This window comes from Serinus canaria, chromosome 5 (assembly GCF_022539315.1).
Source record: "Serinus canaria isolate serCan28SL12 chromosome 5, serCan2020, whole genome shotgun sequence".
In the NCBI taxonomy this organism is placed as follows: domain Eukaryota; kingdom Metazoa; phylum Chordata; class Aves; order Passeriformes; family Fringillidae; genus Serinus; species Serinus canaria.
In genome coordinates, this window is record NC_066319.1 from 48070174 (window position 1) to 48358531 (window position 288358).

General features: G+C 38.6%; 6 protein-coding genes across 18 annotated transcripts; 5 read left to right on the forward strand and 1 right to left on the reverse strand.

The window, feature by feature from the left end:
- The first annotated feature begins 54592 nt into the window (after positions 1 to 54592).
- Positions 54593 to 78068, forward strand: BDKRB2 (bradykinin receptor B2). The gene is made up of 2 exons (XM_009102344.4): positions 54593 to 54692; positions 75241 to 78068. Exon 2 carries the CDS (start codon positions 75243 to 75245, stop codon positions 76392 to 76394), a length of 1152 nt encoding a protein of 383 aa, XP_009100592.2. The 5' UTR covers positions 54593 to 54692; positions 75241 to 75242; the 3' UTR covers positions 76395 to 78068.
- Positions 54603 to 86471, forward strand: BDKRB1 (bradykinin receptor B1). Of its 3 annotated transcripts, none has more exons than XM_030239705.2 (2): positions 54603 to 54692; positions 84510 to 86471. In XM_030239705.2, the coding sequence occupies exon 2, from the start codon at positions 84564 to 84566 to the stop codon at positions 85653 to 85655; it is 1092 nt and encodes a 363-aa protein (XP_030095565.2). In that variant the 5' UTR covers positions 54603 to 54692; positions 84510 to 84563; the 3' UTR covers positions 85656 to 86471. The 3 variants fall into 3 exon arrangements, with proteins under 3 accessions (XP_030095565.2, XP_009100591.3, XP_030095564.2); XM_009102343.4 differs by lacking the exon at positions 54603 to 54692 and adding an exon at positions 81804 to 81948; XM_030239704.2 differs by lacking the exon at positions 54603 to 54692 and adding an exon at positions 81831 to 81944.
- Positions 86472 to 110300: 23829 nt separating this feature from the next.
- Positions 110301 to 156332, reverse strand: ATG2B (autophagy related 2B). Of its 2 annotated transcripts, none has more exons than XM_018907259.3 (42): positions 155720 to 156332; positions 152121 to 152283; positions 150128 to 150280; positions 149048 to 149150; positions 148033 to 148195; positions 147385 to 147564; positions 146341 to 146437; positions 145127 to 145309; positions 144315 to 144469; positions 143523 to 143634; positions 143108 to 143369; positions 142088 to 142238; positions 141460 to 141552; positions 141100 to 141288; positions 139552 to 139825; positions 138348 to 138453; positions 137135 to 137327; positions 136794 to 136936; positions 135527 to 135684; positions 135102 to 135274; positions 134649 to 134796; positions 133601 to 133800; positions 132725 to 132805; positions 130990 to 131096; positions 130637 to 130729; positions 129756 to 129826; positions 128700 to 128776; positions 128294 to 128464; positions 127670 to 127811; positions 126687 to 126889; positions 125545 to 125771; positions 124801 to 124909; positions 122951 to 123145; positions 122325 to 122426; positions 120652 to 120730; positions 119618 to 119822; positions 118645 to 118714; positions 117632 to 117714; positions 117088 to 117209; positions 116748 to 116902; positions 115571 to 115720; positions 110301 to 114796 (listed from the first exon to the last, which is right to left on the reverse strand). In XM_018907259.3, the coding sequence occupies exons 1-42, from the start codon at positions 155879 to 155881 to the stop codon at positions 114566 to 114568; spliced, it is 6234 nt and encodes a 2077-aa protein (XP_018762804.1). In that variant the 5' UTR covers positions 155882 to 156332; the 3' UTR covers positions 110301 to 114565. The 2 variants fall into 2 exon arrangements, with proteins under 2 accessions (XP_018762804.1, XP_009100017.1); XM_009101769.4 differs by having other exon boundaries at positions 134649 to 134799.
- A 37-nt stretch (positions 156333 to 156369) lies between these two features.
- On the forward strand, positions 156370 to 160120 carry GSKIP (GSK3B interacting protein). Its single transcript, XM_009101770.4, has 3 exons — positions 156370 to 156536; positions 157488 to 157746; positions 158222 to 160120. The coding sequence occupies exons 2-3, from the start codon at positions 157489 to 157491 to the stop codon at positions 158381 to 158383; spliced, it is 420 nt and encodes a 139-aa protein (XP_009100018.1). The 5' UTR covers positions 156370 to 156536; position 157488; the 3' UTR covers positions 158384 to 160120.
- Positions 160121 to 160996: 876 nt separating this feature from the next.
- On the forward strand, positions 160997 to 191008 carry AK7 (adenylate kinase 7). 5 transcript variants are annotated; one of them, XM_050974687.1, is made up of 18 exons: positions 160997 to 161123; positions 161687 to 161857; positions 162981 to 163089; positions 164060 to 164154; positions 164903 to 165013; positions 169700 to 169783; positions 170342 to 170430; positions 170846 to 170936; positions 173097 to 173174; positions 173917 to 174066; positions 175903 to 176031; positions 176331 to 176505; positions 178769 to 178897; positions 179913 to 179987; positions 180649 to 180846; positions 185448 to 185668; positions 187767 to 187930; positions 189617 to 191008. In XM_050974687.1, the coding sequence occupies exons 1-18, from the start codon at positions 161034 to 161036 to the stop codon at positions 189672 to 189674; spliced, it is 2217 nt and encodes a 738-aa protein (XP_050830644.1). In that variant the 5' UTR covers positions 160997 to 161033; the 3' UTR covers positions 189675 to 191008. The 5 variants fall into 5 exon arrangements, with proteins under 5 accessions (XP_050830644.1, XP_009100590.3, XP_050830645.1 ...); XM_009102342.4 differs by having other exon boundaries at positions 187767 to 187925; XM_050974688.1 differs by having other exon boundaries at positions 179916 to 179987.
- Positions 191009 to 191426: 418 nt separating this feature from the next.
- Positions 191427 to 234993, forward strand: PAPOLA (poly(A) polymerase alpha). 6 transcript variants are annotated; one of them, XM_009101763.4, is made up of 22 exons: positions 191427 to 191571; positions 200021 to 200191; positions 200812 to 200878; positions 202197 to 202278; positions 202725 to 202834; positions 204730 to 204783; positions 207999 to 208110; positions 209717 to 209806; positions 209889 to 210027; positions 211508 to 211580; positions 213042 to 213162; positions 214060 to 214144; positions 218230 to 218283; positions 219024 to 219143; positions 220603 to 220712; positions 223403 to 223524; positions 224543 to 224685; positions 225788 to 225888; positions 228353 to 228573; positions 228947 to 229012; positions 230610 to 230684; positions 232789 to 234993. In XM_009101763.4, exons 1-22 carry the CDS (start codon positions 191564 to 191566, stop codon positions 232882 to 232884), a joined length of 2220 nt encoding a protein of 739 aa, XP_009100011.1. In that variant the 5' UTR covers positions 191427 to 191563; the 3' UTR covers positions 232885 to 234993. The 6 variants fall into 6 exon arrangements, with proteins under 6 accessions (XP_009100011.1, XP_009100012.1, XP_009100013.1 ...); XM_009101764.4 differs by having other exon boundaries at positions 228950 to 229012; XM_009101765.4 differs by having other exon boundaries at positions 225791 to 225888; positions 228950 to 229012.
- Positions 234994 to 288358: the final 53365 nt, after the last annotated feature.

The following is a 288358-nucleotide window of genomic DNA, read 5'->3' on the forward strand; positions in this document are numbered from 1 at the left end:
AATTCAGTGAGTGCAGCCTTGGCCTCAGAAACATGAGTTTGCCTCCCCACGTGCAGAAGGGGAATCTGAGCTTTCTCCTCCACATTCAGGTAAGTGCTCACTGTAACAATGAATGCTGGACTTTGCTGGGGGGGAGAAGGAAGGAGAAAGAATATAACATCTTAGTCTTTGACAGTTAATTAGTTCTAGTGGTGCACTGAATCCCACAGATGAAATCTGTCCTGCATGGAACACAAGCTGCACACTTGGGATCATCAGAAGAACTTTTCCTTGGGTGATATCCCAAGGCAAGCTTTAAGAACCCACAGATACTTGGAGAGTTCCCAGGTTAGACAGCTTCCAGGAGAGATTTAAAAATTTTAAGTTTTGAAGTTTTGGGGAATTTGGAGCATTGGGTTTCTTTTTGGTTGGTTGTGATTTTTTAAGATGGAAACACTGATGACAGAATTCAGAAACTTGCCTTTATTATGAAGCTCTTTTTAAGCCACTTGGATGCCTAAGTCTTATCTACTGATAGATTTATACTTAAAATTCATTAAAAATCAGTATGACTTCACAACTGGTTTGATTTCTACCACTATTAGGATATTCAGCTGTATGGTTTTTTTCCAGTAAACTGTATTATTTATAACCATGTTACCTCTTCAGGATGGAAATCTTTCTAATAATAAGATTCAAGACAATATGTTTTTTTGGAGTAACAGATTTCAGTGTCTGTGCAAAGGTTTAGTTTAATTTAATTGCCTTAGTGCAATCTGTCAGGCTGTCAGAGGATGGCATCATGGTCTCTGTAAGTGGAATTTAAAGAAACTGAAGGGCATGTCTGAAAGGAAACTGTAAAAAATGTCTTGTTCTAATGAGAACTGAAGTTATTCTTCTGATTGTTGGATTTTCATTTGCAAAATTCCATTCCATGTAAACCTTGCAGTGTCTATATCACCAGTTCCTTAGTCTTAGAAACAAGTTAGCTTGGCCATGAGGTACTGATGTAAGTTATGAATGGTTTTATTTCTCTGCTATGAAATCAGAGGCAAAATCCTTGAATGCATCCAGGAAAGAACAGTCTCTAAGCCTCTATTGCTTAATTTTCCACATGCAAGGCTATCCATGTTCCTTTTTTCCCTTGACCTTCAATATTACCTCAACACATTACAATTTATAAAAAATTATTTTTATTCTATAATGATATTTACTTACCTTCTTTTTTCTCTCCTGTCTTCTTTAGTTATGCTATTGCACACAGTACAAATGCCTTCCCTTCTTCAAAGATAATTTTACCTTGGAAACTACATGGGTGTCCCTGGACAGCTGCAAAGCTGAGACATGAGATTGAAGTTTTATTCCTAATGAAAACCATCTAAAACTGCACAATCTCAATCTAAAGTGATATTTTTCCTATCTTGTTTGAGATACCAGTAGCTTTGAGATAATCATAACCAAAGTATTTCCCTTCTGTCACATCTGTAACAAACAGTGTGTAAGGTAATATTTTAGCCTTGAGACAGCATTAGAACTGTCTGCTGGAATGCTACATTATCTGCCATGAACTAATCCTTGTATCACATCACAGTTGCAGTGACTGATGAGTCTTTTTCTTTATGGGCTATGAAAACACGATTTATCTCCCATCTGTTCACCACCACATGAGGAATTCACAGAAGGCCCTCACCATCCCCCTCACTGCTTGCATTATCCTAAGTCACCTAGGATACAGTCATGTTAGTTATGTAGAGATGAATCACAAACTTGAAATAGATATTGAAACAAAAATATACTGCTTTTCTTCTCCTAGATTCATTTTTCAACTAAGTGTTGCTTTGAAAAACTATTCCTGCTCAACAAATGTCACTCACTTACGGAAAAGATTCAGCACTGTTTGGAAAGTTGTGTTCTATTTATATACAAGATCCAGTAAAATAATCCAAGTGTCCTCTGGCTTTGGAATCCTTTTAAGGATTCCTCTGAAATATTGTTGAATGTCTATAACACAGCCTTGAAGCTTTCCTCTCTTGTGCAGCTTAGAAAGACAGAAAAATTGTTTTTCAGTGGCTTCCTTTGTAGTTTGCTGAGAATCATTGAAAGCAAGGACATGAGAATTTGGTTTCTATTATTCAAAATAGCATCATAATCTACTGATTGGAGTAAATTGAGCAATATTTTCAGCAGATAATATCTGCTGGAAAAGATAATCTTACTCATCTCCTCCACACACATTTCAAATGACTATACCCAGTGCAATGCTCACTTCAGCAGGGTCCTTCTTGATTAGGACCACTAATAGTAATCTCAGAGTCAAACCCTTTATTTCACACACCACCCAGAAAATTTCTGAGTGCATGACTGAGAGGAAAAGGATTCCCAAGTTATCATTCTTTAGCAAGCTCAAAACCCAGGGGAATTTGAAAATGTTCCATTTTTGCATTGCCATGATACCTGTCAATGTTTCTATTTGCAGAATAGTGACTCAGCTTTCCCCCTTTGAATCAACATATTAAAAGAGTGAATCTCTTTCTCACATCCTGCTTGTACTTTTCCTCCCTTGGTATGGAAACCTACATCCCTGAAGGCAATGAGAGGAAAATTGTCTGCATAAGGATATGAGAACTGCTGCTTGGCTCACAAAGAGATGCCCATTGTCCTTCAGTCACTTCATATTTTTGAAACACCCACCCCAAGACCAGTGGGCCTTGAAAGAAATTCACTGACATTATGTTTCCTGTCGCCACTATTTGACACTGCTTTCCCACTTTTCCATGAGTGATATCCTGTCTCACTAGGGCAAGAAATAAAAATAAAAGTTTCCTCTTTCTGGTGTTTCCCATCAAAAGAAATGGCACCTTAGTGGACGTTATATCTGATCAAAATTTTTCCTTGCTTTTTAAATTTTCTTTTGAAAATATATTCAGTGCATCTTCTGTATTTTGTTAACAAATCTTACATTTATTTTGGGTTGCTTTGTTTTGGGGGTTTTTTTGGGGGGGAATGGGGGGGTGCTGTTTGCAAGGGAGTTTTTGTCATCTTCTTACATGGTGTTTGCTTTTAATTTTGGTCCCTTTCTATCTGTGAGGTTTCATTCCACAGTTTGGTAGTCACCATTCAGGAAGCCTCAGAATCTTAATGAGTCAGAGCTCTTATCTTAAATCTTATAGTGATCATTGTAGATGTTGAGAGACACTTTGAGGCATTTGGGGTTTTTTTGTTTATTTGCTTTTCCTTAAATCTACAGCATCCGTATCAAACCTTCAAGTTTTAGGTCCCTTCCAAATGAAATAATCTATTCTAATATCTCAAAAAGAAGCCTGTATGCTCAAAAAGAAGCCTGCATGCTTTGGGATCTCTTGTTTATTGGCTCAGAGTTGGTTTTCATTTTCATCTTTAATCTTTTAATTTCCATCACCTCTCCTATGAAGACAGATTGAGAGAGCTGGGGGTTGTTCAGCCTGGAGAAGGCTCCAGAGAGACCTTACAGCACTTTCCACTCCCTAAAGAGGGACCTACAAGAAAGCAGGAAAGGGACTTTTTACAAGGGCAGATAGGGGATGAGAGGTAATGGCTCTAAACTGAAAGAGTGTAGGTTTAGATTAGATTAGATACCAGGAAAAAACCTTCCCTGTGAGGATGGTGAGGCACTGGCAGAGGTTGCTCAGAATTTTGGATGTCAAGTCTCTGGAAGTTCAGGGCCAAGCTGAATGAAACTTTGAGCAACCTGATCTAGGGGAAGGTGCCCCTGGTCATGGCAGGAAGATTGGAAACAAATATTCTTTAATGTCCCTTTCAAACCCAAACAATTCTATGATTTCATGATTAAATATGTTGGGCATAAAAAAATGAAATAAAAAGTTGTCATTTCAGAATCAGCAAGGCTGCCATTTCCACCCTCAATGAGAAATCTGAGACTTTTTGCTTATTTTCAAGTGGTAGTGAAGTGAAATGGGAGACAATATCTCTTCTTCAGGGAGATATTCACTGTAAGGAACCTGACTGTGCAGAAACATCTTGGTAAATTATCATGAAACAGACAAAACAGTGCTGGGCAACAAAGCCACATGCTGCAGCTCAGAATTAGTGAAAAATAAGTTTTGTCTGCAACACAACAAATTACCAGCAAGACAGATGGCCAAAAAGAGGAAAATCAGGATTGTTTCCTCTGGAGCTGGATTTCTGAAAATAAACACTCAGTCTTGTCCCAACTTTGTAACAGAAAATAGAATTCAATAGCATGGAGGAAGCTGGAGAATCACACAATAGCAATGGAGTATTTAAAAGTGCAGCAATATGAGGGAGGGGAGCAATAAATGTCAATTGTTCTTTAGGTCTGTGCTGGAAGCAGACTGAGAGGAAGTTTGGTCTGCCAGAGAGGCAGGCTGGGTGCTGGGAGGCCTTGGCCTTGCTGGCTGTCCTGTTTACTCCTCCTAGCTGAAGCAGACACTGAGTCCCCCTGTCTATACACTGCTTCCCAAGCCATCCCACTGCCTGGGAGGAAAAAGTGACCAAGGTTTTCATCATATTTAAAACAAGGAGAGACTTGGCAAGCAGTTTTTCAAAGCCAGCACAGTGATGCAATGAAAAGCTCCAAGAGAACACTCTGTGGTGATGGTGGAGGTCACAGCTATCAGAGAACAGGGAACTCCTGTCACTTTCATTTTAAATGCTTATTTTTAGCTTATTTTTAAAGAATTCTATCATTTTGTCAAAAGGTTTTGATTTGTTTTGTCACCACATTTCCCAGAAAGTCTCTGCTTAAGTTCCCCATGCTTATACAGTGAAACTTTGACCATGTTGAATGAGGGTGTCTCCAAATGAAAAGAACATTTTGTTAGCACAGATGAAATGGCTGTTCTGGGAAAGTCTTCAGCCCAAGGAATTTTGAGTGGGCCTAATTATATGGATGGAACTGCCCAAAAGACTCCTTAGGTCCCCACATATTTTGGAGAAGTTTCTAGGCCTTTCCATGTAATAACAAGTTCATCTATGAAAGTTAAGATGAAAATATTTTTCTTAGGAACAGAGTTGAGACATGTATGAGTCCCTAAAACTGAGATAAAAATCTGGCTACAAAATTCTAGTGCATACTGAGGCTTCTTCATTGTTACCAATGCAAATTCTGATGCTAATAAAAACCATTTAGCTTTGTTGAGCAATTACTTAGCTCCTTAATAAACTGCTTGTCCAAAGAAGAGATTTGGCCTGAGTACCAGTTAGCCTTACATACCTTACAGCTGGGGACAAAACCTGCAGACTAAATTGCTCACAAGAGGCCACACACAGCAGCATACCCTGGTCTGATCCTCCAGGCTAAACCTGGATGAGGCAGAAGCAAAGGAGCTGAATACCACAACTGCATATTATCCAAAAGGTGTCCTCTAGCAGGGAAATTCTTCACTGAGCTGGAGGTCAGGGGAGGGGTAAGTGGGACAGGACTGCCCAGCCACAGAGCCACCACCAAACCTCACAACCAGGAGCAGATGTACTGCACCACACTGATAAAAGGGCTGGTCAGCCCTTCTGATGTGTGAGCTGAAATAATCAGTGAGCATCATGAGGGTCACCAACACTTCTGCCTGCTTTGTGCAAGTTTCAGACACCACTGACCCTCAACAACATAAGTACATCATGAAAATGAAAAATAAATTACCAGCTGTTTGGTTCTTCCTTTACAAATTATACTTAGACAAATTTATGAACAAGAATGTCACTTGAAGTGCTGTTCACTTACTTCAAATACCGTGGACAGGAAGTTGGGTTTGCAAGTGCTTTTATTTCACATGTACAGGATGACCTTCAGCTCACCTCCCCGTGGGGGTGAGGAGGAGGCCATCACCTCCCTGGAGCTTGGCTTCTGGGTCCAACCTGCTACTGCTTGTTAGCACTGGCAGATGGTGACACCCCTGTGTCTGCCCTGTCACACTCACAGGAATCACCTCACCTGCCTTAGGTCACAGCCCTGTGCTGCCAGAGAGAGTGACAAACAACCCTCTCCTGTTAGAATATCGCCTTCCCCAGAGGAAGAGTCCTGGGGCCATGCCAGAGCCGGGGGAAAGCAGAGGTGGGGTCAGTTGTTTCCTCTGCTCCCTGTGTACTGCAGCCTAACCAAGTACCCCTGTTTCCTGGCAGCACAGAGAGGTCTGGACTGCATCACGATAAAAAAAACTTGACTCTTCAATTTAGTGATAAATAACACTTAGAATACTTTATAAAAAGAGCTGGTGAAATATTAGAACTCATTTTATCCCCCAGCCACTTTGGGGAAACAATTCTGTACACTTGCTTGCAGTTGCTATAAACACCTCAAGGCTGCCCAGGTCCTGGGCAAGGCAAGGGGAAGCACATACCTTTCTCACAAATGCACATCCCTTGGTTCACCATGCAGTGAAACACCCTTCCTGCCAAAGGGTGTTTTCAGCACTGCTTGGAATTTGTCCCATGCTTTTAATCTCACCATAAACAACAGCATTGCATTTGTCTCTCTCATCTCTGAATGTTGTTTATACTCACTTGGATGTAGTGAAGGCTGGCTAGTCCATCTGGATTTCTTCCCCTGCTGCTTTTCCAGGGCAATTAATAAACTCTTTCCTGTTTGAACCAGTATGAACCCCCAGAAACAGGGAGCTGTGGTGATTCACAGCAGTTGTTTTGAAATCAGTGAAGCTGAAAAAAAAAATGTACCTGCATTGCCAGTACTTTCTAAAGAGGTATGAAAAGACAGTGGCTCTCAAGAGGAGTCAGAACCCTCTCTCTCCTAATTCAGTGAGGCCAATACAGCAGAAAGATGCACCTATGGCATTTAATAGTATGATGATACTGAAGAGAGCTTGGATCACAACTGGGCATTTCCAACGTGTGTTCAAAGCTCTCAGCAATCCAACAGGAGTACTTTCATCTAAATAGGTGAAAGGTCTCTGCATCTATGAGCTAAGCAGTTGTAAAAACCTGGGCACTTGTCTTGGAGCACTTGGTAAAAGCATGCAAGGGCCTTTTCTAATAAGAAGCCTGTATGAGCCTGTGTACATATAAATGTGTGTCAGCAATTGCTGCAAAGACAAAAATTATGATACTTCTGAGTTTTATTTAGAACTTTGTAAATAGAAGCAGAAATCAGAGCATGATGCTTCATTGGGCTAAAAACCTGTCACACATGAGAGTGGGTTTTGTGAGGCACACCTATCTCTACTTACTTGTATAGAGAAGCTGCCCTGAGAAGTATTTTTCCTGGCTAGATTCTATGAAAAATGAAATTTAGTTTTCTAAGCAAGAGGAGGCAGGAGAGAGGGCTGGTTACTCTCTTAATTTCCTGGGGGAAATTCCTAGGCAGAGCTCTTTGTCCAGTTTTAGTGAGAATGGCCAGACTACTGGGTATTTTTATATGTCAGAAACTAATCCTAGCACAGTTTATACATACTAAAGGACTGTCAAACAGTACCACAAGCTAATTCATCCCAGCAGTCTCTCTAAAAGAGGCTGCCATGATGCATCCAGACCCTGCAGTCACATCTGTGCTGCACATTGCAGGGATGATGTCAGGCACAAGCCACATCATTCCAGAAACACTCTTTGGAAACTCATCTATAATATCCCTCAATCTAGTATAGCAGCACAACATTTATTAAGTCTGATTATTATTGTCAAAGAAACCTGAAAGATCCTGGAAGGGTTATGTGCTTTCCCACCCACTGTCCATTGGAGAGGACCAGATGGAAGCCACGTTGCTTCCTGAAGAGTGGGATGGAAACTGCACCTCTTCCTGGGCTAATCTGCACTACAGCACCAACATCCAGTGGGAGCACACCTGCCTGGTGGAGCCAGAGTCACCTCTGCTCACACAGACTCCTGGTTCTATAGCAATTAAGGCAAAAGGAGAAGCCTCAGATGGTGATTTGTTGGCCCATGTGGACACAATCCAGTTAGGAGTCTGCTCTGGGGTCAGCAACATGGGGCTTCATGACAAGTCCCTTCCCTAGAGCCAATTATGTGGTAACTCATAATGCAAACAACAGGGGAGCAAAAAACTGCCTTGCATCCAGACAAACACAGACACAGCTTCTTGTTCTCATTTGAAATGGAAATTTAAACACAGATGTTTAGATAGACACTCCTCTAGCGGCTTCTTGCTTGCTGCTCACTTTCACATAAGCCTTTTATAATTTAAAACAAATTTGAGGCTTCTAATTACTCAGAAATGCTTTCCATTACAGCTGTCCTGAAGCTCTGTCCCTCTAAATGTCCTCAGTAACCCTGTGTGGGCTGTGGTTCTTATCCCTCCTGTTCTCCTCTTCTGCTACAGGCCCAGTCTGAACATGCACACTGCAGAAATGGTCTTTTGCTTTCCAAAATGGACTATAATGTAGTACAGGACAACTGAGCTGAGCAGGCACCTTGAGAACCATGACTGCAGGGTGCTTTCCAGCCCAGGCACACATCTCTCAGTGTCAAAATGCTCAGCACAAAATGTCCACATCCTGTGAAAATAAGTTATAAAGGATAAAATCTTGATGGAATTTTTTTATATTTGTCCACAAAGACATTAAAACACATAATAATTTTTTAAATGTCTGGTCTAAATAGTGATTGCTGGAATAATAAATAAAAAGAAAAAACAACCCCAAAACAATTCTTAGAAATAGATTGAAGTAAAAAAAATTGTATGACTTGGGTATAGTTATTTTCCACCAGTGCCTAGAGCATATACACTCATGGGGACAGATTTCTTTAGAGGTATTTAGTAAGGTTATAGAGATACAGAGATCAGTTTAAGAAATCCTAAAACTGCTTACATTCAGAAGAATTTTCCACACATTGACTGTTCTTATTTCATTCTGTAAGTCTGTAAGTTCAGACCATCAACAAGTGCTGTGAACAGAATAAAGGCCTAGACTGACTTTTGATTTGAAGCTGCACACCACTTTTCCTGCTCCTGTGTGCACCCCCTGCTCTGGCTGCTCCCAGTGCTTATGAGACACACCAGCTCCATCCCTTCCTCACAGATGCAGAGTAGCTTGCATGGGAGGATATCAAAGTATTTTGAAAAACTCACGTGTGCAGGAGTTGGCCAAGAACCATCTCCATTTTTCAGCACCATGACAGAGGAGTTAGTAAATTTCAATTGCAGAATATCAAATCTGTCCTTATGACTAGCCCTATCTGAAATAAAACAAGATTAAGCTGCAACTAAATTTTTATTTTATTCCAACAGCCATAGGGAAAAGTATTCTGCTTGGATGGAAACCCTAAGTGTGGGAGTACGGATCAGTAAAACAAACTGGGTAAGGGAGCAGGGAGAAGATAACACTTGGAAAAGGGAATGATAAAAAACAAGAGACTTTACAGTATTTTGTAGGTATTTTCTCCTTACTGGGCATGGCACCCCCTAGCTTGGTGCAAAATGGTGCTGAAGTTGGGAGCACCATTTCCCTGGATTTCTCAATTTGTCTGGGTGAGAGACAGATAAGGTTGATGCAGAACATCTCAGCAAGAGGCAACACTGAGGCAATGCTCTGAACCTACAGGAAACATGAAGGAACCTGTAGTCAGAGGCATTCATCCCTGCCATCAAGACTCTTCAAAGGAAGGTAGCAATATGTATATGACATGTATACAGGCTTGTGTACTTAACACAAATAAAAGTACACCTCAGCCTACTGGGCAAACAAACACAAAGACAAAAGGAAGGCAAAATATATATATTTTTTTTTAAGCAGGAAAGTCAAATCAGAAATCCTAGTTTGAGGGGGAATACTTGGCAAAATGAAAGACATAATTATATTCTGATTATCCTTACTAAGACAGGAACAGTACTGTAGAAAGGTGATTTTCATGATCAGCAAAGGTACAAGAGGAGATGCAGCTGTCATGGTAAAAGTGTTTCTTCTATAGGAACTTAATTCATTCAGCCAAAGTGGTATCAATAAAAATAATCAGTCTAACATGCTCTTTTGCTTTTATGAAGCAATGTCACAGTAAGAGGGATTACTAGCTCACACACATAAACCAGCTTTTTTTTTCTGTATCAGGCATACAGTTGTAGCTATAACACACATTTCCTTTTAGCTGCAAAGCATTTACAGTTTGCTCTTAATCAGATTTTCCTTCAAAAAAAGAAATGAGTAAGTAACAGACAAAAGTTCATGAACTCAAATCAGTGGTGCAAATCTCTTTGTTAAAAATCATTTGAACTGTTCTGAACTTCCAGATTTGAAGTGTAATTTTATTTACACTGTATGATTTATAGTGCTACTAAGTGGAGCTGTGACACTGACACAGACCAGAGCCACACAAAGAGCTGTTTGGGGGAGCAGAAATAGTTTTATAGGAAGTGTGATAAATAAAGCTTTGCTCTAAGTTTTTAACTTGAAGATCATTTACTGTCTATTGGAGACATTTTCCCATTCAGATGATTAAGTGCATATTGGTCAGATCCCAAAAGACAGAGAATCATTGTCTTGGCTAGTTCTGCACTGGAGTTGACCTCGGTGCTGCAAGCTGTACAAGCAGTTCTCAAAGGAGTCTGAAATTTGCATGTCCAACTCCTTCACTTTGCACTCCAGGTGCACAAAAAGCCATGCATGTGTCCAGCCCAAATGCAGCAGATTTAATACTGGTATCAGTTAGGAAACAACTTCTTTCAAAGAGAGTCGTAACAGCCTTAGTTATTAGTGCATCACATTTATCTCACACTGAAATTTCTGAAAATCAGTATTTAGAGATAAAGGATAGATTGAAAATAGAAGAATTAGCTCAACTATGCAGGAAGAATATTCTTTTCCTCAGGCTCAGCTCCAGCATATCAACTATTATCAACTTTAAATTTCTTTTCCATGTTTCTGATGGAAATACTAAAATATTAATGATTCCTTAGCTGTTATTTGCTTGTAGCGTGATGAATTATTTCAGTGGAATTCTGTGTCAGTCTTCCACTTTGATACATGCAAATTGATTTTATTTTAAGTTAAATTATGCAGTGGAAACCCATTCTCTTTGTTGCTTATGAGGGTATAAAGGAAGAGATTTGTTCAGGTGATCTTTAGGAGTGTCAGTACCTACCTTTCCCATGACAGGCATGCAAGGGATTGCTGTGGCACATTATCCTTAGCATTGCTTTTGAAGCAAACTGCTGCACAATTCAAGTGGCTCACCTTGTGAAAACAAAGCAGAGAAGCCTTTGGATGCTACCCCAGACTGAGCCACAGCAAGACACCACTCTACCCTTCCAGGCACTGTTGTTGCTTTCCTTTAAAAATAGTTTCTGAGACCGTTCTGCAAAATGGAGACAGCTGCATCCTCAGCAAAGAGCAGAGCTCAGTTATAGCACACTAAGGCTCAGCCCCAGTGACACAGACCATGCAAAAGCCATCTCAGAAGGAGAAATCTCTTTCAATAGAAAAGCAACTGAAAGGACTAAGAATCATGTATTTTACCAAGTAGCCAAGATGTAATAACATACCATACCCATCAGAAAATACTTCACTGATAATCTACAATAACAAAAAGGTAATACTAGAGAGTGAGCCAAAATTATCATATCAATTCATAAGACTCCACTCTCTGCTTTTGCACTGGTTTGCCATGTGGAAGACACAGAAGGAACATACTGATCTTTTACTGTATGTTTTTACTATACACTCACGGAATATGGAGAGCATTGAGGAAAGCTCCAGACACGATTTGCTACCAACAACAGATGATGTACATTGTCAGGGTCAAATGGCAGAAAACTGAAAAACATTTGCAAGTCTTGCACACTTCTTTTAGAACATGGCAATCCTCCAGATGATCTAATTATTCCCTATGGTTATGCTATATTTGCTTGAAAATACTTGCCCAAAGTACATACATGGATTAATGCTTGTAGAGGAAGTCACAAGTAAGACGGAAATAATCTCACCAAAATCTGAGGGCACATTTGAACAAGATAGTATGACCAGTTCTCCATGGCTGGTGCCAAGATTTGGACTACATTATCTTAGATTAGGCCAAGTATCAGAAATTCAAGCCTTGGAATATAGAAATTCTATTATTACAATGCTGAACTGATGGAAAACACAATGCAGCAGCAAGTACATTCTGTGGATTTAGAACCTTGCAAAGCTACAAGCACTGAAAGTACACCAAATGGGTAAAGAATGTTTCTGATTTAACTTTTGTTGATATCAGTAACTATGCCCTGCAGACCAACTCCCAAGTGCAAGGCACGAAATAATCTTTAGCAATTAAATTTAAATCTGGCAATAAATCATTTTAGAAACATTCTTCTTGTTCACATGGGAAAATGTTGCCTGAAAAATCTTGGCCATAAAGACTGCATGTTTGCAAATTGATACTGAAGTGGGGAAAATCATGAGTCAGTCAGTGGGGAGATATTCTATAGGGCTTAGTTTAACAAAAAGCACAGTGGATAACCAGAGCTAGTTTTGCAGTTAGCATAAGTAGCAAGGGCTACACCAGTCTGTATGAGATGGTTCTTATATTCATCTCTTCTTCACCTGGTTACACTATACAAAAAATTGACACTAAATGTTAAAGAAATAAATAAATTTTATAAATTATCCATTTCATAGTCATTAACTAATTTATCATGTGAGATTTTTTTTTCTTCACGAACACAAGAACAGCTTCTGAGCAAAATTCTTTGGCAGCTTGAAAAAGACAAATCAAACAAACCTGAAGATGGGATTCATTTTAATTTAAACCAGCAAGGAAACAAAACATTTGGAGAAAAAGGGAAAAAATATTTTTTTCTCCAGGAAGTAGTGAGAGGCAGTGAGACTCAAATTGAAACTCTTTATAATTTTGACTTCCCAGCTGTAACTACTCCAACTATTTTCTGACACCATAAATTACACACAAGGTATGAATACTTTGGCATTAAAATGACTGATCCAGATCAGACAGAATGATAGAATCATAGGATGATTGTGTTGGACCTTAAAGCACATCTCATTAATTTTCATTTCTCAGTTCTTCACTGAAAGATATTCCAACTTGTTGATTCTTTAAAAACTCCTCCCCTCCCTTAGAGAGGACTTTCAAGAACCAGTTTTATATTACAAAACCTCACTCCAGATGAAACCTGGCAGTGTTCTGAATTCCAAAAGTGGAAATGAAAGTTTATTATTAAATGTGGATGTACTTTCATGCAGCTGGATATACTGCCTGGTGTCATGTATACCCTGAAGCACTTGTATCAACCCAGAAAAAAAGAAAAAATCCACGTCAATAAAATCAGCTGACCATTTAGTTTAACTTTCAGTGTCAGAAATACTTTGTGCACATATTTACAGAATGGGGACTAGGCAGATTCCTCATGGAATTCATTTGGAACCTATTCCTTTAACCATTCCCATTTTGCAACAAAAACTACAGCATAAAGACCCTTTCATTTAACTTGAAAACAAAATGAATAAGGCAAGCACATGAAAAGGCAGCCTGACATTTATTTACGATAAACAGAAAAAATTTTAAAGATCACCAGTAATCCTTAACTTCTTAATGAATCACACAGAGGTTTTTGTCTCTTGCTGTTCCCCACTTATTGCAGAAAAGACAGCAAACACCACTCTGAACACAGCAGGGAGAACTGCTGCATCAGAACAGCTGGAAGCTGATTTTCCAGGACTGAAATTTCACATGGAAGTGCTCTCCTTAGCATTCCAAAAGTAGAATCCTGAAATCCAGGTCATATTTCATAACAAGGTAGACACCAGTTATCCCAGTTTGGTGAGAAATCAGAACTTTTACATGTGACCAAAACTGCCAATAGTTCCCTGTTCTTCAGGTTCTATGAGAAAATACAAACAGATCCATTAGGAGGGAAACCCCTTTGGTATTTTCAACTTTTAGGACTAAAATATTTTTCTTTTTTTTTTTTTTTCCTCCTTAGATGGGAACTAAATGTCATGTTAGGATTATTGAAGTGTAGAGGACACACAAAATAAGAGTAGACTGCCATTCAGTCTCAGATCCCCTTTGGATCCTGAGAAGGCAGGACAACCCCCACCCCCTCAGAGTCATCACTTACCTGCTCCATGTCACTGGGCAAGTAGAGCTGTGGACAGCTCTTCCTCCCTTGTCCCATGCCCAGCACTCTCCTCCACAAGAGAGAGCTCTCCTTCGTGTTTTGCATGTACCAAAAGGTTAAAATTATTTGAGAGATAAACAAACAAAAGCCCATTTTTCTCCTCCACATCAATACACATACTCTCTCTTGCTTTTTTCCTTGCACACACCTTTCACATCTATTAACCATAAATATTTAATATTCACAGTGGGCTACAGAAAAATCTTTTCATGAGGTTGTTAGCCATCACTTTAATCCATTCTGAAAAATAAGCTTGATTCAGAACTGAGTATTTTATCAAAATCTATCTTTTTTGAGTCTTCCCCACCAAACAGATCTGCTTATTAGAAGTTAGGGTTCTTGCATGGGTTTTATTTTCTGTGTAGCATTAAAGTATGGGGAAGGGTATAGGCTTCCATTGTTCACTGAAAAAGAAGCAGTGACTTAAAAGCCAACAGACAAAACCTTAATGGAAAATACCCTCAAGTCCTAGTACACCAGCGGGTTTGGAGCCTTCAGCACTTTTCTTATCTCAGACACAAAATCTTGTTGCAGCTTGGGGCAGACCAGGGAACTGGGAGTCCAGGATTAGTACTCAGTCTTTTACCAGTGCTTGGCTGATCTCCCTCCTCCTAAAACATCTCAGGAGAGCATATAGATGAGCAAAGGTACAGGGAGGATGTACTCAGACTGTCTGATCCATTACAGCCTCCCTTCCTCACCCCTGCAGCCAGCAGAGCAGCGATGCCCTGGAGTGCAGAGGGTGAGATTCCAGTCACAGGGACCCAAAGCACAGGGCCAGGCTCCCACCCACATTAAACTGCTTCTGAAGATCTTCATTCCTGCAGCTTTCATAGCCAGCTCCCCTGGTTACATACTGGCAGAAGAAGGCAGGGAATTGGAGAGGCCTTGTGACTAGGCTTCATTTTCTGACATGTTGGGTATTAAACACTCCTGATTTTCCTTCTCTTTGCCCTTGCTGGAAGACATCCTTCCCTTTCTCCTCAGCTGCAAACTCCTTGGAGCTGTTTCAATTGTCAGATAGGACAGATGCCTACAGAGGAATAGTGTATGAGAGGATGGGTATGGAAGAAGAACCAAAAGGCAGAAGAGTGGAAGCTGGAGGACAGATGGAGTTTCAACGGAAGAATCACAGTAGATAGGATGAGGGAGGGAGAATAGAGCTAGAGGTCATGGGATGTGAATGGGTTAGAAAAGAGTGGAGTACAAAGAAAATCAAGGCTGGCAGGAAAAGGAAGGGAAGTGGCCTCTTTGCATTACAAGTTTTGTGTGTGAGTTTTCTCCCTTAATTCTTGCACTAAGCATCAAGCAGCACAACAGAAGGCACAGTTAAGCTGGGTAGTAATTCTGGCTATGACTGAGACTCTCTGTTCTATCCTCCTTTCCACCCCTTTCCTTCCCAGGGGGCTGTGCAAGCAAATGCTGACAAACAATCCTGTCAAGGCCAACTCCATCTTCACTTCAGCCCTTCTGCTTCATTACCTCTCAGCCTTCTTGTCCCTCCAGAAGTATCACATCACCAACTGCTGAGGACTGAAGTTCCCAAGGTGTCATCTTGCCTTTACTGAGCTGACATTCAGTAAAAACCCCTTGAGTACTTAGATGCTTATTTGGCAAGAGATTAGAATAAAAATCTATTATCAGACTAATAGAGATTTCTTTGCTGAAGTGGCTGGTGATGATTGCAGCTGCCTATCACTCACACTGTTGTGGGTTTCAGGCATTGTAAAGCACACAGAAAACAGGCTGGGTTTGTTTCTGCTTTAGAAACAAATACACCTAATGCTATTTCCTCTGAGGTCAGAACACTTCCATAACAGCACCAGACAACAATGGGAATTTTGCTGGAAGTTTTGCCCTCACCCTCATTAGCTACAAAATCTTTTGCCATATTTTGTGATTCTTATGATACACTATTAAAAACCTTCAGGTTGAAATGTCTAAGCAGTTGTGCTAGAGGTGCAGATGTATTCATGGAAACTTGGGAGTTTAAGCAAGCTCATGGTCCCCCCAGTGAAGCAACAGTAAAAAGCCCAGCAGCAAAACATTATGCTGTGGCCAATGGGGATTTGGAGATGTGCACCAAAAGAAGGAGCATTACTGATTTCAATATCTTGAGAGAAAGCAGAGGACAGCTTCACAGCAAAATTCATAATTGTAATTTAGTTTCCTTAATTTATTTCCCCATTATTACTGAGACAATTTTTTATGTACAGCTTTTAAAATGTACTTGCAAATATGGAAAAGATACTAGATAATGTCAAGCCTTTTGTCAGAGCATTCTAGATGCTCTTTCAGTGATGATTTGCTATAGTCACCTGTTATTAAATAAAAACCAGTGCTTAACCTTTAAATTTCATCAGCATGGATGTGTTTGTTACTGGCATATGGCATCACTCCTCCTTTGCTTATCTGCTGATTAGTTTGAACTGTCTTTAGTGCTAAATTAGTTATTTTCTGAGCCAGATGCAACAGTGCAGGCAAACCTCTTACAACAAACCACCATCAGTGGAATCATCAGAGAATCCTTCATGTGGCTTCCCACATGGTCCCTTCTCTTTTGCTGAGAGCAGTTGACAAATTGCAGTGGGATTTTCCATTAAAATTTAACCAAAATATGTGAATAAAAAAATATTTTTAAGAAAGTAGTATTCAGTATCTCTTCCATCCCATTTACACTTACTCCCTACTTTGTATTTCCATTTCAAATCATTTCCATCTTTCTGAAAGTTACCATATGGTAAAACTGTAAAGAATTTTTCCAATTCCATTCCCATTTTTTCCAATAATGAGGAAGCACTGGAAAATTAGGCAGTTAGAGTAAAAGGCTGGCATGAAACATATTTGATTTTACTGGGCTGTAAGCCTTCAGAGTTAATGGTCTCCCCTGAGCTCTGGGAAACCACAGTGCTGTGATGTACAGAATAGCAGTCAGGTGTAGGAATTGTATGGGACTATGCCAGCAGGTGCCAGACCTGCTAATGGGAAAGCCCAATTTGAAACAAACAAACAAACAAACCCTCAAAGAAATTAACTTTAAATAATAATAATAATGATAATAAAGGGAATTTAGGCAAAAGGATTGTCAGTCTCTGCCAACAGCCTTACCACCCTAAGAGGGTTAAGCCTCATCAGTTCCATGCATGCAAAGAACATCCATCCATCAGATCCATGCAAAAGCAGAGAAAGAAGCTGGATATATTCTTTACTGTAAGTAGCAAATTGAAGCCAAATTAATTACAATGTGGTTTGTTCCTTTATCATCTTGAACTATGATGTGCCAAGACACAGAGTCTTTGGGAATAATAATCAAGCAACAACACCTTAGCAATTTGCTTCTTACCACCTGCTCTTCAATGTAATGGAGAATCACTACCCATTATGGAAAAGGCTGAAGAATCTAACATATTGTGGAAATTGAATTTACTGATTGCTCTATGTTTTTCTCTGGTGCTGCTGATGTTTGTGATGTTTCTCCCAGGCTTGCAGTCACACTGTAACTCTGCTGTACTGCTCAGTCCTCACCTCCTTCTCAGCGTCACTTCTGCTATAGAAAAACCCAAGTACAACAAAAAGAAGGAAAATGAAATTCTTATACATCCCTCACAGGGACACAGACAGCCCTCATCTGAACTCACAAATACACAGCCACACTCCACTTGAAGTCTGCAACCTTATTTCTAGCCCTGAGATGAAACACCCTCACATGTTATTGAAGGAGCAACTGGTCTGCATCGTCCCTTCTTATTCACCTCTGATCAGACCAAGGCCAGCTCTGGACACAGGCAAAATAAGCAGTTCCCTCAAGCAGTGGAACAGCAATGCTGCTGATGTGCATTTGCCTCCAGCTGAATTGCAAAAAGGCTGGATTTCGCCTTCAGCAACGCAAAGATCCAGAAGCATAAGAAGGATCCTGCTAGTAGACCCAGTTGCTGCTGTAAAAATCAGCAGCTGCCACCCTCTTCTATCCTGACCACAGTCTTTGGTGCAGTGACATTCAGTCCTGCCTACCCTGCTGAGACAGCTCTGGGGTCTGGGGCTCTGGGGCAAATAATAATTGTGGGAGAATTATTCATCCAATTGCAGAACCTGGTCAGCAATGCCTGCTCCACACATCCTGTGTTTCTGTGGAGCTGAAGAATGGTAACCAAGTCTCTGAAAGTTCCAGAACAGGAGCATGATTTCTAGTCTTGCTGAAAAAAACCAGCACTGTAAGAAGAGGGGGAATTCAGCTTCCATACTGAAAATGTAAATGTCTGCTTTAAAACAAAACAAAACAAAACAAAACAAAACAAAACAAAACAAAACAAAACAAAACAAAACCGTAAAACCTAGGAGGTTTAAATAAATAATACCAGAACTCAGCTGTAACATTACTGTTGGATCTCTTTCAACTCTCCTCAATTACCCCATTCTTTCTGGCTTCTCTGCAATTCAGAGAAGCTGCACTCCCTTCCCAGCCTTAGAGTCACAGCCACCTGGGCTGCTGGCATCCAAGGGTGCCAGAGTTTGCAAGGAAACAGGACCCTGAAACATCATAATTTATTCATGTGTGAGAGAGGGACAACACTTAACCACCTCACACATAAATGAAGAGATTAAATGAAAATTTTTTTGCAGAGCTGCCTGGAGTGAAAGGTGAGAGATTGCATACAAATTAAATTTTAGATATAATTTGTTATTATTTGTACACTCTACTAATTTCTTTCATGCATATTTCAAAGGACCTCCCTCAAAGCCCAGCAAGACAATAAAAGAACTGCCATCCCATCCAGTCCTACAGTTTCTAGATTCTGCTCTTTGTGGCTGTGAAGCTTTTTCCTTCCTGCTTACTGAGAATGTTTCTGTTTGGATATTCACGTTAAGTCAAGAAGAAGCATTTGGCCATAGCTGCTGCTTATTCCTCACTTGCTGCAATCACTATTTTCCTCTGCAGTACAGAAACCTGTCCCATTTTACTACAAGGACAGTGGGAGCAATAAAAACAGGGAAAGGCCGACAAGCTCTCTGCAGGAAAGCGACCACTCATCAGGAATGACAGATGCAGACAGGGATTAGCCAACAGACTGAAAATTCATTGACTTAAACACTGAGCAGCAATCCTCAGGCCCTTCTTTCCTATCACACACCAGGAAGGAACTGTTTTCAATGCCTGTGTCTAAGATCTTGCCATGTAGCCACCAGCAGAGACGAGCTCTTTCCCCAGCCCCAGACCTTCAGCATATTTACAAACTATTTTTTCATTTTTCCATGCAGACAGAAAAGAAGAAATTACCAACAGGATATGAAAGTCCATAGGGATTCTGATTTTCTTTTCAGCAACCACAGCGCATTGTCTGGTGTCCATTTCTTGGGAAGCTGAGCCCTGGGAGTCAATTGCCCTGTATGCAACAGGTACCTGCAGAGCACACCCGGTGCCAGAGCTACTCCAGCACACTTTCAATGGGAAAAAAAGTGCTTTGTCTTTTAACTCACTTGTCACTTCACCCTCTTCAGGACTTTCTGGCCAGAAGAATTCTGTTTGTCTCATTTCAAGCTCCAATATCCCAGTAAGGGGGAAGACTACCAAAGACAGATGTTATAATCAGTAGAAGATGTGTCTGATTTATTCCTATGAAAGGCCCATTCTTTTCTCAGAAGTTTAATGATCTGATGCTGTCCACAGCTGACCCAGTTATCAGCTGGAAACCCTCACTACTCCAAACCTTGCACAGTCACAAGCAGCAAAAGTAGCTCCTGCCCTGAGGTTGCACAAGTCAGCAGTGAGAGGAGCACAGATCCTAGAGCAGTCTTTTTCCAGCACCCAGCCATGTGCAGCTTAGGGGTTAAAAACTCTCAGATGTTGCTGTTTCAGTCCTGAGAAGCATGTGGCTAAACATTATCTTGACTGCAGCAAAAGGACTCCAGGTTAGGCAGCTGCCATTCCCAGATGCTAGCAACAAGATGTATGTGATTAAGAAAAGCTCTGACAAGTGGACACTTGGCTGCTTTCTATGCACTGCCTTCACTTTGTTATAGCTTCCCTTTCCTGGCACTCCAAGTTTTCTAATCCTCCAGTCTCCAGTCTCATCAGCATTTTTCCCTGTGGGAGCAGCACATCCATAAACTTAAATATTTTCAAATAAAAGTGCCTTGTCCAAACACTGAACACAACACCTCCCAGAACTCTACGATCTGTGAGGCTGAAGAGCATTTTTCATCTTCCAATTTTTCATTCCTTCGGGAGCACATCTCCAAGAACAGACATGAGGATTTCATCAAGCCGTCTTAAACAGCCTGAAGAAATCCCACATCAAGATTTCTATCTGAACCACAAATTTATACTTTTGGTATAGCCATTTGGTGAAACTTATAGATACTGGGGCTCTCACCCTGGTAAAAAGAAGAATCTCCCCACAGATGGGCCAGCTCCACACAAGCTCCTCCATGCTAGGAATACTCTCAATTTCATCTTACAAATCCCACTTAAGCCCATGTGTGTGCACTCCTGGAGGTCTGGCAGGCTGAGCACACAGGTTTGGGGGCAGGGGCTGCTGTGCTGGAAGCCAGGTCAGATTTCTGCTGCCTGTGCCCCAGTGCCATCCCCTGGGCCTGAACCCACAGCACGTCATCATCACTTCACTGACTTGTGCTTGAGCTACTGCCCAGATGGGGCTTGAAATTTTGGAAACCCAATTGTGGTTTTTTTGGTTTATGTTTTGGCTTGACTTGAGGGTTTTTGATGCTATTTGATGCCTTCCAACAGCTACAGGGTTTTCAGTATAAGAAAGGTCTGGTGAGAAAGAAATAAACAAAAAAAGTACCCCTCTGAACTTGCAAATAGCTTGTGGGTGAAACATGCTGATGCTGCCCCAAGATCACCCTTACTCATTAATTTTTAGACCTCATCATAAATTGAGACATGAAGGGATTTCCAGTGTTTAGAAATACCCCAATTCTTGTGCCAAAACAAGAACAAAAAGAAAGGAACACAATGTCTAGCATGTGTAATAAGCCTTAACTTTGCCATCATCCATTATTTGACAAGAAAATCCTGACAAGAAGATGAGCAAGGCATAGATCAGGCTTTTCTGAGGCAAATTGAAGTTTGTTTAGATCAGAACTGGGCACTGGCATTTGAAGATGAACTGGACCATTTCCAGAATGTAAGGGAACAGACTGTTCCAGTGGTTGCTTCATCTCAGCAGATATGACTTGGGAAATAGAAGTTGGAATCCAAACTTCAAGCTGCTTCCAATCACTGATTTATTGAACCAGACTAATGGGATCATTAGCATTCCCAGATTTATGCTGAGAGCTATGGAAATAGGCATCACTGCCAGATATTGCTTTCTTCACTTATTTACCTTGCTAGTTAAAAAGATGTCTGATGATAATTTAAAGTGGCCTGGTAGTTCACCACAACAATTTTTTCATGGCCTTGTTTGCATAAATGCAAACCAAACTGGGGAATAAAGTAAAATATATGCCTAGAAAAGGCCCATTGAACACTGCATCACGTTAAATCATTAGCAGTATGACCAGAAATACTAGTTTTATACATATATATATGTATTTATATATTTGAGGTATATTTGTACATAGATTTACATGCATATGGACATAGATGTACATAAAATTGAAAGGGTGAATAGCTAATTTATTGGGTAATATGTTTGTATTTGGCCATCAGAAGACATAATATGACATCCAAAAATTTTAACATTTCAATTAATTTCTTTGTAATTTCTAAGACTCCTTTTCTACAGACCAGGACACTCACTCATCTCCAGCTATCAAACCCCCCATGAAACATCCTAAAAGTGTGTTCTCAGGACAGCTGTTCTTCTCTAAGAGCTTTTGTCTTGTCTTTACATGGCATGAAGCCAAAACCTCTCGTTTTTTATCCTGGAGGTCATTTTAGCTAGTCTCTCCCAGTTTCCTTAAAATGATTAAAATCTTAATCCAATTTCCTCTACCTCACCATTTATTGTAAACATTTTGAACAACAGAATATATAAAAAATATCCTGTTTATCTGGGTTGCATCAATCATGGAATTATATAATAAATCATCTTCAAACTCATGTCTAGGAATCATCTTACTCTATCACATTGCTCAGGGCTTTTTCCAGCTTACTTTTTAAATTTATCATCATCATCTTGGGCTTCAGCCCCCTAACCATCTTACTGGCCCTCTCAAGTGTGTGAATGTCTTTGTAATAGCATAGGAATCAAACCAGTACTCCCAATGCAGCTTCCAAGTGCTGGGATAAAGAGAATATCCCTGCATCTGCTGACTGTGCTGCACACACCCTGAGCCTGCTTGTTACATCCTCCCTTTCCAGTCTCTCCCAATTGTTTGGTACAATCACTCAAAACTTACTGTTTTACAGGAAAGGCTTATTAAATAAGAAAAAAAAATCTGACTTTATCTATCTGATCTGGGCCCCAGAGACAGGAAGAGAAGGATGCTAAAAATAAAACCCCGTGAATTAGAAAATAATAAGCAGACCTACCCAACAGTTAATGAAAGCAGATTAAATTAATGGAGAAGTGAGGGTATATTTCCATTTAGCTCTGCACTAGAGATCACCCTCCTATTAACAGGACAGGAATTATTTTTTATCACATTCTACTTGAAGAAAGCCGGCAACAAAACAAAAACCCCAAACTAAGCCATAAAGCAGAGGAGAATAAGATGTTAAAGCCATTCAGTATAATTTCAGGCTTCTCATGAGGGATTTTGTGCCTGAAGAAATTAAATTTTCTTTCAGAACAGCAAAGCATCTCCAGCCCTTCCATGACACTTCATGTGTTACCCATATTCAACTGTTCCATAAATAAACATGTGGAGGGAAGGAGAAGGAGGGAAGGAGAAGAAAAACAAAGTGAATACAGAAATCTAAATTCCTCCTGAGACCTTTTGCTCAGTCACTAGTAGTTCTATCATATAATAGTTTTCCTAAAATAAGCTCATCAGACACAACAGCCAGACAGATATGGTCCTCCTCATAAAAGTTCTGATTATGGGAAGAAATCATTGTAGGACCATCAGTAACTTATGTCAGCTAAAGCCCAGTTCTGTTTGGACCCTTTGTTTTCACAGAAATCTGAACCGTTTTCTCCTGTGCATCTGTGCTTTGCTTCAGCATTTGATGAACACACAGAGGCTTGTACTGGAGATAAAACTTTCTTAACTTTTCATAGAACCATGGGACAATTTGGGTTGGAAGGGACCTTTAAAGGACAGCTGATCCAACCCCACTGCAAGGAGCAGGAGCTTCTTCAACCAGAGCAAGATTCTCCAAGCCCCGTTCACAGACCTTGTGCATGTCACTTTTTTTTCTCTTATGGGCTTTTAGATCACCTTGCTCAGCCCAAGGCAGGGATGGTAGAGAGGGAAAAACAGAAACCAAGCTGCCCAAAGAGGTACATTTCCATCCAGTAACATAAAGGCACAGTACAGCCTCTAGAGGATTGGATCACTTACCCATATTTTAATGTTTACATGTGGTACCAGGATCAGAAATGCAATGATGGAGCCAGTCAACCTCAGACTTGCACAGCAGAGGAGAACGTTGTGTCTGCACTAATTTGGAAATGACCATGCCCCTGATATAAGTGCACAAGTCATACTCTTGACTCTGATTCACTCCTTGTGTCAGAAAAGTAAAGAAAGGGGGCTCATGAACAAAGAGTAGGTGACTTTCCTGATGCTTCCTGAACAGAGTTTTATTTTTACTACTTCTATTAATTTCCTGAGTTCTATTAAGTGGTACTTGGAAAATATCACAGACAGTTTTAATTTGTTAAAGTAAGTATATTCAGCTGTTATTTATTTATGCAGCTTCTTCAGACAGTATTAAAATAGCTGAGAAATCAGTCTGCTAATTTATCACTTGTTCTGAAATTTGTTATAGTCAGAGCACTTATTTGTTTTGCTCACTAACCACAAGTGTTTCTAGGTCCTGTGGTTGTCCAAATGGGTACAAGAAGCTTTTAGAAACTTACAGAACTGTGAGGCAGAGGTTAACCCATTCTCACTAAAATAAGATCAATCTTTTAAAAGCAGGGATTAATAAAATACCAAAATTTAGCAGAACACTTGAGTTGCTTTACACCAAAGAGGATGTGCCTGTGTACATTCAGAGAGAGCACATGAACACAGGAAGCCTTGCCCAACCTTCTTTTCTGTAGTGGCTGTAGATCACATTTGCAACCTGGGCCAGGGAAAGAAAGTTTTATATTTTCACAGTGAGCAGAGACTTGACTGGGATTAACACTCCAAGTACCAATATAGGAGATAGGTTCAATGTAAATGCATGATTTTTCCAAAACATGAGGACTTGGCACAATTTTTGTTTTGTCAGTTTGTTATTGTCTTCAAGAGGGAAGATAATTTCTTACTTTCCATGGGTAAGTTTACAGCATACAACTATGTGCCCAAGAAATTTTTGTTTGCAAGACCCAGAGGTTTCTGAAATTATATCCTTTGCTCCACAGTGGACCTTTTCTAAACAGAGCTTTCAACAAGGCCTGTCAATTCTTTTTCATAAGGACCATGTTCCCTGTTCAGGGTTCAAATGGGAAGGAATGATTCCACCTTTTTCACTTCCTCCCTGCACATTAAAGATTTGCTCCATCCCCACTACCCCACCAAGGGCAATTTCTTCATTTGCTGTTCTATGCAAGAAGTCAGGAAAAAACAGGCTGCATCCTGTAAAACTATACTTCTCCCCATAACCAAAGGTGAGAGCTGGCTTGCCTTCCACCGACAGGAACTGTTGCATTAGACCTTAGGGATTAATTTGCCGTTACTCCTCTGGTGTATATCAAATCTCATGCTCTCTGCCAAAGTACTAATATGCCCATAACAGTGGTTTGAACAAATAAGAAAAGAAATTAACTATTAAAAAAAAAAAACTAAGGAAATTCATTTATACCAATCTCATTTTCTTCTATTCTCTAGAGCATTTTCAGACTCTCTCTTTTTGCTGTAAACATCCCTTGGCTGAGATTCATGTACAACAGCATTGGGAAAATGTGTTCTCTTTCACATTGACTGAAAAGTGAAAAGCTTGTGATTTTTTCTCCTGTTTATATAGCAAATGGATTTCCATTTTGCTTCCAGCAGACAACTTGCTGTCCTAACAGAAATAAGCAAAGATTTGGTTTAATTTTGAATAAATTTGGAAAGAGTTCATTATACATATGTTTTTAGACAAAAGTTAGTGGAAGTAAAATGTATTTGCTATTTTTGCCTGTAGCAGGTTTCATGCTTCTGAGCCTGGGGCAGACAATCTGAAATCTCTTCTAGTTCACATCCAAGAGCTAAACTTTCATATTTCTCAAAGCCTTGTGCTCAGTAAGAGAAGGGAAGTTTTGCAGTAGATCTTCATATCCCATGAAAACAATCCAAGTAGTTTAAATGCAAGCAGTGAGAGACTGAATTGCAAATCAAGTTTCTGAGCCTCAGAACATATCAGTGGATACTTATACATGGAGAGGATGAATTGGACTCTCCCACCTGCCTTCTAGATCTGCCCATGGGAGCCCCCAGCCCCTGAGGGTGAGCAGTCAATGTACCAGGGGGTGCTCTTGGCTTTTAGGGTCACTTAAATTAGCAATGACTTAAACCCAAAAATGGCTTAAAATCAAAAGAATAGCCCTTTATTTTAATCAGGCCCTGCCTCTTTGCACCACCTGTGTGTGATGGTAATGGATGTGGAGGAAGATTATGAAGAGCCTGTAGCAATGTTAGTAAAGTGAACAGTCCATGGCAGCAAGTCAGCAACAATAACACCCATTTCTTGCTATGCCTGCAAGTGTCAAGAATTTCCACTGCATCCAGAGACAGCAGATTCAGATGCTGCTTGGAAGTAGTGCTACACAGAGAACTCACATATTCTAAGTTAAATAGTTAAATAAAAAATTACCTTTTTTTTTTTTGCATAAACTGAGCCGAACCAGGGCACCATCATATAAATACATATAAATAAACAATGCCTCCACTTCTATTCAATTTACTTTAGAAGAGTAAGAAAGAAAAGGAAAAAAACATAACAAAACAAATAAAAAAACCTAAAAGCACACACACACAAAAAAAAAAACCCCTTAAACAAACCAGCCAAATAAAAGAACCACAAACCAGACAGTAAGTTGAAAGCATTTGCTCTGTAGTGCTGGGACATACACAATTTACTTGCAGTTTATAGCAAATAATAAGAGAAAAAATACAATCCTTTCAGCCTTTAGAAACAATTCTCAGCTCAAAATAAAACCTCAAAAAGAAAATAAGTAAATGCTTCTTGAGGGTATGAGCTATTTGAACATCAGGTCATCCTGACTTCTTAAAGTAAGGTTGAACACTGAACATTATTACTTTTCTGTTTCACTCAAAGGCAATGCCAAGCCCAGCAATGGCAATCATCCAGCCTTCAACTTCAGACAACTTCAGCAGCCTTGAGTTCTGGTTATGATCTCCCATAGGTAGCTGTCACATTTTTGCTTCCAGCACCCTACAGACAACATCTTATCTAAAGGTTTGATTGCACCCTAATGCAGCCTCAATGAAAATTTAATTTCCAACTTCTACTACTGTAGATTGCTTCATCTCAATTACTTATGGTCCAGGTGCTTACTCTACTAAATGTACTGGTCTGAAATGTGGAGGATAAACTTAAACAGGCATATATTTACTGTTTGGCTCCAAATCAGGGCTTTTCTTGTATTTCCACCACACTAGGAGTATTTTGCTCAGTATCATGCACCACCAGAGTAGTGCTGTTTGCAGGCTCTTCCACCCCACGTGCACACACCAGGAGAGCAAGCTCTGCCATGGAACAGGAGCAGTGCTGTGATAGTGTGTGATAATGTTTTGGCCTCACTCTAGGAGTGAATACACTGTTCAGTGAGCTACTCAAGGTGAAGATTTCTTGGAGGCCAAACTGCTGAGCAAATTGTGCTGTAACAAACAGCACAATAGGTCTTGCTAAGGTTTCCAGCAGCAAATCCTTCTTTTACTCAATGGATCAGAGAACAGACAAACAGCAAGACTAAACTGAGGAATAGCAAGCAATATTTATCAGACTGTCTGCCAGTCAAACCATCAGTTATGTAGTTCTTTGAATTACAGTCATGCTGTAACAGTCTATTGTGACAACACACTCATGAACAGGTTTCATCAACACATGAACCCTCCTTCAAAGATCTTATTAGCTGGGTTCAATGGTTGCATAAGGGAGGAGACCAAAAAAACAATCAAGACTTTGAAATACATTTTTTTTTCAATATTTAGAACACCTGCAAAGCCAGACAAGTCTCTTTCTTTCAGGTAAAATACAGTATTAACTCATTTCCTGTCCTACCCAATGAATTCAGCATCAATGACTTAAACTGATTCCATCTTTCTTGAAGGAAATATTCTATGTTTTGTGTCTGAACAGAGAATTAACACCAAAAAAGAACATGCTTTGTTCAAAGTCTGAAATCAGTTTTCCCACTGTGTTTTGTTTGCCTTATACTCTCCAAAAGAGAAAGCAGAGAAATGCCTTGTGGTAAATCTTCACACACTCATACACGGTGTAACTCCAGCTCTGTATGTAAACAAATGTGAATTTCTACAACATGCACACGTGATGTCAGCTCTTAATTACAGGAACTTTAAATGCAAATCCAGAAATAGAGACACACAAGAACAGCTTTTAAATTACTCACTGCAATAAAAGCCCAAATCAAGAAAGCACATGTCTGAGTCAGAACACCCACATGCAGACTCTTAAAACATAGTTACAAATATTAGCATCCTTGAGCAATCCTGGGTAAGTGGAAATTTTGGATTTATTTGAGAAATTTGTTATGAGCTGGTTTCACCGCATGCTTCTGTCAAGTGAGCTATTATGACAGATCCGAAATCAGAAAAATATATCTTGGAAAAAAAAGTAGGAAAACATCAAACAAGGAAAAACCCACCTATTCCCCAACACATTTATACAAACACACACATTTCCCAGTCTAATAGACTTTCCTCTCATGTATTGCCTTCTAACACCAGTTTCAAGAAAGGCAGTCCTTCACCTTCCTCCCCACCTTGCACTCATCACCTCCCAAATTAATTCAGAGGGGTGCACTCTAGATCCATTCCCAATCCTGAAAGTATATAGAACAAAAGTGAAATTTATGGCTACTTCAGCCTGCACCTCTTCTTGCCTAGTACTTCACTCATCTCTGGTCCTTGATCTCTGTGAAGTGGCAACTGTGATAGACCCCACTCATAACAGATCACTCACACAGGCATCCTGCTCATAATCCTCTCTTTGGCAGGCCTGTGAGTAATGAGGTTGTTTTCCACAAAGTAGTGTCATACACATAGAGATCAGAATATTTTCCCCTTGCAAAGCTGTTTATTCTGTAAGGATCTATTCACCTGCCTTCTACCACCTAGTTATTCTCAATAACTGCTGGTTGAATGGTCGTGGCTTCATTCCACTTGAGGAGAAAAATTCAACTTCCCTCTCCCTCTTCTCCTTAACAAAAGAGTAGCAAAAGTCCAAGACACTATGTAAAAATTTAGTCACTCATTTCCAATACTAAGTCCTATGTTCAAAGGAATGTGAAGTAAAATTGAGCAGTTAGCTGGTCTAATTAAACTCACTTTGGTCTGATTAAATGCAATTATATTTCACAGTTGCTTTGTGCTCCCTGTTAACCTCTGTTTTCCGTATCTCTGCTCAGTGTGATGGGAATTTCACTCCACTGATTTCCATTAGGAGCAGCTTTCTCTTCCCCTCTAGGCTTAGTACAATTCACTGACCTTTCAAATTTGACTATATTCAACTGCAGTCATCTTTCTTGCTTGTCCCCAAGTAATGCTAACCTCTCATTGTTTGCCCGTTGCAGCATGTTCAAGTGCAGCACTTGTAATGTGATAAGACATCTGAAGCTCCCCCATTTATCAGCCAGTTATCACACACAAGGAAAACAGTGAGGCAAGAATTCACCCTCACATCTCAGCAGGCTCTCCCTGGGCACAGAAACTGTCCAGTGGCTTCTCTCTTCAGAGGGACCTGAGCACAAGAATCAGGGCAGTCTTTCAGGTTTAAACAACCCTGTGACCTTCCCACTTGTGACTGCTGAGGGTCCACCCAGAAGCCCTGTTAAGGATCTTGTGGTCTTGGTATTAGAAACAATTAAGTGGTACAGAATCTTAAAGCAGCACTGAAGTTGTGTTAATGAGTGTTTAACAGCCACAGTTAGGAGATCCTAGGGAAATACTGAATTTTTGGCTTGATCCTATATTTAATGTAAGTCACCCTAGTCTGGATAAAATTAATAGGCTCATGAACAAAACCACTGAGTGGCCACAATGAAGGTGTCCTCATTTGACACAAAACCAGATTTCTGTTCTTATCATTGCTAAGGCACTGTCAATTTTAATGGAAGTAACTTGGTCTCTTAGTCCACTGAAAACCCAACAAACCCATCTGAAAGTAATTTGGTTACAGGTTGCAAAAGGGACTCCAGATCAGCTGTGGATGGTCAGCACAGGCTGGCACAGAAGGCAGCTCAGCCAGATTGCAGTATGAAGCTGAAATCTTGCTGTTTGGTCTGCTCTGTATAGCTGGAAGAAGAAAAGTCAGGCCAACTGTAGCAAATTAGCTGTGTGAAGTGTCCTGACTATCAAATACTTGCCAGCTGAAACCAAGTAAGTAGATCATCATTCTTATGCCCTAAGACTATTCACCAATACAAATCTCAGGTTTGGTGCTTCTACAGTGTATATGCAAAATACCTGTGTCATTCCATTACTTCCAAGTTGTTTGAGATCATCTTAAATTTCTCTTTCTTCTTGCTGTTCATGCCTTTTGAATAAATTGCCTGGAATTGTTTTGTATTTAGCTGCTGTATAGCTAAATAACCAGTTAATTTTTCTTCCAGACTAACAAGTCCCTCCAGACCCCCACATCTCCTTACCAGGACTCCCTATAACTTTATTCACAGAGCACATCGTCACAGTGCATTGTCACATTGTCACAGTGCAGTGAGCCATCATCCCTCTCTGACCTGGAATACTGGCAGATGGGGGGAGAAATCAAATGAAAGCTGCTGTGAAGGAGATGTATACCTATTGTTCTAGTCTTACATGAGGCCAATTAATTATAATAACTGATAAGCTGATTTCCTTTTTCCTTTCTGTTTTAATTCTAGTCCCTATTATTTGGCATGGACAACTGAAATTTTGAGGCTTGTTTCTTTACCTCATATCTTCTTTCACTGCCCTCATTCATGTATGCCTTGAAAAGTAAGGCAGTAGCACAAAAGGAGGGGGTGAGACAAATAAAGGTAATGAAAATTGCTATTCTAAGTCTACAGCTGCTAATGAGCAATTCTGTATCCTCAATTCATTGATTATCTTCCACAAGTTTCTAGGAGCTGAGTTCCTGCTTTTCCAATGCATAATTAGAAATGGTTTGCCTTGAAAACCAGCTCATTTCTTTGAAACAGCGTTTAGAGAGGAAGAGAAACATCTAAATTATCTTATCAGAATTGCAATGGAAGTAAAATATGCAACTTTTCAGCTCTGATTTCAGAAGGTAGAGAGCGCTTTCAGCCAGCATGTTTCCTGGCTCCTGGTGTCAGCCAGCTCAGGCTTTTCAAGTAAAGTCTTGTACAATCTCCCTGGAAGACAGGAGGTATCCTCTTTTGATACCCAGGAGTTCAGATTTTCATATACTTCTTTTGCTGAAGTACTCTGGATTAGTTCTGTGGTGAAAGTCCCAAGCTTGAAAACACAAAACACCATTCTGCAGGTCCTGAAACTGCTGTCCTAACAGTGGGAGAAAGAGCATTTCCTCTTCCTGCTTTTGCTAGTAACTGTGCCCTTGAGATTCTTTTTGAAACTTAAGGTGCCCCCTTTACAGCATCTAGCCTGAAGCTCATGTGGCCATGGAAATGAGAAATAACAGGATACACTATTAAAAATCTTCAGCTAATGTAGCTCATATTGACCTCTCAAAAGCAATTTGCTCATTCCTTAGGTCTGCTTCTCCCAGAGGCCTTTAAAAATATCATGGTGGCATTAGGAATCTGGTTTATATGCCATCTCTTAGCTCTTAAACATTCCATCAAAACAATTTCACTGCCCATGAAACAGTACACAGATTTAAGAATTCACAATCTGTCTCTTACTCATTTTAACTATCCTTTTAACCACTTCTTTCTCCTTTTTCCGTGAGAGCAGGGGGAGTTGTTTTTCATTTGGTTGTGCTTTCTATTGTTTCCTAGTTTGCACAGATGGTTGTCTCAACTACAACCATCTTGGGTTCTGGGCAGCACAGCAAACTAATAAATAAAAGAAGCCTAAATAAGGAAACGTGTTGGGGTCAACAATATGACTGCAAACAAATCCGATGTGAGAGGAAAAAAAAGCAATAAAAATCAAAGGGCCTGTTTATGGACCCTAAACTTAGTAGGGGATTCCACTTCCCCCTCCTTAAGGGCTCTGTGTGACTCATCCTGTGCAACTTACCATGAAGTAGGTTGACATTTTATATCATTTTAGGTTAACTTTTTTTCCCAGTTCAAAAATTTCTCTGTTGCTTTACATGAATATAAGAATAGCTTTGCACTTCCTTGGCATGCTGAGCTCTTTTTGCCTTGGTATCCTGATCCTCAAAGCTACTGTGGTACTTACTCACTTTATCAAGATTTATTTGAAAGAGTTACTGCACTAAATGCATAATACCAAGGAATTCATTCATTTGACTTAGAACCATGAGCTCACAGTAGCCTGTTCTGACTGTTGCTGAAGGCAGTGAGAAAAGGGAACACATCCAAAATGAAGGCAGAGCCAATCCCAATGTAAATTTGGCCTCCTCCCTCCCCACAGGCCATATACCTATGGTGGCTTGTCCTCACACAAAAATGGTGCTTCAAATACAGCTGTCACAGATCTGGATTGAAACAATAAGTGGCATCTTTTCTGTTTGTCTCCAGGTTTTTCACTTCTGAACTTTACATACAAAATCTGACCTGGATATGGTCTGTCTCCAGGGGAGTTAGAAACATTTTTCCTTAGGAAATTTCAAGTTTGTGTATATTTTCCTCTTATTTTCAGAGCCCAAGGCTTTCAGGCAAAAGCTAGTAACCATGAAACCAGGGCAAGAATTGTCAACACCACAAGAGTTTCAAGTTTCACGTTTCTGCTTCTATCCCAGATTAATTGCATCCTCATACCTCCTTGTAAAACTGTTCTGTGTTCTTCCACTCTTTGAATTTGCAGGAAAATGGAAAAAAGCTAATTTGCCTTCACTAAACCTGCTCTTATACAGGTGTTTGAACTAAGTGTAAGCAACAGGCTTTTTGTGAAAGTGAAAGAATGAAGAAATGCCTGAGGTCCTTAGGGTGGGAGAGGCTGAGTGTGCCAGGTGGTGTGGCACTCACCTGTCCCTCAGTTCCATTGCAAGGAGAAGAGCCAAGTGACTGAAGCGTGTTGATCTCCATCCTGAGGGGCCAGAGAGAAGAACTTGCCAGAAGGAAGACATCACTACCAACTGCTAAACAGGACACAAGCCTGCTCTCAGCTGGTGAGAGACTCCAGAGTGTCCTATTTCTAAAGTGTGACAGAATCTTGCCATGAAAAACCTGATGACCAGAAAGACAGTGTGTCCCAACACTGAAAATAGCAAGACCTAGGTTTTATGCTAATACAAGAAAAAAAATCTTCTTTTTAAGTATACCATCAGGTAGATTTTTAATGGATAGTATTTTTTTAATATTGATAAATTTTTAGCTTATGTAAGACACCTGCCTTCTGACTCAATTGAAAAATAGACATAATCTGAAAGTGTCACTAAAAGTTCTAGTCTTTATATATTTGGGGAAGTTTAAAACTCATTTGTTCTCCTTTTCCCTGGCTGGAACAGAACCTGTGGAAAGCAGTGGAAATCTGGACACATCATAAAATACAAATGCTCATTTATACAAAGTAACAATTTTCCCACTTTTCAGAGGAAAATCCTACTTCTTGATACAAATCCTCCTCAGCTGTTTTCCCACCCACCTTCCATCAGCAATTAACACATACAAAAGAGGAACCTCAAGCACCTGGCTGGAATTTGCCAGGTGTTCAATTCCAGCTCCCCCAGAGACAGCACCTACAGCAGAGCTGTCCATCCACAGAGCTCAGCAAACACAGCAAGGAGAGCCCTGCACAGAAAGGCAAAACCAACAGGAGCCCCACAGAAGCTGCAAAGTTTAAAAGGACGGGATACTGAGAAACTGATCTTTTCTGTATGACCACTGGTGAGTTAAAATTATCTGCCCTGCAAAGTACTAAAAACTGACTGTAAACAGGGAGAAAACTGGAGCAGTGGAAGCTGTGGCCAGAGAGCACTCCTGAATTTAAATGCAGCTCTCCCTTCTGCTTGGCTTGCTAAGCAGTTTCCTCAAGGTCTTGCCCTAAGAAGAGGCATCAGTCAGTAAAGAGACAAGGCCAAGAAACTGAGGCAGCTGTTCAGAGCCTCAGACACAGCCCTGAGCTGGCACTGGCATTGCCTGTGCATGGCCTCAGCACACTTGCCACTGTCCCAAGGTGCTCATGTCCAGCTGCTGCTGCTTTATCACAAGTCTCAATTCTGGTGAGTGAACATTAACTTTACTGAAAATGTGGCTTAAACTCACACTTTTCTATAGCAACCACTATGCTGTGCATTAGAAATCCAGGGTGAGCTTTAGTGCCTGCCTGCAGACCAGTACATTTCATTACTCCACATTGACAAAATGTCTCTGAGGAATATTTACATTGGTATTTTTAATGATATCCAGGTGTGTGACCAAATATGCATTTCCAGCTGTGAGTGCTAAGCACACAAACATTGTTTCAGCCTCAAAGGAGCAAATTATGTCCCTTTAGAAAATCTACATTTTGTTTATCCAGTGATACACCAGTAATAATGTCTGAGATAAATGTTTTGGTACAACTGTGGCATTGTGTGTTTTAGAATCGGATATTCCTTTCGTAACTCAATAATGGTTTGGTCCTCGGTTCCCCCCATGTACTTCCCTCACAATGGTTTCTCCTATTTCCTCCGTTTTGGAGCTACCCCAATCCCCCCATCCCCCCTTTTCTCTAGAATTCTCTGTGTCAGTCATTCCTTAATTTGATGTGTGATTTGCCCCTGGGGTTTTTCCCCTCCCCTGTGTGATCCTCAGTGGCTTAGCTGTAACCCACGCTCCTCCCTGGGTCCTCGTTATTGGTAAGCTTTGTGTCTCCTCCTATCACACCCGTTCCCTTTATCAGCATCCCCATAGGACCTCGCCTTTGTCCCCTGTCTCTAGCACCGCTGGGAATGATTGAACGATCCTTGGTTCTTATATGGGTGTCCCTCCTTCTTCCATTGCTTCGGTACCTCATAGCTGAGATCCCACCTGCGCCACCCACGCCACAGACAGTAACCACTGCCCAGGGTTCCGGAGGGAATCCGGGAGTGGCACTTTGCGTGGCATCTTCGGCCGGGCCGGGGCACCCAGCCGGGCTCCCGTACAGCCCCTGCGGCCACAGGAGAGAGGCTACGTACAACTGAATGCCTCAGTTTTAGCCTGAGAAACGAGTTCTGGGATAGAATTTACAGCTTTGGCTTGTTCCAGTTTGTAATGACTTGGAGGTCGAATGGAAGTGACAAAACAATGCAAAACAAGTCCCTGACATGTTTGAATAGCACAGGACACAACCAACTAGCATAGGCATTATTGTAGACTTCAACTGAGGTTAGATTTTAAAGGAGAACACATCACATTTCAGCCCGTGTTACAGGGAGAGGACCACTCTTTGGATTCCCTTAGTCCCTTGCATTTTCTTCAGTGCAACACCCCAGTTTTCTACTACATGAGAAACTGTTGGGTGCAGCTGGCTCCTCAGCTGATGAAGTGTATGGTGCAAATTTTAAATGGGGCCCAGGTGTTAAACACCATCTCTTAAAAAAACAAAAGGAGATGCAAAAATTTAATAGAGTTCTGATAATCAGCTGCTCTTCATGATGGGAGAGAAGCAGGAGAATCAATAAAAGGACCTTTTCCTATCAATATTATTCGTACCCTTGTGAGCTAAAAACTACTTTAGCAGAGCTTTCTAAGCAGTAACATCATTACTTTTCTAATATTCAGTTCCTCAACTGAAACTGGGAAAAACCCTGGCCTTTCTGCCAAGAACTTCTTGCAGAAGTAATTACCTGTTTTCTCTTAGATATGCTCATCAGTGGTGATAGATAACTCCTGTCTGCCTCTGTCTTTAAAACTGGAGGAACAAAGGTTAAAATAACAGCTGACCACAATTAATTAAACAGTAGTCAATCTGTTACTAACCCAACATTTTTCTTAACCTCGCGAGTTGATACGAGCTGCAGCAGTTCCACCTCTGACTCATGAGGTACTTTGATATCCCCACAGGCTGGCAGGACAAGGCTGGTGTACAGCATGCTCACCACTCACACTAATATACTTCTCAATCACACACTTCAGATGAAAAAAATACCAGACTTTTCTTTACACTGTTGAATTCATTCCCTTTGCAATGGTACCATTTTAAAACAGAAGTCAGGAAGAATAATTATCTATTTGTCAATACACAAACCAAAAAAAAAAAAAAAAATATTCCCAGCACAAAATCATTAATTAAACACAAGAAATTAAACCAAAAATGGCAATAACATTCTTACTTGCTTTCACTTTGAAATTTGCAAACTCATGCTAGAGGATGTTTGAGTAACTGCCCCTGCCAAAAGGCAGGGACAAGTTCTGACTGCAAGTCATTGTCTCTGAGAGAAAAAGGTGGTGTGGATCTTTGCTCATGCAGAGGCTGCTTAGGAAGCTACTCCCTCACATTCAGAACTTGAACTTTTAATGACCTGTTAGTGCTTGATGGGGCAAGGAGACCAGCTCCTGTTGCCTGCAAACCTCAATTTTCCATTATCTCAGAACATCAGTACTGAATTACTGTTTGGAGGTAGCTGAAAACATTTGTACATATACACAAATTACACTAATGCTCTCTTTGAATTTCAAAAGGAGGTTATGTAATCTGTATAAACATGAGCAATATAAACAAAAACAAAAGAAATCCCTCTTGGTCCTTCTCACTCAAACATTCATCTTCACCCACCTCTGACCTCCATGTCCAGAAAATGACAAGAAAGCCAGGGATGGCACTACTCTCAGAAAAAGCTGTGGTAAATGCCCCCACCTGAATTAGCTCAGACGTACTGAAACCACAGTGTTTAATGAAGACCCCTGCAGGCAAACCAGGAGCTCAGATGCAGTTCCCCCCTTAGCAGGACTCAGCAGTTCAGCAGCAGCACTTTTTTAACCAGTAGAAGCAATTTAGTTGGCTGAGAGCTGGGTTAGCAAGTGCAGATTCAGCTGCAGTTTCTGCAGTTGTGCTCTAAGATTTGTCACCGGAACAAGTTGCGGGCAGAAGTGTCCGTGCAGACTCAGAGTCTGAAGTTTGATCTTAAAAACTTCATGATGTTTTTCTAGATTTTGTGCATCAAGTCCAACTAGAAGAGGACAGGAAGGAGATCAGATTAATGGTAAAAGCAAAGTGATAGGAGTAAAAGAATCAGGGCATGCATACATTTCTGGCTATAAAATCAGAAAGGTTTTATAGCAACCTATATCTAATGTTATATTTTTGCTTATGAAGATATACAAACACATGCAGATATACATGTACATGCAGATATATCTGCATATATGAGCACATTCTTGGTTCTAAGAACATTCAGAAGTAAAAATCCCAGTTAACCATGAATTCAGTATTTCAACAATTCATGTACAGTAGCAGCATGGAGATTTGGGCTGTCAAATTTTCAGACTAATACTTGCTGTGTTAAAAAGTAGCCCTTGTAATTTGAGATTGTAATATGAGAGCCAGTACTTCTGTGAGGTGAATAAATTCCATCTGGGTTTGCTTCAAAGTAGTATTTACAGGTTGTCATGGTATTGTTGTTTAGGGCTGTTGTCTCAACCTTCAGAAGAGCATTAAGGCAAACTCCTGACAGCTCCTTGCAACAGAGGAGTCAGTAGCAGCAGTGAGTCAATGGTTTATTTCAATGTCTTGTAGGCAGCATTCATATAGCTTTTTACAAGCCTGATCTACACTCCTAATTATCTTACATCCTTCCAAGATATTTGTAATAACTAAACCTGCTAACTGGAGGAAAGGGCAGAGTCTCCATGTTGCCCTGCACTCTTGCATTGAGGCAGCCAAGGGGATGGCAGATGCTGCTGGATCATTCATGCTGCAATGTGGAGACGGAATTAAAATAATGTATCCATGTACGGGTGTTTTAGCCCTTTGACCAGACCAGTTCTCCAAAATATTTCAGTCATACTTGCTGCAAACAGCTGTTCCTGAATGATGGAAGGCAGCACTGTCTGTTACAAGAACAGGAGTAAGCACAGGGATGTTTGAAGGAGTTGATAAGCTGTAAGTGGCAGGATGTCAAACCTCAGCCTTGGGGCAGACATGTCCCAACCAGCCAGGTCCAGGATCTGGTTATCATGAGGCTTGGATTAGGATTCAATTTCACAGAGTTATAGAGTATATTTGGTTGGAAGGGGTTTTTTGAAGGACATCTAGTCCAACAAACCTCACCCCCGCACAGCCCCGTGCTTCCTTCCTTGACAAGGGATTTTACTTTGAAATGGGTTTTGTTCCTGAAATCCTTGGGGCTTCGGGCATAAAACAATAACCTGAAAGATCCAAAATTTCATTACCTTCCTTAACACATGGCTAAAATTAGGATAATACAGGACAGGGCACTTTAAACCTCACATATTTCTTACTAAGCCAACAAAATAAAGAGCATTTAAAGAAGTTATTATGCACTGGATAATAAAATCCATCTCCAAATACTATTCACTCTATCCCTGTTATTTGTCTGTCCTTATTTTACCTAATACCCTTTTCCTGAGCACATGCCCATGAAGTGAGAAGGATAGATTTGCATACACAGCTAGAAGAAAAATAACTAAAGTTGTTCTTGTTTTACCTTAATATCTTAAATTTTTTCTGGGTTTGTTTAAACCCTTTTTGTATTAGAGGAAGAAATCTGTTCTACCAGGTTCTGCCTTCAGCTTAGATGGAGATTGCTCTATTGCTATATCTCTACCCTCAGCACTGTTACAGTCATTATAAATCATTCAGCCTCAGAAATATGAACCAGTTTAATACTGACATCAACAGAAGCCAAGAGAACTTCTTTTTTTCTTTTTTTTTTAGGAGGGGCTTGGTAGGTTCCAAGTATTCCACACATATTCTGCAGTTCATGTTAGGAGTGGCTTTGTGCCCCAGATTCAAGCAACTGCTCTAATTTTTGCTAGATTCAAACTGCTCTTATTTGTAACAAGAACTGACTGCTTATAACTTTCAAATTCATCACAGCCTTGCATGTTGAAGAATCTAAAAGCTTTCGTGAAGATCTGGAAGAACATATGATTTAGTTAAAATCATCTAGGGGGAAGCCAAGATGACTTGTGTGTAAATTCATTCAGTCTCACCTGGTGAACTACCATGTCCTAAAATAACTTCTTCCCCCAAGATTCAAAAAGCATCTGTGCAACAATGAGAAAGGCACACTTTTCAGTCTCCTGAGAATGGTACAGGCAGAGCAAGCAGCATGAGCACCATGTGCTGAATGGAAACACAAATCTGTTCAGCCCTGTGCAGTTAAAAGTGTGTTCTAGCAGTGCTTTCCTTCATACCTCACATTGCTGGGGTGGTAGAGGAAGGATGCAAACCTCCTTCTGAAGCACTCATACACTGACCTGTATTTTATTTGTCCTTAAACAAATGTTATTTTTTCAGGCATTATTTGTCTCCCCCTTATTAGCATCCAATAGTAGGAGGGTAAGTTAACTATGGCAGAACTGATGTTATTACTACAGTCAAACATTTTCATTTGAAATGCAGCCACTTTTTGGAACATCTCAGTCATAGGAGATGTCTATCTGAAATATGAGTGTTTCAGAGCAGTTGGCTGTAGCCTACAGCCAATGCATCCTTGTAAACTTGCTTTCTGTCCATTATTAATCATGCCTCCAATGGTAACTGAGCAGGAAATTGGCAGATACTGCACATTCAGATTTTTCTTTGCCTTTGCCAAATGGTGCTAGGCCAAGCCTCCAGCTTCTCTGTCACAAGCCTTTACATGTGTAGGAGACATCTCTGAACGAGTTCACAACCTTTCATCAATGTTAATTTCACATTCTTTCTACAAAATCCTGCATCATTCAGAATGTTACAACCGGGAGAAAAATACAAAGAGGAAGAGAATTAATGACTGTCTTTTAGGACCTGCAGTAGATTCAGACAAGGTCCAGATCACCAGTGCAGTGCTTTAGCTCCAAAAAGGCTTTCCTTGGTGGGGTATTTTCATTTTTGCTTGAATAGCAGTACTGTGGTCATAGGAAACAAGGGAGGAGTAAGGCCATTTCCCCCCCATTTGTGGGATGTCCATGCACTTGAAAACCTGCTGAAACATGAGTTAGCCCTGCTGGGCATCCTCAGCTCAGTCTGGCCCAGGGATCATCAATGACACAACTCTTTCATGCCTGGCAGGAAGACACAAGCTCAGAGAGGATTACTATAGTTGGTCATGGTTGCTTAAGTGATCTGGCTGTCCTGGAGCTCAAGTGAATGCAGAGAGGGGAATAATGGTGTTCAAATATAACTTCACTTAGGAAACAAGCTGTTCTGCACTGCATTTTCAGAACATCTCCCCTGCTGCTTAGTTCCACATACTTCCCAAGCAGAAGCTATCAATGACAAATCCTGTATTACAAAATAGGTGCATGATTATAACTATCATGAGGAAAAACCACAAAATATGACAGATATCACTGCAGTGGGTGCACGTTGAGAAGAGCCTACTATCCCCAATTATAAAACTACTTTCCTTTAGCAGTACTCTCCCAGCAGCAATACCACCTCCCAAAACTGACTTTTACTTGATTTGGTAGTTTATTTCTCCACAGGGATTACTACATCCTCAGAGAGTATGAATGACTGATGGAAAAATTAAATAAGATCTCCAGTTTTAATAGAAAGGATCCCTTAACTCTTAAATAAGTGACAAAAATACATCTGGAAAAATGACATCAGTGTCAGAAAGAATGGCAACACTTAAAAACATTACTTCTATGGGCTTTCTTTACCCCTGCTAAAATGGTGACAATCTGGTTAATATCTACCACTCACATCCATGTCCTTTCCATGCCTTACAGAGGGGCTTCCAGATGCCCCCATGTGCACTGTTATCTAAATCTTTGTGTTTCCCTCAGTAGCTGGTATGACAGGGTATATTTTATTTTTGCCTTACAGAGAAGTCATTGTGCAAGATGACAATATTTGTCTAGTTAGAGGAGATGCTCATATTTTAGCAATACTGAAAGATACTTGAAAAAGAGTGTATTGCAGCCCTAGCAATTGTCAGACCACATCTCTCAGTCAGAGCTTCAGCCCTGCTAGAACAGACGGGAGCTAAAGTGGGAAATGCAGTATCTCAGAATAAACTTATTTTCTACTTGAAAGAGGGTGCTGAAGATTTCACTTACAATGTCATTTAGTCCCTATGTTTTAATACAACTAGAGGAGTTTTTCATTTTTTAAAACTATTTTTAAGGATTTAAAAAAAAAATAAAGCATTTTTTCTTACCACTGTCCTTAATTTCAGCTTTATAAGCTAACAGAGGCATAGCACTCTAGAATCAGCTAAAAGTGCTTAAAAGATGGTTCTGATTTTCGGTAAAGTAGCCTACATTCTCTTTGTTGCTATAAAACAGGAAACAAATCACTGTCTGAATTTCTGTGTATGTCAGGGGACTGGAGGGGGTCTCCAGAGACCACCTGGGTAATCCTCTTTCCTCCCAGCCAATCAGACATAGCTCTTCCTGAAAGGATGAAAGGTTCCAATGAAGAACATGTCAGTGTTTCACTGTCTTTACTACCAGAAGAATTTTTCTGACATTCAGCCTGGATGTTTCTTGCTACAATTTCCATCCATGATTTGCTGATAGCCTAAAATGGGGAGAATCTCCTGTGCCTTTTTGCAACACCATTTACTCACCTGAGAGGTCAGACTTCTCTTCCTAAAACTGAAGAACCCAAATTCCTTCAGTTTTTCTGTACAGGCTGGTTTTTTCAGATCTCTGATTTTTGGCTTTTGATCAGACCTCCCAAACTTGACACTACTCTGCTTCAAGCTTTACCACTGCCTGAAAAATTCTTGTGTACTTGTCTTGCTAGAGAAGGTTTCCTTCATAAAACCCAGCATAGTCACATGTTTTCAAACAATCTGATTCTTATGTTTCTTGTGTAAACCCCTATAGGGTCTGCCTTCTATTTTATCTCATGAAACGGCTGGTTAGGTGGGAAAAGTTGGCTGAGCAGCTGTAGATTCCTTTTCTTTACCTAGCTGAAGTGAGAAGGTGGTCTGCAATTCAGTTTTAATGAGGTGTCTTTCTCCCACTGTACTGAGGAGTTTCTGCCCTGCCTCTTTTTCCTTTTTTACATATGTGCACACATACATGGTGCCTTTGTAGCAGGATGCCTTGCCTAACTGGAGGTAAAAGATCTGGAACTATACAATATTTGCAGAAGTTACCACTGCTGGGTGAAGGGAGGCCATGCTGCTTTAGCACTGAAAAATGCTGAGACCAGTCTGACTCACCAATCCCAAAGTTAAATGCTCTGAGGAAGACCAACATTTCCTGACAGACACTGGCACCAGTGAGCACAGGGCAGAGAAAGTTCCTGACAAAGCAACCAACAAGTTGTTATGCTGATAATTTATCTAAAGCTGTTGAGCTGACACAGCTGGCCTTGAAACATAGGACTGCCAACCACTTCATATTGTAAAACTCCTGTCCCACTTTTTAACCATATCACCTCTTGGAGTGTGTGTGGATATTTCTCCCTTGAGTGGGGACCCCTCTCCAGGTTTATTCTTGAGACTGGGCAAAAGAGATTTGCTCATGGTCATTGGTATGGGTGTGTAACATAAATCTCTGCTCAATTACTTTGCTGACTTTGATATCATGTCTTAGATATTGCTTCAATAAAACTATATTAGAAGTTATAGTTATCTATACTGTGTATTAAATCACACTGATTAATGTATTCTAGGCTAATCATTATCATCACCCATTAAAATAAATAATTAATTTTATTCACATGGATATACATGATTTTGCATCCTTAATCCTATGTGACAAAGTCAAGTAAAGGCTCAATTACACTTACAGAGTTCTTTAGACATAAACTGTTGACTAAGTCTGGAGCTAAGATTGGATCATTTGAATTATCCTGCCTTAAACTCATAAGAAAAAGAAGCAACTCAGCCAATATTTCCCAGATATAGAATAAAAGATTTTGATTTCCTCCCCACCCTTTTGCTAAATTGCATATCCACACAAAATTCATGCACAAGAGCACCCCACAGTCATCAACAGACCCAATATTCTCACTGTTTTCAGTAAAGGTTGTTTGACTGGGTCAGAGAAGGCTACTGTGGAAATCATTAAAAATCTTATATTTGACAGAATTATTCAAATGGATAAATATGGATACAGTAAACAGATGGGAACCTAAAGAAGTTAATGGAAATCATCAGGGAAATACTAAATACACCAAGCAAAGGCTGAACTGGAGATGGCATCATGCAGGGCCAAAGAGAAATAAAACTTTAGAGAGGAGATTGGAGAAGAACTGCAACTCTGGTAAAACCAGAAATATTTACTGGTAAAACTGCAATATTTACTGATGAAAAATCAAGGGAGATATGATATGCCAGCAATTTATAACACCTTTATGCTTGTGAGGAATCAGGTACAGTTTCTTTAGACATGCACAGACAGACACACAGACAGAGGCACACTAGATATTCTAGTATTTGGCATCAGGCACTCAAGTTGTAAAAAACAAAATGCACAAGGGAAACATTAAAAACACTTTCCCACAGATAAAAGGTTTTTAGAGGCTGCACACTTGGAGTGAGAATATCTGAGACATTTCCCTGGATCTTCTAGAGATTTGAGTGGGTTATTAAAGCTCTCAAATATCACAGAATTAGGATGATAACTGCTGCCTTTGTAAGAAGCTATGAAATCTAAAGGACAGAAACATGGGGGGTTTTAGTTACGTTTCTTTTAGGGAAAATCCCATCCTCCTCTGAGGTACCTCACATCATTCCACTCACTGCTGTAGTAACAGTTAGGTGTAGTATTCCTTTATCTGCTTGCCAGCACATCCCTTCAGAGCTGAAGTCCCCTCACTCTCACAAAAGAGGAAAGAAAGGGATTGTCCCTTCTCCTGCCCTTGCACAGCCAGAAGGCCAAAGAGGGAAGGTGTTTATACACATCAGCAGCCAGCAGGACTGACCAGCCAGCATATTTATTCCTTCTAAGGGTACAATTCATACCACAGTCAGAAGAGTCCTGCACACTCTAAACTCTGTAAAAATCTAAGAACAAGCAACAGTAAAACAATTCAAGCAGCTTTTGTTCTAATGAGAGTGGTAAAGTAAGCATGTAAAGGGATGAGCTTTATCATCTTCTCATCTTTATCCTTTCTACAGTTCAGTTGTAATTTGTCTTGCATGTTTATTATAGTTGCACATATTTTTGTCATTACAACTGATTGCAAATATGATAAATCATTCATGTTTCACTAAGTAAGAGAGGAGTGATCAGAAAGAAACTGGTGAAAGTGCTGGAAAATCAGCTTTTAAAAATGAAAAAACAATGAGTTTGATTTTTAAAAGTGTCCCAAATTTGCTACTTATACAGATTAAATAGTGAAAAAATGAGAGGTTTATTCTTAACACAAGTACATGTAGAGATAGGACAAGGGGCAGTGGCTTTAAATTGAAAAAGTGGAGCTTTGTATTAGAAATGAGGAAGAAATTCTTCATTGTAAAGATGAAAATGCACTGTAACATGTTGCCCATAGAAGTTGCAGATATTTCATCCCTGGAAATGTTCGAGGCCAGGCTGGATGGGGCTTTGAGCAACTTGGTCTAGTCATAGAACATAGTCCCTGCTCATGGCAAGGAGGTTAGAACTAGATGGTCTGTAAGGTCCTTTCCAAACCATTCTATGACTCTGATTCCATGTCTTCCAAAGCTGGGTTGGTATTTCCTCTTCAAGTGCATTTCCACTTAGAAATTTAATTTGGCAGAAAGTATGTATCATTTCAGTATATAATAAATAAATGCTGCTGAGCATTGAATTAATTGTAGAATACTGAATTTCCTGCAGAGATGCAGTATTCAATAGTAAAATCAGAATTCTTGCAACAGCTCTCTAAAACTGCTTCTCCTAGAGCTAAGCTAGGGAAAACGAGAAGTTTTAGGACAGGACAGAAAAAGAAGCTGTGGCTAATTTTTCAGCTGACCTTTAGAAACTTCTCCCTGACTTGTTTCAACATTCTCAAAAAGTGCAGAGTGACCTATTCCTCTAAAGTTAGCCTCTGAAAGAAAATGACTGCTTTTACTAAGGGAAGAGCCTGTCTGAAAAGAATGGAATAGCTCATCAGAGAAGGTTTAGAAAAGAGTTATTAAATAGTGGGAAATCTACTTCATATCTCTGTCTTTATAACTTCTCAAAGAAAAGGTGCAGAAATAGCTGCATCACAGAATACAGCCATCTACATGGAGAGCCAAACCTCAGTGAAGGTTTCTACAGTATGGCAGACAAAGGTGTAAGAAGTTCCAATGGAACTTCCAGCTTGAAAGACATGCAAATAAACACCAGGTCTGCAAAGGAAGCAGACCTAAAAAACTTTTCACATTTTCATAGAATCCTCATCTCTGGAACTGCCAGAATTTCACAGAATGACAGAATTTTGTTAAAAATAGTCTGAAGGTCAGCTAGCCAAACCCTCTGCTCAAAGCAGGATAACTTCAAAGTCATATCAGATCGCTCAGAGCTCTATCTAGATGAGTTTTGAATATCTTCAAGGACAGAAATTTCACAATCTCTCTGTGTGACACAATCCACTGTTCAACAATCTGTAAAGAGAATTTATTGTCCCGATAGGAAATAGAAACTTTCTATAATGCATTTCTCATCCCTTCCTTCTTGTCCTTCAGCATTAACACATGAGAAGAGTCAGGATTTCTATTTTCTAGCAACCACCCACTACACTGTTTAATGTATCAAGTATTCCCCTTCAAACTCCTCTTCTTCTGGATTAAGAAAACCACTTCTGTCAGCTTCCTCTTTGAATGTCACATATTTCTATTCCTGTGTCATCTTGGTGGTCCTTCTTTGGACTCCTTCTAGCTTCCATTTGGTAAATCTCTCTTGTGGGTAGGAGTGGGTGGAAATGGAGACATGACTCTAGGGGCAGCCTCAGAATTGCAGGGCAGAGGAGAATAATTGCATCAACCTGCTGTTTGTGCTATTACTAACTGAGCAGTGTGCTGCAAGGCTTCCTTGTTAAAGGACACACTGGTGATTCATGTTGGACCTGCTGCTCACTAGGAGTGTCCAGATCTTCTCCTGCAGGGCTGTTACCTGCTTAGCTTACCTACAGCCTGTACTGAGCATGGGGCTGCTCAGCTCAGATGCTTATGTCTTTGTTGAATTGGACAAGTTCCCCATCAGCCAGCTCCTCTAGCTTTGTGAGGTCTCTCTGTCCTTTATCAGAGCCTTGCCCCTCCATGCCCTCCCCCAGCTTGGTGTCAATCCTCAGGCTTGGCAGGAGCTCTTTTCTATCATTCAGGTTGTTGTTGAACACATTAAACAGTGGCAGAACACTGATTCTGAAATACTGCTCTCAACCTGCTGAGCCCAGTGGTCCAGAAGATTATGAGCATTACTTCCAGCTTTTCCTGTATTCTGTAGGTCCCCCAAGAAATCTACATCTACCCAGGTCATCTATAAGAATACAGTTCATGGAATTAGGATCAAATAATCTAATAAAGCCAAAATAAACAACATCCACTACTCTTCCTTTTTCACCCAGCCAGCTGCCATGTCTTCAGAGAAGGCAAACCAGATCAGCAGGCATCATTTGCCCTTGGTATGCCTGTGTTGACTATTCCCAACCACTTTCTTATTAGTGTGCTTAGAAACAATTAAATTTTCTCCACAGTACTCTCAGGACTAAGGTGAAGATAAACAGCATGCAATTTATCTGATCCTGTCTTTCCCTTTGGTTCTTCTGCTATGCTTAATATGGATTGTCCACCCAATAAGCATTTAGCTACAAACATTAAAAAAGAATGTTGAATCAATAAACAATTTAAATCTTTTTGTGACCTCAATTAAAAGCAAGGTGGATAAGAACAAATTCTATCCTAAATTTTCCCTGTCTACTCATGCTGGGTATCAGTGAAAAAGGAAATAGACAATACATGACTTCGGGCAAGTTTTATCTTTGCTGCTGCGAAATCCAGACTCTGGTTAGACTGGGGAAGTGCAACACACTGGTAGGAAGGGGAATTTGCTTATTTTCTCTTGCTCCTACAATCCCTTTAATCTCAGTACTTCACTGTTTCTTCCAATACTCTTCTTTGCTGTCCTGTCTGTTATTACTACCAACCACTTAGTGTGGAAAAATACACACAAGCAACGATTTGGTTTCTGTATCAATTAATTCTCATAAATAAATAAGCAAGAAAGCCCCATGGTATTATAGTAAGGAGTGGAAACACATTTTTTTTCTACAATTGTTTACAAAGAATATTTAGTAAATCACTTTTCTTCTAGAGTTAGGGCATGCACCTTCAGGACAGAGGATTATTTTATCTCATCTCAATCAAATGTGAATGTCCACTCTATTGGTTCAGTCTTACTCTTATGTCACCTTAGCCCTGGAGAGGGTTGCAACAGCACTGTTAAGGTTGGGATGAAATAAATATAAATGCAAAGACATGTTTGTAAACTGAGAAAAAGGAACAGAGCAGGGATTAAGCATCACTTGCAAAAATAGACAGGGCAAAATTAACACCAGTAAAACTGGTAAATGCTGAAGAATGCTCTGCTCATACCAAGATCATGGCAGGGATGACTCACTAGCTGTAGGCCTGTGTTCTGCTAGAGGAGGGGGGTTTGATGAGTTTATAGCCCAGTGCCCTTTCTCTTCCTGTTATTCAAACAAGAATATACTCTGTAGCCAGGAGATGCCCAAACCAAGAACACAACACAGCATTCATCATCCTCAATGTCACACACAAGTCATCCCCATCAGACTACTTGGACACAGGTATCTAGGAGTTTATGAGTATGAAACCAAAGAATCACTTTATCCAGAAACAATAATAACCTCTCCCTTCTCCAGTCTCACAGTTTTCTTGCAATCCAATGTCTTGTGTCCCTTTCCCCACGCTCCTTCAGAAGACAATAAATTCTTAGAAATAAATCGAGCATGCTGTTGCAGGGGAGGCTATTACTGAACACTGAAAAAAGCTGAAAATTCTTCACACATGTCACAATTTGTGGTAGGAATTAGTCCCTTACAGGCAATTATCACTATTAGAAGTTCACAAAGATTACAATTTTCATATTGAAGCTCCGGGACTACTTAGAGCTACTCCTCTTTAGGATTTTGTTACTATGATCATCAAATCTTTGCCTTCTATATCTTTAGAAAGAGAATTTGAATATTGCTGAATTATGATGGCTACACCTGATTAATTTTTATTGCATACTAACACAGAAAAGGTTTAAACTACTCATTCCTCTGTTCCCTGTGTGCAGTGCCTGGGTCAGCATGTGATTCAAGCCCTTGAGCACTTCATGACCACCCTGCTGCCAAGAGCAAAATCCCCTGTCACTCTCTGGCTCAACAAAGTGCCCAGTTGAAGCTCCCATTTTCCACGCTTGATTTTAGCTCTAATCAGTCACATACTTCCAGGAAAACACCTTTGGATCAATTTCAAAATTCTCTACTAAACTGCTTTGGAAGTGTTAAAAAGTCAGACCCATCCCTTCCCCTATAGTAAGTGATTTGTATTAACTCTTGGTAGATGTTGGATAAACCCAGTGCTAACAGCTCCTGAGTACAGTCAGCTTCTCTGGAACTGTAGTATCTCTTAGAATTTCAGCTTGTGACTGTACCATTCAAATGTAGATCACAAGGAAGAGACAACAAGAGGAGCTGTGTCCTTTCAGCACGTGGAGGATCAGTGTGTGACACTTCACGGTTCAGTAGATTGCATCAACCAGCATTGCAGTGTCCCCTGTCAACAAAACAATGCCATAAGGAGGCAACAGTACCTACACCTGAATAAAATTACCTGTGGAAAGTTACAAAAGTAAGTTGCAAAAAAACTAAGCTATTTTATGGTGTACACTGCAAAAACATAAACTGCCTTCAAAGTGCAGATAAACTTGTTAGAATATTTGTACCTGAACATTAATTTCCCTTAGATTCAGCCTGTATGGACCTAAATCCCTATAAAGACTGTCTAGGGCATCTGCATTATTCCACCAGGCTGCAGCACACCAAATCTGGGAAGTCAGGTATATATATATATATATATATATATATATATATATATATATATATATATATATATATATATATATATATTAGATATATAATTAATCTGGGTCTTGTATATAAACAATACAAGATTTCCCTTAGTTTGTATATTAACAACATCATTTCCCTTAGGATCAGCCTGTATGGACCTAAATGTCTATAAACACTGCCTTGGGCAATCTGCATTGTCCTACCAGGCTGCAGCACACCAAATCCGGGAAGTCAGGAGAATTTTCACATAAACAAGACAAGACCCAGACATAAACAGAATGTATTGTTCCCTGAGGTATAGGTTTGCTTTTGACTGAAAATCCATTAGCTTTTCAAAATAAAAATAATAAATAAAATATAACAGTCCAATCATCATGGCATCCCAACTGCAATCCCAGCAGTCTTTGTTTAGGCAGATTTTCACAGAAACCACAGGTTATTTCAGTTTGTGCAGAAATGCTCTGTACTGCCATTTAAGCATACAAGAACAAGATTTTTCATCCACCCATCACCACCTTCAGGGAAGGGAGGCTACAAAGAACCATGGGACATGGCTCTCTGATTTTTGCCAAACTGCCAAATTCTGACAGTCCCTTCTGTGCCACACTGCTTCACTGCTATCCCTGCTGCTAGTAAAGGGCAGCTCATACAGCTACCCTCATATCTGGACATTCATAACCACTGCCATTGCCACAGCCATTGCCACAGATTAAATTTGCATCAGCTAGTTTAAATGGTTATTGCTGTACCTCATACTCATGCACCAAGCAGGCCTTGGTTCCTGTGTTTGCACTATGTCTCTCTTAGTGGAACTTAATGGACTAGCCCAAAAGAGCTAAGAAATGAACCAACTGGTAAAATTTTACCTGAGGAAATCAGGAAGGGAACAGTGTGCACTGGCAATTTTAACAAAGGCTGGTGCAGCTGAGGAGGCACATGAAAAATAAGTCACCCTAATCTCTAGCTGAAAGTTGTACAGTGCAATGTAGAGCTACAACAGTTAATTTGGGTATGTTCAGTCCAAGGGATAATTTAGAAATAGGATGTTGGCTTAGCTCATGCAACATATCTTAATTTCTGTGCTTGCAGGGTTGGGTACAGACAGCAGCATGCTTCCTTTGCAGAGTTCTCTCAGGACACAGAGGAGCTCAGCAATTTTCCAATAAGAGTGAAAAGGAGTCTGATTTTAACAAGGAGAATCAGCAAATTTCCTTCCTGAATGAGGGAAATTAATTTGAAGTACATCTGTAAAGTTGTTTACAGGATTTCAGTAATTGTGAGGATAGGTGCACAATCCAGGACTTGAGTTTGGGGGGGTTTTGTTGTTTATTCCTAGGGGGGATGTTGAATCTTTTTCCTGCTACTTAGTGGTTGCAATTAATCCCACACAATGTCTACAAAGGAAAAAAGGAAAAACACTTGATGCAAAACAGCAGAAAAGGAATAACCTAAACTGTAACACCCTGTGGCACTGTATATCAGAGCTAATGCCATACATTAGCATGCAATGGCACCCTTAGGAGAAACTTGGTGAGATAAAGCTGTTCAGGAAGGAAGAAAAAGAAGCAGTTCTGATTCTGACATTGCTGTGAGGGTAAGTACACATAACACTGGACTGCCAGCTCCTTGTGGAGCTGGATCACCCCTTTCCCTGGAGGTGCAGCCAACCTGTGATTAATGCTAGAGAAGAAACTGGGCCAAATGTTGTGGTTACAATTACATTCCTTCCAATGCTTCTGGATGTACTGATAAAAATCATTCTCATTCCAGCAGCATTTCCTGCTGCAGCCTGTGCAGACCTACAAAAGGTAAAGAAAAGCCTTCTCTGCTCCTTCCAGTGTCATTTCCTTCATCTCATCCAGCACAGATTCAACTTCTGGCTATTCATCTGACTTTTACTGCTAAAAGAGCACCACAACATTAATTGCTCCTTGTGGTTTCTGTATGTGCTTGCAAAGAGATAGTGTGAGATCCACTTGGCCGCTTCCAAAGACGAGTGCACAGAACTTGCACAGAGCTGAAGAAGTTTAATTCTGCCTGTGTACCTCTACAGTACTATGTATAGAAGATCCAGTTTTGGAGCAAAGGGGTTTTCTCCTGGTAAGTAAGCTGCAAGTATTTCCATCAGAATTGTCTTTGCTTCTCTGTTGATATTCTGTGCATCTGTAGTCAAACTTTATTTCCTTAGAGGTCTTTTAGAACTGCACTGATTGTACAGTCCTTCAGTAGCTCAGACACATTCTAGATCCTGATTAATTCACTGAACTGATTGACAGTCCTTCAGTAGCTCAGACACATTCTAGATCCTGATTAATTCAATCTTCCTTACAATAAAAATGTACCATAATTCCTAATTGTAAAAAGGAATAAAAAATGTGTACCTACAAATTACTGAAAAGAGGTTTTAAAAAAATGCAACACATTGAAAGACCAGAAACACATAGGAGACAAAAAACCTGTTCCCATTCCAGAAGAATATAACTGTCCAAAATGAATGGTTGTTTAAACCAGAAGACATCCCAAGAAGCCAAGACTAAGTGATGACACAAAACCCTTACAAATGCTATAAAACTGTCCTGATACAATTTATTTAGGAGAATCAGATCAGTTCAGGACAAAGAAAAGGAAATTAATCAGCATCCTCTTTAGAGAAAGTTACTCAAATATCATCAGTTGCTAATTTAATTAGTGAGTCTTGGAAAAACACTGAGTTTTTAGGAGAAGTAATATACAGACTCAGCTGCAAAAATAGCTTCTTCTAGGGGTATGATCAGTGTGTGCATACACACAGAGAGATTCCAAGAGCTGCACTTGGAATGTGGCTTCTATCACTTGCATGGCCAATAGTGCAAGTCACCTGTCCACAAGGGGTCTGGGGACTCTGCTCAACCACCAACAGTCAAAGTCACAAGTCCCTGTTAAAAGCCAAGGACTGCCTCCTTCTTCCAAACCTGCAGACTTGGTAGGCCAAAAAGAGCAAAACATATCTGGAAAAAGTCAGAAACCAGTAAGTAAAATTATGTGGTAAGATTTTTCTCCCCTAGAAAGTGCTTGCAACGGTCCTGAACAACTACCTAGGCAACCAATTCCCTCCTTATATTTACTCTTTATTCACTGTTTGTTGTCTTGAGTTAACAGAGCCAAATATTTGCATACATTCCCTCTCAGTTCCTTAAATACATGCTAACTGAGCAGCAATGTTCCCACATAACCCAGTGCAGAATGTATGTCTGGTGGCAGCAAGGTCAGGTGACATAGAGGAACACAGAGATGCTGCTTGCCACTCTAGAGAGAAAATTTGTGTGGCCAAAGCTCAGCTGGAGTTGAAGCTTCAGAAATATGGGGGACAATAAAAAGTTTTTCCAAATATATTCATGGCAATAGTCAGTGTAAAAACAACATCAGCCCATTCCAGAATGAGGAGGGTCCCCTCACAAACAGGGACAGGGAACAGGCAGAAGTGTTTAATGCATTCTTTACCTCTGTCTTCAGCACCTGTGATGAACCAAGGGGTTCTTAGAGCCCTGAGCTGGAGGACAATGACTGTGAGAATGATCAGTGTACTCTGAAATTTCATGGTATCTGCTGCTCCAGCTGGATGCCTATAAATCTATGGAATCTCATGGGATTAATCTGAGTGTCCTCAAAGAGTTAGCTGATGTAATTGCAAAGTTTCCCTCAATCATTTTCAAGTGATCTTGGGAATTCGGAGCTGAGTGGAGGTTGGTGAGCGCTGTCCTGATTTTCATGAAGGGCAAGGAGGAGGATTGCAGAAACTACAGGCCTATCAGTGTCATTTCAGTGTCTGGTAAAGTCATGGAGAAGATTACTTAGGGAAGTATTAAAAAACACCTGAAAGACAATCCAGTCCTTGGTCAAAGCCAGCGTAACTTCATGAGAGGAAAGTCCTGCTTATCAAACCTGATTTCCTTTTACAACAGGTTAACCCACCTACTTGGTCTAGAAAAGTCAGGCATGATCTTTTCAGAGTTCAGCAAAGTTTTGCTACTGTCACAACATCCTTCTGAACAAAATATCCATCCCACAGCTGGATAATCATGTTACACATTGGGTGAGCAACTGGCCCCCAGGGCAGGTACAAAGGGTTACAGTGACATCAGTTGGGGTGACATCAGACTGGTGACCTGTCACTAGTGGGGTTCCACAGGGCTCCACCCTCAGCCTGTGCTCTTCAACATCTTCATTAATGACTTGAATACAGGACTGGAAGGGATATTAAGTTTGCTAACAACACTCAGTTGGGAGTGAGCTGCTAACTCCCTCAAGGGCAGAGAGGCCCTGCAGAGCGACCTTGACAAATTAGAGATGGGGAATCACCAGCTGCATGAAGTTCAACAAAGGAAAGTGCTGGATTCTGCATCTGGGATGGGGCAATCCTGATTGCGTGTCCAGACTAATAGCTCCTGCCTTGCAGAGCTTTGCCTTTCTGAAGCTTTTGAGATGGCTGCATACATATTTCACCATTCAGCAAGCCTCCATAGCAGACTGGCTGCTGGCAGCACCAGCCTCAGCCTTCTGAAAAAGCTGTAGAGTACTCCTCACGTGCTCTTCCAGAAGTTATCCACATTCCTCAGGTGCAGCTGAGTCGATCTGGCCGTAGCTGGGTTTTATCACATCATTACATCTGAGTCAGTAGAGTCCCTCCTATAAACACATAAAATTAGTCTTAAAATCAAAGCAGAATTTTGAGGCACTGTATTTTCAAAATTATGTTAATATTTAACATTAAATGCATGACCAAGCAAAACCCCAAAATCTAAAGGTAGATGTAAAATTTTTATTCAAGTGCATAAGGAGTTAAAAAAGAAAAAATGGGTAAAAAAAAAGGTGGACTGAAGATCTTTGAGATTGTGAGTCTCAAGATTACACAACCAAGCTGGAACTGGTGCAGAGAAATCAAGGACAGATCAGGGGGAGGTATTGCTGATAGAGCATGACTCAACTAGTTCCAATAAAGACAGCAATTGTACCAAGCATCCATTATGACAGATTCTGAGAAAGAGAAAAAAAAGAAAAAGTACTGAAAAGCAAAGCAATGACTCCTGGCATAATACACACCAAGGAAATGTAATGAACCAGTGGAGAGTGGGAGGCAGAGATGTTCACTGGTAGAAACCATTCACAACACAGACCAGTGTTTTTCCTGAAGTGTTCACTGCAGAATTAGAATTTTGTGGCAAACTAAGGGAGTGGATTGTTCTTTTCTTTGATCAATTCTTCTTTGAATGATGATATGACATTTGTGTAGAATCCTGCTACCATGGTTGCCATTTCAGTTTTCAGTTTAATTGTGTAAATATTAAAGGAAAACCAGCTATGCCTCTAATAAATAGTCTAAAATGAGTTCTCTGTTAATTATCTGATATCCAGAATATAAGTCAATATAGTAAGTAAAAGGGTATGCTCTAGTGTTTGGCTATAATTCTGATTCATATAAAGATTTCATCCACAGCCTTGAAGAAATTTTAGTCCAATAAATCTTTAAGTGGTATTTGGATTCTGTACTTGTTCTCAGCAGACAGGGTAGTCAGAGAGGACAAGCAGTGTCTTCCAGAATACAAACAGTAAATTTTTTCCCATGGAAAAAAAGATATCTTAGACTTTAAATGAGATATTTAATTTTTTCTGTTTTAAATATCCAAATCCTCCAGAAAGCTGGCTTGTTTAGCTCTGACACCAGTAAAATAAAAAATGTGCTCATCATTACCCCAAATGAGGATAAAGAACCGTGTTTGTGCGTGCATGCTCATGCACAATTCTGGAAGCTGTTGTACAAACACATGACTGTTTTATACACATACTGGGGAACATCAGTGTCTTAGCTCTGTTTGTGTTGTTTGCCACCCATATTAAAATATCACTGGTCTCATAATGGATGCAGTAGATAAACATTGTTTTTAAAATATAGTATGGGAGAAAATCCAGGAATATGATGTCATCAACAGAGCGATGAGTCTGCTGTGTTCAGGGAGGGGCAGTAAAACCATAAGTTAGACTCATTCATACTAGAGAAGGAGCTGTTCCCAGAGACGTGTTGCACTTCACTCATTTGTATCTGCTCAGTGGTGAATTTTCAGTCAAGGTATGTTTTTTCACTTCTCTTTCATATTCAGTGTGGTTTGTTGCTTCCTGGAAACCACTTATTGAGTTCTTAATATGTTTCTGGTTCAGTGACAAAAGAGCTGATATTATTGTTCCAGGGAAATGGAGGAGAATAATAATTTTTGCTAATGTGATTTTGTAACTTGTTGGGTTTTGCAGAGCTATAATATTTGCAGAAAAATGCTTTATTTCAAAGTACCCAGTGTATCAAAGTCACAGGGTACTTCACTTGCCACAAATATTGTCCCATGTACTGGAGGGTAAGGATTTCTCCTCTCCAGATGACACTTCATGTCTGTAATCATACCATGGGCACTGTTTCTTTCATTTCACAAAAATAATTAGAAAATACAAGCAGCTAATTTTGGTTTCGTCTGAGAAATTACCTACAAAATTTTAGGGAGAAACTAGAGTCAATTATTTTCTGTTCATACTGATAATTTTTTCTCTGTTTATTATTTTGATTGTAAACTTTGTAGGGCAGGATGTAGAAGTGCATGTGTGTATACCTTACACTGCTAATTTGTCTCATCTGCACTGATTGAATTGCAAAGGCCAAACCTTAGAAACTTTTATGAAGGAGAAGCCGTTTGGAAGACATTTAAGCTACTTTATTAGTTTTTTTTTAAAATCTGTTTGCAAATAAATCAGTAGGAGCTTGACTTTTAAGGTGCTGATAAAAACAGAGAACTTAGTAGTGGTATTGTAATTAGAATAACAAAAAAAAAAAAACCAAACAAACAAAAAAATAAAAAAAGCAAAGGTTAAAATATATACTATGCTTTTAGCTACTCATTTTCTATTACTCAGTATCCTAAGCAGCCTTCTTAGTGTAATAATAGCAAACACTGTCATAAAAGCCATAGTGTAATAAAAGCCATAAAGCCAAAAGTATTCAAATAGTTAACCATTAAAATTCTTGTTTTAATATTTTGTTTGTAATCTTAGAGATGCCATCTCCTAAGACAGGGGTGCGTTTTTATCTTAAACAGCTGTACATATTTTCTTAGAAACTAGAAGACAGCTATCTAGGTAAAAGAAATATCTATTTTCATATATGAATCTCTAAGATTGAAGTATCATCATATTGAGTAATCTTGGTCATAGATATAGATAGAATATCATTTCTATCTGGTAATGTTCAATCATCAAGAAAAAAAATAAGAGAAGCATCTTAGCACTCCCGGTTCATTTATAGACTTTGAAATATATTTATCTTTTTTTCAGTGTGAATAGTGAAAACACAAACAGAAGGGATAAATACACCCAAGTTAATAAAGACTTTAGAATAGCAGACCAGAGATACCTCCAGAAAATCTTTGCCAGGTTTTCCATAGGGCCCCTGCGTACATGCAAGAACAAGATTAATTGAGTTACTCAGACTTACCTGAACATTTTGTACTGACAATCTAACAAAAGAGCTGCCTTTCCTACTGAGTTAGAGCTTCCTGAAATAAGCATCCCATCCTTGCACAGGAAAACAGCTTTAAAAATTCTTGTAGCTATTTAATATTTCAAGCATTTTCTCAGGCAGAAAACAATAGGAATTTGTGTAAATTTTAGGACATTCATTATGAAGACCCCAAAATTTATTGTTTAAGAATGGGCAATGTTTGATAATCTGTTTTTCGTTAATAGAAGTGTGTAAAAATCTTTTATGCACTCAAATTCCACTGTTTTTAAAGTCACAGTAGGAAAAAAAATCATATTTCAAGTCCAAGAACACTTATCAGAGAATAGAACTTTGCTTTCAAAACAAAATCCCTCTCAGTAACTAAATCAACTGCAAAAGTACACCTGAACTCATTAGCAATGCTAATCAGTGTAAATTTAAGGAAAAAAAAAAAAACCCACACACAAAGAGAAATGCCATTTAGCTAAAAGATCCAGTTTTCTTTAAAATTATTCATAAGCCTTGTTCTCTTGTCACTCATGGCTTTTTAAACCTCTCTCTCAAGTACTCCATACAGATGAGTTTCCCCCTACCTTATCAAAAGGCTTATCTTCCTTCTTGCATTTAGCACACTACATACATGGAGATGGAAAGTTCTGCCTCTGCCTGGCTGATACCCAGCTGTAAAGGAGCAGGGCACTTTAAAGTGGAGGCAAGAGCTGTCCTTTGCCAGCCCTTTCTGGGCTTTAGGAATCACACCCTGGAGCAGCCTTTGGGTGCTGACTCACAAACGGGTGGCAGGCACACGGCTGAAGCAGCTTCTGCCCTTGGCTGGGTGCCCTGAGCAGGCACCAAGGCAGGAGAGCGCAACCCGGTGCTGGGCCAGCCCCAAGGCAGGGGGAAAGCACAGAGTGTGAGAGCAGTACTTGAAATTTGGGCCCCACAGGTTGGCTTCACACAGGTCGAGCTGTAGCTGTTTGTGATCAACACAGTGGTGACACCTTGTTTACAGAATCACAGAATAATGATGTTGGAAGAGACCTCTAAGATCATTGAGGTCTTGAGTCCAACCTATGCCCTAACACCTCTACCAGACTATAGCACCAAGTACCATGTCCAGTCTTTTTTAAACACATCCAGAGATGGTGACTCTACCACTTCCCTGGGAAGAGCATTCAGTACTTTATTATTCTTTCTGTGAATTTTTTTTTCCTAATATCCAACCTATATCCTCCCTGACGTAGCTTGAGACTGTGTCCTCTGGTTCTGTCAGTTGCTGCCTGGTGGAAGAGACCAACCCCCACCTGCCTACAGCCTCCCTTCAGGAAGCTGCAGAGAGCAATAAAGTCACCTCTCAAACTCCTCTTCTCCAGGCTAAACACCCCCAGTTCCTTCAAACGTTCCTCACAGGGTTTGTGTTCCAAGCCCCTCCCTAGCCTCGTTGCCTCCTCTGGACGTGCTCAAGCATCTCAACGTCCTTCCCAAACTGAGGGCCCAGAACTGGACACAGCACTCAAGGTTTGGCCTCACCAGAGCTGAGTACAGGGGCAGAATGACCTCCCTGCTCCTGCTGACCACACAATTCCTAATGCAGGCCAGGATGCCATTGGCCTTCTTGGCCACCAAGGCACATTGCTGGCTCGTATTCGACCAGCACCCCCAGGTTCCTTTCTGCCTGGGCACTGTCCAGCCACACTGTCCCCAGCTTGTAACATTGTAGGGGATTTTTGTGGCCAAAATGTAGAACTCAGCATTTAGACTTATTAAACTTTATGCTGTGGGACTCTGCCCATCCATACAACCTATCTAAGTCTCTCTGCAGAGCCCTCCTTCCTTCCAATAGATCAACACAAGCTTCCAGCTTAGTGTCATCTGCAAATTTACTTAGAAGTAGAGCTAATGAGCTGGGACTGAGGGACTCTGGTCACGGTCTAACACCCCATGTAGGAGTTAAATGTTGGAGAATAGGCACAAATTGGGGTATAGACCAGAAAAACACAAGATGCAAAGTTGCCAGCTGAAAGCACTTATCTTCAGTCTGATGACAGGCAAGTCCAAAGCGTGCAGATGCTGTAGCAAAGCTGCTTCACCAGAATACTTCAGGACTTCTAATGTTCTCTGAAAGGGTGGATTTCACTTGCTTTTGCTGCTGTGCTGTATTTAAGTCCCCTACATGTTAACTCCTCAACTTGATTCAGTAAGGCTGGGTTGGTTTGTGTGACTCCTGCAAACAAATCTGATCATCCAGGTTTGCAGATTCAGTAGCTTTGCACACTAAGGTATGCCAGAATGGTGACAGCATTGCAAAGACACTGTTCAGACTATGGTTAATTTGCAGAGAAGGGAGCTGTCAAAATGCAGAAATCCATTTTTCCCATTCATTTTATCTGAGATTACAGTTAAAAGTGAGTGATCCATGGTAGAGAGCCAGGTCTTTTTAACAAGATTTATGCATACATGCCCAGAGGCAGAACTGGTCATAGATGCTTTTCCTCCTGCAGTGTTCCTGCCTTGGCAGAAAGGAAAAAGCCCTTTGGGACCACACCCCAGTGTGGAGGTGTTCTGTCCCTTTGCCATGACTGTAAGGTTTCCTATCAGCTGTCTTTCTGACTGAAGGGCTGCTGCTCTGAAGTGTCCTGGGTTACCAAAGAAGGACAGCAGGTCCCTCCACCCCCACACATGGAGCATAGAAATGTGCCCCTTTCCTGATGTAAAGGACAAACTCCCTACAGGTAGTGGGCAGGCCAACAGACTGGAAGTCTTTCATCAGGTATCCTGAGCATTTTTACAAAAGGCAGCTGTTAAGCCTTCATAATTCAAATTGGGACCTAATCCTTAAACAAGTAGGACAACAGAAATATTGTACTACTTGTTGCTAGATTTTGGCTCAGCTCCGCATGCACCTCTCACCCCATTCTGCAGCAGCCTTTCCCTAGAATAAGTCATCTTCTACACTCTGCATATTTGGATTCTGCTTAGATTAGAAGCTGCTTGAGGCACAGCCTGACCCTGTGCTCACAAGACTTTTGCACACTGATTATGCCCAAAGCCTCTGGCCATCGGCGTAACTCAGACAGTATGGCAGCATCTCCAGAGCTGTGCTCCTGGTCCTACCTGCTAGACAGCAAAAACCAAGAAAACAAGCAGATGGAGGCAGAGACAAAAGAGATACAAGTAACTGCACAGGCTAGATCCTCAGCTGGACTCCAAATCAACATCAACTGAGTAATGACAGATTATAGATTATAAAAGATAAGGTTTTAAAGAGATATCAGCAGATCTGAGTGACGTGCGCACTGGTAGCCTGCTTAACAAACATATCATTGACACATCCTCTAATCCTGGCCTCAGTGTTCAGAGAGAAAGGTCTGTGAAAGGCTGATTGTCCTAGCAGTGAAATTAGGAGATTACAAAGAATTGTATGCCATGCATGTTCCTTTACCCATCACAGCAGATAAACCCAGCTCTGGGACACTGAATATGCTCCAAGTCAAATTCTAGCCTTTGTAACTGTACTGCTTCAGTTCAACACTGAATTCAGACAATGGATCTTGCAATCAGCCTAGTGTCATCAGGCTGCTCATCCCAACAGTCTCATTTCTGTCTGATACCTGAGCTCAAGGATGAATATTTCTTTATTTATTTCTTCAGACTGAGTCATCAAACACAAACCCACCTGCCACTGTTTGTACTCTGGGGAGCCCTCCACGTGCTCCTCATGCAGAATCCTCTTATACCTGTTCAAGACCAGCTTGCAGATGGCTGTTCACCTTGGCATCACCTAGAAAAGTTTCTTATGCCTGGTCCTGCTAGTGCTGGGAGTGCACACAAGCCACTTTCTCCCTGAGTAAACAGCAAAAGACCAGGAAAAAATTGTGAGGCACTGAAGGTGACCAGGAAGTGTCTGCTTTGTGGAAATTTGCTCTCCTCTCTCTCTGTACACACACAGACATACATATATATGTATGTCTGTGTGTGGGTATGTATATATATATATATATATATATATATATATATATTTATATTTATATTTACAAATACAAATATTTAAAATTATGAGAAACTTGTCAGGGAAGTAAAATACATGTTCCTTTGCATATCCATGCAGCCCTGTCCCACTCGTTGCTAGGGGAAAATCCGACATGGATGGAACCTCCATAACTTTCCTCCAAGATTTTTTACATTGCACAAAACAACCATCAAATATTTTCATCAGACATTTCTGATGTGTGCATCTATTAGGATCAAGACACCAGATGCATTTTTAAATTTATTTTCCTTTGCCTGGGCAAGGATCTTTTTTTCTTCTCTAAACCGCCAGGATTTCCAAGTCTTGAGGAACTGGGACTATCCCTCATGGGCAGATAAATAAGAAAAAGCAGTTATCTGCTTCCAAGCCTGTAATCTGTGAAGAGATTTACAGTAAATAGCAAATTCAAATAAGACAAAGAATTTGGAATAGCTATTTACCAGAACAAGGGAAGCAGTTTAAAACTTAAGAGCTTTCTCCATACCTGTATTTTTTTTTCTCTTCTGCAAGTTGTAAGTTCATTTTCAAAATAATACTAGTGCAATCTGACCAAAGCAGTCACAATGAATCAGACATGAATGCAGTTCATGAATGGCTGGGATATTGGCATCAGAAGTTTTAATTTATAACATACACATTTTTTTTAAAAAACAGCATGTGGAGGCAAGTCACATTAGACAACTGTGTGACCCCACCTTCTGATTATATCTTTCCTCTGAAAAACTTTTCTTTTTTTTCCTTTAGAATAGTCACCTTATAGCTCATAAATTCCAGTCAGCTTGGTCAGCAAAAGGGACATTTCCCAGAAGTAGAAGGAAGTGGAAGTAACAAAGTGGAGTCAATTTTGTGTGTTTCCTGCAAAGCTTTGGGAACAGTCTTTTTTGGAAATGTAAGAAAACATTAATTTTCTTCTACAATAGATGTAGCCTACAAATTGGCATTTAAATCATGCTACAGCTCATAACTGTACAGTATGAGACATCTGGAGTTCCAGTCTTCTACTCTTTGCCTCATGTATTTCTACAGACAGGTTAAATAGTTTCCACTGCACACTTGTTTCTGGTTTCAAAAAAGGGTTCAATGTAATATATTAATAAAGTTTGCCTTAGAGTAAATGTACTCTGGTAAAATAACTTTTAAAAATCTAAGAAAAGTTTGACTTAAAATACAAGAATCAAACCATTTCAGATTTTGCACTATTTTGAAGCTGCGTAAAATACGGATCCAAACTGTGTAAACTACCTTAGTTTTCTAACATTTTAAATGAAAATCCCAGAGGAAGCTCCCATAAGCCTGGCATATACCCAACTTAGGCAAGAATCCTTATTTATTGTTTGGCTTGGAGCCCTTTACCCTCTTGGGAAATTAAACCCCCTTTTTTCCCCTTCTTTCCTTTCTTCTATTTCAGCGTTTATATTTCTCCTTTTTCATCCTGACTTCCTTCCCAACACAGCACTTCTCCTCTGCTTCCTTCAGCAGGGTTATGTTCCCTTCCAGAGCTGACATCCCCTCGTTTCCCCTCGGCTTATTCCTGCCCTGACATCCTGCCCTGAGCCTTCACAAAACTGCTGTGCACAATTCCACACCGAGCTCTCCTCTCCAGTGCTGACCAAAGTGCTGGGTCACAAGGGCAACAGTGACGTGGTTAATTTAAATCAGGGTATTTTTCAAAATTAACAAAGCTGGTCAGAAGACAACATCTCTGTTCCAGAGAAAAATTGGTGAAGGGTCTTGACATTTTTAACAAAAGCAAGAAAACAAACCACAGAAGAAATGTACACACAGAGGTAAATCTGACTGGGAATGGGGAGCACTGATAAGGGATTTTGAAGGAAACATCTTCCTTCTTAAGCAATTGCCTGAAGGATAAACTGTAGTGAATTGTACTCTTGCAGTCTCTGGGTTTTTTTTCTTTTTTTGGAACTACTCCACTTTGTAAAGATATTAAACTCATAGTTGGCCAGAGAGAGCAAGAGTGGATCTGGGTCACCTGCTAAACTGTGAGCAGTCAGTACATCTTCTCCTTTGTTCAAGATAAGAAATGACATCTTTTTAAAAGTAGCTCCTACATAGCTAGGAGTAGCAATATGTGAGTACAGAAAACATGATCCAGCAACTGTAGCAGAGCAGAGGGGCAGAGCCCCTCCCTGACCCTGCTGGCCACTCTGCTTCCGATGCAGGCTGGAACACAACTGGCTTTCTGGGCTGCAGGTGAACATTGATGGCTCACGTCCAGCCTCTCATCCACCAGAGGCCCAAGTCCTCCTTGGCAGGGCTGCTCTCCATCCCAGCTTCTGTTGATATCAGGGGTGCCCCAACTTGGCTTGTTGAACCTCCTGAAGTTTGTGTAGGCTCACCTCTCAAGAATCTCTTTCCTTTGGGTGGAATTCCTTCCCTCTGGATGGATTCCCTTCCCTCCAGTGTGTCAGTCACCTGCATCACACAGCTTGGGTCACTGGCAAACTTGCTGAGTGGCAAACTTGCCACTGTCTGTGGCAAAGACAAAGACATTAAACTTTATCTTTTTGTTAGCTTTGGGTACAGTAGTTCTTTGAAGGAGCTGTGGCATATACTAAGGGAATCTGTCTCTCTAACTAAATTGTTACCCTGTGTCTTTTTGTTGGGTCTGACATTCTGGAAAGAGCAGATAGGACATATCTTCTTTGTAAACACCAGTGCTCAGAAGCTGTTTGTGCAGAGTGAAAAACAAACTGTCTGCACCAGGTTCCAGCAGGGCTCTGTCATCTCCTGGTGCTAACAAAGGGATAACAATAAATAAATACACAATTTAATTTCAACTCTGACAAAGCATAAAAAGGCAAAATTAAAATGGTAATCCAGCCACTGATTGTTGTAAATCAGCACTGTAAGTTATACTACTTCTTAACTGAAGAAGTGTCCTGAACCTTCTAGATCTCTCAGTATTGGAAGTCATATCCATGTTTGGACAGTTCAGTCACCAAATCCCTCCCAGCATGTATTTGAACACCTGAGCTCTAATAGAGATAGGGTGGATTCCCACTAAGAACTGTTGTCATTAGAGTTCCCCTGGGTTTTCAGTAGAAAAATAGGCTCCATTTGGATTATATCTAATTTTTATCTGCTGTTACTATCAAAATAATTGCAATACAGTTTGAAGTTCACTATAATGTGAATTACACACCATTTCTAACAGATACATCTGGTTTTGAGCTTTTCTCTACAATATATAGAGTATGGGGATTTCTAACAAAGCTATCTGAAAACTGACCTCTTCTCTTGTGCAAATACTTAATGTACTGGCAAAGGGAGGAGCAGATACATGAAAATAATATGAAATGACTGTCCCAGCTGCTCAAGAAACAACAAAGTAGGAGGATGTGTTTGACCTAGGAAGGACAAGGCAAAATGGCTTTCTGAAGTTTATCATTTAAGAAGTGAAGCACATTACAGACTAGGCTTCTCCTTGAGAAGGGAACTCCCCATTGCTTGCACTGCCACACTCTGATTTTCATTTTTAACAGATTATGAAATTTAAAATAAATAAACAAAACCGCAAAATTCTTTAATAAAGACAATCTGTAATTTAGACAGTGAGTATCATGTCACATTTATATTGCTTCCATGACACAAATCAGCAATGCTAGGGACCATTCCCTGTGATGATCCACAAGAAAACCTATTCAGGAGGCTGAAATCTGAGTTTATAGTTTAGTGTAGCTGTTGTCAGAACTTCTAAATTAAACTGGGAGCGCCTTCAGAAACCCATAAATTAGAGGTGCTAACCTGAACAAACTGGGTAAATATCATCTCTTCTGAATTTTACCTGTTCAAAATTAAAGCTGCAATTTCACCTAAGCATTATATAGTTATAGTTAGATATGTTCTAGCCTGTTCTGTTGTTGTCAGAGCCTGGAAACTGCACCATTACCCAGTGAAGCCATCTATATATCCCTGTGGTGAAAGGCATTAAGAAAACACAAGGCATTATCACTGATTGACAGGGAGGACAGATTCTGCCCGTGGTGCCTTCTGTGCTGAGGACTCCACTGCTTGCACAGAGCCAGGAGTTTGTGGCTCAGCCATGGAAACAGCAGCTGTGACTGAGACATGTCCAGTTGCTGGAAGGGATGACCGTGTAGTTGCAAATGTGGTTTTCAGATATAATGTGACAGGTTAAAATGTCTTTTATGTTTTTGCTAATCACAGCAGAGTGAAATCATTGGTTACCTGTATGATAAGAAATGAGGAAAGCAGTAGTTGTCAAAGAAATCATTATTAGACTTTGTGACAACAGCCAGTCAGCCACACATGCTGTGAGCTTCTTTGGGAGCTCTTTGCTGTTGGAGACACTTGGGCTTTCCTCAAAGGCCACACCTGTGACAGAGGTGAAAATATGCAGGAAATGCTGCACTATTGCAAATACGTGACAACAGTGTAAATATTGTAGTGGCTGGAGGCACTCAAGATGGCAAATCTCTTCTTTTTTCCTAAATGGCTGCCAAAATGTCCTCAAGGTGCTAGAAGTAAAGTGCTTTCAGGGCACAGAGCCAATTCCTATGAAAGGCAAATCTCTCCATTAAATATTTAATGCTCAGAGGGACCAATACTGAAAAATACTATTAGGCCATTAGACCTTCACATTTTACATAGTCATGAGAACCTAATGGTGTTACCCAGGGAAAAGAGCAGTATTTCAATTGCTAAGAAAAAGGTGTGGGTAAACTGAGCTGAAGAGGTCTGTTGGGAGTAATGCATCAAAGAGCAAAAGCTTTAAAGGACATCCACATCAGGGAGGGAGCCTTGTGGAGGTGTGTGCACTGCTGAACAGCTCTTCTGTTCCTCCACTACAGCAAGGCAAATAAAAGAGCATCACTAACTAATATTCTTGGGGATCTGATATGCTTTAGGACTTACAGCCTTTTCTTCTTACCATTCCACCTCTGAGACTTTATTAGTATTGTCCACTTCTCTCTGTAAGATAATCCTATCGTTCTCTGTAATGAAGATATCAAGAAATTTATGTCACTGGCATGGTTCCTCAGTGCTCTCCTGTCTTTCATACTGAGATCAAGGCTGTAACTAAACTAGATGAACCCCAAGACCAGTTTTGAGAACCCACACTAGGAATGGCTCAGTTCCTTCAGCCCGTGTCCCAAAAGCTGTCGTCAGCCAGGTGAAAATTCTCCTTTTTCTTTTCCAGTTTAGCTGGTTTTGGCCTGATTCTTGCAATAGGTTTGAGCTATCTGGGTTTCAGGAAAGACTGCTTTCTAAAGCAGGAAATTCTCACTTTAAGAAAGAAATATAATCTAAGTGCACAACCTACTCTTGATACGATCACTAGAATTTCATTTCTTTATTATTGGATACCTTAGCTATTCACTGGGCTCAGGGTATTGTCTGCCATTTGAGAGGCACATTGTTTGATACCATCAGACTTGCTATTTCACATGGTATCAAACTCCTGCAGTGGATATTAAATTGGTCTCACAATGCTAGTGTGTTAAGCACTTAATTTTGTAATGGTGATGGGGTACAGTAATCCCTTGTCTACAGCAGAGAATTCTTGTGGTGCCTGCAGAGCTCAGGGGAGTAGATACATCCACATTTGACATTGTTCCAACTACATGATATATTATAAAACTCAGGAAGTTTATAGTCCCTTCTTTGTCTTTGTGCTACACTTAATTTGTGCAAGCCGTGGTCATTCAGCTTTGTAGTCAGACACCCTGAGTGCAGGAGTGTTAAGGGACGTGCAAGATTTCTGCCCCAGGACAAGATAGGGTTTCCCAGCAGTTACTGACACCCAGCAGGGAGCCCTGTGAGGTTCCTAGGGCCAAGGCATGCTGCTTTCTCTCCAAGCACTGCTTTGGCTGCTTCTCTCACTGTACAGTTTGGCTTACAGGACAGTTCAGCTGGGGGAGATATTATCAAGCTAGGCAGTGAACCAGCTAGGAACAAGAACAAATTATGTTAATATATACATCATCTTCTCAACAACAGAACCAATGTCAAGCATAAACTGTAAATCTTAAAAATGTAAGCAAACCACAATCTGATTGTAGCTCCTGTTTGCAGGAGGCCTTCCAGCTAACAATGGAAAATACAAAACATTATTTTGACCAAATATCAAAATCAAGTAAACAAAGCCTAAAAGATCACAAGTCAGACATGGCTGCAGACCTTAAGCTCAGTGTTATGCTCAGAGCTTTCTGAAAGCAAATGCCAACTGCAAATTTCAAGACAGCAGTATGCAAAAGTAGGGTGAGCCAACATCACATACATGGGAAAACACAGAGAACTGATCAGACTCAGTGTCAGAAGTGTGATAAACACATGCATGGGCCTGACAGGGCTGACCCTATCTCTGAAAGAGCAGACATAGCCTGTCACTCCCCTGGCCCTAACCTGAACTGGAGGTGTGGGCTGAATCTTACCCCATGCATGGTTCCCATGAAAATGATCTCAAGGATGAATTCATGTGGATGACTGCTCTTCATTCCTGCAGTGCTTTTGCAGTCCCACTCCTACTGCACCTCCTGGATTTCTCACTCTCCTCAAACTAACCTAAATGCTAATTGTTGGCTGAGCTCTGGACAATGAGCACTCCTGGTTAACCTTACCTGTTCTCATTTGGAAAATGCCAAAAGAAACAAACCAGAATAACCTTCCAGCCTTGCAGAGCTAGCCTGTGGTCAGTTTTCTCCTGTTTGAATACTTTCCTTATCAGTTGTCAAAACATTTTGAGCAAACACACTACAACACACAGAGAAAAGGTGTAGATCCAGCTGTGACTTGGATTGTGTAAGGTTTGTGTGCTTTGCTGTTAGAGTCAGAAAGTTACACTCTTGGTTCAGGGACACCAGGCCATGGAGCCACATCAAGTCTAAGATCAAATCCCAAAGAATTAAAGAGAAGAGCAGCAAGTATTCACAAGGAGGGGGAGAAGGAGTTGTGAGATTGATACTGTAAACCTCAAAACAGATGATATTTCCAAAGATGGAAGATTCAGATTCAATATTTATATAAGTATCTATACTAAGTGAAAATAGCTTCATAAAGAGAAATACCCTCAATCAACATTATTCAGTAGGCCTGTGGCCTCCTGGTGTGCAGGCATGAGAATCACCCAATTTCCAGCTTTCATTCCAAACTAAACAGAATAGGGATTTGGAAACAGATCTTTCATCTGCCCGATGACTACCAAGAGAGGAACAAACTGACTTATATTTGTTTAACATTCAGATTTAAGACCTTTAAATACTTCATTTTTTCATAGACTTATACAGTCTTTAGAAAGCTAGAGATGGAGGAACAGAACAGCTTAAACTTACTAAGCTGTTTGAACAGCAGAAATTAAAATGTGTACTGGGAGAATGTAAAAGATAGTGATACCTCTTTTCAGAGCAGTAGTCTTGGAATTAAACTTCTTCTCTGCTCATGAACTACAATTATAAAAGTGGCTGAGAAGCATAGGAAGTTCTACTTCAGGGTAGTTCTACTGTGTTTACGAATCAATCATGTACAAAAGGGAAGGGAAAAGCTGCATGGCATCAGCATAATAGAAATCTTCAGGAAAACGAAATGCTAAACCAGATATTCAGGTCTAACTTTAACTTATGGAATTGCTGTGAGTACATCACCATTAACATGTTTTGTGTGTATCACATTTTCAGTTCTTGATGGCCCCACTGTTGCAGAACTCCTTTATTTTATTGATAAACCCTCTCTAATATTAGCAGCAGGTTTGATGTCTATCCTCATATTTCATTCCTTCATCCAAGCTGTGCCTTGCTATGATATGTTTCACAACAACTCTAGAGCACTGTTCAATGGATTTGGCATTTCCTATTGCTTATTTGCTTATACCCTTCCCTTTTTAATTTAATGATGGCTTTCTTTGCAAAAGGAATGTCCTCACTCAGTGTATCACCAACAGCAATGTTTTCCTGGATATTTCCTACATGTTGGGATCCATGAAACATTTCCAAACCAGAGGAGTTACATAGCTCCAAAGAACAGCCCAGTGAGTTAACACCTGCAACAAAACTGCAGCTAAACCTTTATGGCAAGAGTGCTCCATCTAGTCCTTATGCTCTGCACTGACTGGTGTGCCCATGTAACAGGCCAGCTGAGAAATTTTCACAGGAGACACTGAATCCACTCACTTTTGTAAAGTAATCTTAGTAAAATTACTGCTTACTTATTACAGTAACACATGGCATTTATAAATATTACAATGGGAGTGATAGGTGATCAGAGCTGTCCATGGCAGGGGGGGTGGAATTGCATGATTTTTAAGCTCCCTTACAACCCAAGACATTCTATGATTCTATGATTTTGTTTTTGCTGTTGTTGGCCTTAATCCAACTGTAATTTTCATTTATTAGCACAAGAAGGGTAAATTCAGGAATTTAGGATAATGTGGGTTGGAAGGTCTGTGGCCAACCTCTTGCTCAAAGCTGGGTCAGCTACAAAATCAAACTATGCTACTCTGGGCTTTTCCAGCTGGGTCTTTGAAACTTCTGAGGATTACAAAGCTGAAATTTAATGATTTGGTGGCTGGAGGTACTTGTAGATTCTGTGGTTTAACCTGAAACAGCTTCTAATGTTGAAAGTATTATTTTTCCCTTAGATTAAATATAATTCTTGTAATAAATCTGCTCTTTCAGGTTGACAGCAAGATCCAGCATTGGTGACATTTGCCATGTTTTGGAAGTCATCTTAACTGAAAAATTTCTAAAATATTGTTGGCAGCAAGTCAGAGGCCAAACACGGACTAACTCAAACATCATCACCAAATCTGAACTAAATCAAAACTTTATTATGAGATGAGCCCTTTCCCTTATGCAAAGGTCCTGAGATCAGGACACTACTTCTCTCTGAATTGGTTCATATTTTTCTTCTCCTTCCAATTCTCACCACAGTCCAGCCATGCTGTTGTTTTCCATTTCAGTTATAGCTGCTTTACACAGAGAGAATATCTTTTGTCAGAGTTATTGGTTGTATAAAGAGAATTGAAAAATAACATACCAGATTTCTAAAGCTAAAATGTATAGGATTTTTTTTTTTTAGGAAATTGTAACTCTGGAGAATTTAAAGTAAGAATGTTCAATATTCAATATTTCCACTGGAAAAAAAATATATTATGCAAAGTGCTTTGCATAAAAGTTATATATAAAAAAATCTTATGCATTGCCCTTGATTAGAATGCTGCTCTTTCCACACCTTTCTTTTTCTGGAATTGAGAGGCATCATCTCTCTCCCACACAGGGAGAAAAATTAGTAGCCTCTTCTCACCTTAGTTACATTGTTATTGAAACAACTACTTTAACAGAACAACTTTTTTCCCCCCATTTTTCCTAACACAGTTGATGTAGATATCTTTAATGGTCACTGCAGAGCAATAGTTTCTTTCCATGGTGTGCTTCAAGCTTATACAAAAAAAAAAAAAAAAACCTCTAAAATTTACACTTTTGAGAGGTAGCTCCTCTGTATATTTTCTTTACTGCCTTTATTTTCTGGCAAACTACAGAGCTGATTTGTGTTAAAAAGAATTTTTTCTTTTACAAGTTTATTTTTGTCACAGGAAAGTTCCTGAATCTGGTTCAACATGAATTTCATGAACTGCAAGGGCAGTAGTAAGGCAAAAGGGACAGTGAAGAGTAAATGAAAAGCAGGAAACCTTTAAGTTAACACTGCCACAGAAAGTGTCCCCTGATCTACAACCCCAAATGTAGTAAAGCCCATTAGAGATTCATTATACAAAGATTGGAAATTAAAAATTAATGCTGTGGGATCTGTAAAAGCAGAACATTTTAGGAATGTTTCCCACACTTCCTCTACATCTCCAAAATAAGTAATGCCTCCACAGAAAGACAGAATTGAAAGGACATTCAGAGAATATTTCAGAACATGTTTCAGAGATGCTACAGAAGTGATATAATTTTACCTTCCAATATTCATCCAGGTAAAGATACAAACCCACCCCATTCTGAAGCCAAAGAGAGGGGTATGAGCAGTCCCACTGGGCTTGGATTAGGTGGAAACAAGAGTCTCTGTGAACTGGGAATAGATGACAAAGGAGATTTTTTTCAGGAGTAAAGGTTGCAAGTAGACCAGGTCGAAGTAGAAGCTTTAAAAATAAACTTTATTGAGAAGGTATAGAATTTATAAACAGGGTGGGTTTCCTATATTTTTGTTGATACTAAATTCTGAATGTGAGAATCCAACACTAAAGCTCAATCTTCCAGCACACCTTTGGCTTCTTGCTGAGCAATGCCTCTGCTTATGCCATCCCATCACACGTGCTTCAGGCCTGCCAGACCTGTCAGTATGGCTGGAGGAGAAATTATGCATTGAGATTGGTTTGTTATAATCCATTACTAAACAAAAATCTCCTTTTCCTCACAAATAGACATTGTCCTGGAATCATATCCTCCAAAGCCGTTCAAATTAAACTTCTCTCTCCTTGGCCAGCAAATTCCTGTCTGCTGGTCACAAAGGAGGCAGTTTAGGGGACATCACTCCAGCCTCCTAACAAACTTGCTGAGTCTATCAGGTTTACACTCCAAGCTCCTGAGGGCAGCAATGGTTCTTGCATGGAGTCAGCAAGACTTGCAGACTTCCTTGCACAGACCACTCTGCAGAATACCTCCCTTACCTACAGCAGCTTTTGAGCTGCTGCTCTTTCCCATTTCAGTCACAGCAGACCTGTCAGGCCCTTTTTCCTCTCATGGCTCCAGCAGCTCCTGTGTTACATTGACTGCACCTTTTACCCTTCCATGAAGAAGCAAGGCTGCCTGGCAAATAGGCACCACCAGGGTGGGCTCAGAGAGGCTCAGGAGCACAAACTCACACAAAAATACCAAGTGGGCTGGGCTCTGCAGAGAAACAGAGTCAGAGGAGAGGCTGGGGCAGCCCTTGCCATTTCTTTCTGCAGCTAATACATCTTCTGAAATATCCCTGTGTCAGAAGTCAGCCAGTGCCTCTCAGTTTGCAGCCATTCATTCCAACCCATATTTTTGCTCCCAGCTTTCCCTCTCCTCTGTGCCACTGACCCCCAGCTGTACATGGAGCTGTATGAATGTGGGGCAAGCCAGCTGTATGTCTCTGAAAACACTTTTGGCCACTGGCAGCACTTAAAGCAAACCAGGTAATTGTATAATTCTGCTAGGGATGCTATGGTCTGGGTGTCATACCTATCCTTCACATGGCCTTGCTAAGAAATCCCTGAAATAAAATGAAAATAAGGCTGCTTTCTAGGCAACCTTGTTCATGGATGATCATCCATCAGAGAAATTCCTCATTTGGAGAAGACTAGTGAGGCCTTGAGCACACACTATCCGTTGTCCTTGCAAATTAGGCTGTGTAGGAAAACATCAGGACTGTGTACCTATGCTTTTTAATATTCTCTCTTTTGTTCCAGCAAACAACATTATAGCAGTTAACATCTTAACAGCATTTATCTGTTTTAGGCTCCACCTCTTCTCTCTGAGGACTAAATTAGCAAGGTTAATATTATGACAATCTTAGTATATACTAATTACAAATTTTGCACCTTGTTTTTGCAAAACACGTAATCAGCAAAGTCACAACAGCTGTAAAATATGTTAAAAAGTCTTCTCTTACTCCCCCAGAGTAGATTAGTGCATGTGACATTGAAATAACCTGAACTCATTACACATTTCAGAACTTGTCCTTGTATAAGACATGACTAAGACCATCATGAGACATTTAGTTATTCACTGTATGGAAATGTTTAGCATAACACAAGGAAAGATTAACACCATGGCAATTCTAACAGAGTCAGGAGTTCAGTAGCTGTAGGGCTTCATCCAGGCCCAAAAGAGATGTGAAAAACACTCACCTGAAATAGCATATCCCATCTGGGGAGTAAAGCTGTGCCAGAGCTTGCATTAACCCAGCAGCAGCATTTACTGAGCTCTGACCTTTTTCTGCTATCCTTCCATTCCTTAGCTCACATCTCTTGATCCTTAGAGAACTTTTTGTTCCAATTCAACATATTCCCCTCCTTTTCTTTCAGCAACTTCCACAGCCCCAGCACGTATTGCTGTAACATGGAGATTTTCCCCTCCACATTCTAGGATTAACCACTCTGCTGCACTCCAGCTGTTTTCCTTGGCTTGCTGATTAACTCATGCCTGTCTTCTGGTGTGCTCCCTCCAGTGCTGTATGTGTGGGTCAGTCCTTGAACAGCAGGACATCCCAGGAGTTTGGCAGGAGACACCAAGGTGCCCTGGTGACTGCCCAGCCCTCAGAGCTTCAGGCTGTGGCTCTGGTGACCACCACCTTTTTGGAGTCCTTCTCCACCTGCCCGTAATGACAATCCAACAGTTGATCAGCTCCTTCTTCCCAGGGTCCCTGCAAGGATTCCTCATTTGCAGCACTGGCAGGATCTTGCCAACACCCAAAGAACACCCATGAGCCAGCCCCAAAGCCCTCCTGCCTTGGTGAGGGCAGTGTCTGCCAGGGGCACTGGGCTGGTTGCCACCAGAAGTTCCAGGCTATGACTGCCTCCCACACAGGGCACCCTGAAACAGCCTCCATCAAAACCTTGTCCCTTTGTTCTGTTAAAAATATATACTCCAGAACAACATGAGATAATGACAGACAGTGGGTTTTCTAGAATGCCAAGGAGGAGGTAACTCACAACAGGATGTGAACTCCATCAGGTTCAAATTTAGCCCCCACAGGGGTCCCTCAGAATCAGTAATGACAGATTAGTTCAGCTGGGCAGTATTTCAATCAAGACTGCCACATGAAATCTTACTGAAAGTCCCTGCTGAGATATTAGGCTTGTCTTGCATTGCTCAGAAAGTATTTGTAGAGAATGTGTGAAAGGATCACATTTATTTTCACCAAAATATGACAAGAAAACAGCAAATCACTGCCATCTGTAAGCTGTGGCTCTGTCAAACATAGTTTATTCAGCAATCACATACTTTAAATGAGTCTCCTGTGTGATATGGAATAGCATCAAGCAAATAATTTTAACCCTAAACATTAGGGTTTGTAAATTGATAATTAGCACATTTTACTTCGTTCACTCCCCTATTTCTAGCAATGCATTGTGGAAGGACTTGAGCTAAGGACCAAGGAGGCACATTGCCAGAAGCCCGATGTCATGGACTTGGTGACATCCCAACTAGTCCCTGCACACTCTTCCTAGACCACAGTAATATGATATAACTAGCTTTTTTTAAAGTTAAGTCTTTCTAGGTCTTTCCTTTCTAAAACCAAAATCTGAAAGAGATTAATTGCAGAGAAAATACAGATAAATCAATATTCAGTTTTGGAGCTGCTATTTGTTGTAAATTAAATTCTGTAAATTAATGTAATGAGGGAAAATCCCAGAAAAAGTCAACGTGACCCTTATGACCACTCTCTGAATTACTAATGCTCATCTTAATAAATATGTCCATACATCCAACCTCAAAGTGTAAAACAACGCACTTAAATTTTTTTCTGCTGGTTCACAGCCCACTATCAGCAGAAGAAACAGTTTCTGTTAATTGCATCAGGCAACAGAACTTCTCTATTCACAGATGACCTCTTGTTGCCCATCCATTAGTATTTCACTTCCTATGTGTTTTTACAGTGAAAAGTGCCAGCACAGAAAAAAAGGGAGACTTGAAACTGCTGTTTGCCATTTGTTAGTGACAGCTCCCACATCCACACAAGCTGGGCTTTGAGATGTTTAAGTGCTACAGAGTTTTATTAGCACAAAGTACACTAAATATGACCATAATTTTCCATCAACTCTGCAACCAATAGCCAAATTTCTGTATGCATATTAAACACTGATACCAGCCAACAATTCCAGCAACAGAAAACAAGTGAGAACGCTCATCCTTTCAGGAATTGCAAGTGCATCCCTTCTCACTGCCACGTTACAGGTTGAATAGGAGAAATGTCTTAATTAAAAATGCATTTGAAAAGCTTCCAATCAAATGTTAATATAGACAGTAGTTATTATAAAGATCTAAAAAAAGACAAAAAGTATTTCTGTCAGTCCAGACAATTATATGTACAGATCTGGGAAGCCAATCTTGCATTTGAATAATATCTCAGCATTCATTATCCAAGAACACAACAAGAAAACAGTTAGCATTTTATCAGTAGTGAGGGGTGCTGCACACTCAACTTCTGTTTGGTTCTAGCAACATTTAAGTACACGTCTGACATTTCTGCCTGTCAGTAGCTCCCTGTACCATCCCAGGCTGTTCTGATCTGTAGAATGCTTACAGTGTTCTGGTTTTCAGACTGTGCTCTTGCACCCAAGCTGGCTGACTGCAGACAGGTCCTGGCTTACAGGATGGCCACGGTCTCTACCAGACTGCCAACCCACCCACTGCACACCTCTTAAAACTAAGCTCCCGCAGGAAGGTTGTACCATTTATCTCTACAGACACTTGGCTGCAGAAAGAGACTGCAACACAGTGACAAAATACACAGACAGTTTCAGTGAAAGGCTGAGAAAGGCACACTGCTGGCAAACTCTGTTCCCTCAGCATTCTCAATGCAAGCTAGAGCTGCAAACTAAGTGTCTCTTTATTGTAAAGTCATGACATTTGGGAAAATAGATGGTGTTCTTTGGGTAGGAAGCACCACTGAATTCCACTTAATTTTTGCTCTACATGGGAGGGTGTAAAATGTTGCAGGATGTAACACAGAACTAGCAACCTGAGACACAAGGTACACCTGTCCTTTAGGAGACCATGGCTCATGAAATAAAAAGATAAGAAGACAAACTAATGATGAACATCTTCAAAGAATTACCAAATATTTGCTCCAGCTCAGTTCTAGTGAATAAAGGCTTCTAAATATTCTCTTCAGTTAACCCTTTCATAAAAATATCTGTTGTTGCTACATCCCCTCTCTTTTACTTGCCTAAAATTGGTCCAAGCAGTCCATAGCAATGCAGTCTGTAAAACATTCTACAGACACACCCAGTGTCTATGAGAAGCAGCCCAGGGAACTGTAAGTTCAAAAGCTATGCTTGAGGACATTATAGGAAAAGCAATAGACAGCTTTTCTTATTGTATCTTTTGCAGCAGTTAGTTAGATCCAGCAATCTCACGTCATCTATTTTTCTCTTCACAGAAATGGTTTCCATCACAGCTGAAAATGTAACGCAGCTGTACAACATGACTGACAACATGACCCAGGAGTTCACAGTCAGTCCAGAATATTTCCACAATAATTCAGGAGTGCATCAGACAGATCAATATGAATGTGTTAGTGAAGATGTGTGGAAATGGCTACAGGATTTTCAGCCTGGATTTCTCTGGTTTATATTTATTCTGGGATCAATAGAAAATTCCTTTGTGCTCACTGTCCTGTGTTTCCACAAGAGTACCTGCACAGTGGCTGAAATTTACCTAGCCAACATGGCATTTGCTGACCTGATGTTGGTCTGTACTTTACCTTTCTGGGCCATTAATATTTCTAATAATTTTCACTGGCCTTTTGGCCAGTTTCTCTGTAAAGCCATCAACATTATGAGTTACATGAACTTATATTCTAGCATTTATTTCCTGACACTAGTGAGCATTGACCGCTACCTGGCCTTGGTGAAAACCATGTCCCTGGGACGGATGAGACGAACTGTCTGTGCCAAATGGAATTGTTTTGTAATTTGGACATGTGCACTGCTCATGTGCTCACCTACAATGGTGTTTCGAAATCTGCATTATTTTAAAGAGTACAACATCACAGCCTGTGTTCTTCTTTACCCAGCTAGCTTCTGGGAGCCCACAAACAACTGCCTGCTGAATATTGTGGGGTTTGTGATCCCATTCTGTGTGATTACCTATTGCACTGTGCAAATCATCAAAGCCTTACGCAGCAGTGAGCTACGGAAAATGAAGGTAGTCCAGACAGAGAGGAGAGCCACCATGCTGGTCTTTGCTGTGCTCCTGCTGTTCATCATTTGCTGGCTTCCATTCCAGATCAGCACATTCATCGACACAATCCGTTACTTCTCACCCACTCTCAAGTGCCTGGAGGAAATCAATGACATACTGACCCAGATAGCCACATACTGCTCCTTTAGCAACAGCTGCCTGAACCCTGTCTTGTATGTGATTGTTGGGAAAAACTTCCAGAAGAAGGCTGTGGAGTTCTACAAGGACTTGTTCACAAAGAGGTGCAGAAAATCACAGTCTGTGCAGATGGAAAACTCCCTGGACACTTTAAGGACTTCCATTTCAAGCGAATACTCAAGGAAAAAGTCTGTTTTGTCATTAACCCATTAACATAATTTTAGGAAATCCTTAAAGGAAGAAAGCCTTCTAACATGTCAATTTCCTCTCATATCCCATTTGCTATGGGTCCACAGAGTAAACATGTGGTAGTGTTCATTCTGTGAGGGAAAAGAGTTGTTTGATCTTAGTGGAAATTCCATAAAGAGACCTGCTTCTAATGTTACTGGATGTTTTCCGTGACTGAATTCTGTTTTTTAGCTTACTTACACCTTCATGGCTGAGTGATACTAGGCACATGCATCACTTGGAATGTTTTCTAAGGTGGACATACAATTCTCCAAACAGAGCCTCAGTGCTGAAGCAATTGTCAGGATTGTGCAGCTACATATGGTACCCATAATAGTGTGTTAGATAAGGTTTTTGATCTGGGAGGGGCTTACTTTTGAGTAGGTTCTGGTAAGTGAATCCTGGATACACTTTTAGATGTGTCCATCTTTTGGGTTTTAGCTTGTCTCTTCAGTCATCTGAAGCTATCTTATTTTTTATTTGACAAGCAGTGCCTTTTTGCAACTGTTCCAGTTAGTTACAGATTTACATGAGCAATTGGTATGAAAAGTAGCTGAAAAAAAGGTAAAGCAGTAGTGGAAGGGAGCCTGCACCCACCTGCATGAAGTTAGCTGAGTTTTCTTCAGAAGAAGATTCTTTACCCCTTCTACCTTGGAGTGAAAGCATTCACTTACTCCTTTTGAGTGACAGAGTGCTGTTTATATTCATGCTTACACTTCAGCTCAGAGACTCAGGTTTTTAGTATTCACAAAGCATAATTAATGTTATTCAATGGATATATAAAATCTCAGCACAACTGGTATAATCTCACAAACAGAAGAAACTGAGAAGAGGAAGGAGAGCATTGCCTAACTATATTAGAAATCTAACTGAAGATAACAAGGGTCTTGAAAGCTCAGAGTATTCAAGTATTCAGATTCTAGTAATACCTACATTTTAGTTGTAGAGTTAATCTGTGAGATTTTAATACAAGATAGCTTTTACCCAGTTGGACTGTATTTTTGAGCTAAGTTGATTATACTCATAAAGAGACTCATAGTGTACTGAATGGTCTGTATGCACTTTAACCTCTAGGAACCTTGATCAAAACTGAGTGGAAGATGATCTAAGATATGCTGAAACTAACAGTCTTTTTTCTTTTCAAAGCACTTAAGGTTACAGCTTCTAAAAGCTACCTAGGGAAGTGGAGTTTGGTGACATGAGTAAACTCAGATGTCACCTACATGGTCTTTATCCATCAGAGCTTGAATGGAGCAATAAAGTTCATTTAAGATGGGAAATTTGTATTAAACCTTCAAATAACTAAACCACAAAATATAAGTGTGCAGATGTGATTTAAAGACTAAGGGATTTAGATCACTGTATATGATTTATAGGCAATTTCCATGGTTTTTCTTTGATAAGTAAGTATAATCCTATGTCATAAATACTTCTATTGCTCATCCTTTTTATTGTCTGAAGTAATGGGGACAACTATGATGAAACACTGCAAGGCTTTCTGATATATCCACTGTTATCATACTGTCTCAGCCATGAGCTGCTGTTCATGCAACCCTTACACAAAATGAACTCCATAGAGAGGTTTTTGAGGCAACAGAAGTTATTTTAGAGTATTTGGTACTGAGACGTAAAATATAAAAATGTTATTATGTAAATATCACATTAATTTAAATAATGTAAATATATAGGCACCATTTTTTGCTATGCAGTAAGCATGTACAAAAGAAAATAAAGAACTTTGAGAAATGAGATTTCCTGGCATTTTCTTCTATAGCCTGTATCCTGTTACTAAAGAATGATTTGTCAGAAGTTCAGCTGTTCCAGATGCTTACTTGGCTTCCCGGTACACCAAAGGAAAGTGAGCTGAAACAAAAGAACTTTAGCTGCTCAGACATTTTTCTTTTCAGAGCCCATTTCTGAGTGCTGTTGCCCACCCTCAGTCCCTCTGGAAGTTTAAATCAGAATTAAGGCAGCTAAGGGTACTGAAATATTTCTGGTAACTTTTCTCTGCCTGCTGGTAGCTCAAGGTCCTGTGCAGACACCAGCAACAATGGAAAGCCCCTGCAGCAGCTTCTGCACATCACAGAATGGACAGTGTCAGCTCTCAAACTGTTTAATTCCCATTTTCCTGACTATTCAGTGTGATGACACATTTGTGGTATTCACATGCACCATTTATACACGCAAGAAAAAACCCCAAGAAATAAAGTGCAACATCCAAACTATATCTGACCTACTGATAGCTTCCAGTCCCACTTGGCTCAGTTCTGCTCTTACAGAAACATGACAGAATATGAGAAAGGATTTCTGTAATATGAGGTCAGACTCTGTCCAGAGAATTTCAGAGCTGAAGATGGCAAACAGTAATCTTATCTTTTTATTCTTCTTTATCCTGTCCCTTTCTTACCTCTGCTCCCATCTTCTCTTCTACTGAGGCTGCCACAACTGTTCTCAAGACTTTGGCATGCAAAGAGCTGACTCCCCATTCAGGCTGACAGAGGTGGGGACCATGGCCACAGTAATGGCAAGGACATCAACAGCCAGATGATATTTCTGGCCTTCAGCATTTACACACAGGAATTATTCTTATTTCTCTCTTATTTTTCTCATGGATTATTGTCTTCCCTTGAAAAATCAAGAGTTTAAGAGCTGTTACACAAGCCTCAGGTGCTTGCTGCAGACAGGAAAAAGTTGCTCTTTTTTAGACAGGGTTTCAGTGGAGGAGTTGGGATCTTGGTTCAGTTCTCCCAAATCCCTAAGCAGTCTTTAGCCATTGAATCATCTTTCCATTCCATTCAACCTATATTGGCTCCTTCATATTTTGCTGTTTCAAGCTCTGTAAACTGTAGTTAGTAGGGCTTGATTATAACCACACTGTGGTGGTACCAGCATTGTTCTTTGGGAATTGTAAATAACTGCACCAGAGTTTAAGCTCTCTTTAGCCATCTCTATAGTATACATGAAGAAATCCAACAAAGCTGAACAAAGTTTTACTTCTAAAGGTCACGTCAAAAACCTTCTCTGCTGTTACAGAACAGATGAACAGTTATAGCAGATAATTAGGCTGACTTGCCAAACATTTCAATAAAGAAAATGAAATCATTAAAACATACTGATACAAAAATATGTTTTGTCCCAATCATTAAAGGCTCTAGCCATCTTAAAAGGAGGATTTTTAACGGCTGAACTGTTGGACCAAGAGCCAGAACTCTGGACACCTTTGGGATTTTAGACTATCTTGCAATGTGTGTGATAATTAAGCAAAGGGTCTTACCTCTAAGTTCAACATGGTTGTTTAATCATTCTGATCAGAGAGGCTCAGTTAGCATTTTTAAATTCTTACACAGCTCTAGAAATGTTTACTTTCTACAGGAAAGTCTGCCTAGATGGTGTGACTGAAGATCATTCTAACTTAAAACATAAACAAACATGCTGTGAGCATCCTGAGCTGAAGGTGCCAATAGACAGATATGCTTTTTACAGTAAAAAAATCTTAACTATTGACTCTTATTTTTAAACTAACCCTTCAAATTCCTTCAATTCATGGTCCATTACATCTCTGCAAACTGTGAAATGCTACCAGATCTTTATATACTTTCTATAGGTTGAAATGAGGAATGAAGTTGTAAAGAGATAATAAATTAAATCCCCTTTCTAGTTGAAGTTAAAGCTTGTTCTGAAGACTTGTTCTAAGATCTTTAAATGCTGGAGATACTGCAGTGCCTATTCACTTATTCTACTAAATGCATAGATTTCCAGTTTTGAATCTCTCTCCATTACTGAAAAATGTTCCAAATATTTTTATGAAAAACAACAGAAAATAAGAAACTAAATTTGCAAAGAGGATCTGGGTTTGCAAAACCTGTGTTTTGATCTCCTTTTGATGTGACAACTTTTGTAAGACTTGTTATTTATCATATAAATTTTAGACGCAGAAGCCGTTTTTTTTATTCTGTCTGTATAAGTGAGTAAATGTGGAACTTGGCAGATCCTAGAGATTCATGTCCAAGCAAGGACAAATTCCAAACTTCTTGTTATTGCTCAAATGTTCTTCATTATGGAAAAAATAACTTAAACACGGAAATGCAGTGGTGTAAGCAAAGTGGAGACTTGGGAAAGTCTGTGACGAAGATCTCCTGTCACATTGCACTTACCTTTATGAGTCAGTGTGAGATGGGCTGTTTCAAGATCTTCCTTATGTTATTTGTTAGGATTCCTTACATAATGTGTAATTCACAAATTACATGTTGTTTTCAAGTCTTTGCCAAAATTAAAAGTTTACAAGATGTTAAAAAAAACAGAGCAACATTAAATCTTGAGCCCTTTAGAGTTTTCTCCATTGTGATGGTGTTAACTGGAGCAGGTTTTGTTTATCAATTTTAGCACTGTTTGCATAACTATCTTACTATGCTTTAATGAATAAAAATTTGGGATAAAAGTATTTTTCATTATAGGAAGTTCATAATAAGGTATCACCATTCAGCCTCCCCTGCCTTTTCATTTTAACTTACTTATCAAACAAAAATGGACACAATTGAATAAGAATTGAGATATATGGTGCATGTGTTGGTGAAGTAGCCAATGAGAAGAATATTTTCCTATAAGTAAATAGCATTCCAGTCCCTTGATAATTTCTCGTTGTTTGTTGGGGTTTTTTTAATTAAAAACCTACATTGTTTACATGGCTATGCTTAAGACAGATTTGCATGTAAAGTCTGAGATGCAAGGTATTATCTTTTTAAAATATTGCTCTAATTAGTGGACAATTAGAATGAAAAAGATAAAAATAATTTATAAACTCTCAGGCGACTTGGTCCCAGAAAGTAATCAGAAAAATAAGAAGCTTATTCGGGTAGAAGCCTGAGAAAATACAGCAGTTATCATGAATATTACTGAGAAGGAATATTCACAGAGATTCATGCCCTGGACACCTATAGTGGGGTACAAAAAACAGTGCTTTTCAAAAAGGGTGGAAGTGGGGTTTAGCAATGCTCATGTTTCATTCCCACCTATCTGTGCTGCTTTACCCCCAGCTCCTTGGCAAGGCTCCCCTCATGTCTAGCAGGAAAAGGAGCTCCCAACACATCAAAAGCCTAATTCGAATTTCTCCCTGTGTGCATTGGTACAGAGAAGGCAATTCAGAGCTGGTAATTAAGTTCTTAGTTTTACAAACATTCACACAATGGAACTTTTAATTGCCAAGGACAATTTGAGAGCTTTAATTAACAGTCAAAGGATGACAAGAGCCACGACACATGGCTTGTATTATTTCACAACGAGAATGAATTATTTCACGTCTTGAAAATTACTTCAGCTGACGTTTGGGAAAGTTAAAAAAAATAAAATCCTCGGGCTTTCTTCCAAAATGTAACATCATACACGTGGTGTATGGCCAGCAAAACACTCAGGACAGCCCTCAGTCACTCAGTTGTGCCTCAGGATGCATCTTTGAATTCTCTCAGTAACCTCTGTACTGCTGTTTGTCAACGGTTTCTGAATTTGAAACTTTGCCTGGATTGCCAGGAAAGACAAAGAGTAGGTATGCCTGTCTTTTTAAATGTATTATCTTTACTTAAATAATTTCTATATTTTACCTTGAAAAATAATCTTTTGTGCTCTCGGTTCTGGTCTGTGCAGTCTAGTAAGACTTTTCCTTTCTTTTTCACCACAAAAGTAATTCTGAAGGTCAGTATTAGTTTATGTGTAAAGCCATGTTCCATTTTACCTAATTGCTTTAACTGGCTAATGAGTATTAATAGTAAAAAGGGTGATAAATGCACTGTGCATGGAAATTCATCAGAAATCAGTTCAAAGTAAGAAAAATATGTCATTATTTGTATAAAAGATGACTGGAATATGTTAAAGACAGAAACTGAAAACCATCCATGTGGTTAATTTTCCATTAGCACTAACTACTTTAAAATACTTACAGAAATTACAGAAAATAAAGCACATTTTCTGTCAAGAGAACATTAGGAACTCTAAATTAATAAAAGGCTTGTGGCTTGTGGTAGTGCTCAGACACTGATTAGTAGACTCTGAAGAAATTTTTGCCATGAAAAACTCTACAGAATCCTCAGGTACTATTGCTAGCTGAACAAGAATTTGGGTTTAGCTGTGAACAAAATCTAAGTTGCAATGAAAAATAAAACTTCCAGGTGTTTTTAGCTGAGCCCATCATGAATGAATTTGTGGCTCCAGCTGAGAGATCGTGTCTGAAGTGTGCAGAGTGGCTGGCATAAGCTGATAGCAAGAAGCCCTCAGGAAAAGGACAATAAGCATTTATTTTTATTCTATATTTAGCAAAATAAATAATTCTGATTATTTTTAACTGTTATTTTTCTTCCACATTATTTTTGAAATATAAAGTTACAGATTTTCTGCCATTGCTCTCTCATGCCTTAGCCAGCCTCCCGCTAGAACAGCATTAGATTTCTGCTGTCTCACAAAGAGCCTCTCTGATGCTAATCAGCCATTTATTTGCTATATTTCACCTGTAGTTTTAGATCCTCTCAAGTTCTCTTTGTTTGTGTGAGAGGTGTGTGAACTAGGTAACATTCACACTGTTGTGAGGGAAATCCAGGGAGCTGTGCTCACCTGAGCTGTAGCTCAGTTCCCCATCAAGGCTGCCAGCTTGAGTTAGTTTATGGATTCAGACACAAGTTTTCTGCTCACCTAATTCTGCAGCAAAGAAAAATGTTCTGTACATTGCTACCAGATAGCCTGATGTGGAATATTAATACTTAACTCATTCCTAGAGGCATCCCAAAATAAGTACTGCAAGGGGCTCATATACAGAAATCACTGAGGCTCTACATGTATGTAAAAGAGATGAAAGATGGTCCTAAATTCCCTCTCCAGAAATTCCATCATTAGGTGTTTACTAGGTGTAAAATACAGAAACTGAAAGGGAAGAGTTAAATAGCTACAACAGAAAGTCCACATTTAGAATGACAGATTGCAAAATATTCATTTTTTTAAAATAGATTCTTTTCTGTGATTGACATGCTCCACTTGCATATGAAATGCTGAAATGTCAGATGGCAGAACAGGCTCAACAATAACTTACCTACCATAATGTTCTGAGAGCAAATGCCTGTAAAAGCCAGGATCCAGGCACAAGAAGAATGAAGTAGGGGCAGCATGGCATGGCAGCACAAGAAGAATGAAGCAGGGGGCAGCTCTGACAGTGGATCTCTGACAGAAACTCCAGTGGATTTTCATGGGAGGATAAGGTTTTACCCTTGTTCTTACTCCTGCACAATCTCACATGCAGCTACCAGAAAAAAATAAAGGTATTGCCAATGCCATGATGAACTAAACACTTTGGAGCCTGAGACAGACAAACTCAAATGAAATTTTTGAGCTGGAGAAGAGGGCTGTAAATTTAGAGCTGCAGAGATCTTTCCTCCAGACATGATTTTTAGTGTAATATTTTGGAGAAGTCTGTGTTTTATTATTCCAACCAGTGATATTTGAAGGCAATAAGCTGTCTAATCTAACAGCAATTTTGAACCCAAAGTTCAGGGTGGGAGGAACTGAGAAGGAACAAAAGAATGCAGAGTTCAGGCAGCAAGTGGCACATACAGGGAGTGAGCAGCTTTCCCAATTCAGGGAAACAGGCATTCTCCTGCTTCCTGCTGAAGAATATAATAATATAATAATGTATATATAATATAGTATATAATATGGTAACATAATAACAGTAACATGGTAAATAAGAGTAAGAGAAAGGGCAGGGAAGGATGCAAAGCTGGCTTTGTGTCACCAGCATGACCCCCACTACTCTCAGGGAGATGGAATTCTCCCATATCTGTGTCTGTCATCAGTCTGGAGGAGATGTACAGAAATATTTACACTAATTTGTCACTTTCCTTCCTCTGTGCCACTTCAAACAATACAAGCGAGGAGAAGAAACTTCATGGGATGTAGAGGAAGTTCTATCCTTGCTGGGAACATTCCCACTGCTGCACATATCAAGTATGGATTGATCTAGCCTGTAATAATCAGTAAGGACTAATAAAGAATTTGTAGCAGTAAAATGTTTGTTACATCACTCATGGGAGGCAACTTTTGCTCTTTTATGCTTCTTTTTTGCAGTTATTTTCTCTCCATTTGAAGACATCTCCTGTTCACTTTGGAATTTTTTAAAAAATGACTGAAACTCCTCTACTGAATATTCCCTCCTCAAACCAGAGTGAAAACCAGAGCAACTCAACTGTTTGCCCAGACTTGGATGACTGGTGGGACATTGTGTACTATGTAGGGCCCAAGTACATCAACACTGTCTGCGTTATTGGTATGCTTGGAAATGTGTTTGTTCTCTTCACTTATTCGCTGCACAAGGGCCCCCTGAAGAAAGCCGAAATCTACCTTATGAACCTGGCTGTTGCTGACCTTATCTTCCTCATGTGCCTCCCCTTCTGGGCAGAGAACATCAGCAATGAGTTCAACTGGCCCTTTGGCCGTTTCCTGTGCCGCAGCATCAGCGCCTCCATCACCCTGAACATGTACACCAGCATCTACCTGCTCGTGGCCGTCAGCGTGGATCGCCACCTCACTTTTGTCCACACCTTGGACCGCAGAGAGATGTGGAGCAAATCCATGACCAAAGGGATCTGCTTGCTCATCTGGTTCTTTTGCATCCTTCTCAGCATCCCAGCTTTTGTGTTCCGGACTGTGAAAGACTTTCCCCAGTGGAATATTTCAGCCTGCACTTTGGACTTCCCCAGCCCAGCTATTTCGTGGGAAATAGCTGAAAACCTGGTAGGCAATGTGGTGGGGTTTCTGCTGCCATCCACAGCAATCATCTTCCTCAATTTCTCCACCATTAGGTCCCTACAAAAAACAGCAAAAGAACGAAGAGCGCTTGGAGCAAAGGGTTGCAAGAGGCACAAAGGCACAAAGGCAACCAGGCTGATCATCACTGTGGTACTGATGTTTCTTTTCTGCTGGACTCCTCATCATTTTTTTGTATTCCTTGATATTTTATACCATGCAGAAGTGATAAAAAGCTGCTTCTGGGGGGAACTGATCAACTTTGGGGAGCAGTTTTCTTATATGCTGGCTATGACCAACAGCTGCATTAACCCCGTGATTTATGTCTTTGTTGGGAAATACTTCAGGCAAAAGGCTTTAGAAGTTTTATCACAGTTTATTCCCTGTGGATTTCCTTTGAGATGGGTATCTTTCAAAGAAATGTCTTCAAATTTCAACATGTTTCCAGTCAAGAGTAGTTTAACATAATGGTTCTCAGTTCCTCTTCATTTTGATATTGTAACTTATTTTATGCCACTCAAATGGCATTAAAAATAAATATGAAACATTCTGATCTGGCCTTCACAGACCGAGCTAATTATCTATTAAAGTAAATCACTTGATTGATTGCTTTTTTTTCCCCTCAGGCTTACTTTTCTGGTTTTGTGTTATCTATCCAAATGCAGAATGTGTGATGCCAGAATTTTGTACCAAATGATCTAACCTGTCTTACCTGTTAACAGTGGCTTAAAAGAAAAACTTTTTGACAAAATACCAGAAATCTGGTTTCTTTGCAGAAAGCCATAAGCCAGCTGAATATTTTGTTGCATTATATCTGTGATGACAGCTACTATACCACCTATAACACTATTCATAAAATTACAACAGAGCAAACATGAGCTTAATCTTTGGTTTATAAATGCATTTAAGCAGGTATGGGATAACTTTGGTTACTTTGAACAATATTTTCACTGATTTGCATTTTCATTGTAAGATGTAGAGAATTTTTTCTATGCACTTTAATTATGTGCAGTGCATAACTATTCTACAAGAGGATGTAACACAAAGAAAGTGTACGTAAATTGTAAAAAAAGCAAGGTAACTCAGTAGCCTCCTCAAAACCTGACTTTTGCTGATCCAGTAAAGTATTACAAAATTGCTCATAAAGTACTGTAAAGAACCTTTTTATGTTTTAAATGTGAATATATCTATGAAGGTCATTGATACTGTATTATTTTGAGGCAAATCCTTAGATACATATTTATGGTTTTATGAATCAAAATTAATAAACTACTTAACATCTTTTGCTTCATAGTCTTGTTCTTTCTTATATTTCTTTTTATGTTTTCTCTCTTCCCCCTATTCCTTTGGGGAAGAGCAAATACATAGTTCTTTGCTTAAAAATCCTTGTTGCTGCCAGAACACAAACTCTTGTAATAAAAAAAACTTTTCCATCACAGTCACAATGGCAGAGTAGATGTAAAGAAACTGAGATCCAATGATGTGTGTGTACAGACATGGAAAAAGATAGTGCAGCCTCTTCAGCCAGAGGATGTTGGTGCAGAAGGGAGCACCCAGACACATCAATTGTATAACAATTCATTTAACTCCTCACTGTAAAGCCTGTTCAGTCCTGTACTCACTGTAACAGCACCTCGTTTTCTGGGGTTCTTTCTAGTGTTTCCATTTTGAATATGTAATTAATCTCTTATTTGATTATAGAAATCTGTCTATTTAACTTCATTGCAATAAGATTAGTGTTAATTTTCAATGGTTCTTTCAAACTTTTTGAATCTGAACAGTGGAAGCCTTTTGAAGACTTACAAGTCTATCTTCCTGCAATGAGGGTTCAAGAATTAAGGGTGGATTAAAGGATCAGGGAGGAAGAATCTGTCATAGGTTTACTCCTTCCACTGCTTCTGTGACAGATGTTTTTAAAATAAATATCAGGCTTAAACACCAGCAATAACAACAGCATGTGAAGTCCCCTGACTCATCTGAAATCAAATTCCTAATTCCCATCTACTGTAAACTGTTGAACACTGCATCTATTTAATAGCTGAATCTTTAATTCAAAAAACTTCCAAGCAGAGATATTTTCTGGGGAAAGGGAAGGGTGAAATAATGAAAAAGGTCCAGAAAAAGAAGTTCCATTTTATCACTACAGATGAGGACCTTTAAAGGGAAAAATATTTTGTCTCATCTAACTAACACTTGCCCATGTTACTCAATGTACAAATAAAGGGAAAAAACACTTTTTGAGTGTGGTGGCATATTCGGGCTATGACATAATAGTTTGAAAATGAGTATGAAATCTGAATTTAATGGAAAACCTCCTGTTTCAATCCATGAGCAAGTGACAAGGGTTTTCATGAAAGCACTGCTTCTTTGACATATGCTCAACTGTCAGGAAAAACATCTGTAGTTTAAATACTGCTTTAAACCACTTAACAGAGTCTTGCAAATTAATAGATTTACTCTCCAGCATGAATGTCTGTAAATGCATTCATTTCTGACTGTGTGTTAGGGTCTGGTGCTCGTTAGTGGCCACTTTTTGCTGAGGTGCTGCTCTGCACTCAGCTCCCTGAGCTGTGCCCAGGATGGCTCTGGTGACAGCCACGGTGATGCCCCTGGGCTGGCAGGTGGCCAGGGTACTGCTGCTGTGTCTGTGCTGCTGAGCTGGACAGGCTGGCACCAGTGGGACCTTGAGCTGAAGGGATGGGGGTGAGGCTGTGTCAGAGCAGAGATTCACCTGCAGCCCTCAGAGGACCTGGGCTGGAGCGGGTGGATGCTGAAGGAGAATGTGGTGTGACCCTGTGAGAAGCCTCTGCTGGAGCAGGTGTATGGCAGGACCTGTGACCTCATGGGGGACCCACACTGGAGCAGGTCATGAAAAACAGCAGCCCTTGGGAAGGGCCCACAGTGGAGAAGTTCAAAGAAGGCTCTGCTGGAGCAGGGAAAGCAGATATTCTCTTCCAGCCCATGGAGGAGGAGGATGATACAGACTTGTCACTGTTGAGTAAGAAATGACACAGACTCACCAGAAGGCTGATTGGCATAATGCACCATTTATTTCAGAAGGCTCCTTTCTATAAGTTGTTCCAATCCAGGTGGACTTGATTGGACATTTCACCTGATTGGCTAATTAACAAGACACCCTTCTTATAAACAACCTTTGAGAAAAACAAGAAAACAGAGAGTAGGAAAACACCTGCAGGTTGTTAATAATAATAATAATAATGATAATGATAATGATAATGATAATGATAATGATAATGATAATGATAATCATTGTTTACCTTTAACTCCCTAAAGTCTCTCAGGCTGTTTCTGGGAAAACTTACCTAGTTTTCTCACTCTGTGACCAGGCTGTCACATCCACACAGACTATATTAATGATGGACTTCAGGGGAACTCCTTGTTGCAACCAGGCTGGGGACAAGAGAAGGAGTCCCTTGCAATGTTAAACCAGATAACCTGCTCCAAAAAGGGCCAGGGGGTGGAGATTGTAGTGGATGTGCCTTTAAATTGCTGTGAGCTGTGATTTGAGTTGCATGTTACAGGAATTAGTGCAGCAGAGACCCATATCAGTGGAGTCATCTTCCTGGGAAGAGAGCTGTTTGTCACCCCTGTCAATTTTACCACATCAAGTAAAAATGTTGAATCTTGGATGGAAAAAAGCACTTTGCTCACAGGTCAGATGTACTGCAGCTTTCAGCAGTGAAATCCTCACGGGGATGCTGACACCTCTGCAGCTGCCTGTGACAGAGTTTCACAGACCTGGTCACAGAGCAACAGGACCAACTTCACTGCCCATGGGTCAAGGGTGGAGGGTGCCAGAGAACTGCTCCTTGTCCCTGTGAGCTCTTGATGCACTTCCAGCAACAGGACAGGAACAAGGGACAAAAGCTGCAATGAGGTGGCAGGACCAAAATCATACTGGGGAAATGGGTGGAGTTCAATGGAGAACAGAGAAATATCTGATTGGAGCCTGGGAGTCAAGGAACAGAGGAAAAGGCTGAGATGAGAGAAGAAATAACCCACCAGTGCCTCTGTCAGCATCTTCCCAATGCCAGAGTGTGGGGACGAGCAGGGAGGTCACAGTGACCAAAAGAAGACATTGAGGGAGCAGGAGACAGGGACTGGCTGGGCCAGGGGACAACAATGTGCATGAGAAAGGGAAATTACTTTGACAAGGAACTGGGACAGAGTTGGGACCTGATGGCCAGAGAAAATTATGAAAAAAGGGAAGAAGTAGAAATCTCAGGATGGGACTTGGAATATTGCATTCCCTAAAAAGAACCCTGCCAGGACTGAAAACACTAAAAGAAATTAAAGAAATTTCAGTTTAGCAAATCAAACATCCAAGGCCAGGAAATATTTGACCTTAGACTGCCCCTGTAATTTCAGTGTGGTCTCCTTCAGGGTATGAGTTATAATATGGTCTTATGGTCTTATGACTAAACTTTGAATTTCCAACATTGCAACTTCTCCACTTCTGATTTAGCCTTGTGTCACCCTGCCTTATATAGGAGAGGAACACACTTACATAAACCAAACAATATCCTCAAGAAATTAAATCATCCGTCCTACATAATAAATAAAATCAATGGTATTGATAACACACATGCTGCCTTGAATTTTACACTGAGAAATCTTTGAGACAATATATAATTAAACTGAAAAATTTATTTCAGTAAGGTTTTCTAGAAGGAAATTAATCTAATAATCATGTTTGATCACAACTGAAAAGATTAGAAGACATTGTGAAATAAGAGAAGACAGGAATAATATTGTCATCAGCAAAAATGCAGGAAGAAACATCCCCCTTTCCATGGAGCACAGTAGGACTCCTGACCAAGAGCAGACACCCCTTTTGGTCACTGGAAAGGATTTGTCAAAACACCTTCATCACAGAAGAGCAGGGCAGGACTTTGGGTCCATCAGGAGGACAGATGAAGAGAAAAACTGGGGTTTCAAAAGAAATCCTCCTCTGGCAGCTCAAAGAACAGATGGAAATACACATCCTGAGACTGGACCATGCAAGAGCAGTTTGGCTTGTGTTTGTTTTTTCTTTTCCATGAGGGAATTTGAAACTCTCATGCAAAACAAATCCATGTGATTTAGACAGTTTATTTTATTATCTTAGCTGTTTTTTCCTTTGAGTTTTCAGTAGTTGCTGTTTATTGCCAAGACTTCTATCTCATACATGACTCAGAGTAAAATCCTGGGTATCTTTCCCAGCCTACTGGGCTAGATGAGGAACCTGCCCCCTCTTTCCTCAGCCCAAACCACAGGAAGCCCTTGCAACTTGTATGTTTATCCCTGGTGAGGAATGGCCATGAGCCCATTTGGTCACAATTGCCATGTCCTACCTGAATTTTCCAGAGGACACTGTACCACAAACACCCATCATGGTGAGTGAGAGAAAATATTAGCAAGGCCCATTCTTGAGTTTCAGCTTGGTTAGAAAGCATGGCTTGAACACACCCATCTCCCTCTCAGGCTCAGTCCATGGGCAGCCATGCATCTCTCCTGATTTTGGCTGGGCTGGAGTTAGTTTTCTTCTTAGCAGCTGGCACAGCACTGTGCTTAGCTTTAAGAATAGAATTTATATCAAATTGATTTCAGCCAGGGGACTGGGCTGGGCATTGGTCAATGACTTGTGGGAATTTATTGTGCGTAATTTGTTTTTCCTGGGGTTCATTTCTCTCTCTCTCCCCTTTTCAATACTGTTATTATTGTTTTTACTATTATAATTTGTATTATTATATTTTACTTTACTTCATTTATCACCATTATTATCTCAACCCATGAGTTTTATCTTTTCTTTTCTGATTCTCCTCCCCCTCACACTGTCAGTAGGGTGTCTAGTTGCCTGCTGGAACCAAAAATACCTTATGTGAATAGAAAGGGGGAAGAAGCCTGCTTTAGCAGTGCTCCTCAACTTCTGGCAGAAGAACTCTGTCCACACAACCTACTTTGGCCATGCTGCTGCCACAAACTCAATGAGTTCCTTGTGCTATCCAGCACTGCTCATGGAGAGTTATTGAATGACATGGCACAGTATAAAGAATCATTAATTCAAAACTTCCTGGTTTTATGCATATGTGTGCCTGGTTGCAGTGTGTTCTACAGGAAAAACATTAGGAAGAAAACATGAAACAACTGCTCTAGAAAACCCTCTGCTGCCATCTTAATCTTGTGCACTTCTGGTTTGTTCCAGCAAAATCTTTGCTAATGATATTTTCTTTCAGGAGTGAGGCTTATTTTCCATTATTGCTCCAATATACAGCTACAGCTGGAAAAGATGCTCTCCTCTGGGAAGTAATTCACACATAGAAAAGTTCACATTTGGCTTTCAGCTCCTGCACAGAAAATCTCCAGGCACGCACTAGAAATGAAACCAGCCACCACCATTTCCCACAGGAAGAGCTGGAGTAAATCTCACATCCATCACACAAGACTAACTCAATACATAAACTGCAAGGTCCAAATCCTGAAAAACTTTTCAAATTGCCCCATTTTTGGTGTATGGGTCAATGTATGTGCTGTGTAGCTCTGGAGTATCATGGAGTGAGAAATGCTCTTCAGCACAGGAAGGAGGATAAGTAGAAATAATTAATGCTCCAAGCATTCCTTACCTGAGTGACTGAACTGTGCTGTGAATAGCAGGTTAGAGGCCAAAACCTCACTTAATGTCCATCACAGGAGTAGAAAGCTGTACATTTTTGTAGCAGACAAAGGGCTATTCCTGCCCAGAGACAGTGGCCCTGAGTGTTGATCGTTATGTCATAATGAAGTTACCATAATTTTTTCAGAGACAAAGAAATTCATCTTATAGTTAGCGTAATTAACAATATTCTCTGTTGGTCTATTCTTTTTTCTGCTATGCTTTTTAGTTATTAAGCTTCTAATAAAAATTTTTTCATGTGACAAAACTGCTGGTGCACACTGTAGAAGTTATTGGGGTGATGAGGATTTGCCCAGGACAAATCAGAACAAGAAAGTTCAGCTTCCAATGATAAAGTGAGACACTTGGTAAGATACTATACTTAACAAATTAAAAAGCAGCTAGGACATTTTCAAAAAAACATGAAAATTTAAAGGTGAGGCTGCCTATTCTGCAAAACTTTAGTCAGTCTCTTATGAATCAGAGGAAGCACTGAGCCCCTGAGCAAGGCCTCTTGCCAGCAGTGCTCAACTCTTATCTGCTGGTTGCATGCCAGCTCCCCAGCAGGGATGCCAGTAATTCATAAGGCAAATCACCCACAGCCAGAACATTGAATGTCTCTGACGTGGCAAGTGATGGTCAGAGAGTGGATGATGGTACATCTGATGGGGCTTAACACCCTACAGATATCCTTCTAAGGCAGACATTTATTGCAGATAAATAGTGATCTACTAAAATAGCCAAAATTTCTTGTAAGAAGGTGTTATGAGGTCAGGCACAGTTTGTCTCCTTCCTTGCCTCAGACTTTTGGATGTGAAGGGCCACAAAGCAGCATTGAGTTAGCTAAATAAGTTTAAAGCTGTCCAAAAACTCTTCCCATGGTGTGGGAGAAAGAAAAGAGATGCTCTGATAAACCATCACTATCAGGATATCATGGAAATGTTGTCATTGCCCAGTTAAGAGAACAGAATGATGGCAGAGATGAATGCAGGTATATGGAACATGAGGAACTTTCCATTTCTCAATGGTATTAGAATTCCTACAGCCAGCCCTGGTATGGTCTTCATCATCATAAAGGAGGAAGGGAAACACATTCAAGCTATTGGGAAAATACTTGGCAGAAGCCAGTTCCAGAAAAGAGAAAGTGTTATTTTTCTAAAAGAGCTCCCAGGTGTGCAGAATACTGAGACTTCACACATCCTGAACTTCAAGGCAAGTCCTTGTTAAATTGTCATGGTAGATCAAGAGGAACATTCAGGTGCTCAGTGATGCATTAAAGACACACTTTCCTTCACACATGGCCCTGTTCAGACCAAGACTTGTTATATTTCTTAGGCCAATACACACACTTGGTAGCCCAGGGAGGAAAGACAGTGGTCTATCTACCAGTTGTACATCCAAGTTGTATCTAAGTTCCCTAAAACCACAGTGCCAGCTCTGGTGCCAGCTATACCTACTCAGCTCTTTGGCTTTCTGCAGCAGCTGTGTGAGCACTTCTCAGCTGCCCTTGAGGGTTGGCTTTCAGCAGCAGGATTGTGGTCAAAAGCATTCCAAGGGGTAAGGCACAAGGGGGACTTCTGAAAGACAGTTTCACCTCTTCCCCCCTTCTATAGCTTTTTTAAATCAGCAGATGGGTAGATGGGGTAGATTGCAGCCTTGTGGGCTGCTCTAAGGTGTGCACACCTGGGTTTGCTCCTAAATGTGTCAGTAATCACTCCAGAGGTGAGCCCTAGACCAAACAGTGTAGCCAAAGGGGCACTGCTGTTTGGGGCTGCTGTGATCTGCCCTACACATAGCAGGATCACTGCCACCACCATGGGTCAGGTAACCACCAATATAATCTCCACATTTCACAGATGCCTTGATCTCTTGTGACACCTCAAAATAAAATAGGTATATGATCACAGAATCATACAATGGGCTGAGTTGGAAGGGACCCATCAGGACCATGGAGTTCTGCTCTGACTTGTGCAGGACACCCCAAGAACAACATTGCATTGTCAGTTGTCAGAAACTATGACAACAGAGATTACCAAGTGCTTCATCAGGACAATAAAAGTTATTCCACCAATTGTCTGTGAGTATATGGCACTTACTTTAAATGCAGAACACTTGCCCAAAATTTTCCCACAATACCTGTCTTGCTGGTGGCTGTCAGAGGTGGCTGCATCACTGTTGTTTTCCTACCTATGTTCTAGGTAAAGGTATAGGTTTGTATTTGCAAGTAAGATATTATCTATAAAAGAAGTATTCATATGTTTTACTGAGTGATAACTATTTACTTGGAACAGCAGGAATGAAATGAGCTTTGTTAGGATTATTCATATTCCATCTTTCATCCTCTGCCAAAAATCAAACATCCTGCAATGTTGTCCAAAGCAACAGAAGTCCTCTAAATAGCATTTGGTGTCCCTGAGAAACTGCACAAAACACCACTGATGGATCACATTAAAAGGAGTAGTCCATGGAGAAAACATGCAAAGCGAGGGCACAGCTTCAGCAGAGTAAAATTAGATGTGTGATCTGTGTGATGTTAGACATGCATTGTTCTTCCTGCCCCTGCTCTGCTTCACTTCCAGGCATTCTACACAACCCATCCTGTTTATTCAGATGAGGTGTGAAGGGTCTGGAAAAGTTATTTTGGGATACTGTTCCAGACTTTTGGAATACTGATACAACTCCCTCAGGCACTGGATTCTTTGACTGCTTTTTTGTCAAATTCTGACTACCCAGACTAATATTAGTGGAATTATCCTGTGTCCTGATTTTAGTGAAACCCTTCCCTTTTCAGTTCAGTATGTTGTTTTCTGATGCACTGGGCAATGTCACATCCACTTGTGTTGTGGGAGGCTTGTCTGCAGACCCTGGTCACCAGTGGAAATCAGTAGATAATGGCAGATGGTGTCTCCAGCAGGGCCCCACAGCCTCTCTCCATGAACCAGCTGTGTCCAGAACAGGCTGGCCCAGAGTAGGAAAGCCCCTGCAACTCAGGGACAGAGTAAGGGACTACTCTGAGGGCAGAGAACTGGGAGACAGGAGCCAGCAGCACGAGACACATGTGATGGACTAGTCAAGCCATCTTCCTTTTAGGAATCACCAGCAGTATCTTCCTAGATAGCCAAGATAATTTTTTTTTTCACACATGCTAACAGGGAAATCCTTTTGTTTGTCCAAGGCTGTTGCTATATGAAGTGGTGTTTTCTGCACACCTTTCAGGAGCAAACAAGACAGCAAGAATTCAGTTCTCTGAACTGAGACACACACAGTTCTGTGAACATTCTCCTGAGGTAGGAGGAGAAAGACTGAACAGCCCTGATGCTATTAGCTCAAATTAGAGTAATGAATATTAGTGCTAAACTCATTGCAAGGACAGCAAGACAGTTCATTGTTTGGAAAAAAATGTGTGTGTCATGGAAGGGAAAGTTAAATGTCTCAAAACTTGACTGTGAGAGCTGGGGTGTTGGGGGAAGGCAAATGGGCTACAATGCACCTGATATTGGGTTTACACCTGTGTTTCCTTGTTGAAAGAAGCTAAAGAATAAACAGCAAGAGCCAGAAAACTAGAGGACTTGTCTCTTCTTGTCAGTCTAGGCCCTGAGAGTGACATCAGGAAATAGAGGTGTGACAATAATTATTTAGTCATGTGAACAGAGATTGTCTCACAGCACCAGAAGGTAACTGAAGGTAGGGCAGACAGTGGGGGCTCTTGCATTTGGTTGCTTTCTGCCATTTGTCTTGTCAGTGTTATTTGCATTATTTTGCTGTGAATAGTTTCTGTATTTTTGTATACATATGGAACTAGGACTAAAATACCTTTTAGTATTTAATAATCCATTTCTACTTCTACAGGAAAATGGGGAGAAGCTACAGCGCTCTGTAAGGCAAATATTTTCTAATTCATGAGGTCTAAAACCAATCAATTTACCATTTGCAATATTCTAGGGCATTAGCTCTTCCTCCCTCCACATATGCACTACAATAAATACTCTACATTTCCCTTTCAGCAAATTTGTTTTTAGGGTCTGCTAACATAACTGACTGTAATTACTGTCTGACACTGAGTTATATGAAGATAGATGGGTTTGATTAGAAGTGGTGAACCATTTCTAGACAAGCATTTTGTTTGAAAAATACAGCCACTTTTCCCCTTACCAAATATCTAGAGAATAAACGTGCTTTGTGTGTTTCAAATGCTCATTGTTTGGAATTATGCAGTAGATGGCACATATTGCAGCACACTGAAGAATGATTCACTCTTTAATCTTGCTGCTGCAGTTTTACATGCTGATTTTCAGTGTGGACAGCCACCCAAAGCACCCCCTTGTCTTCTCTTCCATCAGCCAGGATACTTTCAGAACTACTGAGCAGAGCACCCTTGAAGGAGCCCCCTTCCACAGGAATAGTCAAGTCACTTTGTTCAGATTGGCATGTGACAGAGATGTTGGGGAAGTGGGGGGAGGAACATGTGACTATGGGAAAGAAGAAAGGAGCTAATCCAGCAAAGCAAAAGAATTCTTTTGCTTTGCTGGATTAGTAGTAGCCCCTAAAACTGCTCTGCCTCTGTGGTTCAGCTGGACACTCCTGCTGGAACCTATCTGGGTTTCCAACCCAACCTCTTAGATGCAATTTCCATGTCTCCACTCAGTCTACATACTTGGAAATTCATTCAGAGTTTTAGTCTGGTTTTTGCAGCAGCACTTACCGAGCTGGAGGAGACCTTCCCAACAGAGCAGCATAAACAGTGGCAAGCTGCACACACAGTGCTGTGTCCTCAGGGACCTTCACCAGCAGCTGTTAGCCTGAGCTATTGAAATATTGACAGGTATTAGGGGCTTTTGGTGAAATGCATCTCCTCAGTCTCAAGGAAATGCCATGTTGCACATTCTGCTTGCTGCCCTATGCAGCTTACTGTGCTGCCTGCCAAGTGTGGCTCTGAAAGACTAAAGATATTTACAGTGCTTCATCCACATTTGAACACTATATTTTCATTGTAATCTCATCTAGAATTCAGACCACCCCATGAGATGGCCTTCTCAGAGGGAAAAAAAATCCTCCTAGTGAATATGATTGGTAAAGCAATACAGAGCTTCATGAATGCCTGATTTCTCTCAACCTTTTAAAATTGCAGTTGTAACTTACACAAATTTACAACTGCAATTTATAACACATAGACAGAATTTCAAAAGCTATCACAGCAGGTCTCTTGTGTTGCAGCCTAGACCACTGCTGCAGAGCTCTGTGCAAGGAGCTTTGATCCATATCAATTTTTGCCCTATGTGAACTGACAAGCCAGAAAGCACTGAGGGAATGCTCTTACTGGAGGTGTCTGTGAGCTGTGATGTGCCTCTCACTCCTGCCCAGTGCTCCCAAGCACTGCCCAGCACAGCCTGTGTGACCAAATTAAAGGGTGCAGCCATGCTGACATGGCCTCCTTGTTCAATCCCAGTTCTTCTGCACACCCTCACATCAATCACAGAACACACAGGCTGTCACTGCAGCAGCTCTGACAGCTTGGATTAGGTGCTACCAGTATGACATGATAATACCACAGGACAAGCTAGCTCCCCAGCTATGTCTACACTGATGGAACCATGACCTATGGTTCACTGCCTATTTCAGCAGTGAAATCACCAACAGATTATATATGGAACATACCATCAGAGTTAATACACCTGGAAGAAAAATGAAGGGGAATTGCACTTAAACAGCAAAGTAGAGGGACCAGAAATGTGATTCAGGAGCAGTCAGATGGAGCTGGATCTCCCTGATCTATTCCAACCCTTCAATTTCTTTGCTCACCTTGATGGCCTGTGTTAGAGGAAAACACTGGAGCATCAGGCAGCCCCCAATGTCCCCTGCTTTGTTAGACAGTCCTTGTCTTAGAGGTCCCCTGGCCTGCTTGCTCACCCATCTCTCATTTGCCTCAGAGGAGGATTGAAGGACAAGGTAAAGAAGCTTTCCTGAAGTGAGTTAAAGTGCAGAGGCAGTTGTTGGGGATGGATATAGGCATGTTGGGGAAGTACAACATTCATATTTTTCTTTAAGATTAGATGAAAATCCCTACTTCTCTTCTTCTCAGCTGTTGCAAACCTCTTTCTATTTACAATCTGATGGGCTGATGTCATTGTTCTGAGGGACTTGACCTAGTAGTCAGGCAGCAGCCAGGCAGCCTGAGAAACTTCTGGCATTATTACTTAGGACTGCAAATGGAGAGTAGAGCTCTGTCAAAACACAAAAATTAAACTGAAAACAGAAGCTTATGATTCAAAGCAAGGTGTGTTCACTGGACAGGTACTCCCTTAACAACCCCTGCTTTTTCAAAGGCATGAGAGAGACCTACCTATCATATACTGTGTGTGAACAACCTCCTAAGACCTGTGAATTTTAGGAGATCCTCAGGATGCCCATTTCCTTCCACCAATGCAACAGTCAAAGATACTGCTCTGTGCCACATGGCCCTGAAATTCAAATAACTGGTGCAAGATGACTTGAGTGGATGCCAAGTGAATGAGGATATTATTGCCTTCCCAGGGGTGAAGTGACAATGTCTTTTGCTCCTCAGAAAAGAGGAATACATGTCACTCATCAATCACATTTGGGCTGCTTCAGGGACAATATCAGTGTACCACAGTGGAAGCCCTGTCCCTTGCAGGGGATGTGCACCTGAGTCCTTGAGAAATGGGACAGAGGGAAGCAGAAAGATTGTGTGCATGAGCATGCATGAGAGAGGAGCTGGGGAATTGAAAACTTCTAAGGATGTGTGCTCAGCTCAAGTGGTAACAGGTAACAGTTAATGTCCTTCCTGCAGAAACACAGTCAGAAATGCTGTTGCCAGGAAAGAGGTTTGGAGGAAGGCCTCCAAACCACTAAAGAAGCCTGAAGAAGCTCCTAAGGTTACTTACGCAGAATTTCATGGTCACCTAAATTGTTTTGCATTACTTTTGCTAAGTGCCTATTTTGTATTAAGCAAATCCTTAAAATTGTTTAGTTTAAATATTTTAGAGTATTTTCTCCCTGTTCACAGATTAAAGATGAAGAAAGAAAACTGCCAAATGGAATGTTAGTAATCTCCTGAGACTTCAGCATCCTGCTTTACTCTGTAACCATAGACAGATTGCTTCAAAGGAATGTGTACCTGGGACTAAAGTTCACATTTGTGGAGTCAAAGAATCATTTATGTTGGAAGGGAGCTCCTGAGATCACCTAGTTTAGGTTTCCAGCCTGTCTTAGCTGAAGGAGAAGACATGAACCTGTGCACACCTAACCCAAGAGCTAGCAGGAAGAGCCCTTTCTGTGGGCTCTCAACACTGCCACACTGACCTCCTGCATGGATTGGAAACTCCTGTCCTGAGGCTCCCAGCAGAATTTAGGATCAAGATATCCACCCAAAAGTTAAGCTCTGCCAAGGGTTGTGTGACTCTGTGAGTTCATGAACAAGAGTGACCAATTCCCATGGGATTTTTGGGAGCAGAAGTTTAAAGACCTTATGGTTAGTCAGCCAAGCAATATCAGTGACAGTGGTGAATTGATGTAATGAACCTAAAGGCCAAATTATCCCTGTGTATGGTCTGGTTTCTCATCAATACAGCTGCTTCATTCTTGTTTGCCTTTTTTCTCTCAGCTGTAAATACTGCACAGCCAATTTAAGAATACTGGAACAGACCTAATGAGATGGCAAACAGTTTGCTGAAGTCTCTTTACCGGAATGTGGTTTGCACCCTTGCTCAGCTCTAGAAGACCCTGGGGCAGAATGCCACGGCATTTTTAAAGTTCTTCTGGCAGAAACACAGGTTCCCCAGGCAACAGTGAAGTCTTGCAAAAACACTGCTTCCAAAGCACTGCTGCCCCTTCCCTGCCTTCTCCAAGGGATGATCCCGTACAGAATCCTCTCTTACAAAAGGCAGTGCTAGGTGTGAGCACGGAAAACTTGAAGGCTACAGAAGGAGTCCCCAACAGCACAGATCCTTTGTCTGCAGCAAAGCCAGTCTGGTTCACACCTCTGTGAGGACACAGAGAGTCAATCATGTGGCTTAGGTGTTAGTGGAAGAGCTCTTGCTGCCTTGTCCTTTTGTGTACTACATTTTTAATGCATATTACCTGTGTTGCTTGATTACTCTCAAACATTTCAATGCATTTTACGTTTACATTTATTGCCTTGCCATGCACTCTTGACTCAAAAAGAAGCACTCAGGGAAGCAGTTCTTGGCAACACAGAGCTGGATACTGATGGTTTCTAACACGATGAAGAACTCACTGACCTGCTTCCCAAGCCCTTAGCTGTCGTGTCCTGTATGGAAGAACAGCAGCAGAGACTACTCTGTCCTGCCTGAACTGCCCCAGAACCATTCCAGAGCATGTCTGATGGGAAAAGGGAACTCAGAATTATGAACTCAGAATTGCCAGTGTCTACATGAATGGACAAATAAATGGTGAAGCAGGAGCTCTGGAATCAAACACCGTGAAACACTATCAGAACACTAATGACTGCATTTCCCTTCCATTTTCACTCTTGCCAACAAGTCCTCCTTATGTAAATGGATATGCAAATACATGCAAAGGATTCTAAAATAATCGGTGCAAAACTCAGAACTGCAAATGTGCACTAAATATGAGTTTGCATGGTGTGGAACAGCCTGTGGAGGGCACATCTCTGGGAGGTGGGGGATGAAGGAAGTAGTTATTTGCCTGGCATTCATGTGCATCAAGTGTGCTCAGGAGATGTTTCTGGACCAGTATTCAGCCTGATTTTCACATCCACACAATAATGTATGGAATGCAAACCCTGAACTGAGCACTGGCCCAGTCTCTTGGATGGATGGTCACCGAGCACTAGACACCCATTTTAAAAAAAGCTGGAAGCTTTTACAGGTGGCTTGGAGTTTAAGGCACCATTTGGAGCTGGAAAAAAAAGCTGTCATGTAACCTTCACCTCACTTCTGCAGCTGAAGGGCAATAAAAGAGGTCTTGGAAAGGTGAAGATGATCATCTTTTTCACACTTACAAAGTATGAGCTCAAAACCAGCATTGGTTTTCTGTAAGAAACATCTGAGAATAAAAAAATTGAAGCTTAGACCTCTGTATCTTGTGCTTAATCTTGACTCAAGTTGGAGTGATCATGGAGGGCAGTAAACTGAACTCTTCCAGATGAAAAGCAAGGTGTCCTGGAAAGAAAAGCTCCCTGAGGCCCAAAAAAACCCCAAAACAACAAAACCCAAACATAAGTGGGACTGTCGCTAAAAAAGGGAATAAAAGAGGATGAAAGCTACATCATTTCTCTGTGCCAGAGAGTAATGCACACTTTTTGCTCTGAAGTTTTGAAGCCAATCAAGCCCAGATCCCTGGTGACACAAAGAGAATTCTTTTTCACTACTGTGTTCCAGTTTGCATTCATTAAAGACAATGGATGAATGAGCAGAACTGTCTCTTTATAACTCATGATGTGAGGACAGACAAGACTCCTCTACCTTATATGCTTTGACAGTGTAAATCAAAATCATCTCCTCTCAAGAGCACATTCATAAGTTGGCCAGTGGCCAGTCAAATTCCTTCCTGCTGTGTGTGGACGAACAGCAACCACTAAAGCTGCACGTACAAAGAGCTTTGGGGTGCTACAATCACCCTTTTTCCTAATGCTTTGGCACCTCTGGCTCTGACAAGCAGGAACCAAAGCCCTGCTCAGTCACAAATCTTGTCTACAGCTTTGGCAAGAGGGTAATCCTCAAAGCTGGCTGTCATCACTGCCTCTGGACCAGTCTGCTCACAGAGGGATCCCTCCTGTCCCCTGCTCCAGAGTCTGGGCACAGACATTCCCCACGGGCTCCTGTCACTGACACTTGATGGAGGGTCTCCCCCTGTGGAACCTATGGCCCCAGAACAGGTCCACAGACCTGAGAGTCCTCCAAGAATGTAGCAGAGGCAGGTGTGAGTGAGGAGTGGCTTGTGTTGGGTACAGCTGCAGCAGGGTAGGACAGAGTGGAGAGAGCTCCTGCGTCCCTCTGTGCCACAAGGGAGGACACAGGTCACCAGGTGACACAGGCTGTGTTCAGCAGGTGCCAAAAGTCACCACTGACCTACATCCCCTGCTGCCTGGTGCTCCCACAAAAACTCACCATCTCTCTCTCCCATTTGCCCCATCCTTGGTTAGAGCCCAGACACCCATGGCCTGCAGAGGCACAGCTTTCCCAGTCTCCATTCACCTCCAGAAGGTGGCTGCCTTACTCCAGCTGACCAGACACATCACAGGGAGTCACCGGGGCTGCCCGGGGCCAGACACCAAAGACAAGAAGCCACCACCCAAGACAATTGTGCAAGAATAACAAATGTATTCTGTCTTGAAGAGCACAGCTAGAAGTCCTTTGCCAAAGTTCTTGGACAGAGATGATGCATAACTTCACCCATCCATGAGGACATATGCTCCTGGATGGTGAGGAAATGTGCCTGCCTTGCCAGGAGCTGGCTGCAGTCATGATCAACAGCTTTGAAGGGCAAGGGGCCATGCAGGGAGCTTGGCTGGTCCAGGCTGGCAGATGAGAAGGCTCAGGTTGCTTTGGAGCACAACAAAAAATATCAGAGCAGACTTTGTGAACAAATCTAAGAAAGCCAAGAAGTCTGACAACATTTCAAAAACCACTGTTATGGATGCCTAAGGCAGATTTTCCTTCAGTGTTTCAAGAGTAAGATGAACTCTGGTACATGGGTAGGGCAATGGGAAGCAAAAACAGCATGGAGTTTTTTTGGATTGCAGTGTTTTGAATTCTCACTTCCTCTTCTCTGCCAAAACTGTAAATTACTCAGTTAGTGTAATAAGAAAAGCCAGAATGGTATGAAAAAGGGTTTTAAAAATACTATTTTATTTAGCATAATAATAATAATAATAATAATAAAACTTCAAAATATTAGCTAATTATAGAGCTTTATTATTATTTAGATTAATGACAGCTGAGGCACAGAAGCATGAAGACCCAAATCAGAGCCATTGCTATTATTGAGTGAAAGTCTCCACCCTATGACAGAAGTTTCAGAGCATCATACAAGGCTTGGTTAGAGCATGCATGTGCACACACACAGATAAGGAGCCTTTCCTACAAGCTGCCTGAAATTTGGGAGGCACATCTGTGAACATCATGTGTGACCATCTGACATCCACAGATCTGGAGCCCAGCTAGGCTTTTTTTCTTGGATTCGTTTTGCAATCAAGGAACAGTTGCTGAGCAGCCCCTCCTGGTGGAAATGAATTACTGCTTCTCCAGAAGAATTGGAATTCAAGGTGTTTAATTCCAGCTACAGTCACTGCAACTAAGTTATTCTCTAACACTTTACCATGCTGTCAGTGAAAATCTGGAGGGATTTAAAAACGCATTCGAGAAAATAATCTGTTTAGCTGAATTTTGGTGAAGATCCAAAAGTGCCACTTCATAAAGTCAGGTATCTGAGAAGATGAATCATCCATTGCTTTAAACATGACCTTCAATGTGTCACACTCCACACACTGCTGTGAATTTCAGTTATTTGTAGAGAAACTGAAATCTGTTTTCTAGCAAACACTTGAGGACATTTTCCTTTATTACGAAAACCACTTACAAGTATTGCTGACCTCAACTGGCTTCTGTTTAGCTGTTCTGCTAAACCTAAACATTAGACAAGATTACTCACAGTCAGGCTTTGTGGACACTTAAATGTTTAGGGGTTTAACCACACAGAAAAAATAACAGCACATAAAATGCACTGTTTAAGTTACCTGTGGTGTATACAAAGCAAGTTGCATATTTTATGATGAGTCTTTGCTCAGTTAACACCACCCTCTGAGCTACTGGCAGAATCTGGGATTTTGGCCAATTAGACTACTATCACAAGTGGCATAAAAACTGCATTGGTGTCATCTCACCAAGATAACAGAGTATTATTAATCCCTGCACAAATAGAGATGGAGGCAGAATAAAAAGCATTGTTGCAAGATGCTAAATATTGAGGCTTTTCTACTAAATTAATGTAGCAAAAGAAATGCAAAGAAAAGAGACCATATCATGCAAGATCTTTATCAAGGCCAATTCACATACTTAAATACAAATAAACACATGCATTTCAGTGTTAACTAGTGAACCTCACAATCAGAGAGCAGCAAGATAATGAGAGCCCTTACATTTCATAAAAAGAGAAGAAAAGGAGGAAAAGTGATTTTTTTATTTGTGCTTTGGTTAGCAAAGAGAATTAATTTGATAAACAAGTGTCAGGTTTTATTACCAAAAGCAGTAAAAAGTCATATCCTGCTATGACAGATAACAACAGATCCAAATGCTCATAGGCAGTCTGCTTACAAGTTGGCAAACTCTCTTTAATTTCCACCAGAGAGCAAATTAAGACATAAAGGTAACTGATCTTTGCTGAGGCCACAGTTTCCCACATATTTTTTCAAGGACTCTGTTGGTTTATCCTACCCCAAATAAACTTTTTCTCCACTCATTTGTTCTTTCTCCTTTAGCTGAGGCAGGACAGAAGGATCTGTAGATGTGTGATGAACTGAATCAGGAAAGTGATGCAGATTAAAACCCATTAATTATCCAGTTCCAGTCCTAATGCCCCATGTTAGCACAAAACCAGGTATCCAAGAACAGCTCAGGAGGCAAAGCAGGACATGGATGGAGTAGCTACTGGAAGGAAGGGTGAAGGACAGCTTAAGCCACTCTGTAACCTAAATGTAATGCATAAAATAAATCACAGTACAATGTCACAGGAATTACACAGATACAACTTGTTCTTCTTAGCTAAAATCATGGCTCCTGCCTCTTTCTTAGAGGTGGTATTTTTCTGGAAACAACTGTTTTATCATCAATTCAAGGTTATTCTATGCATCATTATTAACACATTTTTGCCAATTATAGATGTGGACAGTAACATTTATTTCTAGTAGAATAGCATCTCAACAAACACATCACATTTGTAAAACAGCCCCCCATTTCCTTATTTGCTGAATAAAAGTGAACTGCACCATTTTTTCAAATTAAGAACTGAAAAGTATCCAGAGAAAGCACACACTTGCTGTAATATCTATTGTCTTTTCAGGGTAGGAACTTCAGTGCAGAACTCAACTCTGACATCAAGGCCACAAAACAAGGTGGTTCTTTGACTAGACCAACAGCTGGTGAGCAGGAGAAATATTTTTCCTATATTTCCTCATCTTTCTCCTGCTCACCATCTTCCCCCTTTGACTGAGTGTCCTCTAGTGGAAAATGTATTTACCAAGGGAAACCATGTCCTGAACTGTCCAAACAGCACACAAGGTTATTAGCAGCACCACACCACAGGACTGTGAGTCAGGCCACTAAACTGCATCATGATGATGTGTTCCATTATTGGAGAGAGTAACATCTCCCAAAGTTAATGTGGCACTGCACCATCATGATTCAGGTTATTTGACTGTAATAGAATTTTCAGTTCTCAAATATTCTTAGTGCAGTTTTCAGAGTCTCTTCATTCTAAACAATGCATTTAGCTATTTTTAACATTGCAATACAAAGAAATTATCACTGTTCATTGAGAGGCCATCTAGATATACACATATTTTTTAAATAAGCCTTTAGTAATTTTCTCTGTTGAAAGAGAAGCTAATTTATTATCAGTAATTAATGCAGCTTTGGTTATATTAAGTTGTGAATGGCTTGGGACCCAGCACTACTTAATTTGCTGTGACTTTCCCTGGTCTCTTTGAATGACTGTGACTAAGACAATTTTCTTCTGTAGCAGCCACTTCTTTGTTAGTATTTTCTGTCACTATGATCAGTTTCTTCTGAAGTCATAACCTCAGCATTTCATTATGAACAACTAAAAATGTCCCCTCTGAAAATGAGAAAATTTGGAGAAATTATTGATAAAACATTTCCTTTGTCATTGCATAAACTGCAGTGTCTGTTGCTCTTTCCCACATATCTTGACTTCCTGGAATATTATTATCACAATCACAATTATAATCCCCATAAGGATATAAACTTTCCCAGCTAGAGGTACATATAACACACCTAAAACTGACCTTAGCATCAAGCATAGATGTCAGTGATAACTATCTTGCCCTTTGTGTCCTGAGTGAGTATAGCTCATGTGTTGTACACAAGTAGTTTCTGTTCCACAATAGATACATGGGATGAAGTTTGATTTATAAAAGACAACATTACTTGCCGATTTTTATGTAAACAAGAAATAGTCTGAAAATACATTTCCTTTTTTTTTTTTTTTTTCTTTTTACACCATAGAGACAGCTGTTATTTATGGAAACAGAATCTTTATGTGTTGGAGGAATGTAAATTCTTGCTGCTTGGAACCTAACAGAGTGGACTTGGTCTTAAACAGCAAAGTGATGTGAAGAAGGAAACAGCTTTCAGCAAAGCAGACTCAGTCATGTGGAAGTTACCCTGGAGTCTAACCAAACTCTGTCAAAAAGCTCCCAGTTCTTTGCCTTACTCTAAGCAGGTCCTTCAATTTTCAAGCAGAAAAGAATTTGAAGTAGTCTTCTCGTTCAGTTCTCCTCAAATTCTCACTTTAGCCTTGCTAAAAATAGGTAGGGACAGAGTTTCAGTTTTTCAGTATTGCTATTGGGTTTCTAAAAGATTTTCAGCAGCTGAGAACACAGGAGAAAGCAGGAGCAGTCTGACACCTGCCTCCATGGACACTGGTGTAAAATCAGAGCCCCAGCATCACATTTATTTACTTGTGCAATGCAACATCAAGCCAGATTTATATGTATTTTTAAACAAGAAAAGGACAAAACCAATTTGGATTGTTTTGCAGAAAAAACAAGCTGTTCTGAGAAGCTGTTTTTGCTTAGTGCTCTCTGACAGTTGATTTTCCCTGACACACACCACAAATTGCTGAAACAGAAACTCCTTGGGAAAAGGGGATGATATCAGTATGTTACAGAGAGGAAGGAGAAAGCTGTTGTGCCTGTCACTCCCTGCACCTGATGGCCCTGCCCCAGGTGCACTGCAGAGCTCTCAGGGTAGGTTCCCTAAAACACAGGGCAAGCTCAGAAAGGCTCTGTTTTCCCACCAACAGGAATGGACACTGAGTGTGCTTCGGAAACAAGCTCCTCTGTCCTTCCTCAGGATGGCTGGATGCTTACACCCAGCTTCCTCCTCAGCTGGCAGGCTCTGTTCAGGCAGCTGAACTCACCTCACTGTCCTTTCTCTACATTAACTTTGCTGCAGAGATGAGTTTTGCAAAAAGCAATAAGTATCAAGGGCTGTTACTCAGCAACACAAAGAGGACTCCAGTGGATGTGTTTGTAGGTATACCCCTAAAGTGTGTAGAGAGGAAAAAAAAAACAAATCCCAAAAATTTTTCAGATATTCAATGTTACTCTGAAAAATCTATTGTCTCTTTATCCTGTTTGCATGGCAAGCTTAAATTCAAGTGATTGCCCCTGGAGTAGCTGGATTGATCAAGAAATTCAAACACAAGAGCACTTACCAGTAAATCTCATGGGTGGCAGAAATAACAACACTGCTCAATTTTATTGATCAGCCTTCCTTGCTTTTTCTGCATCTTCACAAATATCTGCTAAAACTATTCTTGGGGCTTCATGCTTAATAGGAAGCAGCATCAGTAAAAATTCAGGTCGAGGACAACAAGGCAGGATGGTTCTGATGAAAATTGCATCTGAAAACCTTCTCTCTTAATGTCAGTGTGGATCTTCACATTAAATTATACCAGAGGCTCAGGGCAACGATGCAGAGGCATTAATGGTTAATGCAGTGGGACATGCTCCCTTGTAATTGCCTCCTGTCATTGCTGCAGTGCCTGGGAGATACTGTGAAGAGACAGAGCCCAGTTTATAAACCCATGTCAATGGATCTTCTCAAACTCTGAGGTAATTTTTCTTTTTGAATGAATTGTCAAATTCCGTTGTATTAACAAGTTTACCTGGAGGGGCATCACTTCTGGTTGGGAAAATGAAAAAGGGCCTTCTTGCCAAAAAAGTTACAGTTCTCAGGAAACAGCAGTAGCAAGACCAAAAAGCCATGACCTGGGATAGTACTTTTGGCTGGTGTAAACAGAATTCAGCTATGAAGTAACAGAGTTCTCCTCTAATGGAATTGATATAATTCCTCCCCCTCATTTACCTTTGTTGCATTTGGCCTGTCAGCTGTTCTGAGGAAAAAAGGCACTCAGAGATAGAAAGAACATGGAAAAGAAGAAAAGGAGCAAACACTTACAACAAAGTAATGAAAGGCCAAGAGAAAATGGAGCCCTGAGCAACAATGGAAGCCTCATTTCTAAAATAAAGACATATTTTAAAATAAAATAAATATTTTTAGGGTTCTAAAAGACAGTTCTGGCACTGAGTACACAAAGACAAGCCATAAAGAAGGTGAAACATTTTATCGAATAATTTCAGGAAATGTTTCAGATCTGTTAAATATTACTAAAGAGATAAATGATATTGGGAATTATAACTTAACAACTTATATTGATATAAATAACCTGCTTATAAAACTGAGCACAACTTTTGCCATCCTCTCATGGCATACTCTGCTTTTCCATCACTTTTCCATCCACAGCAGCAAGTGTTATGCACATGTCTCTATTGATCACTGCAGGTCTCTGTGCTCTCTTCCCATCAGCTGCAGTGAATCCAGATCTGTACAATACTCACACACAAAGATATACCCATGCTGTGGTCTTATCAGCACTCTCAGAGCACACCCTTCTGGGGTTCAGCTCACCATGCCTGCACCTGCCACTTGGCCAAGGACTGCCAGTTTTGCAACAACAGTGCAGAACTGTCAAACATCCCCAAACTCACAACCTGAAGTCTCCCTGAGACTGTTGTACACACAGTAGGAAGCATTTTAAACTCATCAGTGAGGAGAAGGGAAAAAAAGAACGTCATCCTAGGAGATTCACGGAGTTGTTTGGGCCACCAACAAATCTTTAGTATCAAACAACAACCAAGTGTTGAAGTCTAAAGGTGCAAGTTAAAGGTTTCAATGGAAACAGCTCCTACTTATTTTATCTTTGTGCTCATGAGCTACACTGAACCAAGCTCCATCTTACTGAGTTCTGTGCCTAATCTCCAAAACTGAAGTAACCTTCCTGCTACTCTAATGGTTTCACATCTCTTTTCCTCCTTGGAGGTTTCCTTCCTCAATCTTCAACCCTCAAGAGCCAAATTTTAACACTCATGCTCTTAACAAAGAAAGAAATCAACAAATAAGCAAGTAATTAGATACACAAATAAAAGCTTGAAAATAGACCTATACTACAGATATCTCTCAAATCCTCATGACAAACACCTAAGAAGCTTGAACTGCTTACTTGGCTGTGGGGCTGGGAATATTCACTGTTGCCCTTCACTAAATTCTGCTTTCATCTTATCACTGTTTCAGGATGAAACAGCACTGAAACCTCAGTTATCTGTCACAAAAGGACAGCTTTATTACTTTTATAATCTCTGTTAACAGAGATGGTTTTAAACACTATTTCCTAGAAATACTAATTGGCAGAAAATACCTCACTATTTAATATCACATTTCAAATGTTGCTAACAAAATTCACTACTGGGAAAATAAAAGAACACTTGATCCTGGGTCATGCTCAACTAAGAATAATGAGTTGGTATCCTTGATCTCGTTGTTCTGGGTTGGTATGACTTCCTGGTGGCTTTCCATAAATTTTCAGGTAGCTGGAGTGTCATTAGTCTCCTCTGCTCATCTAGGGGCTGACCTGGAGACATCAGGATGATCCCAGGTATTCCCCAGTACTGCAAAGAGATAAAGAACTCAGATACTTTCCTTTAATCCACCATGAGGTCTTGTTAAAAAAAAAAAAAAGGCTTGGGGGAAGAGAACCAACACAGGTGAGAGTCAGCTCCCCTCTTAAATGAAGGGTCACTGTTTGCCAGAATAGTGATCCAGCCTTATACAGTCACCACCCTCACCTCCAAATTCCATCATTACAAAACACAGCAGAAAATTGTTTCCACCTGTCACATTATTCAGGGATCTGGCACTGGCACCAGAATTCAATATTGCCCACTATTCAGAATTCTAAGATCTCTTTTCAGATGCTTGTAACTAAACACACATGAAGCGGGCATGAGAGAAGAATCCTGAAGGGAATTGTTTTGCATTCTTCACAGAGTTTGGAAGCTGATGAAGCTTTAAAAGCCTCCACTAAACACAGAGATAAAAAATACATTCTTAAAAACTAAATGCAGCAACAGGCCTATGGGGGACACAAAATCTGATCATTCAGGTAGAGAGCTTTGTGGACGTAAAACGGAAGTGGTTTCAGGTTATATGGGTCAGCTTAATTAATTTCCTACCTGTTGACCTCTGTGTAATTTTAAAACTCTCTCTTTTTGAGTCAGTGAAATTTTTTTTTAGATAGAACTCTTAGCTTTACAGTTAATTCTGGTACTTTGAGAGACTTGTTTTCTGTGTCAGTTATATTCACAGGTAGAGAAAACCAACTCAAGGAACAAATTAAGATATTTATTTTTGCATTGTTACAAATTTGGGGGCGGATTTTCCATTAAATGTATTTAACAGACAACCTATTTGTACTCAGGCCTTTCAGCATTTTAATACGCTAAAATATATACTTTTGGTGCCATACAAATTATGGTTAAAAATAATTCTCAAGGACATACTGAGGGGACGAGAACTTTAAGCAAAATAACTCAAGTTGAAATAGTCAATTCCCTTCAACAGTGGTTTCTATTTTATGAGATTATATTCTTTACACTAGCAAACTATATACAAACAATACCACAAAACTACCATAAGTGCAAAAATGTAAAAAATATACACAAACATATACACAAATTGCCGTGTTTCTGTCTGAGCTACCTTACAGTTAAGAAATCCAGTACAAATGCATGATTTGTATTTATGTATTTGACTTGTAAGTATCTAATATTTAATTGTAAACAAGATTCAGCATGTAGAGCAACTTAAAACAGTTGTCAGAAGCGTAAATCATGAGGCCTGGAGACTGAAGAACTGTGCACACTAGGATCCAAACTGACATACAAACCCACACATTTTCTGACTTATCCTGCAGGGGCATTTAGGGTACTTAAAAGACTTGGATGTATTCATCTACTCTAAACAAATTCTTGGATTTCATTGTTTTACAAAATGCACACATTTCAATATTCAAAGGAAAATCAGTATCACATTTGCAGGTGATACCTGGTGTAGGTTTTCATGTTTGGTAAGAGGTTTTTTTGTTCATTACCATTGAATAGCTTTTTGGTTTATTAAGAAACCAAACTTGGCAACTCAATTAAGGAACAGTAAATGAAAGCAAGCAAAGGATGTTCACAATCAACCACTTAGTGTGCAAACAGAAGCAGACACATCCCTTAAGCACAGATGAACTCACGGGGGATTATCCAGTGAGTCACTGACAATGCTGTTCATTAGGCAAGTACACATAGGGCACACTGCACTGCTAAAAACTTGCAGGATTTAGAAGAGATAGTGGAAAGAAAATGAAAGTTGCCTTTGCTGATGTGATGATTGGCTGCTCTCAGCCACTGTTAAGATTCTTAGCAAGAATTGTTTGTTTGTTTTACAAAAGATGGTTGTTTTTCAGGTACTTCCAGGCCACTCATCCATGTATTATTTGAAACACCTGGACACTTAATGAAACCCAGGATGACAGTTCTATTAGTTCTATTAGGATGGTGCTGGGCTAAGTAACAGGAATAGCAGTAGTAGTGTTAGATTGTTAGGACAGAATTAAAACATTGTCTATGCCAGTTTAAAGCCTCTACAAATATGAAAACTGCCCACATCTATAGCAAGTGATTTCAGTGGAAAATTCAAGTACAAGAATATTCTTTACAATCTCCTTGTGCTAATGGAAAATACAGTAATGTTATCTATAAGCTTCCATTTCCAGGAAATATGTCCAGATTCAAATCATATCTTGTGTATTTTTTTCCTAAGTGCTTGAAAACTCTTACAGTATTGAGCAGAGTATTGATGAATCCCTTCTCATACATGATACTTTTTGATTTAAAATACAAGCCGAGACCCACAAGACACATTCTTCAAACTAGTCTTAGTGTAAAGACTAGCTTGATGTTTTGTAATTTTTTAGGTTTTTTAAACATTTTAAACACTGCAACAATGCAGAATTTATACCCAAAATTAGAAAACCATTTCCAAAATAAAATGTTGAAAAAAAATTTAGAATCAATTTCACTGAAAAGCCTCAATAAAGTGCAAGCAGCAAATGAGAGAGTTTACATAGTGAAAAGTGAAGTTTAATAAATTTGTACAATCTGTATTGCTGACAATGAGAGACACGCTATAAAAATGTTTTACCTTGACATCATGCCCTCATATAAAAATATATTCTAGTTACCTTGCAGTACAATTAGATCTTGACAGAACTGAAAAAGAAAAGAACACTGAAATGCCACTTCTTTTCAGCAGTGTCTGAAAGGAAGAAAATATGCAGATTTATGCTACTGCAGTGTATTTTAATTAAGTGGATGAACTGGATTAGCTATTTACTAGTACTAGCTAATTACTAGTATACTAACTCCCAATGAAAAAGGTGCATTCCTACTTACTTGCACTGATTCACCACTACTTCTTGAGAAGGCATCCAGGAGGTGCCACATTGCAAACATGGAACTCATTCCTGTGCAAAATGCTCATGCTTTGAGCTCTCATTAAAGCAAAGCTCTCTAATTACTGAACAGAAGTATGCACTACAGCAAGTATTTTTACATCAGAAAATATTTTAGGTTATTAAATCTGCAGGTATTTTTCCTCTCAAAAGCATCTCCTCCTGCTTGCAGCAAGTCATTTAGCTGAAATAACCAGGTTTTCAGTGCACCACAACTTCAATGATTCCAGTGAATTGAAACACAACTTTATAATATCACCTGCCACCCTACCCAGGAAGCTGTTTTTACCTGGAGCTTTGTTTCATGAAAAAAAAAAAAAAAATAGAGCACAAGTCTTCCCAACAGAGGGGACATTTTCAAATAATTTACTGTCCAGCCAGATTCTTTGGTGTTCAGGAATACCTAGCATAGTATCAGCATGAACAAGCAGTAATTTTTTTTCCTTCATATACTCCTGCTTGTCCCTTAAGGCCCATGAGCAAAGTTTCTGCTAGAGGCAGGTTAATTGAACAAAGAATGAAAATACTTCCTCATCACCTTTTCAGACTGAAGTCTGATCAATAGTATCTGATGTCCCCCTTTCAGTGGGGATTTTCCATATGGCATATGGGCAGGATTTCCACTTATGACTAGCACAGAACTATAACAAATTTACATACTGGCTAGTCATTTAAAGTTTAATCTACTGAAATTCAAAAGGAGTACTTTTCAATTCAAAAGAGTCTTTACTTTTTATTCTCCAGTTTTTGCTAATACAAGACAAAAAAAAAGTTCATTATTGCACATCTATCGCCAAGACTTTCAACTGCCCCAAAATGGTGCAATGTCAGGTGCTTAGTAAAGCTCTGTGGAGACACATGTCACCTATTAAATGGTAAATAATGTCAGTACCAACCTGGATTTTCGAAGTTTTGCTGTCCTTTGTTAAAAACCTCTCATGGGTTCACTGTTTCAGTTAAAGGACCCCAAATACTCACTATCAAATAACTGATGACACACAATCTAAAGTAAGAATATCTTGTGAGAGCAGCAACTTTGCAACAATATGAACGTTAAATAAAAGCAGATTACTAAAATAAAGTCTGTATAGCCTTCTAACTATGAAATTATGAAATACTTGGGTTTTTTTTACTTATGATTTTTCATTCTTACAAAGAACTGTTGGTGACAATTAGAATTAACTGTTTTCCTGAACAGTAGATATTTTTAGCATTGTTATTAGTGTAACAGTAGACAAAAAAGCTTTTACATATAATGAGTTTAAATAAATTTAAGACACTTTTCTGTAGGATCATCATCAAATGATGCTCTTCAATAATTTGTGTAAGCTTCTAAACCACATAAAGGATAATGCACATTACATTTTATTCACACTATAAAAAAAGCACAATATACAGGCCATATCCTTTAAAGTGCAACACAACAGAACATTTCTGCAACATTCAGGTTCTTCAAAAACCCACAAAAGTAGGTATTTAATATTTAGGAACAAATTCTGTTCATAGGTGTATTGACACTGAATCTAAACTCTGAATGGTTATCAAGCTTGTCCTTGCTGGAAGTGCCACGCTAAAAGCGATGCTTATGACCATTAAACAGTATTATCTTATCTGCTTCCATATTAGACAGCCTCATGTCTCGTGTCCACAATGAAAGCTTTTATTCTTTAGTCAGTGAAGAGCATCTGCAGAGCCCTTTATTGAAGGCAGTTCTTTGACTATGCTCAGAAAACCTCTTTAAAGTCCACTTAGCTTCACCATACAGGCTACTGCTTCAGATGTCAAATCTACCAAGAAAAATATGGTAAATGGAGCAGAGCAAGCATGTCTCTGAGTTGGCAGCGCATGCTTCACTATGTTTGGCACTATCGACCAAATGTACTGGTAACACACAGTACAAGCACGTACCAATTTGCTTTTCACTTCTTAAATATTTTTGGTTGGATGTTTCGCTAGTAACAGGTGGAAAACCTCATTTGTTCCTGAGATGAACATGACAAAACAAAGTGAGCTCCATCTAAAGCTGCCAATAGGACACTTTTCTGCATTTCCAGCCTTGCTACCTGCCTGCTGAGCCAGATTTACAACCTCAATCCTCCCCAAGGCGCCACTTCTGAGATTCTTCTTGACGCACATCTGGCCTGATCTGGTTTCTCATTCCACCCAGAACGTTTGAGGTCGCCTCTGTTGCAACAATGAAAGGTTTCACCACAGTTGGTGGGATTTGGCGCAGGACTCCTCCTACTGCTCCAGTGACTCCTCTGTTCTCATGCTCACGAGCAGCAGTCTCATAGATGGTTTGGGCTGTGTCCGTAATACCCTTTAAGAAAATAAAAGGAATCAGTTACACTAAAAAAGAAAAAGCAACCTCTTCTAGTTTTAAGGGAAATTTTAAACTGCTCAGCATTTTTCTTCCTGGTGATTTGTATTATAACTGTAGTAAAACAATACTGATATTAATATGATTTAGTTCTTCCAATGAGGCTTAAAATGACACTCCTATGGACTTAGAGATGTAAATATTTCATTTCGTATGGTGGCACATCTTGTGCATAAGGGAAGAAGCTTTGGGGTACTGTGAACTACTGAAAAAATGACAAAATTCTCTGGAAACTCAGCTGACACCTTACTTCATAGACACTATATAAGGTGCAACAAACAAAGTACAATACAAAATATAATAAAAAAGAGGTCAGCATTCTAATTTATATACTCTGTCATACTAGAGAAAAGTTTCACTTCTTTTAAATCCCGCATTATGCTTAAACTCTACTTCCCTCAGAATTAACAGTAACTGCAAAGGTTGTAGAGCAGTAAGGGAAGGGAAGGTTGGATGAAACAGCACAGGAAATCAAGTTTACATAGCTCAGAATAATTGTAAGCCATCACTCAAGTCCTATTCACACTCATCTGCATGACATCTTAGGTTTTTTCCTTTTTCCATTCAAGATTTCTGTTGGTTTAAGATAACTGATGAAGACAGTCTTGTTCAAATCTGAAATCTCCTTCTCCATTTGGTCAGCCTAAACTTTTATAATGCCATTTTAGGAAATAATTCTTAACTCTGGTTCCTAACAATTGCTTCTGCACTCACCTCTTTCACAACACTGTAGGCTTTGGCTACACCCTCCCGCAGGTCGACCGGCTGAGGAGCCAAGCGATGGCGAGGGAACCGTTTGATCTTTTTCGCTTCAATGAAGGTAGGCCCTGGTGATACCATGTCATAAGCAGTTTCTGCAGCTGCCTGCACATCAGGAGCAAATGCAAAACATGTAAGTGTTATAGCACCTGATCACAAATTTTAACTACTAATAGGGTGATGTCACTGAAATAAAAGAATTCTTATTCCATAAATAATATTCATTTGCATCAGATTACAGTTTTGTACAAGAACTTCTGGAATGTGCAGCTCTAGCTATACATTAGTTCCATAATGAAAGAATGAATGTTGTAGCTCTGGGTGGGGTTTTCTCCCCTCCTAATTGTTGTCTCTTCAAAGGCATCCTCTAAACTGCATAAAATGTTCAAGATAGAAAGTGAACATTTGATCAATGGTATTTCTTACAAATACACACATATAATCCCACTTATGATTAATAGCACTGGTTCTCTGACTATATATGTTCAAGCTAAGGCACATATATTATTTTTGCACAATTAGATGGTAAAAGTCTACTTTCATTGTACTTTTGTATTTTTTATATTAAGAAACATAAATTTATTAACACTTTAATCCAAGATTCCTTTCGTATTAAATCCAGGAAGCTTTATAGACTTTGCGTAGATCTACAGAAACAGTACTGGTTTGGGTTTGGGGGTTTCTTTCGGCTGGTTTTGTGGGCTTGTTTTTTTAAAAATAAGCACAGAGAAGCTGACATTTTATAAAAAGGTAAGAATCTACTAGTGGAATCTACACATGGAACAAAGAACTCATCTTTCTCAGCATCATGATTTTTTTTGTGAAGCTGAACATTTTCATATTAAACTGTACACTGTAATGCATTAAAGACATTAAGAAACAAGCAGCAGCTTGAGTGTTGAGCAGTATTTAAACACAGTTTTCTAACCACTGAATTTGATGCCATAGTCCTCATCTCAGAGACCGCTGCAAACTTTGCCTAGTCTCTGTTCTCCTACTTATACAGCTGCCTTTTCTTTTTTAACAGATGCTCCCTAGCTTAAATCTATAGCATTAAGACATTAGCTTAATACAGAGCACTTACTAGACACAACTCTCATTTTACATCTAACTTCAGGAGTATACACTCTACCTGTATAGTCTGAACCATTCTGTTTGTCAGCTCCAGTGCTGCCATGGCAGTGGAAGTACCAAAAGAAGCTGCTCCTCTTTGAAAGCCTCTGACAATACGACCGTCCTTGCGGTACTGCTCTATTGGCAACCACACCAGGTCTTTCAGACCTTGCACTGAAAATGAAGACACAACACCCAAGTCAGACAGTTCTCTTAGATAAGCAGAGTGCCTTGAAAGGAAGTGAAACCAAGAGCCACCATGGTTTGTGTCAGTTTTTCGAGAGGGGAGAGGTGTTGTCTGGTTTTTAAAGAAACAAACACATTCATAAGTAGCTGAACAAAAGTAAGAATTAACTTACCTAACTGCACAAGCGAATGCATGGGCCCTACTCCTCCCAAAATTCCTGGTAGCTGGTTTTTCTTTATATCATTAAGCCATTCACTGATGGCATAGGAGAATAATTTATCCACACCTAATAAACTAAAGTAAATACAATTATTAATTTTTTCAGACAAACAATTCCTAATAAGATAAATGCACTCATTATTCACTGATGTAAAAGATGTCATTTAAACAAAAGGAAAGCTTCTTCAAATGTCTTTTATTGCTGTTGGCTAAGCCAAGTATTTCAATTGTATATGCTTTATAAAACAAACTCAAAACTGCATAATCACATCCAGTTCCATAGGAAGTGAAGATGAAACTAAAATGAAAAGTTTATCATCAAGAATAGCACATATATTGAATTCTTTTCTGAGTTAGAAGTTCTTGAATTATATACATTTGAAAAAAACCTAGAACAAAAAAGTACTCTGGATTTTAGAAAGGCATTTTAAGAGAAAATTTGCTTTGCATTTGCAAATTTGCAATAGCAGTGTTGATCTACATTTTGAGAAACTTACCCGTGTCTATAGCAAAGCCTCTTCAGCTTTAATTCTGAGCAGTTCAACTGAGCAAGCCCAATCAGAATCCCAGCTAATGTTCCCTGTAAGTGAAATATTTTGTTATCACATACATTTACTCAACAACCCATACAACCTGTGAGGAATAATTTCATAATCTCAACTCTTTTTTACAAGTATTTTGTCTAAATATTCTCTCCCAGTCTCCCAAATGTACATGGAAACTTGCAAAAAAAGAAACCTGGCTTAACCTGCTACTCAAAAAAAAAACCACCTGGATACAAGACGGCTTCTTCAGAAATAATAAGCTAAAATAAATTATGCAAACATAGTTCTGGCTTTAGTGTGTTCCAGGCATTCTGAAGCTACCATATTTCATGTTTTGATTTCTGATATCTAGGCAAATTCAAGAAGTTGCTGCTTTCCATATTTTCTTACTAATTTGCCATGATAAAGTACAAGTCTTTTTATGCAAATAGGATTTTTTTATGTCAGCTTCTAAACTCAGTGTGATAAAGAATGGACATTTTAACAAGAACCATAGGCATTTTTTTCATCTGTAATAGATTCTGCCATTGTCACTGAGGCCCATATGTTACTAGACTGCAAGGAAAGGAAACAAGGAGAACAAACAACAATATTTTGTTCAAGCATCAATGAGGAAAAGATAAAATAAAATGCACGATTCTGACATCAGACAGTTGTATCATACTTTGAGTGGCAATACAGCTCTACACTATGATTTCAAGCCAGTCATGGAGCTTACAAATGTGACATTCAAGTCTTATCCTGGATTAATCATAATTTGGGATCCACCCCTAGTTTTCCAATTAAGAGTGAAATGAGGTTAAGCTTTACTGAAATTAAGGGGAAAGAAAGTGTTTTATATTTGTCACAATTGCATCATTAATGATTAGGGAGCATAAAGATATTCCCATTCATGGAGCAGGGAGGGGAGAGCAAAACAAATAGCATCAAATTTTTGTTCTATAGTATCAGCATTATACACAAACCTGATCCATTGATACATGCTTCCCATGGTAATCAAGCCGTATTGGAACTTCTGATGTAAAGCGAAATTCTCTGGGACATACAAAGGAAATATTATAGTGAGAAACATGAAAATGAAATTAAATTATCCTTCTGAAAAGAAACTCATGGTTTCCCATTCTCCTGGAACAGGATATCAGCATATGACCCTTTTCTGTAAACCATAAATCCTTCAGTTACTGTGTTAGTACTTCAGAATAAATGCACAAAATACAGTGGCAAATTCAGCTTTCCTTTGTTTATTTACATCTATTTCAGGTTAGCATTTGTAATAAATTTTTAAGTCTTGTAAATGTGCTACTAATCCTGCAAGTAAGTAAAAACCAAGCAAACACTGACAAAATGATGGTTCTGTGGGCAAGTGAAACTTGATAAAAAATTCTGTTAGTAATTTATGTGGCAAAACAGAACCACAGCCATGTTATTACAATTTAACTCTGCACTGCTTAGCACAGCACACATCTTTTGTTAAAGGCACTTATGATCTGAATGTACATGAAAAAACTTCTGCATAACAAATTACAATTTTGATAGTCACTTCCCAGTCAGGGCTACATTAGAGTTTCTCTCGTGATATCTTAATTTCATACCTCTCTTCCATTATATCCTTATATCATTTTCCTTTATATATCCTCATCTTTGGTCATATCAGGTAAGTTATAGTTAGACATAAGAGTACAAACACTGCTCTTTTTGTGCATTTGTAAAACATCTCATTACTGGTTCTCTATAGGGCAGAGATTTAATTTTTACTTCCTTGTGCACAGTAGTGTGCAAAAGTTAATAAAAATCATCATCAGTGGTGACCTTCCAGTGATAGAAACAAATATATTTGCTTTCTACAAGCAGCCAATAAACAAAAAAATGCACCTTGCCTGAAGGTCTGGAATAGTTTATCATTACACTTTCTTAAAACATTTTGTAACAAAAGTTTACCTGAAAAATACTGGCTGATCACTGTATGATGTCGTTTCTTGTGAGAACTGGTCATCCTCTCCATTAACCACATCCATGGACTCAATGCTGCCATTTTCATTTGCTTGCTTTTGTGATGCAAAAGAAATGACTGGACTTGGTTCCTTAAGGCTGCTGACGTGCCTGGGCAAACTACATGTAACTTCAGCACCAGGAGACTTTTTGACTAAGAAAAGAAGTTACACACAGTAAAGTGACTCATATTTTTCACAGTGATTACAGAGACACTGTATTTACACAATTACTGCATCCTTAGTAAGTTCTAATGCTTATCAGTAGGAATTACTAGCAGGGCAATATTTAGATTCTTTCAGGTTTTGATAGAAGTTATTACATGCAGCTGAAGTTGAGGTTAGTGCACCAGCATAAATAATGGATCTGGTTCCAATAATGGCAGTACTTCAGAGTGCTTCTTCACCTGTGCACTTCAGCATGACATCTCAACAGAAATAGGTAAAGAAAGTATATCTGCTTAGTAATATCCAAATGCACTTCATAGTGGAAATGTGCTTTTCAATATATACTATTTTGCATCAGATAATGTAATTGATAAGAAGTACTGCTTCAACAGCATATATACATTATTTAATACCACTTGCATTAAGTATTTTTGTCTAATAGCTTGAAGTTGTCTAACAGAGAATTTTATAAATAAGCAGGACAATGTATTAGTTTTATCTAAGAATAACGCCCAATAGCATATGCACAGTCTTCAATTTTTCCAGAAGTTCTTATTAAATGTCCAATTTTGGTTAAACCTCCTTTTATAGAATTAAGATTCCAGGTGTTGAAGACTTTTGTTCATATTTCTAAAATAAAAAGCTTAAACACCAAAGGCTTTTGAGTTCTCAAAAAATCAGTCATTAACATTAGTGCTCAAACCCCAACACAAGGTTTTATATACACAAGATTCATATGAATTTATAGACATGTACCCAAATTAAAGGACAAATAAGCAGTACTTTTATGTTAGATTTTTTTTTTTAGAAATATACCTTCAGGATCTGGAGTAACTAAGAGTTCTACTTCTGTAGAAAGGCTAGTGAAAAAGTCCTTCAGGAAAAACAAGGCATCCTAATGGCAAAAAGTAAAATAGAATCAGGTTAAAATAAATACAAAGACCTAATTCTCTAAAAACATTATCTACTATTCCAGATCTATTTCTATGCAGATATGAAACAAAACTTTTTTTTTCTTTTTGATCCTTTAACATATGAATAAACCATAAAGGAATCTAGGACAGAAACCAGAGATCTTAGCCACTGCATCCTGCTCCATATAACAGGATTTCATGATCTATCTAGCTTGGTCTTAAAAATGCAGGGCTATTTTCATCATTTCTATTCTCCTATTGGAGACTGCTTCAGAACTGAGTTTCAGAATCCAGTTATAAACGTTCCTCTGATTTGCAGCAGAAGGTATTTAAATATAGTTTATATTCCTCTCTAGTACTGTCAAAGTCAATCAAATCATTACAAATCAGGGCTCCTCACCACTTCATTAAAAGTCATTAATATCTATGGTATTTATGTCTTAATAATGCTATAAAGCTATCCCATCCCAGCTTTCTTTTCAGACAGATGCATTACACTGTGCTTTATTCATCCTATCATTGATGACAACTGGACTTTCTTTTCCATTTTGACTTCCAGCTGACAAGACTGACAGCTTAAGCAGTAATAACAAGTATTTCTTATGACTGCATGCTGCTCTGTGCTTTCAAAAAAGCTGTGGTTAATTTCATAGAAGTTGTAAAGGTGAATTTTTTTTATGGTACAAAACATAAAAGACTTAAAAAGTAACCAAGAAGGAACATACTTCCTCCCTACATGGCAGTATTTCCAGGCCATTTTTTCCTAGACAAAATTACTGCACACTAGACAGGGCTCAGTTTTGCTAAGAGTGAAATGAAAACTTGGTCTCTAATGTGTGTTGAAAGAAAGAAAAGGTATGGAAATCCTAATTATGCTCCTAGAAAATCCAAACCCCACATAGCTCTCTGAAGATGACAAATGAGGGAAGAAATGCTTCTAACTGCACTTCACATTTGCTAGCACAAACATATAGAGCTCTCACGGCTTCAGAAAAACCCCAGTGTTTCTTGAATATATCAAAAATACCTTGCACAAAGCCCTGCTAAAGAAAGTAAAACAATTTCTGCTCTTCCTGCCACTGCAGTCAAGACAAAGCCTTCAGGTTACAGAAGGATTTCTCGAGTTTCAAGTGCCCTTGACCAACATGTTGTGAATCACTTCAGGCTAATGATTAATCTTATTCAATTAAAAACAATGAAGTCACTTCATGAACAACCAGAACCAGATCATTCAAGAATAAGTAGTTATTTTTAAAAGCTGTGATTCCAAACCCTTTGAGATTATCAGAAGTTCCAGGAGGAAAACCTACTAAGAAAATAGTTTTGTCTAAGGTATTCTTAGTTTTTAAATAAATAAAAAAATATTGTCTTCGTAATAGCTGGAGCAGAAGGCAAGTTCTAGCATGGATATAAATGAAACAACAGAGACCCAAAGATTAAATAAAAAAGGTATCACATTAAGAAAATGTAAAATGTAAAATATGCACAATGGTTAAAAGAATCTGGTTAAAAGAAATCCCAGGTATCATTCAATGAAGAAAAAAAGATTTTATTTTTTGCCCTGGCACAACCAACCTGGTCAATATTGAGGCGAAGTGGCATTAGTGAAACACGTAAACAACATTCCTGTGGGGATCTGCCAGACTCTGGACGGACATGTAAAGCTTTAACTGTTAACTGAAAAAAAACAACAAGAGAAATAAAAGCACTAACACAATTATTACATCTCAGAACACCAGCTAGGAAAAACATTTACTGCTAAATCTCTGTACTACTATGATTTCACTTAGAAATTACAGTATTAAAAAAAAATTTCCTCTGAATGTTATAAAAAAATAAAGTTAAAAGAAAGCCCCCAAAAATTACTAAATCCTTTACAGAACCAATAAGACTACTGTATACCATAAAAATACAAATCTGCATGTGAAACTGTGAAACGTACCAAAGTAGTCCTGCACATCTGGTTTTTTCTAACTTACAATCTCAAACCCATTAATACCTGACATGCTGACATTCAAACTGACTTTTGAATTAGTCTTAATATCCACAAAGAGTCTAGCAAATAACTATCAACAAATTATATTACTTCAATGTTGCACAAGCTCATGTTTCTGCTTCTGCAAGGTTAAGAAGTGCACATAGCCCCCAGAATGCTAACTCTATCACTGTAATTGTAAGAAATTAACATTTCATAGCTATACCATGTTTGAATGTGCTTTTCTGGGCATCTCCTTACTGCAGTAGAGATAGAGAAATTTATTCATTTGTGATGTAGCTAAGCGATCTCTGATCTCCAGGTCTTGAACAATAAAAACTTGTCGTGACACCGGCTGCTCCAAGAGACAGGATTCACCTTCTGCACCACCTGGAGGATACACCTCATGCTGGAATTTCACCTTTCAAAAAGGAAAGGAAACCAGCACAATCAGCTTTGTTGATAAACACCATTTAATAGCAGAATAGTTCTTTTAAAAAATAAACAAAAATCAGGGAAGTATACCACATCTAAGAACTTTTAAAGCTGTCTACTATTTTAAATTTACAGAAATACTTTTAAGATTTCTGAACACTATTCAGGTTTTTATATACCTAGCAGAAATCTTCCAATTTCTAGTTCTGTAAATGTTCATATTTTTGCATGCAAATTCAAGCCAAAACAAAGAGTACTGATTCTCTGATAAGGAAATCTTACTGCCATAGGATAGGAAATGAATTTCACTTTTTATTTTAATTGACTCAGCTTTTTCCTCTCAATCCTGACATCTTTCTGACTTCATGGTGAAGCCTGTACCAGGCACTCTTGCAGTTCTTGAAACTTGCACCCTCTAATACTCTAAGAAAAAAATGTTTCTTCCCTACGACCTGCCTTCTCAAGTGGCTTCCTGAGGTCTTGTTTCTTTTTTCATACTCCCTTTAATCCATATAAATCTAACTCAGCATTTTTCTTCAATTCTAAGTTATCTTCGTTTGGCCACCCTTTGATGTAGCTCTCATTTCCAGCGGTGGTGACCTACAGACCGTCCCCTGCTCCCCAAATCCCACCGCATCCCAGCCGGCAGCGGCCCCTGCCGGCCCCATGCCGAGTTCCAAGGCAACACCGCTTGTGACACCTTTTATTCTCCTTCATTTCTTTGAACATTACTGCCCAGCCATGTACCAAGTTAGGGATCCAAGTAGGGGAAAAAAACCTTTATACCACTTCAGTGCTAACATCAACTCTCATTAAATATCTGCAAATTGAGAGATGGCTATCATTCTATATATGAAGTTTTCCAGGTAGAATATTAAATGCTTCCGTTTCTCCTCTTGTTTATTGCAATGTCATGTTTCTTCTAGAAAATGCTGTCTTAAGTATCACATATTTCTGGCAAGCTTGAGGTGTTAATGGAATGTTTTTAAGTTTCAGAAATGCACATAGACTATAAAAAGGCCTTTATTTTTATGTAATGCCTTTCATGTTTATGGAAATGTTTGAAAACATCTTATTTTAAGAAGATGCTGTTATTGATCCATTTAACATGAAATATGTTTAACTCCATGCCAATATTATTCACAGTGCCAGAAAAAAGCATATATATATATATATATATATATATATATACACACACACACACTCCGATATAACTAGATGTCATTTCATATCCAGTTGTCAAAATGATACACTGAATATTCTCAAAAGATTTATGTCTTGCTTATTTTGTTAGAACACCTAATTTCATAACAGGGATACGTATTCAGATTGGAACAAAAGAGAGGAAAACAGAACAGCAGTTGCAAAACTTGGCTATAATAAACAAAAGCTTTTAAGAATATTGTGATGGATATCCTCCATCTTTAGAAACAAGCTTATTCAGAAAAAAAAAAACTATGCTAATACTAACAGTTTTTGTCAAACAAATTCTACATTCATCACCATCAAAGTGATTGCTTAGATGTAGATACTGTTGAAAGAAATAGTACTGAACTCTAATGGAAAGGTGTTATCAAAGGAGTATAACGTGTAAAGATATCCACAGAGAGAGTCATGGCTGAAGCTGTTTCTATCACTCACCTTGCTTAATTGTATTTCCATTAGGAAGTCTGGGTTTCTTCCTCTTCCTCCACATGCTGTATTCCGTCCATGCCTTGTTGGTGTATGAGAAGGAGAACTATGGGGACTTCTAGGGAAATTAAAAGGAAAAATACACTTTTGCTGATTAAAGTTATCTCACTGTTAATCTAAAACTAAATGCATCAGATGTAACTTCTTACTATTTTAATTATATTTAAAAATCCACTGAAATTACATTACTGTTAATCAATTAATTTCTTTTTGTTCAAGTAAAAACATCTAAGCAGAATGCCAGGTGCATGTATGCCACCGAATGAACATTCCTAAAACTTTTCCTTAGTTTTGGCTGTAGTAATTTTATTCTCTAGCTCACATGACATCCTGTAAATCCTACGCTTTTGCTCCTTAAGTCCTGATCTCTTTAGGAAAATTTGACTACCAATATTACCTAAAACAAAATCCACCCCTCCACCCCCATCCAAAAATCAGCAAAATCAAACCCAGCTTGTCCAGGTTAAGACACAGGAAAAATATCCGCTGATGTGTGGAGTTGAACTGAGTGAGAATCTAGATGATCTTTAAGACCCCTTCCAGCCCAAACCATTCTATGACTGATTCCCTGTGAGACGGGAGCCAAGAAGCAAGCAAGGGAGACTTGAGATTGAATAATAAGATTACTCCAAATCAAAAGAAAATTAAGTATTTCTAAATTTTCTAATCCATATAATTAGCTCAAACACTTACATGAAACTTTTAGCTGGAGAAGTTGGTGGTGCAGTCCCAAAATCCCTTCCACCATAAAGATGCCAAATAAGAGATATTTCCTTTACAACATAGCGTACCAGAGGAACAGGAAAATGAAGTGGAGCTTTGCTTGTATCCGTTTTTTTTATTGGTTGACTGAAATGATTTTCCTTTATGATAATTGCATCATCAACCATTATTTTTATAACTGGCTCTTCCTCTTTTTCCTAATTAAAAAAAAAAAAACATATAGCATTGAGAAGGTGAGATCTGCTTTCTTTATTAGATGTCTAATTCCTTCCTATGAAGAGGAAAACTTTTCTGTATTGTCTTCTAAAGTTTATACAACACGTGATCAGTTTAGAAATGTTTCTCATAAAGTACAGACAAAAGCATATGAAAAAAGCAGAACCTGTGAAGTAGTTAAAAACAGCAATAAAAAAATCCAAACAGAAACAAAAAACTTCCCCACCCAAACTATAAACAAAACTAAGTACTAGTTGAAAGCAAGCAGAAAACCACAGAAGAGCCCAGGCCAACCTATTAGCACTTTTGAAAACAAACATGCTCAACTATAACTGGGAAAATGCAGCTTCTAATCAGGGACCCAAGAACTGCTTCTGTCTATTCAGAAGAATACCATCAGACAACATGCAGAGGGCAGACACTGGAGTAAAGTGACACGCAAGCTTTTGTCTGAGGTTTGGCAAGGATTTTAGATCCTTAGAAACATTGAGAGTTTAGATTAAGAGAAATGAACAAAAGATTAGAAAACATGCAAAGCTGCTGTTTTGATAAGTGCTGGTTTTTGCTTAACACATTTTTTTCCTAATTATGCCATTATTTTAAGTTGATATGACAATGATTAAACATGACTCAAATGTAGGAAAACTGTCAATGTTTAATATAACACTCAGATGAGAGAACAATTACAGAGTGCTGAGATAGAGAAAAAGCATATCTATTTGAAAATACTTGCACTTATTCCTAACAGCAACAATGCATGAATTCCTTCCAAACAGAAAAGCATCACTAAGCAATCACAGAAATCTATGATATCTTATTTGCCCAGGCTTTACATAAGCTTTTCACTTATTCAGTTTATATATGGATTTGTTTTAGTAATTTTCAAAAGATCTTACAGCAACAGCAACTTTAGGAGCAAAAAGAATGCAGAAATCATCACTTTCTGCTGGAACATCTCCCATGGCCTCACTTATCAGGTGATGAGTAAATGAAGCGTAAGTGGGACTTGGCTCTTGTGAGACATTTCCACTTTCATCTGGAAACAGGAAGAGATCCGAGCAAGATGGTTCCTGAGTTTGAGATTTGTCATCTAAAACTCCTGGGAGTTGAAGGAGGGTGAAGAAAAAACAAGTTTCAGTGGGAAAATCCTTACAAAATATAAAAATTAAGTAAATTTATTTTTGCTACTTCAATTATATCAAGAAAATTTGCTTATTATATCTTGAATCAATTCCTACTATAAATAATACACAATTCGCAAGTTTCTTATTCTGGTAGTAAGACCACAGCATCAAAATCTTTCAGTACCACAGTGACTGCTCACCCTTCACCACAGAAAAGAAGACCAGAGATCATGGAAATAGTAATGGAAATCTACTTGCAGTACAAAATCCTCATCAAATTTAAACTTGAATTACACTCTAGCCATGATACGGAAGCCATAATCCTGAGATAAAAATCAACCACCTTGTTCTATCTGCTAATTGAAAAAAATTTTTACAGCTAAAAAGTTCTTCCTGTGACTTGAAACTGTACCTTCTTCCTGGACCTCTCTCACATACAGAAAAGAGGTCTTTATTCCTCCACACTAACTTACACTCTTAGAGAATTTGGGATCTTGACAGAGTCCCAGAGACAGATTTCTTCCCTGCTGCTTTCAGTATCTCAGTAATGTGTATTTGAGTAGAATCTCAAAGTACTTCTGCATTACTATTATTAAAAGCAAGAATCTGTTCCATAGTTTGAAGACTTCAGACATCCTAAGTACCAGCTCCCATTCTTATTGTAGCATCTCTACAAGTACAAAACTTTCAATCCCACTTTCTTTCCAGAAAAGTTGTACTTTATATGTAGGGGCATGCCTTCAGGGGATTCTCACCATTAGACTCTTGCTTGATGGCAGAAGCAGTCTGCTGAGTCTCAATTTCTTCCATGGCATCACTCATCAAATCCCGTAAAATCTGCTGCTCTGATTCAGCAAGGCCTGGCCCGTGGGAAGATGGTTGGCTAAAGGTCTCTACCTGTAGGAGAGGAATGATACCTTGTTACATCTCAAAACCAACAAATGTCAAAAAAATTTTGCTAGAACAGCTTGCTTCACAGCTCTTAAACTGTGAGAAAAAACACCTTAACTTGTTAAACAGTAAAGTGATCTGAAACACCAAGCTGGATGACTCATAAAGTAGGTTAGAACATTATGGTTCGGAGTATTTAGATCAGAGTACCTGAACAGTTCATGTATGTCCTGCAATTTTCTTCTTTGGATAAGAATGAAGTACAAGAGGTAAACAGCATAATGTTTTGAAATATTTAGTGACTAAAGCAGGAAAAAAAATACTATTTTAACTCTGAAATATATTTTAAATTAGATACAATTTGTACAATTTGATACAATTTCTTTGCAGAAAATCTCATATTATTTGTAAATAGAACAGGGATTAAAATTAAAATATATTACCAAGAAACAGAAAGTTAAGCTGCTATCATTTTGCCATTCTAATACCTTCATTTTTGGCTTGCTAACTCCACGTTTAACCTCTGTCTTAGCAGGTGGATGTAAATCACCATAACTTGCAATATATTGTATGAGATTCATTAGTGCAGCACACGAATCAGAGCAGGTACGAATATGGATTACATCACTGGAACAGTGCAGCTCAAAACGTGGTTTAGTCTAGATAGCAACAATGAAAAAACAATAAGAAAGTTGAAATTATCCTAAAGGTTCATAAAAATGGCATATACACAGCTAGTTTTAGATTATTTTACTTAACTAGTCAAAAAAATGAGTTAAAAAATACAAGTAAACAGAAAAACCTTCTTTGATTTAAAGTATAATAAAGTAATTTTCAAATCACAATCTCTCATGAAGATTTTACGTTTTATTTTGTTTGTGATTAAATACTTACTCTTTCTCCCTCAGAATCAGATTTTACTGCTGTAATGGTTAGTTCCAGCAGTCCCATATCCATAACACGAACATAATCTGAAATACGATAATTTAAAAAATTACTGAGAAAATAGCAAAACCCTATATACGTACAGTTATAAACCCATTAAAACCAGCATGAGCTGTAAAGGAATCAACGCCTTTTATATCTCTGCATTTCCTTCTTCTGTGACGATTACTTTCAGAGTTCAAGTTTCAGCTACTCAAATGAAGAACCTGAACCTTTTCAGTCCAGTGTATCACTCCCACTACCACCATCTGCGAGCAGTGTAATCTTTTAAGATATTTACCTTCATCCCTTCTGTGTGAGTTAGAGAAGCCAAGGCACACAGAAGGTGAATGACTAAATGTTCTATCAGTTTTTAGCTGAAGTGAGAGAGAACACATGTTCGTACTGTACCAATCTTTCAGTGCCATTAATAACTTATTTGTCCTCTTTTGTTGCTTAAACAAAACAGGCATACTTTTACTGTGGCCCCTACTAGAGGTCTCTTACCTAAGCTAAATACATGTTTGTGGGCACAAGGTCTCATTATTTCTCCAACTCATTTGGTAAACATTGATTCAAGTTCCTCAGTCCTTAAAGGTTCTTATTATTTCAATGAGAGCAACCCAGCTGGAATGATTCTTTTCAGAATCTTTAACTCTGTGCCATATTCCACCTTTCAAGTTCAACTATTTATAATATAAATCTCATGAGATCTCTTTTCTAAGAAAATTTCTTTCTGTGAAACTCTAGATTTTTAAACATATGCTTTTTCAAATACCCATTAGTAAATGGTAACAAGATACTAGAGAAATTGCAAGGTGCTCTTCTCTGACATACTTCTGGATTCACAAATCCAAACAACAGCCCTCAGATTTTTATCAACATAGCACTATTCTCTCATATTCTACTTGCTGCATCTTATCTCCTCTGTCCTCTTCTTAAATAACCTCTATGTATACTGAATATGCCTGTAATTTTGTTTCTTTAGGCTCTGCAATTGATTGGTCACATCTAAACCATCATTACCTCTATGGAGGTTCACCATGACAGTGTTGCACTTGTCAGACAAATGCAAAGCAGCTTCATCTAAAATTATCCTAAGAGACAAAAACAGGATGAATTAAAAATGCTTAGAGAAACGCTGTGCAATTAGTAAGTCAAAAGAAATTAGTACATAAAAAATATTTGAAAACACAAATATACCAAGCATATCTTAAATACAAACTCTGCACTTTAACCTTTCATAATTTTCAAATCTATTGATAATTAACCATTGTAAGATATTTTCCCCATTGCTAATTATATATTTTAACGCTTCAATTTATATATTTGATCCTTCCTAGAATAAGAAATAATGCCTTAATCCTTAGCACTTATTTCTATTTTTGTCGTTTTTCTCTAAATAAAGTTAACAGAACATTTGTTTCAAAGATCACTTAAAGAGTTTTATCAATAAAAATAATCAACTTGGTAGATATTTCAAAACAGAACAGGTAAAACAGAATGAATATTCAACTGAAGTTGCAAGAAAATGATTAGAAGTCACAGATATTTTCATTAGTCATTAAATATTCAATTAATAAAAAAACACTGTCACCAAGTAACAAATTATAAGAAATCTTAAGGTCTTACTACTGCATAAAATAGACATTCATTTCAGGACATCGCAATCTTATTAAAATGCAGAATTGCTTGTTGTTAAAGGAAGCCCTCCAACTAAAAAGAATAAATAAACAAAATTATTTAACCTAATAAAACAGAAGTACTACATGTGAGCAAAGTGTATTTCAAAAGATGGAAACCAGTGTGATCATTTATGCATTATGAAAGCTTCTGAGGTCAAAAAAGCAGACAGGCATTACAAGTTTTACAGGAGCTTACATGATTCATAATAATTTAAATCATACCTGAGAGTAGAAGAGGATTTATCTACTGCAACACTGCTGGAAATGCTGAAAGTTTCAACAGTAAGTAGAGATCTGACTGGCAAAAACAAGGGCCTAATAACAAATTGGAAAAATAAATTAGAGCTCTGTACCTATTTGAAGTTCCTCAAAGCCTTACAGATTACCTAACTCCATCTTCCCAGACCTAGGCAAGTCATATCCTACTTTAAATTTCTTCTAGTTAAAGGATCTCTTTTAAAGTATTTTTTCCAAAAGTGCCTAAATAACTATTACTTATAGTATGCAAACTCAAACATTCCTGAAGATTAAGTATACAGCTGCAGTGTCAAGTGACACACTTGCATTTTACTTACCTGTAATCAAGAGCACAACTCCACAGATGCACATGAAAAGTTGTAATTGTAGCTGGAGGACTATATCCCAGAACAGGCTCATCAGAAATATTCAAAAAATATAAAATCTAAAAATCACAAACACATTAATACTTCAATATCTGTTAAATTAACAAGCAACTACACATCACAAAAGAGAAAAAAAAAATCTGTAACAGGTATGACAATAAAATATTAGATTAGTAGAAGGAAAAGATGTGAACAGCCTCAGATATTTAAAGATGTTTACTCAATATCTTATTAGAGAGAAGCATGGAATGTAAATAACACAAAAAAGCTCCATAAAAACTGCAGCTTCAAAGGTATTGAAAAGACCAATCCACATACACTCAAGTGGTTCCTTGTAACAAAGCTTCACAATGCATTCTTAAGACGCTGCCCAAATACAGTCTTATTCATCCCTCTTTGTAGCTGGGACAGTGTTTGCATTTTCCTTGCTCTGTCTCTAAAAAGTTAGCTTTCAGTTAACTTCAAGTCTTTCTTGAGGGGTGGATAAGGGAAATGCACTCAGAACCATGTGCACATTCATTGTATAAACAGTTTTTTCTTGTACTACCACATAAAACTAGCTGCTATCCTCCTCTGTAACATCTGTCATAGCTCCTTCTCAAATATGTTACACTACAGAAGTTCTTAAAATATTCCAGGCCTGGGGCATACCATCACTGCTAGTTTTTTTATTTTTATCTTCTAACTACCTCTTTTGACAATTTTTTATTTGATCCCTCCCACTCCAAAAATGATTGCCTGTGATGCACTTGGAAATGTTACTTGAGAAAAATTTCATAGAGCAAAGAAGCAACATGGTGTAAAGCAGACCACACAAACCCACAGGAATATTATGCTGAGGAGAAAATAAGGGCACAGAAGAGTCCAAAGCCCCAAGTTCCACTTCACACAGTTATACAGTAACAATGCATGTTAAAATCAGCATATTATACAGACTGGAGGATAAACAGGAGCAGACTGAGTGTCAAAGGTACTGTCTGTAATCCAGCATGGGGAAGGTACAGCCAAGGACACTGCTCCTGTGCTAATGGTATGTTTTGCCTTGTGCACACACACAGATAAGGGGCTCCAGCCCTGTCTGCTGTGCTCTACCTCTGCATCCACACCTATGACTACAACCCTTCTCATTCAAAAGTGTTTGTGTAAACTGCTGCTCACTGCCTCCCCAAAGTCATCCAGTACTGCTTTTCCAGCAATACAAAACAGGAAACGTACAACTGAGAAATGAGACTTGAGGGATAAAGTGAGCAGAAGGGAAAAATACAAAAATGCTTTCGGTACTGCAAATAACATGTTTGCTTGTTTTGCGGGTATTTTCAATTTAAGGATTATTCACGTACTTGAATAGTATTGCACTACTGAGATTTTTTAATCTGAATTTTAAACAAAACCCAAACCCCAATAGAATGAAGTAAACCCCACCAAGAGCCTCCCTGACATGTCATGGGCAGAAAATTAGGATGATGAGAGGAACACTACCAAGTGAATAGACAAGAAATAATTTAAAAATAAGATCATCATCTGTCAATGGTCTCAAAGAGAAACAGGAAAGAAAGAAAGACACTTTCAAGAGCAGAAACAATACAGCACAGCCTAATATCAAGATTTTCAATCAAGATTTAGTTTGATAGTTAAGGCAATGAGACTGAAATTGAAGATTTAATCAAGAAAATGGTAGCAACCTGACCTGTTCATGCCAGCTTAAACCTGAAGGCAACACACGGTGCTGAAGGGTGGCTCCTCGTAGTCCAACCGCCACCAGAAATTCCTGCACAACAAAGTTGCATGACTTGGCTTACATGAAACACGTAACTATTTCACATCTAGATTATGAAACTGTGTCACCCTTCTGCTCCCAAAAATCTCATGGTGTCTAGAAAAACCCTGCTTTCCAATACAGGAACCCTGGATAACACAAGTATCATACTTTTTGCAACAGGACAGTGCAGAAATGGCAGCTTTGTGGTGGTGGCAGGAAGGAAGGCTGCCTGTACATTCACTCTGGGATTCAGCAGAAATTACCAGGAGTACCAACCTAAAGTAGTTCACATGTGAGACAGCTGAACCCGCACATTTTGCTGGCCTGCAGAACCTTTCTTTAGATAACTCAACCAACTTGTTTGTCACCACTATGCCAGCTAAGAGGTCCTCTTTCAGCCACACTAATGAATGCTACTGTCATTTACCAGTCCTATTCCAAATAGGTAAGCAAAGGCTGCCTATTAGATGACACTGCTAGTTAAATGCAGTGTAATTCTATATTTGTTCTTGCCTGTTTTAACAACAGAGAAACTCAACAAAAATAGAAAATGTCAGCTATTCAAATAAATGCATTCAGTAGAGAAATAGCGTGATCAGCAAAGTGAAGCATTGAAGAATTAGTAAATTAAGCTGCTGCTTAAATTTTATAATCCCACCCAAAGATTCTAACAGAAAATTGTAGTTTGAAAATGAATGTCTGAGAACTATATGGCTTCTTCATCTGTAACCCTTCTAACTCCATGTCTAGATGCTTCCATATAACGGAGATAACTCAACTTGTAAAAGCACAAATAACACAAACCTTTGTATTGCTCTCTATTTTATCTGATTGGATTTTGACTGCAACAGTCAGCATACTTGGACTATCCACTCCTACACCATCTGAAGTAGTCCTACTAAGACCATCCTCTTCAGAAAAACAAATAGTAGGCTCTAACCAATGGGGACGTATTGTGCTGGGCAGTCGTACTTCAGAGGAAGGGACAACTCCATCTACCAAACCTGCAAAGAGATTTTGGAATGAATTACCAAAGCTGTTACTGATGAAGTGTGAAGGAAAATCCTTTTTATGCTTAATGCCTACAAAATTATTTTAATTATCGAAGTTAATCATGCACGAAGTTAATAATTCCCTGTGAAGGGAAGGTTATGGGTGATCCAGTACTTTAAATGACAGTTCTAGCTATCATCTTCAATGTGTCTATAAGGGATTGAGTTTTTTATTTGCCCAACAAAACAGCAAAGTTGAAATAAAGGACAGAAATCTCCTACAGGTTACATGGAAGAACATGTCTCCCCTCTTCATTTTATGAGGTAGTGCCAGGCTGATGTCTAAACACACAATAACAAAGCCTTGCACTGAAACATGACCACCATGATTCACAGGCATCTGAGGGAGAAACCTTGAAAGGTTTAACTACATGGGGATTACCAGACATAGACAAACTACACAGCCAAAATTCTTCACCTGTTGACAACAACTAGCTGCTGAGGAAAAACAGCAGCCACTGATAACCTGTAGCTTTTTCAATTAAACAACCAATAACATGTAGGAAGAGTGCATTTTCTTAGTAAAGAATAGGCTGTACAATTTGCTAATTTGCCAAAGGATCGCAATATCTCTAAAGACCAGCAGTTGTCCGGAAAGTTGGAGCTAAACTTTAACTAAATACAGTTATAATGAAGTTGCATTACTGTAGCATTTAGAAACATTAGCCATAAATTATAGTCACTGTGCCAAACAACACACTATGACAGAAAAGAGAAAAAAATACAGCTTTTCCCCTAAAAAGCTTCAAGCTTGGTTAATTTCAAATTCAGCCCCAAAGCCACCTCAATCCCATGCCTACCTTGATGATATAAATTGAGGCTGCTAGAATGGAGACAAACATAGTGTCTGTCCTCAAAACCTTCATATTTAGTCACACTGAAAAGGGAACCACCGTTGAACTCGAACCAAAATTCACCATATTTTCCTTCCAGTGTATTTCCATCATCCTGCTGAAGGAAGAAGAGAAATGATAAAATTGTTTGCTGACAGTTTGCTGCTTTTAGGCAGTCTAAACTAACACAACACTTGCTACCAATACATATTTTCCTGCTTGCATTTCAGTTATTCTCACATGAAGCAAAGTACACAGAATTTGCAAAATACTGTGTTTCATTACTGCCTAGTTATAGTAGTATAAAGATTACAGAATTACTGTTAAAAACACAACCTCCTTCCAGATGGGTACATACAGCATGAAGGGGCCACCCATGGTCAAAACAACAAAAAACTTGTTCCAGCCCCAGTGCCTTACCTTTACATCTGTGAATATTGACACTAATCCATGGGTCACATTTAGCAGAACAGAGAGAAAGCTTTGTGAGTTCTTATTCTGTGAGTCAAGCTTTTTCCTTCTGCGTGAACGATAGTTTGGATCAACAGTGGAATAATACTGTAGTGTTTCTTCCTCAGATCCACTTTCATCATCTAACAGATAAAATGAAGTACAACTCATTCTCTAGCTAGTACACATATTATACCAATAACTCACTGTTTCTCCATTGGTAATGCAATTCAATTTCACACTTATTTCACCCAATTAAACAGTAATCTACTCTTTTTTTTCTTGCTTTATGTTTTCCCATAAGTTTACAAAATCTTTCCACTAACATCTTAATCACTTCAGCCAATTACACTTCTAAAGCACTATAGTTCTAGATAATTTATTAAGTGTATTACCATAATGAACTGCAGATTTAAATTGACTGAAGCTGTCTTTACTGAAAGTGTTGATGAGTTGGCTAGCCACAGACAGTCCAACACCATAAGAAAGGTTTTCAAATGTTTCTACAGGAGATGGAGCTGTGGGTTCCCATAACAACAAATCATTGCTGATTCTAGGAAGAAATATATTATCATTACACAAAATATATTACTATATACCCATTTTGTATTAAGTCGGTCAAGCATAATTCCTTTGCAAACTTTATATATAAGAGACTTCAGATTCCAAACTTTATATATAAGAGAATTCAGATTCAGAAAAAATGAAGTTCATGAGCACAAGAAACAATAATATATTCATGAGTAAAAGCAATAAAAAATGGAAGTAGCTTCTCTTCTGTAATTATGGTATGCACATATCAAAGTCTAACATGTGATAGTGACACAAAAATACTCTATAAGTAGGTATATATTTGCTCAGTAGGTGGGAGGGGGAGTTGAGAAACCCCTATTTTGATCACATCAATTTTCAACTAAGTTGGAGGAAACATTCATTCTTTTGATTTCAAGTGAGTGTGTCTGTCAGGGTAAAGACATTCAGTACAGAAGTATTCCAACAGAATATTCAGTGGAAGGTTCTGCTTTGTCACTTTGGAAGTGAAAATACTCAAAGTAATGTCTAACAGAGACTAAAATAAATCAGCATCTCTCTTACATATTTGCAGAGCACAGTAAAAATCTAGTAGTATTTTGCTGGTTTTCAGACAGCAAACTAACAGAAATAAATGAACACCTATCCATAAATTTCGCTTGCCTTCTCTACATTTTCATAAACCTTTGTAAGCCTTACAAAACCGAATTAGGGGGTTTTTTTCTGACTGCCTTGCAAGCTCTAGATTTTTACACGGAAATAATAAAATTCAGCGCAAGTTTCTGAAGTATAATAATCTATTTAAAGAAGAGATCAGAAAGATTAGAGCAAAATGAAATATTGCACAGAGATGTGAACAAAGTGCTCACTGAGAGCCAAAGACTATTTAGCTTCACCCTTTGTTCACAAAATCTGCCAAACTTTTTAGCAGTCAGCTGCTGTAGCACCGATCAGGTGCATGATGCAATGGTGTCATGTTAACTTGGAAAAATATTTATATAGCACTTTGGGGTTCTAAATGAACTATACAAACGAGTTCCTGCTATACCTGCTTAGACAATTGCTTTTATCAAAAGTGACACAGAACTGAGAGTACAGGTCATGATAACCAAGCAAAACAATTATACTTGCCTGTTGTAAAGTTTTTCATAGAAGCTTTTGTTTGGTAATGTTAAGTGAATGTTTGGTAACGTGAGTTCCAGTACATAATGAGAATTGCTAATTGTTTTATCCTGAAACTCAGTCATTTCAACTACATCTCCTGGCATCACCATCTAAAAGAAAAAAGAAAACAATTCTTAAGTTAAGGAAAAAAAAAAAAACCCACCAAAAAAAAAGGAAAAAAACAAAAACCCAAAAACAAAAAACCAAAACAAAACCAAAAGTGGAAGCCAGAAGTTGCAGGTAAAGTAGTGAGACAGTATTCATTTTCTCTATCATAAGCACAAAGCAATAACAAAATGTTATAGTACCTCTTCATTTTCAAACATGACCCTACGAGAAGAAAATGGAGAAGGCTCTGGTCTTCTAATATCACAGACATCCTTCAAAGAATGAGAGCCTCCTTCTTCTTCCTCTTGAAAGTTATTATCACCTTCTTCCTCCTCAGCTGCTATCCTTTCCAGAATAGAGTGCACAGCCAGAGGGTTTATTTTCAATACAATCCTGACATGGGAGAAGTTAAGCAGAATAAGCCATCAGAGATGCTTAAAACGTTTATATTTATGCTCTGTCACATGTCCACTAGTTCTACTGGCTTCCCTTTAAATACACATAGACTAAATAACTCCAAATTCCAGGGACTTTTTTATTAGATAATAACATATTTTATTACCCAAAACAATACTACTAAGAAAAAAACCTAACTTACACACACACAAAGGGACATGGTACCATCAGGTGAAAGAAAATTTAGATGTCTGCTTTTTTCAACTCCATTAGGTGATCATATAGGTGACCTAAGAAAAATCTAGCACTCTTTCAAAATAAAACTTGTTTCACTAGACCATTAACAGCTATTAAAAATGCTCTACTGCGTGGTGTAGCTTCTTACATGTAAACACTGTTACAGAAAATTTTATTTGTGCCATTACAAAAGAAAAAATGTCCACATAAACTTACTGTCAGAAAGCCACTGAATTTTGTGGCAAAAAATGTACACAGCAAATTCTGTAGCAAATCTAAAATTTCCTCTTTAAACATCTTATTACATGCTTTAGCTGCCAGGTCCTTCTCTTCAGTAAGTCTGAGGCACTGTATTGCCTTGCACATGATATAAGCAGCAATAATTCAGTCACAATATAATTATTCTTAGAATTCTTATGGCTTATATTATTTTGAGGCAAAATTCAACTAGGATGGGTGGTTTGGTATTCAGTCATGACTGCAGGAGAAAAGGTAAAGTAAGTTTCAAGTCTGTCTCTAATCATTTACCTAACCTTCAGTGAAATTTACTCAAGTCCATACAGAAGTCATTATATATTAAAAATCATACGGCATTATTATAAATGTAGAAGTTCCAGGGTTTTTTTATAAATTCTCAGAGCCTTTTTAAAAGTTATATGCTCTTTCTTTGCAAATTATTTTCAATCATTTACCACACAGGCATTCTGGATTAAAATTAGAAAAACAGTGCTTCATAAAAATTTAATCAATCCACATTAAAAACATGAAAATTTATTTTACCGAGGCCAGTCAAAATTGTCTGATGATGATGTTATATCTCCATCTGTGCCACCTGACACCTGAAAAAATTTTACTGGTGTTTCTGCATTATCTTCTTCAAATGAACCTGAATAGAAAGAGATTTTTTTAGAAATTAACAGATGAATGACAACTGCTAACTTCAGGTCAGCCACTCCTCAAGTTGGAGTCAAACAAGATTCATTAGCCAATGCTACTTACTAAGCTACTTAGGCAAATTTTGTCATCTCTTCTTCCAAAAAATTAATATAAACTTTTAGAAACAAAAATTATTGCACATTATTTTTAGCTAGAAGTAGCTGGAAAATGAGACACTTCTAATGCAAAGATACCAGCACTTACATTATAGCATCACTATATTTTGTCACAGCCTTGATTAAGTACAGAAAATGAGACAGCAGAGAAGACTGCAAATATAAATCAGTCTCATAGATTTATTACTTTGAAAGATATTAGAGGCATAAAATTATTAGTTTTGCAATGATAGTTATTTAGGGAATCAATCTTGGCATCATAGCACTTTTAGGGTTTATCCAGCCCAACCCCTCTGCCAAGGCAGGTTCACTCAGGGCAGGTTACACAGGAACTCATCCAAGGTAGGCCCTAAATGTCTCCAGACAGGGAGACTCCAACGACCTCCCTGGGCACCTGTTCCAGTGCTCAACCACCCTCAATGTACAGAAGTTCTTCCTCATGCTAATGGGAAACTTCTCGTGTTTCAGTTTATGGCCATTGCTCCTCATCCTGTCTCTGGGCACCACTGAAGAGAGTCTGGCACCATCCTCTTGACACCTGTCTTTGACATATTTACATATTTATGAGATTTCCCTCCCAGTCTTCTCAGACTGATCAGGCTCAGCTCCTGCAACCTCTCACCATAGTAAAGATGCTCCAGACCCCTCATCAGCTTTGTGGTCTCCACTGGACCCTCTGCAGGAGCTCCTTGCCTTTCTTTTATGGAGGAGCCTCAGACTGGACACACAGCCTCTCCTCATAGTAGTATTGTTTGGACTTACGTTGGTGTTTAGTACAGAACACAAAATTACAGTAGAGATATCATATCTACTCCAAAATTCAGGTGGAAAGACACTCCCTGGGTTACTCCATATGAGAGGACCTTTCTCTCAACTACACAGTACCTAGAAAAATAAAAAAGGACTTCTGAATATAATATTAACATTCTTACCAGTTAGCTCTTTAAAGGTAAGCTCTAGTTTAACTTGTTCTGGAGTTGACCCTCCTATAAATTCAGTTTTAAATTCCATATCTGTAAATTCAAGATGAAGAATCTCCTTCTGAAGTGATTTCTTAAACCATGGTCCTCTTTCCTGATCTGACCGTAGATCAGGTATTGGGAAGCGAACAGAGAGTTTTAATGCTGGGGCAGTGACTTGAACTGAAACTCTACAGTTTGCAGGAGTATGTGAATCATCCAGAAAAACTTCAGCAAATGCTTTATGCTAAAAGAACCAAACAATAAAAAAAACAAAACACAAACCAGAGTGAATAAAACCCCCTCTGAATTAGAGAAAATAGCATTATAAGTGACTATGGGGAAACCTTTTGATGATGTCATATCTGAAAATGAAAAATATTTGTATATCACAGAAAAAACATATCAAGACCAACTGCGACTGTTCTTAAGATATTTTTCTATTATAAGTGTCATAAAGATTCTACTTAGAAGTCAAGTTTTTGCAAAGATTAGCTATCTTAAAAAAATGCTATTTTTGCAAATTTTTTTCATCTTAAATTAGATAGTAAAAGTACCGAACAATATTCAGCTGCAGTTAGGAAATGTCATGTCTCAGACACCTGTTTAAATACTGCTGCTGTTGAAAAAGCAGGAATTACTATCATGTGTATTTATCCCTTTCAGGAAGTCAGGGTGTCCAGCTCTTGTCACTTGCATGTCCTTCATACCCTTCCCCTTTTGCTGATCATTGAAAGGAATGAAACTTACAAGAAAATTATATTTATAGAAATAATTGATGTCTTACAATTTTAGGAGTCTCTTAAATCTCTTAAATAGTTTTCAAAGCTGATTTTTCCGTAATCAGTAAATGCAGCAATAAAATTACATGAAGATTTTTGTTGCTGTGCAGAAAATCAGTTAAATGCAGGTAATCATTCCTCAAGTATTTTAAGAAAAGTCTTTAAGTTTAATGCTATTGTGATAACCCAAACCAAGGCAAATAAGCTTCAATTTCTTTCTGTTGGTCCCAGAACACTAGAATGCAGTGCATATGCCTCCAATTCTCTCTGTCACCTACCCCAAAAGCAGGTAACACACCTCAGAGACAACAAGAGCTGATTGTGACAACTAAAGATTTTAACAGAGAAGTGGAATCGTTAGGAACACTTTATATCAGCTCCTGGAGAGCATAATGGGACAGATTAGGGATAAGAAGTCAGTCAAGATTACTCTTTTTTGCCCAGTTCTCCTTGCTTCAAGAAGCTGAGAATTTATGCAATTTGTGAAGCATCTTCCACAGTCTTTTGGCCTGTTTTCAAGCACACAATCACCAAATGCAAAATGCGACTGTGTCAGAAGCTGGGAAAAACCAAACTCCAGTCAACCAACCAAACAAAAAAAACCTCTCACACTAAAAAAAAAGCACCTCAGCCACCAAAAAAATCAATCAGAACTAGCAGTCTCAGGCTTACTGTCACTCTGACTTCCTCCTGCAAAAAACCCCAGCAAGTTTTTTAAACAATTTCACTTTAAACTTACCAGACTTATGTGCTTATTGTAAGAAGCATACATGTGAGATGCCATCATCTCCACTGTAGTTAGTTTCTGGGGTTGAAGTAAGGAATTTAATCTGTCTACAATACTAATATCCAGTTCACAAAACACTGGACTTAACTTTATTTGTAACTCTGCTTTCTGTGGAACAGAGCTGAGTCTTCCTTGACTACCCTGAAAAGAAAAGAGAAAAAGCACTAGAACCTTCAACACAATACAGTGAAACAAGTTATAAAAAGTAGGAGTTAAGAACTCTCTATTTTACAGTCATTTTTCTGTTCAAATGATCCAAATTAGACAAAGGTTATTGTACAGACACTTAGTCATTTTAATCTCCCACCTTACCTGAGGTCCTCTATTATCTAAATGCTTATAATGCAGCTGAAGGCATGGCATAGAATGAGAATCATTTCTTTCTTCAGAATGAAATGTCAGCAGCTTCAGGAAAAAAAAATAGTTTAAAATGTTTAATAAATAGGAAGGAGTTGCCACAGGAAAACATATTCATGACATTTTACCTAGAACAGACAGGTAACCCCACACTGAAGTCAGTGAACAGCACACCAGCTCAACTGTTTATTCAATCCACATATTCAGCAACCTTACTGGATGTGTCTGACCATTAAAAGAGCTGGAAGAATAATCACCACCACAAGAAACCTTTGCATTGCTCAACTCCATTGCTTAGAGTAAATGTTTTCCAAAAACTAATATTAAAACCATGTTAAGCATTTTTAAGAAGTAACTAACAAAGTTTGGCTACTTGGTGCTGTTCCTGTCAGGTATGACATAAGTTGGGCTCGCTATTTAAGCTCAGAAATAAAATGTAAATTTTAATCTTAAAACTTAACATATTTAAAAAACTAAAAAAACATGAAGAAACATTTAAATTACAAACATTTTAAAAATCGACCATTCTCAGTTATGCAATTAACATTTCTTTTTTATGGAACTCCCTTTATTTTTAACATACCTCTGTATAGTGAGGCTGCATGGAATGAGAGTCGGTAGAAAAAAGGCATTCCAGGAATTCCATCTCACCAATGGATAAGTCAGTACTAAAACTTCGTGAGGCAGTCCTTTGTCTTTGCTCATAAGACACTTTGATGCCAGTACCTATAAACCTGGATTATTAAAATTAATAATTACTAAAAGTAGCATAAATCAATAACAATTATGAAAAGTAAAGACTTGAGTAGGCAAAAAAAGGATCACTACAATAATTTTAAAATCATTAAAATACCATAATTCCTCCAAATACATGAAAATATCTAATTTTAATAGATTTAGCAACAAAGACAATGAAGCTCATGTTACATATCAACAATGGTCAGCATAGAGAAATTTGTAAAGAACATTTTAGGCATCTAACCTGAGATACAGTTCATATAAAACTAACATCCTTATATAGACAATGAAGAAGTCAAATGTCTCACAAACTCTAAATTACATACATAATGTAAAAAAAGATATAAATATACCTTTAGATATTTTACTTCATACTGTACTGGGATGGTAAAAATTTCTGCAAAAAAAGACTGTTGCCTGACTTTATTATCTTGTTCTCACTTAGGCTTTGTCCCTATTGATATCATACTTTGCACTAAGTAAAACCCTAAGCTCCTTCAAGCACTAATCACTACATTGGAATAACAATAGTTCTGTAAAACACAGGTATTTCTAAAGAAGATATTTACTTAATTGTTCTTGACTCTCTGGGCTCCTATCATAAAAACTGTACCTAATTTGATTCATATATTAAAAAGCTAGGTAATTTTAATATTTATTCTCCTTTCTTCTTCTGTTCTATTTTTTTTTAAAAAGACGACTTGGACAACAGATGTCAAAATTCAAGACTATTTTGAAATTAATAAGGAAATCTAACGCAATTCAAATATTAAGTGACACAATTCCTATGGAAATAAACTTACTTTATTCAAATTTACTTAAAATATATTTTGTTACTTATATTTATTAATAAGCAAAGTTATACCTAAGGTGATCATGAGAACAAGCTTCTGCAAATACTTCTCGGAAGGACAGAAAATCTTCTGTTGAAAACTTAACTGGCTCAATCTTTTCTATTCGGGCAAAGAAATCCCGAGCCATTGGTGTCAATGGGTTAAGGTTCAGTGAACTTTCAGGTGGGGGTAAAGGGTCAATATGAAGTACAGACACTGAGAAAGTTCCAACTGCCAGTCTAAAAAGTAGCTCAGGTCTGGATTCATCCACAGAAACAGATCTGGATGGAATAGCTGAAATACAAAATTAAGTTCACGTAATTTTTCAGCAATAACACATTTATAAAATCATCTTACTTTTGATTTTTATTTCTTTTTACCAAGTTGCTGCATAACAATCCATTTGCATAATTGTCTAGGGAAAACTATCTCTCTGTTGTTACTTACATGTCCTTCTTATGGAAGGCTGGTGAACCATATTGGCTGTTAGTGAGGAACCTCTTGGAGGCTGTAATTCTTGTTTGTTACGATCAAGAAAATCACCCCAAGTTGGTTGCAGCTAAAACAAAAAATATATATGACCTTAAATTTGCAAAGAGTTGTTAGACATTAGATCAAACATAAATAATAAGGTAAATTACCAAAAAACTCCAACATGGATAAACAACCAACAGCATGACATTTCATGAAGAATTAGTGCTCAATTTATCAATGGAGGTATGCTTTATTTCAAGATATGCTTTTTAATTGCACAGGTTTTTATGGCTAAAGTTGCACTCCTCGTGAGCATATATTTTCCCATTCTACAACTACTCTCCATGGTTTTCATTATGGAAAACATTAGGTACACAACAGATTTGGGAAAGATAGTGAAAACAACAGCATAGTTTTTATATTATTTGAGGAAAAATTTAATACTACAATTCCATACCACATTGCCTGTGTAGTCTATTTTAAAAGAAAACCACATGCACATGCAGTAATTAAAAAGAAAATAAACCATGAAGCATCCTATATAAGCTTCAAGGCATTTGAAAACACATTTCCTAGCTTAGCCAAATAAATGAGAATTCCAATACCATTTCCATCACAGAAGAGGAACACTATCAGCTCTAAACATTTCAATTGTTCTAGAATTTTGCAACAGTTCCTGACATTGTAAGGAATGCAGCAATTATGCAACAGTTTCAGCCAGAAGTGTTAATTTCTAAAAGATTCCAAATGTAGTTAATACTATACCACTGTAGTGCTCAGTGGAGATCCTGCCGGTGTAGTTGTGTATGTACTGGTTAAAGACAAGTCTAGATCCATGGTTGGAGGATCTCCAAGAGGTGGAAGGGAGGAAAGGCTGTGGGACATGTCCATTTCAGCCATTGAGAAGAAAACTTCTTCCTCTAGTAGAGAACCACATATAATAAAGAGTTATTTACTCATTTTAAAAAAACCCTTTATTTCTAACAGAAATGTATACTTAAGTCTAGAAATCTAACTGCTAGACAGAAGAACCAGCTAAACACATCATTTACAGAAGTTCCAAGTTTTCTTGACATTAAACTAGTAGTGTCTATGGAGAGAAATTGAAATAAAAATCAAAAGACAAAAAACCTCACGAATATTAGAACAGTTAACTATCTCATTTTCATATTCAAGTTGGTATAACTTCTATAAATTGATACATTCTCCTTTTGACAAATCAAAGTATTGCACATTAAAAATAATTAGTAAAAAAGTATCGACATAAAATCAGATAAATATGACTATTATTCTAGAAGCAATTTCCTCAACCACACATTTGAAAAGATGTCATGCTGTATGTGTTTTTACATGTTTCACACTAACATAAACTGAACAATTTTAAGGAAATACTGAATCAAGTCTAGCCTGATACCTGAACTAGTAATTTTTTACTGAACTTTACAATTAATGGCATATAATTACTTCAGGTCAAACTTATTTTAATACATAAATTGGTAAGATTAAAAGATGAACAATCAATTTAAACAATCTTAACAACAGGTTATTTGCTATTTTGCATCATCTTTTATACTTGCCACGACTAGAAGGCGTTCTGGCACTCTCTGTCTCATAGAAGCTTTGTTCAGATGATGCTCCTGCAGATAAAGACTCCTTCCTCAAATAACGTTTCAACTCCATCTGAATCCGATACTCATCCTCCTGTTGCATTGGCCGGTTCTTCCTATCTTTGTCTGACAATTCTATCCTGCTCAGACTCTCTGAATTCAAAAAAGAGACAAAATTCCTACTGTAATTCCCTTAACTGTATCCCTAATAAAATTCAAAAATTAATCTGAAAATTATATATAAAGTATATAAATATACTGTAAATATATATAAAGCATATTTTTGCATGCGTAGTTATATACATGTCTGTTATACATCAGATGTGTGTACCTGTGCATTTTGTTCGTTTGAAGGTTTTATTTGTTCAGAACATATTACTCTCTCCTACCATTTGTTCATTTCACATCTGATGGAAACATTTCAAGGTTATATATGCAGTTTGAGGGCATTTAATATGCATACATTTCTCAGTCAGCTTTAGGGACTAAGGCCACAATCTCTTAAAGGTTTTACCATCAAGGAATTATTAAAGTTTCAGGTTTGAAGATGACACACGTGGGAAACTGTATATAATACCTATAATACCTCTCCAGTTGTCCTAAAACAATAAACATGTCCAATAAAACAAGTATATCAGGATTAGAAGAATATTAAGTACCCACCCAGGATATGACCTATCTTTCCAAGAGATTATTTACCCTAACAACTGTTGCTGCGTAAAATAGATGAGGGGAACAAACCAAAACATTCTCATACTTCTACTGCAGTAGTTGAAACGCTGCTTTTAGTTCTTCACAAATACAGACAAACTCAATTACAGTCTGTTCTATATTTTCTGTGCCTGTCACTAAAACACAGGATAGAGAAGCTAAATTCCTCTTGTGAAACAGAAGCTGCAAGAACCAGAATTTGCTCAGTCTCCTGGTTTTCTCCACCTAGAATTTCTTCATTTCTTATATTATTATACAGTCATGTGTCACCCTTGTTTGTTGGTTTCATTACTAGATGTACAATTTGCAATTAAAGACAAAAAATTAATCGTAGTCCTAACACACAGTAGCTACAAAGTATTTTACTAATATCAGATAAAAACTCATAATAATGTAGCAACACATTTTTTTTTTCAACTGAGGAAAGATTTTTATCTTTGAAAAATTTTTTTTTTGTTTCTTGTAATACTTGCCTGGCCCAGCAATAGCTGCTACCATGTCCAACAGAAGATGAACCTGCCTTGGTGACAGAAACAGATGTACAGAATCTATTTGTCCATCTATATCCAACTGAAAAGAAAAGGAAATAATACTGTCAAGAATACTCAAGGAATTTTTCTTTAAATTACTTGAATCCGTTATTTACTAACTTTTAATAGATTTTTATGGTGGAAAGAATACAGTCATTACACCAGTATCTTCTATAAAACAAGAAGAAACATAATTTTGTGTTTCTTCCAACCTGTAGCTTGGCAGGATAAATGCAGATGTGTCACTGACTATCAGCTTAAAATAAATACACAATCTCATAACAGAAAAAAAAAAATCAGTAATTCCATTAATCTGCTCTTTTTTTTCTTTAATAATTCCCAAAGCAATAAAAAATAAAGTTAGTTTTACTTATTAATAATGAGATATTTAAGCAAGTACCTTTTGAAACAGACCTTAAAACAATAAAGGTCTTCTGTTTTGTACATTAATACTTTTGAAATTGGCAGCATTTCTCTATTTCACACCAAGGAAATAGTGAAAGTTATTTTACTTTTCAAGGACTCTTAACTGAATAAACAAGAACAGTTAAAGATTGACTAGAAATTGCAGGACTTAAAAAAAAATCCTTCTCTACTGCAGTAGAAACTTTATGCTTTCTATAAAAAATGGTATGCTATACAAAACAGGTCAACAGCCAATTTAAAAACTGGAGAGAAGGGGAATATATTACACAGCTTTACTTATATACTCACTACCATGTCTACTTGCTTTTTGAACACTTAAATTCAGTCTCTCTCTAACATGCAGGAATTTTCATTTAACAGATTTCAGTGTGCCCTGACTCATCTGACTACCATAAAGAGGTCTTTTTACACATACTTATTAGGTTAGAACATAAAGAATCAACATGAAAACTATGGCAATTCTGTTCCCCTGAGAATATTACACCTTTTTCATATGTACTAGAAAAAAAAAAAAAATACAAAACTACTCATTTAGTTAAACACCAGGAAAGCATGACTAACCTTAGCTCCAGGAAGTACTTCATTTTGTTTTAATGTCAGGCTTAACTCCATTCTACCAATCAGCTTACAGATCTGTACAGGGTCAGAAGGAGTAATTTCTGGCAAGTTTCTTGTTAATTGTGGATGTGGCTCATATATGATTTTTGGATTCCAGCTAGGTGAAAGCTTTGGTTCAGTTGCCTTAAAAAGTTACAGATAAAGGTATAAGAATGTATCCGGTTTCTTAGGAAAAAAATGCAAGACAAGCATTTCAAATAAGCCTATCACCCAAATAAATCACTTTACAAACTATAAATTTGACAAAGGCTTTAAAAACATGTACTGATAACTGTGAAAACACAAGGCACATAGAATGCAAAGTATTAGGCCTTTGAAAGAAGAGCAAGTTTCCACAGAATAGTGAATTGCAGGGCTCTTGAATTTCTAGTTCTTAAAGCTGCAACCAGATTCCAGTACAATACATCCTAATTTCTACTCAGTCCTAAAGTCCATTTCCTTGCCTCTCCTCAAAATCACAGGAACTGATTATAAAACTTCCCAAACAGAGATTTAAGTACAAGTTCAACTCCTGTATCCTTCAGAATTAATCTAATAGGGTAACAATATATTTCATCAATTTACTTCCTTATATAATGTATTTATTTTTACCAGCTGTGTAGCTGAACACACTGGGGAGGACTTTGCTGATGCAGGAAACTCATCCCAGAAGAAAGAGACACCTGAGAGCTGCAGTAATTTGTGAGCAAAAGCTGTGGGCTGATGTACATTAATTCCAGAGCATTCATCTGCAGTTTCATCACAGTACATAGTTCTGGGAGGCAAAAGAAAGGAAATTAAGACAGCGGGTGCATGAAAATTGTTACTTCTCCTCATGCCTTTTAACCTTTAAGTTTATACATGGTGTCTCTCTTCATGCTGTCCACTGTCATGAAAACAATACCCAATACTCTCTGGGAAGGGGTGGAAATCCTAACTTTTCTATGGGACACCACCAGAAATGTGAACATATCCCAGAGAACGCAGTAACTTGAAGCTTATAAATGCTTAAAACAAAATATACTTCATTAGCAATCCTTGGTAAGCATCAGCTTTATTTGATACTGATCTCAATACTTTGCAAAAAAGTATAATTATACTCTCTGATAGGTTGAATATAATCTACATTAAGTACATGTACAGTATTCATGTTCAAAGTAATTACAGGATTCACATGGGCTCTTTTGAAAGCTCACACAGAACCTAAATTCTTTCAGGGTTTTGGGATTTTTTTCAGGACTGTACCTTTTCTTCTAAAAAGACTTAAAGTGTCTTACTCAAAAGGGTCAGTTCCCTTTCTAATTGTACACATGGCCTGACTGGCCAACAATATACACTGGCTGCTGAATGTCTGAGAAATGTTACTTATTAACTGTAGAAGTTGATGAAAATGTATATTGGGAAAAAAAGAACTCTTCTAATTTGATGGCTAAGTAACTTTAGCATTAACATGCTAAGTGGAATCTGAGTGAAAACAATCCTCACTAGCATTACAAAAGAAGTGCTTGAGAGCAAGTGTCTAACTATATACTAAGAATTGTGTGTATGAGTAAATTGTATTTTACAGGAAATGGCAAGAAGTCCCTTAGAAAAAAAAAACCTACACGTTAAAAAAAAAAAAAAATACCTTTCAACTCTGATTTCAAGTGCAGTTCCACTTTTAGAGTTTTCTGGCACATGTTCTATTCGTAACACAGTATCCAAAAAGGTAACTTTCACTCTTCTCAGAACTTGAAAGAGAAAACAAAAAAATAGTGTAGACTATTAAGTCAAGTTACTGAATGACTACTTTTGTAACCATATTAAATGGTCTTTGATTTTAAGTTCTCAATATTTATTTCAGTGAAAATTATCAGTTGAGTTTAATAAGGCAACAAGACTTCAACAGACAATATAAAGTCCTATTAAATGACCAATATGTATATCCATAGCACACAACTGCTCTCTAAGGCTCAGACATCTGAGCAAGTGACAGTTCAAACCAAGTTTTCCTGTGGCTCATTGTGAGTGATCCTCAAGGAAAGTAAAATCTTCATTGTGCACCATATCTGAACAATTAAGCATTGCTGCAGCAGCATGCTGCCTGGACTGAGTAATTCCATCTCCAGATGGGACTTTAAACATTCCCCTTAGCTCAGACATTGCTGCACGAAGTTCTCCACCACATAATGCAGTCATAAGCCCTTAGATTTGTGCATATAGAAAAACCACCTCCAACAAAAAACAGTTTCTGAAGTACTTCTATCAACATGGCGTGATTATGGAGATTCATACAACATAACAGGTCAGCTTTGCACAAACACAGCTGAAGAAACTTTTTCCATTTCTCCTTCAACAATATCACTATTAGCAATTGATGAATTACACAGCCATCTCCAAAACTAAGACATGTCATCAATCCCTCAGGCACAGATTTAGCTGGATTTATTCTGGTGAAAACAAACACCAACTTGCCCTGAGACAGAGTTCAATCTGTCCACTGAGGGAAGTATACAAATACTTTAGGAAGTAAATGGGGCTTTTTTTCCCCACTTCAAGATCAAGATCACTTGTCCAACATTCCTCTTTAGATTTTACAAGCAATGCTAAGAAGTGAAAATTAGTCATAGAAGTTATGGCAGTTGAGATGCCATTTTGTAAAACCCACACACAACATAAACCAATTAAATCTCAGATGTAAATGCAAATCTCAATAATTGATTCATACCTGTTTCAATAGTTTCTGCAAATTTCTCAAGTCCTTCAAAAGGCTGGGACCCTTCTCCTTGTTCATCTGTCAATTTTTGGCTAAGACACTCTTTTGCAAGCTGCATACTACTGGTCATAAAACTTGACCAATACATAGGCTCAGAACCAGATGCTGTGGAGTAAAATAAGTCTTAATAAATTAAACATGGACTTCATGAAGCTATAAAGACAAAACACAGAAATATATTTGGCACACCCAGAAAAGAGTTTCAACAGCTTAGTAAGAAGTCATACATAAAAACAAATTTAGTTATAATCTCTCATTATAGACTTTACTACTTTAAAATTAATGTGATCTGTTGGACTGCACTGGTAAGATTCTGGTATTTGAAAACTCAGCATAAACAAGAAGAACTCCGGTAATCAACAGTGTAATCAATTTTCAGCAGTGGTTTAACTAATTTAAGCAATTAAATAATTTCTGGAATTCTTTTACTATATTGGCATGTTTTTGTAGGCATAATTGGCAAAATAAAGTAAGTCAAATTTTTAAGAATTATTTCAAAGTTTCTTATCCATCTTGAAACATATCCTGCATGGAGAAACACTAAGCAAGGTTTAAAATGTTATCTTAGCATATTAAAACATGTTTTAAATGCCTAACACAGACTTGACATAGTAAAGTAAAACATAATAAAATCCAAGAGCACCACAGGCATTAAGCTGAACAAGTTTTTCATCAGCCAGATTAACTTTATTGACAATGCATTCCTATCAGCTAATGCCAAGGCCATTGTGAGCAAATACTATAAAACTATGGATTAGAAAAGTTAATCGAATTCAACTATCACATTCTAGTACAGGCAGACAAAAATAAAACTAGCTCAAATACAATCATGTTAAAGAGGCAAAACATTTCAGTTAAGCATTCAGGTCTGGAAACCTCCACATGGCTATAGATGTGTGACAAAACCAGCAGCATGGGGTTTTTTCTACACTATTTGGTCTATTATAAAGCACTGCACATCAAAGAGAACTAACTGGATGCAGGTGAAGAAATAAAGGTTTCTTCCTAATACTACCATTCCTTCAAAGCAATAATTTTACATCAGAAAGTAACATAGCTCAAAACTTAATTCCAGTTAAACAACTACAGATGAAATGCAGAATACATGTAAGCAAGTAATTCATTTAAGGTAACTAGCAAAAGATAAGAAATAGGTTTTGGGCTTTTTTTTTCTTCTTCTTCTGTTTAAAAAATGTTTTCTTCCACCTTCTCTACACTACAAGAAGGAAACCAAATTAAAATCCTTCAGAGATTCAAACAACTTTCACAACTAAAAATGAACTATGTGTTCCACAGAATTTATGGAAGCTTAATGACCAGTAAAAATTTATCACCAGGACAATCTAAACTAGATCAGTAACAAGCATGTGGATACAGACAAGCTAGAAGAACTCAGACAATCCTCAGCATTATAATCAAAGTTAGTATGTATTCAGAGTACTTAAAAGTCATTATTTCAGACTGCAATGGCAATTAAATTGCATTTTTTGTTTTCTAAACATACAAGAAGATGCATCTTTTAGCCTGAAGTAGACAAAGACAGAACCTCCCATAACACCTCCCCCAGTCTTTCACCGTGATTTTGTCCTGCTGCCACTCAACAGCCAACTACTAACACTGCCTAACAGAACTGCAGAAATACCACCCAAAAACTGCAAAAACTCCTACCCACATGCCCATTTCTACAGCTCTGAAACAGCTTGGAAGACATACAACAGTAGGAATATTATAAGCATTTTAAATTATTTAACAGAGCAAAAACAAATTGCGTTGACAACCAACTGACAAACACTTGACATTTGCTTTTTTTATAACTCTCAATCATTAATATATGGAAGCTAAATGACAATTTAAATAAGGCCAAGAATTGACAAAGGCAAGGACAGACTTTTGACTCAAAAACTGTAAAGAATCCCCTTTCCCAAAATCAAAAAAATAAGCTTACCAAGCCTTGGTCTTGGCCTGAAGACCATCTCTAATCCTTTTACTTCTAATGCACAGTTATCCTGCAGCAACGACCCCCATGGGACAGATAAAGAAATTGATTGGATAAATCCATCTGTGACTTCCAGAGGTGCATCAGCAGACTCCAGGATCTCATTAAGACACTAGAAAACAATAAAATAAAAATTAAAAATCATTACTTTTTTAAAATCATATCCGTAATTTTGCATCTAACAAATAAAAACACTTTGATGCTACTAGAAAATTAATTATACTCAGATTAAAAAAAGGGACACTTTCAACTATATCAATTACATTGCAATTTCACTCTACCTAGCTTTCAGAATTGCTCTGTGGTGGCTGTATAGTCTGTATTTTTATACTATACAAAAAAATCTGCTAACTTACACTTATAAATATCAGAATACTTACAAAAGGTAATCTGTTCATTCTTTGGAAGTACTTGAAGAAAACTGAAAACAGGCTGACCATAAAAGCACAAAAAGTACTTCGTTTTCTATGATAGGAGTATTTCACAGCATGTAATTGCAACATAAAGTTCATTTTCGATGTGACAGTGGACCCAAAGAATCCCCTCTTGTTGAGTAACATACTTGCCATTTCTACGTCATATTTTTATAGTGGAATTATAAACACTACTACCATGCCATCAAGTTGCTCAAAGTACCACATCAGCTCTAACAGTAATTTAGGATTTTCATGTTTTCCACAATCCTCAGAAGACTCCCCTATTGCTCTATAAAGATTTCATTACATCCATACACATTAAACGTATTCTTCACACTTAGGCTAATAAAAAAGTGAGTTCCTGTGTGTGCTTTGATTTTAAAATGTAGTTAAAACTTAAGTTATTAGACAAGAAGTAGTTAGGTTTCAATGAAGCAAATCCCAATATTATTCACATACCAAATCCAGAGAGTGCAACTTTCTAATGTAAACAAGATGCTACTAAAGACAGTGGTTGTAATAACAGGACATAATCTTTAACTGGCAAGAGAAAGTGTGGTTTTGACCTTGCTGAGTTTTGAACAAGGCCACTAATTTTACCTAAGAAAACACTTAAATTCAACATCATAAGTTTTGAAAAAAATAAGGATTTAAAAATTCTTTGCCATTTTAATTGTATTTGAAATTATATTCCAACTATATAGAATAATTTTTAAAACGTAATTTTCTGAAAATATATTTTCTTTATTTTTATTCTTATATCTCCAGATGCAACTTTCTCATCACATTAACTTGTTGCTCTCAATAACCTTGCCTTTAGAATTTTGTTTGCCTTGCATGTTCAGCTTTTCTAGTTTCTGTTCCAAAGTCCACTTAGGCAGCAAAAAATTGCAAACTTTAAAGAAACAGAACCTGAACAGTCCTATTGGGAAATTATTTAGGAGTCAAATAATCAACTAAAATTCAGTGATATTAAAATTCAATAAAATAAATAATATGAAAGCTCAAACATATTTTAACTTATATTTAAGAATTATACACATGGCAATAGCATAAGATAAGGCAAAAATAATTATTATAGATGAAAACTGTATTTTTAAATATCACATGTTCATTTAAATTACTTGAATGAATTTACAAATAATTTCCTATAGCAGGAAGTAAACTAGCTACCATATTTTGAACAAATCTGACTCAGATGTCTTTTTGCTACCCATGCCCATGGTGATTAAAAGTAAGTGTATTTTAGCATACTGCTTATTATTTTAAAATAGAAATTTACTATCTAAAAGCAAAAAAACCTGAAGCATTCTTGAGATAAATTGCTTCATAAATAGGCCAGCTGTTCCTAGAAGGAAGTAATTAGAGCATTTCAAGTGAAATTTTAAAACTGAAGCACAGCCTTCACATCAGGACTTGTTTCCACATTGTTGACCAACAGTCCACAAAAGTAGTATTTAATGTATACTAAAATTCAACCAGAAATATCATCCATTCCATTTTGATTCTTCTGAACAGCTCAGGCCCCAAAAGGCATAGGCATTACATTAACAGCCCCAGGAATTCCTACATATCTCTACAAATAAACACATACAATGTTACCTAAAGTATCTACACAGTGCTGAGATGAACAGAAGTGTCTGCAAAAATGGAAGCCATGTAAAAATACAGTCACCCTGGTGATTCATTGAGAACAAGGTTACAATGACTAGGGGGAAAAAAAGAGCCGTAGTACTTCCGTGACATCTGCTTTCGCAATCTGTCATACACGAGAGTCACGTGCAGAGAGCCTCAAACATGCAATTGTTTACAAGTGGAACAGAAAAATGCTGATCCACAAATGGGGAAGATCACCTAAGCATTACAGCATATTCATTTAATCACTGTGTATACGTTATGCACACTTCTCTTGGTACCGACCCGTAACTGCTTTGTTACTAAGTATTTTACATTTTAAATAATATCACTCTGACTCGCAACGAGGCCTCGATACCCACTAGAGGGCATAACAATTCAATTAAAGCGAGGCAGCCTCACTGAAAGCCTGCCACAGAAAACAAGCTGCAGACACAGCCAGAAAATAAAGGAAAGAAACAAACAAGCAAACAACAAAATAAAAAGTCCACACTCAAACACTGGTAACACTGAGCACTTCTGCAAGGGTCTGTCCCCTACCACTTTCAAACATATTTTCACACTAACAACATTAAAAACCATTACCTGAAAACATCATATATTTACAAGTATTTTAAATTGTACCCTTCGTGGACCAGTACATACTATAATAAAGATGTGGTTTGGAAAACATTAAAGCAAAGGACCTAGCTCACCATCTATGCTACCCTGGAAGTCAGTGATTGATTCACTGCAGTGCTTAAGTCTCCTCATGACAGACATTTAACTGACAGGTAGAATGCAGTAATGTTGGCAATTAAACCAAGAATCTTTACCAAATATTACAAACACAGTAATCCAAAGGTCTGTCTCTAGAGTAGGCTGGAAATATAAATACCTGTGCGTAGACACACACATATAAAAAAGCCATAAGTGCCAGGACTAGAGTGTGACAGGCCACCTGCTGAGCAAACTCCAGCTAAAATCAGCTTTCTTTTTGTCAACAAGTACTTTCACCACTACAAGACGAGGGGACAATCTTCAGAGAACTACACAGACTAAGCTCAGCATAACACCATCATTAAGAACCAAGATGTCTCCAAGACAAAGCATAGATACCATAGGGATTACTTTGTTTCCACCATCTCTAGCAGTCAGTAAACATACTCCTCATTAACTACAGGGATTTCTAGAAGTTTGGGGTACACTAACTCGTTCTCCCTGAAATATCAGCAGCTACTGCCTTCTTTCAGTTTTTGTTTCTTTTCTCATAATTAAAAATTACACAATCGAAGTGTGGCTAGAAAAATTAATCAGTAACAAATGCCGATTTTTTTTTTTCTGTAGTGCTAGCACATCAGACAACAGTTCCCTGGATTAAATGCTAATTATGGTTATAACTTTTGCATAGAAGAGACCGGGTATTGAAAATAAAGCGGGTGGTAGCCGGGGGCAGAGAATCAGCTGGTCCCTCAGACGCCGCAGGAGCCGAGGGGGTGAAGCGCCAGCATCTCTTACCCACTTATCCAGAGGGACCTGCGTCAAGGAGCCGGTGCCCTGGTAGAGATCCAAGCTGAGCTGTTCCAGGCTGAGCTTCTCCTGCAAGAAGTGGCCGAGGTACCTCTGCAGCAGGTACCTGCAGGCTCTCTTCTTGATGGACTCCGAGAAAGGCCACGGCATGGCGGCTGCACGCCGGGGGCCGCGAGGCCGGGCGGCGGGACGGGGCCGGGCGGAGAACGGAGGCGCGAAGGAGCTCAGTGGGGGCCGCCAGGCCAAGCCTCGCCCCTCGGCGCGGGCTACGGCGGGGCCTCCCCGCTGCCGGGCGGCACCACCGCTGCCCCTCACGCCCCGGCGGGGCGGCACTGCCCGCCCTAGGGCGAAGAGGCGCTGACAGGCAGCTCCATCCTCACTCGGACACCGCCGCCATCTTCTCGGGCGCAGAGGGGCCGCCGCAGCCGCGCTGCGCGGGGAAGGGGCCGGGGTCCGGCGGGAGGGCAGCCCCTCCCGGTCAGCTCTGCGCCGCCGGCGAGGGCGACCAGACCGATTGCGGCTGTTCGTCCCCTTCCTCCCGGCGCGCCCCCGCCGACCACCGGCACCGTGACGTGCGGGAAGTGGCGTCGCCGCGCGGAGGAGGCGGGGGCGGAAGCGGCCACGGGAGGGGGCGGCGCGGCCGGAAGGCGTCGTGCAGCCGGTGGCGGCGGGGCCGCCTCTCCGGGGAGCGGTGCGGGAAGCAGCGGGGCGGGCGCTGTCCGCCGAGCGAGGCGGGGCGGCGCGGTAGGCGCGTCTGGAGCCGTGCGGGGTTGGGCGGCGGAGCCTCGGCTGCCCGCTAGCGCTGGTGGGTGCGCTCCGGGGTGCGGTGGGAGCGGGAGGCTGCGCAGCTCGGTATCCAGCTCCCTTGGTGCCTTCAGCGTCTTTTGCATTTGTTTGTATGTCGGCGGCGGGATTTGGCAGGAAGCGGCGGATCCCGTGGAATGAATGTCCCGCAGGTTGCGGATCGGTGGTTGCAGACCCGATTTTCTCCCGGCAGCAGTGCTCAGCGACCGGAGCTCTCGGGCAGCGTCCCGAGCGAGGGGCTCTCCCCGCTGCCTCCGGCAGGTTCCACAGGTGTCACCTGAGGCCTCCTGGCCACACTGGTACCCGCGGGGCCACTGCTGGAGCTGCGGCGGTAACCTCGCTAGGGCTGTCCCTTTGGGTACCAGTTGCTCGCAAAGACCAGCAGCCTGCGGATCTGAAATGTATCGGCAGTTGTGCGTAAAAGATGAACAGGAGCTTTATTCTTTAGTGACTGTAACAAATAACAGCCTTTAGTTCCTAAGGTCTCTGATAACCCATTTAGTTCACAGATTCAGGTCTTCCTTATGTGCACCAACAGTAGGTTTTTGTTTTCTACAGCTATTGATTTTGCATTTTTTAGGCATGACTTGTCTTCCTCTTACATTCTGTAGCAGCTAAGGGCAGAATTAATGACCACTGAATCTTAACAGAGTCCTATACCACAGAATGCAAGTTAACTTGCCTGAGAAAAACTAGCCTCAGTGATACTGATACTACTTCTAAATGTTCATGTAATCTTCTTCAGCACTTGTTCTGAATGTCTTGTTTTTGAATTCTCTAGACTGTCATTTCATGAGTTATGAAAGTCACTTGGTCTCTTCGTTTCCTTTTTTTTTTTGATAATGTTCAAAATATATATACGTCTGTTTAAAATATAACTTGTGTTTTATACTGTTATTATCTATTGAGTACAGTGGTATAATGAGTCTAAAATAAATGTTTTTATATGCAGGATGGAGACTGATTGCAATCCTATGGAGTTGCCCAATAATACAGGGTTTGAAGAAGATTCTGATTATAGAGACTTCGAAGGAACAGACGTGAAAGATATGAGACTAGAAGCCGAAGCTGTTGTAAATGATGTTTTGTTTGCTGTCAGCAACATGTTTGTGTCAAAAACCCTTCCCTGTGCAGAGGATGTGGCATATATCAATGTGGAAACCAGGGAAAGGAACAGATACTGTCTGGAGCTCACTGAAGCAGGACTCAGGGTAAACTAATTTTTGTAATTTCTTTAACTTCTTTGTTTTGAACAATGACGATATTCAAAAGTGCCTAGAAAAATACTTCGCTGACAACCACACATATTCCTTTTGTACTTTTAAGAAAGCCTGATCTACATGTTTCTCAGGTACCCAAAGAAGTCAGTAATACACCATCTATACTTTTTTTTTTTTTCCACCATTTGTAATTTTTGTACAGACACATAGATGTGAGATTTCTTTTCAAAGAATGTATTTTACTAACATTCTGAGTTTTGGACAGAAGATATTTGAAATTGTCTTAAATACTCTATAACCAGTAAGCTCCATAGTAGTTAGCAGAGACTGTGATTTAAATTCAGTGTTTTTTGTTCTTACAAAACATTGTTCTGTACTACCCTGACTGGCAAAGTTAAAAGTTGGTGCTGCATGTACCAAGGTGATCATCACCACAGAAATTTAACCACCCAATTCTTTTTTGCAGGTAGTAGCTTATGATTTTGATCAGACTGATGACAGACTGCAAACTCCATATCATGAAACTGTCTACTCCTTGTTGGACTCTCTCAGCCCTGCATATCGAGAGGTGTTTGGAAATGCATTATTACAAAGACTAGAAGCTTTGAAGAAAGAAAGTCAGTCATGATTTACCCAGATATGTGGAAGATTTAGTACCAGAAGGAATTCTTAGTATGAAGCACTGAGATCTTCCTTACAAACATCTTAAGCTTCATTTCTTGGATTAAAGTCTAGTTCGTGCTACTAAATTATTATATAACATTTATATGTTACAACAAGTATAATATATAACATTTTGCTACCATGGTTTTGCATATATCTCAATGTTATTAAAAGCCACTTTGATAAATAGTGAAAAATATTCTTAATTTTACTTTCTGTTGTAAATGAGCATGTAAGTTGCTCCATACAATGTTCAAAAACCTTGGTCTCTTTTCCAAGTCTTAGTATTCAAAACTAAAAAAAATAGAGACTGAATGTTATAGATATAAGTAGTAATTCTTTGTGTGTGTGTGCTTACTGATAATTTTCATGCCTTGTTTTTAAAATAGAAGGTAACTACTTGCTCTACTCAGTTAATGAAAAAATTACTGGAAAACTTCTGCAAGAAATTCCTGCTTGATTTGCTATACGTAAATCTGAAAGTTGTCAGCTTTGTAGCTAGAAAGATTAGTTCTTCAACAGTTGAGCATTGCTTATATAGAGGCAGTATCTGAGTTAAAAGCAAGGCTCAGCATTAATTGATCTGTTCTTGTCTATGGCAACCAGCAAGCTCCAAATAATACTCGAGATGAACTGCTTATATATGAATGTATTGTTTGAAACACAAATGATTAAGCACAGAAATAATGGGCTACACATTTCCTAAAAATGATGTTATCTATGCTATAAATATGTACTGCAACTGTTTGAGAGGCTTGGAAGGCCTGTTTACTATTTTGAATGTGTATTTACATGATGTACGGGATATACTTCAAGAGTATTTTTGCTTCAGCCTTTACTTTCTATAATACAGTACTTTGGTACTCCCAGTTTTCACATTTTCTCCCTCAATTGTACAGTGTCCTCTTCTAATGAATACTAAAGTAAGCACTGTAATGTTAATTGCATTGTATTGGTTTGAAACCAAAGGCTGTATTGAAATTTGCTAAGACTAATACAAGCTGGAAGATATAACTTGTATTTTCTACTTAAAAACTGGTACAACTCTCTTTATAAATCTATTGTTCTGCTATAACTTTTCAAGTATGAACTGAATGGTAGACTTTTTAAAAATTAGAGTTGGGTGGAAATGCTTGTACAGTTGAACTGACGTTCTGTGACATTCACACTTTTTGTATTCTTCTATTATTCCTGTATTTTTGTGTCTTTATTTAAACAATCCTGCCATTATTCTTCTATGATTTTGTGACAACTACATGCAGTAGCTTTTTTGGAGCCACATTTAGGGATTTATTGGTTCTCACAGATTCCAGTGACTTCAGTAGAGCTATGTTGGCTTCTACCTGCTACGGTTAGTCATAGGATCAGACAAGCCTAGCAGAGCTTTTGTAATGGCTTTGAGTTAGCAATGTGCAACTATGACAGGACAACTGTAATTAGTGCTTCTGTTTTCGAGAGCTTAATTTCATAGTTATCTTTTTGGGTTGAAATTTCTGAAACTAGTCCACTGCCCTAGGGTATGCTTCCATGCTCCAAAACTTATTCATAGGCTCTCTTTTGCACACAGGTCTGTGGCACGTGGTTAATCCTCTGTGAGGAGAATGTACTTCAGCAAATTTATATTTGAATATTTTTCCTTGCAACTGATTTACTTGTTCAATTTCAATGACTAAAGAATTAAATAAATGGACTGGTGTGTTGATGTTTTCTTGTGGGTGGTGGAGCTATTGTAAGGTTGGAAGTGAGCAGTTTGTCTCATCATCATGCCCTTAGACAAATCTTAAATAGCTGTGGACTATTTGGAAAACTGGTTGCAAACTTCAATCAGCTGAAATTTTGTCATGAAACAGCAAGGTAAGGTATGGTACGTGATTGTAAAGGAGTTGGAGTGTTAGAAATCCAAGTGGAAAAATGCCAAAGTAATGTTTCATTACTAAATTTTGGGGTTGGTTTGTTTGTTTGAGTTTTTTTGTTTTAGAGGTCTTTAAACGGTCATTTTATGTGCTTATTCTAAACATATTTTCAGAACAGGTATTTTGTAGGTGTTAACAGAAGAAACTTGTGCTATTTCTTAAACTGTATTACAGTGTTAACCCAAAAGTGGGACAGCAATGTCATTCCACCACTTCTGGGTTACTGAGGATGAGCACAGTGCTCTCCCGTGCCTGTCCTGGGGCACTGCTCCGCCTCTGGAGGGAACGTCTGCAGCACTGAGGAGGGACAATTTCAGGTCTCCTTCGGCCGCCGGTGGTTCCCATTGTCCGGAGCTCTGAATAAGTGCTGCTAATGTAGCTGCTAATGTAGCTGTATCTGTGATCCGCCTAGGCAGCCCCGTAGCCTGCCTGCTGTCGGAAAGGACGGCGGATAACCTAATTAACATCTATTTTTGTCTCGGCAGTACCACACACCGTTGTGCCGCTCCCAACAAACTCCAAGCCTGAGGGGCCGCTGCCGCCCCGCTGTCCCAGGCCGGGCCGGGTGCTCACGGCGGCTGCGCGTAGCGCGAGACCTCCCGTGGCGGGGCGGCGCTGCGGGCGGCGCGCCCCCAGCGGCGGCGGGGGGAAGTGCGCCCGCCGGCGGTCGCGCGGCAACGGGCCGCGTCCCGGTCTGCGGCCATGGAGGAGGAGGAGGAGGAGGAGGCGCCGCGGGGCCGCCGCATCTTCCTCAACCACCTCGACTCCTACTGCGGCCGCAGCATCGGCAAGGTGACGCGGGGCGGGCCCGCAGTTACTCCCGGCCGCGGCTCTTCGTTCTGCCTCAGACACCTCCGCCCGTTGGGGAGCCGCGGCTGGTCTCCGGCGAGTTCGGCCGGGCGGACAGGAGGGTCAGCTAAAATAGCTGTTGAGGAGAGGCGCCGGAGCAATGAAAGGGATGAGATGGAGTGAAAATGAGGAGTAAAAGCTAAGAGTTAGGAGCAGGAGGTGGGGATAAAGTCGGTCGGGAGAGTTCAGGCGGCAGCTGATCGCTGCGGAGGGCGATAACCAAGTTCCCTGTGAGGCACCCCCTGCCCGAGAGGAGCCAGGCGCGGAGCAGGGGCATTCAGGGACTCGCCGGCACCTTCGGCTTTGAGCCGTGGGACACAAGGCGAGCCAAAACATTCCAGCTGAGGCTGAGCAGTCCCTAAGGTTTTGCCTTCAATGGGAAGCTGTTTTTGAAGAGCATAGGAGCATGGCTGGTCAGACGGTGCTGGTACCTTCTGGAGACTACGACAAGCTGTGTAGGGCTCAATAGGTATTTGCATACAAATTATGCGTCTTGTATATTGCAGTATTTATCCACCTGCGTTGTTGGGGCTACGCTTGAAAGCCCAGAAGAAGAAGAGGAGGGAGAAGAAAATGATTCAGCTGACCCCTCGAGCACAGGGGAAACCTACGAAATAGTGGGTACTCTTTCTAAACCAGAGAGTGCTGATCTACGTTTTGCAAAGGAAACATATGTAGTAAGTATGAGTCTGATTTCAGATTGCCTTTAGACAACATTGAAAATATCACAGGTCATGTAAAATGACCTGCACTAATGAAATTTTGCTCCTGCTGGAAGCTGTATATATCTGTTTTACTCCTTCTGTTTCCTGCATGTGCTCTGGCTTCCTCTCTTCTAGGTCTGACACAGCAAATATAAAAGGAAGGAACTCAGACAGAAAATAGATTATGTCCTCTTCATAAATTTTTTTAAAAATCTGTCTTGATGATCCACAGGTCTGCTTTCTTTTTTTCTCAGAGCTTGCACTTCAAGTATCTCTCATCTTCTTTTTGTCTTTTATCACCATTTTGAAGGTAGTGATGCTGAACTCAAAGTCAGTGTCCCTCTTAACTGTCCACTGAAATCACAGCTTTCACTAGCAGCTAATTGATCTGAATACCTCCATCTTTGTATAAAGATGTGTATGTCCGGAGCTTAATTAATTAAAGGAGGCTTGCTCTTATGAATGTGATTGCTTATTGCTTGATTTAGTTTTCTGAAACTAGAAATTGCCTCTGTCTCAAACTGCTTGTTATAAGCTGGTTATTATTCTTCTTACTGAGGAATCTCTTCCAACATTTGAAACTTTTGATTCAGATGTCTATGCAGCTGAACTGTTCAATCAGGGAATTATGGCTGGCGGTGTAAAGTTTTAACCCCTGCTTTTGCCCAAAGTGTTTGCTGGATTTGCTCAAGTAATACAGATAATCTGCAGTTAATAAAAATTACAGGATGCTGTCTTGCAAGGAAATTGACTTTTTTTTTTTTTGTCTTCTCTATTCTGCCAATGGAGAGTTGTTTAAAATACCTGGATAAGTAGTAGATATAATCGTTACTCACAAATGCACTAAAAATATGGATCCTAAAATACCATTAAAAGTCTGTATTTTTGATACTATGTTAGCATGTAATCTAAATTAGAAATTTCAGCATTTAATTTCCATTTTATCATCTTTCTTGTATCTGACAGATAAAAGTTTGGTAACTATCTTATGAATAATTCCAACATCCTAGTGTTAGAAAACCACACTCTATTCAGAAATTGAACTAGAAGAGGACTATTTTTTTTTCTCTAATGACAGAATCTGTTTTTCCCTCAGGTCTCTTCTCAAGAAGCACTCTTAACCCACTTGCTTGAGTGTGATATTGTTTTATATAATATCACAGAGGATGCAAAGCAAATTGAGGAAGCAACATGGGCTGCTTCTGGTTAGTATAGCTTTACCTGAATAGAAATTTGGGTTCTGTGTAGCCATCAAAACTTGTGCCATAAATGTGTAATGAAATTATCATGGATTTAATATAAAATTGGGTTCCTTGATGGAGAAATGCTGCACAAATTATTTGGATAAATAGCAAGGAACCATGGAATGCACATATTCAGAAGGGAGAGAAGCTGACATGGAGTGGTCCAACTCTTTAAATGACGCATCTGTGTAGGCAGTAATTTCCCTAAATAACTGTCAACCATCATCTCATCTCTTTGCATCGGGAGGTGGGTAGAAAATTTGCTACTGTGTTATTCAAGGAATGTTTCAGTATTTTATATAATTATTTAAAGTTTATTTTTCTTTAAAATCCAATAAAAAATATTGCTAGCAGTCTTTTGAAAACCTTCTCTTTATTGTTACACCCAAATTCTAATAGGCAGCTGGAATCCTTTCATGGTGAGAGTGCAATATGATTCTTTATATGACAGCTAAACTAAATTATTCTTTCTTCTTTCTGATATGAAAACTCAGACAACAGAGTAATTTGCTAACAAAAAATTGTTTAAAACAATTATTTTACATTAAAATAAACTTTGTTTGCATTCAGTACCTTTTTTTTCCTACCACAAAAACCCCACACTTTTTTATTTTCTTTCAGTAATTCAGCAATCAGTGAAGATGAATAGTTTTCTAATATAGATTGTTTTGTTGGGGACTTTTTTCCCCATAATATGTAGCTCTGTGGCAATTATATCAATTCCCAATAATTTAGTTCTTTATTACCATTCTTTCTGTATTTGTTCTCTTTCCTGTTTTTTTATCTTTATTTTATATTAACTCAAAGAGCATTTGCTTAAAAAGACATCACATAGAACATTGGTATGAGTGTCTATAGGATCTTTATATAAAAACAAAAATATAGTTTGAATAATACAGTTTAAATTAAAATTCTTGCTTTCATTTAACAGCCCTACATAAGGAAATAGAGACTTTTGCAAAACAGAAGTTATTCATCCTCATTTCAACAATAATGACCTGGGCAAATTCCAAACCCTTTGACCCTGTAAGTAATATCAAAACTTTTTTTTTTTTTTAACAGATGTTGCCATTTTTTTTTTTTTAACAGATGTTGCCATGGAAAATATTCATTACATTAAATTATACAATATATTTTGGGAGTGTACTTCAGTGATAGCTGGTAGAGTGAGTGGGTTTTTAGGATTCTTTCACCCTTACCCATTACTCACTGCCAACATAGCTGGATGAAATTCACTGACAGAAAAGTTTAGGCATGGGGCTATAATGATACAGAAAGACATAAGGTGTTGCTTAGTCAAGAGGCAAGACAAATGCTAACTACAATATGCACTGTCTTTCACTCATTAAAAAAATCCCATATTCACTGCATATTTAATGAAATACATAATTAAAATGGATGCATCTTTATATCAATATATTTAAAGTATTTTCAGGAGCCATGTTGGGTGCTTTGTAGTATGCTTGTTACATATTTCAAATTCCTTGTTACAGAAATAGAGTTTTTCAATCTTGTGTAATGCTATATATAATAAAAACTAATGTTTTTAGAAATATAAAAAAAAGTTAAAAATCTTTTGCTGTGAAATTTGGAATTGAACTAATGACATTTTCAAAATGCTAAACATCAAATTCAGAATCTTGACAAATTTCAAATGAAGACAAAGTTAAAACAGATTTTAAAATACTTTTAAAGAACTTCCATTAACTATCTAGACCTTTAAAAATTGTTCTGGTTTAGGAAATGTATATCAGTTAAATTTTTATCTTCATAGGAAAATCCTGATGCTCCTTTTAATGAAGAAGATTTTCGCAGAAGAAGGTCTCATCCTGGCTTTGTGGATCACATAAATGCCGAAAAACACATTGCAAAACTCGGGAAAACTGTATGTATAGAACTTTTTTATAAAAATAAGCTGGTTTGTCTTCTTATTTAGAGCTTTATCATAGTAATGGAATTTATAAACCATTAGAATAAGTTTTAAGAATATAATATTGTCCTTATAAATATGGATGATACAAATTATTAATAAAATATAGTAGCATGGAGAATACTATAATGTCCTTTGAAACCCAAGTGTATGCATAATATAAATCCCAATTTCTTTTTTTTTTTTCTTAGGTAGGGAGTAAGTCATGCTTATCTTAAAAAAATACTGTTTCTTTGGTTGTACCAGAGACAATCAAAGCTGGAGTCAGTGTGGAAAGATTTCAGAAAGAAATATTGTAGAGGAATGAGATATTAGTACAGTTCTAAAGAAAAGCAGCATCTTTAAATATCAGCAAGCTATGTTAGTATTATGACTCATTTAAATACTTAGATGTTCTGGCCACACCTATCATTTCCCTGGATAGTTTGTGCTCTTGGAGCAGAGGCCTTGTTGACTTTTGTTACACCCTATAATTTACTTTAAAATCACAGTCATAGAGCTGACACAGAATAGCTAAAATATGTTATCACTTGACATGCTTTTAAATCCCCTCCTTCAGTTTTGCTTGCTTTGGTCTGATTAGACCATTAATCTTAGTAGAGAACAGACTATGCCTCTATTTGTATTTAAGAACTATTATTAAATAAATACCAATATTGGCTCAAGTTACAATTCAGGAAAATGGAAGCTGTTGACATTAGTGGTGGAGTAGTGAGGGAGGTTCAAAGACAACAAAATACACTAATGATGAAGGTGTCATTTGGTCATTCTTTTTCTTTAGGAGTCTCCCATAATCAATATAATTCAATGTCCATTTCAGAAATTTATCCAGCTAATAACAGAGTTTATTGTGAAAAAAACTTTTCTCTGTTTTGAACATATATTTGCTGTCTTGTGTCCTGCTGAGAAAATAACACTAGAAATTATATTCTGTTCTACTTTGGAACTAATAGTACAGAATACAAGTAAAAATTTGGTTTACAGCTTGAAAAATCAGTGGTAAATTGGTTTTTCTTTTACTATGCTAACATGGATTTGTAAGACCATGGGATGAGTTTCACACCTGCAATGTTAAAAACATGAAAATTTTAAGCAGCATCCATCAAACCTTGTGTTAACTTCTGCCACCAGATGAATTATTGACAATTTTTCTGACTAGTCCAAAGCACTGAGTCACTGCATACCAAAAGTATTTATATAATTAGCTTCTAAGTGTTTGCCAGGCTGAACATCTGTTAAGAAGACAGATATGTAGCAGTACATGATAAAGCAGCTTGAATATTTTCAATACCTACCTGCTGTAACCCTTTCAAAAGGAGCTCCTTTCCTCCAGAACTCCAGTGTCAGCACCAGTGGGTATCACAGCCCCTGGATGGTTTCTGTCAGCACTTTGGAGCAGGATGGCTCCAATGCATCTGTTCTTCCCATGAAATCAGCTTTGGCTTCCTGTGACGGCTGAAGACTTCTGGATTACAGTCTTTACTCATTCCTAAATTCAGTGGTATCTAGGAAATAAGCCATCAGTGAAAGAAATGACAGTGTTATTGTTCCCTGCAGAGACCTCAGACACTAGGATTCATCAGCCAGCCAGACAAAAAAGCTCTTGCACCAAGAATAAAAGGTTTTCTAAGCCTTATTGCCTGTACGGAGTGCAATTTAATGGAAGTTGTTTCTTAAAGCAAGATTTCACCTCTCTACATTAGTATACCTTTCACCTATTTTTTTATTAAAGTTCAGCAACAGTCTGAGAGCTTAAGAGTCTTTGGTTTTTATGACTAGGAATTTTTTACCTTTACCTTTGTTTACCAGGTTGTGTCACTTTTCTCAGAAGTTGCAATCTCTGGGGTTCTGCCAAATTCAGAATCCTTGGAGAAATACCAAAGGCAGAAAAGCTCTTCATCCTCCAACTCTGTTCTCAGTTCTCTTAAAGCTCTTCGACCTCTATCACAGTTCCCGAATCCATTTAGACCTGTTTCTCACTTCAAGCAATTGTTAAGGAGCAAGAAAACAAGATAAAACAACCACAGCCTGGAAGTGAGGATCCCAGCTAGAAAGTGACACCTAGTGGATTTAATGAACAACACACGGGAACGTGACATTCCTTACCCGGGACTAAACCTGCCGCGAGGAACAGCCAACTTACCTAAGCACTGCCTTATTTTTAAAATGACCAAGTAACGTCAAGTAGTACCTTCTCAATGGGTGGCTTGTGACACTAAGTAACTATTGTTAGAGGAATTGAACCTGTTTTAGAGGTATGCATTTCTGTGAAATACAGCACTTGGTGCAAAACTATGGTTAGTCTTCACAAAAGGCAGAAGTTAGCAAAAGGTACATGGAAAAAAATCCTATGTTACATTCTTTTTAAGGGAAATTATAAATAGCACCTCTGGTGCATTCAGAAGAGGCAGGTTTTTCCTGCTAGGACACAGAAATTACTACCTGTCTTCTGGGACGTATCTGCAGTCTGTCCAAAGCAGCCCTGGGAGCTGCTGCTCTTAGGTGCAAACACTATCTGTCATGGAATTACCCAAGCAAACTCAGTGTGTGTTAAGATCCAAGTAGTAACAGATATCTCTACCCAAATTAAGATGCAAATGAGACCACAAACTTAAGTCAATTATACAGATTTTATTTAACAATGAATATGAGGTAGAGAGATAGAAAGAGAAAACAGAGGAGAGAGATCAAGAAGAAGATAGTCACCACCCAAGGATCCAGAGGCATCGTGTTCATACTGGGCTTCTCAGTGATGGGGTCCCAAGATGGTTCAAAACTTTTCATATTCATACATTTTAGCAAACAAAGGAATTAATGTTCATTGGCTACAGAGTTCTCTTAATCTATTGGCTAAATTATTCCCTCATTTCTAGTGCTAATTAGTCCCATGCTCAGTCTTTCTCTTTTGAGTTGATGGGTTTCTTGGGTGGGAAGGCCATAAGTTGGTGGTCACGATCTCTCCCTGCCAGAATCACATTTTACCCAATTGGAGCTGATTTCATCACACTTGCTGAGCTGGCTTTCCTTATGGCCTGTAAATTCTGCATTTTGTGCTCATTATCAGTAAAAGCTTTGTTAATGTAAGCTTTATGTTTTGTAATGCATTGTCTGGGATAACACCATCTTTATCTTATCTCAAGTTGCTGCTGTGGTAGTTTATCTTACAGTCCAAGTTCCAGGTATATTCACAGGCATATTCAGGGGGGCTTCAGTGATGGTTGGTGTTTGCCATCTGACCCATGACTAGGGGTGATCTTTGTTTGACCACTGATCCACATCTGAGCAGTTGCTTCATGACGCTGTTGGCCACAGTGGGAACTTCTGTCCAGATGTGTTAACCAGGACATACTAACCAGATCACCCTCTGCCATGCCCGGAGTTAGTGATATTCTGCTGTAGCTCCCTTCTGTGCTTATCCCATGGCAAAGTCCTCCTGTGGCCCTAGCAGTGTTTGAAAAAGGCAGCTGTCCTTACAGTGTGGAAGCTCTTCTACTACCTATAATGTCTTCTAATTTTAGTGTTTCTAGTGATTATTAACAAGCTGTTGAATTCAGTTCAGTTGAAGTAGTTTTTGCAACAAAGTTTCACTCTCTAAGTATATAGATAACGCCACATAGATACAACACACTGACTTTGCAACTTGTCATCAAGTTACATGGTGCTTTGTTTATATAATCCAAGATTGGCTAAGACCTGCCTTTTTTTTCTGCTTCTAAAATATCATAAAGATGCTAACAAAAGGTCCATTTCCCCCCACCCCCCCAAAAAATAATAGATCCCAACTCTGCATATGTATTCCCACTGTGATAAAGGCAGGCTCTTTTACATTTTATGATGAAGATATATAATGCTTAGGATATTTACCTCAAGAATTATTTAATAATTTTGTTTCATCTTAAAAAATTTTAAAGTGACTAATTCATAAAACTTGTTTGAAAGTTTTTTCCTTTACGATGATTTAAAAATCTTTTTTTTTCCCTCCTGTGTAACCATCCTCACCATTGATACAAACAGTAACATGTATGTCCAAGCAGACAGGCAATTTTATGACATTAAACAGATCAGCCAAAATTATGGGGGTTAATCATGATGTGCAGTTAGCAAACCATTTAATTAGTTCAAAGATTTTTTTTTTTTTTTGTAATAGTGCATCAAAATGAAAGTAAAGAAATTGTAGAATCATTAATCCAGCATTTTCTGCTCCTTTAGACAGCCAAATGCAAACAGAACACGTGGAAAAAATAGCTTCAATGAATTTCAGAGTTATTCTTTCTTGAAAATAGGAAGCAGAAGCATGAGTTATCCTGTTCACTCAATTGATTTACATAGCTTCCAAATTTTACCTCTTAATTTTATTTTAATCTTATAATTTTTGTTCAAATGTAGACAGACTTTTTTTTTTTTTTTTTTTTTTTGAAGACAGCTGTAGACAGCTTTTCTTGAAGGAAGTAATAATAATATGAGTCAGGAATCTACAGGATATGCAACAATTGATTGAGTTACAACTTGGAAGTGATACAGTTTGCACACTTTGTGTATTTAGTGTACAAGAGTCTATGTATTCAAGAGTCAGTGTAAACCTGTATCCTAATTGCAGTACCAGATTTTAATACAAACTTTCTCACTGATTTCACTTTACAGAACAAAAAAAAGTTTTCAACTTACGTTGTTGCCTCAGGACATCAATATGGAGCTGAGGAAGGACTCTTTCACTACTTTTTTAAGGTAGACATCCAACTACACTTGAAGGATCATTTAATTTCTAGGGGCAAACTGCACTGGAATTGAATCCATTTTTAGCAGCCTTAGCATCATAAGCTCAATGCTTTCATGAGCAGAACTATTTGATCCTTTTGAAATATTTTAGATGTAGTGGAAATGTTTTTCTCTTTTGTGGCTCCATTTTTTTCTTGAATATTTCTCTAGTTTTTGAACAGTATCTCCATATGTACTTTCCAGTGAGAACATGTCTGTCATGTAAATGGAATCCTGGGAAATGTCTTTCTTTTCAACATTACAGTCTCTCTCTTTCTCTCTTTTTTTTTTTTTTTTTTTCCTTAGGGTGATAAAAAGTAATATTTGCCAAGATTAAAGAATAGTCTTTAAAAAAGCCCCTCTTGCTTTTAGTAGTCTGGCAATCAGTACTTCTCAAGAATAGTCTCCTTTATTGCAGTTCTATTAATTATTCGATAAACTGAACTTTAAATCTTGAATATACAGATTTGACTAGTAAATTTGTATACTTACTCACTTTTTTTCTCACTTTATTCTCTGTGTTTTCAGATGTGTTGGCTTGGTGAGACTCCTGCAATACCTGTTTTTGGAGATGGCAAGAATATTATTCCAACCATTCATATTCGTGATTTAGCAATGTTAGTGGGAAAAAAAAAATCTCTGAGCAATAATTGATACCTATCTAGATAACAAATCCAATAGAGAGTACTGAGGCTTTTAAATTGGATGGTTTGGTTTAAGGTCACTTTTGGGCCCTTTAAACTGAGTCAGACAGAGCCTTCAGTTTCTTTAGAAGCAGATGTGCCAGTTAACTGGCACAGAACTTGAAATGGATTGTGGACTCTACAGCAAACTAAGACAATATCATTCACAGATATAGCTTTTTATTATTTTAACTTCCTTCCAAATAAAATGTGTAGCTGTGCTTCTTTATTAAGTGAAATATGTATGAAAATGTCATGCTCTGAAATGTTCTGCAAGAATTTGCAGACTCTTGGTACTGTTTCATGAACTGCATTTAACAAGGAAAGCCCTGTACTTGCTATGTTTCAGAGTGTTGCAAAATGTAGCAGAACACAGGCCAGACTTTCAGTATATACTTGCAGTAGATGCATCGATGCACACGCTTCGACAATTAGTAAAGGTAAGAGAGTTGATAAAAGCATATTTAAATTTATTTTATTTTTTGGTGTTTTTTAGTATAGCTGTATGTAAGGTTTTAAAACTAAGTGTTTTACTGAAGTAGACATTCCTCAGTCTTCCTGAATTATCCTGAGTAGTAAATTACATGGAAGATTACTTTGAAGTCCTCTAAGACTTCTGTCCTTTAAACAAAGTAGTTTACTTGATCTTGCAATACTAATTTTTGCAGTATTTATCATTAACTTTAATAAAAATTGTACCTAAGAAAGTTATGGAGAATTGTTATGGGACTCACAGAACTGTGATTAGATACTGAGTCTTTACCATGTGTTTCCCTTCGTGTTGTGGAAGATATCTTGTTTTTCCAAGAGTTTTGAAATGAAGTCTAGAAGTAGTCTGAATGACACTGCTAAACAATACACTGTGATAGTGAGAGTCAACTCATAGGACACTTGCTCATGTAGATTGAGCAAATGTTACATAAGGCCCTTTTTTGTTGTTGTTGTCGTATCAAAGACAGTTTAATGAAATAGGTAGTCAAAGAGAGTTTAATGAAATAGGGAGCTCACTAGAAGATGAAACCTGTGCTTTTGTGCTTTGGTTCAGGTAGGCATCCCAAACAGAGTGATTGGTGTCCTTTCATAAGTATGAGGTTGTTTAGAAATGTGAAATAGAGGACGGGGCAAGTGAACAGTTCTTGGAGACAGGAAGTAGCCAGTGGAGAGGGTGCTACAGAGACTTGGCAGGGAGCTGAACCAGCCCAGGGGAGGACTGGAAAGGTGCATGGGAAAGAAACACCTTGAGAGTTCTGGTTGAAAATGGCTGAAGATTAGAAGAGAGTTTGGAACAAGTATCACGTATGCCTTTTCCATGCTTACCTTCAAGTGGGTGTTCCACTAAGGAAGAAAGGAGCGAGCTAGGTGGAAGCATATCACCCATCCGAGTGTCCCAATGACGTCTCGTTGCTCCCCTCTATCTGGATTTCTTCTGGTGGTGAGGGCCACCATGCAGAAGAGTACAGAATCCAGGGGGTTAATGCAGGCTTTGGGCAGGTGGAAATACACACGTGTCTCCCTTGCAGGGGCCAGTTTGACACTCTCCCTTGCAACACTGTGGATGTGTTGCATCATGCTGCAGTGCTCTGGTGTGGGGTCTGGGGACCCCTTTGGGGGCCCTTTGATGGGCCATGACACCCCTTCTGCTGTGGATAAGCTTTTCTCTGGGTGAAGGGCCCCTCAGCTGAGCTGCATAGCGGAGGATGCACAGCCACTGCCTCTCACCAGAGGCTCTTTCGGTTCACATCCAAAAAGCTTCCTCCACCCCCCACACCTTTGAGGGTCTGTGAGCAGCCTGGCAGCTGATAGCCCTGGGGCTGGGTCACTGCTCAGAAGGTGTTAGGCTTGTGCTCTGTGAATACATCCTTTTTCTCCAGCCCTAAATTGTTACTTTATCTTCATCAGCGAGCAGTCCAGGGCCTCAGTCGGAGCCCCATTCAGTGTGTGGTGGTCTTCTCCAGAGCCTTTGTAATACAGTTTTTGCTATAAGAGGCAAAAGTCTTTCATGAAAATGTTTAAGTCATAAACTGTAGTATTTCAGTCTCCAACAATGGTCTATATAAATGCTCATGATTTTATGGAATGTAGTGTGATTTAAATCTATTCTAAAGGGCTGTAGGAGTAACTAACAATTTCTGTCTAATGATGAAATGCAAATTATATGTGGAGAGTCATCAGTAGCATTGATCTGAAAACCCTTCCCAATTGTTAATGGAATTAAATACCTCAGGAACCTGAAGTAAAAGTGCTGGGAAAAGAAATATCTCCAAATACATCTGAAGCACTAGGAATTTATTCATATATTTGAGAGCTTTATAAAATTTTCTGTGGTTTTGGGTTGTTTTATTTGGTTTTTTTTAATTGCCGGTACTAAGGAAGAAGAGTTACTTAGCAATCAAAAGTTATTCAATACTAACATTAAAGTTAATATATTGTTCTTAGATCTATTTCAAATCAGTATCCTGATTTTCCAGGCACATATAACATAAAATTTAATGCATACATTTTATTCACAGAAATCCTGTTTAATTTTTTCCTAAGAATCTGATTTGTTAAGTGGCTTTGGTGTGGCTTTTTGTTTATTTGTTTGTTTGTTTTTCTGATAGTGTATCAGTAAAAATCTTGGACCAGGAAAAACTGAGAAGGTTCCTAAAGAAAATGCATTCCTGAGCAAAGAGCTAACAGTCAGTACTTTTCATTCTTTTATTTCTTCAGGAACGTATTTTAACTTAAAAGTAAAACATAATGAAATATATAATTTATTTTTCCTTTTTTTCACCAGAAAGAAAATAGCCCCAAAATATGCCTAAAAATATTTAAAATTAGTTTAAATTTGGAAAATAAATAAAGTAAAATCTAGCCATCATAAACCATAGAATTCTGAAGAGTTACAGCCTCATTTAAAAGAATAAAACACTGGAGCTCTGATGTCACTCTTCACCTTAGCATATGGGAGCACTCTAACAAAACTAACAAAATTATAAAAATGAAAAAAAAAAGTTAATAATGAAGTGCTGCTTAGGCTGATGAACACAGAATACATAAATTACATTGTATTATTCTATTTATCTGGAATTAATTGTTCATAGAAGAAATAAACATAATACAACCCAGATAGTTTTAAGATGTTACTTGATAAATTTATAAAAAGGGGATTCCTTCCAATTACATGAAAACTTTTCATTGTACAGAATAAATATTTAGTGTTGCATGTTCTAATAGATCGTGAGAACACTCAAATGCAAATATACATTGAAAATTAATATTTTTAAAACTCTTAAAATATCTGGGTTTTTTGTATGCAAACCTTCTTTCCCAATGCTTTAATTCTTTCTGTTCTCCCCATCTATTCTAGTCTCTTGCTCCAGCTGTTCTTTTAACATGCATAGCTTAAGTCTGTAAATAAATGTAGCCTTGTTCCCTCAGCAAATGCAATTGGATATGTTGTTTGTGAACCTGCGAATGGAATCTATTTATCTGAAAGAGAATTTCAACATTAACTGGTTTGCTGAGACAGGACTGATAGAGAACATTGCTCAAGTCATCATGGAATACAAGCAAGCTCGAGGATTACTGGTAATGCTTTGGTATAATATTTTAAACTGCTCTTCTCTCTTTATCCCCAATAGAAATGGTTATATAAACACATTAATTAAGTAAAAATACATAGAGGATGGATATAGATGCAAAATAAGTGAACATAAAAACTTAAAATTAAATTGAAGACGTTAAATAAGAGGGGGAAAAAAAGACTGAGTTTTATTTCCTTTATGCCTAAAACTGAAATTCTGTAAATGCAAATAAGCTTAATGATGGAAAGCTGCTATTCTGAAGCTAGTTTCTTTATGCAGTATATTGCACTCTTGGTACATTTTGCCTCAGTAATACAATAAGTGCATCTTTTATTTAAACTTTTTTTATAATACTCAATAGTTATGTGAGTATTTTGTGCCCTTTATATATTCAGTGAGTGTGGATATTCCAGTGCAATATACCCTTCCTTTTACCCTGCTTTGTAGCGAATTTTACTGGACAACTTCATGATTTCCTGTTAGCTTGATATTTAGGACTTGTGTATTCAGATATATAGGTTACTGAAAGGTGCAGAAAAATGCCTGTTTACATCCAAGTATCAATAAAGCTGTTTAGCATGTCTATATGTTAGCATTCAGAAACACATAATCACAAAAATGATTATGTTGGTGCTTTTATTAAGAGCTCTGGGAATCAGGGGTATTTTCAACCCAAATCTGACTCCGACTATACATTCGAGATGAACATGTTTTTATATTCTACCGTTACATAACTTTCATGTTAATTATTAAACTTATATTGTTCTATTGTATACAAAGATTTTAGCCAAGCATAGCCCCCCCTTAGATTTCCAACATAGTTTCTCGTGATTCTTCTTATGATTATACAATAATTATATTTAATTACTAAACAATCATCACATCTAACAATTATATATTTTATCATACTGCTTACGTAGGTGCAACACAAAGCCTAACATTTCAGAGTCTATTTTACATTTTCTCAGGGCCCCACTATCATATATCTGGTTCAAACTTTGAACAACAGTTCAGGGCATGTAAAACAAGCTGAAGATACTATTGTTAAAAGTTATTTATTGAAAGTCCCTTCATAGCTCTGAAAGGATTGTCAGATCTGCATTTGGGTTAAACTATTGCATCTAAGAACATATTCATCTAATTAAAAAAAACAGTACATACCAGGTAGCAAGGAGAAGGAAGGCTAGCTAGACTGTCTCTGTCACTACTCTATTGCAGAGTTTGTACTGTCAGATTTACTAAATTAAGATAGGCACTTAATTATGTATGATTATGAGTTTACTGCATAACATATTTAATAAGTGTATACTGGGATCCTAATTGCACTTACTCATCCTCAGGCTAGGTAAGCTGAAATGAGACATCACTTAAGATTGTGATGGATCTGGAATTTTTGAGGTCAAAAATAATAATTTCGATGACAGCAACTCTATCTGAATTGGAAAGTAGAACTATTGCATGCTTATAGTAGAACATCTGATACCACATTCCAAAATTCACTATTCATCCTATCTGTTGGACTGTGGTTCATCTCTTTGGTTTATTCAAACATTAACTAGCCACAACAAATTGGTCTCTACATCTACTAAATAGAAGCATGCTTTTTCTCCCACAGTAAATTTCATCATTTAAGCATTTAAGTAACTATGTTACTTGAGACCTGTGGGTGATAGAGAAGATATTCAACAAGACCTAAATAAATAAATAAATAAAACAAAAATATATTTTTAGTTTTAAGTCCAATTGCTATTTACTATTAGTCATATTAAAAATATTGTTGCTTTTACATAAAAGCATCTGTGCTGTTTGAATAATGTCATATCTTTATCCTTTTTTCCAGCCTCTCAAAGTTTGCATTCATGGTCCTCCCGCGTCTGGCAAATCTACCATTGCTAAGGAGCTCTGCAAACACTACAAGCTACATTATGTTAGGACAAATGATGTGATTTCTGAAAAAATTGCAGAGCTGGTGTGTTACTGTTTTCTAATATTCCTGTTATTTTAATTTCTCAGATTTTAAAATGTGTGGCAGCATTTAAAAATTACTTATAATCTCATTATTTGAGAATGGAAATATCTTTCAACATACTGATCATCTCTGGCAGTTGCACTGAAATCTTTTTAGAGACTGGAAGTTGCTCCATAACTCACTGTTCATGAACACACATGAAAGGAATGATTAATTTTTTTCTCTTATTACATCTGTGTATAAAGTAAATTTGGTTATGGAATTTCTGAGCCAACTCATATTTCTGTTCTTGTCATCAGGAGCAAATTGTGGCTAAAGAACCTGTCAGGGTGGAAAGAGAAATAGAAGGAGAAGGAGAAGATCGTGGAGAAGGAGAAGATCTTGTAGAGGAGGAGGAGGAGGAGGAGGGTGAAAATGTAGAAGCAGCAAAGGAATTATTAGATGCAATAAAAGAAAACATGCGGCACAATAAAGGTAGGAAGTACAAAGTATGATGGTGGGATTCAGGTAGTTAGTGCAACTCTATGCAAATGGAAATCAGGAAATAAATTTGTGTTCTAGACTTTTAGTTCCTATTAAAATCAAAGATCAACTGGACAAGGGAGAGGAAATACAATAAAGGGTTTATGAGTTGTGATAAAGACAGGAAGAGATCACAAACAGAGTACTGTCAAGGGGAAAAAACAGACCTGACTTGGGGAAATTACTTAAATATATTGCCCATCAAAATCAGAGAATCCACCCCTCTCTTCTCTCCTGAATTTAACTTTATTCATTATTCTCTGCTTCCTCACACCAGCAGCACAGGGAGATGGAGAATAGGGGGTAATGTCCAGTTCATCACATGTTGTTTCTGCTGCTGCTTCCTCCTCAGGGAGAGGAGTCTTCCTCCCTGCTCCTGTGTGGGGTGCCTCCTACAGGAGACACTCCACAAACTTCTACAGTGTGAGTCCTTCCCATCAACCACAATTTTTTATGAACTGCTCCATTGTGGCTCCCTCCCTCCCACAGGATGAAGTCCTTCAGGCTGCTCCAGCACGGGTCCCCCACGTGGTCCCAAGTCCAGGCAACAAACCTGCTCTAGAGTGGGCTCCTCTCTCCATGAGGATCTGCAGGTCCTGCCAGGAGCCTGCTCCAGTGTGGGCTTTCCATGGGGTCACAGCTTTCTTTTGGACATCCACCTACTCCTGAGTGGGCCTCCTCCATGGGCTGTAGGTGGATCTCAGCTCTCCCCTGGACCTCCATGGGCTGCATGGTGACAGCCTGCTCACCATGGGCTGCACCACAGCCTGCAGGTGGATCTTTGCTTTGGCATCTGAAGCACCTCCTCCCCTAGTTCTTCACTGACCTTGGTGTCTGCAGAGATGTTTCTCTCACAGATTCTCACTACTGTCCTCCCTGGCCACATTTTATTTCTGCACAATGACTTTTCCCCTACATAGGTATTGTGTCACAGAGCCATTACTACCATCCCTGATTGGCTTAAATTTGGTCAGCAGCAGATCCATTTTGGAGCCATCTGGCATTGGCTTTGTGGGACATGGGGGAAGCTTTTACCAGCTTCTCAGAGAAGTCACTTCTGAACGTCCCCTGGCTGACAAAACTTGTCCACACAAACCCAATGCAACGATACACCTTGTACATTAAAAGTGACATATTTTTAAAATATTTTGGTTCCTCTTTAATCATAGCACTTTCATCTTTCTACTTCAGAATTTTTTAATAATGTCATGTTTTCTTCTTAGAGCAGAGAGTATAAATTTCTATAACATAAAGTAAAAAACTGGTGAAATATACCTTTGTCAAACTAGCAAAAATAAAAGTATTTTAGTAAAAACAAGTACATGCTAATATGAAATTCTGGGGGTTACTAAGAACCTCATACATCATTAGAAAGTAAATACTGCTTACGGAAGCCTGGAAAGAATTTTTAAAATATTGAAAAAATGTTCCTAGTAGAAAAGTATTAGTAACCATCTGTATATCAATAATGCCATGTAGTTTTGGTCTTAGTGTTTAACATTTTCCAAGTGGTATAAAGTGATCCCCCTTAAAAATCTGAGATCTATGGCAGCATCTCTTCTGCATGCTTTGATGTGTTGTTTAAAATAACAATGTATTTTAAAATAGTTACATACTTTTATGATTAGAATGGTTTATAAATATCTAAGACTTTTAATAGCCAAAGCAAAATAAAGTAGGAAACCAGAGTTAATGTTTACAAAAGGACAAAATATCAGGTCAAACCTGAATTTCTTCCTATGTATTTTCTCAACAATGTAGGACAGGTCAATAAACGAATTCATATCACAACCTGTCTGAAAATGAAACTTGTAGAACCTACCTCATGTCTTTTTTGGAAGACTATCTTTAAGTCTTGCTGTAAAATGAAAATAGAAAATCATTGCTTTCTCATGACTTTTTTTCTCTAAGTATTTCTTTACTGCCTCTATTAAAATCTTATTGTAGCATTCAAAATAAAACTACCTTCATGTTTAGATCATTAAGGACTAATGTTTATATCCTTGTAAACACAAAGGTAATTTTTTTCTATATCTATACTTTAATATTCCATAGATTGCTGATAATGCACAATATATAAATAATAACACAAAATATTTAACTTTTTAGGGTCTAAGTAGAAGAAAAATGTATTAAAATGTATTAAACATTAGTAAAATAATTTCAGATCTCTTGTCTCTGTAAACTAGGCACCTATTAACCTTCTTTGTCTTAGGCAGTCTAGGTGGGGAGTATCTCATTAAAATTATGAAGGACAAGCTCATGTCCATGCCTTGTAGGAATCAGGGATATGTTTTAGATGGGTTCCCAGAGACCTATGAAGAGGCAATGGATCTTTTTAAAGGTGTGTACTGCTTGATTTGGTTCTGTTGCTGCCTTTGTTTTTATTGCTGCTGATGTTGTCATTATCATTATTGTTCTCAGAGCCATACTACTTGAATGCATCAGCACTGTAATGACTGCAGTGCAAGATACAAAACCAAGTTTTATAATGTGTGATTATTAGAATGTAAGAAGGAATGTAATGCACCTTATTTAATTTATGCACAAGATAATTTTTAGACTACCTTTCCTGGTAATGTAAAAAGTAAATGCACAAACATGGAGGATGCTTTCTTGTCCAGTGTTGGTCTACTCCACTTAAGCAAGCTCTATAGCAGAATTTCTTCATAATGTTCAAGGGCTACTGAATGAGGGGATCCAGCCAGTGCACCAGTACATATTTTGTGAGCCAAATTACAGTGTATTTATTAGGTAAGCTACTGTAGATACACACATTTTAAATTGTGAGCAAGCACTGTCCATACATTAAGACCAAGAATCATCTTCATGTTTAAATTACAACTGAGGTTAGAAGGTACAGAAAAATAGTTTTGTTCAGCTTAGTATGCTGTTCTGCAAATGGTCATGCTCAGCTGGTACTCTACAGGCAGTTTTACTGACTATTCATAACAGCAGACCCTTAGTGGCAAAAACCATTTCAACTATAGAATTGTAAAATATTTCTACTCAGTACTCTGAGCCTTGTCTCTATTTTTTGCAGAGTAATTTATTGGGCAGAAGGAGAGGCCAAAGATAAGACAGCAGTTTTAAAACCGGACATATTTAAAAATTGTGTGTGCATGTAGATACAGCTGTGGTATAGGCAAACAACTAGTAGTGTCCCAAGGTACAATTCTGTGGTGCCTGGGAACAAGAATTCCTTACTAAATTCTCTAAACTGGTGTCAAGGTTAGATTAATTTCTAATTATTAGTATAATTTGGATTTTGATAAACCTGTGTTTTACTTGGCACATTTTTAGCAAATAAAGTGATATTGTTGCTTCAAATGAAAATGTTCTTACTTTTGTTTTACTAGAAGATGATGAAGCTGAAGAAGAGGAGGAACGAGCAGTAGGCAAAATGCCTAAATTTAATCAAATAATCATACCTGGTAAGCTTGATAGATTTCTTTTTGAATAAACTGAGGAGTTTTATTTTCTAATTAAATAAACTGATGAAAAATTGCTGCCACCAACAAGAAGTCTAAAATATCACTCCATCTGTCCCTATTTAATTTCACTTAAAAAAATTCATTAATTCATGTAATGCTGCTGCTCTCATATTTAAAATTGAACAATTAATCATAGAATCATTTAGGTTGGAAAAGACCACTGAGGGCATCAAGTCAAGTCCTAAACCCAGCACTTCCAAGTCCACCACTAAGCCATGTCCTGAAGTGCCACATCTTATCTCTCAAGTACCTCTAGGGATGGTGACTCCATCACTTCTCCAGACAGACTGTTCCAATGCTTGGCCACCTTTTTATTGAAGAAGTTTTTCTGAATTAAAAGGAAGTGTTTGGTTCCATTTCTGGGTTGTTTGTTTGTTTGTGTTTTTTGTGAAAATGCCACCAACTGTTGGCTGATAACAACAGTAGAGGCTGTCTTGTTGTGATTACAGCAGCTTGATGGAATAAAAATGTAATGCATTGGTTATGCTGAGAATTAAAATAGAGTGGATTTAATCTGTGTAGAAATTGCCTTATCCTGCTGTTTTTGCTTGATTCCTTTGAAAATTTTGTACATATTCAAACAATATGTTCTTCTTCACAGAATTTATTTTTTCTTTGATTGCACCTGATGAATTCCTTATAAACAGAATAATACAACTGCCAGAAACTGAAGTTGCTGGAACTCATTATACTGAGGAACAGTTCCTGGAAATTCTGAAACGCTTCCGCAAGATAAATACTGATGATGTGACAGTTCTCAACTATTTTGATGAACTTGAAATACATCCTCATTTTATTGGTAAGGAATAATAAAATTAGTAAATTTAACATGAAGAAAAAATTTTGTTTTTACAAATTTAACACTTGCAAAAATCAAATAGTAAGTATTCATATATAAATAATATTTTTATTAACATTGCAGAATACATATACAACAAGCATTTAATTATATACCTGCAAAAATGTTCTTTTACTGTTAACCTGTTTGTAAAATTTGGGGTGTAAATTGTTCATTTTTGTAATCTTAATCTTTGTGACTTAGGTTACAGATCTCTGTACTGGCATCCTTTCAGATAGGTGTAAGAGTACATTTTCATGGACATAAACATTATGGTTCCTTATATTTTTTTTCTTTATATTTATCCTCTGATGCTGTTGTTGTCCTCAAAAATTGCATTTGGGCTACAAGCTAATAATTGCATTGGGCTACAAGCTAATAATTACACCCCGAAGAGAGACTTTGATTGTGTATTTCAGAGTTGTGCTAACCTCTGTGCTTGGTGGGTGGTACTTCACAAATCAAAGGCCTCTACTATCAAAACTTTTCACTATTTATACATTTTACCAAACAAAGGGATTAGTGTTTATTGGCTAAATATTACATAGTCCTCTTATTAATTAGTACTCAATCTTCTATTGGATAATTATTCTCTTTACTTCCCATGCTCAGTGTTTCTCTCTTTTGGATCAGTGGGCTTTTTGTGTTGGTGGTCCTTGAATATGTGGTTGTGATTTCCTCACAGCTGGCATTAACTTTTACCCAGCTGGAGCTGATTTCAGCACAATTTCTGAGTTGGCTTTATTAGTTTCTTCCTTGGGCGTTTTGCCAGATGTGCTTATGGCCTGTAGATGTTGCACTCTTTGTGTCCACTATCAGGGGACACAAAGAGCTTTGTTAATGGCCCATTGGTCTGAGATCGAGTCTTGCTCAGGCCTACACCTTAACAAGGTAATTGACCAACAAGTAACTTGTTTTTCTAACACCTGGACTTCATTTAGAGCTTGCTGTCTGTTTCGTGGGTTAAATCTTCCTTCTTGTTGATCAAGCTTGAAAGTATGCAAAGATGAAACATCAAAGTACATAATGTCTTTAAAAATTTTTACATTTCCCACATTTTGCAACACCTTGACAATATGTGGGTAATCTGTAAATTAAGAAGCATTTAAGAAAATTACTAGAAATCAAAAGTGGAAGGCTGAGACTGAATCTGTTTTGCATTATATCTGTATGGGAGAAAATTTGTCTTCCCTACATACTATCTAGAAAATTGTGATCACTGGGAAATCTTGAGAAGGCAACTATAATCTGATTATTCATGCCAGTAAGATCAGTGTGACAGCATTCTAAAGAAAAGGTGGGTTTTAGTGCAGAGGAAACAAAGAAGGGCAAGACCTCTGCAGCTAAAATCAAACTGCTGACATTTGGAATGTCTATTTGAGATTAATTATGAAAAGTTAATTGTTCAACCCCCTTAGCCACAACTGATTTTCCAAGATTTTTATTTATTGTCAGTCATGGAGATAATTTTTAAAATTATAAGATATAAGTGTTGTTAGGAAGTGTAGTAGTGGGAAAAAATGGCGAGTTAGTGTAATTATTTTAGAATAGAGGAAATGCTATCATGAGAAGTAAATGTATGAAATGGCAAATATTAAGGTCTGGTGTCACCAATTGGTCATATTCTTAGCTTATACACTTCTAGATATGCAAGTAGAGGCACTGTCAAAGAATTATGCCTCAAGATTATTCTTCAACTGTAGCCCATTCCAAATATAGAAACTCACTTGCCTACTGATTTTAGTTATTGCAGTATCACAACTGTGATGTTCCAGATGGTTTTCACATTGGGTGTATAGCATTGATTCTCACGTTCACATGAGCGTCATCTTTATGTCCTATTTGTCTCAGAAGTGTCTCCTTAGCCATGTTCACATTCCTGGTTGTTACCCTCGGAAGCATGCAGGTGAGTTGCTTCTGCAACTGTAAAATGGTAGGAACAGATTACAAAGATAACCACTGAGGATCCTTCAGCTCAGCCAATACCTCTACATTCTAGTCAATGTTCCAGCTGGATTTTCAGGTGCACAGAATTAAGTAGGAATGGATTTTATCAGAGACCCAACTGCTTGCTCAGTTATATTCCGAAGAAAGGGTTAAAAAATGTGCCTGTGATTTGTTAAATATTGTTTCAAAATAATAAAAGTTTCCTTCCACCTTAAATTTAAAAAATTGTAACATATGGTTTTATGTATCATTTTTATGATTATTATTTTTTCTGAGTCTGAAATATGATTAGTACAAAGGAGTGGGCTTCAAGATTCTGGAAACTCAACTTTGCTTTGATGACTCACAATATGAAGACTGCAAGTTGGTTATCTTGTGTCTTGTTTTTCTCATTTGCAAACTGGGAATGGTGACAGGCATGTTAGATCTTATACAAAAAGGCATGTTAAAGTTACAGTAGCAATCCCTTTGAAACCTTAATTTATGAACTCCTTCTCCAGTGATCTTTCCTCTCAGCTAGCATCAGTTCTAACTTCATTTCTCATTTAAATGGCATTAGTTTTTGAGGGTAAATGTAGTTAATTCTGATTGCCATAAAATGAACATTGTACTCTTCTGTGGCCATCTAAGGAAAAAATGCTGTCTTTGAGACCTCAAATTCAACATTGAAACCATTCTTAGCAATACTTTAAATGACAAGAAAAATTATTTTCATTGTAATTTGTATATCCAAGTGCAGCTAAAATTGTAGGAATGATGGGCTGCTTGCCATAGCAAATGGATCGCTTTAATTTGGAATACTTTGGGAATATCATTCCTGTTTTTTTTGAAGAAGAAGCTGTAAAATAAGGTTTATCATGTAGAATTATGTTAGTTCCCTCCTTTCATGCTCAGAGTTTGGATTTGAGGTCCAAATCACGAACAATTTAACCCTTGGAAAAATGGTTATTAGTATTTGAGAGTTTGATTCTGCCTGAATTGGTGATTAGAAAGAACTGGGAAAAATGCTTTGCCAATGACTTTTGAAATAACCTCCTAAAGAACTGTGGAGCAGGGGCTACTGGATTCTCATCTAAATTCTGTATTATGATTCTTTTTTTTCCCTTCATCTGCATGCTCTCCTTACCCACTTCTGTGCTTTTAGACGTTCCATTTCCTGCCCCTGAACAAGCCCTTCACCTCAGTATTCTCTACCTCAAACGCCCACTTTTCCTCTTTTCCATGTACATTCCTGTACTGTTTCTGCCTCTCCACACTGAATGTATACAGAAAGTAGAGAGCCCTGGAGAAAGTCTTCATTCTTCTTTTTTTCTTCATTTTTTTTTCTTGTCAAGTTTATTGGGCAAGTTACTTCCAGCAATTAAAAGTGGAGAAGGAATAAAATAAAAGAGAAGGTCTTGTTCAGTCCTTGTGTTCCTACATGAAGCTACAAATTTGTTTTTTTAATGTAACACAGTAAGAGATTGACTAGAGAAAGGTCTGTGGATTTGTAAATCTGTATGAGTGAAAACATTGGAGTTTGTGCCACATCCTAACAACTATTGAAATAATTAGGGCAGGAGATCTCTCTCCTTTTTAATGCCTTTATTATGAACCAGCTCAAGTGGGAAGAATCAACAGGTCGCACTCAAGCTGCAGCTGCTTCCAGAAGTGGCACAGAGAAGGAGGAAAAATGGAGCTTTGTCTGCTAGTCTGAGGGCAGAGCTGGGGCTTTCCTCCTCAGGAGAGCACCAGGAGATACCCTCTTTTTTGCTTTGACATTCAGACTCCTCTTTCTAGCTGATGTCTTTAGGTTAGGGTGACAGGTAAAAAGGGTCTCAGCGGACACTGGATTCTGTTCCTTATCTCTAGACATCACTTCGATCTCTTAATTTCATATTGGCTCTTTGTTTTTAGGGGTTTTTCTAGGTTTGGTGAGGGGTTTTCTCATTTGCATGCCTGTCCCATCATCCTCTCTTCTTCACCATTGGAAGTGGGGAGGGTACCATACTCCAGGAAGCAGCAGGGTGGTACTCGACAAAAAAAGGGGAATTCTCAACAACAGGGAGTTAACAACCAACTATTAACAGGTGATTACAACATCAACAACGATCAAACTATCAACAGCAAACAGTTAGAACTCCCCCTGGCAGCAACTGGCCCACCCTGTGAACTCTGCAACCTTTAGAAAGAAATTTATAACTTTTCTACTCTTAACAACTATTGTGTAGCATTCAAGGGGGAGAGAAGGACAAAACTGATGGTTTTGTGCATCTGGATAAGTTGACATAAGATTGGTGCCAGGAACATCTCTGAGAGATGGTAGTTGATTCTTTTTTGGGTTTCAAAACCCGGGCAAGCTGAAATTGTCAAACAATAGTTGTAAAATTTATTTTAGTATGTTCTTTCCTTATATCAGCTTAAAAGGCAAACTATTTTAGCTGAAACTGGTAAAGAAAAACAGATTTAGAAAACTTCATTCTATGTAACAAAAAGTTGACATTTATAAGACATGGAAAACAACATCTTTTACTTGAAAATTCAAACAACATGAACACTATATTTTTAGGTCTTGCATAATCCTTGAGGATAGCTGACAAAAGCTTGAAATGATTCTCTCTTCTATTATTTAAAAGATGTAGCTGTATATGAAGATTTTGAAAACAGACTTACTGTATCAAAGATCATCAAGGAAGTTGGAGAACCTCGTAATTATGGTTTGTCAGATGAAGAAAAGGAGGCTTTGGAACGCCAGGCAGCTGAGGAACGCCTTGTCAAAGAAACTAAAGAAAAAGAAGAACAAGAGCGTAAAGAAGATAAGGAAAGGAAAGAAAGAATGGAGAGATGGGAAGAGTGGGTAGGTTAATACATATTTTGGGAAAACATTATTATTTATGTGTTTTAGATGACTTCAAGTAATCTGTTATGTAAATACACTTGGGAAATATAGTATAAATTCTCTTGTTCCTTACATCCTACTTTAGGTTTGGGTTAGATTATCTCCTAACAGTGCATTTTAAAGACCATCTTACAGAATATAATGCATTTTTTATTACACACATAGCAATTTTTTGCATTTTTTGGTATCAGCATGTCTTTAAAACAATTTCATGGTACTCTTGTTGCTGCTGTGCTGTAGCTCTTCTATTTTACCAATTAAAAATATCTACTACAATCAATGGAGATTTTCCTTACCAAGTCGAACAGGACTTTTGCATTTTGCTCAGTTTACTTCTAAGTGCCTGACTAAGTCTTAATTATCAAACTAGATTTTTAGCTCAACATTGACCCAGTCTTCTAGCCTACATTGCAGAGAGGTTTCTGAGCCTGCAAGAACCTGAGTAAGAGCTGAGTACTCAGTTTGGTAAGGACTACCTGATGCAGTCTGAAGGATGGTTTTTGTTTGCTAATAATCTAATAAGTACTTGATATTTAGGTTAGCTGACCACAGAAGACTTGCAAGTGATACTTTTTCTCCTTATTTACCTTTCCACATCCAAGGACAATTTAGTTAACTGACCTGAAATTCGTACTGTAAGAATGTTCCTGTTCATACCCAAAGTCAGGCCCTTTGACCAGAAGGCAAGTCTATTGTCTTCTTTTAGAGTTATTTAAAAACAAACTGATCCTTCCACAGAGAAGTCCTTTTCATATATTTGAATGCCCATACACATCTATGGTGTAATAATATGCTGAAATTACTGACATTTAAAGAAGCAATTACATTCCTCTGATGTTGGCTTGTATATAAGGGTTTTCTAATCTCTGGTTATTTACAGCTTCATTCAACAATCAACAGCATTTTGTACCCAGCATTGTTGTAAAATTTGTAGGAATAGCTAACACATTTTAGCTAGATTTAATCCATGCCATCTACCCTTAAAAAGTGCAAACTGCATTAATCAAAGCTGAAGTAGGTGTTAAATAAAACGGGTGTATAAGGTTATCCTTTAAAATTGGCAGATGATCAGATCTTAGCAAGTGTTCGTCTGCCCTTGACACTCTAGATTAGCTGCTGTCTCCCAGTAGTGGCCAAAGACCACTTGCAAGATTTATTCAATAGCACTCCCGGATTGAGTGAATAAGGTAAAAACTGGTGTATCAGTTTTATCTGAATATTGCTTTTGTGTTATGCCCTGAGTACTGAAAAGCAGTCTTCAGAGAATCATCTGTTTGCTGTATCTCTACATGACTCAGGCTACTGATGAATAAAATGAGTGAAGAGAGGACAGTGAAAATGAGTTGGAGTCATCTTCTGGCTGAGGCTGCTGCAAGTATGCATGCTACTAAGTGCTATTGAATGGAAGGAAGAAAAGCTTGCAGCAGTTTTATTCCCTCATCCTTCTTACTTTTTGAGTGTAAAAATATAATTTAATTTAAACTGAATTCAGAAATAAATTTAGCTGGTGGAAACAGTTTACTGTGGCTTTAGTGTATTTGACTCTCAAGCCGCTCAAAAATATCAATGAAATACGAATAAAACAAATCAAGGGAACCAAAGAGAAACAAACCCAACGCAATTAACAAATTAAAAACTTAGAAATCCAGGGCTCTCTACTGAGTAAAAATATCCTCCTTCCCTCCAGTTAAAATAAGCCTCAAGAAACCACCTGTGTTTTGCAATAGCACTAATTTTTGTAGTGCTACAGTGTATTGTAACAGTTTTGCCAAATTCCTTATGGAAACAGGACTACTGGAAGACTTGAGAATAAACCTCCTTTACGATGTTAAAGAAAAAAAATAAAATCATTTTAGTAAGGAAATTATATCAGTCCTTATTATGTTGTGTGCTCTAAATTTATTAAGCAGTTAATAATTTTTACTGTCAACTTGTTCTTTAAAGCTCTGTCCACAGTTTATAACACTATTTTTTCCCTCTACGCCAGCACTATTATTTAGCCAAATGTTATTTGATGGAATTTATAAACATAATTTTTTTTCTTTATTAATTGTAGAATAAACAGCAGGAGGAAGTGAAAAAACAGGAACAAGAGTTATTGGAGGCCCAGTCTATTCCACTACGAAACTATTTAATGAAGAATGTCATGCCAACACTTATGCAAGGGATAAATGAATGTTGTAGGATCAGGCCAGATGATCCAGTCAATTTTCTGGTAAGGTGATTATGTTTTGTTTCTTAAATATTTTTGAATACTCATATAGACCCAAAGAATCTCTATTAACGAAAGGACTTAAATTTCCTCCCCACTTTCATGATAGTAACTAATTAATGATTAGAATCTGCAAATCTGGTGGCCAGCAATTATCGTGAAAATTAAAACCCAGAAACTTCCTTATGGGATCAGCTGATACTGTGTATCAAAGGAAGGATCCAGTGTAGTTAAACAGTAATAGGACAAAAATCACTACCAGAATCTGTTTCTCCTTAGTATGTTCACTCTGCACATCTTATCTACCCTGACAATTCTCCTGTGCCATACAAGTTAAAGAACTTTTTTACATTAAGCTTTAATTTCCACTAGATTGATTTGTGCCAATGAACTTACTATGATACCTGATAGCTGGAGTTAGGTGTCTCAAAAGAGGGTCCAGAAACTAAGAAATCCCTGGGCAATTACACCCTTACAATCCAGACTTCCCATCCCTCACAGGACATCCTTCACGGGACCAAGAGCTCAATGAGGCTCTGAGATCTGGTTGCCCTTCATTGGTTTGCTGTCTGTTACCAAGGGTTTGCTAAACGGTTACCTCCACACCCTCTTAGGTCGGTTTCAGTGGGGTTTTGGTTGGTTCTGGTTATTACAATCATGTGGTTGTTACGGTTCACATACCATGATCTATGGGCTGTCTACCCAGCTATTAATTTTTAAGTAATGTTTAAGCTGCAGCTTTGTCTATTCTATTATTAATGTTCAGATTGTTAGTGCCAGGTTTCACTGTAATCCATCTTTGACTCAAAAACATAACCATATGGTTCAGATAAAGTTCAACCTGCAGCCTAAAAATTCTAGCTACTTATGCCTACTTTCAAATGATTTTAGATTTTTAACTCTTCAGAAAGCAGGACATCGCTCTCCCCCCATGACCCCCACCCCTCTGGCACAACTGAACACATTCTCATAATGATAAATGCAAGCTCTTTGGTAATTCCCTTCACAATACACACATAAATAAAGGAGAGAATCCTGTAGGACATTCACAGACTAATTCCAGTTGCAAATGACCTCAGGACAGTATCCAGGTAATCTTTGGGCTGCAAGCAGGGTCAGGTCATTGCATTCAGACAGGAGTCCAGGTGCTGTAACTTTATTGCTGTGCTGCTGTTCTGCCTGCACGTCCTAACCAAGCTGTTTACAAGCTGAAACAGGGCATTTTATTAAATCAAGTAAAAGCTTGAAATGAAAGCAATGGGGTTACAATCCAACTTCAGGCACTAAGGAATGTTTACTTTTGCCTACTGATGAATGACAGCTACCTGTAGCTGTAGGAGTATGAGATCTTCCCTAATAACTGCATAGCTTTTAAAGATCAGGATCAGTGGGTCCTGAAAGCTAGACCTTTTCTTGGAGTGACAAAACTGTAATAAATGGCTCACTTCCTTCTCTTGCCACGATAGAAACAGTGACTGCTATGAAGAGGGCGAGTGAGGTCAGTGGCATTTTGGATAGTATTTGGGAGAAAGACATTTCTCTGACATAGAGACATTTTCTGCCATAAGTTCCATTTAATTCGTTCTACAGTTTTGTTTAAAGCAATGTTATCCACTATATCTTTGTTATTTTGCATATATTTTGAAATTGGAGATGTGAAAATAATTGTAATTTTGAAACTCTTCTGTTTATAGGCAGAATATCTCTTCAAGAACAGTCCTGATATCGACTGGAATAAACGTTAAATCCTAGCAGCAGCAGGAATTGTGAAACAAAAAGGGAGAAAATCCCTAATACATTTGAGATAAAAATTACTTAGTTTCTGATGTTATTTGTTTTTAGGCTTACTATGCAATCTTCATTTTTATTTATCATACTTTTTATTACTATTTTGTACTGGATTTTTAATCCTCTTCTACAACATTTCTATTTCCTGCACATATTGATTGATACATTTACACATCTGTATATTATTTTCCTAATACTTAGTGAATGTAGGCAGCTAGCCTGAGAAGAACTTTTAATAAAGAAAGAAAATTATTTCTACTGAAAAAGGAAATGTATAAAAGCAGCAAACTCTCTTATTTCCTCTCCCAGTTACCAAGAGGCAAAAAGTCACACAATACAGTCTTCTTCTGCTGCTCTGAAAACTTACTGGTAAACATGTTCCCAGGTATGTCATAAAACCTGTGTTTTACTCTGGTATCAAACACATGGCTGTAGAACTCATTTAATAATCTTCAGCATTCAACACTAGATAGATATTTTTAGATTTTTGAAGAACCTAGAGTTTCCAGCATATGGCTGTCCTCAATTTTGCTGCCTTCATCTAGCTGTCACAGGAACCGTGTCTGTGCTACTGAGCTGGAAGTGATTGCATATTTGATGTAAAACAAATACAGGATTTTGTCAAAACAGAAAGCAAGGACCCTTTGTGCAAAAGGAGGGGGGAAAAGTGGAAGAGCTGAAAGAATAGTGATATAGAAACATTTGACAGCTATATTGTCTGTAACTTCGAGTATCAGAATTTTAGACACGTTAATGCCCAATGTTTTTATTCAGATATATTAGTGTTTTTGTATCTTATTATATCTGTTTTCATAGTTACACAGACAAGTTGAGAATAGAGTTCAGAACCATCATCTTTTACTCTAAAGAAACACATATTTTTGTGATCTATACATCCTATATTGCTGTCAGCCAAAGTCAGCAGGACAAATCCTGTGAGGCAATTGAAGATGAAATAATCGGTAGCTTTTGACACTTTTTTAGTTTGAATGTGCTATTCTTCAGAATAAAGATGAAACCTGGACAATTAAAAAGGAGGTTAAACAAGGTTTTCTATAGAGTTACTGTAATGCATTGACTTTTCTAAGAATAAAGCTTTGAGCTAATCTATAAAGAGTATGACTTTTTTTTGTTTTAATATTCTGAAAGTTTACGCAGGTTACTCCAGGCAGATGTTTCAAGAACACCTCTTAGAAAAGGATCCGTTTGCTCTGCGCAGGGCACGAGTGCTCAGTGAGCCCGACGCGGGTAGCCAAAGCCAGGCACTGGGCCGCCTTTGAAAGAGCCCCGTCCGCGCCAGCAGCGGCTCCCGGAGACTCTGGGGTGCCGGGGCCAGCCCTGTCCCGGAGCCGAGTTCGGCCCGGCCCGTCCCGCCCGGCCCCGCGCACGCGCCGCCCCGCAGCCGTTGGCGCTTTGTTTTCAAACCTGGGCTGGCGCCGCTGCTGCCGCCGCCGCGACTACACTCCCCAGCGTGCCCCGCGGTCCCGCCTCCCTCTGCGCAAGCGCGGCCGGGCGAGCGTGCGCGCCGTGCGGGGGTGTCCGCCGCGCTGCGTCAGGCCCCCCCCGCCCCGGGACGTTGCTGTGGTAGCGTCCGGGCGCCATGTTAGAAGGCCGGAGGGGAAGAGGCGAGTGAAGCGGCGGCGGCGGCCGGGCCCGGCACAGCCGCTCCCTCCGCTCCCGGGGCCTGGCCCCGGCCCGTGCCATGGTCGCGGCTCCCGCCGCTCCGCGGGACGAGTGACCGGTCCTTAGGCGGCAGCGGTGGGTGAGGAGGAAGAAGAGGAGGAAGAAGGGGACGACGCGGCGGCGGTGGTGGCGGCGGCGGCGGAGGAGGAGGAGGAGGGGCCGGAGAGACGATGCCGTTGTAAGTCCGGGAGCTCGCGGGGCGCGCTCGGGGCTCGCGTTGTGCCGGCCCCGGCCTGGCGCTCCCACATGCCCGGGCCTTTCCTGCCGGGGCTCGGGCCCTTCCCCCCTCGCGGTCCTCTCGGCCCGGGCGCTTCCGCTGCCGCAGTGTGCGGCCCTGGCGCTGCTGCCCGCGCCGCCGTAGCTCCACGCTTTCTCGTCCCCCATCGTGTGAGCCCCGGGGGTGATAGTGATACGGCTTTTGCCTTGTTGTCGCCGCCTTTGCGATCTCGGAGCGGCAACGTGCGGAACAGGGGGGACGCGTGCGGCGGCCTCCGCTCCTTGCTGCTGGGTCAGGGCGCACGAAGGGGCGAAACGCGCGTGTTTGTCCCTCCCTCGCCCTGGCCGCTAAGGGGGAAGCGCTTTTTCCCCTAGCCCCGGCGAAGTGTCTCCCGCTGTGACCACGCGGGCAGTTTTTCCCGTTTTGGGGCAGGAGACCCTGGGCCTCTGGTTCCAGGGGGCTCCCCGAGCCCGGCGAGCTGCCCTTGGAGCCCCCCGCTCCCGGCGGCTCCGGGCAGCGCCCCCGGCCGGCAGACCGGCCCGTGCGTCCCTCCCGCCCGCCGCCGGGGAGCCGGGGTGCTTGTGCACTGGACGTGCCGTGCCGTGACTCTGCTGGCAGTCAGGAATAACGAAGTGTGACCTTATTCATCCCAGTTTGTTCCTTGGTGTTTTGTTTCTTTTTTTTTTTTTTTTTTTTTTTTACCCCACTTCTGGCATTTTTTTCTCTTCCTTTTTTTTTTCCTTTCCTCCCTCATTGCTGACGTTTTTACGAATTCTAATTGAGACGACAAAACTTGTAGCGCCTAAGTTCTAAAGTTCATAATCTTAGTATTTACTACATGATAGAGATCGAGGGAAACAGTGATGTGTAGGCTATCAAGTGAGCTTTCAGAATAAGGCATGTTTATCTATTTTGCTCGGTTGGTCTGTTCGGGTTTTTTGTTTTTGTGTTTTTTTTTTTTTTTTTCTCTCGTTGAAGGAGAAATAGAAAGAATTTGTCATTCTACACCCTTTTCCTCACTGTTATAATTTGAGATTATTCACTGTGGTTAAAAATATGTCAACTTTTAAGTGGCACATAGCCAGGGCTGTCTGTTGTGGTTGTTAATTCAGTCTGAAGTACTGCAAAGTTAGTCATGGGGTAGATGACATGATAGAAATTTATCTGAGAGGGTTTATGGTAGGGGAAGAACCAGTGGGTGAATGCAGGAAGGAAAATGGTTATGCTAAGTAGGTTCTAATGGTTGTATAACGAAGCGCCAATGTCTTTATAGATAAGTTTTGCACATGTTAATTATGGCAGTGAAAAGTTACCAGAAGTCAGCTTTTGAAGTTTGTTAGGCTCTTCAGCCTCAGGAAAATAGGAGGATATTTATTCCACTTGCTTTCATTCTTAGCTTATTGTGTTGTGACTACATAAATTCCAAAGGCTTAATAACAACATGTAAAAGTTTGGGCTACTTTTATGTGTTGTAATGACAGCCATCTTCAACTTTGAGAAGTTTGGGATGATTTGGGATGATTTTTCTCTTGATGTAGGTGTCTATGATACTTTAACTAGAAGTACTTAAGTAACAGTACATAGTTACAATGGCACCAATTTATTTCTATTTTCAATGTAAACATTACTTGGTAACTTAACTAGTACAGGAGATGTTTTGTAGTTAGCAAAAATGAACCTTTTTCAGTTTATGCATTTGTTCTGTCATTTGTATGTTTGGCACTGTTGACTTGGTATCATCCTGTCAAGACTTTAAAGTGAGTATTATAATGCCAGTAAGTAGAAATGCTGGTAATGCTAATTCTTGAGTTTGTGAAGTGACACCTCTGACTTTAGAGAACAGAAAGAAACCGGTTGGGAAGATTTTTCCTTTGTAATTCTTTCCAGACAGTTGATTTTGTCTTCTGGACGATAATCTTTTTGAGTGAAAGTGGAACAACCCTATCTTACTGCCAAACTTTCATGGTGACAAAATGTTCTTTTCTCTTTTCTCTTTGTAAATTTTTAAAGTTTCTTTTGGTTTTGGACTGACCTTTCAATATGTTGTTCAAACTTCGTTTTCAGCCCTGGTGTTTACAATTGACAGGCCTTGTCAAAACTGACAGCCAGAGGTTGTCATTATTCTTGACTTGGAGTTCCGGGTTCTCCGGAGTTCACCAGTACACCGGTGTTCATATTCCACTTATTAACAGTGTGATACAAAAGTATAAAACCAATCACATTCTTCCTGTACGTGGTACTAAGACTGCTGATGCTGATATGCGTCATTTACAGAAACCTTTAGTAGTTTTTTAAGTATTAAAATTTATCCTTGAAACTTATGTGACTTTTTGTTAAAATTCTCATTTGGGAAGTGCTACTAGTTTTACAAGGAAGAAGTCTTTAACAAAAAAGCTGATTAGAAACAAGATGACTATTTCCCCTGTCATAAATAAATATTTTAGTTCACGGTTAGGTATAGAATGGTCCTGTGCGTTACCTGAAACATAAGATACTAGGGAAAAATGAACTCACTAAGCTGTTCCTGTGTTTTGGTTGGATCTGGGGCTTATACAGAAAGGCTTCTGACTCAGTGAAGCTGGAGGTATGTTTATGAGAGTGATGATTTAGTCTTTTCATGTAACCTGGGGCTTTCTAACCTTCCAAATAGAGAAAACATGAATCTCTTTCTTGGTAAGCTACTGAACGTTTGTGTTTGCTGAATTCATGGCAAAACACTTTTGAAATGTTTTGTTTTATTCTGTAAACAGAAGTGGAAACGTGCTTTGAGTCATTTACATGAACATTTAAAAGTGCCATAAGATCTGAAAATTTAAAGTATTGTTTTATTGGTAACTTCTATATTAGAGTTTTGGAATGTCATTAGAAGTTATTCTTTCCAGTGGACAGTCAAGCTGATTCTCACTTCTGAAGTAAGACTTCTCATTTTTTCTTTACTGAACTTTGCTGCAGACATAGGCAAAGTCATTGTTTTCTTCACTTTTCATTAGACACTGTCAGTTTACATGTCAGAAATACAGCACTGTATTTAAAATGCCTTGTGCTGACTGGGAATGGATAAGTAGTGTGTTTCTGAGCAGAGGGAGTTGAGAATTTTATTGGCTGTTAGGAAAGGAACTAAATTATTCTTAACTTTGCAGAGCAATGGACTAACTTTAGAGGAATAGTTACCTTAATATACAGTGATAGCTTTCTTAATCGAGAAGCAGTTAATATAAAAATTTGTGCTGAGGATTACATGCAAGGATATGTCGTTTTGCAGAAGCTTTCAGTCTTCCAGTATCACTCTAAAAAAGGACTGAGTTTATACCTGTTAATGTAAAGGTACTGCACAGAACTTGGAAACCCGGTTATTTTGGGCTGAGCAGATTTCACCACTGAGACAAATTAATCTCTTAACAGTGAAACGATTTGTGGGATTCCTAGTTCTTAGTTTATAGTCCCTGTTATCTTTTGATTCAGCCTTACTGAATTTTTTAAATCGCTCTTGAGTTTTTTGTGTCACATATAGCAATAAAAATAATTTTTGGTTGAACTGCTGCCTGTGCAGTCCATTAGCACTTTTCTTTAAACTTGAGAAACTTCTCCTTCAGCTGTGTTAGTAAGATGATTGTGGGATGGGTTTTTGTTTGTACATGCTGCCTTTCCTATTCTTCTGCGTGAACAGAAGAGCCAGAGAGCTCAGGAAAGTGTCCGAGGTTAGCAGAATGTGTATGAATGACCTTCCTTTTGCCATAGGTGAGCCCCTTCTGTACCCCTGTTACCTGCTATTGCTCCAATGCCTTTGCTCAAATCAGTGTTTGTTTTGAACACCTCATACTGACAGTTGAAGAGATGATTTATGGCCTGAATGGTTGAGTGATATTCTGCTAGATACTGAAATTTTTATTCAGGAGGGACAGCTGTATTGTCTTAACCATTTGAAACATATGCTCCCCAGTAACTGATTTGCACAGACTTCATTGGTGGTTCCTGTCTAGATTTTTGAAACTTTGTGTGGAGTGATGGCGTTAGCATTAAGCTGGAATCTTCACTCTGAATTACCAGTCATTACTGAAGGAAATATAAAAAGAAGCAAAACCCCTCAACGGAGTTGCTTTGAATCTGGATTCAGTGGAGCTTGAACTCCATGAATTTAGCTACAGCTAAATCCATCTGGTTAACCAGATGGTGTGATGACCAGTATTGTTTCAGGAATCTGACTTGGGTGTCTTACATCAGCAAATAAAAAGGAATGCATTTTGCTGAGCTAATCAGTAGAGGCAAATAGAGAAGTGAGGATAATCATTGAGAATCCTTAAGTTTTGTATTTTGTCTTAGTATCTGGATGAGTTTGAAACTTAAAGGGATTTAAATTGTTATGATTTGGTCAATATTATGCTATGTATTTTTAACATTTCAGTTGTTTGTATTGTCTTTTATTTTTGTGATGTTTCCCAAATTTCAGGAGCATAATATTTAGATAGTGTGATGCTGATGGCAACTGTATTTTGCTTGTGATAAGAAATGTAAAATCTTAACAAAAAATAGCACTAAAAATAGTACTATTAGAATGGATGTGGAATACAGGGAGACAAGAAGAACAGCTGTTCAGAAAGACAGGTTTTCTTGTGGGGGTAGAAGTTGGTTGAAATACAAAGCACATCTGAGAAAGTTCAAGACAGGATTGCTGATTTTTCTGAGGATGGAGAAAGGTTTTAGTGTTGTAAAAGCAAACACTAGTACAAAACTTGGAATTACTATCCAAGTCTTAGTTATATATGGGACAGTGTTACATAGAGTTATATATGGGACAGTGTTACATAGGTATAGCTGTATTTGTGTTATGTTCAATTTAAATGAATGTGTTCAGGCTATCACCTGATCTTCAAAAGATGCACTGTAATCCCTCTTCTACCTTAGAACAACATTTAGTCCCTTCCATATAAAGGAGTTTAGAGGCGTATGCTCTGGAAACTGTAAAGCTTCTTACAAGCTTTATGTGGGTTTTTTTTCTTCCACTTCTGCCCTCTGTTTAAAATGGGTTTCAGCAGTGACCATATAGCCAAGGTCTGTTCTTTTAGTTTGGTAGTTACTGGTAACAGTATAAAAAGATACTGCCTACCAAAACTTGAAGTTCTGAGGAAAAAGTTTGGCTGCACTGCCTTCAGCTTAACACAGACTAGATTGTGTCTGTATTTTATGTGGGGAAGAAGGACATGTATGTTTCTTGCTGATTAAATTATTATTTGAATATGAAGTACAGAATCATAACACTCTAGAATAAATCCACAGAAGCTGTTACCCAACTTGCACATGATAGATTGTTAGTTTAAGTTCTTCAAAAATTCAGATTAAACCAGAGCCACAACAATAGCATGCTAAATTTAACTCTACATCATTTTCTGTGACTTTATTTTGTATTTCTGCAATTGACAGATGGCTCATGGTCCTCTCAGAGTGATAGGGTGATCTTCATGTTTGTATGTGGGTTGACAAGAAACAAACTGAAAAGCCTCAAACTGTATCTTAATTTTCTTTGTGATCTTTAAAAAGAAAAGCTTAGCTTTTTTTTGTTTGGTTGGTTTGTTTAGTTCGGTATTTTGGTTTGTTTTTTCTTTTTTATTAAAATCCTAAAACCAAACAGCAAACACAAAAAAAAACCCAAACCAAAAAAATCCCACAACTCACCAAACCCTAGACGTGCTTTCAGGTGTGTCAGACCTGGATGATCTGCCAAATCTGTCTCTGCTGTTGTCAAAAGTGAGTAGCTGAGATGGAACTTCAGTTGTTGTTTAATACTCTGCTTTTTGTTAATGCGTAACTTCAGCGAGTACCAGAAGTGACATGCCACCAAGGTATTGACTCCCCAACCAGGCTAATCTCTAATTCTTTTGGGTAGAAGGTTAGCACTGCTACTTCCCTGGCTTTTCACCTTTCTTTTGGAATAAAACTGGTAGCTTAAGCTCTTCTCTGGACGTGTCACAAGTAAAAGGTAGAATGTCCGTATGCCCGTATGTGACTAAGGGAATATATTGGAGTTTGAGTATGATCTCCATGGAAGGTAGGAGACAGGGAGAGGATATACCTTTACTTGTTTGTTTATATTAACTTTCATGCTGCCTTTTAAATGAATACATGAACAGAATAAGTTACTTTATTCTGTCTTTCGTTATGTTTAACAAACTTTCTTTCCATGCCATTTTTTCTTGAATTTTCCAAAGGAATTTTTTTCATATTCTTTGTTTGTGTTACAGAAGACTTAGACTTGAGTTAACTTAGCAGGTGTAAACAGCAGAGCTTCAATTTAAATGTTTTTATCTGGAAATTTCTTGTGTTCTCTTTAGTGTTAATATATATTAACTGACCTTCTGCAGCTGTAAAATGTTGAAGGCAGCTGTGCTGAGAATTGTTACACACTAACCCAGTGAAAGGGTACTTACTAACTCCTCAATGCTCAAAAAATAGGTGAAACACTTGTGTTGGGGAGGTCCAGTGCTGTTGATAGCATTGTTATTTCGTTATTATAAAGTAAATGTAAGAACTGTAGCCGGCTTTATGTTACAGTTCCTAGAGATGTGTATCTGGTGATCGATGTAATTGGCTGTTTGAAGCTGTTGTTTTAGTAGCAATTTCAAAGCTTGTTTGTGCCCTGTGGCCATGCTCTGGTGGTCCTGTAGGGGTTGAAGGAACACTGGTTTAAGTCACTGCAGTGTGGTGTTTTGAAGGCAGAGCTGCACATTGCACTGCCAGGGCTGTGTGCAAACCAGACTAGGCAAGAGAGCTGATGTTTAACTGGGGTTTACGTACTGTATTTTATAGACGATGTAAAGGATTATGTTTTAGTTGTTAGTTCTTGAATTTGTGAATCATGGCCCTTACAAGTAGGGGGAATATAGAAGCCTCAGTCAGCATTGCTGACTTCAGAAATTAGCTCAGCAGAATCTGGTTTTGTGTGACATTGTCTTTTTTGAAATCTAGTAACAGCATTTGCCAGGCTATGTTTTGCCAGCCCTTTTAATGTAGTCTAATATCTGCTGAATTGGATTCAGTTTCTTGCTATGAATGGCTGAAAATTTAGAGTTAGACCATCAGGAAATTGTTACACAAAGCTAAAATATTGATTGTTTTGTATTACTGCTTAAAAAACCCGCAAAAGTAAACTGAAAAATCTTAAATTAAAAAGCAAATATTTTTTGTTCCAAATTAACAGCTGGGAAAAGGGGAGAAAATGTAGTTCAAACAACTTGCTTTGTGATGTAAGTTAAAGCATTCAAAGGCTGTTTATATATTGACATTTTTTGTTTTCTGGCTGCTTTTTTTAGAGGCAGTTAAGTGGCTGAAGCTACTATTTGTGTTGACATTCCTCAAGTTTTTTTTTTTTAAAGAGAAGAAAGTTTTAGAAGGAACAAAAAGTTTTAGGGGCTTCCTTTTTCCTTAATTTCAGTTACTGTTTTATGTAATTCATCTGAACAGCTTTTTTAAAAATAATGTTTTCATTGACACCTAAAGTCCTGGGATGGATATGATTTATTCTGCTCCTACCAGATTCTTTATTAGTTGATTAAAACCTTATAGGTAAAGGATAAACTATAAAATAATTTTCCCAGACACTGCCCCAGTCCCCAGAATTACTTGACGGTTAATTTTTTTAAATGTACACTTTTTAATATATTTTTCCTGATGTGCTTTTTTTTTTTTTTTGCTGATGAGCAAAGGGACAGATGTGCTCAACCTTGCATTGTGACTAAATTCTTGATTGGAAACAAATTATAGTATTTGGAATTGTTATTAAATGTGTTTAACTTGTGGAAAACTATAGAATGTTTATAATGTTCCGTGGATTCTTAAAATTTTTAATTTAGGGTTTTTTTTAAATAGTTTACATGGAAATGAGGAATGAAATCTTGAGACAGTGACAAATAATGGAAGTAAAATTGAAGTATTGCTTTAGTTTTTCCTCACATAATAGGTAGTTAACCTTGTGAAAATATTTCTCATTTTGTACGATAGAAATAGTACCTATTAGGTGTAAACATGCAGGACTGATACTACAGCAGTATACCAAGGAATTTTATGCCTGCCAAGAGTGGGACTTTCACTTTTGCTATCAGCTTGACTTTTTGACATGAAAGGTTCTCTTTACTTTAGGCTTTATGAAAGTGAAGGAACCCAAACTGATACAGCTTTTGCCCTAGTAGAATGAAAAAAAAAAAAAATAAAGGGGGAAAAAAATGAATGCATATTAAGAGTAGGTGAAAGGTAATTCTATTGGTGTCATTAGCAGGACGGATTTAACAGACTGATTAGGGATGAAAATGCTCTCACTAGGCTTAACTTTTAGTATATATCTCTTGTCTACTCTGATGAGAAAAAATAAATTTCTTTTGTTCTGTTTCTGTCAGTAACTTTATCTAATTGCCTTTATTAGTCCCGTTACAACCCAGGGATCACAAACACAGCAACTACAGAAGCATTATGGCATTACCTCACCCATCAGTTTAGCTGCCCCCAAGGAGTTTGACTGCATGCTTACCCAGAAATTAATCGAAACCCTAAAACCTTATGGCGTGTTTGAAGAAGAAGAGGAGCTGCAACGCAGGTGAGTGAACACTCTGTTTTGTGTCCTGTCATGAGGTTCATGTGTGACTGTTGAAGACAAAGTGTGTGTGTGTTTGTGTTCTTTCAAATGTTTTCTTAAAAGCATAGTGGAATTGTAAGCCTAATTTTTCTCAATTAAGAGTAATACCTCAAAACACAGAGAGGCATTAAAATGGCCTTTATAAATTTAAGAGGCTGGTTTGCATTTTTTCCCCTTTATCACTACTTCATTGAAATGGGCATTATACTTTTTTTTCCTAATTAAGCTTTCTTGAGGTTTTTTTTCCCCACTCTCAGTATTGCTTATCACTGTTCTTTTAGATGCATGACTTATACAAATTAAAGTTTTATTTTGCAGCTGAGTTGAATTCATATGTGTGTGCCTTGCTTTCATTTTTTGGAGCTTAAGTCTTTTGAATGTTTCTAAGGGGTGAAAAATAGTGGGAATGTTGTAGGAGTAACTTTCTTTCAGTATATATGTGTATATAACAGGATCTCTAATTAGATCTGTAGTGTTACTCAAGTTGTCTTACTGTGTAAAGATGACCACATTATAATGATAAAAAATTGTGCTAGTTTTGTCTAAGATCGTAACCTGTCATTCTGCTGTTTTATTGATAGGATTCTAATTTTGGGAAAATTAAATAACTTGGTAAAGGAATGGATACGAGAAATCAGTGAAAGCAAGGTATGGATGTACTTTACATGAGGTTGCCAATATTTGTGTTTTTAGGAGTGCTCTAGGGAAGATTATTCCAAAACACATTCCTGTACTAAATGGGATGAACCTTAGATTTGGGAATCAAAATAGATACCATCCTTGTGTAGTTTCTTTTGTTTACAAGCAGCATTGCCCCTTCATAGTAGAACCTTGTCAAAGAAAGAAGCTGGTAGATATAACTTGACTTTTTCTCAAAATTCATGCATATAGTACTGTACTAATCACAGGCTTAGAGTATTTGCCTTTGTGAAACAGTTCTTGATCTTAAAATTAACTTCCTGCCTCTTTGTGATCTGTCGTCTTTTTCTTAATGTTGTTCCTGTAATGTTACTTTTGTACACTGATAATGCTGATACTGTTTTTGCCACATTCTAGGAATCACTTCTCTCACACGTATTTTTTGAATGCTTATAGACTTGTGTGATTATAGATTTTTTTTTTAAGAGGAAACACCTGATTTTTTTTTTAAGCTGCTTTGCTTTGTTTGTATTTTGGATTCTATGTTTTCTGTACACTTTCCTTATGCAATGAGAACTTATATATGAGCAAGATTATGGGCAGGGACAGCCTTGCTATGTGTGTCTTGGTCCTTGAAAACAAAATAGTGAGAATATAGTGACCCATGTAAGATTGAAAGCTGCTGAAGTTAATATCATGTACATTGCAAAATAGAAGTTTTGATTTATTTTGTGTTCTGCTGTGTAAACAAACATTCATGTAGGGCTTCAGGCTGTAGCATTGCATCCTGTTATGAAAAGATAGCCCTCTTTTCCCACACTACTGTGGATTCAGCAGCTTTTTAAAGACTAGGAATTTAGTAGATGTACCTAAACAATTTAAACATAAAATAAATGCCTTTCCTAACTCCAAATTTTTATTCAAGGCTGTGGTACAAGTGTCTCTGAAAGTAATTGATAAACGCTGATAGAGTAGGCTGTGTTTTGAGTTGCTTTAAATTGGAATCTATCATCTATTTCTGTGTCTGTCTAAAATGCCTGAGTGGTAAGCAAAATGTTTGGTCTCTAATATTATAAAGCTGTTGCACCTGAAGTGTAGAATTGGTGCAACAATTACCAGGTTTGAGGTGGTAATGTGTAATGTAGTTGAAACGTTATAAATGATCCAAGTGGCAAAGGTATGTCAGTCTTTTCTGTAAATAATGAGATTATTTCAGTAGTTCAACAGCATAATTTTTGTGCATTGTTTTTACTCTTGTTTGAAAATAAATGGTTTGTGTTGTTGTTAGTTGTTAAGGTAAAATAACATTTTTTTTTGCTCCGTTTAGAATCTTCCGCAATCGGTAATAGAAAACGTTGGAGGAAAAATTTTTACATTTGGATCGTATAGATTAGGGGTTCATACAAAAGGTAATGTTTCCTTTTGTGATAAAAATGTGTTTGAGCTAATGATTGATCTTGCTGTATTTTGAGCTGGTGTTGGATTTCTTGTTTAACCATCTCTAGTCTTCATTCTAAATAAAATAAATATATTCCTATAGTATGTTTTCATCATGGACTGAGAAACAGACAAAAAAGTTGAAAATTATTTAAAGACAGAGGAAGTTGTATACTTAAATTTTCATGTTTTGTTCTTTGAAAATTATAAGTTGAAGCAAGAGTGTATGCATGTGTTCTGTATGTTCAATGGCTATGAATTATTTTTCATTTGGTTTGACTTAGTGTTTCAAAAAACCACCGTTCCACATGATGAAACCAGATTTTACTGCTTAATTATTAGTAAAAATATATCTATTGCTGGCTTTCTGTTCATGTGAAGTATTCAGTAATATACTTCTGCTAATTAACAATTTCAGGTGCTGATATTGATGCCCTGTGTGTTGCACCAAGACATGTTGAAAGAAGTGATTTTTTCACATCATTTTATGAAAAGTTAAAACAACAAGAAGAAGTGAAAGATCTGAGGGTATGTGAAACACCTGTTACAGCTTGCTGACCTGAGGATTAGGGAATTCTGTAGTGAAAGATGTTGCATTAAATAAGTAAATATAACTTTATTATTAAAATATTTTTTAAGATTTTTTTTGTTAATCTGCAGCAAAGCCTGTCATAAGTTGAAATAAATAAAGGTTCTTCTGAATTTTCTCTGGTCTCACTTAAAGATACACTTAAAAATTTGAATGGCAGAATGATCTCTTAGCATGTGTGTTAGTATGGCAAAATTTCTGTTTACTCTGTAGAAGCAGGCAAACAAAAATGTAAATATTATTTTGACAGGGTTCAGGATCAAACTTGTTTAGTTTTACTGAAGGTTTTATGCTGCTTTTTTATAACTTTGTGCTTACATAAACAGTAATGTTGGTTGATATTAACTAAACTTTTTATATTGGCTGTCAACTGTGCATTTGAAAAGGGAAGCTATATTTTTAGTGTGTTTTGTTACTAAATGCTTGTGCATCATTTTTAATTTCTAAAGATGAAGATTTCCCTTACAGTAGTGGAAGACCATACTAATGCAGTATTTTGTTTCTGTTAGACCTCAGTGATACGCCTCCCCGAGTCAGCTGGTGGGAGCTTTAGTCTTGATATTGGCTCAGAGAAAATTTTCTCTGCTCCATTTTTTTTTTTTTAATGAATATAGCTCCTGGCAAGTCTTTGGTTTAGTCCTCCTTTCATAAAATAAATGGAACTGACTCTGCAGCATTCTTCCAATCTATGCAGTTGGTAACTACTAGGGTAGTCCGAACATCCAGTGGTAACACTATATGCACTGAAACAACTTGTTTTCAACACTTGATCTGAACACATTCAGTAATCTTAAAATTGAAATGCTGCATTTGAGAGGATTCAGATTTTCAGGTTTCCATTCACCTTTACTGTTAACTTTTAAACTCCAGGTAATGTGGTTGATTTAGCAGCAAGGTAAGTATGGTATCTAGTGTAGCACTGTAGTGATGCAAATAACCTTTATGTCAGGGTGTCATAATACTTTTAAATCATTCCAGCTAGCATTTGAAGTTTGTAAACCTCCATCTTTAGAGGAACATAAACTTTCTTGGTGGTTGCTGTAGTGAGTATGAGGTGCTTGTAACTTTGATTTTTGCTTAGGATCGATCCATTCTGCCAACCAGCAACGTTAAGATAAACTTAACTAAGGTTTGAACACAGAGAGTAGTGTTGTCTCCTCCTCTTGGTAAGAACTGAAATACTTCTGGCAATTTATCCTCCAAGAGTTCAGAGTATTTCTTATTTAGAGGTAGGCAGCATTCTTTGGTTTTACTGAAACAATGTGCTGCAGATCTGCTTTTAGTTCAGATGCTCAGTTCAGGAAAATGATGCTCATAGCTGATTCCAGAGTAAGTTCCATTGTGCTGTTGTTCATCAAAACACATTTTAAAAACATGCTCGACCTCTGGAGACTGTGGAGACATGCAACTGTTTTAGGTGATGTCAGGCTGCATAGTTATACATTTCTTATGCCAACTGTGGAAGCAGAAATAATAGGCCTTTTTGAGCAAGAATCCCCATAGCTTGGACTTGGAGTACATACTGATATTTGCAGGGAGTGAAAGATTATGTCTTGTGTGTACGGAGAAGAGGGTTGACCCTTGAGGTAACACCATCAGAACTGGTTGGTACAAGTTTGGATCATTACTAATATCTAGACAGCTGTAGCACATAGTAGGTAGTGCTTACTGCATAAGTTCTCAGTGGTGGAGAAAGACATTGCTGACAAAAGTCAACCTGAAAACAGAAAAGCATTGATATAAAAAGCATTTCATTATGATTGTCTAGACCTGGTAGCTATTGTTTATAAATGTTCTCTATACTGAAAATAAAATGCACCTTTTTTCCCCCCAGGCTGTTGAAGAAGCTTTTGTCCCAGTTATTAAACTTTGTTTTGATGGAATAGAGGTAAAGATTCTATTTTAATTTGTTATGGTAGAACGTGGTTAAAACAAAGTTTTTAAGATCTTACTAAGTCATTATTCAGTAATAGGAATGCTATTAAAATGACTCTCCGAAGTTCACACCCAAGATTTTTTCAACAGTCCTCAGCTGTGTAATTCAAAGTGGAGATTTAAGACTGAAGTAAGTTTTTCTTGGTGGACATAAGGCTGTGTGCAGAATAAATCCCTCTTTTTTTTGTTGTTGGTTTTTTTTTTTGTTTTGGTTTGGGTTTTTTTGTTTGTTTGTTTGTTTTGGGTTTTTTTTTTAGGTCTTCTACCCACTTGTACTGATTAGTTTACTGACCTGTAGAGTACCAGTATAGGCATTATTTAGGCTTACCATTTAATAATTTATTTCTAAATAATGTGGCTTTAGACTTTTTTTTTTACTGCTAATGATTAATTGTCCAAACATGAAAGATTTGCTTCATTATCCTACATTATAGAAATTTGTGGTCTTTAAATAGTTATCAAAAATGTGCTGCTGAAGGCAAGCTGGGTATTTCTTTTGTCCTGATCTCTTGACATACCTGTAAATACGTGACCAGAACAGTAGTTTTTGTAGCTGTAGTCTGATGGATCACCTGTCTTGGAGTACTGAACTTGCTGAATTTGATTTGTGCTAAGGAAACAGGAATGGTGATTTTGAAAGATACTCTGTTTATTCTTGGCAGACTGTTACACAGTCAAACTGTCATCTTTTGGTGACAGGACAAAAACAGATGTCCTGTTTATACACACAGTTGATGACACTTGTAGTTGGAATATCTCAATCAGTAACTGGTGGGTACAAGAAGGTTAGTTTACAGAGGGGAAGGTATTACCATAATAATCTTCTGGTAAATGACATGGTGCAGTATTGTGTACAAGATTGGCAATTTCTTCTCTCCCAGTCTGTGAATTGGTATCTGTTAACCATTTTATACTGTCCATATGCAATTGGGTGGTATTAAGGAACATTTTTCTGGACAATCTGTTTGCTGTTTACATAGCTTAGGTATTCATTCTAGATGTTGAGACTTGCCATAGCTGTCCTTAGGTTGGTTTGTTTTTTGCAGATTGGGATTTTTTCCCTCCAGTCATTCAAGCTGGAGTTGTCTCTCCTTTTTACAAAATGAAATTTGTAATACAAGACCAAATGGGGGGGGGAAATGGAGTTTTTCCTCTAAAAGTAACATCTTGTTCCAATATAGTAATTTATGATGGGCATTAATGGGCTTAAGTTTATTACTGAGACTTCTCTCATGAATTCTGAGCAACATCTTATATCATAAGCACACTCTTTGTATATACCAGTGTTGTTGTTCTGATAGTTGTGTTTGTGCCACCTATGTCAGTATCAAAAGATTTTAATTTAATTTTCGTTTTGCTAACCAAGGCAAAACATGCCAGAGGGTATATGACTGAAGAAAAGGACTTTAGTTTTGTGGTGATCCTGTTATTAAAACTTAAAAAAAAAATCTGACAATAAGTTTTTACATGCCCGGTTTATGTTCTTGTTTAAAATAAACATCTTTCTTGATTTTTTTATTTTTCCTGGAGGGTACTTTGTATTTGATTGCCAGTACCTCTCCCCAAGTTACATGAGACACACTGTTAATTTCTTTCTTGGAAAATAAATGTCAATGAGCTTTGAATCTTTGGAGGTGTTACACCTTCTAGAGATCAGAGCAGAATTTCAAGCTGAAGTTTATTTTGAACTTGTTTTACACTGAGAAGTAGTACTTTTGACTCAAGTAGGAACTTCTGTGTGTAATACAGGCTGTTGATATGATCAGCTGTTAAGCTTGGAAATACAAAATGCATTGAATACTTTGGAAATACTTTTCTGTAGAGAAGGGCTTCATAGGTTAAAATGGATGGATGTAAACTTTTAAGTACCTACAAAAAGACTTAAGGTGTTTTCAGCTTCACTTTATCTGAATTAATTTTAATGTAACTAATCCAGTTTTGTTCTTGGTGCAATAGTACTCGGTATTTCATTGTCTTGTAGGTCAAGTGATAACCACTTTGGTTAAAAGCCTCATTTGGTGAAGTGCCTTTGTTGCCTTGCAGACAGCCTGCTGATAGGCACTTAATATTCTCATCAGCTGACTGATGGAAAGACAAACTGACTTCTGCACTCTGCAGTGTCCTTGTGTGCTGGGCAATGTAAAATAACTCAGTGCTCAATAGTATTTTAGGTGTTCTTGGACTAGAAAAACTGTTGTGTTTAAGTATTACAGAAGTAATAGCAAAGAAGTTGAATGTAGTTTCAAAATTAATATGCTTGCTAAGCATTTTGCTAAATTTTCAAAACTTTTTCTGTAATCAGGTATGTCGATTCTTCATAGATACTGGTCTTATATAGAGTCAGCTAGTTACATGTGTGCTTTGCAGGGGGTGGGGGAGGTATCCTACTCTTTCTTATGACCATGGTAATGTTCATGGACTCATAGAATATGTTGGGTTGGAAGGAGCCGATCAGGATTGGTTCCTTCCAACAAAGTCCAACTCCTTGCCCACTGTAGGTCATCCCAAGAGTCACATCCTGAGCCTGAAAGGGTTTTCCAAATGTTTCTTGAGCTCTGTCAGGCTTGGGGCTGTGACCTAGGGAGCCTGTTTGAGCTCCCAACACCACTCTGGGTGAAAAAGCTTTCCCTGATATGTAATCTAAGCCTCCTCTGGCTCAGCTTTATCCTGTTGCCTTGAGTCCTGTCAGTGGTTATGAGAGTGAAAAGGTCTGTATCTGCCCCTTTGTCATATTCAGCATCCTCATGAGGGGATGCAATGGGGACTCCCCTCAATCTTCTCTAGAATATATGAGAATATTTCGGCTAAAACCAGGATTTATGTTTTCATGGTGTGTTCTGATGTTGATAGGATTTTGTATTCTGGACCTAGAAGTGATGCTTGTTCTCAAGTGATTTTATTTACTTTGGCAGTCAGCATAGTTTTTGTTTGTGTGCTGGTTGTATATTAATCTAAATGGGTGTTTTATCCTCTTGGAAAAGGAGCCATAAGATAGATTAAGCATCTGAAAGTGTTTCTTTAAGAGTCTGTGAAGGATGTTAGTATGTATTTTAAGGGATTCTTTGTACTAGCAAGACTACTATTAGTAAACTTGATGAAAATGACTTAGGGAATCCTACAGAAGAAAGAACAGTTATCTAATGTCTTACCTCTTTTTTTGTTCTTAAGATTGATATTTTGTTTGCAAGATTAGCACTGCAAACTATTCCTGAGGACTTAGATCTACGAGACGACAGCCTACTTAAAAATTTAGACATTAGATGCATACGAAGTCTTAATGGTATGTATGTACTGATTTGTATATCAGCTTGTCTAATAGATAAATAACTGTTCTAGATTCTTTGATTCAGTAGTTGTGGATTTGACTGAAAATACAGCAACTTCATATCTGGAAATAAAGTTATTGCCAGCTTCGTATACCTTTCTGGAGAGAGGGCTTGTTGCTTGTTGGCCAGACTGTTTGATTTTTTTCTCTTGTTTGGTTGGTATATGGTTGTAGAAATTAATGGGACCTTCATTTTGTGCGAAGCATTACGTATTTTTATTTATAATTTGTGTTTTCATAAACATACATGAAATTTCTTCAGTGATAAATTTGAGCTATCAAAATGGTGTCAGTTTGAGGTTAGTTCTTTAGTAGCTTACTAACTTGTGTAACCCTTAACTTCTCTATAATACCTTTGTTTAAAAAATGGTTATTTATGTACAGGATAGTAGGGGTTTCAGCCTGGCTGCAGCTTGATGGGGAAGAGGAGCATGTTTGCATGAGGAGCACTGATTGTTGTTACAAGCTTAAAACTTCATAATTTGAGATTGTGACATCTACTTAAACTGTTTTGTGAAATTCCCATCTTGTGCAATCTCTAGAATTTGTAGTTGCCTCTTACTTTGAAAGTAGTCTTAGATAATACTATTTTCTTCCAAACAGCTCTCTGCAACTACTTAGTAACAATGAAGTACTACTTATTCTTTATTATAAGCCCCCTAAAATGAAGCAGTTAATATTGCCATCAATAGTGTTACAGTCTGAAAACATGCCGTCAAAGTAGTAGTACAGCTAGTATGTAGAGGCACGGCTACATGACAAAGGCCACGTAGACATGCTCTAGTTAACTGACCAAGAATTGGAAAAGTACAAGACCCAGCTAATCTGAGCCCCTGCACCTGCAAGGACACTGTGGCCTTGAGCATAGCTGTATTATGATAACAAGATGCTGTAGTTGAGAGAGAGACATGAGAAAAAGGAGATGTAAGTCGTAAAGAATGAGGAAATAAGGGGGGGAGCTGATATCTATAACCAATAGATTGCTTAGCTTACAGAATATACATGAGCTTATTACTTGATGTTCATAAATGTCTGATGCTCTAATCAATAAACGAAGCTTGCTGAACTCTCATATTGAGCGTCCCGAGCCTCCCTAACCGCGACAAGTATGTTTAAAAACTATTCTTTTTAGCCTGGTCTTTAAAATTCAGAGCTTTGACCTACGGCTGGCAGGTTTTCTGTAGGTGCATGAAGACTTATACCATGAAGACTTATGCCTGCACATTCCATAATATACGTCATTTATTCATATAGCAGCCGAACTTTTTTTGTTCCTTCAGCAGCTTATATAGTTCATTAATAACAAAAAAATCAAGTATCAGTCCAAATCTGTAGTCATGTGCCCCTGAGTTGGCTACCTGAGTGTTGCCATAAAACATTAAAAATGGAAAGAGGCGCATGAAAATATGTGAAGCTTTCTAATCCAAAACAAAAGTGATCAGAATAGGAAATGAGTTTCCAGCATGCTCGTCTAAAAAGTTTGGTAGTGTTGATGGTGGGGGAGGATAAGCAAGCAAAAAGCTTTGGAAGCAGCAATGGTAATTAATTCTTTCTTTTGCAGGTTGCCGGGTAACCGATGAAATTCTGCATCTAGTACCAAACATTGACAACTTCAGGTTAACACTGAGAGCTATCAAATTGTGGGCAAAACGTAAGCAGTTATATTCCAAAATTTGTGAAGTTTTCCTTACCTCTTCAGGTTACTGACATGTCTTTTTCTTCTTGATCCACAGGCCACAACATCTATTCCAATATACTAGGTTTCCTTGGCGGTGTTTCCTGGGCTATGCTAGTAGCAAGAACTTGCCAGCTTTATCCAAATGCAATAGCATCAACTCTTGTACATAAATTTTTCTTGGTATTTTCTAAATGGTATGTTTTTTTTTTTGTTTTTTTTTTTGTTTGTTTGTTTTTAATTTAGATTAAACTAAAATAAAATTGTTTGTAGACACTAAATTTTAGTCCTGTTTTTATGGTACCATTTTCAGCTGTTACCATATTAAGTTAGGAGCATTGTTCTTGCCACCAGAAATTGTCAGCTTAGTTTTTCAGTAGGTCATCCAACATATCTTGTTTTTAAAGCATCCAAACCAAAGCCACCCAGTTCTTAATTAAAATTTTGTCAAGTATTTTTTGTAATTCAACAATACTCTTCAGATAAAATACTTTTATAGTACAAAATAATAGCATATACCCCAAAAATTAAAGTCTTTTAACATTCAGGTACTGGGATAATGGATAAAGGAGGTGTGCCAGTATCTGTTCCAGGCACATAGCTTAAATGCAATTTAAGAGAACCAATGGCAAAAATGTGGGTTTTAATCTTTTCACTGTAGAGTGGTACGTGTTTCAGAATTACATACCATTTCATACTCATGAGCTAGTTAGCTCAGAAACATGGTTTGAATAACACTGATGGGAACATTCCAAATAAATTCTTAAAAAATGGGACAAAAGTGAACTTTGCAGATTACAACTGAATACTGTTTTTCTTGAAAGTCCGTATTTGGATACCTGTATTCTTCATGAGACACTGACAGGCTTTAAGAATCACTTACCAAGGTGTTGCTTTCCTCCAAGTTTAGTGTCTTTTCTTCTTAATGTGAAGATAATTTACACACTTTCACTGTCTTGTATTGATAGGCTTTATAGCCTCCTTGAGGTATGTAGTAATATTTTGCCACACCATATGTAGTAATAAAGGGGAATTGGTTGCAATCTGTTTAATGTGTTTCTTGGAGTTCTCTCCAGTTTGTACATATATAGCATAGGAGCATGAAGTACAAATTCCAAGAGATAACTGACTTCTGCTCTTTATAGGAAGGTAATTTTTATTCATGGGGTAAGATGACTTGGAGAACAAGTGTTGCTTTTTAGTGTTTAATTCAACAAGGTTTCTTTCTCTTGGTTATAGTGTTCTTTTAATACATATGGTTTGTAATGATGCTATATGCCTGTAACTGTGCTGGCTGTTTGTTCTGTAGTTTGTCCACGAAAACAGCTGGCTTGAAGATTGAGTCAAAGTCAATCTTCACAGAGGAATTTATCTTTGATTAGTATATTTCAGGAAGAATATAAAGGAGTTTTAATTAGTTATCTCAACCAATGGTTGTCAACCTTCAGGACTACAGAAATGCCTTGTTCTGATGCCCTGGAGAAGCTAATTGCAGTTGTGTTGTAGTTCAGCAATACAGCTTATTTAAACAGCCCCAGTTAGACCAGCCTAGTCATGAGGAAATGGTGCTTTATTTTGAGAGAAGATTTAAGATGGATCACATTCAAAAGTGTTGTTTGTGTATCATACATGGTTGTATCCAGTAGTCTTATTCAGTGCTACAATCTTTTTGAACAGGGAATGGCCAAATCCAGTGCTATTGAAACAGCCAGAAGAATGCAATCTTAATTTGCCTGTATGGGACCCAAGGGTTAGTGTGTTATTTTTTCCCCTCTAAGTCACACTGTACAATAAATTCGGTTGCTTAAAAAATTCTAGGTGAACTTCATTTTGGATTTATTGAACTTAATGTTGTGGTGTTATATCTTCATAGGTAACCTCTAATTCTCCTGAGTATAGAACAAAGTTACCCTAATTTTCTGAACTGACTGCTAGAAGCACACTTGCTGAACAATGTACTTTTTTCTCCCAATTTTTGCAATAAGTGATCTTAATAAAAATTCAGCATAAATAGTTATATGTCTTAAAGTGATGCAGTTTTGGAAAATTTCTAATCTTAAAATAGTTTGCTTGTTATTTAAAGCCTGTTACTTTTGCAAGTATCTTGAATTCACTTCAGTGCAAGTTACAGCTAGATAGGCTTGGTTCCATATAGTTGCAGTAAGTGTCTTTTCATCTTGCACCAAAGAAGATCATAACTTGAAGTCTTTTTAGTTGTTTTGTGTATTGTTTATAATACTTGATCTCCATCTTTGTAGCACTTACGTTAAGGACATTGGACATGTTTGTCCTTCAGGCAGTTAGTGAAACAGCTTGTAGCAGATGCATGGCTCCCATTGTGAGCTTTCAGTAGGGTAAATGAGTATGCTCAATGCTGTTTTGTCAGTCATAGTATTCACCTAACCTTTATTTTGATGAATAGTGTAAGCATCAGAGGTTGAGTTGTATTCCCTTCTGTACTTCTAACCTGTTTTTTCTGATTGACAAAAGTTCACATTTAAATATGTGAAGTGGTTAAAAACATGTTCTTGAGTCTGTTATTCCTGAAACAGGAGGTTTGAGGTCAGTGTGTGATGGGAACTGTTGTAGTAACTAATCAAAGTGGGCTAAGGTAATGACAGGGGTTTATCTTTTATTTACCTTCTACAAGACTGTTACCCTAATGATATTTTAATGTACTTTGGTGTGTATGTTGTGTCCTTTCTTTTTTTGTTACCCTGTCTGCTGTTAAATAAAAGTACGTTAATGCAAGTGATGCTTCTGTCAGGTTCCATAGAGCCTCTTTTCTTAAAATGGCTCTTAATTTTCAGTAGTGTTACAGAAATAAAGTGTAAAATACCTTTCACAAGGTCCGAAGACAGTCATTCTGCAGAAGGTGCTCATATGGTGATGAGGTGTCTTTGGTTTCATATGATCACAAACTAATTCCTGTTAAAGAGCGAAATTGTTCTGTTGGGTTGGCATTTCTGGATTTAAAAATGCCTGCAACTTGATCTTGATGTGCTGACAGGTTACAGCCCTCCCACATCACTGTTCAGAGCGATGTCCTTTGTGAAAGCATTTTTCTTGTTGTCTAAACTTTCTCTGTACTCTTGGTCTGCAAATGAAGACCTCTTAGAACTTAAGACTTGGTTGTAGTAAAGGGAGAAATCCAAATTTGTTAACTGTTGTGTATGCTTGAAGGAAACTGATTGGCTGTTGTTATATGTAGGTAAACCCCAGTGATAGGTACCATCTTATGCCTATAATTACACCAGCATACCCACAGCAGAACTCTACGTACAATGTGTCCGTTTCCACACGGATGGTCATGGTTGAGGAATTTAAACAAGGTAAGTATTATCTTATGCTCTCTATATAGATGTTTTCAGACAGATTTAAAATAGCTTCATTGTGGGTATGCTTTGAAAGGGAGAGGTGGGTGGATGTTAAAAAGCTTATTGAAACACTGTTTTGAGGGTGGTTGAACTTGGCCTGTTATGCTTAATGTTGCTTAATACTGTAAACTTAGTGGATCCTTCTGCAGATCTGTCCTTCGCTCTTAAAAACTGAGGGTAATGAAAGAGGATGCCTTGTGCTCTGAAAATTGGAACTAATGGTACAGTAACTTCATTTTAGTGGCTTAGATTGTGTCATGTTACATGGAGGATTAGCAATAGTTGCACTTGGTGCCTGTTTCTAGGCCTAATATAAGTTAATAGACTCTCTTGAAGATGAGTCCTCTGATTTTATCCAAGTAATGAATATTATAGCAGGTAAGGGAAGATGTTATCAAAGCAAGAAGTAGATTTGATGCACGCAAGCAACTACAGCTAGCTTTCTGAGAGCAGTATCTTATTGACTCACTGTTCCTTTGCCTTGTAAAATGCCTTGCACAAGAGGTGATTCAAATACTATAAGGGAAAGATCTGTTGTCTTTGAACTGAATAGTTAGTGTGGCATAGGCAAAAAAAAATGAAATGGAGCTGTGTTACACCACAGAGCAAAAATATGTGAATTAATCAGATCAAATAACATACATTTCTACACAGACTGAGTTATTTTAGTAATATAGTTTAATGCCCAATGAAAGTATGACTGAATTATAAATCTTGTTGATAAATTGCTGAGAATTTGAAGGGAGGAAGTAATTCTTAGTAGATTTTGCTTAGTTAAAAAACTGTCTTTACTCTGGATACTAAACTGTATTTTAAAAAGAAGTTTAAATTTTTTTTTTTTTTATAATTTAGGTCTTGCTATCACAGATGAAATTTTGCTGAGTAAGGCAGAGTGGTCCAAACTTTTTGAAGCTCCAAACTTCTTTCAGAAGTACAAGTATGTATTTTATGGCATGGCAGAATATTTTAAGTTTATCAGTTGAACTACCTCATAATGCTCTGTAGCACAGAATCATAAATATACATACATTAGATATCCAAAAAGTGTTTTGTTAGTATTTTTTTCTAGTGTGGGAGACCATACACTACTATCCTTTCTCTTCGAAAGTATATACTCTCCTCAGGTACTTTTGTGTCTTCAACCTGTATTTCAGAAACCAGTTAGTCCCTGAGCAGATATTTAGAATGTCATCAGTTGGCTCTAGAATTTGTATGCTATCTGCCAATAACATTGAAGAAGTCCATCTGGTTTGACTAATAGAAATGTTCTTTAGTCCTGTCAGTAAGCATTCTAAAAATGGGTCTTCCCAAGAAAAAAGATGTTAACTTATTCTGAAGGTCAGTACTTAAGATGAATAAGTACTCAAAACTGTATTTTCTTCTGTCAATATAGTCAGCAGTTTACTGTGGTAATAAAAAGTACTTTTGCAATTGTGTTGACTAACTACCAGTTGTACTAGTTATTAATAGATTTTTTTTCATTAAAGCTTAAGGCTCTTGGATCTTATATTAACTCACATCTAGCTTTTCTAATTTTGTAATGTCTCTGAGGGAAATATTGAAATTCACACTTCACACTTTTAGGGTTTCTAGTAATATGCTTGTGGGGCAGAAGCTTGTTAAATGTATACGGACTTGCTGAAAGTTGTATTTTTATAATAAATATGGATTATTAAAATATGGACTACATCTTCTTTGCCCTCAGTTGAAATTGGAGACCCATTTTTCTCGAATCAAGATCAAATATATTTTACACTTGTTTGTGTTGGGTGGTTGGTTGGTTTTGTACTAATCTAAACAAGATTGAAATATACAGTTCCCCCATTAAAAGAGACTGATGACCTTAATAATGTGTCTGTGTTTTGTTTCTATATCTTTTGCATGATAAAAGCTTTAAAACATTTGGATGGCTTTTATGTTGTTCCTTGGAGCTTAAGACTGAATACATTTTAAAAAACACTGTTAAGTTATATTATTTTTTGAAGTAAAAAATGGGCTGCAGACAAATCAGTTTCTGTTCAAGAGGTTGCTAGAAAGTTCCCTAGTACATTTTCTTTGTTTATTTCAAAAGTAGAAAAAAAAAATTATATGCATTCATCTGTATGATGTAAAGTCAGATCTCTTGGTCAGATCTCCATCTAAAAAGATAGATACTTTGAAATTTTTTTTCCCTCTTCACACTCTTTTCCTGTTTAAATTGTAGTTGCCTTGGCATGTTCTGCTGAAATTCCTAGCAGCGTGTAATGCGCTGCCAGATAAGAGAACATCTGATCCTTGCTCTGAGACAAACATTTCTTTTAATCTCTGAAAAAATAGCTTCAGTAATCTATCACTCTCAATGGCAATTAGTTGCTGAATATCTGTTGTTCATAAGCACTTTTGACTTGCTGTCTTTGTTTAAAGTAAACCTCAATGGTGTGTGACTAAGGAAATCTGTAGGCTACTGCATACCTGCATAGTAGGAGCAGATTAAAAATTAGGAAAACTAGGAAATCTGCTTTTAGTTACTGTTTTTTCCTTACTTTTTAAATGTCAGCAATTACTTGTTGTTAGAGAATTGCAACATGTATTGTCTGCCCTTCATGTAGACTTAAATTTTTAGGAGGGAAAGGCAACAACAAAGAGTGTGTAGATAGGGTGTTTTACAGGGAAATGACAAGAGTTTAGAATGGATATGAATTTGAAGTGTTACCTGAGAGATGAATCCTTAAGCTTAAGACCAATAGAGCAGGGTTTTGAGAGAAATAGCACTCATTTAATGAGCTCTAGCATATTCTTTCTATGTTGTTAAGAGATAATTCTGCTAAATAAGTAGAATCTAAATTACCTTATAAAAAGGTAGTTTAAATTCTTGGCTTCATAGGACAGTAAAGTACTGAATAAAAGTGTGATTGTTCTTGGTGTTTTTGGTTTTGGGGTTTTTTTTTTTTTTCCCCTCCAGAAAGTAATATGACTCTCATTTGGGTAATTTTTTAGACAGATGTGTTAATGATGTTATTTACATACATACTATCTACATTAGATTATTTTAATGAAAATGATTATTTTAATGAAAATAATTTTGAATGGAAGACAGTGAGAAAACATCCCAGCCCCCAAATAAACAAAACCCCAAACTGTAACACCTCAGAATAATACACAGAATCTAAAAGTCACCCTTGAGAGGCAGAAGCTTAAGCTAAGACCATTTTTCTTTATAATGAAGTGATAGATACTGCTAAATTACACATGTGCTTTGTGATAAAACTATGAATGAGGCACTGATAAAATATCTTGTCTTAGCAAAATTTAGCAGTGAGACCTTAGACTCTTAAAACGAAGGGTGTCTTAATTTTTGATACAAATTACTTAATTTTATTGAAAATGGTAGTAGGAAATTTCTAGAGAATAATTCTAACAGCTGGTAGGTGAGTGAGGAGAAATTGGATCTTTTTCAGCAAACACTACCTGAGCAAAAATAGTTAACTGTCACTTATTATTTTCATAAATAAGGCTTAGGGTTTTTTTCTAGGTGTTTTCCAGCTAGCTGAGACTTTTAGAAATAGCCAATTACTTTCTTTTTATGTTGTTCTCAGAAGTTTGTTTCACAGGGATGCTTTTAACAAGTAACTGGGAAACTGGTTTCTTCAAATATTTGCAGGTTTGAAATTTGTCTTTTTCAATTCAGACATGGTTAAAAATATCAAAAAGCTTAAACATTGTCATGCCTACTGAATGTAACATTCTGCATGTGTGCAATGTGTGTGTAGGAATCTTACTGAAAGTGTAGTGCTCCTTAGAATAAACCAGTATTAGTAATTAGTATCTTCTCATACAGAATTAAAGGTCTCTTATTATCTTTTTCCATAACATTTCCCGTGAAGCAGTTAATACTGCCAAAATGCAAAATGCATAGGTTATTTTGTCTCTACATTGTTCAGAACAGGGAAGAAGTTTCTCCAAATTTCTCCCTTGCAGTTTCATTGACATCCTCTGTCTGAAATCAGAGGATTGTAGCATGTAGCAGGATTTTGGCTCTTGCCACCTAAAAATAAGAGAAACATGTAGCTGCTAATTTGATCGGTTGATTTGGATTTGCTGTTGTGATTTGAAGGTACCTGAGAACTCTGTACCATAGTTTTCCAGTGTCATTGACCTTGCTTGCTTCTCCATGAGCTATATGCTAGGGACTGGTCTCTTGTGTTTCTACTGTTCTTTAAATCCTGCTTGAAGGTACATAAACATGCCATATCTGTAGAGTAGTGCAGTGTTGGATGACTTAGGATGTTAAAGACTTCCCAGCTAAGCTTCTGAAAAACTTGCCTTGTAAGCATATGAGATTGCTTCAGTGCCCTTATTAGGAACTCAGGCTAAAAGCAATCTTTTCCCATTCTGCTGTCCTTGGGTTTCTTTGTTTAAAATACTGTTCTCGATTTGTATACCGTCTCTTTGAAATCTACTTACAGTGGGTATACACTGAATATCCTGGAAAATAATTCAGAATTTAATAATTATCATCAGAGGGAGCATTCCTTGTGAAATTTCAGATAAGTGTCTTCAGAGAATTCCAAAATGCAGATACATATTTTTTAAACTACATTTCATAGTGTTATTTTGGATTTTGAACAAATGCATATGTGCTAACCACTATTCTCACTATTCAGAAATAATGTTGCAACTAAGACAGCTGACATGTAAAGGTAGTTGTGAACAACTTCTCTCTTGATTTGTAGTCAGTTAAATCCCTGACCTCATCAGGTGTTGAAATATTTCAACTAGTGCTACATTCCTAACCTTTTAATAAGGTACTACAGCGGAATTGCAAATGGCCCTAAACTCTAAAATATTTCAAGTCTCTTGGTCATACGCTTGGGACATAGCCCCTTTTTCTACTTAACAAAGCTTCATTTAACCTATGGTATATACTTAAGCAAGTAATCTGTATTTTAAAATGTAGAGTTTACTGCAAAGTTTTAATATTAAGGTTTGAATGTCTAGTTTTAGAAATATCTATAGAATAGCATATTGTCTTTATCTCCAAAGGCATTATATTGTACTTCTAGCAAGTGCACCGACAGAAAAGCAGCGACTAGAATGGTGAGTAATCCTTGAGATTTAAACAACCCCCCCCCCACCAAAAAACAGCACACCCCCCCCATCGACCTTGGACAAGGGAATATCTAGTGTATCAGGTGTCTTCTTAATGAATGAAAGTGGAGCTTCAGTGTTTGAAGATTAAATGGATAAAGATTGTAGAGTTCTGAAAAAAACCCAGTAAAAATGAAAAACTGGGAAGTGAAGGCTGTTGCCTGAATGTTTCTTTAACAGTAGTCTCAGGTCTACTTTACAAATGCCTTGTGCAATTTTTTAATAAGCAGTGTGAGGAGGCATGTTTTCAATCACTTGAAATGCTGTTTCTCAAAACAAAAATTCCCCTTTCCCGTGTTTCTGCTCTTTTATTAGTGAAATTTTAAGATTGGCGAGTATGGGGAATTTCTTCACCTCTAAAATTCATCATCTGAAGCTAAAAGAATATTGGATAATGTGGTGGTTCTTTCTTACTGCCTTTTACTTGATGTGTAATGTCTTGTATTTAATTCCATTTGTCAAATCAGGCCGCAGAGAGAGCTTCAGGGCATTCTTAAGCTTACCTTGTCAGCTTTTGTAACGCCTTAACTGAAATTATTGATCTGAATTAATCTGACGTGCACTAATTCATTAGTGGTCTCAAGTATTAGTATAAGGAGAATGTTGAGGATTTTAGCCTGATATGTGACGTTAGATACTTCTATTATTTCCTGTTAATGAGATCTTGCTAATAAATGACATTTATACAGGGTGGGCTTGGTGGAATCAAAAATCCGTATTCTAGTGGGAAACCTGGAGAAGAATGAATTCATTACACTGGCTCATGTGAATCCACAGTCATTCCCAGCACCCAAGGAGAATCCTGACAAGTAAGCAGACCCATCATCTTCATTTAGTAGGGAGAAACTAACTTAACTAAAACACAATTTCATTAATAAATAAACAGACATTTTTTTAGAATCTTAGAAGGATTAATTTTTAATGATGGCACCTGAAGGCAAACAAATGATGCTCAGCTCTTAAGTAGTATTTAAAATAGGTACTATTTAAATTAGGTACTCTTTAATTCTGTATAAGAATGTCTCTAAATCAGAAAATAAGGGGAAATGTATTTTTGTTAATAACTGTATTAATTGCATAATTTCCTGCCCCCCTGTATAAGTTACTGCTACTTGGTTGATGCTGTTTTAATTGTGAGGAAGCACTGAGAATCTGGGAGAACATCAGGCACTGTAGAACAGAGCTCTTGAGTAACTAAGTTCATTTAATGTTATAAAATTTAGCAATTGGGATGAATATCATTGAAATTGTAATGGCTGTAGTTAGAATTTGTCAGATTGTGGAAACAGTGGAGAGAGTATCAAGTGCTTTAGATTGTTGAGGATTTGAAATGTTTTTGACTCCTTCCTCTCCCACTCAAAACAGCTGTTGCAGGTGTGTGGGGGCTGAAAATTACTTTAAGAATATATTTCAAGATAGCATTGTAATTAATTTGTTAGGAATCTCATTTTTGTGGGAAGTGTGAGAATGGGGAAAGAATTTGTCTTTGCTGAGATATGTGAAAAACCTTGTTACCCTTGCAAGGGGTCTTTTCCACACATGAACTGCTTCAAGTACAGTATGGGGCTACTTTTTTTTTAAGAGGTTATATAATTGTTACACATGTGTTCCAAGTAAAATTGGACAAAAGCAGGCAGTACCTCCTCAGCACCAGTTTAGTGGGTGGATATAGCTACAACTGCCTCCATAATCAGAGGCTCCAATTAGCTCTTATTTCAGTGGACTTGATTCTGGGAATACTTCCAGGAAAGGTTGTCTTCCCAGTGAGTACTAAGGACTTTGTTTCACCATCCCATGTGAAGTGGAGCTGTCAAAGGGAGGGTTTTAACTGAAACCTGCAGTTTGTGGTTACTTAGAGCTAAGAAATTTGAGCATTGAAGACATGTTTAGGTTGCAAAATGGAAGTTGCTTAATTGGGTAATAGGTTCTAATTACTTTCAGTGCCTTTATATTTGCTATGTCTAGTTGAGAGCTGGTTATTCTCATGCTAGGAGCTACATGAGAGTATCTATATGGGAACACAGTTGAATGGAGTAATCTACTGATGATCTTAGTTCATTTGCTTGAGGTAGATGTGTCGTGTTTAATGAGTTATATTGTGAATGAAAAAAAAGATATTGTTAGTCAGCTTGGTTTTTGCCTTTCTATGTCCTGTTTCCTATTGCTACTAGAGCTAGAAAGTACAGTTGTTGTCTATTGCAGCAAATAACTTATTAAGCTAATTCTGTCAGTCTTACATGACTGTTTGTTTTTTATAAAATTTTCCAGGGAAGAATACCGTACAATGTGGGTGATTGGGTTGGTGTTTAAGAAAACTGAAAACTCAGAAAATTTAAGTGTTGATCTTACCTACGACATTCAGTCTTTTACAGACACAGGTAAGTTTTGCTTTCTAGCTGTTCTGGTATTAATAAACTTTTTGAAGTTACTGACTTTGTACAAAATGTAGTCTTTATTCCTAATGCTCATATTAATAGTAGAATTGTATCTACACAGAGGGTTTCAGCTGAGGAGTTAGGGGTTTTATTTAATGAAACACATTTTCAATGAGTTTTAAATGTTCCTAAAGTTAGTTAGGATTTAGACTAATCTTTTTCTGTTTGTTCTCATTTAAAGTGATAAAAATCATACACACATCTTGAAGATATCACTAAAAGTGTGGCACACTATTTTGTAATCTTTGTGAAATAGGTGAATTAGTTATTATATTTAAGCTAGCAAGCTTAACCTCAAAAATTTTGAGTATAGTTTAAATATTTTTGTTACTTGGTGAAACTAAATTTATCAGTGGATTAATAAAATGTCTTTTATTCCATGGTGTTTTATACTAGATAATTGATTCAGTAATCTTTACTTTCATGTTTGACACCCAGTGGAAGAGAGTTTTTTGACTTTCTGATGTTTACTTTTTGATTCACAAAAATAACTTAGTACAACAGATAGGAAATTTTGTAAGCAAAGAATTGGTAGCAGCTGGGGAGTGTGACACCAGAGTGTCAGGAACAGTAGCTTTGACAGATTTATCTAAAAAATTTACAGTTTTTTTTTTTTAAACAAGCAACAGTTGAGTTTCAAATATTCTGTGTTTACTGAGCTGAAGGAATAGGTTCTAGTGTTATCCAAAGCAGCCATGGTCTCTGAATTTCTAAGACTCAGTCTGAGGAAGCAAGGGAATTGAACACCTTGGTCCCCCTTCCACCTCACACCTGTGAATGCAATAAATATATAGGCATATTTGTAAATCATGCCAAGGTTTCAAAGTTGTTTATTATCATATATATCTGCAGAGGGGCATCTCTTTCTTGAGAGTTAAAATACTTGTAATTATTCGTGATGAAGGTGAAACTATAGCAGCTGTAGGAGCATGATTCTAATTTTTGAGAATTTAGAAAAGATAATACCTTGGCTGCTGCTTTGAAGGAGTGAAGGAAATCAGAAGTTATTTTCTCAGTTCTTTCATTGTTTATAAGCAGATATTTCAGTAGTATACTGGTCAGAGATTTTTGGTATGAAAAGACTATAACTTGCACGTATGATTTTTGATGTGATTTATTTGTACTATGTTCTTGAAGTTTGTCTAAATAGATGCCCTTATAAGTGGAGTGACATTTCATCAATCAAGATCCTTACAAACTGTGATGCACAGTTTTTGATTTGTGTCCAGAAGTAACAATCTAGTAAACAATTTATGTTTGTGTGTTGTGGGCTTTTTGGTAATGTGAAAGTAGTGTGGGTCTGTCTTCATTGTTTTTAATCCAGCCTAAAGACTTAATTGCCCTGTCTTTTGGAATGGATCCTAAGAATTTATCAAAAGGTACTATTTTCCAGGGTGTAATTAAAGAATAACTTGCTTTTTAGTTTGAGCAAAGGGAGGAAGAGAGACATGAAGAGTGATCTAGGTTTTCATTGTATGGAAACTTTGATAAGACCTCATGTCAGGAATATGGAATCCTTTGACAAGGTCTGGTTTCATTGAGCATGCTTCTACCTTAGCTGTAACCAGTATAGTTTTTTACAAAGAGGCTTTATCAGCTTCTTCAATGACAAGAAGTAGTGCAGTACTTGCTTTAATACTCAGTACTCATTGAGCTTTTTGTGTGCCTCTCTCTTAACACTTTTTAATTACCTGTTCACAGCCTATTCAGTGAGATTCCTTAATGTTTGTAGAGTAGACAGTGAATCAGGGAGATACCTCTAGAGGTTTTGTATTTATGAGCTACACAACCATTTATATTCATACATCTGCCCCAGCTTTTGTTCAGTGTTGTGGAGACAGTGTGAAAGAAGCATCTTTTCATTTTTACCTGGCTTTACTTGAGCCCAGCATCCTGGGCTTCAGCACAGTTCCTGTACTAGCACTTACTGTGGGTGACTTAGCAGAAGCAGCTGTTCTGATGCAAAGAGAAATAACTTGCCATACTAGCCAAAATTAAAAGAAACAAATGAATACCAACTAAACAAAACTACTAAAATGACCATACAAAATTTAAAAAAAAAACCCAAAAAACCAAAACAAAAAACAGAGCAACAAAAAAGCTCAAGAAAACAGAAAAAATCTAAACATAAATTACTTCTGTATAAAAATGTACTGATGTGAGTTGCCAGAGTAATTTTAATACATTAGATGGCAAATGAGCACTTAACTCCTGAATTAAAACCCATTTGTTGCAGGAGCTGCAAAAATAAAATCACTTGCAAGGAAAATAATTTTATGTAAATGCTATAATTCTTATGAGGAAGTTTTATTTCCATCTTTAATCTCTTTGAGATGAAATGAAGAGTTTGCTTCAGAGCTCTTCGAGTTAAAACTTGTTGAAAATACAGAGAACCATGTGCTTGCAAGACATTTTTCTTGAAAAACAGGTCACCTGTTTCCAAACTAATGTTTGCATTTGTACTATCAGTGCTGGCATGGTAGGCAGTTCCCTTTCTTCCTCCAGAACAAGGAAACATTATTCTTGTTCTTGAGGGTAATAAGTGTTCTGAAATGCAAATTGTTTCTGTCTGGGCAAGTAAGTGGACTTTGCAAAATGCTTCAGTATGTCTTAATGTTACTCTAATTGTGTAGTTTATAGGCAAGCAATAAACAGCAAGATGTTTGAGATGGATATGAAGATTGCTGCAAGGCATGTGAAACGTAAGCAACTTCACCAACTGCTACCTAATCATGTGCTTCAGAAAAAGAAAAAGGTAAACTTGTCTAATATATGAGAGCAATAAAAATGTCATTGCTCTCAAATTTTTGATTTTTTTGGTTTACTAATTTACATTTACCTAGATGTTTAGATTTACTAATCAAATAATTAAAATCACATTTTGAGATCTTAATTTTACCTGCAAATGATCTCATTTGAGTATAGCAGTATTATTAGGTGCACTGAATATATACTACGTTTCTCAGAGCATCAACAATGTGGATAGTATCTTCTTGTCTGACTGGGTAGTTTACCTGTGGACATATGAGAATGGTAGCATTAGTTTTTAATTAAGATGTTGTGTTGGATTGTTGTTTAATTTCAGTTGAGTCAGTAAGAAGGGGTGAAACTTTGAATTGAACAATTCAGTCTGCTTCAAAATCCCTACTGCTTTGTATTAGCTTAATCTGAGAGCAATACAGGTTTGCTAGGATTTTTTAATAGCTAAACCACTGCTACATATTCTAAGTATAGCTGAATAACATGCTTTATTTCTATAACTGTTTTATATTTAATGCTGTTTTAAGGACTAGGAAGTCTTTATTGACACCAAGTGTAGATCTCTTTCAGAGAGTGATGAGTTAGGTAATATGTCTCATAAAATAGTAGTACTATGTCAGAAAAGGGTTTTTTTTCTCTATGGACTAAGTTCAAATCCTCTTTAAATTCTTTTTATGTACATCAGTTTGTTTTGATGTATGTCACTTACTTTAAAGTTAATGAAAGTATTTCTAAGTCCACAAAACCAAAGAAATTTGAAATAAAGCTGAAAATAAAATCATTAAATACAGTAACAGTTTGTTTTTGAATGTTGTTGGTTCAGACAAATGTGTACCAGAGCTGTGAACATGAAAATGTCAATGCTTGTATTGAGAGGATAGTAGTTTATTTAGACATAAAAGGATTTGAAAACTGTCCCATTTAAGTTTGCATTTTTAAATAACTTAAATTTCTCTTGGTTTTTAAACTTTTAATTAGACTAACAGAATTTTCCTTTGCCTTGCGGCTTGCAGCATTCGACAGAAGGGATCAGGTTGACAGCTCTGAATGACAGCAGCCTGGACTTGTCTATGGACAGTGATAACAGCACGTCTGTGCCTTCGCCTACCAGTGCTATGAAGACAAGTCCTTTGAACAGTTCTGGAAGTTCTCAGGGGTAATGAAGATTTTCAGTCTTGTTGCTGTTCTCTTCCTGAATTGCTTGTGTTAAACACATGGCAAATACTACACACATGATACCACAGTTACCACGGTGGGAATGTTCCAAATTGGATGGAGATTGTAAACACTCCTATTTCAGTTTGAGCACTATAGGAAAATTTGGGGGTTAGGGAGCAATGGTGCTGGTCTTGAGATGAGGAATTATAAAGTTGGGTAAAAATGCTTAGAAGAACATGATGATAGAAAAACTTGGGGCCTGTTTTACTTAATACTAACTTTCTGTATTAAGTCTTTTCCTACCTTAATTCCAGTTTACTGCAATAAGTGAGTGTACTCTCTTCTTTCAAGGGTCCCATGTTTGTCTCTTTGATACACATAGAAGTTATCAATCTCCTACAGTTCAGCAGTATTACACATCTATTATAGAATGTGTGTAGGATGAAATTGACTTAGTGCTTTTGGCAAAAGTTCTTTCAGTTAGTCTTCCTTGGTAAATGGTTAACAGTAGTTGATACCACTATCTGTGCTATTGAAATAAATCTGTCTTACCTAGGATGTCACAAGTGAAGTGGATATTGCCTGATTTTAGACACACACTGCTCCCCAATTTCTTGATGATGGAAGAGGGATCATTTTTGTGATTGGTCACTTGAAGCCCCAGGCCTTTGTTTTGGATGATTTTAGACTGAAATCATCACTGTAACAGTGTGTGTAAATTAAAACCAAACTTTTTATTCTGGTCTTTCTGCGCTGCTTTTGTTTCATCCTTCAGTAAATAGTTGTTGTGTTTTCCCATGGTCATTATTTGGGTGGACACTTCCTGAATTTTTGCCTGTCTTTTAAATACAGTATTTTTCTGATCTCAAAGCTGTAGTTAAGTAATTTAGGTTCAATATTTGAAAGAGCTTCCATTGCTTGTGTTTGATAGTAGATTGCCAGTGCTCACTTTTACCTTTTTACTGGCATAAGTTCTGCTCTGTAATGTAGGTAAAGTACCAGCTGTGGTTACTGGTCACACATGATGTGATGAAAGGCAGATCATGTAACACCATAGCTTTACTAATGTCTTCAGCATTTCATGATTTTTCTCTTTTTAGCAGAAGCAGTCCTGCGCCAGCTGTAACAGCAGCATCTGTGACCAACACACAGGCTTCTGAAGTCACTGTGCCACAAATAAATTCCAGTGAAAGCTCAGGGGGTAAGGAAAATGGCATAGCATGTTGTTTCTATTGAATTTTTGGTAATGTTTAGAGGGCAGTTTTTCTTCCAGCTTGAGTCTTCTAGTCTTTGCATAACACATGCTGTAATGTGTTATTCTTCATATGCATAGTTTAGTAATTTCTTAAGGATTCAGAAAATCGGAGGAATATTTGCTGTGATATTTACTTCTTTTATTCTTAGAGATTTATATTTGCCATTCACAATAGCAGTAGTGTTCCAATGACCTAATGTAGGTCTGTAGTTTTGTTAGCTGAATGAGGAAAAAATTATCTAAAGCTGGAAGAACAATTTTTATATTTATTTTTAATTCATTTTGTAGTTAAACTCAAGGTGGTTCTGTACTGTCTGTATGTAGTCTGTCCTCCCATGTTCCCGCTCCTTGTGCTTCATGAAATTGATTCTAGGAATGCAAAAGACTCAGATGTAAGCAGAAACACGTGTTCCTTACTGATGTCTGTTCAGATATGTCCCACTGTATGTGCTGACTTTATCCTCTGTTTTCTGCAAGAAAAAGTACACTTTGCTTAAAAATAATTCAAAAATTTCACTCTTAAGTCCAAGAATAAAAGCATCTGGTGAAAATATTTTCTTAGAATCAGCTACTCTTCTTTTTTGATGGTGCTTTAGTGTACAAGGAGCAAGTCAGAAATAGATGAAACAGGGGAGCGACTGGTTAGCCTTTCAAAATGAAATCTCTCATTCAGTCTTGACGTGTGGCGTGGTTTAGTCTTACTTCTCTCTGATTTTTATCGTGTCACAGGTGCATCAATGTGAGTTAGTTTGTCCATGAGCACTAAATGGAGCTTAAATGGCGTGACTGGTTTTTGGATTTGGAAGCATATCAGAAGTTGTTCATTCTTATATTTTGGTTAATCAAAATGTTAATCACCTGATAGTTGCTAATGAAAAATTTCCTCAGTGTATTTTTTCTCATCCTGGAGCATCTCCCTATGTGCGCTTATTGGTTTGAGGTAGGCAATTGATGAGATAGAACTTTGTCATATGGAGCATTTTTCAAAAGGATGTGTATAATATCAATTCTTTATTTGATGCTCTGTGATGACTTCATATTTGTCACTGGATAAGCTAAGCCTGAAAAGTGATAAACTTAATTTTTGAGTGAAAAAGGGAGTATCAGATTGCTCTTGGATTTGATTTAATGCAGTCTTGGCAATGCATATATATGGCTGAGTACATAAGCAGTAGAATTTCCTTAGGTACCACAAATACTACAGCTGTATTTGGGCTTATATAGTCTGCCTTAAGAAGGGTTAATTAGGCTAAACAGAGTGTCATTGCCATGGCTACCTTATGTCTGGTACAGGAATTCCTTCTCAGAATCATGTGTTTAGGGCTTTGGAATGGACCTAAAAGATCATCTAACCCGACTCCTCCTGCCATGGGCAGGGACACTTCCCACTAGACCAGTCTGTTCAAGGAATAACTGACCTGGCTTTGAACACTGCAGGGTCAGGGCATCCAAAACCTCCTTGGACAACCTTTTCCAGTGTCTCAGTACCTCACACTAAAGAATTTCTTCTAATACCTAACTCAGATTTCCCCTCTTTCAGTTTGTGCCCATAGCTCTTTGTCCTATCACTACAGTTCCTGACAAAGAACCCCTCTTTGGCTTCCCTGTAGGCCCCCTTCTGGTACTGGAAGGTTGCTATGAGTTTTCCATGCAACCTTCTCTTCTTCAGGCTGACCAGCCCCAATTTTCTCAGCCTCTCTTTGGAGGGGAGGTGCTCCAGTCCTCTTATCAACTTCACAGCCTCCTCTGGACTTGCTCCAACAGTTCCATGTTGTTCTTCTGTTGGGGACACCAGAACTGCACACAGCACTCCAGGTGGAGTCTCACAAGAGCAGGGTAGAGGGGAAAAGTCCCCTCCCTCAACCTACTGCCCACACTCCTTTGGCTGCAGCCCAGAGCATGCTTGGCTTTCTGGACTGTGAGCACATTTGCCAGCTCATGTTGAGTTTTTCATCAACCACAGCCCCCAAGTCTTTGTCCTCAGGGACTTTGTCTCAGTCACTTCTCTGCCCAGCCTGTGGGTGTGCCTGGGTTTGCCACAACCCAGCCACAGGACCTTGCACTCACTTTATTGAACTTCAAGAGGTTTGCATTGACCCACCTGTCCAGCCTGTCCAGGTCCCTCTGGATGGCATCCTGTCCCTCCAGTGTGTCAGCTGCACCACACAGCCTGGTGTCACCAGTGAAATTGCTGAGGGTGCAGTCAAGCTCAAGAATGAGCTTGAAAATAAACTCTGCAGTGTATGCACACTTGCTGTTCCAAACATGATGCTACACCATTAACTGTACCAATTCCTTGATGCCTGCTTGATGTCAGGGGTTTTTATTAGAGACCAAAAATACCAGTGATTGAACTGAAATGTTTGTGTCGATTCCTCTTGTTGAAGGTCTTTAAATTGTTTGTCCATAGGTACTTCAAATGAAAGCATTCCTCAAACTGCCACACAACCAGCCATTTCTCCACCACCAAAGCCTACCATCTCTAGAATTGTTCCCTCAGCGTATCTATTAAATCCATCACCAAGAAGTTCAGGAAATGTTGCAACAAAAATGCCTAGCCCTGTCGCAGCAGTGAAAAGGACATCTTCTCCCCATAAAGAAGAGTCTCCTAAGAAAATTAAAATTGAAGAGGTATTTGAGATTTTGAGATCATACCATAGCAATGTTCAGAACTTTGAATATTCATTTCACCCAGAGTGCTGATTCTCATATTCCAAGTTTCAGATATTTCCTATTCTGATAGCATTGCTGCTTGATGTTTTCAGCTTGCCAAGGTGTTAGTATTTTTATTTTGTTGGTATTCATCACGTGACACATGTACTGCATTAGCACAAATGCTTAGAATCGAGATTCTTATCTTAAAAATAATTATTTTGGTAAGCCTGTAATATGATAAGTCTTACAACTAATTCTGTCCTTTTAAACACTTTGACCATATTTTCTTTTTGATTTTTTTAAAAATACGATTTTATGATTTGTAATAGTGTCTGTGTTTGCTTTTCAGCAGGATGAAATAAGTGAAGATACTAGCTGTATAGATTTGAATGAACATGAAAAAATGGAAACAAAGGTAAATATGCCTAGACTGTATAATTTTGTATATATTATTTAGGAAAATTGCTGTTTCTCTCTAGAAATTACTAGAGCGTGTCTATATCTAGACTCTCCAGTAAAGATATCAAAATGATGTCTTATTTTTTTAATGTTTGTGTCAGTATTGATGGCGTTCATTGCTTGCTGCCATGCTAAGGTGAGCCCAAATCCATAGTCACATAGGACTATCATTTCTTTGCTGGTTAGTCACGTGGTATTAAGCTTGGTGAAAAAATTAGTCATGATATTTATATTTCATTTTGTTAAATTAGATCAAGGATGTGTCAATATGTCATGTATTTTCTGCATCCCAAACCTGATGTGTGTTAATTAGTGAAAGGACAATTGTCCTATGTATTCTATTTGGATTTTGCATGTTGGGCTGAGCATCCTAAAGCCAGCCACCTTGTTCACTTTTTAGATAAAGAAATTTCAAGTGATAATTAGTAAATCTTCTGTGCAAGTGAAGTTATTGTGTGAAGTTACAGCATACTCTTTGGGGACTTAGGAAATGCAGCGTTCTCTCCAGTATCTTGTAATTAGCAGACATTTTTTCTGCCTTAGTGGTGAGCAGAAAGGGTGATGGACTCTTTTTAGCCTTATGATAGCAGCTCTCCAGTTGGGATTTTGCTGTTTTTATGGGGCACATTATGTTGTCTCTGGAATACTCTGGAAGTTATGCTTATGCTTAAAGTTAAATGTAAGTTCTTTGGTTTATAGCTTCAAGGGCCGTAAGCAAGGAATTGTATCTTGCTAGGCAGTCACCTTGCAATATCTCTGAACTTACAATAGGTGAGGGCAGAAATACATGTAAGCACTTAATCCTCACTTCAAAAATAGATCCACTGGATCCAGATCATTATAAAAGACATAGGTAATCCTGTTAGTTTGTATTGGCAGTCTCTTCTAAGTCTGTGTCCTTAATATTTATGGAAGGAAATGGTGGAATTAAATTTCTTAAATTAACATAATCACAGGTTTTCATCCATTGAAATGCATTCCTTTTTTTAAGGTATGTTAATGGTACACTTTGAGCTAGCAGACTGTTTTTATTAAAATGAGAATGTGCCATTGTCCTGCTTTAGTCCTGTAGTCTCACTGTTTTACCTGCAAATCAGTCTCTGACACTCACCTATTCATTTAGGAAGCTGATTCAGCCCATTAAAGCAGCAGGAAAACTTTACTGGCAGAATGGCAAAAGCTGTTGAATTCTTAAAAAATTCTGTTATTTTTCACATGATCTTCCTTGATAATACACTTTTTGTCTTTAGTGAGTTGAATGACATGTAATGTTTTGCTATAGGATTCTGTATAAAAGATGTTAATTGGTTAAACAAGTGACAGCTGATATGTGATATAGCTTGTGTTGATATCACAAGCTAATAAGTGAAACATTCTCCAGTGTGGTGATTCCTTCCTAAAAGGAAGGGTGTCAATGCAGCAAACATCAATGCTTGCATTTTTGTTTTGCTGTATATGCACAATGTAAATAATTCTGGACTGCTTGGTCTTATATGTAAGTAGCTCATTGGAAGTGGTGTAACTGGTGTACCTTTTTTTTTTTTTTTTTCCAGGAGCAAATTGAGACAGAAGTGAATGTTAATTCTCAAACAGAAACTCTTCAAGCAACTTCTCTGCAAGCTCCTCAGGTACTATTTTAAAAGCAATACTGCCATGTAATGTATTTATGTGCTAATCTCTGTTGAAAGAACTGGAACTGAAATGAGTCCATATGTTAAAAGTATAATTTTAAATATAAATCCATTTTATGGTAAGCTACTGTTGTTACTGTCACAATTTTTGCATTTTAGATGGTCATTGATCTTTTTGAATGTGCATTGTAGCTAAACATGTATGGCTTGCCATACAAAGTGACCGAAGCTGGATTCGCTCTTCTGAATTGTGCCTTCCAAGTAAGGGGCTCAGTTTATTCCTTTGTGCTTTGCACATCACAGAATAATTCCTTCTAACGAGGAAACAAATGCTTTGAATAGCTGCTGCTTGAAGATACCCAGGTAGAGGTTGAGGATGTCTGAAATGTAACTTCAGAGTCTAATATTTGATACAAGAGACAAGTTGTAAGCTTGTCACTCCTTAGCCAGCTGGTGTTAGCAGTGTAAAGTCCTTTGGAAAACATTAAGAATTCTGCACCATTCACCTAAATTTTTGTTTCTAGTATTGTAACAGCTTTTAGAGAGCACCTCAGTTTCTTACTAGCATTTTTAAACTTCTCTTAGAGTCTGCTGATTAAAGTATCACTATCTAGCACTTTATGCACACTTGAATCATTAAAGTATGTGTAATGAATGTGTTGGTTGAAAATATAAATTGTTGCAATAGTAATAATGGCATTTCTTACTGGACATTTTGAACTGTATGAGCAGTACTGACTAAAGATAGCAAAATTGTTTGGTAAAAACTGTAGATGCTACATGGACTTCCTAAACTGCTTCGGGGAAGTTTTTATGATCATTTAGTAAGTACACCAATTTTATTTTGTCTGTTGTTGTGGGGGATTATATAAAGTTTTGTAGCTTTTTTACAGATTGTGTGATTGTTACTTTAGCAAAAATAATCTGGAAACTACAAAGGATGGTGAGCTCCTCTGTCATTTTTCAGTGTTCTTGTTGGCTTTGCTTAAAACACTGCCCATGTTGCAGAAAATAGAAACATGTCAAACTGTAGATTAGCACCAACCACGGGGTTACTTGGGACAGGGGTGATGCAAAGCCCAGAGCTATTTTGTCCTGGGTCCCTGCTGCTTTGTGGACTAACACATCAGTCAGTGTTAACTTGACTGATTTATTTTTAATGAATCAGCAGTCAAGAGCAGTCATTTTCATGCGGTTTCCCCCGTGTATCATAGGTACCTTGTATAGATTTTGAACATTTATAATGTAAGAAAACATTTTGTGATAAATGATGTGAAGTGTTGCATAATAACTGGGTTATTGGGATGGCAAATAATGTGCCACAGTGGAAGTGAAAATACTTCAAAAAAAAAAACCAAAAAACCCCACCCCCAACCTTAGAGGCATGTACAGCAAGTGAGAAATGAATAAATCTCACTGAATCTTGGGGTGTGTTACTGTCTTTTCCTTTTGTTTGTTTTAGATACAATTTTTCTGAATGGCATTTAAATCTTATAAGTGAGAAAAAATTGATGAGATTATTGTCAAGGTGAAACTCTTAGAACATTCATACAGAACCTTTTTAGAGTTCATAACTTTTTTCATTTAAATCTGAACCAATATGATAAATTGGAAACTTGACTGTAGAGTTTTTCAACAGTCTGGAATGTAAGAAGAAACACTTTGGATTGGGAACTGTTTTTTATCACTCATCTGTAAGAGCAGAGACTTAACACTGAATTGTTAAGAGGTGTTTTTAAATACTAAACATGTAGATTACATAGTTAATGTTACTGATCAAACATCATTGTTATGTGGATGTTTTACTATAATACAAGTTATTAGTAGGCCCAACTTTATCTGCAGCACTTGCTAATTTCTTGCAGTTGTTAAAAAAAAAAAAAAAGAGAAGCACACAAAGATTCTTGTAGAAATTTTCCTTATTAAAGACTCTGTAGGCAAAGGAAATACCTGCTTCTCTCTTAATAATCTGTAATTATCTTCATATATTCCTAAAAAGTCTTCTAAAGAGGTTTGTTTTGGAAGTTAATGCCAATTACTACAGTATTTTTCTTTTTATATTTACAAAGTTAAAATACAACCAAACTTCTTTTCTTTTCAGAAAACACCCAGTACAGACCTTTCAGATATCCCTGCTCTTCCTGCAAATCCTATTCCTGTTATCAAGAATTCAATAAAATTGAGATTGAACCGGTAAAAACCACCTCAGGGGTCCATAAACAGTATCTGCCAACTCAACCTGTTGTCTTCTAATGCTAGAAAAAAAGGAGAACGGAGGGTGCAAGACTAGAACATAATCGCAAATGGATTTAGGTATATGTTGTGCACTTCCCTTTCTGGACTAAAGTCGCCGCTTGATTGGAAGTCCAGGTTAGTATGTGAAGCCAGGAGTACAATTAATGTGTTAGCAACAGTTACATTAAATATTTCGAAGGATTACTGCCTTTAAAAACATGAACACTATTTGTAGCCATATTTGACATTCTGATTGAATTTGTTTGATGCATTGTTTCAAAATTGAGATAAAACTGGCATAAGAATCCCTTAAATGCACTTTTATGTACTTTTTTATTGGAGTATGACTAATTTTAGATCTTTAGCTGATAAAATTTCATTTTATTGAAGAGTCTCTTCAATAGTAGTAATTTGCAAATTGGATGACATTCTATGATATACTATACATTGAAAACAAAGTGTATAGTATAGTTAGTTCAACTGCCATCAAGCAGCAGTAAGTCTTTAAAATGTAATGTCAAATCTTGGGGTCATAAGACGTAAGTTGAGGAAGTAATTGGGAAGTTTTTGGTATTGGTGGGACATGATTAAGATGTGGTCTACTTTTATTTATAGGATTGTTTTAAGGTGCATACAAATCAGCAATCAAACAGTAAATAAACTTTCTTTTGAGCTAACTGAACTTCTTATTCCCTTTTATTATCCCTTTATTTCTTGGGAAAATATTTTGCATTTACTGTTGGGTTTTTTTTGGTTTTTTTTTTTTGGTTTTTTTTTTTTGTTTTCAAATTGTTTTTTCTGCTTGTATGCACCATATAGAACAATAGTTATTTATACAAAATAAAAACAAGCCATGTACTCATTTGGGTTCCCCCCTTCCCCTTACCTAGTTGTAATACTTTGTGGGCCTCTAGGCACAAATTCAGAATTTGTCCCATGACTAAAGTGTTTAGGTAAATATTGTGTGCCTGTGAAATACACCACCTGTCTTGATGGCCTTTGAATCACTAAATATGATTTTTGTACACTCCATAAAGGTCCCGTATGCATTAAAAAGCTTAAAATTTTAAATAAAGGCAAAATGATTTTTCCCTAAGAATTTTAACCTTTTTATTTTTAGATAGTTCATCACAAGTAGTTTTACATACTGAACAGCACCAAATTTTTAAAAATCATATTTCTAGTAAGCACTTGACATCTAGTAAGCTCTCTTACTCCTATTTTTTGTTCTTGTAGTCCTATCAAAAAAGTAACAGCTTTTTCTTTTGAAAGAACTAAAGCTCTCATGGCAAAGAACAGTATTTGAGGAACATGAGGGATACCAACAGTAATACCAGATGTAGATAACAAACTTCATGTTACTATTACTTAAGTCTGAAATATATGGGATGTCAAATCATACTTCCCATACTTTGATTAGCATGTTTTATGAACTCCCTTCTCCCATTGTGCTCCATCCTATTACACATGCATCTTTCATGTTACAAGTTAAATTACTTACACTCTTCCCCTTATCCTTCTAAATTAATTCTCCAAAGTCAGAGTGTAGCTTATCTTTTACTTAGGCTGTGCAGTAACTGAAGGGTTTTTTATTTTTTTTTTGCCATTTGTCTAAGATGTCTAGTATACAATATTTCTCTTTTCCTTGCCCTGTGCAGCCTGCTGTCGTCCACCCCCCAAAGAAGGTTATATCTTAACAGTTGAAGTGTACAAGCTGTCTGTGTATTTTGTGTAGCTATGGAGTTTAGATCGAAATTGCCAGGCACAAATTTAGTCTTGTCATTTTGTTTACACATCGGAAAATCTTTTTCATTTTATTAAACGTTTCATGTAACTGCACCCAAGTTTTGCCAAGCTGGAAACTTGGAACCTTTCTGTATAGTGACTTTTTAATTCTAGTTTTCATAACCTGGAGATCAGACTGTTGCTTTCGCATGATGTACGTAGTGTCTCATGACTGGAGTTTGCTTTGTTTTATAGTATCTGTACTCCTTGTATTTTTCAAGAGCTATTTTGTAAACAGATGATGTATTTCTCCATTGAAAACACAATAAAAAACAGCACAATCCCATGGTTGTCTAATTTTTCTGACTGTGCTAAATTGGTTTTACTTTCTTAATTCTTACTTAGCTCTTAAATTTTCTGCTAAGGCTAAATATGGTATGGCCTAAAGGAAATAGAGTAGCTAATGCTTATTTAGAGAGTATTCATTTATGTTTGCGACAGGAAGTGGAAATAACACTCAGAAGGATGTTGGGTTCTAGCTATTAAAGGGAAAGTTTGTGACCTGTACAGTGTTTTGGTGGGGGCAGAGTCGACAAAAACACACAAAACATTTAAGGGCATCCATTCCATCTCTTCATCCTAAATTCTTAAAAGTGGACAAAACTAAAAGAAACACGTGCCCAAACAATTTGGGGGCACGCTATTTTCAGCAAATATTTGAGCTTCGTTGTTTAAAAACATTGGCTGTAGGAGTTTTGGCACCTCAGGCTTTTCCTGCAAGTGCCTATTCCTTATGTCAGCAGATGGCACTATTTCTCTTCTTCTTAAGTAGTTTAAGCATGTCCTGAAATAAAAGTAAAAATTGCAGGTAGCTGTGCATCACTTGATTGATCTTTGCATCAGCAGGAACCCAATCCTCCAAATGCTTGATGTGAGTAACGTTAATAAGTAGTCTACTTTTGACTAAAATTTCTTTAACTGCTAAAACCACTGATGATTATGGTCTTCATATTATAATTGCCCTGCTTAAATTAATAAACCTTTCTGTTGTATATATTTTTCACAGCATGAAATTGTCTTGTTTAAAACAGATTAATCATTTTTATATCCTGCCCACCACATCTCCCTTTCATCACAGCTGATGATGTTATTTATGGTTTTAATTAATCTTTTGTTTTCTCTGACCAATAAAAATCTGCTAGTAGATACACAAATTTCTGTTCAATGTTTTTTAAGCTACTGGCAATAGGTTTGAATAGCTTGTTTTTCTGAGTTGCCCATCATCAACCTCCTGAATTAAGTTCACTGACTCATAAGGATCTGCAAACAAGAAGCTGAAAATTACTGTTGTAGCCAAAATAATTAACATTAATAAGCCAGGGTTTAACAGATGGCTTTAGACATACTGATTGGAATCAGACATTTGAGTTGATGAGTTCTAGCTGAAGTTGTGCTTTCTTGTGGATAGTATGTGTGCATGCCCCTTCTTATTAAATGCACTTCTTAGTGCATTTCTTAGTTTTGGGGGGGTTTTCTTTGTTTTGGGTTTTTCTTAAATGGCAATTTTTTTTAAACTTGTAGCTACAAGTATACGGTACCTGAGTAGTAATGAATATCAATTGTTAGAAAATTTACCTTAATGGGAGAATGAATTTTATCAACAGTAAAAGATGAAGCAGTTCTTCAGCATCTAGAATAACCAAAAGTAATTCAGCATAGCAAGAACATATAATATTGACTCTGAGCCAGAACCTATGCTTAAATGTACTAAAAACTAATGTTATAGTTACTGAGGAAGCAGAATATGTTTATCCTTATAATAGATATTATTTAGAAGTTGTGTGTATTTCTAGAAAAGGTGTTTTGCGTGTTGTAGTGTTGCTGGCATCGTGGAAACACTCGTCAAGTACCTTTGCTATGAATAATCTCTCTGCCATCATTGTGGCTGAACAATACTTACCAGATTTCATCATTTGTTATGCAGGTCTTGATGGTACAGTCAGAAATGCACATGTATTAGCTGAATACTTAGTGGGTTCATGTTTTTTGACAGATCCAGTATTCATATTGGAAAAATGTCAGTAATACAAATCAGTAAACTGATTTTAGTTTAAAAATCATAGTAGTATTAAGTCTCTGTTCAGTAGAAACAAAGCATCTTGGTTTTGTTGGTAGAGGCAGATCCAGTTAGCTACATCTACAAAGTTCAAACTAATAATTTGAAATATCTACAAACATCAGCTAATGCTGTCACCAAAAGAATGCAAACTTCAATACAAAACTTCAGAGGGCATGTTTGTGAAAAAGATAATATGGTTAACCACTGCTGGATATTTCGTCTGTGTTTTGGATATTTAAACTAATGATTTTTTAAAATAAAGTTTAGGTATATTTTTATTGTTCTAACTAAATTCTGGAATGCTGTCTTTAGGTAACTTCTTTTTCTGCCTTCCACAATGATGAATTATATTAATAAATTACCTAGATCACAGGTCCTATCAGCAAGTCTGGAAATCTTAATTACCTCAGTATTTTTATTATCTCTGTTCTAGTGCAATGTTTAAAATAAATTAAGAATGACGAATGTCCTACACACTATAATAAAGTCAAATTTAAGGGTATAGTAGTGGTTGGGGAAAAATATTTTGTGGTATATATAGATATTTTTAAGCTTTGGTTTTGTATTAAGTTACTGTCTCTAAATAAGAGCTAGAATCTATGAAAGTAATAGGAAAGGATAAAGAGTAAAATTATTGTTGATGTAAGGTGATAAAAGCTCCAGCTTAGTAGGTAAGAAAAGCTGCATTTATTAATTTAAGGAACTAGCCAGTCATTTAAACTGCCCCACTCTGACTGTGGCCCACACAGATACTGGACAGCTTACAAATGCAAAAGCCGCTTTTGGTCTATCTATGATCTAGAATTCCTATTTTCTGTTTATATTTGTCAAAGTCAATCACCTGAATAAGGTTACTTAAGTAAATTTTTGCATGCCTAAAGTCTGCACATGTGAAACTTTTCAGTTTATCTGAGGTTATTTCTGTGGCACGTGCTTCAGATTAGGGTAAAACACTGACCTAAAGCAGATAGAATAACTAAAGTAGAATGGAATGTTGGGTCAAGTACCCTTTATTGATCTGGCACTTCACATGGCCTGAAGATAAAACAGGAGGCAAGGTGGGCAATCTTGATGTTTGAGAAACAACTTCCCCATCTCTCCCCTAATAGAAATTTGATTCTAAGTAAACATAATAAATATGATGCTTCTTGAAAGAGCGTGGAAGAGTTGTGCCATGTCTTCTGCTCCAGCATTCCTGCCCCGTGCCCTGAGCAGTGTCTCTGCCGTGCTTCAGAAATCTGGCATGCGCGCTGTCCTTGTTTGCGTTCCGAGTCTGCAGCGGAGCTGTTAATAAAGAGATTGATGATAAAGTTGTCGGAAAGAGACAGTTGGACAGGACTGCTCGCCATGAGTGACAGAGGGCACGCTCTGCCTTCCCAGCCGAGAACGCTGCCCCCAGCAGAGAGCCGGCCATGCCTGGACGCTGTGCCAAGCCTGTTCAGCGCATGGGGAGAGGAGCTGCAGATTGTACCAAGGATTTCAATTAGATTATGAGCTTGGGCTCTTAAAGTGATATTTCTCTTATATAGTATCTGCATACAATTTTTTAAAAACTTGATGTCTTCTTGAGAATAAACACAGTTTCAGCAGCAATATAAAGGCAGAAATTTTTGAGAATGATCTTTAAAATATTTCATTGTGATCTGGTTCAATTAAGTGAAATGGAGATTCTTAAGATTACCATTTTTTTTTAATGGGAAATTAATTATAAGTGTACTCAGTCTGGATATTAGCTTCTGTAGGCATCTCCTGACAAGATATCATAAAGTTGGTTCAACTCAGTCACATGGTTGGAATAAGAGAAGCCCAGGATGATGGATGGAAGCTTTCATTGTCTCAGCCACAGTTTATCATCTGTAAGTTTTATCCCTTACAATGTAAAAAACAGTGAGACGGATAAAACGTTTGATAGTTTAGACCATCTGCTCACACAGTATATTAGAGTTATTAGTGATTGTTCCTACTGTTTCTTACCATCACCCAGAACAGTGTGTGGGTTTGCTGTTCACTAGTGATTACTAAATGCGGTATCTCATCTGGGAGTATTTTTTTTTTCTTGTAGCATCTAGTCCTTGTAGGTAGTGAGATAAAAAGATCCTCACAGCCTGAGTCAAGAAAAATGCCTTAAAAAGCAGTTTCAGTGTTTTGCTTTTCAATGTCTTTATGGGAGGAAGATCAATGTTTTTTGGTCTGATTGCAGTTTAAGAGTTGGTAGATCATCTTCTGTGGACAGATTTTACAAATACTTTTTCCAGGATATTTCCCACAGGACATAATTTCATTTTTTAATAGTTTACTAATTTATTATTAAATTTGTTGTTTGTGTATTCTTTCTCAAATGACAAAACACTAAGAGCTGCTTCTGTTCAATAAGCCTTTGACTACAATAGGGATGAAATCATATTTATAGTAATTGCTATGGATAAAAAGAGTTCAATTAATTTAGAAGCATTTTTCTAGTGGTTGGTGTAGGCACAAAGTACTTTTCCACACTTATAAAATTTTTCGTCATGACTTGGGCTCCTTAAAAAAAAGGGGCAAATTTTGTTCCAATGCAGCCTTAATATTGGAGAATCTCAAGTCTGTAAATTAATTGACCTAAGAAGACTACTTTTGTTTGTTTTTTTTTTTTAATGTAGGGATATAAGCTAGCACACTTGCATTTATGTTTGTTCAAAGACGTAGAAATTGCTTGATAGCCTCAACAGTGGTTTCTCTGAATAGGAGCTGTCTAGCCAGAAGCACACCAGATGTTGTGTCTTTGCAGATAAAGTCAAAATGCAAGTTTGATCTAGCACCACTGATTTTTTTTTTTTTTAAGCCTAAAGAATGCTTTTTTGTTTGATTTACTATATACTGTATTTTTTAAAATGCATGGAAGGCACCCTTTGAGTTGTTATAATCACCATAGTGTGGTGATTTTTCCTTTCTGGCCTGTTAGATTTTCAAGGGTGATCTGAGCATTCATTAGGGAAATATATTTCTAGGTCTGTTTAAAATAGATGTCTTTAGCTTTTCTTATTATTTAGTGTTCCAGTATCACAAACTTTATTTTCAGCACCCACGGTTACATGTCAAACAGAATGAAACATGCCTTATCTGACAACATCAAAACCTTACAAAGACTGGTAGGAATGAATTGTCCATTCTTGTGCATTTCATCAACATTACGTTTCATCAGTGTGTTTGTTCTTCAGCTGTAACACTTCATTTTGATGCTTCCACTTATGAAATAATTCTAGTGGTTTATTTCCTTCAAAATTAAAAGGGACAGGTGCATATTATTTTAAAGGTGAAACAATTTTTACTGTATGAGAGGTATTATATAATGTATCAGCAAACACACAAATCCCAACAATAGCTCATCACTACGGTAGTTCAAAGCAGATTGTTTGAAAGGTTGGCTCACAGCAAAGCCAAACCTAAATTCTAATCCCGACTTGGGTCTGTGTGGTCTTGGCAGGGCTAGTGAATCCTTGTTTCAACCTTTTTATATAAGAAATGAGATTAGAGGTTATCAGACATTTCACCAAGACTGGCTGTTAGCATTTGAGAATGTCTTTGGGATTTTCATATAGTAGATACTTTTTTTTCATTGGATTCTCCTGTAGGCATAAATAATACACAACTTGAAGCTCCTACACTAGTTTTCCAATCTTTGTTTTGTCATGGATATATCATCTTTATATCCTGCTGTAAATTAGTTCTAAGGAACATGAAGGAGGAGAGGTTCCTGTCCATGTAGAGCAGTCTTCCAATAGAGGAAAACAACTAAATTGGGCAACTGGGTGCTGTTTTTATTTGATAACACACTGCTTCCTATTTTGCCTTCCAAAAAAAAAAAAAGTATTATAAACACACCCACATTTGGTGTTTTTTCCCCAGGAAAAATAGAGGTTTAGATCCTAAAAGCTCTGTGTGTGCCATTCTGATCATCAGCTAGTTAATCCTGTCCTCTTCTTTCCGTTTGCTTGTATATAGTCTGAAGACTGGTTCACTGGTACATTGATGTGATGCATATTGAGTATAACTTACCTGAAAATAAATGTTAGTTACTCCCTTTTCCAGCTTCTGACAATACAAACTAAAGATGTTGCTATGATATGATAAAGTCCTCTGCCCAAATTAAGGTGCAAATGAAACCAAATACCGGCTTGACAATACCGACTTTATTTGTAATGACAAGTGTGTAGGGAAGAGAGACAGAGTGAGCAAGTAGAAAACGACAGCTCTGTGGTCAGCAGTGTCCTGTTGGTCCTTCAGTACCCTGGTCCCCTTTGTGGGGGTGGGTCCAGCCTGGTTCACTCCTCAAGTTGCTTTTCTATGCTCCTTCATTAGCCGGAGGTGAAGGTAGGGTGGGGTCTCATCATGTCACATGTTCTAGTCTTGGTTTGGTGGTCACTGGGGGTCTGTCCTGGGGGTCATACAAGGCAAACAGCCCGAAGTCAGGTGTCCTGTTTGTGACCTGGCTGGCACAGTTTGCACTGATGACACACTGCAGTGGAAGGTTGCTGCAAGAAGTGTGAAGGCCAAAACTGAAACACTGTTTTTTTGTTTCTGCAACAAGTTTCCCTACAGAGCTCAATGTTTTCTGCAACAACTGTCACCACAGGGGTGTTTAAGGCACCTATTCCCGATGTTATTAACCCGTTCCTTATAGATGCAGATCTGTGATCTATTTCACCTTGTAAACCAAACCAGTGAAGTTGTTGTCTTTGGAAGACTGGCTTCTCATGTTCAAATTACGAATTTATCTAGTTGTCCGAGCTCTAGTTTTTTTCATATGGAAGTATATGCCTGAAAATTGGAGAAGTTATGATTGTATGAACGTTCACTGTTTGCATCACAATGGTAAAGGGTTTTATTTTTTTTAAGGAGCACTTAATTTTGAAATGCAGTTTACATAGGAAATACAAAAAGAACCCACCATTTCTATTTTCCTCTTGATTAAAAAGAAGAAAAAGAAAACCCAAACCCACGTGTTTTCTAATGTAGTATGTCAGAGCAGCAGCAGGCAGTGCTTTGCTCCACCACTGTGCAGCAGCACTACCTTGGTTTATATAGATGTTAGCCTAAGCAGAGATTGGAAGTTCAAATCCACCACATTTTGAGGGTTAGCCTGTGCAACACCACAGAAAAAAATCTGGAAGTAACATAGGGATTCCTCTGTCATTTTGACAACTAGGTGTAGGCTGGCTGACTTAATCCAGAAGCAAGTGTCAGTACTCCTATACCACCAAATAGGATGTGCCCTATGGTGATACCATTTTCCCTCAGATCTTCTGAACACCTTCCAATTTTTGGTTGTTTGCTTTCAGCACTCTTCTTACTAGTCCTGGTATTTTGAAATAACTCCTCCCACTTTATTCTACCTGGGGGCTGAACTGAGGCTGCAAAGACTAAACCTAGTGGGAGTTATTTTAATCTGTGCTATGCTGAACGATTGCCAATAATGCTTTGTTTGATATCTTCATCTTTTTTCTTATTATCCTAGCCTGTCTCAGTGAGGCACAAAGTATCCAAAGCTTGGCCTCTTTAGGTGTATATTTGTGAGAGAGGTTAAAACAGCACTTGCTCTTCCCACATGTTTAAAACCTTTGTTTCTGGGAGACAGATTGCACTTAAAACCTATGAGTACAAAAGATGGGCTTGGCTTTGGAGTCGGTGGGGGGGGGATATGCCATGAATTGAGCAAGTCCATCTTCAGCTGGCCTGGTCCTGCCTGGAATAGGACACTGTTGCAATATCTTGGATCTCTTCTGTGAGCAATTCTAAGCTAAAACTGCTTATCACCAGGTTAGAAGAAAAATTATGAAAACAGTGTCATCTGATGGGGGTGCAGTCAGCTGAGGAATAGAGTTTACTTGGGATCTTGGATTTATTTCTAAATCCTTAGGGAAGAGGTTAATAGCAGTGACCTAGATGCTATAGCATTAGGATCCATGGGGAAAGGGGAGTTTCTTATTTATTTAAGCACTGGTTATATGCCTGCAGATATTAAATTCAAGCTCTTCTTCATAACACAGTCGAGGGATGATGCTTCTCAGTGTCCATTGATCAAAAAATTACAGTATATAAAAATATTAAATCAAACTCCATGTATGTGCTGCTAACTGCCACTGGGAATTTTTCTACAGTGTACAGAAACTCTCTGGAGAAAGGACTTCTTTTGTGTTGGAGCTGAAATATAATATATGTCTTCCCAAGTGTTCTTTTACAGCTTTCTAACTGTTTTCAGATCTCCAAACTGTGGTGGCTGGTTCTGTACACAGTGGAACATGTGTGAGACTTTATTTAAACAGCCGTGTATATTCCACTGATAAACTAGAAACTGAAATATGGACAATACTGATAGGAGAAGCCGTTTGTCCAATTGACTCTCTTGGCACCTATCCATTTTTTTCTCATTGACTTTAAAATACTTTGGATCTTTCATCTGATGATCTCAAAGCTTTTTGCAAACATTAATTAAGCCTGTTGATGCCCCTGTGAGCTAAATAAATACAATAGGTGTGGTTTAGATGGGTAAATGAAGATACAGAGTAGTTGTTTTGTGCAAGGTCGCCTGCTAATTCAGCAGTGGAGCTGAGGGGTGGGAAGCTGTCTGCCTGACTCCCCTTTGCAATTGCTAGGGTTAAACAGATTCTCCCAGATAAATGCAAACAACAACCAGACTTCCACACGGAGAAAGACAGATACAAAACCCTAATTGCAATTTGTATTCTGACAATGACCAGAGCTTTTCTACAATACTAAATTGTTCCTGATCTTTGCAAAAACAATTATCACTAGCCCAGTGAAAGAATAAAATAGTAATAAAAAAAAGTCACAACTCAAAACTGCAGTTCTCTGTGTTTAATATTTCCTGGTTTTACCTAATATCTCTTAAGGCATGTAAAACATGTCTCTTCATGACTTGCTCCTCTGCATCCTAGAAGAGGCTATCCAATCCTTTAAAAACATTACATATCAAGAATGGGCCTAGCAGGAATATGAAAGAGGGATGAGGAAGTAAACAAAAATGGAGATAGATCTCAGAGGACCTTAAGCTTAGTACTTGCAATGAGTTTATTTCTCATCAAAACTTTTTTGGAACTACATTGTCACCTGAATACAGAAAACATTTACCTACTTTTGCTGCTAGTTCAAAAAATGCACAAATCTGATTTGCAGTTTACAGTATGTGCAAACACTGGATGTACAAAGTGTTACAGCATGTGAGAGCATTCCCTTCACACAGGACACAGCTCTTGCCTTGAGCAGGCTGACTTTATTTCTCATAGCTCTTTTAGTGCTTGAAATGTCCTTTTGGGATGTGTCAGACTTCTAGCCTCTAGTTTGATTCTTCTTCCTATTAGAAGAACAGTTAATGCTGCTAGTTAATTCAGTGGTAACTTAATTCATCAATAAATTTTTTCTTTCTGCATCAATAAGAACTAATGAAGAGTGTCCTACCTCTGCTGCTGTTTTTCTGAAGAGATCACTGTAGATGCTGTGCTGCTAAACTCGCACCTTGCAGTGCAGACTGCAGAGGGAGATCTCCAAGCAGTTACAAATTAGCTTCTGCAGGAAGATTCATACTTTGTATGCAGTGTACTGGTCCCGGAGTAAACACCTCCAATTGTTCTCATACTTGCTGAAAATGGCAAAACATTTGGCAACAAGCATTTTGTAGGGCTGCTGCAGGGCCTTGGGAGACAAAGGTAAATGTGTGAACACAGTTCAATTTAACAAGTTTTGTTCTCCAGTCAATGATTCTCTTTTTGGTTCTGCCTATTCCTGGTGCAGGAATAGGGACATAGCTTAAGTCTGGAGTTGGGAAGTAGAAGAAAGGCTATTACTTCTTGAAGAACTGATCACAGATCCAGTTCTGTCTTCATATAATTTTCTTGAAGGTTTGATTAGAGAATTTGATGTAATATTATACACAGGCTTGTTTTATTATAGCTGCATTGTGTCTGTTGTTACTTTTCATTTTCTTCAAACCCTTGGCAAAGTGCATCGATTGATAGGCAGTGAAAAGCAGCTATTTCTGGTCTGGCAATCAAACAGTATATCAAGTGCAGTGCAGTAATGATGGAAAGCTATTAGGTCAATAACATCCTGTGCAAACTCAGGCTGATTTGACCTTGCAGTACCTTCCTTAACTCAGAAGTGCACATGAAAATTCTTGTGGTGGCCTTGTTTAGTCAGGAAAAAGAATTAATCCTAACCAGACTCAAAAAGCACGTGGTAGGAATTGTCTTGCAGAGTGTAGTAAATGGAATAAAGATTTTAATATTTTTTAAACCAACTCCAGTTTGTAAGCTAGAATTGAATAGCTAACTATTTTTTAACATGACCAAATAAGTATACATCAGTCTAATTTTAAAAATTCTGATTTGAAGTTCTAATTATCTGCACAAATATCTGTGAAATTTGTCTAATGTTTGTTGTCCATATCTCATTTAAGAACATTTTTTTTCTTAAGTGCATGTTTAATCAACTGTACATTAAAGAAAAATGTCTATCAAGCTGTCTCATGTATGTTATTCTGTTTTGGGGGCAAAATCCTGAGAGATGAGTTTTGCATCTGAAGTTCAAAGCACACAGATCCTGTCAGATTTGGATGGCAGACAAAGCAACTTCTTAAGATGAGTAGTTTGAACAGCCTTCCTTCTAAACCACTGAGACATGACACATGTATTTTGAAAAGAAAGAAATGCCATCACCTCCTACTGGCCAGGGTGCATTGTATTAGTTTGCCGAATGCTCTGGCACTTACTGAGCCTGAGAACCACCGGAAAGGGGAAGGTGTTTGCCTGCCGTGGATGATGCACATAAGATACTGGCCTTGCACCCTGGAGAGGCCCGGGATGCAGCACATCTGAGAGCTCACAGGCTCGTTTGTGAGAGCTCCCCGCGCAGCCGGGGCTGCCGGGTGCTCCCTCCTCCGTCCCATCCGTCTCATTAGCAGTCTCTTGCCGTGGAGTGGAAGGAACTCCTTTTGACCGGGGCATGTTGTTTACTTCCAAACCTGTGTACAGCTGGCATAAATCCCTCCAGGCTGTGGTCAGAGCTGGAAGCTAGCCATTTATACAGGCTGCTTCTTTGTCATGATATAGACTTAAAGAAAAGAAAGCAGGTGCCCTCCTGGCATTTTATAAAGAGTCATTCATGAATATAAGATACTGCATTTTGCATATTAGTGTGAGTGCCAATATAAACCCAGCTGTGTGCAAAATAAAGTGAAATATGTATTTCCAAAACTAGGCCACAGCTTTTCTATGGCGCAATCTGAGAGCATTTGAATCAACTTTGCATATGCATAGCCTTTTCTTTTAAAATTATATTTTTTCTTGGGGTTTTTTTTTTCCCTGTTTTTTTTTTTTTTTTCACCCCTCTCTTTTCTTTCTTTCTTTCTTTCTTTCTTTTTCTTTCTGTTTTTTCTTTTTTCTTTTTTTTTTTTTGAGATGTGGTGAGTTTTTAACACTTCTCCCAAGGTAATAAGACAATAACATGAACAAAAGTAGAGGAAAACATAGGCAGATGCCACAAAATGCATACTGAATGTGCACCTCTGTGATAATTTCCATCCATTTCTCTGATTCCAACCCAGAACTCTCCTCTTGTACTGATGTGGAATTCTGTTCTTGCAGAACAGAATCTTGTTCTGTTGCACCTGGAAAAGTGCAACTTTTTCTGAGAAGACAGACAACCATTTTGCATAGAGTTTTGTTGTACTTTAGACCAAACTCTGCAAACCTTAAAGTTCTCGTGCTCCTTTTCAGTCCCAAAGGTTGAAAAAGTGGATTTTTAAGGTCTCTTGCATACAGCTGGTACTGGGCACCCTTCATGCTGAGAGAAGGAGAAATAAGAGAGGTTAAGGGTTAAGGTAGTACAGGGAAAGTAGAAGAGAACCTGTGGACTGTCATGGAATTATCCACCACAGCCTGTAACATCCAATAGGCAGAAAACATCAGGAGTCATCTCCTTTGTGGGCCTGAGTGTCACTTGCCCCTTGTTGCTTCCTGTGGAGTTTTTTGCTTTTGTTGCCTTCACAAATAGTGAAAAATTTTAAGAAAACTTGTGGAATAAAATAGATGTGTCCAGTTTTTTTTGGGTTCAGGAAATCATTAAATTAGGGGTGTCAGAGACATCAGAACTATAAATGGACATTCTTCCCTCTTGTCCCAAGCATCCCCTGCCTTCCCCTCTGCACAGTCCAGGGGCAGGAGGGGTTATTGCTGGGGAGTTGATGGGCCAGGCTGGAGTGTCTGGCTCTGAGTGGAGGTGAAAATGCTGTGGTTTCATCAGTGAAGGTATCCAGGTGCTGTCCCAGGGTCACAAAGGGAATTGGTGTTGCAATGCTTCCAGGTGCTGTAATCCAAATCCAGCCAGCAGATGACACCTTTTTTTTTTTTTTTTTTGGTGCACTTCTCTTAAATCCCATAATGGATCCATCTGCATTCATATGCAGTTAAAAAGTCTGATCTGATGACAACTCATTTCTGTGCAGCAAATTGTGACTGACAGAGTGTGGTGGTAACAAAACGAGAGGCATTTAAAACTGGGTGGATGCACTTGTGAAATGAAGATGTGGGGGTTCAAGATGCCCTCATAGGAGAAATTAATCTATGTCTGATTGATTTTGATCTATGGTTAGCCATGTTTTGTTTCAGGAGGATTTTTTTGTTTTTTGCTAACAGGCACTTGGCTTTGACAATATTCTTTCACTCTTTGGTTCTGGTAGATTTAATAGCATAGTTGCTAAATTGAGTTTAGATAGCTTATCCTGTATATACTTAGAGATAAGAAGTTCATTTAGGGATTAGGGAATGCTTCTTGTATATGCACCATTAAGCATAGCACATCTGGTACTGAACTAGCAATCAGCAGAATATTGACAAAAGTTATAAAGAAATCTTTTTTTTCAAGTGAACACATGTTTATATCTGAGGTCTAAAAGCTTACATGACAAAAGAAGTATCTCCAAGAGTTGTAAATTAAAACCAAATTCATACTGTGCTTGTGTGAAATACCAGTACTAATATTGGTTGGAAACTGTTGTACTGAGTCAAAAGATTTGGTGATACAAAAAAATCATCTTACAGCAAAGAAGGCCTTATAGTTGTAGTTTCTGCTTTTAAGAGAGAAAGAGGAGCTCATTTTCTAGTATATTGAAGGAAGGTGAAGGAGCAGTAAATTGTGAGAATAATGGAAATGAAAAAAATTAATTATATAGAACTCTGCATATTATTTGTTTTAACTGGAGAGTCAGGCCTCTCAAAGTAGCCTTCAGAATAGCAGTTAAAGTACAACATTGCTTCTCTTGAAGCAAACAAACAAACAGAGCAAACCAAAGTGCTTTAAATAATGGTGAAACTGAAAACTCATGGATTATCTGGGAGTGAAGGGAGGCAGAATGACCATTTTACAGGTGCTCACCAGCTGGTAACCAAAACCAAGGAGGGAGCAGTGATGAGAAGGGGATTCATCCAAAGTGCCAGGTTATCTGGTCTTTATTCATATCAAATGTACAGTTTTATATTGCAATTAACAGAGAAGTGGTTAAATCTTTGCAACATGGAGGTGAGCCTCTCAGACAAGCAGGTGGTTCTCCTGGAACACCTGTCTGTGGAGGAGAGATCTGTGTGTGTGTGTGTGTGTATGCATGGGCAGCTCTACTCCCGCCAGCTCAAGGAAGATTTTGTGGGCTATTTATATACTCTATGGCAGGCTGCTTGTTTTGCAATGGAAAAGCTGATTCATGCTGCTGTGGAAGCTGATTGTGCTGCCAGTGGGAGAGGCAAAGCGGAGGTGCACGGGGATAATGAAGCAGGAGATGTGCGCGGTTCGAAACGGGGCTCTGTTCGCTGAGGGAGATGTGTGTGTCAGTGTGCGGGGCTCAGCTGCAGGTGTCACTGTTCGATCTCAAATAACGCACTGCTGGCGGCTGCTGCCACAACAGTGCCGGGTTTTCTTACCGAAGTCACACTGGTGATAGCAGTGTAAAATGTAGGAAATGTGCGGTGAGGTGTGATGGGCTCCGGCTCCGTGAGGGGTCGGTGCGTGCCCCGAGGGGCCCCGGCTCAGCTCCGGCGGGAGAGCAGCGCTGCCCCGACACCCACCGGGAGCCGGCTCAGCCGCTCCCAGCTCAAATACCCCTGCAAAGTACTCTCACAACTTCCCTTCCGAATGTTTTCCATTGCTTCCGTGCTTTAGGATGGGTGTTTCACTTCCCTGTCCCCTAGCAAAGTGATGATGAAATCTTTACTATAGCCAGCAGCTGAAATTGTTTACTGTGATTTGCAGTGGCTCTGTAATTCAGTTCTCTGCAAACGAATTTGCTTGCACTTCTTTGTGATTTTTTTTGTCTGTTTATTTCTTTTTCTTTTTCTTTTTTGTTTTTGAGCGAACAGGCCTGATTCTTCCAGCATTTTTATTCAGGTGATGAATAAAGTGCTGCAAGTTTACTCTCTCTTTTTAAATTAGTTTTCCTTTTTTTGCTTTGCTCTTCTCTGGAGAAAAAAAGAGTGAGAAAGAACTGAAGAAAGGGAGTTACAAACTCTTAGCAAAGTCTTCTTTGGTGCCTAATTTGAAGCTACTTCATTGTTTAGAAAGCAGCAAAAAACCCCACACCAATTCTGAGTGTGTTTTGCAGTAGCTCCTCAATAGATCTTAAACGAAATTTTGAGAGAAATGCAATATTCTCATTAAGTACCAATCTCCACAGCTTGTTCTTCCCCTCCTGGATACCATGCCTTCGACCCTGGTAGCCCGGTGCATGACATTGCTTGCTCCCTGTATTAACATTTATGATGCTTTGTTGTTTCTTTCTTGGTGGTAGCTTTCCTGAAGTGTTTATGCAATTTATGAAGTATATCCCTTGTCTAGATCCCTTTATTTCTATTACCTTATTCCCAATTTTCACTTTTTAGAATGTCGTGTTATGCACCTATGTGGGATTTCTTTTTTTTTGTTTCTTCTCGAATCCTGCCAAATTCTGTTGCTAAAGCAAATGTATTTGTGAGACTGAAAAATACTCCTTCCTCAAAGCAGACAATGGAGTTTTTCAGTTGCACAAATAAATGTATATATCACTGAGTAAGCTCACTCTAATTGAATCCTGACCATTCTGGAGGGATTTAGCCCTCCCTTTTTAATTTTTCTCTAAACAAAACCTAGAAATGAAAAAAATATTTTGAGGTGGGCAGGAAAGGGAGGGGGAATAGAAAAATAAAGCAAATAAATTTTTGAATAAGAATGACCCATGTACTGTGACCAGAGGGCAAATGCAAATGTCTGTTTTCAAACACAGACTCGTGCATTCTTATTAGGGGTTCGTGACTGTGCCTCCAAGCACATCATTACATATTCATAAGTGTGAGGAAAATAGACTCCTTCCACATTCAGGTGTGTTCAACTAAATGCTACCCCTTTAATCTTAAAGAACAGCTCATTTGGTCTATTTTCTTCAGTTCACAAAGTGTTAAGGGAATATGAGATAAAAGATGCACACACACAAAAAGAAAAAGAAGCAGCAATATTCCACAAAGATCTTTTTAGTGTCAACTTAAATGCACACAAATAGCAGATGATGATCTCTTTTATTGGACTAACATTTATCCACTAATATCCACACACTTTTAAAACCATTGAGACCTCCTCTTCAGGTGTTCATTTGAATAGAAATAGCTGAATGAGTGTTTTTATAATTGATCCCCTGAGTACTGAATGTCTAGTGCTGCATAACCAACATTTTCCCATTGCTGATTTTTTTTTCCAAATTGCTACTCTGCAAAATTAGGATTTTGTATAGTTTTGATAAGAAAATTAACCTTCCAAATGCCAGATCCCCTTAATGTTACTTAGGAACTGGTGCTAAGGTACACTTGGAATGCTTGTTCTCAAATGGATTTTTTTATGTCTGTGAAGAAAAAAAAAATTTATTTGTTTCCATGAAATTACACAGAAACTAGAGGTCCCCCCCCTAAAAATAGTTTGAAAGTTGTTTGTTTGGGTTTGGTTTCCTTTCACTGTCCCCTAGATAAGCAGTTGTCATCTTTACACTGTGCTTAATTGAATTCCTTTGCTTTCAACAGCAATGCAGAAACTTCGGTGTACTTCACTGCTATTGTTTCACTTTGAATGAAAAGTCTGATATGTTTTTGACTTTTCATTTTTAAAGTCACTTTAGATTTTTCTTGTGACATATATTGAGTGTCCTAATAACTAAATTTTCCAAAGAAAGTGTAATTTTTTTTCTTTTTCTTTTTACTAGAAAAATACTCTGCTAATGCTGGCAGTTTTGAGCATGGATTTTAAAAACACTGATCTTGATGCTAGGAAAGAGAGCACCTGAAGTCTAACAGCATGCACTACAGGTGGCTGCTCCTTCAGTAGCCCCTTGAAGGAAATGGAATTCCTAATTGATATGAAATCATTTTGCAGCAGCAGCACCTGAAGAGTAGAGAGAAAGAGAGGCAGATATGATAATGACTGTGTGATAAAACCGGTTAGCATTTGTGTGCCACAGTAAACACTCGTGAGTATAAAGAAAATACTAGCTAGCCACTGGAGATATCCACTTATGTTCATGATACAACCACTACAAACTCTAGTTCTATCAAACTAGCATCAAGCACAACATCCATCTTTAATTAATTTAATCCTATAGAGCTGTGACTCATTTTATTTGTGACTGTGCAGAGAGAAATTACTTTCTATACTTGCCTTGAACTTCAACCTTATCCTTCTCTATCAGTCATATTGAATAACACAAAAGCACATGCTCTGAAATTCATGTCCTGGGTTTTTTTTTTTTTTTCACTCCAAAGATTATTCAGATCTCTTTACATGTGGCTTACTCAATAAAAAGCATAGAAAATGCCTCCCCCCCCACTTCTCCTTCTTTAGGAGAAAGATTTCTGTTGCAGGGCAAAAGAGTTTATTAAATGAAAAGTCATTCTCATAATGTGTAAGAAACATGGAAATTCTAGAATAAGGCAGAAAGATTTCTTTGCCACCCTTGGTTCAGGAATAGTCAAACCATGTCCCATGGAGGGCCAAAGCCCATAGGATAGTGTAATTTTCCTTTTTTCTCCCCTCTTTAAAAGCAGGCTTTGTGGAGATGGCACATTCTGTGAGTTGTACAGCTCCTTGCAGAGCAGAAACCTATTCCAGCTGCTCTGCAGGTGTCATGGCACAGCAAGGCTGCAAGTGTGCACACTGCCAGGATCAGCCCTGTAGTGAGGGTGCCAAAGGGCTCCTAATGACAAATTCACTTCCACAGCCTGGCTCTTGCAAGGAAAAACACAAACCTTCTTTCAAGCATTTTTTATCTTTCAAAGAAACAAGGGCAGAACAATGACACCCCCAGGAGAAGCAGGCAGTGGTGAGAGCTCCATGAACCTTGAAAGCAGCACAATTTCGAGGGCAGGAGTGCTGCTTCTCACCCTGGGTGACCAGACTCGGTGTGAAGTTGTGATATTGCTGCAGAAGTCACATGTCAAGGTTTATAACATCTCTGACAGAGCCATGGAAACTCGTGGACTGGGAGCACACTGTGGGCATCCTGGTGGCACACCTGTAAGGTGCAGGAGGCTCCAGCTTTCATGGGGAGCCTCCAGTCACAGCTGGCCCCAGCTGTGATTCCTCTCGTGTACTGGGAGCACTTCAAAGCAAAACAGTATCTCACTTTTTCCTTACAAAAAAAAAAAAAAAAAAAAAAAAAAGGAAAGTCTAAAGGAGTGTAAGCAAGAGCTGCATTCTAACATCTAAAGGAAAATATTGCTGGGTTTCCCCTTTCCAACAGGCTGCTGCAAGGCTGTATGTTATACATGCTTCTGGTCCAAATCAGGCCTTTTGCTTTGGGATGTGTCTCAGGGAAAGGTTTGCTTTCTTAAAAATTCTTAGGTGGACCCTGTGTGCATGGACCCTGTTTGCATGTCAATTAAATATACCTAAGATTTTCTCTGGAGAAAAAAAGTGCAATTTTTTTTCTCTTTTTTGTTAATCACATTTTCAAAAAATGAAATATAATGCTTCAGCTAAGTGTAAAATGGAAAACCTATAAAAAGGATGTGGAAAAATCCAGTCCTAATGCCGATGGGAAGGAGAGCCTGCAGTGTGCCAGGTCTCTCCTCTAACTATCTCCATAAGTAATTGTGGAATTCCTCATCATAGCCACACTCTTTTCCTGCTTTGACAGGAAAACATAAGGAAGCACACAGTTTGTTTTGACCTATAGACTAAACACTGCCAAGCTTTGTAGCATTTATGATCTCATTAGATTTCCTCTTACCATTGTGGTCATTTGGTAGCCTTTGGGCTCTCTGGGTTGTTCATAACAGAAATCCTGGCTTCAGCAAATACCTATTTGCAAGCCTGAGAATCTCTGTGTTTTAAAATAATATGACTGGTAACTTGTAGGCACACAGGAACACTGTAGTAACACATCAAGTTAAACTTCAAGTTGGATTTGGATCTATATCCATTTTACTGACAGAAAAGTGCAGAGGAATAATAGGAAGAACATCTTCAAATTGGCCAAACAATTTAAGGATTTTTTTTCTTTTGTTTTTTTAACTGCCAAAATTGGGCAGATCTCAGGCAAAATTTCTATGCAATGAACATTTTTGTTACTTCCAACTTTATCTGTGCTTGCTCTGACTTCTAAAATACAAGGCTCTCAACACACAAAAATCACACAAATCTCCAAGAGTTTGATCCAGGGCTGTTCCAATCTTGCCCACACAAGCTCCTACCTTCTCTGGGAGATTACTCTTCTACCTTCTTCCTATTTTTTTCCCCTTCAATATTTCTATTTTCTCTCACACAGAAGAGGAGAGAATAAGAACTACATGTCAAGAATTGTCTCATTTTAATATGTGGGCTTTCTGTGATGGGAGCCTGCTGCCAGCCTGCCATTCAGCACAGCCAAGTTCCTGTGTTTTATCACTGCCTTTATCAACAAGGCCTTTGCTAATTCTTCAGCGTCTACAAACACAGTGCTTGTTATTATTTTTCCTACTCAAACACAGTCCAATAGCTCAGTTTCAGCATGAAATAGCCCTGCTTTGGTGTTAGGTTTCAAGGTTTCTTGTTGCCTGTTGCCATTCTTAGCTCGCATTAACTCATTCTGCTGCCTTTGGACTCACCTTACTTTCCCCTTATGAATTTTACTTCACTGATTGAGTTCTTGCCTCATCTTTTGTGCCTTTTACTCTGGTGTGGAATAAAGGATGGATCTCCTATATGAATATTTCCTGTGCCAGGCCACCTTTGTCTGGTAATGGAATTGCCCCTTGCTGTGACTGAGCCAGGGAGTTATTTCCACCCTCTCCCCCCTTACAAAGTCACTTTTACCTCTTAATTCCACTTTCCTCTGCTTCTGTTGTGGATTTATCTTTCTTATGGTCTAATAATAATAATACTTACCTGCCTCTCAGGGGTGTTGTGAAGATTAATTAGTTAATGAGCTCTAAAGATGAAAAGTGCTGCATCATTGCTAAATATTATTGTTGTTCTCATCCCATACAGATTGAACTCATCAATACTGGTATTTCAATTATAAATCTTACCCTACCATTTTTCAATTAATTTGACTAGATCATTTTATCCATCACTCACTCTACCCTCTTGTTCCTCTGGCTTATTTCTACCTTCCTGCTTTTGAGAATAGACACCATATATTCCTGTAAATAAAGGATTCACTTTTTGTTTCAGAATGCTTCCATCTTTTTCAGTATTAAAATTTAGAGTACACAGCAGTGTCTGAGCAAGGTGATAGCTCCTGATACTTTAGCTGAAGTAGAATCTTCTTTAAAGTCTGTGGCATTGCCTACTGAACACAGCAGAACCCTCAGCAGAAGTCACTTAACCACTTGGCCTCCAACACCTCTCTCCTGTTGGATCACCATCATGAATTATATTTTTTTGCCTTCTTTTAGCAGTAATTTTGATTCCATGAAACTTTCCTTTGCTTCTATGGATGACATTAAATTTGCTGAGTGAAACAAGAAGTGGGAATTCCCCAGAACATTTCAGCTCCCCCAGAAACTCTTCCTGCAGTGCTGCTATTGTGAAAGTCAGGAAGTACCATGCCTTGTTATTCCTTTCAGCTGGACTGGTGATGTGTCTGACTGTACTCTTTGAGGAGTCTCCAGTCAGCCCCACTGCTTTTTTTCTTGTTTATCTTTTCCCCTTTCAGCCGTGGTTCTCATGTTGGTTTTGGGTGCTGCTCAGTCTCATATGCTCTGAAATGTACTGGGAACATGTCTTGGGAACATAGCTTTGTCTGTGACTCTGTGTCAGCTAGTCCATCATTTCATCTGTTCCTGTCTCTTAATCTACACTAGCCTGTGGCAGAAAACATGGTGACTGTTGAATAAAAACTGATCCTTAATCCTAAATCCTACAAGTTCCCTGAATACATGTAGCAGGAAGCCTTAAAATGAGGGCTGTGCTATGATCATGACAGGGGCCAGCAATGCTCTGCTTTGGGCTCGGGATTTCCTTTTGCTGTGTTGGGAAGTTTCTGGTGCAGGCAAGGATTGCTTGGGACCAACTCCAAGATTTTAATTTCTGTGATGAAGCAAGTCTGCAACTCCCTTGAAAAAGCAAAATGATACCCATCACCCTGAAAACCCATGTGGGAGGGGACAAAAATGTGGAGCAGAGGCAAACTGTCCATTTACATCCCAGGCAGCGCCCTCAGCCCCAGACTAAAGTCAGGCTCCTCCGCCCCCTCTTGCTCTCCTCAGAGCTGCTCCACTTTGTACAAATAATTAAATAGTCATTGGGCCTGGGAGAGGGAGGAATCTACAACCCTGCTTGCAGGAAGGGAAGGACATGATCAGCCCAAACTGCTGGCAAAGGAACTTCTAAACTCATCAAACTCTGTCAGACATCTCAACTCTGCCATCTCATGGCTAGACCTTGGGAAGCGTGATCTTCCTTTGGAGAGGCATTGTCAGATCAAGTAGAAATAACGCTGGCTGGGCTTAAACAACAACCATATTTGATATTTTCTGCTGATTGAGCTGTCCAGTTGACTGGAAAGGGCTGACAGCAGAGAGAGCCCTGGTCTGAGCAGAGCAGCTCCCCGGCCAGCTGGCGAGGGAATGGGTCTGCGCCAGGTAATTATTGCCTAGTGCAGAGGTCGAAAGCCTCCGAGAGGCTGATGTACTAATGAAACACAAATGGGACATCTGTGTTCAGGAGTTCAGCACAGCACAGAGAACAGAGCTCTGCCAGGGATAGCTGTACTGCTGAAAGCAAACTCACTTTCTGGAGCTAAGGGAAACCCACTGAAGAGTAAAGACATCAGAAAGCTTTTGCGTTGGACTCCTCTTGGTTTGCTCAGCAGCTCAAAGGTTTCTAATGATTGCTCTGGACACTACAGCATTGCAGAGGGGAAATGGAGGCACTGAGCAGTGTGGTGCCAGATCACTTGTGGATATGAAGGGGGGATGAGAGGAGTATTAAAATGAAAGTTGAGGTAAATGAGGTTACTGGGAGCCTCTGGCGACATGAAAGAACAGCATGGTATTTTGTGTGTGTGCTTTACTTCTAACTGGCTGTAGTTACAGATACAAATGTCAGCATATGAATTCAGGGTCTGTCTTTTAGGCCTCACACAGCCATGCTGTTAGAGCTGAGTTTCAAATGTTTCTCTTTTAAGAACTTAGAAAGTTGACATATTAGGAAATATACACACATATACATTTATAAAAGTATGAGTGTATTGTCTTCAAAATAACCACCAGAAGGCTCAGGGCACTGGCATTACTAAAGTGACACTGTCATAGTCACATTTAAGTGGAGATTTGGGTCAAGTTTCAGGTATAAGGATTTTGTCTTAAAGCCTGCACATCAAGAAGAGCCTCTCAGACTGGCCAGGACTAATCTGAGCAGTTCCTTAGGGCCTCCCTTTCAACTTAATAGGGGGTGTTGGTTCTCGTTCTGGAGGTGCAGAACAATTGAGTGAAGTGTGACAGTGTGAGGTATGGAGCTGAAATTTGCCTGTTTTGACTGAGAAACAAAATGTAATTATGATGTGCTTCATGTCTCTGCAAGCCTCACCAAAGCTGGGCGTGGTGAAGGGAGATGTGCTGAGGTCTGTGCAGGCACATCTGTGGCCGAAGGCGTGCAGGAACTTCTCCTGCTACTCCCAGCAGCACAGACTGGGTGGGAAGCACCAGGGCCAAGGGCAGGTCTGTGCTGGACACCTTGAAACTTGAGAGACAAAAAGCCCCAGGTGCTGCTCAGCTTCCAGGGAAGGGAACCAGCTGGAAATCAGAACTGGTCCAGAACTATGAGGAGCTGATCAGCAGGGAGGGAAAGCCAGGCTGTCCTTGCCCTTTCCCAGTATTGTTCTCTTCTAAGCTAGACGAAAGTTTAGCTCAGCTGGAGCTGCTACACCCAGATCTCTCCAGGCCACAGAGGGCCTTGCTGTACCCCCTTCCCAAGCTATTGAGGTGCCCTCAGAGCAGCAGGACTTGGAGCCAGGTGTCCTCTGCAGAGAAAAACACAATGTTTCTGATTTTTGGGAGAGGATAAGTAAGGCCCCAGGTTGTGCCTGGGAAGGTAAAGTGCAGAGTTTTTCTAATATTTCACTGCATTGTCAGTGCTGGGTCTGATACAAAATGACTCCTGACTCAGAGGTGAGCATGTGAATGCTTGCACAGAGCTCCTGACTATGAAATATCATGAATGAACTTTTCTAAAAAGTGATCTCTAAAGATAAATAACAGCTAGAGTAGGGTAGGTTTTTTTTTACACCTTCTGTGTTACTGGTTCTAACATTTTTATTTTGGCCATAAACTATTTGATGACTCATTTTAGAATTAATGTCTCCAAATATGAAAAATATATGCATATTTCTGCCATTATATAAAGATGGTAATCAACAATGGCGGGGTTAGAGCATTTGTGGCACAGAAAATCTGAGCTGGAACTGACTGGTGCTGTGACAGCTCAGGTTGTGACCTGATCAAATCCCTGTGGCAAGACAAAAGGAGGCTCCCAGGGCAACATACACTGGCTTTGGTGCTTAACAAGGGCACTCTTCCCATTCAGAAGCTTCTAATTCTCCCTCATGGCAGAAAGGACTCAGTGTCTGGTGTCTGTGTGAGGCACAGCCAGGGTCTTTGGCACTGACAGCTTATGGCATTACTTGCAAGCACAGGGACTTTTGCTGCCTCCTCCTCCTGGCCACCGATTGAGGTAACAGTGTTGGGCATATGTAAAACACACTCCTGTTTTCCTCCTGCATGCAGCATTCCCTGTGCTCTGTGGCATGTTGCTCTATTGTGTTGCTTTGCCTTGTTTGGACATTGATCTTCATTGGCACTAATGACTTCATTTCAGTGATGGATGAATTGCAAGGGTTTAAAATTGAACTTCAGTTTATTAAGCATGGTTTGGCTAAAGATGAAATTTTTATTGTCTGTTATTGTAAGAAAACCTACCAACCTACACCTGAACAATGTAATGGGGTGCATAACACAACACTGTGTTGTTCTGCCACCACTTTTAAGGCCTTTTTGGATACTTTCCTCCATGATTTTCATATTGGTAATTGTTATTCAAGACTTCAGCACATGATCACTTACACTTAGTGATGTGCTTTGATCAGCTGCCCTAGCCTGCTGGGTGTGCTGGCTGCTGCAGTGAGCTCTTGGTTATTTCATTTGTGTCTCTTTGCAGAAAGGTCTGACTCCTTTGGAGAGGCAGCAATGAGTCAGTGGTTACTGGATCTACTGGGATCTTATCCTAGTGAACACTGGATTAATTGTTAAATCTGACAAAAAGCATTTATGGAGGTGAAAACTTTTTTTTTGTTTAAGAGAAGCAACTTTTTGTTGCTTCTGGCTCTAGAGTCAACTTGCAGGAGTAAATGCATGAAATATATTTGACTATTCCTGTGATTAAATCTTAACCCACTTGTTTGAACCACCTGTGTAGAAAAGAAACAGTCTGTTTTTAGACTTTTCCTAGTTTTGGCAAAGCATGCCTGACCTTTGTGGTAGCAGGAAAGAGAAATTGAGGAGAGCCCTGAGTGATAAATCCTCAGTAGAAGGGAGAAACAATGGCACAGCATTGTGCAGCAGAGCTCTGGAACCAGACATCACTGGAAATAAAAGTAAATTAATCTAGATGAACATGAAATAGTCATCATAGCTAGGAAAGAAGCCCACATGGTCTTTTGTTTCACTGCTTTATTAATAGAATGAAAGGTGGGAGGTTGGAAATGAGCTGGGTTCACCTTTCTTAGCAATGTGCTGTCCTGCAGCATGAGGAAAGATTTGGGATCATTTTGTTCATTCAGTGTTCCTCTTGTCCTGCCTTCTCACTGATGAAGTTGGCTTCTGGTTACTTGACTTTAGACCAAATTCCAGACACAGCCAGTGCAGTCTGTGCCAACACACATATGAACAGTTACTGTCTAAGTGTAAATTGCTCCCTGTTAAGATTGTTGGGGCTTAGTGGACACCAATTAAAGGAGAGCAAGGCGTGCCCTGTAGTGAGGGACTGTGCTGCCCAGATGTGTAGAGCTGGGATGTGTACTGCAGCCCTGGAAAAGGTGATTGCAGAGATGAGAGACCTGCTGTCAGAGATGGCTTGTGAGGTTTTTTCACTTTGCTTTTGGCCATTTCAAATGTGGGAATTTGAAGTCTGCTACTTACCAAGCACTGTGGTGTGTAGTGCCCTCTTAGCCAAGGTTTATGCTGCTGACTGTTCTCTCAGCAAAGTCTATATCTGCAGTGGAGAACAGTAGGCAGATGCTGAAATAGTAATTTCACCTGCCCTATCTGTTGCCCTTCTTCCTGTGTACTGTATCTAGGATTGCAGTTTTCATAAAATTTTCTTTTTAACACTCTTTTTTGCCTTATACCTGAAGAGAAAAGGAAACATCCCATAGAGCCCTTGGGAGCCAGAATTATCTTAATTCAGTTAGTTCAGATCTCAGCCCAAATCCTTTTGAATTATTTTTCCAGAAGAAATGGTTAGCCTGAAAAATCTGGAGTACTGCACCACATCTCCAGCTGGGTGGCTTTGTTTAATCTACTCAGTGACTCTACAGTACACAAATTAGCTCATTTGATAAGAGGCAATGTAGAGGAAGCTGGAATCATTTGTCCTAACAGCTTTGGGGGAGATTATCAATAAGAACTAGAACTGGAGCCTAGAGGGAAGAGAAGGAAAATCTGTCCAAATTCTCCAGACTATCACTGTCACTGGAAATTACTGACTATGGTAACTACATAAGAGGTTCCCCTTTAGAAAAAAAGGAAGTGCTGTCCCTTCTTTGGATGACTCTAAGTACAGTTTCTGCTGTGCCAGAAAAATAAAGATCTGTTCAAGACGAAAATTTATTGCCTGGACAAAAACAGATGCCTTTAATACTAAATGAAAAAGGGCAGTTTGGAAGTGGAAGATATCAGCTGGAGGGAGGGGATGACTTTCCACAGGATTTGAGACAGCAGCTGCCCACTGGGTGAGGAGGATTCAGTCTAAGCTTGTCCCAGCCTCATTACCCAAAACTTAAGTGAGATTTCCACAGAAAATCTCAGTCTGCATTCCTTAGAAATGAAGGAACACAGCTGAGTTTTCAAAGTCATCAAAGCCTACTTGAGCTCATGTCATTAAAACCATTCTTGAAATGGCCTCTGGCATGGACTTATAGTCAGTTTGTCAAAGGCTTTCCTTTGTCTTCACTGTGCTATGGTGGAACCTCCATCCATACCTCAGAAGACAAAATGCAGAGGACAACTGTGTTTAAGGTCAGATGCAAATTTTCAGAATGAATTTCCAGTGGGCCTCTTCCTCCATTATCTCCACATGTCTACTGGATGAGTAATTGCCCAGCTGTCTCTGCCAAGAGGCAGATCCTCACTGCCAAAAGGTGCTTGCCCTTATTTGGTGACCATTTACCTCCCCTGTGTTTGTTTCTCTGAGCTTCTTCAATCTTCCACCACTCACTGGCTCCACAATCTGACTGGGTCTGTGGAACGTGGTTTGAGCAGTACTAAATTAAATATTGTGCTGGTTTGGGCTGGAGCAATTTTCTTCACAGTGGCTGGTATGGAGCTGTGTTTCAGGTTTGTGCTGAACACAGGGTTGATGACAAAGAGATGTTTGTGTTATTGCTGACCAGGGCTTGCACAGAGCAAAGACCTGTTTTGCTTTTTGTACTGTGATTTTGGGGAGGAGGCTGAGGGTACCTGGGAGGCTGGGAGGAGACACAGCCAGGACAGGTGACCCAACCTGACTGAAGGGATATTCCATATGACATCATGCTCAGCATAAAAAGTGGGGGAAGAAGGATGAAGGGCAGGGCATTTGGAGTGATGGTGTTTGTCTTCACTGTTACATGTGGTGGGGCTCTGCTCTCGGGGACGTGGCTGAACACCTGCCTAATTCCTTGTTTTGCTCTGACTGCGGGCATGGCTTTTGCTCTCCCTATTAAACTGTCTTTATCTCAACCCATGGGTTTCCTACCTCTTACCCTTGTGATTCTCTGCCCAGTGCAGAGCACTGGTAGGAGAATGAGTGAGTGGCTGTGTGGGGCTTGGCTGCTGTCTGGGGTTAAACCACGACAAACAGCTGCACTGTTACCATCTTTGCAGCTATATAGGCACCCCTGCTTCCCACTCTTGCCTGCAGAACTGTGGATCCTGCTCTTAAGGGCAGTCATTATGTGGGCAGGGACTGGCATGTTCAGACCCTGAGTGACCTTGGGGTGTGCAATGAAAGAACAGGACCAATGGAAGTCCCAGAAATGTTTAATAACCACAGACCAGTTTCATATATGCCTGCAGATTTAGGCAGGAGTGGATTATTCAAAGTGTTCCACTAGCCCCAAGCCACAAAGGAAAAGTTCTCATTTTGGCACTAAGATGGGAAATGCTGAGCTCCTTTGAAACTCTGGCTGCAAATGTGGCTGTGGAAAGAGAAGGACTTCTGGTGCTCTCAAGAAACCTAAGCCTGAAAAGTATGAATAAGACCTGAGTGCTGCTGGGAGAAAGTCTGATATGGCATTGGGTGCTGAGAAGTAAAAAATGTGACTCAGAGCTGTGCTTCAGCTGTGGCTCAGAGCTGTGGAAGTGGGTATCAAAGGACACTGTTGTGTCTGAGCTGTCTTTCACACGCTCATCACGCTGGCACGAGTGATCATTTCATATGGAGCCCAGCAGAGAGGTGGGTGATACCACGTGAAGGCAGCCAGGGGCCAGGGTGAGTGCTGACAGAGATACTGAGAGGGCTGAGGATAAAGGGAATGCTGCCTGAGCCCAGTTTTGTGCTCTGAGTAGATAGTACTATACAGAAAAAGCAAAAAAAAATTATGCTTGAGTCTTCTAATAAATTTTATACTTTTACTTAAAAGCAGAAAAACCAACCAACCAAACAAAAATCCCCAAATAGACTTTTAATCTTCATAAGTGCAGATGATCTGTACATTCCACAAAAGAGAGCTGTAGAAAACACACACACACCTTTTAACTAGTGAGCAATTTAAAGACTAATAGGATTCATCCATAATTACATAGTTAAGTAAAATTTATGTATGAAGGAATTAACTGATTTCCCTGAGGGCAATATAAACCATAGAGACAGCGCTCTCATTTAAAAGTACCATCTCAATGTTAAAATACTTTGTCATTCTTCTGTAGCAATGGTTAGGTGCTGTGAGAGCCACATGGAAGTTTATTTACTGATCCACAGACAACTGATAACAGATCTCTGCTTTGTTTGGAATAGAAAACTTGAACAGCTTGTCTGCACCTCTCCACTCGGACATTAAATCAACATGGCTCTATTAGTGGCCCTAGGATGCCAGCTGAGCCATCTCTAAGCCTGTCACCGTGATGTCTTCATCTGTAACCAGAGCAGACGTGAGCTCCTGGCAGCTTTGGGAGGTGACAACAAATCCAATTAGCTCCTCTCCATGGCGCCACAATACTACTGTGAAACGGCCTGACAGGGAGGGTGGCTGCAATACCCTGCACAGTGGGCCATATCCTTCGTATTAAAAAAAAAAAAATCTACCAACACTTAATTGCTGGAGTGACTTTCCAGGCGGTTGCTGGAACCTTGTGCACAATCTGGTCAGAAATGTGAGCTGTCCTGGAGGGCTGGATCATGCACAGCTTGGGGAGGGCTTTGTGAAAGGATAAAATGCTCCAAGAGGATAACTGTGTGCCAGCACTGTCATCCCCCTCCCTCACAAGGAAATTTTGGTCTGGAAATCATGCAAAAGCCAACCCCTTTCTGCTCCAGTCCCATGTTGCATAGAGAAGGGGACTTTTCCGCCTGGAGGTGGTGTGTGCTCTGTACTCTCTCTTTTGGTTACTGTGTAAGCCAAATGACAGAAGCAACTCCCCACTCCAGACTTTGTCTGCTGGAAGGAAAGTGGGGGGCTGTATGGAAAATGTAGGATTTGGCAGCAGCCAATTTAGCAGAACTCCTTGGGCTGGGGCGGGGTTGGTAACACTGCTCAGAAGTTAAGGCTGGGCAGGCTGAACTTGGACAGTTGTATTTAAATCCAGCTTCCTTCCTCCCAGCTAGTTAGCAAGTGTAAAGAAATATCTCACATGCTGATTAAAAGTTGCTGATGTCTCATGAGGCATAACGCATTAAGTAATTTAATTCTTTTATGCTCTCACTAATGCAATATTCTTGCTTTTTCTGACCAATACTTCCATCTAAAAGTGCAAGGTGAAGTAGGCTAGGGAAAAATAGAGACTGAATTTAGCGTCCTCTTGAGTGAGAAACTAAATCTCATTTCCTTTATTTTGTTCTCAAGGTCACAGAGGCGATGAGTAAAGCCTGTGCATCCCCTGCTGCTGAAACATAGTGCACTTGAGAGGCAAGAATGCTACCCAGTGTTCTGTGTGTTCTGGCATTCTTCAACCCCTTTCATGTGGCTAGATTCTGTCTGTTTAGGAATCACTGTAACCATAAGCTCCTTCTAGAGAAACAAGTCAAATTAGTAACTAGCTTGAATTTCTCTATATCCAGTCAAGTAGTGAGCTTGCAGTTACATCAGGGTGTCTGTGCTACCCACAGCCCAATGACTGTGGTGACTAGACTAAATCAGACATCTCTAACACCATAAATTCTGTGTTCCAAGTTAGAGAGGATATGCCTGTTTGCACATCTTGAGTCTGTGTGGATGTGTAATGCTAACAGAACTGATTTACAGGTGACTGAACTTATGTGCAGGAGGTGTCCAGCAAAGCAACAGTAAAAAGGTTGCATTGACACATATCTGCAAACTTGTTTGAGTGGAGAATCTTAATTCCTCCAAGGAGAGCATGATTTAAATCCAAGCAGGAGACAGCATTCACCTGGGCTCTGGATTTGTCTTATCTGCACAGTTTCTGGTGATGGGGGATTCAATGCAGAGAAAAACAACTCAAAACCTGCAGAAATTGTGCTGGGAGGCAGCTCAGTATAACTGTTTCCAACAAGTAAAATGCACACTTTTTATCTGTTTCTTCTGGTACTCAACTTCCATGCTTTAAAAGCCTAGTGAGATCTCTGAATATTTCAGCAAAAGTCATGATTTTTGAGGATGGATTTCTCCAGGGAGAGCATATTGCAGCAGTGTTTGCCTCCCAGAGCCAAGCACACACTCCAGTCAATGGGTAGCAGTTGGCAAGCCACCTCTCCCTTGTCAAGAAGCCAGTTGTTCTGTTGTCTCCTGCCACATCCCTGCGGAATACCTGTGGGCACTGGCAGCCACACAGCTGAGAGAAAGGGAAAAAGGTGTAACTGGGACAAAACAAAGGAATTTTTTTTAATTTTTTTTTTTTACAGAAGCAGCTTTTTGCAAATACACATTGTTAAATCAAACTCATTCCAGATGAATTGGGCACAATATCTAGGCATGTGGCTGGTTTACAGAGCAACCAAACACTCAGTGAGCTTTGGAACTAATGGACTGGTTTTGGAAAACAATTAAGTGCTGCCAGGCCCAATTATTTTCAGCAACATCTTTCTGTTACCAAAATGTGTCAGTGTGGACTTTGGCCGGCTTGGTAAGAAATACACTGTGAGCTCAGTGAGCTCAGTGAGCTCACACTCCAGACTGCAGGCCTTGAAACAGGCCTGCACAGCATGGAGAGCAGGATACTTTCCCTGGTCATCAGCACAAGGCTCTGTCTTAACCAGCAATTAGCAGTGGTAGTGGTTAACCTCAAGTTTTATTTTAAGCAAATTCCATGTATGCTGCGTGTAACTGCAGTAAGAAGTTGAAGGAAAGCCTGGCATTCTTCAGGATGAGGCTACAAACAGGTGATGGGATTTAAAGTCTTAGTTATCCCAACTTTGGATGCACATGGATTTCCATTAACACAGCAAAGAGAAAATTTCATGGAGAAACAGTTCTGGAGATATAGAGAAGGCTGTGAGACCACAGAGCTGATTTGTTGGGGCAATAGTCCCAGCACAGTTCATACCACTGGCTGCTCAGCTGGTCTTACTTAACCACAAACATCCCAGTCAGGCCAGCCCTGCCAAGACAGTGGTGGCTGATGAGGATACTTTGCAGTAAGTCTCATTGATGCAGCTTGTGAATCAGCTGAGAATTTACACCATTGTGTTTTAGAGCAAGAATTTGTGTGGTTCTCATGGTGGCAGCTGAGTTTTGCTTTGCCAGGGTAGGGAGACTGGAAAGGATGGCTATAAAATGGAACTTGATGATTGCCACTTCTGTACTGGGCACCACAAGAAGCACAGAAACCATTAATGAGCCTCTGTCCCCTACCCCTGTCAAAGTTACACACCCATAATGTGCTTACAGATAACAGTGCCCCAAGAATGATGACCTGGTGCACAGCCCAAAAGGAGAGCCTGCTGTGACACCTTGGCAATGGGAAATAGAATGTGCTTTTCTGTTTATTTTATTATCTCCTAAAGTCCAGCTTTTATGAAGACTGAAAAAAAAAAAAAGCTGGGCATAAAATACCGAGTCTCACAAAGCATCTGGACACTGAAAATGAACACTGAGATTGCAGACTTGGAACAGAGAAACAAGAGGAAGTCCAGATATGTTCTATGGGCGAAATCAGAGGGAAGAAGAGAAGATATTGGTAGAGTGACAGCAGAAAGATTTAAAGAGCAGGGAAGAAGTGGAGAAGTTATTTAAGTGGGCTGCAGATGGAGGGGATATCTCATTTGAAAGCTGGAGGTGATAAAAGCATGTGAGAAAGAGATTAAGGAGGAAGCACGAGACCATGGGCTTCTAAGGCAGGTGCATCAGAGAAGCACAAAGGTGCTTTTTTTAAGAAAAAGAAAATATTTATTGGACGGAGCCCTGAGCCACCTGGTCTAGTGGAAGGTGTCTTTACCTGTGGCAGTGGGATTGGAACTAGATGATCTTTCAAGTCCCTTCCTACCCAAACCTTTCTATGATTCTGTGATTCTGCTTCCTGGAGTTTTTGTACCAGCAAATGACATTGGCTATACAGGGTACTCCAACCTGCTACTCTAGCAGACCAAGACAAACTTGAATGCACATACTAAAAACTCTGACTTTGAGCTGTTCTCTAGTTAACAGCAAATATTGGCTATAATTATGTTTCTTGAGAAATTTTTTTATTCGATAGAACTTGCATCAAAGAAAAACATATGGCTCCAGTTATTGGGAAGTCTGAGAAAAATTAGCTGCCTGGATTATCAGAGGAGCTGACAAACAATCCTTGAGACAATCTTTAAAAGGAAGTTTGAAGAAGAAATTATGTCCTTTGAGGATTGAAGGTCTTCCCTCCTCTAGAGGTCTCTGAGCTACTGCTTAACAAAGACTTGACAGCAAAACTGTAGGTTTTTCTTGGAAAACCCTCACCAACTCTCATCTATCCAAGCCAATATTTGCTCTGTCCTGAAGAAGGAGTTCCTAAATACAGTCATTCTCTTCTTCCTTGTGGGCTATGGCCAGCTGTGACTGGGACTTTCTTACTGAAATCTCTGAGACACACACTGTGGATGATGGCGTTGGCATAGTCAGTTGTAATTTCAAAGCTACTAATCAGAACAGTGTGTCTGTGAGCATTCCCAACCCATTTAAAGGTTGGAGAGGCATCTCACAAGAGCTGGCATTAGTCAAGCAGCTCCCTCCTCTCAGTAGACAGAGGGTCTGTTCTGATAGCCTCAGGGAGCCTGTAGTTTAAGTCAAATGGATTTTGTTGACTCGTTTTCTTTGCATGAAGTTTCTAAATATGTCAGAGGCATCTGCCTCTGCTGGAAGCAGGGGGTGGTTTACACAGTTGTGTCACCAGACCTACATCCCACTCTGTGATTTCCTATCTTTAACTTGAAGAGAAGTCAACAGTTTTAGAAGCTATAGTTTTACAGTCTCCTGGGCTCTCTTGCAGCTTTGGCTCCTGGTAACTGGAATCCAAGCTTTTAAAAAAACCTGTTCTGAAATGGGAGTCTTGGAAAAGTATAGTGCTGTTATGGAGCAAAGAGTTAGCAAAGATGGTGGCACATCTAAGACAATTTCCCCTTGGTTTTTGGCCAAACCCTCTGGTACTTATGTAGATGCCATCTGCATCTTTTCTCTGTGGTATTGCAACTCCTCCTAGGCTTTAGGTTCTTTTAGGCAAAGAAACATAATTGCACAAAAATCATTACTTGAATCACAGCCCCAAGTTTCATTCGGGACAACAACTTCAAGGAATACTCATTTTTCCTGTTCTCCTCTTCCCAGTCTTGTTTCCATCTACCTAAATTGCTGTGCTGAGTGCTCGTGTGGCTCTTGTGCTCAGGAGTCTCATTCACATTGACTTAACTCCTTTAGGGGACCACAACAGTAACACTGGCTTTCTCTGGTTAGCTAGCAAAGAAGTAAGAAGAATATTGTCCAGTAATCCCTTTTCTAGTTGGACTCAATGATCCTGGAGGTCTTTTACAACCTTAATGGTTCTATGAGTCTTGTTCAAACTGATGTTCAGGTGTTTCTTGCTCTGAAAACCATTAGCCTGGTTTGCCTGGTGATGGAGTTAGGATACTCATGTAAGATTATTTAAGATGCCTGAGTGGAGCAATGGAGATAATTCTGTCTTCACTTGAGCCCCTTGGCACTGGTTTAGGTGGTTCATTCCTGTTTCCTCCCTAGCTTTGGTTCAAAAACCCACTTTGATTCATGGCACCGCTTCTTCAGAAGAAGGGGAAGTGCCCCTGCCTGGTGCCCAATTCCTCTGTTGCGTTTCCCAAAGGAATTTACTGATGAGGCATGGTGCAAATATCTCTCCAGGGGCCAGGTGCTGCAAGGCAATGCAGTCCAGTGCTGTGTGGTGATAACAGCTCCCAGTGCCCAAGCAAAAAGCGTCATGCTCATGTTGCAGCATCGCATGCGAGGAGAAAGCCCTGTGCCTTTTCCAGGATAATGGGACCTTCTCTCCCAAAACATGGGGTATTCACAGTCATTGCTGGGAGTGAGGTGCTCCTCTTGCCTTTACATGTTTCCAGGAAGAAGCTGAGTAGCAAAACTCTGTTAGTTGGGTTTGGAGAGCCTTTCTTCCCACCCTGGAGGTTTCATAGCTTCTGGCAGCTTTGGAAACAAGCTCAATCAGGATTCAGTCTCAGGCCTCTCACCTGGGGCTACGCAACATTGCTTCCAGACCACTGAGCAATTTTGTAGGTGACTTCTAAACATGCAAAGAAAATTAAACGATTCCTTCGAATATCCTTAGCCAGAAGAATGGCTCAGAGGGTTATTGAATTTTTTTTCTTTTTGAATGCGCAGTTCTTGTTTATTTGAATGCTGCATGTGAGCTGAGAGAAAAGGCCATTGTGCCTTTGATTGGATTGGAATTTTCTGCGCCAGCATTGGCCAAAGGCGGTCCGTTCTCTCGCAGGCTCTCGCACATGACGCAACGGGGAGTGGGGGAGGGGGAAAACCTGACAGACAAGCAGACAGATCAAACACAACACTTCAAAGAGAAGAAAAAATGCAGGAATGAAGCAATCCGGCACTACGGTCCCTCAATGCTGTGAAACAAAGCAGACAACCCTCTACACATGGCCATTCCTGCCATCCAGAGACTGAGGCTGTATACATGAAATCTTACCAAAAGCACTAGGGAGTGGTCTCTAGTGACTACATGACCAGTTATTGCACTATCCGTGCTCAGACACTCTGAGGGGCTAATTAGTGCTTTTAATATGTAAATCAGAGCCTGAACAGATTAAATCTAGGGAAAAAATAACCCAGCTGCTGAATATGTTGTTTTAATTATTGCTCTAAAGAAAATATGGACATGGCTGAAGATGATGACGGAGAAGAATCTCTAATACTGCCATGTAGAAGTTGTCCCTGAACACTGGAAACTAGTAGGAGAAGCTGGGTGTTGACCTGGAGCAGAGGAGAAGCAGGAGGAGCACATGCAAGGCTAGCAGAGCCCTGCTGACTGCATGCTTTGTCCCAGCTCTGGGTCCACTCAGTTGAGATTTCATCTTGCTGGGCATTGTTGAAACATGAGAAAATAGCTATTCTCTGCCCCTAAGGGATATTTAGGGGGAGGGGACAGAAGGATCAATATCCCATGTATTAATCTGCAGAGATGAAAGTTTGTGGTCTGTTCACCTCCAAATCTACTGTGTCCTTCATGTTACAAGAGGACAGGTCTTGGAAAGGAATAAATATTTGATTTTCTCGGGCTGAGTTTGTCTGAAGGCAGAGTAGAAAAGGAGAATTTAGTTAGCATGGCCAGGAAATAGGTATTAAGAAGAATGGAAGGGGAGAAGGGGCAGGTTGGATGATTACTTGTGTTTGATATAAAAAGTTCTAAGCAGGAAAGAGCTGTTAACTTTTGTTGAGCTGTGTCCACTGATACTGGAAGGAAATAATGTGCACAGCAAGTCTGGACCGCAATCTTCTCTGCCAAGTGTGAGTTGAGAGGAGGAAGTTTGCTTTCCAAGAAAAACTTTTCAGAAAGGAGGGCATCTGTATGCCTCAAAGGCCTCTTGCGTTATTCAAGTCAGAGCTGCCTTCCAACCTGCCTGGAGGAATTCAGAACAACTTTCCTCTGTGTCAGTTGCTAAGGCTCTTTTGCAGCCTCTAGTGAAGTGAACATTTTTCTGTGGATCAATTTTTAGCTTCTGTCAGTATTGAAACTCTGAACTTTTTTCCAGAGAGCAAGGGAATAGCAGGTAATTATGTTTCCTTTGAACATACATGGCCTTTTATCTGTGCCCTTCTGCCTGCTCGTCTGCCTGTCTCCTTATTTACCTGTGTATTGTAATTAAAGATTGGGAGTTGAGGGAGATAAAAATTTCTTTTCCCGTTCTTTTCTTCTCTCCCCCTTCATTTTGCTAGTGTCTACTACAGATGCATTGCTTGAAACAGATGGTTAAAAATGTCTTTTATTATTCTCTCTATGTAGAGATACATGCACACATATATCTCTATATAGTTAGATATAAGATTGTGCATAACCAGATCTGTTAAATCATATAATAGACACTTCAGTAGAATATATCATCAACTTCAGATCCTGTTCAACTATATGAACTAAGTTGACTGCTCAATGTTGGCTGGAATATAGATATACCTTCTTGATAATTTTTGTAATGCTGTTTTAGTATAGCAGAATTTACCCGTTTCTTAGTTCAGTCTTTCCTCCTGTTCCTCTGCCCCTTTTATGCTGTCCTGTGGATGCTCTAGAAGGCAAATGTGCATTTCCAGAACCATTTTTGCTTTAACCCATATAACACAGTGACTGTGGGATGTGATTTTCTCAGTGTCAACTCCTCCTTTGTAAATCAAGATTGTCTTCAAAGGAGCAAATCTGCCCACACATCAGCCCACAATAACCTGTCCAGTTAAATTCTCAAACTCCTTGAAGGGACAGAGGAATTAAAAACAGGACCAGAATTTATGAAACCTGTGTTTCCCATCCTGGCTTTGTCACTTTTCTCCCCCATGACCTTTGATGAATCCTTTGAGTCAGGTTGGTGCTGTGCAGTGGCACACGGTGCTGTTATCTCTGGGTGTGCTCCTGTGTCCACACTGTGAAATGCAGCACCTTGCAAAGGCTCCAGCTCTGTTAGCACTGTGCCACTGAGACCTAGTTAGTTCAGGTGCTGGTGCCACTGAAGTGGATCTTCTGGTCACTGAGTGCACAAGAGTCACAACTGGTGGAGGCACATCTGCAGTGTTAGTGTTGTCACTGTAAATGTACCTTTGGTTTCTGTGTGATACCTGTGGCTAAAAAGCCAGTCACTTTTGTTGGCTTTAAGACCTGATCTCTTACTACACAGACACTTCCAGTTAATGTGGGTAATTTTCCTCTTCCAGGAATAAAATGTGAGTACTAGAAATTTCAATTTAGTGTGTTAGTTTGATAGTGTTGTTCCTCTCCTTTTAACCCGGATGGAAAGCTCTTCATGTGTGCCCAGTACTTCCTAGAGAGACCAAAGACAGCCTATCTTAAGGAGTTTTTGCTCCAGGAGTCATACAGCTGACAAAACATCAGGAAAGCAGGGAGGTAAAACAAAGGAGGCTCCTTGTTTCCTCAATGAGTTTGTCATATTTTTTGCATTATAAACATTTACTTTGCCATAAATACAGGTGCACTGCTGTGGGAAGAGGACCAAAGAATGGATATATCAGCCTTGAAAGAGGATTTTCTTTCTGATGCAGAAAGTGTGAATGCCAAGGAGTTTGTCTTGAGCTGAAAGTTACCAAGGGAACTCAATGTCCATCGATGTGTTTCACCAGCAGTGAAGTGTTATCCATAAAACGCATCCCTTCTTTGAGGAGCTCTAGCAATAGTGGTGAAAACGTCTCCTGTTTTGGGGCTGAACTTGTTGGGACTTTGCAGTGAGATCTGCCAGGTCATGAGGCTAAAATGTAACTTTTGGGAGATCACTTGTTTTAACCTCTCTGACCAAAGCTGCACCACCTCTCTCTGGTGCTGCTACTAGTATAGGGATTGATCATCTCCACATGAGCCTACTTTGAACTTTGGATAGTGTGTTCCTTCTACCAAAATCAACATTTCTATTTGATCATTCTGTTTTTCTTGCTAGGTCTTGCAGACTAGGACAGCTCCTAATTTTTCTAAATATTAAGTAAGACAGAGATTTCCCATGAACTTGTTATTGTTTTGTATGTCCCTGCAATGACAGATCAGACCAGAATGCTGTAGAAGCATCCATTGCAGCTGATTTTTGTCAGGTTTCTCATGGACTACGTCCAAGTGGAGAATTACTGACTAATTCTGCTGGATATTGTCCTGAGATTCACAATGCCATGAAAGAAATCTCAATTGTTTTTGTCAATTTTTTGCATTATTGTAATTAATAAACAGACACAAGCTGCTGAAGCAGCCAGTCCTCTATCATTTACCTGTAGTTAAAAATAATTGCTAGAAATGATATTTTGCTGATATTTCAAATCCACAAATGCAAAAGAATTAATTCACACTAGACATTTCCCATTTTAGTGTCTGTACACATATATATAAAATATAACCACATCCATATTTATAAGTATGAAAATGAATATATTTTGTACCTAGAAATATTCCCACGTACCTTTTGACTTGTCATTGAGAAATGCACTCAGTACTCAACAGTGAGCAGTAAAAGCAGCAGAGGTGATCTCCCAGGGTTTGCTCTCCCCACAGATCTGTTATGTGCTGAAGGGGAGCCCTGACAGGGTGAATGTCCTTGAACGAGTGTCCTGAACCTGCAGCTCAGGGTTTTGGCTATGCTGAGGGGCAATCCTGCTCCATCTCCTGAACTAATTCCCACCTGAGCACCAGAATGATGCTCCCATCCCAAATGACAGAGGTGACCCACACCTGTGACCAGGCTGAGGGATCTGATAAGCTGTTCAGCTCTCAGGATCTGATGACATAAAAATAATTAGGCACATGCTTAATTTTAAGCATCTAAGTCGACTGTCTCAAACCCACATTGCCCAGTGTCTGACCAAGCAGTCTGTGCAGCTTTGTCCCATCAGCTCTTTATGGTGTCCATCCTTTTCTCCTTTAGAGGAAAGGTTCACTTCTCTGCTTGCCAGCCAGAATTATACCCCAAATAATTAAGTGTAAAAAAGTGTAGCCTGCTGAAAGCTATGACAAATAATACTATCATAGAAAAATTGTGTCCAAGCATTTACTTTCTTCCTCAAAATATTTTCTCTACAAAGTTAGTAATTTCATTATATATAACCATAATTTTAATGAATGACCAAATGCATTCAGCTCTCTGGGGCAGTGTGATGTGTCTCTATATGTTAGGATAAATCTATGCACACACACACTCACTGATAAGATGTGTCTTTTCTCTTACACTGAGGGATGTATAATTCTTCCTGGGAATTTTTTTCCCCCCCTGTATTACAAAAGTATAGAAAGCATTACTGTATCTCTAACTGAGAACTATTTCATGCTTTAGCATGGCCAAGTGTCTGCAGGCAGAGATAAGCTACGATTTCCCATTTTTCTCTACAAAATTAGTGATCTAAAAGCACAATAAAACCATCACCTCGTGTCACCAGGGGGAATAGTGGAAAGAATTAAGTTTAAAAAAATATTAATATAACAAGTATTAATGGGAAAAAATTGAATAATATATGTGTGTGGGTTCTCCACCATTTGTAGGGTGTTTTTTTAACTTGAAAATAGTTTTGAGAGAAAGATAAATTTCTGAGCTTGTGGAGAAGGATTCACAGAAAATTAATTCAGTGAAAAAAGGGATGGCCAGTAGCCAGCAAGAATTTGAAGCTTATATTTGTGAAAAAACGAGGTAAAAAAAAAGTAGTTTAGGGGAATCTCTCTGATCCTTTTAATTTCATATTTTTAGATTGCTCTTTACTGTCTGGAAAATGCCCCTGGTAACACATCTCACAGGTAATAATTTACAGGGGTTATCTTGATGCTATGTTTCAGTTAAACTGTTTTTAAGGTAAAATCATACTCAGTTAAATAGTTGTAGGGTTGTTTCTTCGGATTTTTTTTTGATGAAATTTTAATACCTGTTTTTTAAAGCTCGGAACCAAACTGGTTTTCTCCCCTGCTAGTAAGTTTTGTAGAATAAGTAAGGAAAAAAATACGTTCCACCAACACAGAACATTGGCTCTTAGGGGGTAAATGTGGGGCTCTCCCCACTCCTGAGCTTTTGAGAGGCTGAATATGCTCCTAACTTTGCACAAAGCCCAGCCCAAGGAACAAAGCCTGTGGACCACCACTGGGAAGTGGTATTAGTGCTCTCCGCAGCCTTCCCACTGTGGATGCATGCTCAATTCCCGGATAAATGCACCTTTTAAACTATATTAATGTAAAAGTTTTATTTGAAAGATGCCAGCTGTGGTCCTAGCCCAGGTTTATTCATGTGGGACATTTACTGGGTCAACTTAATACTTGACTACTGCTTATTATCCCATCAGTCTTCGGGGACAACCCATGATCTAATTGCCCGGCATTTATGTTGCCCTGGCAACTATAAATACAGAGTAATAATCCTTAAAGGGGCAGTGTAGAATTTCATGCCCCTGCAGTGAACTACACTTCATTTCCCAGAGCACCCTGTGTTTTTTAATTCAGTGAATAAAAATGTGTAATGAATAATTAATTATGTGCTTGGAGGCACAATAGCTGCCTACTTTTGAATATTCATCAGTGACATTATTAATTCACTAGAAATCCCAAGGAGCAGTGGGATAGGCTTTTAGCCTAGCTGGAGGACTTACAGATAATACTCTGCAACATGAACAAACTTTTTCAAGCAGACTTTTCTTTCTCAGAGTTTTTTAGATTTAATTTACATCTTAATAAAATAATAATAAAAAAGTACTGTACTGGATGTAACCAAGCAGCAGTGAGTAACAGCTGACTGTAGTAAGAATTCCAGGAGTCTGTGCCCCCTCCCACCCTGACCCATTGCCATGCCTGACCTCTGCTTTAGGTCCTGGCGTGCACCAAAGGAGAGAAGACAAACCTTGGGAGCATTATGAGTGAGGCTGAAGAGAGCAAGCAGATGGCCAATCATAATTTCTAATAATGTGTCAGGTTCTCTGATGAAAAACCATCTTATTTGCTTGTCAAGAAAGTAAACATCGAAAAAGCTGCCTACAGAAAATAACTTGTTTTCAGCCCACAAAGAGGATTTTTCTACTGTTGAATAAACCTGCAAGTCTTTTCTGGAGACAGGAGTGCAACTTTTCACATCATCACATTAGTTTAATGATGTTATTCCATTTAAAGCAGTGATTTATTCCAGGTGAAAAGTGATACTGAAGTGCAGAGACAAACCAAATAATTTTTTTTTTTTTTGGAAGAGAAGAAATGGATTAATTAGAAAGAAATCTAAGGTCTTTCTGTGAGTTTTCCTTCTTTCCCCATCTGATTTGCCATACCAATGCAGTTGCAATGCAGTCTCTTTTCACTGCTTGTACCTAAGGCCAGATTCTGTGCTGACACAATTTCTTTGACTTGAGAGGGAATTTGATCTTCAGTGCTTTGGGCCAAACCTTGTAGAACCCCCTTCTCACAAATAGCCCACCTTAGGGTCTTGCTGGGAAGTTTTCTTCTGAGGAATTTTCAGATGAATATGTTGTTTCTACAAAGATCAAAATTCATGGTTATAGTCACCCAAACTCCTGTTAAGCAATATACTATCATAACAAAATGTAGTTTAATTCTTCAGCCAGTCCAACAAACCTAGAATATCTGTAAAAAATCTTTATTTTCCTCTAGGTCTTGTTACTCAGTGGTAATTCCTGTTGGAATATTTACAGGTCTGATTCTTCATTCCTAAAGTAATAAAGCTTTTAAATCCTTCAAAAAGCAATTGGATTACTAAATCTCAGACACATTTTTAAAAATGAGACCTGTAATCCACTGAGGATCTTAATGGAAAGAAATCATTATACCTAATTAAATTGAAAGTAGCAGGAAAATGGAGCTTACTTGGAGCATATGCTTGTAATAATTTATACCTGTACTGTGACAGAATCTTCTCCATACAGGAGCGAAACCCAACATTTGTTTGGTTTTGGAGTCTCATTCTTCCTGTGCTTGACTTTGTCTTTGACCTTCTCTTGGCATGAGAAGAGCTGTGCCTGCTCTGCTGCCCTGACCTTTGCTGATTGCCCCTTCTCTCTGCCCTTTATCCCCTCCAGCACCAGCAGCCAGAGGGGTGCACCCACACTTGATCAGTTTTGATTCTGTGCTGCAGAACTTGTTAAGCACAGAGTGATGGAAAACAGCAGCTGCATACACCAGCTAATGCCATAGAAAACTGACCAGCAATTCACTTTTTTTTTTTTTAACCAGAAAGCCTGGGTGGCAACAACTTTGGATATCTGAAATATTTGGGTTTATTTCCTGGACAGTCATGGTGTGTACACCTTTAACAACAGAACTGATACCATCCAGCTTGGTCACAGGTTAAACAACAGTCATTTTGCTCAGCAATTCAAACTTTCATTACAATTTGTAATGCAGCAGAACACTTGGGCTATGTAGTCATTTATTGCAGTGATTTGCATTAAAGAGTGTCATTGTATTACCTCTCAGCTTTGGTTGAGATTAGAAGTAATATCTACATTTATCTTTCACTCCTAGGAGTATAAAATTGTGCTAATAATAACAATAATAAAGCTAGTTCCTAAAAGCAAGTGAACTCTACACAGCTTTTTCCCCCTTTTTTCCCTCTTTTTTATCTGCTCAAGTAGGGGAGTAGAAGAATCATGAATAATAAATATGGAGATAAGAGAACTGAAACTGGGAAATCAATTTACTGCAAAATATTTGCATATTTTATTAAAAGAAACTGTGCATAAACCCCACAACAGGGTGGAATGATTTATATTTTGATTTGATTTGTATACGTTATACCTCTGGGAGAAGTAATGCAACTTAGTCATCCCTGCAGGACTTTTTTTGGGTTGGGTTTTGTTGTTGTTTTGTTATGAATATCTTAGACAAGGAAGCAGTAGGTCCCCAATGGAAATTTTAAGTCAGTTTTATGCTCTGTGATATTTTTGGAGTTGCACAGTCAAGTGTCCAGGACTGTTGTAAAAAAACACCCAAGTGCTCTGGGGGTCTCCCTCTATCCCAGCTAACCCCAGAACTGGAGTTCTGTTCAGTTCAGTTCTGTCAGAACTGAATGATTTCAGTTTGAGTTTTGTTAAAAAACTACATTAATACACCCAGGCAGTGCTCAGTGTCTGCTATTAGAAATACAAACCATGAACATAAGGGAGAGTGTTCACTCTCCTCTACATATTAGGAAATATATCCTGTACATACATTAGAAAAATGCTGTCTGATATCACATCTACTCTCTGAGCACCTGTGCAGTGTCCTGGTGAGAGTGTGTTGGGTGAAAAAGGAAGCCTTGGCTATCAGAGCAGCTGGGCAGCTTGGGGTGCTGTGGCTTTTGCTGTGCAGGGGACAGGTGTCCCATCCATGACTTCAGGACCTAAAGCTGGCAAGCTCACAACTCATGAACAATTATAGCCTTTTTTACAACAATAGAGTTTTTTTAACAATTTTGTTAGCATTTCACAAAAGGGAATTGTGAAATTCAGGCTGCTTTTTGTGATGGTTTTGGCTGGGGTAGAGTTAATTTTCTTCACAGATTATGGCATGGGGCTGGGCTATGGATTTGTGCTGGAAACTGTTGATAATATGGGGATGCTTTAGTTCTCACTGAGCAGAGCTTGCACAGGGCCAAGGGCTTTTCTCCCTGTCATCCCCCAGCAAGTGGGCTAGGGGTGCACAGGGATTTGGGAGGGGACACAGCTGGGATGGCTGACCCAAACTGGCCAAAAGAATGTCCCACACCAAATGATGCCATGCTCAGTAACAAAACTATAGGGAAGGTTGGCTGGGGGCTACAGTTGAGGGTCTGTCTGGGCATCAGCCTGTTGGTGATGACCATTTGTTTTCATTTGCATCACTTGTCTTTCTTGGGTTTTATTTCTCTCTGTCTTATTTTCCTTCTCATTACTATTATTTTATTATTCATTATTATTTTATTATATTGCATAATAATTTAATTATTATGGTTAATATTGTTATTATTGCTGTTATAATTATTTATTTCTATTCTTTAATTGCTCTTATTTCAACCCCTGAGTGTTCTCACTTTTACTCTTCCTCCCAGCAGGATGAGGGTAGGTGAGCAGGCAGCTGTGTGATGCTTTTTTTGCCAGTTGGGGTTAAACCACAACACTTTTCCAGCAATAAAGCATTGCCCAAATTTTTTTACATATCACATACATGCTTCATACACACTAGTGCTCATCTGGTTATTTGGATCTTGAGGTCTTAAACTTTTGGAATTAGGTAACAGAAAACTTTTCCACTAAACATGGAAATCCTGGTACAGCTGTCTTTCCAACAACAATGCTGTCAGCACAACACTCTCAGGGGTTGAAATTTGACCTGAGCAGTAGCAGAGAATAGGCATGGCTGCTCTTCCACCCCATTTTCTGCCCAAGGAAAACACCTGTCTAATGGCCTGGTAATGCCACATCCTAGCATAAACTGATGTATTTTATGGGGACATTTTAGCATTTGATAAAGGAGACAGAAAAGTCTCACCACGCTGAACCTTGCCAAAAGGCAATTTTTTCCATTACTAACTGAGATACATACCTGTATGTACATATGTGGATGTGTTGTTTTCTAGACGTGTCTCACATTTAGAAATGTTAAATGCAGCTTAAACACACATGGCCAAATTCCATTGCTGTCTGTCCATTGCTGAGCAGGGAGCTCACATCAGGAAATCAGTAGTAATATTTCCAGAGCAGCTTGAGGTCTTCTCATGTTTCAGTACTGCCAGTGACAATATTTCTAGCAGCTTCCAGGGGGTCACAATTGAGACCAGTGAGGACATGAAAATAATTCCAGGCTAATTTTTACTCTTTATTGCTCAGGCTTTGCTTTTTATGGGGCTGCCTAAAGTTTGTGTATGTGCTCTTAGAAGTTTCTGAACTGCTTATTGGATGTTTCACTCTCAGAGATCAGAGCAATTTCCATATGCTTATTATGTCTATGCATTCATTGTGAAATATCAAAAAATGCTTTGTCAGGCACCTTATGGGTGTGTGAGCAGTGAAATTCAGAAGAGCTCTGTAACCAAACCTTGCCATATATCCAGTTCAGCTTACTTCAGCTGGCTCCTAAATGTGACTTGTATTGTCTGAAGGCTGTGAGGCACCTCTGCAGATGGGCATGGATGATTTGGTGAAGGCCATTTCATAAGTGCCTAATGTAATTATCACCACCAGTGATTGAAAAATAAGTTACATGTGTGTGTGTGTGTGTGTGTGTGTGTGTGCTAAAATATGTAATTCATAACTTTCCACATCCATGGTGCATTCTACAGTACCCCATGTTTCTGCAGGACTTTTAAAGTTTAATATATCCTTTTTGGACTTATAGATAATAAGTATATAATATAGACTTTTTGGACTTTTAAAGGTTAATATATCCTTTCTCCCTGCTTGGTAACAAGATCTGTACTTTCAGATCTAGGTGTCTTTCCCTGCTTTATCCTGATTCCATGTATAAATTACAGGGCAGTACCTAGAGCCCTGGACAGTAGCAGGGGGCTGCTAAATGTGATAAGCCATCTAACCTGAGAATTGAGAGTGTTAAAGATTCCCACAGCACAACCCAAACCAGTGAGGGGAGCCCACACACTCACGGCAGCAAAAAGTGTCTGTCCTTTGGTGGGGGGACTATCCTGTTATGTCCTGTTGGAATATGCAAGAGTGCTGTTCCTCCCTCTGATCAGCTGTTTCCACAGAACTCATTGAGAATCAGTATAGTGGATAGGATCTTTTAAGTAAATTTTCTTGAAACTGACCAGTAAGCTGCCATGTCATAAAGGGGAATGAGCCTGCAAACACAAATTTGGAGAACACCTTAACTTGAATTTCCTGGGCAAATCAGACTAATATAAATCCTGCAATGCTGTGATCCCAAAGCTGATGCTAAGCTAGGATGCAATAACAGAACTTAGCACATCAACAAAATAATGAAATAAATGTAGCCTTATCAGGCCTTGCCTGTGACTTCTAGTACTTCCTACTCAGTCATTCGAGGCAGTCTTATGAGTTCCTTAAATTACATTTTCATTTCTACATCTATTTTGAAAGCAAATAGCAGTGAAAGTCAGTAGGACTTAGAAGAAAAGTACTGAACATGTTTTTCTTCTGGGTTGATTCATTTAAGAGCCTCTGAAGGTGGCAAGGCAAAATTCCTTAATCCTGTTACCTCTGTTTTCAATGTAATACAGGAAAGGAAGCAGCACAGAAGAGAATTCACAACTTCAAATGAAGCAGGATCCATGTCTACACAGACAAGATTTCCTTTACATCTCAGCTGTATGAATGGAAGAAATTGGGTTTGGATACTAAGAATTTTTTTCCTATTAGGACAAAAGTTTGATGGGACTATGGATATTTGGAGCACTCTTACAGCCTTAACATGAGAATGGTGGCTTCAGTCCTCACTACCCACAGATATTTGATGCAAAATTGCTTTTCCTTTGTACCTATGCAGCTAGTCTCTCCTGCAGAGAGTGTCAGGCCCTGCTCTGCTGGTTAAAGAACATTTTGCTGCCTCTGCTATTTGCTCCTTTCAGCAGCTATTGTGGACTGAACTCTCAGCTCCTTTCAGAGAGAAGTCGTGCTGCCAGAGTACACGGTTCCCAGGGTGGCAAGGATGAGAGCAGCAGGTTTCTTTCTTATGGTCTGAGTTTGGCTAACATGCCCTTATTCCAGTAACAGTTATTTTTGATACATCCAGCAAAATGTAGAATGTGAGTAACATGAGAAATCATGGTGAAATTGAGAGAAATTAGAAAACTGATCCTGAAAAATCAGCTCTGAAATCTGTTGCCAAAAAAGATTTGAACCCAATAGCTGTGCCCATGAACACCTTAATCTACCTTAAAGACCAACAATTTTGGGTATAAGGGGTCTGAGTTTCAGCTTCAAGAACGAAGTTAGGGAAGTGGTAACAGCAGCTTGAAAATATTCTAACATACAGAATTTGTTCTTGAAATCACAGAAATAAGTTCCATATATTTACTTCTGATTTGGTGCCTTGCAGCAGCACGTCCATTTTCTGCTATTAATGACTTGATGGTTGGAGAACTTACTCTCAGTTGCAGTGCAGCCTTTGATTTCACAAAACTCCTACTAATGCCTCCAGCTAATTGTGTTTTCAAAAATAAATTGTTGAAGAAATCTTGGCTTAGCTGAATATACTTCAATATGATTTAATTAATGTGTTTAAAAAACAGTATCCTGAGCAGCTTGGACTACTGGATTGCTTATGTTATTTGCAGGCTTCTACAGAGAGGAGTGACCCAGAATTTACAGCCTCCTTTCACACCCTCTATTACATTGCAATGCCATCATTTAAAATAATGGCATCCTCTTGCCCTCATACAAAATAATAATTTTTGCAGCTGTGGAGACTCTGACTAATAGGGACTTTTTTATAAAGTAGAAAGCATAACTGAACATCAGTGATGTGTTTGAATGTTTGACTGATGTACAGAGACCAGACTCTATTACAGATAGGTGAATTACAAAGCTCCAGAGCCAACTCCCCTTTTCCAGTTACAAGAATTTTGAGGGGATTTGTACCAATATTACTTATTCAGTCTATTCACATGTTCTGCTTTGACTCATGTTTAGACTCCTAGAATTTATCTACTCTCTTTTATTACTGAAAAACCTGATGCCATAATAGACAATCTCTTCTGCCTTTCCCAACCTACTTACCCAGCCCTTCCACACCAAGTAATTCTGGTAAGATCTAAAATAGCAATTCAGTTTTTATGAACAGTGGTGTTTGGCCTGTAATTCTCCACCAGAGCTGCAAGGCATAGAGATGTCATAACATGGAATTCACAGATTAGCATTACCCGATAATGGATGTGATCTGCTGGACAATGTGACATCACACTTTAGAGACAGCAAATTTGCTTGCTAGGAGTAAAAAAGCCTTTGGTCTGGGGCATGGAGCTGTTATTTATAGCTTATTTTAAACAGGGAAACACTGTTGTCAGTTTTCTGAACTACCAAGAGTTGCAGAAATCTCAGCAAAACAGTTTTTCTAAGACTACACAAATGTTAGATATTAAACAAACATCTGTTTTGAATAGAAGGTATTTCACCCCCCTCTACACCTCCTTTTTAACATACCAGAGAATGCCTGGAAAGAACTGTCACAGCTATAGTTTTATTTAGTTCTCTGAACACTGCTGTCCATGGTGTCAAAAACACAACAAAAATAACCCTTGGAAAGGTTAATAGTGGCCTTTCCAGTGTCATATTCTGCACTTTATACATTGCAGTAATTATTATCATTATAGCTGTAAGGATGTCTAGTTATCTTTCTTAATCACATACTATAAAAAGTCCTTCTGAACACATATCTATTATTTAATCAAAATTTCACAGTTATTGGCATTTATGCTCTGGAAGGGCTGTGTTTATTTTCTGTTTGCAAAGAGGAACAGTGCCTCCCAGAAGAAAGGGAGACCTCCATCCATGCCCACTTTAATCACTGTCATATCATGTGACAATCTGTACTATTAATATCAGAGACTGCTAATACATGTTATTATGTCCTGTTGCCTTGTACTTTTTGCACCCTAGGAAAGCACTTTCATTAACAGACTAAAAAAATTAGTGTGAGAACTGAACTGTCTTCCCAAGGCAGAACCAAGTACAAGAGTTCTCCTGCCTGCAGAGATGGTTTCAGGAATGCCTCACAGGACAGGGTCAGCCATACACGTCAGATAACATTTTTTCTCCCACAACAGCATTTTTATATTGATATTAGTGCCCTTTGTACTAGAGCACTGAACCAGTTCTCCAGTCCTTGGAGAGGGCCCAACATCAAGTCTGTTCAGAGAGCTCAGATGCTGGTGGTGCCTCTATAATTCTCTGTTAGATCACTCCCAGTGACGGCCTTTTGCAAGACCATCCACAGTTTGGCCTGTAGAAAAAATATCTGGAAAGCCACAATTCTTCTACATCATTCATTCTACCACAAACTCCATCTGGGATTTCAGATCACTCTGCATTAATGGGTCATGGCTTCACAAGATGCCCCCCTTCAGGAGGGAGCATCCCCTGGTCCTCAGCCTGATTGCATGGGTCACCATGAACACTCCTTGCTCTCCTTTGTCACTCTCCATGACCTTGGCACTCATGTCAGCCATGATAGAAGCATGAGGCTTCTGTCTTCTGCATTGTCTCTTGAGATATTTTGACATCCTATCAGTGTTCCTTGAGATATGTTGACATCCTCCTCCCCCCACTATATGACACTGACATCCACAGGCCAGACAAACTGCCAGCAGAGCTTGTCTCCTGATGAATCCTGTATCCAGCATTATCTCAGTCACCACAGTGCCCACAAGGAGTTGCATTCGCAACTCCCATCTTGTGTCTTTGAATGCTCTCAGTTCAAGGTCTTTTCATGACACCTAGAAGATCAGCTTGGCATCACTGACTACAGTAGCAAATGTCATGGTAGCCATCATACAAGACTGACAAGCAGAGTCTCAAGATGGAATGCCTTCAGGCTCTCAGGACATGGTCCCTGTAATGGAAATGGTGCAAGTGACAACACTGTACATGAACCTCAGCCCAAGGATCAATGTGGCCTTGAGTTTCAAGTCCATAGACCTGGGGTCTCAGTCTGTGAGATGAAATCTCATGGTGCTAGATGCTGTAAAAACACCAAAGAAAGACATCTTTAATCTGAACAACAGGAAACATGTACAGAGTGTCCTGGAAGGGGTGTTCTTATGAGTTTTAGAGGTCCCATGAATAGCACTAATATAGCTGTCACACTATATCCTCCCACCCCCTAAAAAGACCCATCCCACATCCCACTACTTTGTTGCTGCTTTCCTATTGTCACTTGCAAGCAGCAAGGGAGAGAGGTTGCTGTCAGAGAGTGGACTCTGAAGTCTAGTCCACACTTCCTCCAAGTGTGGAAGAACCACTGCCTTGCAACAAAACTGGAGAATGAGGATTCTGATTTGTAGACCACTGACAGTTCTTGGCATCCCTTCAGACCCAGGTCTGACACACCTCACAAAGTCATTTCTTACTAAGCCCACTGAGAAACCTCCTGCCTGTTCATGTGAAAATGTATCTGGGAGTTCCTCTAGGATACTTCCTTGTCCCAGCTGCTTGAAGGGCCCAGAAAGGACATGTCCTTGTCTGCCACCAAGGCAGCTCAGACACCGTGACCAGGCTGTTAAATGCATGGATCTTGGGACTCATGTCCTGGGCCCTGCCCTGCCAGGGGTCCATGGGGTGAGGTAAGACTGCATGCCTGTACAGGGGGCTCAACACAGCCAGCTGAAAGACCCCTTTCCACTGGCCTTTGGATATGGCTGTTGGGAACCATGCTTAGGACAGTGCTGGCATGTGAGTCACACTATCCTGAACATGAGAGGCTTAGAATGCTTACAGAAGGATGCTGTGCATAGCTCAGGGGATTGCTGGAATGGGACAAGAGACACACTGGTGTGACCATTCTTTATAAGCACTTTCTTGCAAGAGACTGGCAGAGTTTTTAAGCAGAATCTGATGAGAAACACATCTTCATTCAGTGTGTTACACTTCCATGGTAAACATTAGTCATTATTAACAGCAAACAATTGACAGGATTGCTTTATTCCTTAGCCTTTAATCTGAACAATTTCAATTAAGCCCTCAATTATTAAAGTGAACTTGCACATTTGTGCCTATGGTAGAATGTGTTGACTTAGTCACAATACATGTTTGTCTGTCAGGAATAGCACAAAATTCCTGATTTTCTGATTCTGTTGTGTATAGTTATTTGCAAACAACCAAAGTCAAGAATTACTTTGACTAGGGGAGATTTTATCATTTATTAGGACTCACAGAAATGCATATGCTTTTCAGCCAATTTAGTGTGTTTTAAAAAAAATCTCAACCAACAGCAAAGAAATATACTTTCTAATGGAAAACCCAATATCAGTGTATGTGACACATTAGTGCTAATATCAATTCCATTCTGCTTAATATATCTCACCATGTGATTATTCTTAATTTGAAAATAGCCACCCAGTACATTTTTCTATAATGAAAGTTCACTTGCACCTTGTAGATATGCTAATAAATTTAACACAGAGGTGCAGCCATTGATTATTCAACAACAAGATGAGCATAGCTGCTGTAAAATATATTTTAAAGGTAATCTCTAATAGCCATTTCATAGCAGCTAGGCTTTGCCCTAATATGCTTGTCTAATGTCCCATTTGGATTCTGATATCACAAATTAGTGATAAATCAAGGGTGGAAATTTATATTTTATAATCCTAAAGCATCAAAATAAAGTGTGACTTCAGCTGTGTGAATGACTACAAATGACTAGTGGTGGTTACTTGTGCAGATATCTCAGGGGAGGGTCTGTCTTTCACCAGAAATCTTTAGCAGAAGTACCGAGATTTGTGGGAGTTGGTAAAGGAATTGAGCACTGTTTTGCCCAAGCCAAGACAAAAGTATGTTTAAAACTAGTTTACCTTAATGGGCTAGAGTCAGCTCTGAGCAAGGCTGGCAGAGTGCTGAAACCTTCCTGAAGGCACCCAGACACTGATGCACTTAGAGAACTTTGCCTCTGCTGTGAGCTGGGGACACGTCATGGGAGTTTGACATCTGCACCTAAAACAGCTGCTCTTGACAGCAGGGCACTTCATTCTCTGACACAGAAAGTAATGTTACATCAGGATACTTCATGGAAGACATTTTATTGATATTTATTGAGTACTAGTTATTTTATTGTAGCCAGTACAGCTTTGGAGCCTGGGATTTCTTAACCTATTGATGTTGCTGCCCCTTGTCATGTGGAAAGTTTTAGGGGTAGGTGAGAGGTTCCTACTCACCAGCACAGACAGATACTTGGAACACAGACTGAAAAAAGAGATGCAGAAATTAAAAAAAAAAAAAAAAAGAAAGGAAGAATTAAAGTCCATTCTGTACGACATGCCCCAGAAAACTTTGACAGCTGTTCATACTTCTTTCAGAAACTGAATTGGAACTTGGACATTCCTTCACATGTTTATTATAGCATTCAAATATAATCACAATCATGTTTGCTAAGTAACTCAAGAATGAAAACATGAAACTTTCCTGCTGCACTTGACCTCTTTCTGGGTTTTTCTGGACAAACACTCAAGTTCCAGTACACTTTTCCAAAGTCAGTCTGTTACTAACAGCTGTTGAGTTCTACAGAAAAAAAAGCCAGGAAGGACACGGTATAGTAAGGCTATAAGAGTGCAGCAGCAGCTCCTCATTCAGCTCTTCTGGCTCTCATCCTGGCATTCCCCTATTTTCACCACAAAACCACTGGGAAAAGCAGAGTTTTGGGATGAGGGATCAAATGGGAATATGTCTAAAAAGAAATCACTAGTTCCTTGGATGTGCTCACTTATAGTTTAGATGGAATGTACTTCTAAAAGCTGAGTTGCCTGTGTGAATTAGTGGCTGAAGAGAGATTTGATGGAGAGATGGCTTATTATAAATGACAGTTGGACACTCACTAGCCCACATTATGCTGTGGCAAAGGGAATGGTGTAAATGGCCAGGTTAAAGGAGAGTTTAATGCATTAGTGATCAGAATCAACACAACGACACCAGTGCAAATGCTCTGTGACTCAGAATAACCAAGTTCTAAAAAACAACACCATGTTCAGAGAAGCCAGACGTGGTTCCCTGGCCAGACACACATGTACTTCTAGCTTGTCTAAGATGCAAGATGACATCATCAGAAACCAGTTTCAAATGGACACATTGCCTTTCTTTTTTTTCTAGAGATAGGAATATGAAAGATGGAAAACAGCTATGTTTCAATGACCTGGGAAGAAAGAGAGAAGACACTTGATATATCCATGCCATTGGTTTCCTCCATTGTTCCCTAGCAAGGCTTGGCACAACAGAAAGCACTCATGCCTCTGATTGCTTTGTACACTTCTGTCAAATCTGCCTCTTTCCTGCTCTTCTCCCAGTGTTTCAAGCTATGCTTCCCAACTGTCAACATTTAAAATTCTTAGTGATGCAACCTGAGGTTACTATGGCAACTAATGTCATTGCCTAGGTGGTAGTGATCATATAATGTGCATTGCCATTGAAATTTGAAATTATTTTCCATAGACCTATGAAGGCCATGCAGAGGTTTGCACTCTACCTCGTTCAATCCCCTGAAAAAACCCAGCACCCCAGCAGGAATTAAAGGAGAAGTCATTACAGTCTTTTAGAACAAAGATTTGTACCTCATTAATGCATGAAATTAAAATTTTGGTCCTGAAAAAGGCAATATTTTAGATATTTGTTTAGTGTGATCAATATACCTCTGAGCAGCATCATTTTTTTCTGTCTGATGTGACCACAAACTACAGCAACTTTCAGTGCAGCTTAGGCATATTTACTTTTGAAAGCAAATGATAGTCTACTCACATGAAATAAAGTTTTGTTCTCTACATTAATCAGTAAGAGAGATAACAAATTCAAATTATGTCACTCAGGTTTTTCTCAGAAAAACATCCTAATAAACTGCTGGCATCTTTTGGAGTGACAAGTCAAAGTCAGCATTTTTCATGATGATTTCTGTCTTGCAACTAAGTTACCAAAGGGCGTGGATACCTTTGTGACGGGCACAGCATTTAAAGGTGGATACACAGGGATTAAAATAATTATGCTTTTTAAACTTCAATCCAATACATAATCTCATAAATCAGTGCACTTCAATAAAGAATATTCTAGAAGCAACTTTCGCCCACAGACACAGTAAGTAAAACAGCAGTAAAAGCCCAGTGGCCTTTTTATTTTTCCTAAGGGGAATTTTTCTGGCTCACATCTCAGTAACAACAAAAATTTTGCAACTGCTGTTTGATAAAGGAAAGCAGATCTGAACCAGCCAACTTTTCAAGCCCTGGGTTGGCTCTGCTATCTGAGCAGAAACAAACCTAGCTGCAAATTAGGATACAGCACCAGAAGGGACCCTTCAGGTCATCCACAGGCCCCCAGTTACAAGCAGTGAAGCTGTATAATCCTGTTCTTGTATTTATCAAGCTTCATTAGAAAACTAATTGCTTGGAGGTTTTGTACATGATTCTTATACTGGAAAGTTATTCTAGAGCTGGCAGCTAGAAGTCACTATAAGCAACTTCTTTCATATTCTTTACATATCCATTTGGGTATTTTAATCACTGCCAGTTGTAAATGTAGCTTTTTCTTGATGTAATGGGGAGGGTGGCCTTCTGTACAAAGCCAGAATGGGTATTTCTCTTACATCTAATGCTGTTTTTATTTTCAGTCTTTTTCTCTCAACATCTGGTTTATATGGAAGCTAAAATACGGGAATTGTTATAACAGAAACTCAGCCATTAATAGGAAGAGATAGCTACAATGGCTGGTGAAAGAAACAGGTTCAAGGATTTTGTGTAACTATATAAATATCTGATTTCTCCATAGCTGGAAAGTGATTCTATTTTAATGAACAGGTTATTACAGAATATCCTGCAAAATTTTTCTGGTTGCTGGAAGTAATGCAAACTCTCTTTCTAGGGC

Bases quoted from the DNA above. Each gene is read 5' to 3' on its own strand.
- AK7 (XM_050974687.1), top strand. From the start codon at position 161,034: ATGGAGGAGGAGGAGGAGGAGGAGGCGCCGCGGGGCCGCCGCATCTTC. The intron at 163,090-164,059 runs GTTAGTATAGCT...TTCATTTAACAG, and splicing joins AGCAACATGGGCTGCTTCTG to CCCTACATAAGGAAATAGAG. The intron at 179,988-180,648 runs GTAAGCTTGATA...TCTTCTTCACAG, and splicing joins TAATCAAATAATCATACCTG to AATTTATTTTTTCTTTGATT.
- PAPOLA (XM_050974683.1), top strand. The intron at 210,028-211,507 runs GTATGTTTTTTT...CTTTTTGAACAG, and splicing joins TTCTTGGTATTTTCTAAATG to GGAATGGCCAAATCCAGTGC. The intron at 218,284-219,023 runs GTGAGTAATCCT...ACATTTATACAG, and splicing joins GAAAAGCAGCGACTAGAATG to GGTGGGCTTGGTGGAATCAA.
- BDKRB1 (XM_030239705.2), top strand. From the start codon at position 84,564: ATGACTGAAACTCCTCTACTGAATATTCCCTCCTCAAACCAGAGTGAA.
- GSKIP (XM_009101770.4), top strand. From the start codon at position 157,489: ATGGAGACTGATTGCAATCCTATGGAGTTGCCCAATAATACAGGGTTT. The intron at 157,747-158,221 runs GTAAACTAATTT...TCTTTTTTGCAG, and splicing joins TCACTGAAGCAGGACTCAGG to GTAGTAGCTTATGATTTTGA.
- BDKRB2 (XM_009102344.4), top strand. From the start codon at position 75,243: ATGGTTTCCATCACAGCTGAAAATGTAACGCAGCTGTACAACATGACT.
- ATG2B (XM_009101769.4), bottom strand. From the start codon at position 155,881: ATGCCGTGGCCTTTCTCGGAGTCCATCAAGAAGAGAGCCTGCAGGTAC. The intron at 142,239-143,107 runs GTATAACTTTGC...TTAATAATCCAG, and splicing joins TGTTCTCATGATCACCTTAG to GTTTATAGGTACTGGCATCA. The intron at 135,685-136,793 runs GCAAGTATAATT...ATTTCTTCCTAG, and splicing joins TATGAAAAACTTTACAACAG to AATCAGCAATGATTTGTTGT.